The sequence below is a fragment of the Choloepus didactylus genome, chromosome 5, assembly GCF_015220235.1.
Source record: "Choloepus didactylus isolate mChoDid1 chromosome 5, mChoDid1.pri, whole genome shotgun sequence".
NCBI lineage: Eukaryota > Metazoa > Chordata > Mammalia > Pilosa > Megalonychidae > Choloepus > Choloepus didactylus.
In genome coordinates, this window is record NC_051311.1 from 40,079,465 (window position 1) to 40,335,208 (window position 255,744).

A 255,744-nucleotide genomic window follows, 5' to 3' on the forward strand; every position below is an offset into this window, starting at 1 on the left:
TCTCCAGTGGCACCCAAAAGCTCTACACAAAAGCTTAGGTCAAACACAGATGCTTTTGCCTGGCAGCTTCTCCATTGCATGGGTCCCTTGTAGTCCCAGTGGCAAGGCAAAGGTTACTTCAACTCAATTGTATCATTGAGGATATTCTTGGTCATAGCTAACTTTACCACACATGTGGACTCAATGACTATTAGTTCAGTCTTTTCTACCCAGTCCTCTCTTACCAATTGCCTAAACCTCCTAGGAGAGTATGTAGCAAGTTGCTCTATGGTGCATCCTAGAAACACAGGCTCAGGCATAACAGAGATTCTAGCAAATGACTGCTTTATTGTTTGCACCACACAAAGGGGTCCACAAAAGGAGGGGAAAGGATCTCACCCTGACCAACCCCCCCAGGAAGTCCAGCAGCTCACCATATCCACAGGACTCTCTTCCTGACAGAAATGAGGGACACCAACACTAAGTGGTGAGGTTTTATACACTCTGGGGGAGGGGACTCTGCCAAAGAGTACACTTTTGGCCCTGGCAAGCAGCTAGGCCAGCTTAAGGTTTGACATCAACCCCGGCTACCTGTGGTATCTTGCAAAGTAGAAACATATAGAACACCTACATGCAATAGAAATTTTAATAAAAAGAAATTAATAAAATAGAATATAGAAATGCAAAAGAAAATAAAGGAAACCAAAAGTTGATTCTTTGAAAAAAAAAATCAATAAAATTGACAAAGCCTGATCTAGATTGACTACGTATAAAAGAGAGATGATTCAAATTACTACAATCAGAAATGAAAGAAATTACTTCTGTCTTTATATAGATAAAAAGGATCATGTGATAGTTGGCAGTTTGTGATAGTTTTTCTTTGCTGTATAAGTTGGGTTCCACAGAAAACAATTGAATTATGACAACTAGGCTATTATATTATTTGAGATGGGCAAGGAGAAATCAGCATTTTCTGCTTGGTTTCCTTTTCTCTGGAGCAGTTAAGTGCTAATTGTGTACATCCTCACTGGTGAGTCTATTGTAGATGGAAAACTCATGGATGAGATGCATGAAAATGAGGAGTTTCTTTAAAAGTCCCACTTTATTTAAATGTTTGAACTTGTTTGTCAGGCCTCTGAAATTCCCTTACTGGGAGAAGTTACTTTGTAGTGTTTGTGAACATTTTTTAATACACTTGAGAAAGAGACCTATCCACATGCTAGCCAAACTACTTCAGGAAAATATTTGGTATTTCCTAGTAGACTAAACATTTGTGTATCATATGGTCCAGCAGTTGTACTCCTGGGTATTTATCCCAGAAAAATGAAAATTTATGTTCACACAAAAACCTGTACATGATCTTTCAGAGCAGCTTTATTTTTTAATTTTTTTCTCTGATTATAGAATTTATTAGGCAGAAAGGTTATTTGGAAAATCCCCTACATTTATTGATTGATTGATTGATTGTTTTCCATGCAATTTCATTGAGATATAGTCACATACCATACAGTCATCCAAAGTGTACAATTAATTGTACACAGAATCATCATATAGTTGTACATCCATCACCACAATTTTTTAACATTTTCATTATTCCAAAAAAAAAAAAAACAAGAAGAAAAAAGAAAACCAAAAACATCCCATACCCATCCATCCCCCTATTATTCATTTATTTTTTACCCCATTTTTCTACTTATCTGTCCGTACACTGGATAAAGGGAGTGTGAGCCACAGGATTTTTACAATCATATGGTAACACCATATAAGCTATGTAATTCTACCAGTGTCTTCAAGAATCAAGGTTACTGGATTGCAGTTCAACAGTTTCAGGTATTTCCTTCTAGCTATTCTAATATACTAAAAACTAAATTTAGATATATAATGTATAAGAATAACCTCCAGAATGATCTGTCAGCTTCATTTGAAATCTCTCAGCCACTGAAACTTTATTTTGTTTCATTTCTCTTTCCCCTTTTGGTCAAGAAGGCTTATCCTGCTATGCCGAGTTGAGCCTTATATCCAGGAGTCATGTCCCATGTTGCCAGGGAGATTTACGCCCCTGGTAGTCATGTCCCATGTAGGGGGGAAGGCAGCAAGTCCACTTGCCAAGTTGGCTTAGAGACAGAGGCTACATCTGAGCAACAAGAGGTTCTCTGGGGTGACTATTAGGGACAATTATAAGTAGGCTTAGCTTCTTTGCGGTAACAAGCTTCATAAGGGCAAGCCCCAAAATCAAGGGTTTGGCCTACTAAACTGGTAGTCCTCAATAACTGTGAGAATATAAGGAATTCCCCAGATGGGGAAGTTTACTATTTCCACATTTTTTCCTAGTCCTACAAGGGGGCTTTGCAGATTAATTTTATTCTCTGCCCAAATTACTCTAGGGTATATCAGGGCTTTATGCTAACCCGTAGAAAACAATGAGATCTTACTCCCTATTCAAGTTTCTGTGTAATTATAGTGTTTGAATAAACTGACCATCCTGATTAAATTATGTAGTGTGCTACAGAAAATATGGACTTTACACCAATAAACACCTCTTCCTTTGGTCTCCCACAGTAGTTGAAGTTTTACAAAACAATCAACATCATCCTTTACCTTGTAATCTGATATACTTTAGTCCTAACCAAGTCCAGTCCATTCATATCTCAAATGAAGTCTGATCTATTTTCCAGCCTCTTTAACAGTTGCTGTGTGGGGTAATGCTGACATTCATAGCTGCCAAACTCTGGCTCTGAGTCTCAGATGTCACACAGATACCCAAAGTTCCAGGGACTGCCCTTGTTACACACAAACAGCTCAGTATCTCAGAATTTAGGAATAACTTACAACTCATGAATAGATGTGACTGATGTAAGAGCTTACAACCTAGGAACCTTTACAATAAGCCTTCCCCTGATAACCTATACTCTCAGATTCAATTCTCAGACTTTGCACATTATAGTTAGTCCATATTAGTGAGGCATTATAATGTTTGTCTTTGTTTCTGGCTTATTTCATTCACTTTGCTCTCCTAAGGTCCATTCACCTAGTTGCATACCTCATAACTTCATTCCTTCTTGTCACTGTTCAGTATTCCATTGTATGTATACACCACAGTTCACTATTCCATTTATCAGTCCATGTACTGTTAGGCCACCTCCATTCATTGGAAATTGTGAATATTGCTACCATAAACACCAGTGTGCAAATGTCCATTCATGTCCCTGCTGTCAGTTCTTCCAAGAATATACCCAATAATGGGGTTTCAGGACCATATGCAACCCCATACTTAGCTTCCTGTGGAATGAACACACTGCCCTCCAGATGGGCTGCATGATTCTACTTTCCCACCAACACTGAATAGGTAAATCCCTATCTTCACATTTTCTCCATCATTTTTATCCCTCTTTACTTTTCAAATAGTTTGAAACACACACCATACAATCCATTCTAAGTAAACAATGATTCCTGGTATAATCATAATAGTTTTGCATTCACCAGCACAAGCTATAAGAGGACATTTCTATTTTTTCCACAAAGAAAGAGGAAGAGGAAGAAAAAAATCAAGACTAAAAAAATGAAAGAAGAAAAAGCAAAAAAAAAAACAAAACAAAAACACAATGAAAGGTCAGACCAAAAACAAACAAAAACAAACAAACAAAACACCAAGAGTCCCATACCTCTTCCTTATATCTCTATCTCATAGACATTTAGCATTGTTATATTGTCTTTGTTTCAATTAATGGAAGCATATTACAGTGTTACTGTTAACTGTAGACTCCAATTTGCATTGGTTGTATTTTTCCCCTAAACTATCCAAGTTTCAACACCTTGCAATGTTGGCATTAATTTGTTTTCCCTCATGTAAAAACATTCTTATATTTGTACACATAATTACTATCATTGACCACTCTAGGTTTCTTTTAAGTTATACAATCCCAGTCTTTATCTACTATCTTCCGTTCTGTGTCATACATGCCCCTAGCCTTCCTCTTTCAACCATACTCACACTCATCTTTGTTCAGAGTACTTACAATATTGTGCTACCACCATACAGTATTGTGTTGTCCATTTCTGGATCTATGCAGTCAATCTTGTTGAACATTCTGTACTCCCTCAGCATCAAATGCCTGATCTCTACCCTCTTTCTCTCTCCTGATAACCTGTGTTCTCAACTTTAACTCTCAACATTCACTTTTTAATGTTAGTTCATATTAGTGAAACCATACAATATTTGTCCGTTTTTCTGGCTAATTTCACTCAATGTAATGTCACTGTCTACCATTTTGTCTTTTGGATTTTATATATCGAATATTACCCCCCTCTCTTTTCACTTACTGATTGTCTTCATTTCTATACTCTTCTCCAAACCTCTCTCTCCTGTTTTTCCTATCTGACTGAAGTGCTCTCTTTAGCATTTCTTGTAGAGCAGGTCTCTTGTTCACAAACTCTCTCAGTGACTCTTTGTCTGAAAATATTTTAAATTCTCAATTTTCAAGGATAGTTTTGCCAGACATAGAATTCTTGCTTGGCAGAGTTTCCCAAATTGCATTAAAAAATGCAAACAATATTTTGAAACAGATCTCTTTAAACCACTGGCAGTCACATATAATGTACATATAGGCTCTCTGCTAAAAGTAAGAAAAGTATTTTAAATAGATGAATGTTTCTTTACTACCAAAGCTCCTAGCTTATTGTTTTTCCCCCATAAACCCATTTCACGTCAGTGTCAAAAAAAGTTCTGACATTCAAAAATGTCAAATAAAATAATACCTCTTAAACTATATGCCAAAGTTCCAAAACTTTAGGTCCCTAAATTTTGACAGAAGACAGTAGTAAAAAATGTTAATTATAACTTTAAGCCCATCTCGGTGCTATTAATAGGCTGGCCATACCCACCAAAAATCTGTAATTACAGGAAAACATTCTTAAACAATTCACTTTCCTATCACTTTCTAGGAAATTTCTGAAGTTGTTTTTTTCCTTAAGCATAAAGAAGCCAAATTTAATCATAGGGGAATAAAAAAACACTAATATAGCTGCTTATCTAGGTTAAATTGCTAGAGAAAAGGGTTATTGGAGTACATTTTAAAATTCATTCATTTTGAAGTGCAACTGTTTTAGATTAGTGTCCTGTAATCCTTATTCTCTTTTTCCAGAATCATCTGTAGGTTCAGACAATTCTATTCATACTTAGGTGTTTACAAATCTGAAGCTTTGTTTCCTTGTGGAAACTTTATGAGACTTCTTTAAAACATTGGTATTAATATAGATGATGTGGTTATTAAACTAAACACAAGTCAATTTTTTTAAATGTATAATTATGGTAAACTAACAAAGCTATGCACACCCAACATGAGTTCCTGAGAGGAAAATTCCTTATTCCCTTGTTGCAGCATTTTAATCCTGAGCAGTTTCTCTTAGTTAAATAAAAAATAACAAACAAAAAAATAAACAAAACATGATTTCTCCATTGTGCTAGTTGGGCTTCTTTACTTGTCCTCACTAGAGTCCAAAAAATGTTTTTTTCAAATAAACAAGAGAAATTGTAACTTAAGTAAATTTCAACAATCATATCTAGCAAACTAGCAGATCCATTCATCATAGAAGTATAATGAACTATTAAGCTGGTATCCAGGTCTAACTGAGACTGCAGGCTTATTGTGCATGCCTTTCTTAGAGAACATGACCAATTTTTAAGCTTTGATGTCCATGGATTTTAAATTTCCACATCTAATATTTGCACTAAATAAAGCTAAACTTTCTTGATGTAACGTCTAATTGAAAGATCAACATAGATTATATTTTAGTCTTCCAATCATCTTCCTTCTTCATATTAATAAGGTGCTTTTCTGTTCCTTTGCTGAACAGATGCAACAAATTTTGCAGAACTGTGTGACAACCATTTAAGTTATCAAGTCCAAGTCTTGTACCATGCTGTTTTGGCCACTGTGGTTTTATAATAATCTTTAATCTGAGGAAATGTAAGTCCTCCCATTTCATTCTTCTTTCTCAAGATGTTTTTAGCTATTTGAGACCCCTTTCCCTTCCAAATAAATTTGATAACTAATTTTCAAATTCTACAAAGTAGGTTTTTGGAATTTTGATTGGTATTGCATTGAATCTGTAGATCAATTTGGGTAGAATTAACATCTGAACAATATTTATCCTTCCTGTCCATGAACATGGAATGTCTTCCACCTATTTAGGTCTTCTTTGATTTCTTTAAGCAATGTTTTGTAGTTTTCTGAGTACAGCTCCTTTACATCCTTGGTTAAGTTTTTTCCTAGGTACTTGATTCTTTTAGTTGCTATGGTGAATAGAATTTTTTTCCTAATCTCTCCTCAGTTAGCTCATTACCAGAGTGTATAGAAACATTACTGACTTTTGCATATTAATCTTGTATCCCACCACTTTCCTGAATTTGTTTATTAGCTCAAATACATTTGTTGTAGATTTCTTGGTATTTTCCAAATATAGTATCATGTCATCTACAAATAATGAAAGTTTTACTTCTTCATTTCCAATTTGGATGCCTTTAATTAATTAATTAATTTATTTATTTGCCTCATTGCTCTCACTAAAACCACTAGCACAATGTTGAATAACAGTGATGACAGTGGGCATCCTTGTCTCATTTCCAATATTAGAAGGAAGGCATCCAGTCTCTCACCATTGAGTATGATCTTGGCTGTGGGTTGTTCATTTATGCCTTTATCATAATGAGGAAATTTCCTTCAAGTACACCCTTTTGAAGTGTTTCTATCAAGGAAGGATGCTGAATTTTGTAGAATACCTTTTCAGTGCCAGTCAAGATGCTCATGTGATTTTCCCCTTATGATTTGTTAGTGTGTTGTATTACATTAATTGATTGTTTTGTGTTGAACCACTCTTGCATGCCTGGAATAAACCCCATGGTATACAACTCTTTTAATGTGCCATTGGATTCAATTTGCAAGTATTTTGTTTAGAATTATTGAATCTATATTCCATTAGAGAGATAGCCTGTAGTTTCCCTTTCTTGTAGTATCTTTATCAGGTTTTGGTATTAAAGTGATATTATCTTCATAGAATTAGTTAAGTAGTGTTCCCTTTTCTTCAATTTTTGGAAGAGTTTGAAAAGAAATGGTGAGAGACTGAATTAATTCTTCTTGGAATGTTTGATAAAATTCCCTTGTGAAGCCATGTGGTTCTGTGCTTTTCTTTGTTGGAGAGTTTTTGATGACTGATTGAATCTCTTTACTTGTGATTGGGTTTCTTGAGGTCTTCTGTTTCTTTTCGACTCAGTATAAGATGTTCATGTGTTTCTATGAAATTGTCCATTACATGTAAGTTGTCTAGTCTGTTGCTGCACAGTTGCATATAGTATCCTTTAATGGCCTTTTTTATTTCTTTGGGATCCGTGGTATGATCCCCCTCTCATTTCTGGTTTTATTTATTTGCAACTTCTCTCTTTTTTACTTTGTCAGTCTAGCTAAGTGTTTATCAATCTTGTTGATGTTCTCAAAGAACCAACTTTTGGTTTTATTGATTCTGAGTTTTTGCTCTCCAATTCATTTATTTCCACTTTAATCTTTGCTATTCCTTTTCTTCTTGCTTTAGGGGTAGTTTGCTGCTGTTTCTCTCGTTTCTTCAGTTGGTCAATTAGGCCTTTGGTTTTAGTTCTTTCTTTCTTTTTAATGTAGGTGTTCAGAGCTATAAATTTCCCTCTCAGCACCACCTTCACTGCATCCCATAAGTTTTGATATGTTGTATTCTCATTTTCATTCATCTCCTGATGCTTATTTCTCTTGCAATTTCTTCTTTGACCCCCTGATGGTTTTAGAGTGTGTTGTTTAACTTCCATATGTTTGTGTAGGTTCCAGTTATTCAGTGGTTATTGATTTCCAACTTCATTCCATTGTGATCAGAGAATATGTTTTGGATAATTTCAGTCTTTTTAAAATCATGAAGACCTGTTTCTTGCCCCAGCATATGATCTATCCTGGAGAATGTTCTATGAGCACTTGGGAAGAATGTATACCCTGCTATTTTGGGATGCAGTGATCTACATATATCTGTTAGGTGTAATTCATTTATCATATTATTTAGGTTCAATATGTCCTTATTGATCCTTTGTCTAGTTGTTCTATCTATTGAAGAGAGTGGTGTGTTGGTGTCTCCCACTATTATTGTAGAAACGTCTATTACTCCCTTCAGTTTTGCCAGTGTTTGTCTCATGTACTTTGTAGCACCTTGATTGGGTGCATAAACATTTATGATTGTTATTTCTTCTTGGTGAATTACCCCTTTGATAAATATATGGTGTCCTTCCTTGTCTCTTATGACATCTTTGCATTTAAAGTATATTTTTCCCTGGTTGTCTAGTGGCTAGGGAAAAAAAAAAGTATATTTTATCTTATAATAGTATAGCTACTCCTGCTTTTTCTTTGGTTATTGCTTGCTTGGAATATCTTTTTCCATCCATTCAGTTCCAACCTATTTGTATCTTTTGGTCTAAAGTGAGTCTCCTGTAAAAACAGCAGAAAGATAGATGATATTTTTTATCCATTCTGCCAATCATGTCTTTTTAATGGGGAGTTAAATCATTACTGTTCAATGTTATTACTGAAAAAGCTGTTCTTACTTCAACCATTTTGTCCCTTGACTTTTATTTGTCAGATCTAGTATTTTTCTCTCTTTTTATCCTTTTAGTTATCTTTACTGATAATCATTATTTCTATACTCTCTTCCAAGTCTCTCTGTCCTGACTTTTTTTTTTCAGCCAACAGAACTCCCATTAATATTTCTTGCAGGGCAGGTCTCTTGTTAACAAATTCTCTCAGCATTCATTTATCTTTGAAAATTGTAAACTCTCCCTCACTTTTGAAGGACAGCTTTGCTGGATAAAAAATTCTTGGCTGGCAAGTTTTCTCTTTCAGAATCTTAAATAGATCATACCACTGCCTTCTTACCTCCATGGTACCCAACAAGTAGTCAGCACATGATCTTTTGTGGCTTCCTTGAATGTGATGAATCACTTTTCTCTTGCTGCTCTCAGGATGCTCTCCTCTTCAGCATTTGACAGTCTGATTAGTATGTGTCTTGGAGTGGGTCTATTAGGATTTATTTTATTTGGAGTTAGTTGGACTTCTTTTATTGCATATTTATGTCTTTTATAAGGATTGTGAAATTTTCCCCAGATAGCTCCTCAAATAATCTTCTTAGCACTTTATTCTTTGCTTCTCCTGCTGGGACACCAGTGATTTTATATTTGTACACTTCATGTTGTCCATCATTTCCCTGATATCCAATTCAATTTTTTCCATCTTTTTCACCATTTGTTCTTTTGTACAATTGAATTCAGTTTCTCTGTCTTCTAGTTTACTTATTCTTTCCTCTGTGTCTTCAAATGTGCTGCTTGGTGCCTCTAGTATATATTTAATTTGATCTAAAGTATCTTTCATAAGTTCTACTATTTTTCTATTTATTGTTTCAAATTCTTCTTTATACTTTTTTAGTGTCTTCTTGATATTCTTTATGTCTTTAGCCAACTTATTGAAGTTATTTAGGAGATTAGTTTGAACATCTCTGATTAATTGTTCCAAATTATGTGTCTCCTCCAGCTTTTTAATTTCATCATTTGACATGGCCATATCTTCTTGCTTTTTCATGTTTGTGATTTTTTGCTAATATCCTGGCATTTGATTATCTGAATAAGGTTATTTGGAAACTTGGTTTCCTTCACTTGTCTAATATTTTGTTTTTGCTTTGGTTTGCACTGAGGGTCTCCTTTCCCACTTGGTTTGTCAGTAATTCCCAACCAAAGGAAGGCCAGGGCCTATCTCAGGAGGTCCAGTCCTTTTCAGAAGTCTGTTGGACACTGGGCAGAAAAGCAACTTGCCAGACTGCACTTTCCCGGTCTTCCCAGCAGCTGGTGCTCTCAGGCCCCTTCTTCCCCAATACTCTGTCTCTCCACGACTGCAGCCACCCTCTGGGCAGGGTCCAGATCCAGGTGGAAATCCAGTCAAGGCTACATGCCCTTCAGCAGCCTGATGCCACCATCTCCAGGGCTGATGGGTGGGCACTGTGAGCCACATCAGACTCCAGCTTGTAGGTTCAATGGGTCTAGTGATTCTCAGACTTCTGCGTGGAAAGACTCCAGGCTGTGGGACTGAGAGATTCAACTTCACCAGCCAGCAGGCAACCTAGGAGTGCACTGCTTTTCACCAGCCAGCAAAACTCAGGCTGGTGTGTACCCACAGGCTATGGAATGGGGGAAGGGTACCTGGCATTGCAATGCGGCTCCCTTACTCCTGCCTCTCCACTCATGCATGCAGTGAGTGCTCCAGGCTCTATGGAGAAAGGATGGAGGCAGAAATTCCCAAAGTGTCTCTCTCACAAGCCAATTGTTAGATCAGCTCTGCTCTGCACCCCCTCTCCTTCCAAGGGGAAGACTTCCAAGTTTCCCCAAAGTCCATGTGTTTGCAGTGGACTGTTTTATGGATGGTGGTAGGCATTAGGCACCACAGCAGTGTCTCCCAATTTCTCAGTTGCAGTTTCTCTGCTTTTCCATCCAGGTCTTCCTTATATAATATGGAATTCCTTCTTTGGTCACCCAGACTCTGGTACTGCTGCTTTGGTCGTTTTCTGCCTGTTCTCTGGTTGTTCGGTGGTGGAGGAGTGACTGTGTTGTGTTCTTAATAACATCTGTATACATGCTGAAAAATAGAATTCTGGATCAGAATTCAGATTTCCCTTGTGGGGCACATCTGAATGCAGCTATTTTTCTTGCAGTTTCTCTTTACTGTTCAATGTCCACCGAGAAATCAGTGCCTTCAGGTAGTTTGCTAGCAGAGGTGTTGGTGTAAGCACAAAGATTACAAATGGGCAAGAGAAGAAGTCCCATCACAGCTGGTCTCCGAGAGAGGCCCAAACTTCTTGGGTAAGGGTTGGTGGAAGGCAGCTTTGCATGCCTCACTTAAAAGAGGGACCTCTTTCATCTTTTTTAATGTGAATATTTAGAGATGTTTATTTCCCTCTCAGTAATACCTTCACTACATCCCATGACTTTTTGTATGTTGTATTTTTGTTTTCATTCATCTCGAGAGATTTACTGATTTCCCTTGCAATTTCCCCTTTGACCCACTTAATGTTTTAGATTCAACAGTTTTGTTTAACTTCCATATATTTGTGGATTTTCAAATTTTCTGCCTGTTATTGATTTCCAGCTTCATTCCATTATAGTCATAAAAGATGCTTTGTATAATTTAAATCTTTCTAAATTTATTGAGACCTGTTTTGTAACCTTACATGTGATCTGTTCTGGAGAATGATCCATGTTCACTTGAGAAAATGTATATCCTACTTTTTGGGGTGCAATGTTCACTATATGTCAGTTAGGTCTAGTTAATTTATTGTGTTATTCAAGTTCTGTTTCCTTATTGATGTTCTGCCTAGATGTCCTATCTATTAATGAGAATAGTGTATTGATATCACCACCTATTATGTGGATCTATTACTCTCTGCAGTTTTGTCAGTGTTTGCCTCATGTATTTTGGGACACTGTGGTTAGGTGCATGAATATTTATGATTGTTATTTCTCCTTGGTTGAGTGCACCTTTTATTAAATATGGTGTCCTTCTTTGTCTCTTGTAACAGCTTTGGACTTAAAGTCTATTTTTTCTGATATTAGTATAGCTACCCCAGCTCTATTTTGGTTACTATTTGCATGGAGTATCCTTTTTAATCCATTTACTTTTAATCTCTTTGTGCCTTTGAGTGTGAGGTGAGTTTGTTGTAAAGAACATACAGTTGGCTCATGCTTTTTTTATTGATTCTGCCCATTTGAGTACATCAGTTCAGAATTTGAATTCATTAACCTTCATGTTATTGCTGTAAAGGCATTACTTCAGACACTTTTTCCTTTGGTTTTTATATGTCATATATATTTTAATCTCTTTTCCTATATTTCAGCCCCTTGATCTTAACAGTTAGTCTTTTGTAATGTACCTGATTGGATCATCCTTTCTCATTTTTGTTTCTGTATTTTCAAAATATTTTCCTTGTTTTTACCTTTAGGTTTCATTAGATAACCTACATCTAAATCCACTAATTTGAATATATCTTAGCTTCAATAGCATATATGTTCTTTATTCTCATATCCCTCTGTTTCCACTCATCGTGTTGTTTTTCTCCCACTTTACCACTTTATATTTTGTGTGTCCATTATCAAGAAATAGGACTTTTCCTTGTTCAATTGTATTCTGATTCTTACAGTAATTAAAGAGTAGAGTAGTATATTGAGGAGACAGTGCTATTGGATTCTGCATTTACCCTTTTAGTTACCCTTACTGATGATCTTCATTTCATCACACTATTCCAAGCCATTTCCTTCTTTTAGGTCTTTATCCATATGGTTCTTCAACTTTTGAATTGACTTAATTTGTCTTGATATCTTGGATTAATTGTTCCAACTTATGAGTTTCCTCTTGAGATTTAATTTGTTCCCTTGACTGAGCCATATCTTCCTGTATCTTAGTATGGCTTGTAATTTTTTTTTTTTCCTGAAGTCTAGGCATCTGATTTTCTTAATGGGTGAATTCTGTCCATTTCTTTCTCTTGTCTAGGGTTTTATTGTTGATTGCGCAATGTTAAGGTTCTTCTTTGACACTTGGTCCCACTTATTTTAGACCTTTCAAATAGCCCATGTTTAACTGTTCAGATTTTTTTCGGCTCTTCATCTGATTTATGACCTGGATATGTGGTGCAATTTTTAAGATTGCAGTTTTTGTGCAATTGTTTCACCTTCAGGAGAAAGCTTCTTTTCCTCTGTTCCTTCTATGGGACTCTTGATCTGTTCCTTTTGTTTCAATTTTCTCCCCAGCTCTTATGATTGTTTTAATTCTCTCTTTTTCACTCAGTTCCCTGTTTTCCTTACACTTTTCAGTTCTGGGACCCATCTGATCCTACAGCAGTTCAGTTTAACACAAGATTTTTTTTCTTTTCTGCCTCCAGTTTCTTTCCTGTTAGGGTATTCTACCAAAGGGAGCTAGATCAGGTCAATCCAGAAAGGTGAGTCTTTCCATAAAAGTCCATTTTGGGTTTAGGTGGTCCAGCTATGAGAAACTGTTTTGATAAGGAAACAACAGTTCTTACCAGAAGTTCTAACATGGTCTGTCTCTCCCTCCACCTGCCAGGGGCCATTTTGTATATTTCACTCCTCAGTGACTTGTGTTCTGCCCTGGGTCTCTGCAGATTTGGGTCCCTATGCCTGAATATGCATGGGGTTCTAACTGGGTGCTGCTGAGTGCCTCTATACTCTGTGTCCACAGGAGGGACTTTGGCTGGTGTTTCTGAGTGACTTTCAAACTGAATGGGACTGAGTGAGGGGGAGGACAATGGGAACAGACTAGTAGGTCTGGGGTGGAAATTCCCTACCTGATATTTTTCTTTTTCTTCAATTCAGCATTTATGAAGTCCTTCTTCAGTCTTTACTATCCTCCAGAGTTCTAACAAGTGTGATTTTTCTTTTATTTGCTAAGTTTCTGGGGAGGCTTTTCAGGGGATAACTTATGTTGCCATGTTGTTGATGTTCAGTATCTTTCTTATAATGAAGAGTTCCTTAGAAAAGGAAATAATTTCCACAGTGTATTTTGTGAATTCAGTGAACCACCATTTGCCATTCCTAAGATCTATAAAATGATATATCAGCATTTCTTCCTGAAAATTTTTCCTGACATCTGTGGTAGAAGGAGGGCAAGAATATGATCCTAAGCCTTCCTAATTAAACACTGTGTTATTTATTTCACAGATTCAATGAACTATTATAGAGGTACTCTCATATTCTTACAGTACATTTTTATTCTCTTCCAACTTCTGCTTACTCTCTGAGGGTCATCATAGGTTCATTAGATGTGTTTGCTTGCTTTTTTTTTTTTTTCTTCATGCAGAACCATTACTTAACACATGGTGAAAGGATTTGCACATACCATTGTAATTCAACTTTAATTTTCTTGTAAGAGGAACATTACCAAAGTCATCCAGGTCAATGGGATTCCCTTTCTAACTTTGTAGTGACATGAGGTCAGTGCTTTTAACCCCACCATAGAGTAGACATATCAGTGATGAGGGTGGGTCTTCTCTTTTCTCTCCAGACAACCAAGGAGCTGTGAGGACAAAAGAGGAGCAATGTCATTTAAATGGTCTACAAAACCAGGATTTGTATTATTTATATCAGGGAAGAGAAGAAAGATTTTCTCTTTCTCAGCTCAAAGAGCCAAAAACAAAATCAAAGTCTCTAAGAAACAGAGTCTAAATAAAACACTCAACATCGTGATATCTAATCAGAAGAAGAAATACCCATGGTATAAGCCTATAGCTATCCTAGGTCACCAGGAAATTCCACAAGGGAAGAGATTTTATTCCTGCTTTATCTTGGGTTAAGTCTCCCAGGTGAATAGTGGCTTCATAAAGCACAAAAAGAAGCACTCCCATAATTAAACATCCAAAATACATAATTAAATCTAGAGGGAAATCTGAACTGGGGTGAAACCAGATGATTCTGTGCAAGAAGCATTTCCAGAGCAGTGACTGTGATCAGTGTGGAAGGAGCTTTACATACAAGGGGGCACTCAACAACCATATTACAGTACATGCCAGGAAAATCCTAATTCTTTAGATCAAGCCACATGCTGAAATCAAGCAGTGATAGCTTTCAAATTGAACCAGCTCTGTTGGCTTTAGTTTAGGCAGGATAAGAGTTCACTAGAACACTGGCTACAGAGATTTTGCCAGATGCATAAGGGGCAGGGAGTGATGACTCCTTGACAAAGATTCCAAATAAACCAGGCATCAGAAGCCAATAAGGCATCTCCCCACCATGATCTTCATGTTCAAAGCCTTCCAGTCATGGAAGAAACATTTTATCCCAATCTGCTCCTCCATCATTTTTTTCAGTATCTTCCAAGAGCTCGATAGTCCCTTCATTAAATTCTGAAACCAGAGCTTAAATGAAGAAATGTTAGGGAATGAAACATTTTGCCCAGTGCACCCTAGTCTCCTTTTCCATTATGTGGAAATTAACATTTCTATTGAAATTCTTATTAACATTTCTATTGAAATTCCCAGTTTTCTCTTATTGTGAAGATCAAATGGAGATTAAGTATCTGATTATTAGGGGAATTTCTCTATATTGCTAAAAATAAATGTTGCAGACTACCATCTCCTTTGTTAAAATGATTTCCCTCATAAGCGTTATTATTTTCTTCTGGATTAATTTGAATCTTCTAAAACTCTACTCTGTTGTAAGAAGCAATGCTATTTGTCTTACTCCTCTGCATTTTCAATAGTACGGTGTTAATTCTCAAGTAAGTATACTTGCCTTAACATTAGGATCTCTGAGGTAAATACTATAGGAACAAATATTGTCATTGGGGGCTGATATCACTCCATTTATTTGCTCTCTGGCCTAACCTATCATTTTATAAGTAATTTTTCACCCTATTCTAGCAAACCTTCCTCTGTCATTCAGACTGTCAACTTTAATATTATTCATGAGAAAACTTCATTAAGTTTACTTCCTTAAGAAATCTTAGGTACCTACATACTTAAGTATTTGTAGCACTTAATTATTCTGGTTTTGTGGCATTTCCATTCTGGTTTTAAGGCAATGGAGGGCCTTGGATACTGACTTAAAGGGTTTGGACTTTTTAATGTAGGTTATAGGTTATATGCGCACATGTTTTTTAACATAGGAGTGATGTGATCTAAAGGTGTTTTAAGAAAATTAATATTGTGTAAGTTCTCAAAATGTTGTGCCAAATCACTTGAATCAGAATCAGCTGGGATCAAGGCTGCTCTGAGAATCATAATGTCTACAGAAAGAAGAAAAAGATGCCACCTCTGATTGGATATAATCAGGATGCAAGACTTGGTGAGTCTATGGCGTCTTTGTGCAAAGAAAAAGCCACAGTTTTCTCTAGCCTAGGCCAGGGCATGCGGCTTGGTGAGTGAATAGGCCAGATTTCAGTATTTACTGCCCTCTTCACTAGACAACTTTACATCTGTACTTCTAGACAACTGTATGTGTGCCTTTGCCTGAGATAGACGTTAAATATGCAAACTCTTGAAACCCTCCTCAGATGTACTGAATAAGAATCTTCTCAGGGGATCGTGTGTAAATTAAAGTTTCTAGTTCATTGCTAGCCTCACATTTAGATTTCAAGGAGACTGAAATGAGTCTACATATTACTCCATAGAGTGAAATCCTTCACCTAGTTCACACTAGTGACTTTTTGTGTTACCAGTGTGTCTCTTTGTGTGCCTAGAGCTGCTAAGCTGTGGTATCAAGAATACCACATTTTGTTTTAGCTCAACAAAAGGAATTTATTGGCTCATGGTATTGAGGCTAGAAAAATTACAAAATCAAGATAGTGGCAAGGCTAGCTTTCTCACAGAGTCTGAAGTGTTCTGATGTTGGCTGCTAGTAAGCCTGTGTTTCTTTGGCTTACATCTCTGCCTCCCATCACCTAGTGTTCTCCTTATATCTGCTCTTCCAGTTTCTGCTGACTTCTGGTTTCCTGCAACTTCTGGCTCCTGGCTTCTGGTTTATTCTCTTTATAAGGTCTCCAGTATATGGATTAAGACCCACCCTGATTCAGTTGGCCACATCTTGACTAATAACATCTTCAGAAGGTCATATTCACAAATAAATTTATACCCACATGAACTTGGATTAAGATTAAGCATATCTTTTGTTGTGGTATGTAATTCAACATTCTGCAGTCTCTAAAATTGGGCACTTGTCTGTAGATGTGGCTGATTCTCATATAGGCACCCTCTCCTTTTTTGACTCTAGAAACCAGAACTTTGTTTAAAAAGCATGTAATTTTCCTTCCCCCTTCATTATATTAAATGGATAAACTAAAGTTTAGGGAATTGTAGTGTCTTGCCCAAGACCACAGGTAGTAGAGCCAGGATCCATATGCTTGTCAGTCACCAAATTGTGTGCTTTTCTATTATGCTATATTATACTGTCCTTTATATGCCATCTCATACTCTGCTTCCATACCCCACACAATTCAGTTCAGACACCATGAGCAATTTAGGTGTGCTCTCATCTTTCTGCACAGCATCATATAAATACTTTTTTCTAAAAATACTCTTCATATTAAACTATACCCTGTCTACTTCTCATTATAGACTGAGTGCCTAGAGGGCAGCAATTTTGTTTTGTTTTTGCATTTTTAAAAATCATTGTATTACCTTTGCCTACCACATGCCTGATATAGAAGATATTCTATAAATCCTTGTTGACTGGTCAAATGGGGTGGGGGATTAATTAGATTTGGAGTAATAAGAAAAGGAAGAAAGGTTAGATCTGAGAGCAGTAAAAAGTACCAGCAGGGTTTGGTGAGTGGGATCCACATGGAGGGAGAAATTAAACATTCTTGAGCCACTAGTTCTGAGTCCAGGTGGATGAGGTTAGGAATGTACAGACTTTTTAAAAAGATCTTTCAGGTGATCCTGACACAAATGTTGTATTATTGCTCATCCCCTCCCATTTATTTACACAGTGAATTTGAGCATAACCACTTAAATGATTTTTTGAAAAATAATCTTAGCCAGAAGACATACATATTCTATTGAAACAGTAAGGAGAGATAAAAATATGTGAGTGGAGACATGAACAAAAATGGAGGGGAAATGGTTGAGGGAGGTGAGGTCAGATGGTGTTCAGCTTAGTACATAGGAATTGAAGTCATCTCCTAAGAATGGGAGGAAGAAATGGACAAAACTGAGTATACAGAATGGGATGCTAATCCGAGCTCTGGTCCTTTTAATATTTCCTGTGCTACTGACCAAGAAGTCACACAGGAAAGGAGGAAGTGGTTTGACACTGATTAAAAATAAAAACATCTTAACACTGAAGTGTATTCCTCCAGCCCATAAATCTCCCTATTGATAAGGGAAAACTTGGCCTTTTCCTCTGTACATGCTTTCTCCAACTGCTTTTTTTTTCTTTTTTTGCCTTCAGAACTGCCTTTGATTCTTTAAGCTTATTGCTTCTTTGCAAAAATGGTTTGTTTATTTTGTATGTGGAAAGCTGTGATTTTTTTTTTTTTAGGTCTTCACTTTTATTTTCCTACTGATTTTTTTTTCTATTTTATTGAGATATATTCACACACTACCCAAACCATCCAAAGTATACAATCAAGGTCTTGATTTTTATAGTGACTATTTGCAAGAGAGAAGAAAGAATTGTGAAAAGAGCAAGATTTGGAAAGGAGAATGTCCACTTTGTTAAGATTTTAAGGAATCACTAAAATCACTAATAAGAGAACTGATGAACCTTATGAATTCTGCTGAAGTGAGATAAAGACTGTTTCATACTGTGTTTGGAAGAAGACATGAAGCACTCACTTTATTCCATCTCAAACATGAGCTTCTAAGGGTAAGTTGGGCAGAAGTGTTTTAAGGGTGACAGATGAACAGATCCAGACATACCACGTGAAATGGAGGGCTTGGGTGACATTCTGCCACTCAATAGAAGGATGAAGAAAATGTGTTTACCAATGCCTTTGTCTATGGTTTAAGTGAAACTGCATAGCTAGGAATAAAAAAAGGATGGAAAACACAGACTGATGATGACAAACTATTTAACCAAACCATGATATTCTCTGACTTAATGCCTGGATCTGTGATATTCACAATATGACTGACAGGAATGGGCATTGAACCACAGAAATAAAACTTGGTTATGGATTGAGAGTATGTGGGAGCCAAGTAGATGCAAGTGCAAAACAGCTAGGCAGAGATGGTTTAATATACAAATGTTCTTTCATATACACAGAACCTTCCATTCAAAATGGTCCTGTGAATGAAAATTCCAAAATCTAAAATCCAAAAAGAGATTAATTTTATGCAAACCAACAACAAAAAAGTCAGAAAAAGAATTTGCTCCAGAAAAAATGAGTATAGCAAGTATGAAAAACATCTTAAAATGAGTACTTTTGTTTCATTAAAATATAAATGAATTATAACACATTTTAAAATATAAGGTAATGAAACAAAAGCAAGCAGAAGTCATACAGCAACTAGTGGATATGAAAAAGGACATTGGAAATGAGAAAGTAAAGCTATTGAACTAAAATCCTTAAGAAAATAACTCTCTGGAAAGAGTTTAACAGAGACTTAGTGAATTGTAAGTCAGCACTTGGGAATTTACCAAGAATGAAGCTGAGAGAGAAATGTAAAAATTATGGAAGCAGTAAAGAAACACAGGAAATTGACTGAGAGTCTCCTATATAGGGATAATAAGAATCGCAGAAGCAAAGAAGGGGAATGACTGAGTTAGCAATATTTGAAAATGGCTGAGTAATTTCCAAGGTTCTCAGTTCAAAAATGTGTTTCCTTTAAATATATATATAGGAGTAAAAGTGTTGGAGAAAACATGGTGAGACCAATGATGCCTCACCAATATGGACTAACTACAATGTGTAAACTCAGAATTGAATCTTAGAACATAGCCTAACGTGGACACAATAATTGTAATAGTACCTAGATTGTAAGCTCTTACAGCAGTTAACTCTATCCCTGAATTGTAAGGCCTATCTCTAAACTTTGAGATGCTGATCCCCTAGCGTATGTTGTCACAAACATTGAGACTGGTGGTTTGATGTGCTGAGCCCTTGAGCATGGGACCTTGCCCTTATGAAGCTCATTACCACAAAGGAGTCTAAAGTTGTATGTAATGGTGCCTAAGAGTCTCCCCCTGAGTACCTCTTTGTTGCTCAGATGTGGCCCTCTCTCTCTCTAACTGAGCCATCTCAACAGGTGAACTCGCTGCCCTCCCCCCTACGTGGGACCCAACTCCCAGGGGTGTAAATCTCCCTGGCAACGCAGAGTATGACTCCCGGGGATGAATGTAGACCCGGCATCATGGGACTGAGAGTATCTTCTTGACCAAAAGGGGGATGCAAAATGAGACAAAATGGTTTCAGTGGCTGAGAGATTCCAAATGGAGTCGAGAGGTCACTCTGTGGACATTCTTATGCACTATATAGATAACACCTCTTAGGCTTTAATGTATTGGAATAGCTAGAAGTAAATACCTGACACTACCAAACTCCAACCCAGCAGCCTGGACTCCTGAAGACAATTATATAATAATGTAGATTACAAGGGGTGACAGTGTGATTTTGAAGACCTTGTGGATCACACCCCCTTTATCTAGTGTATGGATGAGTGGAGGAATGGGGATAAAAACTAAAGGACAAATGGGGTGGGATGGGGGGATGATTTGGGTGTTTTTTTTTTCACTTTTATTTTTTATTCTTGTTCTGGTTCTTTCTGATGTAAGGAAAATGTTCAGAGATAGATTGTGGTGATGAACGCATAACTATGTTATCATACTGTGGAGAGTGGATTGCATATCATGGATGATTGTATGATGTGTGAATGTATTTCAATAAAACTGAATTTAAAAAAAAAATCAATAAAAGGTAAGAACTGGAGCAAGTCAGGCATAATTTTAATATAAATTCAAACAGGATAGTAGGTACATTGATCCTTAGCATATTATTCTTTACATGCTTGAAATAATTGGCATAAAAATAAATATCTTAAAAATCCTGAAAAAAAAAAAAATGTGTTTCCTTTACTGAACAGTAAAATTAAAATTTATCCACATCTAGGAATGACAGTGAAACTAGTATCAATAATGAGAATAACTTACAAGAGGGTATGAAAAATCATTTGGGTATGTTTATTACCTTGATTGTAGGAAGGTTTCACAACTGTATTCAGTTGTCAAAACCTAACACATTGTGGGAGTGATGTCATCAACATGGCAGCTACTGAAAACTCTCCAGAGATTCAATGACAAAAAGGACAATTCTGAATAGTTTGAAACTCTGGAGGAGGATATAGCCTGGAGAAGGACTCTGCAGATGCCGAATTGAAGAAAGAGAAGAAATATCAGGTAGGAATCTTCCATCCCAGACCAGCTGGTCCCCTCCCATCCCCCTCACTCAGGCTCAGTGCGGAAAAGGCACACAATCAGCAGAGGGAATCTTCCCACCAGGGACACAGATTTTAAAATCTCTCACAGCAGTAAGACACTTCCCTAATGTTTGAAGACCTGGGGGACAGGGGAGGACATTTCAAGGCCCAGGTCAATGAGGGACAAGGAGACTGAGAAAATGTGGACAGAGACTGTGTTTCCAGTCCTGGGTCTGAAAGCCCTTCTCCCACCCTTGAGGGAAGCAGAAGCTGGTGGCTGTTTCCTTGCCTTGGGGATGACTTGCCTACTGGGTCAGCTGAGGGAGTACTCTGCCACAGGTGTAACCCCACAACAAGCCATATTTTGGCTGGAAAATTGAGGGCATAGGAATCCCACAGTTGTAACTCACCTGTATAGATGCAGCCTCTGAGAATGATTAAGTTACTGAATAGCACCATCTGGGGGACTTTCCAGAAAGTGTAAGGGAATAAAACACTTAAAGAGATGGTCCAGACCCTTTATTAGGACCACAGAAGCAGGTATACACATCCTGCAAAGAAACACAACCCAGTTTTGGCTTAGAAATATGGGCAACCCAACTGTCAAGGCAGGTGTTCTAGTTTGCTAATGCTGCCAGAGTGCAAAACATCAGAAATGGATTGGCCTTTATAAAGGTGGTTTATTTGGTTACACAATTACAGTCTTAAGGCCATAAAGTGTCCAAGGTAATGCATCAACAATTGGGTACCTTCATTGGAGGATGGCCAATGGCATCCAGAAAACCTCTGTTAGCTGGGAAGGCATGTGGCTGACGTCTGCTCCAAAGTCCTGGTTTCAAAATGGCTTTCTCCCAGGACATTCCTCTCTATGCTGCAGTTCCTCAAAAATGTCACTCTTAGTTGCTTCTGGGGTGTTTGTCCTCTGTTAGTCTCTCTGAAGCAAAAGTCTGCTTTCAAAGGCTGTTTCCAAAATGTCTCTGTAAGCTGAAGCTCCTCTCTCAGTTCCAATGCATTCTTCAAAGTGTCCCTTTTGGCTGTAGCTCCTCTTCAAAATGTCACTCTCAGCTGCACTGAGTTCCTTCTGTTTGTCAGCTCATTTATATGGCTCCAGTGATGTAATTTAGACCCACCCTGAATGGACAGGGTAACACCTCCTTGGAAATTATCCAATCAAAGTCATCATCCACAGTTGGGTGGGGCACATCTCCATAGAAACACCCTAATCCAAACATTTGAACCTAATCCCCACCAATATGTCTGCCCCACAAGACCACATCAAAGTATATGGCCTTTTCTGGAGGACATGATACATTCAAACTGGCCCAGCAGGGTTCTAAAACATACCCAGGTCTTGCTGACTGGTGGAAAACAGAGCACCACTGGAAGCCAGCAGATCTATATTTCCACAGAGAGTACTTGTTGTGGTGCCCACTGCCTACTTCCCATCCATGTGGCAGACCATGGTGGGTGCCTGATTTGGGGGGAAGATTGGAGGGCAGAGTCAATCTGACAACTGGCCAGCAAGAGAAACAAAGAAATATAGACATCAAAGAAAACCAACAAGAGAACCCAAGGCAAAAGAGAGAAAACAGCCTCCAGAATAAACTAATCAAGAAAATCAGATGCCTAGACAGCAAAAAATCATGAGCCACATCAGGAAGCATGAAGACTCAGCCCAGTCAAAGGAACAAACTAACACGTCAACTGAAATTCAAGACATGAAACAACTAATTAAAGATGTTCAAAAAAATCTTCTGAATCAAATCAGTGAGTTGAAAGAAAATGTGACAAAAGAGATGAAGGATATAAAGAAGACACTTAGTGAATATAAGGAAAAATTCATAAGCTTATAAAAACAAATGGCGGAGAGGCGGGGCAAGATGGCAGACTGGTGAGCTGTATGTTTTAGTTACTCCTCCAGGAAAGTAGGTAGAAAGCCAGGAACTGCGTGGACTGGACACCACAGAGCAATCTGTCTTTGGGCATACTTCATACAACACTCATGAAAATGTCGAACTGCTGAGAACAGCGAAATCTGTAAGTTTTTGCGGCCAGGGGACCCGCGCCCCTCCCTGCCAGGCTAAGTCCCGTGGGAGGAGGGGCTGTCAGCTCCGGGAAGGAGAAGGGAGAACTGCAGTGGCTGCTCTTATCGGAAACTCATTCTACTGATCCAGATTCCAACCATAGATAGACTGAGACCAGACACCAGAGAATCTGAGAGCAGCCAGCCCAGCAGAGAGGAGACAGGCATAGAAAAAAAAAAAACAACACGAAAAACTCCAAAATAAAAGCAGAGGATTTTTGGAGTTCTGGTGAACACAGAAAGGGGAAGGGCAGAGCTCAGGCCCTAAGGCGCATATGCAAATCCCGAAGAAAAGCTGATCTCTCTGCCCTGTGGACCTTTCCTTAATGGCCCTGGTTGCTTTGTCTCTTAGCATTTCAATAACCCATTAGATCTCTGAGGAGGGCCCTTTTTTTTTTTTTTTTTTTTTTAATCCTTTTTTCTTTTTCTAAAACAATTACTCTAAGAAGCCCAATACAGAAAGCTTCAAAGACTTTCAATTTGGGCACGTCAAGTCAAGAGCAGAACTAAGAGAGCTCTGAGACAAAAGGCAATAATTCAGTGGCTGAGAAAATTCACTAAACACCACAACTTCCCAAGATAAGGGGGGTGTCCGCTCACAGCCACCATCCTGGTGGACAGGAAACACTCCTGCCCATCGCCAGCCCCATAGCCCAGAGCTGCCCCAGACAACCCAGTGTGACGGAAGTGCGTCAAATAACAGGCACACACCACAAAACTGGGCGTGGACATTAGCCTTCCCTGCAACCTCAGCTGATTGTCCCAGAGTTGGGAAGGTGGAGCAGTGTGAATTAACAAAGCCCCATTCAGCCATCATTTCAGCAGACTGGGAGCCTCCCTACACAGCCCAGCAGCCCAGAACTGCCCTGGGGGGACGGCACTCACCTGTGACATAGCACAGTCATCCCTCAACAGAGGACCCGGGGTGCACAGCCTGGAAGAGGGGCCCACTTGCAAGTCTCAGGAGCCATACGCCAATACCAAGGACTTGTGAGTCAGTGGCAGAGACAAACTGTGGCAGGACTGAACTGAAGGATTAGACTATTGCAGCAGCTTTAAAACTCTAGGATCACCAGGGAGATTTGATAGTTAGGGCCACCCCCCTCCCCGACTGCCCAGAAACACACCCCACATACAGGGCAGGCAACACCAACTACACACGCAAGCTTGGTACACCAATTGGGCCCCACAAGACTCACTCCCCCACTCACCAAAAAGGCTAAGCAGGGGAGAACTGGCTTGTGGAGAACAGGTGGCTCGTGGACGCCACCTGCTGGTTAGTTAGACAAAGTGTACTCCACGAAGCTGTAGATCTGATAAATTAGAGATAAGGACTTCAATTGGTCTACAAACCCTAAAAGAACCCTATCAAGTTCAGCAAATGCCACGAGGCCAAAAACAACAGAAAATTATAAAGCATATGAAAAAACCAGACGATATGGATAACCCAAGCCCAAGCACCCAAATCAAAATACCAGAAGAGACAAAGAACCTAGAGCAGCTACTCAAAGAACTAAAGATGAACAATGAGACCATAGTACGGGAGATAAAGGAAATCAAGAAGACTCTAGAAGAGCATAAAGAAGACATTGCAAGACTAAATAAAAAAATGGATGATCTTCTGGAAATTAAAGAAACTGTTGACCAAATTAAAAAGATTCTGGACACTCATAGTACAAGACTAGAGGAAGTTGAACAACGAATCAGTGACCTGGAAGATGACAGAATGGAAAATGAAAGCATAAAAGAAAGAATGGGGAAAAAAATTGAAAAAATCGAAATGGACCTCAGGGATATGATAGATAATATGAAACGTCCAAATATAAGACTCATTGGTGTCCCAGAAGGGGAAGAAAAGGGTAAAGGTCTAGGAAGAGTATTCAAAGAAATTGTTGGGGAAAACTTCCCAAATCTTCAAAACAACATAAATACACAAATCATAAATGCTCAGCGAACTCCAAATAGAATAAATCCAAATAAACCCACTCCGAGACATATACTGATCACACTGTCAAACACAGAAGAGAAGGAGCAAGTTCTGAAAGCAGCAAGAGAAAAGCAGTTCACCACATACAAAGGAAACAGCATAAGACTAAGTAGTGACTACTCAGCAGCCACCATGGAGGCAAGAAGGCAGTGGCACGATATATTTAAAATTCTGAGTGAGAAAAATTTCCAGCCAAGAATACTTTATCCAGCAAAGCTCTCCTTCAAATTTGAGGGAGAGCTGAAATTTTTCACAGACAAACAAATGCTGAGAGAATTTGCTAACAAGAGACCTGCCCTACTGGAGATACTAAAGGGAGCCCTACAGACAGAGAAACAAAGACAGGACAGAGAGACTTGGAGAAAGGTTCAGTACTAAAGAGGTTCGGTATGGGTACAATAAAGGATATTAATAGACAGAGGGGAAAAATATGGCAAACATAAACCAAAGGATAAGATGGCCGATTCAAGAAATGCCTTCACGGTTATAACGTTGAATGTAAATGGATTAAACTCCCCAATTAAAAGATATAGATTCGCAGAATGGATCAAAAAAAATGAACGATCAATATGTTGCATACAAGAGACTCATCTTAGACACAGGGACACAAAGAAACTCAAAGTGAAAGGATGGAAAAAAATATTTCATGCAAGCTACAGCCAAAAGAAAGCAGGTGTAGCAATATTAATCTCAGATAAAATAGACTTCAAATGCAGGGATGTTTTGAGAGACAAAGAAGGCCACTACATACTAATAAAAGGGGCAATTCAGCAAGAAGAAATAACAATCGTAAATGTCTATGCACCCAATCAAGGTGCCACAAAATACATGAGAGAAACACTGGCAAAACTAAAGGAAGCAATTGATGTTTCCACAATAATTGTGGGAGACTTCAACACATCACTCTCTCCTATAGACAGATCAACCAGACAGAAGACCAATAAGGAAATTGAAAACCTAAACAATCTGATAAATGAATTAGATTTAACAGATATATACAGGACATTACATCCCAAATCACCAGGATACACATACTTTTCTAGTGCTCACGGAACTTTCTCCAGAATAGATCATATGCTGGGACATAAAACAAGCCTCAATAAATTTAAAAAGATTGAAATTATTCAAAGCACATTCTCTGACCACAATGGAATACAATTAGAAATCAATAACCATCAGAGACTTAGAAAATTCACAAATACCTGGAGGTTAAACAACACACTCCTAAACAATCAGTGGGTTAAAGAAGAAATAGCAAGAGAAATTGCTAAATATATAGAGACAAATGAAAATGAGAACACAACATACCAAAACCTATGGGATGCAGCAAAAGCAGTGCTAAGGGGGAAATTTATAGCACTAAACGCATATATTAAAAAGGAAGAAAGAGCCAAAATCAAAGAACTAATGGATCAACTGAAGAAGCTAGAAAATGAACAGCAAACCAATCCTAAACCAAGTAGAAGAAAAGAAATAACAAGGATTAAAGCAGAAATAAATGACATAGAGAACAGAAAAACAATAGAGAGGATAAATATCACCAAAAGTTGGTTCTTTGAGAAGATCAACAAGATTGACAAGCCCCTAGCTAGACTGACAAAATCAAAAAGAGAGAAGACCCATATAAACAAAATAATGAATGAAAAAGGTGACATAACTGCAGATCCTGAAGAAATTAAAAAAATTATAAGAGGATATTATGAACAACTGTATGGCAACAAACTGGACAATGTAGAAGAAATGGACAATTTCCTGGAAACATATGAACAACCTAGACTGACCAGAGAAGAAATAGAAGACCTCAACCAACCCATCACAAGCAAAGAGATCCAATCAGTCATCAAAAATCTTCCCACAAATAAATGCCCAGGGCCAGATGGCTTCACAGGGGAATTCTACCAAACTTTCCAGAAAGAACTGACACCAATCTTACTCAAACTCTTTCAAAACATTGAAGAAAATGGAACACTACCTAACTCATTTTATGAAGCTAACATCAATCTAATACCAAAACCAGGCAAAGATGCTACAAAAAAGGAAAACTACTGGCCAATCTCCCTAATGAATATAGATGCAAAAATCCTCAACAAAATACTTGCAAATCGAATCCAAAGACACATTAAAAAAATCATACACCATGACCAAGTGGGGTTCATTCCAGGCATGCAAGGATGGTTCAACATAAGAAAAACAATCAATGTATTACAACACATTAAAAACTCGAAAGGGAAAAATCAATTGATCATCTCAATAGATGCTGAAAAAGCATCTGACAAAATCCAACATCCCTTTTTGATAAAAACACTTCAAAAGGTAGGAATTGAAGGAAACTTCCTCAACATGATAAAGAGCATATATGAAAAACCCACAGCCAGCATAGTACTCAATGGTGAGAGACTGAAAGCCTTCCGTGTAAGATCAGGAACAAGACAAGGATGCCCACTGTCACCACTGTTATTCAACATTGTGGTGGAAGTGCTAGCCAGGGCAATCCGGCAAGACAAAGAAATAAAAGGAATCCAAATTGGAAAAGAAGAAGTAAAACTGTCATTGTTTGCAGATGATATGATCTTATATCTAGAAAACCCTGAGAAATCGACGATACAGCTACTAGAGCTAATAAACAAATTTAGCAAAGTAGCGGGATACAAGGTTAATGCACATAAGTCAGTAATGTTTCTATATGCTAGAAAGGAACAAACTGAAGAGACACTCAAGAAAAGATACCATTTTCAATAGCAACTAAAAAAATCAAGTACCTAGGAATCAACTTAACCAAAGATGTAAAAGACCTATACAAAGAAAACTACATAACTCTACTAAAAGAAATAGAAGGGGACCTTAAAAGATGGAAAAATATTCCATGTTCATGGATAGGAAGGCTAAATGTCATTAAGATGTCAATTCTACCCAAACTCATCTACAGATTCAATGCAATCCCAATCAAAATTCCAACAACCTACTTTGCAGACTTGGAAAAGCTAGTTATCAAATTTATTTGGAAAGGGAAGATGCCTCGAATTGCTAAAGACACTCTAAAAAAGAAAAACGAAGTGGGAGGACTTATACTCCCTGACTTTGAAGTTTATTATAAAGCCACAGTTGTCAAAACAGCATGGTACTGGCACAAAGATAGACATATAGATCAATGGAATCAAATTGAGAATTCAGAGATAGACCCTCAGATCTATGGCCAACTGATCTTTGATAAGGCCCCCAAAGTCACTGAACTGAGTCATAATGGTCTTTTCAACAAATGGGGCTGGGAGAGTTGGATATCCATATCCAAAAGAATCAAAGAGGACCCCTACCTCACCCCCTACACAAAAATTAACTCAAAATGGACCAAAGATCTCAATATAAAAGAAAGTACCATAAAACTCCTAGAAGATAACGTAGGAAAACATCTTCAAGACCTTGTATTAGGCGGCCACTTCCTAGACTTTACACCCAAAGCACAAGCAACAAAAGAGAAAATAGATAAATGGGAACTCCTCAAGCTTAGAAGTTTCTGCACCTCAAAGGAATTTCTCAAAAAGGTAAAGAGGCAGCCAACTCAATGGGAAAAAATTTTTGGAAACCATGTATCTGACAAAAGACTGATATCTTGCATATACAAAGAAATCCTACAACTCAATGACAATAGTACAGACAGCCCAATTATAAAATGGGCAAAAGATATGAAAAGACAGTTCTCTGAAGAGGAAATACAAATGGCCAAGAAACACATGAAAAAATGTTCAGCTTCACTAGCTATTAGAGAGATGCAAATTAAAACCACAATGAGATACCATCTAACACCGGTTAGAATGGCTGCCATTAAACAAACAGGAAACTACAAATGCTGGAGGGGATGTGGAGAAATTGGAACTCTTATTCATTGTTGGTGGGACTGTGTAATGGTTCAGCCACTCTGGAAGTCAGTCTGGCAGTTCCTTAGAAAACTAGATATAGAGCTACCATTCGATCCAGCGATTGCACTTCTCGGGATATACCCGGAAGATCGGAAAGCAGTGACACGAACAGATATCTGCACGCCAATGTTCATAGCAGCATTATTCACAATTGCCAAGAGATGGAAACAACCCAAATGTCCTTCAACAGATGAGTGGATAAATAAAATGTGGTATATACACATGATGGAATACTACGCGGCAGTAAGAAGGAACGATCTCGTGAAACATATGACAACATGGATGAACCTTGAAGACATAATGCTGAGTGAAATAAGCCAGGCACAAAAAGAGAAATATTATATGCTACCACTAATGTGAACTTTGAAAAATGTAAAACAAATGGTTTATAATGTAGGATGTAGGGGAACTAGCAGTAGAGAGCAATTAAGGAAGGGGGAACAATATTCGAAGAAGAACAGATAAGCTATTTAAAGTTCTGGGGATGCCCAGAAATGACTATGGTCTGTTAATTTCTGATGGATATAGTAGGAACAAGTTCACAGAAAGGTTGCTATATTAGGTAACTTTCTTGGGGTAAAGTAGGAACATGTTGGAAGTTAAGCAGTTATCTTAGGTTAGTTGTCTTTTTCTTACTCCCTTGTTATGGTCTCTTTGAAATGTTCTTTTATTGTATGTTTGTTTTCTTTTTAACTTTTTTTTTCATACAGTTGATTTAAAAAAGAAGGGAAAGTTAAAAAAAAAAAAGAAAGAAAGAAAGAAAAACAAGGAAAAAAAAAAAGATGTAGTGCCCCCTTGAGGAGCCTGTGGAGAATGCAGGGGTATTTGCCTACCCCACCTCCATGGTTGCTAACATGACCACAGACATAGGGGACTGGTGGTTTGATGGGTTGAGCCCTCTACCATAAGTTTTACCCTTGGGAAGATGGTTGCTGCAAAGGAGAGGCTAGGCCTCCGTATATTTGTGCCTAAGAGTCTCCTCCTGAATGCCTCTTTGTTGCTCAGATGTGGCCCTCTCTCTCTGGCTAAGCCAACTTGAAAGGTGAAATCACTGCCCTCCCCCCTACGTGGGATCAGACACCCAGGGGAGTGAATCTCCCTGGCAACGTGGAATATGACTCCCGGGGAGGAATGTAGACCCGGCATCGTGGGACGGAGAACATCTTCTTGACCAAAAGGGGGATGTGAAAGGAAATGAAATAAGCTTCAGTGGCAGAGAGATTCCAAAACGAGCCGAGAGGTCACTCTGGTGGGCACTCTTACGCACACTTTAGACAACCCTTTTTAGGTTCTAAAGAATTGGGGTAGCTGGTGGTGGATACCTGAAACTATCAAACTACAACCCAGAACCCATGAATCTCGAAGACAGTTGTATAAAAATGTAGCTTATGAGGGGTGACAATGGGATTGGGAAAGCCATAAGGACCACACTCCACTTTGTCTAGTTTATGGATGGATGAGTAGAAAAATAGGGGAAGGAAACAAACAGACAAAGGTACCCAGTGTTCTTTTTTACTTCAATTGCTCTTTTTCACTCTAATTATTATTCTTGTTATTTTTGTGTGTGTGCTAATGAAGGTGTCAGGGATTGATTTAGGTGATGAATGTACAACTATGTAATGGTACTGTAAACAATCGAAAGTACAATTTGTTTTGTATGACTGCGTGGTATGTGAATATATCTCAATAAAATGATGATTAAAAAAAAAACAAATGGCATAACTTATGAGAAGGAAAGACACAATAGAAGAGTTGAAAATCACAATGGAGACACACAACAGCAAACTTGGAGAAATGGAAGAAAGGATTAGCAAACTAAAGGATGAGATATCTGAAATCCTACATGCAAAAGAACAGATAGGGAAAAGAATGGAAAAATATGAGCAGGGGTTCAGGGAATTGAATGACAACATGAAGCACATGAATATACATGTTATAAGTGTCCCAGAAGGAGAAGAGAAGAAAAAACAGACAGAAAGAATAATAGAGGAAATAATCAATGAAAATTTCCCAACTGTTATGAAAGACATAAAATTACAGGTCCAGGAAGTGCCACGCACCCTAAACAGAACTGATCCAAACAGACCAACTTCAAGACACTCACTAATCAGATTTCAAACGTAAAAGACAAAGATAGAATTCTGAAAGCAGCAAGAGAAAAGCAGTCCATTACATACAAGGTAACTCAATAAAACTAAGTGAGCATTTCTCAGTATAAACCATGAGGTGGGAAGGCAGTGGTGTCATATATTCAAGATACTGAAAGAGAAAAACTGCAACCAAGAATCCAATATCTGGCAAAACTGTCCTTCAAAAATGAGGGAGAGTTTAAAACATTTACAGATAAACACACCCTGAGAGAGTTCATGATCAAGAGACCTCCTCTACAAGAAATACTAAAGGGAATGCTACAGACAGGTAGGGAAAGACAGGAGAGAGAGGTCTGGAGAAGACTGTAGAAATGAAGATACCAGGAGATAGAAAGAGGGTAAATACTGGGCATTTGATACTGACAGAATACAGGATGTTCAACAGGATTGATTGTATAGATCCAGAAATGGATAGCACAATATTGGGTGATGGTAGCACAATATAGTAAGTACACAGTACAAAGATGACTGTGAGTATAGTTGAAAGAGGAAGGTTAGGGGCATGCAGGACACCAGAAGGAAAGATAGAAGATAAAGACTTGGATGGTAAAACTTAGTGAAACCTAGAGTGGGCAATGATTGTGATTAAATGTACAAATATAAGAATGTTTGTACATGAGGGAGAACAAATCAATGCCAACTTTGAAAGTGTTAAAAGTGGGATTGTAATTGCAGAAAAAAATACAATAAATGCAAACTAGAGTCTATAGTTAATAGTAACTTTGTAATATTCTTCCACTAATTGTCACAAATGCAATATACCGAAGTTACATGTCTATAAGAGGGGGATATAAGGGAGGGTATGGAATTCTTGGCATTGCTGTTGTTGTCAGACTTTTTAATTGTATTTTATTTTAATTGTATTTTTTCTTTTGTTGCTTTTTAGATGTCATTTTTTTCTTTTTCTTTTTCCTTTCTTTTCTTTTCCTTTTTTTTTTTTGCCTCTTCCTCTTTCTTTGTGGAAGAAATGGAAATGTCCTCATATAGGTAGTGGTGGTGAATGCATAACTATGCAATTATATAGGGAACCGCTGATTGTTTCACTTAGGATGGAATGTATGGTTTGTGAATAAAACCATCTAAAAAATAAACAGAAGGATACAGGTGCTGGAGAAAATGTGGAGAAAGGGACGTACCTAATCACCATTGGTGGGGAAGAAGAATGGTGCAGCCCTTCTGGAGGGCAGTGTGGTAGTTCCACAGGAAGCCAAGCATGGGATTGCCACATGGTCCTGCAACCAACCCTCTTATTGGGCATATACTTGGAAAAACTGAAAAGAGGGACACTAATAGACATTTGCACAGTGGGGTTTATGGCAGAAGTATTCACAATTCACAGTGGATGGTGGTGGCCTAAGGGTACATCAACTGATGATTGGAATAGCGAACTGTGATGTATACTGTCTTAGTTTGCTAATGCTGCAGAATGCAAAACACCAGAAATGGATTGGCTTTTATAAAAGGGGGTTTATTTGGCTACACAGTTACAGTCTTAAGGCCATAAAGTGTCCAAAGTAACACATCAGTAATCAGGTACCTTCACCGGAGGATGGCCAATGGCATCCGGAAGACCTCTGTTAGCTGGGAAGGCACGTGGCTGGCGTCTGCTCCAAAGTTCTGGTTTCAAAATGGCTTTCTCCCAGGACATTCCTCTCTAGCAAGCTTGCTCCTCTTCAAAACGTCACTCACAGCTGCACTGAGTTCCGTCTCCCTGAGTCAGCACGTTTATATGGCTCCACTGATCAAGGCCCACCCTGAATGGGTGGGGCCACGCCTCCATGGAAATATCCCATCAGTTATCATCTACAGTTGGGTGGGGTGCATCTCTATGCAAACAACCTAATCCAAACATTCCAACTTAATCCCCACTATTATGTCTGCCCCACAAGATTGCATCAAAGAATATGGCTTTTTCTGGGGGACATAATACATTCAAACCGGCACATATACATACAATGGAATATTGAGCTGCTACAAGAATGAATGAAGTTGTGATGTGAATGGACTTTGAGGAGAGTATGTTGAGTGAAATCAACCAGAAATGAAAAGAAAAACATTATAATGCCTCACTAATATGGATTAACTATAATGTGCAAACTCTGAGAATTGAATCTGAGAGCATAGGTTATCAGGGGAAGGCTTATTGTAAAGGTTCCTAGATTGTAAGCTCTTACAGAAGTTAAATCTATTCCTGGGTTGTAATGGCTATTTCTAAATTATGAGATGCTGAGCTGTCTGTGTATAACCTGGTCAGTCCCTGGGACTTTGGGTATCTGTGTGACACCCAAGACCCAGAGCTAGAGTCTGGCAGCTATGAATATCAGCATTATCCCATACAGCAAATGTTAAAGAGTCTGAAAAAAGAGATCAGACTTCAATTAGAAATATGAATGAAATGGACGTGGTTAGGACTAAGGTAAATCAGACTAAAGGGTAAAGGATGATTTGATGGTGTTTTAAAACTTTAACTTCTGTGTGAGTTCAAAGGAAGAGATGTGTATTAGGTGCAAAATCTATATTCTTTGTAACATACTACATAATTTAACTTATACGATCAGTTTATCCAAACACCATTATTACATGGAACTTTGAATAGGGAGTGAAATCTGGTTGGTTTGTACAGGTTTGTGTGAAGCCCCAATACATACCAGAGTAATTTCTGCAGAAAATAAAAATGTATTTGCAAAGCCCCCTTGAAGGACTAGGGGAAAATGTGGAAATATACTTCTCCACTTGGGGAATTAATGATATTCTCACAAGCATTGAGGGCTACCAATTTAGAAGACCGAGCCCTTAATCTTGAGGCTTGCCCTTATGAAGTTTGTCACTGCAACTTAACATGGTGCCTAAGAGTCACCCCCCCCCCCTCAAAGAACCTCTTTTGTTGCTCAGATGTGGCCTCTCTTTCTGAGCCAACTCTGCAGGTAAACTCACTGCCTTCCCCTTATGTTGGACATGACTCCCAGGGGTATAAATATCCCTGGCAATGTGGGAAATGACCCATGGGGATGAGCTTGGTCTTGGCATCATGGGATTGAGAAAGACTTTTTGGACCAAAATAGGGGAGAAAAATAAAATTTCAGTGGATAAGAGTCGAGAGGTCATTCTGGAGGTTAATCTTATGCATTATACAGATATCCCTTTTCAGTTTTTAGTGCATTGGAATAGCTAGAAGGAAATACCTGAAACTGTTGCAACCCAGTAACCATTATTCTTGAAGATGACTGTATATCTATATAGCTTATATGGTGCGACCATGGGATTGTGAAAACCTTGTGGCTCCACTCCCTTTATCCAGTGTATAGAGAGATGAGTAGAAAAAAGAGGACAAAATAAATGAATAATAGGGAGGGATGGGGGTATGGAATGTTTCGAGTGTTCTTTTTTACTTTAATTTTTATCCTTATTTTTTGTGTGTGTGGTAATGAAAATGTTCAAAAATTGATTGTGGTGATGAATGCACAAGTATATAATGGTACTGTTAACAACTGATTGTACAATTTGGATGATTGTATAGTTTGTGAATATATCTCAATAAAATTGAATTTAAAAACTTAACAATTGTAAATTTTAAACATGTACAGTTTATGGTGTATCAATAAAGCTGCTAAAATATCAAGGGGAATCACTCATATGATGGGACTATAACACATCATTTCTAAAAGAGCAGAAGAGACAAAAAAGAATATAGAAAACTATAAATCTACTTCAAGGCATGAAAGGAAAAACTAAAGGATGGTAAAAACATCAAATAATATCTTCACATGCATGAGCTACTTCAAGTAGTTGAGAGCTGCTATGAGAATGCCCTGGACAACTCTGTTAATACAACCCTCTGTCTGTCTCTAATGGGCCACAGAGCAGCAACACCTTTGTTCCAATGTGAACAGCTACCCAAGTTTAGAAAGCAGCAGATGTCAAAACAGGATTTTAAACTTGTTAGAAATGTCTGCCTGTTAAATTCATAGTCACTTCCCCCCAAAAAATTTGATCCAATAAAAATCAGAATGCCAGTAGCCAAACCAGTCAAATAAACAATTAGCCACAGCAAAAGAGTAAGTATTAATAAAGACTGTGTCCTATTGTACTGCCTTTAATTTCTCAATTGAAAAAAGTTTCCTCATCTAACACTTGTACCATTTCTCCTGAAGTCATTTGTAAAGTGGCTGAACCCACTGCCAGTTTGTGATAGCACTAGTGATGGTGTCCTTTGTGAAATGTGCAGCAGCTCTGAGGTCAGAGCATAGGTGAAGTTCCAGCATCATAGGTGAAGTTTTCTCTTCTTTGGCAGTCAGCAATGCAGCTGTGTAGCCATGTTTCTATGAAGGGGTAAAATTCTGAGTGGGCTGGATGTGAATGTGTCACTTCCCTTTAATAATGGAACTTTCATTTGTCCCATTTTACAAGTGATTAAATCAAGTCAGGTCCAAAGAACTTGATGTCCCTCAATGAGCTGCCCTCTCTACTAGGGCACATAGACACTGTGAAACTGATTTTCCAAGAAATATAAGCTCAGCAGTCTGATGTTTCAAATAGCATAAGGCTAACTCTGTTAGTATTCCTCAAATACCGGATATAGCTGCCACATTTTCAAGAATATCTACCTGAAGGGTCATAAATTCAACTGAGTGCTATAAACCAAAAAAAGAAATTTGGCATGTATAGTTGCTATATGGTCTCCAATGTCCTTACCTGTTTGGCATCACACAAATTCTGATGCTTTTTTTTAAGCAGTCTAATGATGAGGCTTCAGTATGACTATGAGCTGTTTTCCATCATATTCAAATATGCCCATTAAGTTTTTAGTCTCTCTTTTTGGTGTAGGGGTCCAAAAACAAAACTTTTATGTTCACTTTACTCTATTTGCTCCAGAACTCTAGCCCTTGAAAATCAGTACTTGGAAGTTCCCACGAAATTTTCCTTTTTAATAGGCTGTTCCTTTGGAAGTAAAACATGAATAAGTAGGTACAATTGCTTCTGAATCATACCAATCAATATGAGGCCAATAGGAAAACTAGCTTCATACATTATGGACCCAGGAAAGAGAAATGAAGTGTTTCTGTGGCAGGAGAATGAAAGCAAAGTTCAATTTCTGGTAGGTAAAAGCCAATAGTTTGGTGGCCAAGGTGAACAAGTATCACATTCTTGAAAAGATAAAACTATTGGGAGAAAGAACATAGTCCTTGCTAGGCATTACAGATGTGGAGAGCAAATTACCATAAACGGGTAGCATGAAGGCATTTTGAGGGTATGAAACTTTCAATAGCCTAATTAGGGTGGTGGACTGACATGTTTAAACATGTTCTGAAGTTCACTGAAGTATACACAAAAAGGTCATTTTTACTCTATGATATATTATTTAAAATAAAAAATGTAAACAGTAAGGTTTATGTACATTGCACTATTCCTTGGTTGACAGATATATGCACACATTCATGATACCTATACAGGTAATATTTTATTTATCTTATGTGTTCCCTCCCCTAAGCTGCACACTTTTCCTTTATGTTTACTTTAACCTGTCACCTAAAATATTATTAGGAAAGAATTTGACATTGATTATCTGAAGTCCAACCTCTTGCCACCCAGTTCTTCCTCCCCCTCCTCCCTTTCTTCCCTCTCCCTCTCTCCTTTAATGTCTATTTCTCTGTATCTTTTCTTGCTTGTGTCTCTCTGTGTCTTTCCTCTATCCCCTCCCTCTATCTTCCTCCCTATTGTTTCCTCTGTTTTTCTATCTTCATGTTTCCATTCCCCTCTTTCTGTCTTTCTTTTCTACCTCTATGTCTCTCTCGCGCAATGTTGTCTCACCCATAACCCTTTGTCTACACTTGACTAAGGCAGGGACCAATTCAGCCTGAGGGTATTCTCTGGCCACGGTAGGTCTTTTGGCCTATTGCAAAGAAGTGCTGTCAACCAGTGAAGGACAGGAGTTGGTGGATAAATACCCCAGCCTTCTCACCCCTCGGTGGGATAATTCTGAGTGTGTTCTACAGTTTCTCTGCAGCGCAGAGCAAGCAGCCAGCTTGAACCCCAATAAAGCTTGAACACTTTATTGTCTTCCTCCTCTTCCCAGTCTCATTTCCCAATTCCCTCACTTAATTCCTGGAATGACTTCACAAATGAACCCCTTCAACCAAATCCTTGACTCCTGGTCTGCTTTTGGGAGAAAACATACGAGACTCTCCTCTCTCTCCGTCTCTCTCTCAGTGTCTTTCTGTATATGAGTGTGACCCTCTCCTTGTCTCTGGCTTTCTGCCTCTGTGTCTCCACGTCTTTCAGTATTACTCCGTATTTCCTCCTTGTCTCTCTCTCCCTTTCTCTGTGTCTCTCTGCGTCCCTCATACACTATCCTCATCTCTTTCTGTTGCCCTCTCCCTCCCTCTCCACTTCTTTCTTTGCTTAGGAGGCCATATTTTGGAAATGAGTCCTGCCATGGTTCTCCCCATCCTGAAGTCTCTTGGAGATCACAAGATAGTCCAAGGATCTATTCCAAATTAAGGTCGGCTCTAGCCTCGGAGTCCCGGCCTCCAGAAGACCCTTCTTTGAGAACTGACACAGAAGCCTGTTCCTGATAAGATGACCTCGGATAACACATGCTACTTTGGCTCACCCTTCCAGGAGGAGGCCCAGCAAGAGCTGAGCTGCCACTGCTTTCCAGGGAGATCCAGAGGCGAATCCCAGGGTGCATCGCGTGTCCTCAGGAAAACCGTGGGGATATCCGGGCGCTGCGCGCTGGGCCTGGGATTCGGGGCGGAGCCTGAGGCGGCGCGCGGCTTGCGACATTCCGGTGAGTAGAGCAGGGACTCCGGCCTCTCCCGGCAGGGGCCGGGCAGGTCCGCGAATGGCTACAGCGGATTGGGCTTGGGTAGGAGGGGCTCCTCTGCGTGGATACCTCTATTTGAGACTGGGGATGTGTCGAATGAGTGTGAAAAAAAGTAAATGAACAGTGGGAGGAGGAGGGGGATGGAATGTTTTGGATGTTCTTTTTTATTCTAATTTTTATTTTATTTTTTGGAGTAATGAAAATGTTCAGAGATTGTGGTGATCAATGCACAACTATGAACAACTGATTGTGCACTTTGAAGGATTGTATGTTGTGTGAATATATCTCAATAAAATTGCATTTAAAAAAAGAGTAAAAAGAGAGAGAAAAATAAGATATGACATGTAAAAGCCCAAAGAATAAAATGATTGAAGAAAGTATTGCCTTTACAGTAATAACATTGAATGTTCAATCCTGAAGTCCCCAATCAAAAGACAGACTCACAGAATGGATTAAAAATATATGATACATCTATATGCTGTCTACAAGAGACTCACTTTAGACCCAAAGACACAAATAGGTTGAAAGTGAAAGGTTCAAAAAGATATCCCACACAATTAATAACCAGAAAAGAGCAGGGGTAACCATACTAATATTGGACAAAATAGACTTTAAATGCAAAACTTTTAAGAGACAAAGAAGGACAACATGTCTTAATAAAAAGGAAAACTCTCCAAGAAGAAACAGCAATCATAATTATTTATGCACCTAACCAGAGTGTCCCAAAATACATGGAGCAAGCACTGGCAAAACTGAAGGGGGAAAAAGATATCTATACAATAAAATTTGAAGACTTCAATACACCATTGTCATCAATAGAAAGACCATCTAGACAGAGGATCAATAAGGAAACAGAGGACTTGAATAATATGATAAATGAACTAGACCTAACAGACATTTTCAGAGCATTGCATCCCAGAAGATCAGAATATACATTCTTGTCAAGTGCTCATGAATCATTCTCTAGGATAGACAATGTGTTGGGTCACAAAACAGGACTCAATAAATATGAAAAGATTGCAACAATACAAAGCATTTTCTCTAATCATAATGAATAAAGCTGGAAATCAACAACAGGTGGAAGACTGGAAAATTCACAAATTTATGGAGGTTAAACAACACACTCCTAAACAATCAGTGGGTCAAAGAAGAAAGTATAAGAGAAATAAGTTAATATCTTGACACAAATGAAAATAAGAACACAACATATCAAAACTGTGGTTTGGACAGAAGGCAGTACTGAGAGAGGAATTTATTGCCTAAACACCTAAATTTAAAAAGAAGAAAGAGCAAACTATCCTGAAAGCAAACAGAAGGAAAGAAACAAAAAGTTTAGAACAGAAAGAAATGATATTGAGTATAAAAAAGAGAGAATCCATGAAATGCCACAAAATGCACCTCTAACATATTATACAAAAACTAACTCAAAGTGGATCAAAGACCAAAATATAAGAGGACCATAAAACTCCTAGAAAAAAAATGTAAGGAAAAATCTTCAAGATCTAGTGAGAGACAATAATTTCTTAGACCTTACACCCAAAGCACAAGCAATGAAAGAAAAAAATGGATAAATAGTACCTCCTAAAAATTGAGTATTTCTTGTGCTTCGAAGGACTTTGTCAAAAGGGTAAGAAGGCAGCTGACTCCATGGGAGAAAGTACTTGGAAACCACATATCTGATAAAAGTTTGATATCCAAAATAGTAAAAGAAATCCTACAACTCAATGATAAAAAGACAAACAACCCAATTAAAAATGGGCAAGGAATAGATGTTTTTCCAAAGAGGATCTACAAATGGCTAAAAAGCTTATGAAAAGATGCTCATCTTCACTAGCTGTTAGGGAAACGCAAATCAAAACAATAATGAGATATCATTTCACAACTATTAGAATGGCCACTAATAAACAAACAGGAAACTACAAGTGTTGGAGAGGATGTGGAGAAATAGGAACACTTATTCACTGCTGGTGGAAATGTAAAATGATGCAGCTGCTGTGGAAGACGGTTTGGTGGTTCCTCAGAAAGATACGTATAGACTTGCCTTATGATCCTGTAATCCCACTACTCACTATATAACCAGAAGAACAGAAAGCAGGGACATGAACAGACATTTCCACATCGGTGTTCATAGCAGCATTATTCACAATTGCCAAAAGATGGAAACAACCCATGTCCATCAATAGAAGAATGGATAAACAAAATGTGATATATACATACAATGGAATATCATTCAGCAGTAAGAAGGAATGAAGACCTGAAGCACATGACAACATTGATGAACACTGAGGACATTATGTTGACTGAAATAACCAGGAAACAAAGAACATACATTGTATGATCTCACTAATATGAACTAATTATATTATGTAAGCTTATAGACATAAAATCTAGAATTAGGTCACCAGGAAATAGAACGAGGCTAGAGAATGGGGAATGGTTGTTTAACATGTGCAGTATTTTTAACTAGGTTAAATTTAAATGTTTAGAAATGGATAGAGGTGATGGTGGCATGTTGTCAGTATAATTATCACTGTGGAATTAATTGTGTGTGAGTGTGGTTGAAAGCGGAAGTTTAGAGTCATGTATGTCACCAGAAGGAAAGCTAAAGGTTAGAACACGGGACTGTATAACACAGTGAATCTTGTGGTGGACCATCACTGTGATTAACAATACAAATATAAAAACATTCTTTCGTGAGCAAAAAGAAATGTATGACACTGTTGCAGGGAGTTGATAATAGAGAGGTATGTGGGGAAAATGTACCTATTGCAGACTATGGACTGCAATATGTTTTATATGAAAGTGTTGGTGGAGGCAAAATAATAATATTTTAATATCTTAATATTCTTTCATCAACAGTAACAAGTGTGCCACTCTAATGCCAGGGCCAATGTTAGGGGAGGATAAGGGGTATGGGATGTTTCTAGTTTTCTTTTCTTCTTTTATTTTATCTAGAGTAATGAAAATGTTCTAAAATTGATTGTGGTGGTGAATGCACAACTATGAGATAATACTATGAGCCACTGATTCTATATTTTGGATGGATTGTATGGTGTGTGAATACGTCTCAATAAAATTACATTAACAAGTATTTATATGTATGCAGCATTCGGTCCTAAGCAGTTGGAGTAGAGTACAGATGACCATCTTTGTGTTTACTCTGTGATCGTGACCTCATATCTTAAAGTATTACTTTATTATCCATAAAGCAATAAAACAAAGGGAAAAGGATACTCAAGTTAACAAAAACAAAAAAGACAAAAGGGGTCACAAAAATTAATTGCTGTGACCATAAAAGTCTGCAGAATGCCATAAAGGATAAAACTCTCATGGAAATTTGTTATATACTTTGATATAATAATGAAAAAGACTTCTAAAATTCCTACCATAAAAAATCTACTAAGTCTTGTTTAACCCAGAATTTTTCAAGATTCTTTGGCTCCACCAACATTTTCATATAAAATATATTGACATCTTGATGGAATATAGATTGAGAATGAAATTCTAAAGAGTTTCAGTTTAAGGGAGGACTAACCTGGCTGTTTTGAAATCAGTGTTCATTTAACATAGGAACTTTTGTTGATGGCAATAGCATTCTCAGAATTTGTCTTTACGCTAAGGTTCCATGAGATTCAACACCACCCATCCCCCTGAAATCTGCTAGGTGCTGCATTGATAAATATGGCTAATAAATGTGGCTAACATTTTTCATGTAATAGATACCAATATCTTAAAGGGCACTAGAATACAACTACTGTGACTAAAACTACCATTACTGTTTCTTCTAGTATGTGGCAGCCCTCATTTTCTGATCCTGAACTGTGCCCAGCTTACTCATGACTCAATAATCCAAAGTGACCTGGGTACTGATGTACTATGATGACCAGCCTGGCTCACTTGGAATGCTGCCTAACTCACTGCTACTTATGTTATTCACTGATGTATGAATCCTATCAGAATCCTTATAGAGTCCTAAAGCTCATTCTTTCTTGCTCATAATTGCTACCCACATGAGTCAAAACACCAACACTCTCCATCAAAATATTTCATCTTCACTTTTTCCAACTAGCCAGAAAGAAAATCAAGAAACAAGACTAGTAAGATCAAGTGATTCATGACCCTAACTCCATCTTACTCACCAAAAGATGGCAATTTTCCATTATTCTTCAAGTGCAAGTGCTCCTCAGTATCAGGGCTAATTGGCATTCTTGATTTCTCTGTCTTTGATCTCTAATTAACAGCATTACCCCTTGTTCCAACCAGGTGGCTTGAATAAAACACAGCCTGCAAAGACAGTCCATACAGGATCAGTTTTGATTTACCAAATGCTGGACTGGAAATCATTCGTTTAGTTGCCTTTAACTTCTGGAGACATGAAATGAAACTTGGGTCAAAAAATGGAAGCCCTTAAAACTGCATATATGATAGTAAAATACAGCCTAACCAAGACTGTTTAGCTTAAATGTTCTCTGCAATATTTCACAAAATGAAAATATCCCAGACTTTAAGGATGATGAGGATTTTAAAAAGGCTGACAAATTCAGGCAGAAACTATTTCAAAGTGATCACTATGAGAATAATGTGAGTGGAACAAAAAGGGAGGAAGCAAAATCACAGGGGGTTAAGGAGGAAACCTGGATCACTAACCTTTTATTCTGATTAGATTCCTCTCATCCAAGGAAACATCAGAGATGCCAAAATTCTTGATCAATGTAATGAAGGAAGCAGGAGGTAAATGACAGCAGTGTTTTAAGAGGTAGAGAAATAGTATATTTGATGGCATAAGTTTAAAAGGAAAACAGCTTTTTGTAAATCAGTGGAGTCATTTTAGAAGATGCAGCAGGAAGCTTCTTCCCCTCTTACACATTAATGATGTTAACTTTGGCTCAGCCCTGAGATCACTGTTTCCAAAGGGAACTGTGTACCACCAGCATTAGCATCACCTAGAGTGCCTATTTAAAAATGTAGATTCCTGGGTCTTAGTGTGGAACTGCTAGAGCATAATCTCGGGGACCAAATTCTAGATGTTCTGTAAAGAAAATAATTTTCCAATAATAACATTTGGTTTTTAATATTTGGGAAAATCAAAGTGAATCTTCCAAGCCCAAGGGCTTTCTGATTTTGATAGCTGAAAACTGGACACTGGATCAAAACTTGGCTCTTCTCTCTCCCTGGCCCTACATTCCCTTCCACCTTCCAAGGTACTCTGCTCTCCTTCATAACTAGAGTTTCTCAGAGTTACTATATTCATGTCTTCACCAGACAGTCCTTCAATACCTTCCAAGCAAGCTTCTGTCTGTACCATATCATTGAGATTGCTCATAAAGGCCACCAAAGGCTTCCAAGTTGCCAGGTTAAACTATCACTTCTCTGACCTGATATGATCTTGTCCTCCCCATAGAGATCAATATAGTTGAACACCGCATCCTTCTTGAAACACTTTGCTTTCTTGACTTCTGTGACAGTACATTCGCTTTCCCTACTGGTTATTCTATCGTTACATTGAGCTCTCAAGGTTGGGATGTCCTGATACTCTATCCTAGGGTCTTTTCTATATATATTCTCTCTAGGTGATCTCACCTGCCCTTGGTTTAAAATACCATCTACATGATAATGACTCCCAAATCTGTAAATCCAGCCCTGATCTTCACTTGGAATCCCCAATAATCTATTTTATATTTCCATATAAATGTCTGATAGACCTCTCAAACTTAATATGGCCTAAGCCTGCTCCATTCCCAAGCATTCCTCATGTCAGTAAATAATAAAGCCACTCATCATTAAGTAGGTCAAGTCAGAAATCTTGTACTTCATTCTACCTTCACCCTTATACTCCACATCCAGTCCATCGGAAAACTCTGGGAATTTACCTCCAAACATATCTGGAAACCACCAACTTCCATCTTTTTTACTACCAACAGGCAGTTCACCTGCACTGCCAAAGTTCTTGGCTGGTGTCTCTCCTTTCATTGTTGTGCACTACCATGCTCTCTCCACATAGCAAGGGAAGTAATCATTTTTTTTAAATGCATCATATTACTCCTTTGTTTGCATCCCTCTATCATTTTCTGTTTGTATTTAGAATAAAATCCAACTCCTAACCTTGGCATGATTTGGCATCACTTCCTGATTTGGCATCTCTTACCACTCTGTCCTCTTCTCCAACCACTTTTCCTCTTGCTTTCTACACATGTGCTACAATAGTCCCCTTGTGGGTCCTGCAACAAACTGAGCTCATTCATTCATACTTGGGCCTTGGGACTAGTTTTTCCCTCATATTAGGTTCTCTTCCCCCTGATTTCACATAGCTGATTCCTTCTTGTCATTTATATCTCAGATAGAATAAGTTATAAACCACAAAATAAAAGAGTGAATCCTTCAGGCTATACCTAAAAATCACCTACCACATTGATAACAGCGAAAATGTTTTTAGAGATATAAAATGAGAGAGAGGGAGTTGGGTAAATGTCCCACCTCACTTCCTTCCCCTCTTTCTTTCTGTTCAGGCGATGTTTCTTCCCCTTGTATCCAAACAATGCACCCCCTTTGTCCCCTCAGCTTATTATAACTTAGTAACTGGGCTGGTTTGAATCTACTATGTCCCCCACAAAAGCCATGTTCTTTAATACAGTCTTGTGGGGGGCAGACTTATTAGTCTTTTGAATAGGGTGGAACATTTTGATTCAGTTGTTTCCATGGAGATGTGACACACCCAACAGTGGGTGAGACCTTTAGATTAGATCATTTCCATGGAGTTGTGACCCTGCCCATTCTCTGTGTATCTTAATTAGATCACTGGAGTCCTGTAGTCCTTTAGTCCTTCTCAAGGAGAAAAGGAGCTCAGAGAAGCTGAGAGAGACATTTTGGAGAGAAGGTAAGAGCCAACAGATCCAGATGCTTGGAGACTCTGGGAGATTCAGACAGAAGGATGTTTAGAGATGCTAAGCTAAGAGATGAAGTCCAGAGTTTGCACTGGAGAAGCAAAGACAGGACTCCCAGACACTTAGAGAGAAATACCCCAGGAGAACCAAGCAGAGAGCTGAGAGAAGCTAAGCGAGACAGAAGTGAAGAGACATTCTGGAGAAAGCCATTTTGAAACCACAAACCGGGAGCAAAGGACTAGAGATGCCAGCCACATGCCTTCCCAACTGACAGAGGTGTCTCAGATGACATTGGCCTTTCCTCAGTGAAGGTATCCTCTTGTTGATGCTTTAGTTTAGACACTTTTTTGGCCTAGGAACTGTAAATTTGTAACCTAATAAATCCCCTTTATAAAAGCCTATCCATTTCTGTTATTTTGCATAATGCAGCTTCTGCAAACTGGGACAGTAACTATGGCCCCTTCATGAGAACCACAGTTCTTATGAGGCTGGAAAATTAATCTTATTCAGTCAGCATAAACAGACACTAAACTATTTGTTAAAGAAATAGAACACATTTTTTTTGGAAAAAGAGGCAATTAGATGACATCATAAATCTAAGGGAAGACTATAAGTATTCCAGAGGTTGTCCAGAAAGTGATTCCTTAGAAGCCCATCTTCCCCAGGGAATAAAGGGTCTCATAATTGGCTGTCATCACTTATTTATACATTTCCTTCTGCAATTTCTCCAGAATCTCCCACTCTTGTCTCAAAAAATTTAAGACCACATCATCAAATATTGTGATTACCTGGTATCACAAATAGTATATACATACAATTTCACTTCAAGGCTGCTTTGTATTTGCAATGTCTGTTTGCCTTTATTAAGAAACAAGAAAAAAACACATTAAAGTTCTGGATGATGTCATGAACAGTATAATATAGGAGTCACAAATGCCTATTGGGGCCAAGTAAAGTAAATGGATAGCAGATCTTTGAGCACATGTACCACTGAAAGGGTAAGCCTTCACTTAGCCACAGCCAGTTACTGCCATGCAGACATATTGGCCTCATACTGCTGGTGTCATTTAAAAAATGATTTTGAAATAATTATAGATACACAGGAAGTCTCAATGATAGTACAGAGAGGTTCTGTATACTCTTCACTGAGTTTCCCTCAATGGTCACATCTTAGATTATTATAGTAAAATATAAAAACCAGGAAGTTGACATTGGTTCAATGCATGTGTATGGTTCAGTCATTTCATCACATGTATTTTCATGTAACCACTATCCCAGTCAAGATACAGAACTATTCATTATCACAAAGATCTCTCTTATGCTATCCCTTTATAGTCATACCCACTAATCTGTTATCCATCTCTATAGTTTTCTCATTTTTTGAATGCTACATAAACAATACAGTATGTAGCCTTTTGAAATTGGCTTTTTTCACTCAGTAAGAATGCCCTGGAGATCCACCCAAGTTATGTTTATTAGTACTTCATTCCATACTACTATTGCTGAGTAGTATTCTATGGTATGACTGTTCCACAGTTTGAGTAACCATTTACCTATTAAGGGATATTCGGGTTCTTTCCAGTTTGGGGCTTTTAAAAATAAAGCTGCTATGAATGATCATGTATAGATTTTTGTGTGGACATAAAGTTTCATTTTTCTGGGACCACTGCCAAGACTAAAACTGCTGGGCTATATAACAAGCATATGTTTAGTCTTTTAAGAAACACCAAACTACTTTCCAGAAGTGGCTGAGCCATTTTATACCTACCAGCAATGCATAAGAGATTCAGTTTCTGCACACCCTCCTCAGCATTTGGTATTGTCACTATCTTTTATTTCAAATGTTTTATAGGTATATAGTGATATCTCATTGTGCTTTGAATTTGAAGATCCCTAATGGATACTGATGTTGAATATCCTTTCGTGTCCTAGAAGTGGGATTCCTGGGTCATATGGGAATTTTATACTTAACTTTCTGAGTAGCCACCAAACTGCCTCCCCACCTGGTGTACCATTTTACAGTCCACCAACAAAGAATGAATGTTCCTATTTCTACCCATCCTTTCCAAACCTTTTTTTCTGATTTTTAAGAACAGTTTTATTGAGATATATTCATATACCATAAACTCCATCCAAAGTGTACAATCAGTGATTCACAGTATCATCACATAGTTGTGCATTTGTCACCACAATTTAAGAACATTTTAGAAAATGTTCTAAATTTTTTGTAGCCATTCTAATAAGTATGAATCGGTATCTAACTATGGTTTTGATTTGCATTTACCTATTGACTAATGATGTTGAACAACTTTTCGTGGCTTATAGGTCATTTGTTTATCTGCTTTGGAGAAATGTCTATTCAAGTCCTTTCCCCAGTATTTAACTGGGTTGTTGGTCTTTTTGTTGTTGAGTTATAGTTCTTTATATATTCTGAACACTAAACATTTATGATATATGGTTTCCACTTAGTACCAAATAGGTTGTTCTCTCTGTTGGTGAAGTCAAGAACACATTCAGTGGCCATATCCCAGCCCTTGCCTATCCTCTCCTTTTTACCACTTGCTTGTTTTTTTGCAGCTGTTTTGTTGTGTTTCTGCTCTTTTTGTTTGTTTGCAGGTGTTCTGTATGTTTCTATTTCACAAGAGCTCACAGGCAGCTGGGGGAGATGTTAAAGCTTAACCAGGCTTGGCTGCTTGCCAGGGCAGAAAGGTTGCTCATTAGCAGATCATCCCCCACCTCACCCCCTGAAGTGTACAAAAACTCACCACTTAGTGCAGCTGTCCCTCATCTCTGACAAGGAGTGAGGCGTGCCAAACTGCTGAGCTCTTTGCCTTCCCAGTGGATTGACCAGGGTAGGATCTTTTCCCCTGCTATTTTGGACCCTTTGTGCTGTGGAAGCAATAAAGCAGTCAGTTTCTGGGAGTCTCTGTTGTGCATAACCCTGTGTTTCCATGATGCACCATACAGCAACTTGCTTCACACTCTTCCTGGTATAGGCAAATTGACAAGAGAGGACTGGCTTAGAAAATGACTTAACTAATAGTCATTAAGTCCACATGTGTGCAGTAGAGTAGCTATGACCAAGAAAACCCTCACAACCAACTGAGCTAAAATAACTTTTGCCTTGCAGACTATGAGGGACCCATGCAGCAGAGAGGTAGCCAAGTAAAAGCATACATGTTTTACCCAAGGTTTTGTGTAGCACTTTTGAGTGCTATTGGATGCATCTAGCTCTGGAAACAAGAACATGAAGAAAGAGAGTCACAAAATCTCACTTTTTGAATAGCGAGCCTCTCCATTTCTACATCTGTATGTGAGCATCTCATTCCCAACAAGTTTTGGAAGCTCTCTCATCACCAACAGCCATTTGATTCCTTTCACCAGAGGCATTCAAGACAGGGGAATGATGCAAGTGACCATGTAGTCCTTAAGTTGGAGAGGATCCAGTTCAAGTACTCTGAACCCACAAAGGTTGATTCTACAGCTGCCAGGGTGTCTAAGGAAGCCCATAGAACAACACCAAGTGTTTGGGAAAACTTTGCACCTTAATATTCCTAGGCATTAGTCTTTTTTTTGATAACTCACTCTCATTATAAAACAAAAGAACCCCTCTTCTTCACAAGTACTCAACAGTGTACCTAGCATCTTTTACTTTCTTAACTGAAGCTATATACTTATTTATTTAATTAAAAAATTTTCATCTTGGAATACATTGAAACTTACAGGACAGTTACAAAAATAATACAAACTGGGAGGTGGGGCAAGATGGCAGAGTGGTGAGGTGTGGAATTTAGTCACTTCTCTAGGGAAGCTGGTAATTAGCCAGGAACTGCATGAAACAGCATTTTTTGGGGTCTCCAGTGACCAGTCATGAATCATACACAAGTCTGGAACAGGCAGAACAGCTGAGATCACAGCAAAATTTGTAGGTTCTTCCAAACAGGAGTCTGGTGCCCCGCCATGCCGAGACCCCACGGACTGTCATACAGCTGGCTTCCTGAAGGGAAAAAAACAATCTGCTTGGAGCAAGAAGGAGGGCTCAACCCAGCCTCAACAGCAGAATTAATTAACAATTTAATTAATTAACTTTTGGAGTCAGAGGTGTTTTGGGGAGAAGGGCTGAGCTCCAAGAAGCGGGGCACATAGAAGCAGGCACCCTTCCATGGCTCCAGAAGGGCCAAGTTTCTTTCTCTACATTTTGTCCCATTTCTTCTCTTGCTCTTTGACTCCTTATCTTTTTACACTTCAATAGCCCCCTGGCAAGGGAGGAATTAAAACTGCTGGAGAGTAAATATCCAGATAATAGCCTAAAGCCCATATTGTTAAATACTCTATACTGACATTGACAAAACTTCTGACTGGGAAAAAGCCTTAAAAGGGGATTTCTTTTTTTCTTTTTTTCTTTCTTTCTTTTTAAAATAACTATTCTAAGTAGCTCTTTACAGAAAGCCTCAAATATTTGCAACTGGCCTCTGGACCCACGCAACGGAGAGCTGAGATGGGTCTGAGAGACAAAGCAATGAATCTAGTGGGGGAGACAATTCCCTAAAGGGCATAACTTCCCCAAGAAAAGGGAGGTGTGGTCCAGCTCAATTGGCAGCCCTCCTTCAAAGAACTCAGACACCAGGGACTGGAAATCAGAAACCAGCTTCAGTCAGCCACACCACTGACAGGGTCAGAGTAAGCAGGAGAACTAAAGGCAACACATCTCCTTACACTGGTGGGAGAGCTGCGGGCTGCCAAGTGCCACCTGCTGGACAGGATAGGAAAAACACAGAGTCTACAGGCCTCACAGGAGTGTCTCATTCTCAGGGAATCTCCATACCCTCCTCCTGAGACCTGGGCCTCCCTGGACTGGGAAAACCTGATTGGGGTTACCATATCTGAGGAGACCGTCTCACCAAAAGGCTACATAGAGGCAGGGCTAGAGACAGAAAACAAGAGGTGAAAAATTCTGATCAATTAATACAACCCAAGTTAGAGGTCTAGAATAAGTTGAACTGAACACCAAAGGTTAGGGAACAAATCCAGCCAACAAGAAAACCCTAAGTAACAGAGTGAAAATGAGCTCCAGAATAAACTAATCAAGAAACTCAGATGCCTAGACAGCTTAAGATAATGAGCCATACTAGGAAACAGAAAAATATGGACCAGCCAAAGGAACAAACTAATAGTTCAACTGAGATACAGGAGTTGAGACAACTAATTAAAGATGTTCAGACAAATCTCCTAAATCAATTCAATGAACTGAGGGCAGATATGGCAAAAGAGATGAAAGATACAAAGAAGATACTGGATGGCCATAAAGAAGAATTTGTAAACTTGAAAAAAAAACATGGCAGAACTAATGGAAATGAAGGGCAAATGAAGGAGATGAAGAACACAATGGAGGGATACAACGATAGATTTTAACAGGCAGAAGAAAGGATCAGTGAACTGGGAGACAAGATAATTGAATTCATACACACAAAAGAACAGATGGTGAAAAGAATGGAAAAATATGAGCAGGGTCTTAGGGAGCTGAGTGACAACGTGAAACACACAAATATACATGTTATGGGTGGTCCAGAAGAAGAAGAGAGGTGAAAAGGGGCAGAAAGAATAATAGAAGAAATATTCATTGAAAATTTCCCAACTCTTCTGAAAGACAGAAAATTACAGATTCAAGAAGTACAGCATAACTCAAACAGAATAGACCCCAATAGACCTACTCCAAGATGCTTACTGATAAGATTGTCCAATGTCAAAGAGAGAATTCTGAAAGCAGCAAGAGAAAAGCAATCTATCACGTACAAGGGAAGCTCAATAAGATATGTACAGATTTCTCCACAGAAACCATGGAGGTGAGAAGGCAGTGATATGATATATTTAAGATACTGAAAGAGGAAAAACTGCCAACCAAGAATTCTATATCTGGCAAAACTGTCCTCCAAAATTAGGGAGAGAGTAAAATATTTTCAGACAGACACTGGGAGAGTTTTTTAATAAGAGACCAGCACTACAAGAAATAGTAAAGGGAGTACTACAGGCTGATAAGAAAAGACAGAACAGAGGTTTGGAGAAGAGTTTAGAAATGAATATTATCAGGAAGGGTAAAAGGAGAGAGATAAAAAAATAAGATATGACATATAAAATTCCAAAGACAAAACAGTAGAAGAAAGTAATGCCCTTACAGTAATAACACTAAATGTTAATGGATTAAACTCTCCAATAAAAAGACACAGACTGACAGAATGGATTGAAAAACAGAACTCATCTATATGCTTTCTATAAGAAACTCACTTTAGACACAAGGGCAAAAATAGGCTGAAAGTGAGAGGTTGGAAAAAGATATTTCACACAAACAACCACCAGAAAAAAAGTGGGAGTAGCTATATTAATATCAGACAAATTAGACTTCAAAAGTAAAACAATTAAAAGAGACATAGGGCACTACATAATAATAAAAGGGTCAATTCATTAAGAAAACATAACAGTCATAAATATTTATGCATGAAGCAAGAGTTCCCCAAAATTCATGAGTCAAACACTGAGAACATTGAAAGGAGAAGTAGATATTTCTACAATAATAGTTGGAAACTTCAATACACCACTCTCACCAATGGATAGAACATCTAGACAGGGGATCAATAAGGACATGGAGATGTTGAATTGTATGATAAATGAGCAAGACTTGACAGATATTTATACACCCCACAACAGCAAGATACACGTTTTTCTCAAGTGCTCATGAAACATTGTCTAGGATAGACCACATGTTGGGTCACAAAGCAAGTCTCAACAAATTTAAAAATATTGATATTATACAAAACACTTTCTCAGGTCATAATGGAATGAATTTGCAAATAAATAACAGGCGGAAGGTTGAAAAATTCACAAATATATGGAGGCTAAACTACACCTGTTAGAAAACCAGTGGGTAAAGGAAGAAATTACAAGAGAAATTAGTAAATACCTTGAGGAAAATGACAATGAAAACACAGCATATCAAAACTTATGGGATGCAGCAAAGGTGGTGCTGAGAGGGAAATGTATTGCCCTAAATACCTATATTAAAAGAGAAGAGGGAGCAAAAATTGAGGAATTAACTGTTCAGATGGAAAAACTAGAGAAAGAACAGCAAACTAACCCCAAAGCAAACAGAAGGAAAGAAATAACAAAGATTAGAGCAGAAATAAATGAAATTGAGTACAGGAAAACAATAGAGGGAATCAACAAAACCAGAAGCTGGTTCTTCAAGAAAATCAACAAAATTGATGGACCCCTAGCTAGGCTAATGAGAGAGAGAGAGAGAAAGAGAGAAAGAGAGAGAGAGAGTGCAAATAAATACAATCAAAAATGGGAAAGGAGACATAACTACTGACCCTGCAGAAATGAAGATAATGAGAAGATACTATGAGCAACTATATGCTGATACACTAGACAACTTAGATGAAATGGACAACTTCCTAGAAAAGCATAAACAGCCAACATTGACTTCAGAAGAAATAGATCACCTCAACAAACCAATCACAAGAGATTGAGTCAGTCATCAAAAAGCTCCCAAAAAAGAAAAGCCCAGGACCAGATGGCTTCACATGTGAATTCTACCAAGCATTCAAGAAAAAATTAGTACCAATCCTGCTCAAACTCTTCAAAAAAATTGAAGAAGAGGGGAAAGCTACCTAACTCGTTCTATGAAGCCAACATCACCCTAATAGCAAAATCAGACAAAGATACTACAAAAAAAGAAAAATATAGACCAATCTTTTTATTGAATGTAGGTGCAAAAATCCTCAACAAAATACTCACACAAATTGTATCCAGATAGAAAGTTTTCCCTCTAAGATCAGGAACAAGATAGGGATGCCCGCTGTCACCATTGTTATTCAACATTGTGCTGGAAGTTCTAGCTAGAGCAATTAAGTAAGAAAAAGAAATAAAAGACATCCGAATTGGAGACAAAGAAGTAAAACTTTCACTGTTTGCAGATGACATGATTTTATATGTAGAAAATCCAGAAAAATCTACAGCGAAACTACTAGAATTAATCAATGAATACAGAAAAGTGGCAGACTACAAGATTAACATGCAAAAACCTGTAGCGTTCCTATACACAAGCAATGTGCAAGAAAAGGAATAGCAACCAAAAGAATGAAGTAGTTAGGAATAAACTTAACCAAGGCCACAAAAGACCTTAGCAGAGCAAACTACAAGAAACTGCTAAAAGAAATTGAACAGGACCTTAAAAAATGGAAGAACATACCATGTTCATGGATTGGAAGGCTAAAGATAGTTAAGATGTCAATTCTTCATAAACTGATTATAGATTCAGTGCAATACCAATTAAACTCCCAACAACTTACTTTGCAGAAATAGAAAAACCAATAACCAAATTAATTTGGAAGGGCAAGTTGCCCTGAATAGCCAAAAATATCTTGAGAAGAGGAACAAAGTGAGAAGTCTCATGCTACCTGACTTTAAAACATACTACAAAGCTACAGTGGTCAAAACAGCATGGTACTGGCATAATGACAGATATGCCAAACAATGGAATTGAATTGAGAGTTCAGAAATAGATCCTCACATCTATGGACCTTGATCTTTGATAAGGCAGTAAAGCCAGAGCAACTGGGACAGAGCAGCCTCTTCAATAAATGGTGTTTGGAGAACTGGATATCCATTTCCAAAAGAATGAAAGAGGACTCTTATCTCACATCTTATAAAAAAAATTAACTCAAAATGGATCAAAGACCTAAACATTAGTGCTAAGACCATAAAATTCTTAGAAGAAAATGTAGGGCAATATCTTAAAGATCTTGTGATAGGAAATGGTTTCCTAGACCTTAGACCCAAAGAGTGAGCAACCAAAGAATAGACAAATGGGATCTCCTCAAAATTAAACACTTTTGTACATCAAAGGACTTTGTCAGAAAAGCAAAAAGGCTACAATGGGAGACAATATTTGGAAACCACATATCAGATAATGGTTTAACATTCCACATATATAAAGGGATCCTACAATGCTACAACAGAAAGGCAAAGAACCCAATTAAAAAATTGGCAAAAGACATGGACAGATGCTTTTCTGAAGAGTAAATACAAGTGGCTCAAAAATATGAAAAAAAATGCTCAACTTCACTGACTATTAGGGAAATGCAAATCAAAACCACAGTGAGATACCATCTCACACCTACCAGAATGACCATTATCCCCAAAACATAAAATTACAAGTGCTGAGAAAGAGGCACACTTTTTCACTGTTGGTGGGAATATAGCATGGTGCAGCCACTCTGGAAGACAGTGTGGTGGTTCCTCAGGAAGCTAAGTATAGATTTGCCATATGACCCAGCTATTCCATTACTAGGTATATACTCAGAGGAACTGAATGTTAAGACATGAACTGATATTTGTAAACCTATGTTTATTGTGGCATTATTCATGATTACAAAGCGATGGAAACAGCCCAAATGTCCATTAATGGATGAGTGGATAAACAAACTGTGGTATATACACACAATAGAATATTACACAACTGTAAGACAGAACAAAGACACGTAGTATATAATAACATGGATGAACCTTGAGGACAATACGTTGAGCAAAGTTAGCCAGAAACACAAGGACAAATACTGTATGGTTGCACTAAAATAAACTAACATTTAATGAGCAAACTTTGATAGTTAAAAGCTGATAGCGGAGAGGCGGGGCAAGATGGCAGACTGATGAGCTGTATGTTTTAGTTACTCCTCCAGGAAAGTAGGTAGAAAGCCAGGAACTGCATGGACTGGACACCACAAAGCAATCTGACTTTGGGCATACTTCATACAACACTCATGAAAACGTGGAACTGCTGAGATCAGCGAAATCTGTAAGTTTTTGCGGCCAGGGGACCCGTGCCCCTCCCTGCCAGGCTCAGTCCTGGGGGAGGAGGGGCTGTCAGCTCCGGGAAGGAGAAGGGAGAACTGCAGTGGCAGCCCTTATCGGAAACTCATTCTACTGATCCAAACTCCAACCATAGATAGACTGAGACCAGACACCAGAGAATCTGAGAGCAGCCAGCCCAGCAGAGAGGAGACAGGCATAGAAAAAAAACAACACGAAAAACTCCAAAACAAAAGCGGAGGATTTTTGGAGTTCTGGTGAACATAGAAAGGGGAAGGGCCCTGAGGCGCATATGCAAATCCCGAAGAAAAGCTGATCTCTCTGCCCTGTGGACCTTTCCTTAATGGCCCTGGTTGCTTTGTCTCTTAGCATTTCAATAACCCATTAGATCTCTGAGGAGGGCCCGTTTTTTTTTTTGTTTGTTTGTTTGTTTGTTTTTTGTTTTTTTAATCCTTTTTTCTTTTTCTAAAACAATTACTCTAAGAAGCCCAATACAGAAAGCTTCAAAGACTTGCTATTTGGGCAGGTCAAGTCAATAGCAGAACTAGGAGAGCTCTGAGACAAAACGCAATAATCCAGTGGCTGAGAAAATTCACTAAACACCACAACTTCCCAAGAAAAGGGGGGTGTCCGCTCACAGCCATCATCCTGGTGGACAGGAAACACTCCTGCCCATCGCCAGCCCCATAGCCCAGAACTGCCCCAGACAACCCAGTGTGACGGAAGTGCTTCAAATAACAGGCACACACCACAAAACTGGGCGTGGACATTAGCCTTCCCTGCAACCTCAGCTGATTGTCCCAGAGTTGGGAAGGTAGAGCAGTGTGAATTAACAAAGCCCCATTCAGCCATCATTTCAGCAGACTGGGAGCCTCCCTACACAGCCAAGCAGCCCAGAACTGCCCTGGGGGGACGGCACTCACCTGTGACATAGCACAGTCATCCCTCAACAGAGGACCCGGGGTGCACGGCCTCGAAGAGGGGCCCACTTGCAAGTCTCAGGAGCCATACGCCAGTACCAAGGACTTGAGGGTCAGTGGCAGAGACAAACTGTGGCAGGACTGAACTGAAGGATTAGACTATTGCAGCAGCTTTAAAACTCTAGGATCACCAGGGAGATTTGATTGTTAGAGCCACCCCGCCCCCTGACTGCCCAGAAACACGCCCCATATACAGGGCAGGCAACACCAACTACACACGCAAGCTTGGTACACCAATTGGGCCCCACAAGACTCACTCCCCCACTCACCAAAAAGGCTAAGCAGGGGAGAACTGGCTTGTGGAGAACAGGTGGCTCGTGGACGCCACCTGCTGGTTAGTTAGACAAAGTGTACTCCACGAAGCTGTAGATCTGATAAATTAGAGATAAGGACTTCAATTGGTCTACAAACCCTAAAAGAACCCTATCAAGTTCAGCAAATGCCACGAGGCCAAAAACAACAAAAAATTATAAAGCATATGAAAAAACCAGACGATATGGATAACCCAAGCCCAAGCACCCAAATCAAAAGACCAGAAGAGACACAGCACCTAGAGCAGCTACTCAAAGAACTAAAGATGAACAATGAGACCATAGTACAGGAGATAAAGGAAATCAAGAAGACCCTAGAAGAGCATAAAGAAGACATTGCAAGACTAAATAAAAAAATGGATGATCTTATGGAAATTAAAGAAACTGTTGACCAAATTAAAAAGATTCTGGACACTCATAGTACAAGACTAGAGGAAGTTGAACAACGAATCAGTGACCTGGAAGATGACAGAATGGAAAATGAAAGCATAAAAGAAAGAATGGGGAAAAAAATTGAAAAAATCGAAATGGACCTCAGGGATATGATAGATAATATGAAACGTCCAAATATAAGACTCATTGGTGTCCCAGAAGGGGAAGAAAAGGGTAAAGGTCTAGGAAGAGTATTCAAAGAAATTGTTGGGGAAAACTTCCCAAATCTTCTAAACAACATAAATGCACAAATCATAAATGCTCAGTGAACTCCAAATAGAATAAATCCAAATAAACCCACTCCGAGACATATACTGATCACACTGTCAAACACAGAAGAGAAGGAGCAAGTTCTGAAAGCAGCAAGAGAAAAGCAATTCACCACATACAAAGGAAACAGCATAAGACTAAGTAGTGACTACTCAGCAGCCACCATGGAGGCGAGAAGGCAGTGGCACGATATATTTAAAATTCTGAGTGAGAAAAATTTCCAGCCAAGAATACTTTATCCAGCAAAGCTCTCCTTCAAATTTGAGGGAGAGCTTAAATTTTTCACAGACAAACAAATGCTGAGAGAATTTGCTAACAAGAGACCTGCCCTACTGGAGATACTAAAGGGAGCCTTACAGACAGAGAAACAAAGACAGGACAGACAGACTTGGAGAAAGTTTCAGTACTAAAGAGATTCGGTATGGGTACAATAAAGGATATTAATAGAGAGAGGGAAAAATATGGCAAACATAAACCAAAGGATAAGATGGCCGATTCAAGAAATGCCTCCACGGTTATAACGTTGAATGTAAATGGATTAAACTCCCCAATTAAAAGATATAGATTCGCAGAATGGATCAAAAAAAATGAACCATCAATATGTTGCATACAAGAGACTCATCTTAGACACAGGGACACAAAGAAACTCAAAGTGAAAGGATGGAAAAAAATATTTCATGCAAGCTACAGCCAAAAGAAAGCAGGTGTAGCAATATTAATCTCAGATAAAATAGACTTCAAATGCAGGGATGTTTTGAGAGACAAAGAAGGCCACTACATACTAATAAAAGGGGCAATTCAGCAAGAAGAAATAACAATCGTAAATGTCTATGCACCCAACCAAGGTGCCACAAAATACATGAGAGAAACACTGGCAAAACTAAAGGAAGCAATTGATGTTTCCACAATAATTGTGGGAGACTTCAACACATCACTCTCTCCTATAGATAGATCAACCAGACAGAAGACCAATAAGGAAATTGAAAACCTAAACAATCTGATAAATGAATTAGATTTAACAGTCATATACAGGACATTACATCCCAAATCACCAGGATACACATACTTTTCTAGTGCTCACGGAACTTTCTCCAGAATAGATCATATTCTGGGACATAAAAGAAGCCTCAATAAATTTAAAAAGATTGAAATTATTCAAAGCACATTCTCTGACCACAATGGAATACAATTAGAAGTCAATAACCATCAGAGACTTAGAAAATTCACAAATACCTGGAGGTTAAACAACACACTCCTAAACAATCAGTGGGTTAAAGAAGAAATAGCAAGAGAAATTGCTAAATATATAGAGACGAATGAAAATGAGAACACAACATACCAAAACCTATGGGATGCAGCAAAAGCAGTGCTAAGGGGGAAATTTATAGCACTAAACGCATATATTAAAAAGGAAGAAAGAGCCAAAATCAAAGAACTAATGGATCAACTGAAGAAGCTAGAAAATGAACAGCAAACCAATCCTAAACCAAGTAGAAGAAAAGAAATAACAAGGATTAAAGCAGAAATAAATGACATAGAGAACAAAAAAACAATAGAGAGGATAAATATCACCAAAAGTTGGTTCTTTGAGAAGATCAACAAGATTGACAAGCCCCTAGCTAGACTGACAAAATCAAAAAGAGAGAAGACCCATATAAACAAAATAATGAATGAAAAAGGTGACATAACTGCAGATCCTGAAGAAATTAAAAAAATTATAAGAGGATACTATGAACAACTGTATGGCAACAAACTGGATAATGTAGAGGAAATGGACAATTTCCTGGAAACATATGAACAACCTAGACTGACCAGAGAAGAAATAGAAGACCTCAACCAACCCATCACAAGCAAAGAGATCCAATCAGTCATCAAAAATCTTCCCACAAATAAATGCCCAGGGCCAGATGGCTTCACAGGGGAATTCTACCAAACTTTCCAGAAAGAACTGACACCAATCTTACTCAAACTCTTTCAAAACATTGAAGAAAATGGAACACTACCTAACTCATTTTATGAAGCTAACATCAATCTAATACCAAAACCAGGCAAAGATGTTACAAAAAAGAAAACTACCGGCCAATCTCCCTAATGAATATAGATGCAAAAATCCTCAACAAAATACCTGCAAATCGAATCCAAAGACACATTAAAAAAATCATACACCATGACCAAGTGGGGTTTATTCCAGGCATGCAAGGATGGTTCAACATAAGAAAATCAATCAATGTATTACAACACATTAACAAGTCAAAAGGGAAAAATCAATTGATCATCTCAATAGATGCTGAAAAAGCATTTGACAAAATCCAACATCCCTTTTTGATAAAAACACTTCAAAAGGTAGGAATTGAAGGAAACTTCCTCAACATGATAAAGAGCATATATGAAAAACCCACAGCCAGCATAGTACTCAATGGTGAGAGACTGAAAGCCTTTCCTCTAAGATCAGGAACAAGACAAGGATGCCCGCTGTCACCACTTTTATTCAACATTGTGCTGGAAGTGGTAGCCAGGGCAATCCGGCAAGACAAAGAAATAAAAGGCATCCAAATTGGAAAAGAAGAAGTAAAACTGTCATTGTTTGCAGACGATATGATCTTATATCTAGAAAACCCTGAGAAATCGACGATACAGCTACTAGAGCTAATAAACAAATTTAGCAAAGTAGCGGGATACAAGGTTAATGCGCATAAGTCAGTAATGTTTCTATATGCTAGAAATGAACAAACTGACGAGACACTCAAGAAAAAGATACCATTTTCAATAGCAACTAAAAAAATCAAGTACCTAGGAATAAACTTAACCAAAGATGTAAAAGACCTATACAAAGAAAACTACATAACTCTACTAAAAGAAATAGAAGGGGACCTTAAAAGGTGGAAAAATATTCCATGTTCATGGATAGGAAGACTAAATGTCATTAAGATGTCAATTCTACCCAAACTCATCTACAGATTCAATGCAATCCCAATCAAAATTCCAACAACCTACTTTGCAGACTTGGAAAAGCTAGTTATCAAATTTATTTGGAAAGGGAAGATGCCTCGAATTGCTAAAGACACTCTAAAACAGAAAAACGAAGTGGGAGGACTTACACTCCCTGACTGAAGCTTATTATAAAGCCACAGTTGCCAAAACAGCATGGTACTGGTACAAAGATAGACATATAGATCAATGGAATCGAATTGAGAATTCGGAGACAGACCCTCAGATCTATGGCCGACTGATCTTTGATAAGGCCCCCAAAGTCACCGAACTGAGTCATAATGGTCTTTTCAACAAATGGGGCTGGGAGAGTTGGATATCCATATCCAAAAGAATGAAAGAGGACCCCTACCTCACCCCCTACACAAAAATTAACTCAAAATGGACCAAAGATCTCAATATAAAAGAAACTACCATAAAACTCCTAGAAGATAATGTAGGAAAACATCTTCAAGACCTTGTATTAGGCGGCCACTTCCTAGACTTTACACCCAAAGCACAAACAACAAAAGAGAAAATAGATAAATGGGAACTCCTCAAGCTTACAAGTTTCTGCACCTCAAAGGAATTTCTCAAAAAGGTAAAGAGGCAGCCAACTCAATGGGAAAAAATTTTTGGAAACCATGTATCTTACAAAAGACTGATATCTTGCATATATAAAGAAATCCTACAACTCAATGACAATAGTACAGTCGGCCCAATTATAAAATGGGCAAAAGATATGAAAAGACAGTTCTCTGAAGAGGAAATACAAATGGCCAAGAAACACATGAAAAAATGTTCAGCTTCACTAGCTATTAGAGAGATGCAAATTAAGACCACAATGAGATACCATCTAACACCGGTTAGAATGGCTGCCATTAAACAAACAGGAAACTACAAATGCTGGAGGGGATGTGGAGAAATTGGAACTCTTATTCACTGTTGGTGGGACTGTATAATGGTTCAGCCACTCTGGAAGTCAGTCTGGCAGTTCCTTAGAAAACTAGATATAGAGTTACCATTCGATCCAGTGATTGCATTTCTTGGTATATACCCGGAAGATCGGAAAGCAGTGACACGAACAGATATCTGCACGCCAATGTTCATAGCAGCATTATTCACAATTGCCAAGAGATGGAAACAACCCAAATGTCCTTCAACAGATGAGTGGATAAATAAAATGTGGTATATACACATGATGGAATACTACACGGCAGTAAGAAGGAACGATCTCGTGAAACATATGACAACATGGATGAACCTTGAAGACATAATGCTAAGCGAAATAAGCCAGGCACAAAAAGAGAAATATATGCTACCACTAATGTGAACTTTGAAAAATGTAAAACAAATGGCTTATAATGTAGAATGTAGGGGAACTAGCAATAGAGAGCAATTAAGGAAGGGGGAACAATAATCCAAGAAGAACAGATAAGCTATTTAACGTTCTGGGGATGCCCAGGAATGACTATGGTCTGTTAATTTCTGATGGATATAGTAGGAGCAAGTTCACAGAAATTTTGCTATATTAGGTAACTTTCTTGGGGTAAAGTAAGAACATGTTGGAAGTTAAGCAGTTATCTTAGGTTAGTTGTCTTTTTCTTACTCCCTTGTTATGGTCTCTTTGAAATGTTCTTTTATTGTATGTTTGTTTTCTGTTTAACTTTTTTTTCATACAGTTGATTTAAAAAAGAAGGGAAAGTTAAAAAAAAAAACAAAAACAAACAAACAAACAAAAAAACAAGGAAAAAAAAAAGATGCAGTGCCCCCTTGAGGAGCCTGTGGAGAATGCAGGGGTATTCGCCTACCCCACCTCCATGGTTGCTAACATGACCACAGACTTAGAGGACTGGTGGTTTGATGGGTTGAGCCCTCTACCTCAGGTTTTACCCTTGGGAAGACGGTTGCTGCAAAGGAGAGGCTAGGCCTCCCTATGGTTGTGCCTAAGAGCCTCCTCCCGAATGCCTCTTTGTTGCTCAGATGTGGCCCTGTCTCTCTTGCTAAGCCAACTTGAAAGGTGAAATCACTGCCCTCCCCCCTACGTGGGATCAGACACCCAGGGGAGTGAATCTCCCTGGCAACGTGGAATATGACTCCCGGGGAGGAATGTAGACCTGGCATCGTGGGACGGAGAACATCTTCTTGACCAAAAGGGGCAGGTGAAAGGAAATGAAATAAGCTTCAGTGGCAGAGAGAATCCAAAAGGAGCCGAGAGGTCACTCTGGTGGGCACTCTTACGCACACTTTAGACAACCCTTTTTAGGTTCTAAAGAATTGGGGTAGCTGGTGGTGGATACCTGAAACTATCAAACTACAACCCAGAACCCATGAATCTCGAAGACAGTTGTATAAAAATGTAGCTTATGAGGGGTGACAAGGGGATTGGGAAAGCCATAAGGACCATACTCCACTTTGTCTAGTTTATGGATGGATGAGTATAAAAATAGGGGAAGGAAACAAACAGACAAAGGTACCCAGTGTTCTTTTTTACTTCAATTGTTCTTTTTCACTCTAATTATTATTCTTGTTATTCTTGTGTGTGTGCTAATGAAGGTGTCAGGGATTGATTTGGGTGATGAATGTACAACTATGTAATGGTACTGTGAACAATCGAAAGTACGATTTGTTTTGTATGACTGTGTGTTATATGAATATATCTCAATAAAATGAAGATTAAAAAAAAAAAAAAGACATAATGCTGAGCAAAATAAGCCAGGCACAAAAAGAGAGATATTGTATGTTACCACTAATGTGAATTCTGTGAAAAATGTACAATGTTTTATACTGTAGAATGTAGGGGACCTAGAGATACCAATTAGTGGAGGGGGAATGATAATCTAATAAGAACAGATAAACTATGGAGGGTAATCTCAATGTTATGGGAATGCTCAGGAATGATTATGGTTTGTAAACTTTCTTGGATATAGTAAGATCATGTTGGAAGCAATAGAGTTATTTTAGGTTTTTTTTTTCTCTTATTCCTTTGTTTTCTTAGGGGTTGTTAATTTTCTTGGGGTATGGTAGGAACATGTTGGAAGCAATGTAGTTATTTTAGATTATTTGTTTTTCTTACTCCTCTGTTTGGACATGGTTTATTAATTTTCTTGGGGTATGGTAGGAACATATTGGAAGCAAAGTAGTTATTTTAGGTTATTTGTTTTCCTTAATCCATTGCTTTGTTTGAAATGTTGTGGGGTTTTTTTGGTTGTTGTTTGCCTGTTTGTTTTTAATTTTTTGATAAACAAAGTTAAAAAATTGAAAAAAAAAATCAGTAGAAAAATGGGAGTAAAAACTAAATGACAAATAGGGTGGGATGGGGGGATGGTTTGGGTATTCTCTTTTCACTTTTATTTTTTATTCTTATTCTGATTCTTTCTGATGTTAGGAAAATGTTCAGAAATAGATTGTGGTGATGAACGCATAACTATATGATCATACTGTGAACAGTTGATTGTATACCATGGATGACTGTATGGTTTGTGAATATATTTCAATAAAACTGAATTAAAAAAAAAAAAGTTAAGAACGGGGGGCAGAGAGATATAAATCATACATGATGTGTTTATCAAAAGAAGTTAAAACGTGCATAACTATATGATCATACTGTGAACAGCTGATTGTATACCATGGATGATTGTATGGTATGTGAATATATTTCAATAAAACTGAATTAAAAAAAAAAAAAGCTGATAGCACAGGCTATCAGAAGATAGAAAGAGGGTAGAGATCAGGCATTTGGTGCTGAAGGGCTACAGAATGTTCAGCAGGATTGATTGTATATATCCAAAAATAAATAGCACAAAACTCTCTGATGGTAGCACAATATTGTAAGTACACTGAACAAAGTTGTCTGTGAGTAAAGCTGAAAGAGGAGGGCTAGGGGCATGTATGACACCAGAAATAAAGACAGACAATGAAGACTGGGACTGTATAACTGAGCAAAAATTGGAGTGGTCAATGATTGTGACTAAATGCATAAATGTAAAAATGTTTTACATGTGGGAGAACAAATGAATGTCAACCATGCAGAGTGTTGTAAAAGGGATGGTATTGGGGAAAAAATTTAATCAAAGCAAATTAGAGTCTATGGTAAACAGTAACATTGTCATGTGCTTCCATTAAATGTAACAAAGGCAACATACCAAAGCTAAATGTGTATGAGAGGGGGATATAAGGGAGAGAAATGGGACTCTTGGTACTGGTGGTGTTGTCTGACCTTATTATTATATTGTGTAGTATGGTAGTCAATTTTTCTTTAATTATCTTTTTTATTATTCACTAAAATACTTTTTTTGTAGTAATCAATCTGTTGAAGTGCTGACTGTGGTGATAAATGCACAACAATATGATGATACTGTGAACAACTGATTGCACACTGTGGATAATTGTATGGTATGTGAATATATCTGTAAAAAAATTGTAGGAAAAAATATAAATAGGGATAAAAGTGCTGGAGAAAACATGGAGAGAGGGATGTACTTGTTTATTGTTGGTAAGGAGGCAGAACTTTATAGCCTTTTTGGAGGACAGTGTGTTGTTTCCACAAGAAGCTAAGTATGTGGGTGCCATAAGGTCCTGCAACCTAATTATAGGGTATATACTTGGAAGATCTGAGAGCAGGGACATGACTGGACATTTGCACACTGGTGTTTATGGAGGCAGCATTCATGATTTGCAATGTGTGTAGGTGGCCTAAGGTACATCGACTGAGGAACAGAAGGGTGAACTGTGGTGTATGCATACAGTGGAATACTGAGCAACTGAGAGAAGGAGTGAAGCTCTGCGACATGCAAGGAGGTGAATGGATTCTGTAGACAGCATTTTGAGTGAGATACACCAGAAACAAAGGCAAACACTATAATGCCTCACCAATATGGGCAAACTACAATGTGTAAACACAGAATTGAATCTTAGAGCACAATTTATCAGGGGAACACTTTTTGTAATGGTCCCTAGATTGTAAGCTCTTACAGAAGTTACATCTATTCCTAAATTGTAATGGCTGTCTTCAAATTCTGAGATGTTGATCCCTTTGTGTATAACCTAATCAGTCTCTAGAACTTTGGGTATCTGTGTAACACCTGAAACTCAGAGCTAGATCTCAGCAGATATGAATGTCAGTATTAGTGCATACAGTAACTGTTAAAAAAAAACTGAAAAAGAGTCTAGACTTCAATTAGAGATGTGAATAAAGAAGTTCTGGTTAGGACTAGAGCAAATCAGGCCAAAGGGTAAAGGATGATACTGACTGTGCTTTAAAACTTCAAATTCCATGTGAGACCAAGGCAGAGATGTTTATTTGGTGCAAGATCTATATTTTCTAAACAACTTAATTTGTACAGTTTGTTCAAACACCATAATTACATGAAACTTTGAATAGGAAGTGAGATCTAGTAGGTTTGTACAGGTTAATGAGAAATAGCGACACATTCCAAAGCAATTTGGGCAGAGAATAAAAATATATATGCAGGGCATCCTTGAGGAGCTTGGAGAAAATGCAAAAGTGTTGGTCTTCCTCATCTGGATTGTTGCTGATGTTCTCACATACATTGAGGACTGATGGTTTGGTATGCTGAGCCTTTTATCTTGGGGCTTGGCCTTGAGAAGCTTGTTACTGCAAAGGAGAGGCCAAACCTGCTTATAATTGTGCCTAAGTGTCTCTTCCTGAGTACCTCTTTTTGCTCAGATGTGGCCCCCTCTCTCTAGCTAAGCCAACTTAGCTAGAGGTGAACTCACTGCCCTCCCCCTACATGTGACCTGACTCCTAGGGGTGTAAATCTCCCTGGCAATGCAAGATATGACTCCAGGGGATGAATCTGGACCTGGTATCATGGGATTGAGAACATCTTCTTGACCAAAAGGGGAATGCAAAATGAAACAGGTTAAAGTTTCAGTGGCTGAGAGATTTCAAATGGAGTTGAGAGGTCACTCTGGTGGGCATTCTTACACACTGTATAGATAACCCCTTTTTAGGTTTTAATGTATTGGAATAGCTAGAAGGAAATACCTGAAACTATCAAACTCCAACCCAATAGCCTTAACTCTTGAAGATGATTATATAACAATGTAGCTTACAAGGGGTGGCAGTGTGATTGTGAAAACCTTGTGGATCACACTCCCTTTATCCAGTGTTTGGATGGATGAGTAGAAAAATGGGGACAAAAACTATGAAAAATAGGGTGGGAGGGGGGATGATTTGGGTGTTCTTTTTTACTTCTATTTTTTATTCTTATCTTTATTCTTTCTGGTGTAAGGAAAATGTTCAAAAATAGATTGGGGTACTGAATGCACAACTGTATGATGGTACTATGAACAGTTGATTGTACACCATGGATGATTGTATGGTATGTGAATATATCTCAATTAAACTGAATTTTAAAAAAGTTACAATAATACAAACCCCATACAGAGAACTGTAACATACTCCTATTCCCCCAGAAACCCAGATCCATGAATTTTAACACTTTCTTCATCATTCTAGCTATCTATCCTTCTATGAATCTATCTATCGATCATCTTTTTACCTATCTATCCATCCATCCATCTGCTTATTTATCAATCCATTTTCTGATCACGTTGGTTAAATGATGTATACATCATGCTCCTGGAACACTTAATACTACCATGTACTTAAGAAGAAGGATATTCATTTTGTGCCTATCTTAGTTGCAGTTGTCAAATTCAAAAAATTTAACACGGATATGAAACTTAAGGTCTCTATTCCAATTTTTTTCATATGTATCAGTAATTTCTGTTTAAGACTTCTTTCCTCCCTTGATAGATCCTGTCCAGGATCATGAATTATCTTTAATTATCATTACCTTGTTACTTACTCTTTGTTCATCCCTTTCTCCTTCCCTTGCTCCCTCCCTCTCTCCATTCTTCCCTTCTCTCCTCTCCTTCTTCCTTCCCTCCTTTCTTCCCTCCTTTCCTTCCTTCCCTCCTTACTTTCCCTTCCTCTCTTTGTTTCCTCACTTCCTTCCCTCCCTCCATTCCTGTACTTCTTCCCTTCATGCTTCCCTCTCTCCCCCTCTCTTGCTCTTTCCTTTTTTTATATATATATATACAACATAAACTCTTCTGTCTCAACCACTTCCAAGCATAGCACTCAGTGGCATTAACCACATTCATTGTATTGTGGTATCCTCACCACCTTCCATTAGTAAAACTTTCTCAGATCCCCAAACAGAAATTCTACAAACCCATTTTGCATTAATCCCTATCTCCCCCAACCCATCCTTGGCATTCTGTACCTTAATTTCCATCTGTATGAGCTTACATATTCTCCAGTATTTTCTTTGTTGTTATCCTGGGACTTAAAGTTAACATCCTCAATCTAGTTTGCTTTGATACCAAATTAACTTTGATAGTATACACAAGCTATGTTCCTATACCTCTCCATCTACCCACCTTTATGAGAGGTTTGAGAACAATTTTTATACATTGAGTCCCAACCACTGAATTATCATTGTATTTTACACATTTGCCTTTTAAATCCAGTAGGAAGTTAAAAGTGGAGTTACAGAGAAAAAATATAATACCGGCAATCATGCTAACCCCAGTCAATCCCCTAATGGAGATCATTATTTTCTTCATGCAGCTTCCATCTCTTATCTATTGTCCTTTCCTTTCAACTTGCAAAACTTTCTGTAGCATCTCTTATAGAGTCAATCAACTGATGATGAATCCCCTTGGTTTTTGTTGATCTGGGATGTCTTAAGTGCTCCATTTTTGAAAGACAGTTTTCTGGATATAGAATTCTTAGAATTTATTTTATTTCAGTACTTTAAATATATCATCTTACTGCCTTCTTGTCTCCATGGTTTCCAACAGGAAATCAGCACTCAATCTTATTGAGCCTCCCTTGTTTGTGACATATTGCTCCTCTCTTGTGGCTTTTAGGATTCTCTTTTTATCTTTAGCACTTAACAGTTTGATTATAACATGCTATGCCATGTTTCTATTTGGGTTTATCCTGTTTGGAATTTGTTGAGCATCATGGATGTGCATATCTGTGTCTTTTAATAAATTTGAGAAGGTTCCTGCATAATATTTCTTTGAATATTCTGTTTTAATTTCTTCATTGCTAAAGCAAATACCACCCAATGGGTTGGCTTAAACAGTGGGAATTTATTAGCTCATGGTTTTGAGGGTAGGAGAAGTCCAAAATCAAGGTGTCATCAAGGTGATTCTTTCTCCCAGAAGACCATGGCATTCTGGTGCTGACTGCCCGAGATTCTTGGTATTTCACTTTTCTGTCACATTGCAATACACATGTCTACCTTCCTGGCTTCTCCCTTCTCTTCTGGATTCTCTTGATGTTCAGATTCTAGCTACTCCCTCTGGCTTTCTCTCTGTCTGTGACCTTTCCTATAAGGCCTTCTGTAATAGGATGAAGACCCATCCTGATCCACCTAGGCTGCACCTTAACTAATGTAACCTCATCAAAAGGTCCTTTTAAGGAGTTCACAACCACAGGAATGGACTAAGTTTAAGAAATATTTTTCTGGGCTACATAGCTCCAAACCACCACATTTTCTCTGCCCCTCATCTCCCTTTGTCTCCTTCTGGGACACCCACAATGCATATGTTGGTTCCTGATGGTGGCCCTCAGGTTCCTCAAATTCTGTTCACTTTTCTTCATTCTTTCTCCTTTCTGTTCATCAGACTGGATGATTTTGATTGCCTTATCTTCAAGTTCACTGAGTTTATTTTACCAGCTCCAATCAGCTCTTGAATCTCTCTAGGGAATTCCTATTTCCTTATTCTTGAACTCCCTTCTCCCTTTATTCCCTTGACATGATGCAATGTGTGTTTCTTCTCTGATTACTCTTTCTATTGTCTTGAATTACTTTTTATCCCAGACGCTTATTTTGAGTGTTCACATGATAGGATTACCAGCCTTGGGTTCTCCTATTCTCCTATTTGGCAGGATTCTCTAGGACTAGGACCCTTCATTGCCCCAAAAGTGCCCTTGAGCCACTCAAGGTGAAGATTTCTCTTTAAGATCTGGGGAGGAGTGAGTGAGGCAATCAGGCAGTTCTTATCTCAGGAAAATATACAATATATGAGATTTTGTTGAATATTCCATTGGATCTATCAAAGGGGATGGATTCCAAAATTTTAAATGAAGGAATCTGACCTTGTAAGATTTCCTGTGACTACCAGCACTCTTTGGCATTCCACACACAAACACAACAAGGAGGGTTTTTATTTCAGGTAACATGTATACACAGATATTGCTTTAATTATGGCCAAATGGCTCAATTTCCTTTTTGTTTTTTTTTTCTTGCAAGGTAAATATCTAGCTGGCAGACATTCTTCCTGGTGGTGATGGTGTTAGTGGTAGTATAGTGGATGGAGTGGGGGTTGATATAGACTTGCAGTTAATTGCCCTATTTTCTACATTGCATCCTACTTGGATTCCGCAAGTTTATATTCTATTTAGGAAATACCCTCTGTTTTAGTTTGCTAAGGGTGATGAAATGCAATATACCAGAAATGGGTTGGGTTATACAATGGGATTTACCAGCTTAAAGTTTTACAGTTCTGAGGGTGTTAAAATATCCAAAATCAAGCCATCAACAGGATAACACCTTCTCCCTGAAAACTGCCTACCAGGAATCCCCAACTCCTCTGTCACATGGCCAGGCCCTTGGTGATGTCTACTGGTTTCTCCCTTCTCTCCTGGGTTTCATTGTTTCCAGCTTCTGGCTTCAGTGGCTTTCTCTGAGCTTCTGCCTGTGTCCTTTTCTCTCAGCTTCTCTGGATTTTATCCCTCACGTTCTTTGGTGCTTTTTTCTGCTTATTTTCTCTATCTTTTATGCTCTTATAAAGGACTCCAGTAAGAGCATTAAGACCCAACTGGGGCGTGCATCAACTGAAATATCCTAATACAAAGGTCCCACCCACAATAGTTCTATACTCACAGGCATGGACTAAAAAATATGATCTTTCTGGTGTACATACCGGTTCAAACCATCACACCCTCCTCAGCTTTCATTCCCTTTCTGCTTCCTCCAGGTTGTGGTTAATTCTGCTCTACTTCATTAGATACTATTGTTCTAACAACTTTCATTCTTTCTGAAATCTGTTGAAGTATCTCACGTGTTGAGGTCCATCTCTGAATTCTAGACATTGTAGACATTGTATGCTTATAAATCTCTTTATTATAATTTTAATGAAAGGCAGAAGAGACATATATGTGTATGTTCTTAGTTTAAAAAAAATTAGCTCCTATCTTGAATCAAGATTGTTTTGTTAATGGGATCTTTTTTGCTACTTATAATAGTTTCCTGTTTCTCTTGAATGCTGCAGGTATACACTAATGTAATATAATGTATTCCATATTAAATAATGACTCAATCAGAGGCCATTGGCTTCTTCTCTTGAGTGGGATTATAAATTTTTTTCCATCCTGTCCATTTAATATAATATTCACTGTTGAGCCATTCAGATTTTTATTCCTTTGTAGGCAATAAGATTCTTCTTTTTAAATGCTTGTAGGATTATTCCTGTTTCTTGAAGTTCAAAAATTTCACCACGATAATTCAGCATTGGTTTTTCTTTTCTGAAATTTTGGGAATGATAGGAATGGAAATTTGATGAATTTCTGCTTATGACACTTTCTTTCCCAGAAGTCCTTCTATACTTTAAACATCGATGTTAACTTTTTTTCATTTTTAGTGTCAGCAACGTGGGGCACTTTGGTTTAGTTAGAATTAACCCTTTTTCTGCCATGTTCTGGCAAAATGCTTCTGGTGTCTAACAAAAGTCAAACACTCTGGATCTCTTAATATGCCTGAGATCCTTCCAGGCAATATGTGAGAAAACCAAACTGGAGACTCCAGTGTTCAGTCTGCTTCAAAGTTTTTATTTGGGTTCATTATAACATCCTCCTACCCTATTTTCCCACAGCAGTGGTACTCATATATACCAAGGAAACCATCTCTTCTTTGCTTAAGTTGAGTTTAATCTCTCTATATGCTTTGTGAGGTCTGCTACCCTTAGAATACAACAGGCATCCCTTGTGCCTCTGAGTATTTGTAAACCTGCGTCAATGATAGTCTCTTAATATTACCAGTGACTTTTGTTAGTGTCCCGTCACTCGAGACAAGAAGACACACCAACTAAAATTGTCTGTTTTCTTTGTCACCTAAAACCGAAGACCCTTCATTCCGAATTCTCATTCTTCTTAAATTGAGGGCGTCTTTGCTGGAGCAAAGACTATTCTTCAATATTTTCAAAAATGACTCCTGAAAAACTCTACTTCTACAGGACGTAGTATGTCCCATGGTCAAGTATATTCAGAATATTCTGCACATTATATCTTACCCTTGGATATTTGCAATGTACAGAAATACATTTCAGACACTGTGGTGGTGGTGGGAGAGCCATTTAAATTAATTGGTCATATAATTCCAGAATATCTTGGGAGATAATGTTCCAGAGAAAACCAGTTTTGAAATGTTGTATGGAAGTATTTATTACACCTTACTAACAATCTCATTTTCAGTCTTCCCTCAAATTTCAATTCAGCTGTTCTTTTTACATGAACATGAACCCTCTGAAAGTCAGGAGTTCTTTGTTTGGAGTACAACCCTGCTCCAAGACTATAAATATTTGTGCCTTGCACATTGTTCATCTTTTTCCCTGACTTCTACTTGTATCATGTTTATTTTTAAACATTTGCTTAATAAATCTCCTTGGTAAATTCTTGTTGCCTGTACTACTCCCTGATAAATCCCCTTATATTCATTATTTTGTCTTAACTCAGCTATTAGTTGTCTGCTTAGATATTTACTCTTGGGGATTTCATTCACCCTCTCAGTTTCATGTTGCACCTTTTTCTAGAACTCCCATATCTACATCTGCTGTCACAATCTCTTGTCCAAGGTCTAGTTCCATACTTCTTAGTGCTTTCAGTTTTATGTTTCTTGTACTCTGATGTTTCTTGTACAGCCAAATTTTGCTGAAATTGTCAGCGTTTCCTCAATTTGATAGTGCAAAGGCACTATCGAACTTTCTGTGAAACCTCAGCATTCACCTAAACAGACAAACTAAAATCCAGACAACTTATTTTATTGCTATCAATTTCAAAATACACCAGTCAAAACTACATCCACTATTTTATCAGCACTTGCATGAAAATGAATGGATGTCAACCCACAATTTGGCATCATAATCTGGGGGAAAAAAAAAGTAGAACTGACAGCCACCCTCATCTCTTCAACTTTGAGAATGGTACTGGAGAGATTTCCTTCTAGTCTTAATGCATGCTGGGATTTCAGAGCCAGCTTAGCATTTAGGGGGAAATTACCACTTATGATGGCAGGAAAAGCATATTTCTTTTCTTTTTTCTTTTCTTGTCTTTTTTTTAATTACTGGATAGGAAATATCATTGGTTGTTTAAAATGAGAAAATCCTTTGTGGTTTCTCATATTCCTAATTGTATTACATTCTTGCTCAAAAATGGGCCCCTGTTCCTAAAATCTGTCTACCATGGGTTTTGGTACTATTGTGAATTTGCAGGCAATTTAAGTTCTGTTCCATCCTTGGGTATTGTACTCTACTTCAACTCCAATCATCCTCTACCACTGCATATGGTTGGTCAAGCCTTTTCTTAGTATCAGGCTCATTTGGAGTACTAGAGGACTTTCTGTGCACTCTGATGTGGTCATCAAGTTTACACATAAAAATGAAACCCTTGCCATACTCCCTACAATGGAATGTGTTCTCCTTGCAGTGGATGTGCTGGTGTGTCTTCAGAGTATCCTTCTGGCAGAACTTGTTACACTCAGGGGACTGAAAAGGCTTTTCCCCACTGTGCACGCTCATGTGATTGCAGAGCTTATAAGGGTAGACGAAGGCTTGGCCACATTCACTGCAAGAAAATCACTTCTTTCTGATGTATCTGTGTGGTTGGGCTTTTGGCTTGCCCTTCAGATGAAATCTTTCATGGTCAGTATATTGTGTGTCTGTCCCCATGTATATCCTGCTGATGGACTTCTTGGAAATGGCATTTAATTTCTTCTGAATATACAGCTTTTTGGCTTCCTTAAATTTAAAAAAAAATTTTCAGTCACTATTCCTGTTAATGCTGTAGCATAATAAGGATTTATGTCACCAGTCAAGTGATCCATAACAGGGACCAATGATGGCCTGGAAATCAGCCATCACTTTCACTGAGCTAAACAATTATATACACATCAGTGTGGTTATGTGTCATGACCAAAAGGAATTTGATGATAGTCTGCTGAAACTAAACCAAACAGACATATCTTAGAATAATAATTTTTTAGAATGATGTTCCCATTTGGCTTTTCCATTCTCTACTTTAATACTTACCCTTAGAATCTAAAAATCCAAGATTCTCCCATTATGGAAGCAACAAAAGAGGTGAGCCAATTTCTAAGCATTCAAACAGAGGTGACAGTCTCCAGATAGGAAGGAAGCAATTTTGGTCACAAGGCTCTATATAACTAGTCTCTGAGTTTGATCTTTTCCCAAGTCCTAATAAGAATAGCTTACATTTATTGAGCTTTTACTGTGAGCCATTTATCATTTCAACATTTTACTTAGATTAAATCATTTAATCCTCATGACAATCCTATAATGTAGATACTTTCATTGTCTTCATTTTATAGATCAAGAAATTGAAATACCAAGAGGTATTGAATAACTTGCCCAAGGTCACCCGGAAGAGACACCAGAATCCACTCCTAACAACTATGTTTCCTACCTTTCTCTGGAATATGCTAGGAGTCAAACCTCAGCCTGGTCAAATACAAAGACATGATCAGAGACTTGGGAGTAAGAAACTACACTGTGACATCTTAAGTTTAGGGCCCTGATTTCTTAATACTCACCCCCAAACATCTGCCCCTCAATAACTGGATCAAAATGCTTATTAGCAGAGGAACAAATTTTGTTTTCTGATTTCTGAGACTCCTCCCAATTTCTGAAGGTATGTCATCCTTGCTCAATCCAAGATATTAGTTCCAGGTTGGGAATTCCATCACCTGCCCAGAGAAGTTAGACCAAGTAATTTGGTTCCTTTTAGTACTACATTTAAAGTACACTGAGTTGTTTCTAAATTCAGCAAAACTCACTCCTGGGGTAACCTATGAGAAGGATGCCAAAAAATATTGGGTTGTAAGTTGACATAAACAGGGAAAAAACTGACTACACACTATAGTAGTGCTTCCTAGTTTATCTGGACCCTTCAGACAAGCTGTGTTGTTTTAATTTTGTCATGGTCTCCATTTATCTAACAAAGCCAATCAAAGGCCACTAATTGTATGAGTCCATTTATAGGAAATGTCTAGTATAGGTGAATCCATAGACACATAAAGGAGATTAGTAATTATAGCAGTGGAGGGGTGGAATGAGAAGTGACTGCTAATGGGTACAGGGTTTCTTTTTGGGGTGATGAAGATGTGATGTAATTAGTGGTGATGGTTGCATCACTCTGTTAATATATGAAAAACCATTGAATTCTACAATTCAAATTAGTTAATTGTATATGAACTATATTTCAATAAAGCTGTTATCAACATTTATTTTTATTACAATAACAATTTTAAAAAATTTCAGGGAATGGGACAAAACTAGCTTCAGCATTTTAATACAATAATGAGTACAACCTTTAAATATTCCTTTCCAGTCTATTTTACTATATAAAAATTAAAGTCATTTAAATTTTACTGTATATGATATGGCATATGCTCATAACATTGCTATGGGAAAAGGAGCAGGCCACAAAACAAGTATTTATATGATATGATTTCTGTAAATATTCATATATATCATTCAAACAATTGAAGGATTTTCTAATGGTGGTTATATACTAATAATATACTAATGGTGGTTGTCTCTGGGGAGGAATTATGAGAAATTTTCACTTTCTTTTTAGGTCTTATGTATTTTGTTTCATTAAGCATGAATTCCTTTTATACTCTGAGAAAAAACAAAACAATTTTATATTTTATATAAGTCAAATATACAGTTTCTCATCTTGCTAGTATTCCTACTTGTTTTTATGCATGTTAGTATTCTATTAGAATAAATGAAATAATTCTTTAATGTTGGACAACTGCTCACTTTGAATTTTTAACTATATGTATTGATTTCCAGCTGTCAGTAACAAAGCAATGAAAAACTTCATACTTGCTTATTATGTGTACTTCTGTCTCCCTTCACCCACAAATATTCTTAAGAGTAACATATTAACAACCAGTTTTTAGGGTTTCAACTTTAAAGCAAGTTGGCTGATGCAAAAATTCAGTCAGAAGGATTTCAAAAAACAATGCTTTAATTTATTAAAAATACTTCTAACACAGAGAAAAATAACAGTATTATACAAAAACCTGTAAATCATATAACTTTGTCAAATCTTACCATGTTGATGTACTTGCTTCAGATTTTTTAAAGATATGAAATATTACAGGCCCAGCTTAAGCCCCCGTATGCCTGTCTCCAGAGGTAATCACTACCCTGATTTGGGTAGTGAACATTCCCATGCATGTTTTTATTTTTATAATACATATATATAAATAAAGAAAATGTTGTATGCCAGTTTTACAGTTTGCATAAAGCATAGTGTATTATTCTACACAACTTGCTTTTTTCACTTCAGATACTGTTTTCAAATTTCTCCATTTTGAAGCATTTAAGTCAAGTTCATTCATCTGAGAGTAGTCTATTATACGAAAATATCAATTTATCTTTTATTTCTGTTTAATGACATGCCTCAGTGAGCATATGCAGAAGAGTTTATATTTCTCCAGGTGAATTGCTAGGCCACAAGGCAAACGTGACTTTGACTTTACTATAAGTTACCAAATTGTATCTGATTAGCAGACAATAACATTGATAAATAAATGAAGATAAAGAGAAATATAAAGACCAAATAAGTAAAAAGACTAAAAAGAACATCTGTAACCATAGCCACTTAGAGATAGCCACAGTTAAACACCTTATTGTACAGTTTTTCAAAATCTCATTCCAGGAAAGAATAACATGAGCTTTCTGTGGTTTTGAGGCCCCACTGTAAAAAAATGAGGGGTGGGCTTAACATATACAGGGTATTATATGGATATGAATGAGGCATGTTCCTATGTGGAAAACCACAGCAACCTGAGCATATAAAGTGACTAAAAGCCCTGGCATGTATTTATTTAGTCACCTCTAACCATATTACATTACATGCTGTCTCAAATATTCTCATATAACAATATCTACCCTGGAGTAAGAACTAGGCATGTTTACAGAAGTATTAACAAAAGCATATGGGGGTAAAATACCTTTCTAGATAATTCTGAGACATCTTGCTACCTGACATCCAGGAGGATCAAGTGACTGAGACCTCTTAAAGGATCATCTTCCATACTTGTACAAAGTTGAGAATTTCTTACCTAGAGAAACAAGAGTCTTGTAATTGATTCTCATTACATGCTGGTAAAGCTCCTTCTGCCATGCCTCTAGATTCTGCCATTCCTCTCCGTGAAATAAATGGCAACATCCTCAAAAGTAAGAGGTAACTGAAATTATAACTATAATATGTATACAATCATGATTGCTTCAAAATGACTTCCAGCTTCTTGTCATCATTAGTTTAAACGACTTTTGAGGTAGACAGTATTTTGACCTGTTTAGCTGTCTCCTCCTTGGGGAACTGTTCCATCCATTCCCTACTCAATCATATGGTTCTGTTTTTAATCACTGCATCCCCCTCCATGTGTTTTTTCATGTGCATTCAAACTGCATATACGTATCTATAGTATGAGTTTATTTTCCTTTGTGCCTGTATGTATGAACTTCACTCACTTAATATGCCATGGACTTCTTTCCAAGTCAATATAGGTAGGCAAAATAAATTTTTTGTTAGGTTGCATTATATTCTATTGATAGAAATACCACAGCTTAGACATCCAAACCTTTTGATGGGACATGAAAGATTTTCCATTTCTTTTTTTAAAAATTATTTTAATGAGAAAAATTTAGGTTTACAGAAAAATCATGTACAAAATACAGTGTTACCATAAGTGCCCCTCCCACCTATTATTATCACTTTGGCTTTAGTGTGGTAACTTTGTTACAATTGATAGAAGAATGTTATACTTGTGGTATTAACTATAGCTAATGTGCATAGTTTACATTAGGGTGTATTTTTCCCCAATATACCACCCTATTATTAACAGTTTGCATTAGTGTGGTACATTTGTTATAATTCATGAAACAACATTTTTATAATTGTCCATTGTTTAAAAAAAGGTTCACAATGTTGTACAGTCTATTTTAGGTTGCTAAAGCTAAGAAATTCAATATACCAGAAATGGGTTGGCTTTTACAATGGAGATTTATTAACTTGTAAGTTTACAGTTCTGAGGTGGTTAAAATGTCCAAATCAAGGCATCACCAAGACGATACCTCCTTCCCGAAGACTGGTTAGAGTCAATCATCACCTCCCCTGTCTCATGACCTGGCACGTGGTGACATCTGCTGGTCTCTCTCTTCTCTCCCAGGTTTTGTTACCTCCAGCTTCTGGCTTCAGTGGCTTCCTCTCTGGGGCTTTTTTCCTGGGTGATCTTTCTATCATTTATCCTCTTATAGAGGACTCCTGTAAAAGGATTAAGACCCATCCTGAATGAGGTGGATCACAGCTCAACTTATCTGAAGCTCCTACTGACCAAGAGATCCCATTTACAATGGGTCCACAGCCACAGGAATGGACTAGCTTTAAAAACATAATCTTTTCTTGGTTACATACAGCTTCAAGCCATCACAAAGTCCTGTGTTTTATCTTTCAAGTTTTATTCTAATAACATATATATTAGGCAAAATTTCCCCTTTTAACCACATTCACATATCTAATTCAGTGCTGTAAATTAAATTCCCAGTGTTCTCTGACCAATACCACCATTCATTTCCAAAACTTTACAATCAATGTAAATAGAAATTCTATACAAATTGAGCATTAACTTCCCATTCCCTACCCCCAACCTAGCAGAAGTTAACCTATATTTTTGATCCTAACTTTATGAGTTTGTTTATTCTAAGATTTCCTATCAGCGAGATCATACAAAATTCTCCTTTTGGGTCCGGCTTACTTTACTCAACATAATGTCTTCAAGGTTCATCCGTGTTGTCACATAAACTAGAACTTCATTCCTTTTTAATGCTAAATAATATTCCATTGTATGTATAACCACATTTTGTTCATCCTTTAATCAGTTGATGGACACTTGGGTTGCTTCCCTTTTTGTCAGCTGTGAAAATTCCACTGTAAACATCAATGTGCAAAGGTCTGTTAGAGATCCTGCTTTCAATTCTTCTCGGTATATACCTAATAGAGGGATTGCTGGGTCACATGGTGATTCTATACTTAGCGCTTTGAGGAACTAACAAGTTGTCGTCCACAGCATCTGCCACGTTTTACATTTCCACAAGCAATGAATGAGTTTTTATATATCTCCACATCCTCTCCAAGACTTGTAATTTTCTATTTTCTTAATACTAGCCATTCTAATGGGTGTGAAATGATAGCTTATTGTTGTTTTGATTTGCATTTTCCTCATAGCTAGTGATATTGAGCATCTTATCATGTGCTTTTTAGCCATTTGCCTATCCTCTTTGGAGAAATGTCTCTTTAAGTCTTCTGCCCATTTTTAAATTGTTTTGTTATCTTTTTATTGTTGAGTTGTAGGATATCTTTATATATCCTGGATACTAAAACTTTATTGATATCTGGTTTCCATATATTTTCTCCCATTGAGTAGGTTATCATTTCGTTTTTGTGATAAAGTCCTTTGATGCACAAAAGTTTTTAATTTTGATGAGTTCCCATTTATATGTTTTTTCCTGTGTAGCTTGTGTTTTCGGTGTAGCTATTGCCTAACACAAGATCCTGAAGATGCTTCTCTACATTTTGTTCTGGGAACTTTATGGTCATGGTTCTTATATTTAGGTCTTTGATCCATTTTGGGTTAATTTTTATTTATGGTGTGAGATAGGGGTCCTTTTTCATTGTTTTGCATACAGATATATGGTTTTATTAGCAACATTATTTGAAGAGACTATTCTTTTCCATCTGAGTAGACTTGGCAGCCATGACAAAAATCAATTGGCCATAGATGTGAGGGTCTATTTCTGAACTCTCAATTCTATTCCATTGGTCTTTATGTCTATCCTTGTGCCAGTACCATGTTGTTTTGATTACATTAGTGTCAGGAAGTGTAAATCCTCCAACTTCATTCCTCTGCTTCAGATGGGTTTGGCTATTCAGGACTCCTTACCCTTCCAAATTAATTTTGTAAGTGGCTTTTCCATTTCTTCAAAGTAGGCTGTTGGAATTTTGATTGGGGTTGCATCAAATCTGTAAATCAATTTAGGTAGAATTGACAATTTAACATTATTTAATTTTCCAATCCATGAGCATGGAATGTCTACCATTTATTTAGATTTTCTTTGATTTCTCTTAGCAAAGTTTTGTAGTTTTTCATGTTTAAGTCATTTACATCCTTGGTTAAATTTACTCTTAGATATTTGATTCTATTAGTTACTAATGTAAATGGACATTTTTTCTTGATATCCTCCTCAGATTGCTCATTATTACTGTATAGAAACACTTTGTATATTGATTGTGTACTCGGCCACTTTGCTTAATGTGTTTATTATCTCTAGTATCTTTGTTGTAGATTTCTGTGTATCAGATCATGGTATCTGGAAATTAAAGAAACCTCCTGATTAGGGTTTATTGATGGTTGATTTTTGTTAAGGCTCTTCTTTGATGCTGGGTCCAACTTATTCTGGACATTCAGAGTAGCCTGTGTTTAACTGTTCAGATTTACTCAACCCTTCTTTATCTGTTTCTTGCCCTTGTTAGGTGGTAAAATTTTCATGCTTGTTCTTTGTAGTTGTCTCACTTCTAGGAGAAAGCTTCCTTTCTTCTGTTCCTTCTACAGGAATCTTGATCTCTTCTGTTTGTTTTTGTTTAGAATTTTCTCCCCAACTTCAATGATTTGTTTAAATGCTCTCCTTCAATCAGTGCTCCCCTTCTCTTACAATTTTCAGATCTGGGATCTGTCCTGTTGTATAGCAGCTCAGTTCCACCCTAGCCCCCCTTATTTTCTGTGAGGCTTTTATGACTCTGCTTTCTTCCCTGCTTGGGTTTCCTGTTCAGGGAACCAGATAGGGTCAATCCAGAAAGATGGGTATGGTGGTTTGGAACTGTATATACCTCAAAAAAGCATGTTCTTAAAGTTAATCCATTCCTGTAGGTGTGGTGGATGCAGTGTGCATAAGACCTTTTTTGACGAAGCCACTTCAATTATGTTGTATTACACCATAATGTGTATTGCACTATATGTGTATTATACCTCAGTCTGAATGGGTCTTAGCCTTCTTACTGGAGTCCTTTATAAATGAAATGGAGACAGAGAGAGAGAAAGCCATGAAAGCAATAAGCTGAAGGCAACAAAATCCAGAAGGGAAGGGAGAAACCAGCCCATATCGCTATTTTGCCTTGCCATGTGAGAGGGCTCAAGGGAAAATACTGACTCCTGTTTTCCTTCTAATTTCTCTCTGTAGGAAAGGAAATGTTTATCCTATACTTGTCCCTCTTTTGCATGTTGGAAGCAGACAACTTGTTCTCTAGGTTTCCACAAGTCCATAGACTGAGAGAAATTGTGCCCAAGGACAGACCATACCTATAATTGATTTTGATGAGACTTTGTACTAACCATTCTTATTGAAATGACTTGTAATATTACATATGGAAAAACATGGTTTTGGGGGTCCAGTGGGTGGAGTGTGGTGGTTTAAAGTTGTATGTCCACCAGAAAAACATGTTCTTAAATCTAATCCATTCATGTGTGAGTAAACCTATTGTAAGTAGGACCTTTTGAGGAGGAGACTTCAGTTAAGCTTGACCCACGTCATTCATGAGGGGTCCTAATCCTCATACTGGAGTCCTTTATAAATGGAATGAGTACAGAGAGAGAGAGGGAGAAGAGAAAGCCAAGGAAGCAAGAAGCTGAAATCAACAAAACCGGAAGAGAAGGGCAAGACCAGCAGATGCCACCATTTTGCCTCACCACATGAGAGGAGCCAAGGGTTGCTGGCAGCTGGTCTTCAGGAAGAAAGCATTGTCTTGATGATGCCTTCATCTGGAAATTTTATTGGTCTCAAACTGTAAGGTAATAAATTCCCATTGTTTAAGCCAACCCATTTCATGCTATCTGCTTTAAGCAGCCCAGGAAACTAAAACTGGGTCAATCTAGAAAGGTGCATTTTGCATTTAGTTGATCCAGTGAACAAAGACTAGATTGAATGATCATGCTTCTTGCCAACAGTTTTGCTGAGGTCTCTTTTTTCTTTCCCTGGGGGCCCTTTTTATGTGACACTCAGTGGCCTGTGCTCTGCCCTGGGCCTCTGTAGACTTCGATGCCTGTACCTGGATATGTGTGAGTTCTAACTCACAGGTATGGGTGGGTCTATAGTCTGAATCTGTGGTTGGAGGGAGCTGGGCTGTGTGCCTATGTGGGACACCAAAGCTGCATAGGAGTGAGGGGGAGGGGAAGAAAATCTCCTATCTGATCTTGGATATTATCTTTCTTTTTCTTCGATTCAGCATTTGTGGCATCCTTCTGTGGGCTATATTATCCCACAGAGTTCTAAGCAAGTGAGATCTGTCCTTTTATTTGTTAAATCTGTTTTGAAGGCTTTTCCAGGGGATGTCTTGTGTTGTCATGTTGATGATGTCACCCATGTCCATTTCTTTTTTTTTTAATTAAAAACAATTCTCCATATATTGTTTGTTCAAGGATGTGTGAGCTTGCTCTCATATGTTCAGAAGACAGAGCAATAGATGATGGATGATAGATAGGGAGGGAGGGAAAGAAGGAAATGGTGGAGCAACAGGATGTTAAAGTTGGTGGATCTGAGTATCGGTGGAGGGGGGTTGGGGTATTCTGGAGTTCTGTGTATGGGGTTTGCATTGTTTTTGCAACTGTTCCTGTACGTTTGAATTTATTTCAAAATAAAATTAAAAAAAAATCAATGCTCCAGTATGCTTTCTTATATATTAGTACTTTTACTTCCATAGGAGGAAGTCTAAAAAGGACAAACTACGGAATGAAAGGAAATAAACATCTTAAGTTTTAATAGATGCCATTGGATTGCTTTACAAAGGAAGGCAGCACTTTATAACCTTGCTAGTAAAGTAAGATGGGACCTCATGTTTTTTACACCTTTGCCAACACAGGATATTCTTAAAACCTCTTATTTTTTCCACAATGTGATGAATGAAAAGTGTTATTTCATTGTTTTAATTTGTATTACCTTGTAAGGCTGAGCATTGCTTTATATTTTGTGGTAATTTTTGCCTGTTTTTGTGAATGCCTGTTCATTCTTACTCTTTCCTTAGTGTTCTAATGGGCACTTATAAATTGAATGAACTCTTCTTATATTCCAGTTAATAAACCTGTGACTTACTGGCAAATGTTTTCTCCCAGTTGATCATTTGTCTTTGAACTTTTGCCAAATAGAAATTCTGCCTATTTATATATTCAAATCTACCAGTCTTTTCCAAATTGTGTCCAGATTTATCTGTCACCTACAACAATATTCTCACAAAGTGATACAAATAATCTCCTAATTTTTTTTTACATTGAGATTCACAATTTAATTCTATAGATGAGATTGGCATGTTGCTTTATTTATATCCATATGGATTGCCAATCATGCAACGCTATTAAATACACTAGTCTTTCCTTTCTAAATTGAAATGCTAACCTTCCACCTTTGCATATATATTTTCATATATATATGTGAATCTTTATAGTCTGAACTCCCTAACTCTCTGTTCTGGTACACTATCTACAAGTATTTGATTATGGTACTATGCGATGTTGTAACACCTGGAGAGCCCCATCCCTTCTTTTCCAAAGTATTGTTGTCAATTTCCTGGAATATTTATTCTTTCTTATAAATTTCAAAATCATTTTGTCCAGTAAAAAATTGTGCTTTGAGATTCATTTTGAACAGAAGTTAAGTATGTCTCCAGGAAAGATTAATCTTATTTAAGAACAGGATCCATCACTCCAATTATTTAGGTCTTGCTTCCTTCCTTTAATAAATTTAATGATTTTCCTAATAAATGTTTTGAATTTTTAAAACTAACTTTATTTCTGTTATCCTATGGCTTTTGTGAGAATTAATAAATGGTACTGCCACTTCAAACTATTATTACTACTATTGAACAAATATACTGATTTTTTTAACTTATTTTATATCCACACAATACATCATATTTCCTTATCAATCTTAATAGTACTAAATTTTTTGTGAGATACAATCATATAATTTTCAAATAAAGATAATTCTCCTGTTCTTTTCTCAGGGAATGTTGCTTTCATCTCTTATGTTATTGCATGTATTAGAAACTCTTTTTATGGCTTCAGGGATTGTGTCCTGATTTGGAGGGCTTTTTCCATTCTAAGATTATAAAAGATAGTCTCCTGAATTTTTGATAACACTATAGTTTTGCTTATTAGAATGAGCTCTTTATTCCATCTGGAACTTATTTCTGCATATCATATAAGGAAGAAACATAATTCTTTTACAAATGGATATTCAGTTGTCACAAAACCCATTTGAATTGTCTGTTTTACGTTGATACAACATTGTATTTTCATAAACTAAATTCTCACTTCTACTCAGGTATATTTTGTTCCATTGATGAATATGTCCATTCCTGTCCCACTAGTCACTAATTCCTATAGTTTTATAAAATGTTTTGCTATCTGAGAGAGTATAGCCATCCACATCATTTTCACCTGAAATTACCTGGCAACTTGTACTGGGATTCTGTTAGGACTACATTGAATGTGTTGATTAATTTTGGGAGAATGGGATTTCTAAAATATGGGATCTTCCCACCCAGAAACGTGGTATATCTCTTTCATTTATTTTGATATTTTTATGTGCTTTAGTAAAATTTATAGTTTTATTCATATAGATCTTAGTAATTCCTGATAGGTCACTCCTAGGTATTTTACAGTTTTGCTTGCTATGATGATTGAGGGCTTATTTTTTGTCTTTTAAAAATTTTCTAATTATGAAGGCACAGATATGTTTATTTTGATTTTTGTATGTGTATTTTGTCAAGTATTTATTAGCTAATACTTATAGTTGATTGTCTTAAACGTCAAAATCAACTTGTAGTTGATTGTCTATGTACAAAATCAAATCTACAAATAATGACACTTCTCTATTTTAACTACAAAAGCCTATTGTTTCTTATTTTTCATATCTTGTTCCATGGGCTGGAATAATGTTGAATAATACCAGTGATGGTAGCAGCGTCTGCATCTTATTTACTCAAATGGGAATGTTTCTAATGCTTCCATTTAAACTAATGTTTTCTGGTTTCCTTTTTTTTTTTTTTCATTCTTCATTTTATTGAGATATATTCACATACCATGCAGTCATACGAAACAAATCGTACATTCGATTGTTCACAGTACCATTATGTAGTTGTACATTCATCACCTAAATCAATCCCTGACACCTTCATTAGCACACACACAAAAATAAAAGAATAATAATTAAAGTAAAAAAGAGCAATTGAAGTAAAAAAGAACACTGGGTACCTTTGTCTGTTTGTTTGTCTGTTTCCTTCCGCTATTTTTCTACTCATCCATCCATAAACTAGACAAAGGGGAGTGTGGTCCTTATGGTTTTCCCAATCCCATTGTCACCCCTCATAAGCTACATTTTTATACAATTGTCTTCGAGAGTCATGGGTTCTGGGTTGTAGTTTGATAGTTTCAAGTATCTACCACCAGCTACCCCAATTCTTTAGAACCTAAAAAGGGTTGTCTAAATTGTGCGTAAGAGTGCCCACCAGAGTGACCTCTCAGCTCCTTTTGGAATCTCTCTGCTACTGAAGCTTATTTCATTTCCTTTCACATCCCCCTTTTGGTCAAGAAGATGTTCTCTGTCCCACGATGCCGGGTCTACATTCCTCCCCGGGAGTCATATTCCACGTTGCCAGGGAGATTCACTCCCCTGGGTGTCTGATCCCCCGTAGGGGGGCAGGGCAGTGATTTGACCTTTCAAGTAGGCTTAGCTAGAGAGAGAGGGCCACATCTGAGCAACAAAGAGGCATTCGGGAGGAGGCTCTTAGGCACAATTATAGGGAGGCCTAGCCTCTCCTTTGCAGCAACCGTCTTCCCAAGGGTAAAACCTATGGTAGAGGGCTCAACCCATCAAACCACCAGTTCCCTATGTCTGTGGTCATGTTAGCAACCATTGAGGTGGGGTAGGTCAATACCCCTGCATTCTCCACAGGCTCCTCAAGGGGGCACTACATATTTTTTTTCCTTTTTTTCTTTTTTTCCTTTTTTTTTTAACCTTTTCTTCCTTTTTAAATCAACTGTATGGAAAAAAAAATTTAAAAAAAACAAAAAAAAAAAACAAAAAAGAAAAACATACAATAAAAGAACATTTCAAAGAGACCATAACAAGGGAGTAAGAAAAAGACAACTAACCTAAGATAACTGCTTTACTTCCAACCTGTTCCTACTTTACCCCAAGAAAGTTACATAATATAGCAACATTTCTGTGAACTTGTTCCTACTATATCCATCAGAAATTAACAGACCATAGTCATTCCTGGGCATCCCCAGAACGTTAAATAGCTTATCTGTTCTTCTTGGATTACTGTTCCCCCTTCCTCATTTGCTCTCTATTGCTAGTTCCCCTACATTCGACATTGTAAACCATTCGTTTTACATTTTTCAAAGTTCACATTAGTGGTAGCATATAATATTTCTCTTTTTGTGCCTGGCTTATTTCGCTCAGCATTATGTCTTCAAGGTTCATCCATGTTGTCATATGTTTCACCAGATCGTTCCTTCTTACTGCCGCGTAGTATTCCATCGTGTGTATATACCACATTTTATTTATCCACTCATCTGTTGAAGGACATTTGGGTTGTTTCCATCTCTTGGCAATTGTGAATAATGCTGCTATGAACATTGGCGTGCAGATATCTGTTCGTGTCACTGCTTTCCGATCTTCCAGGTATATACCGAGAAGTGCAATCGCTGGATCGAATGGTAACTTTATTTCTAGTTTTCTAAGGAACTGCCAGACTGACTTCCAGAGTGGCTGAACCATTATACAGTCCCACCAACAATGAATAAGAGTTCCAATTTCTCCACATCCCCTCCAGCATTTGTAGTTTCCTGTTTGTTTAATGGCAGCCATTCTAATCGGTGTTAGATGGTATCTCATTGTGGTCTTAATTTGCATCTCTCTAATAGCTAGTGAAGCTGAACATTTTTTCATGTGTTTCTTGGCCATTTGTATTTCCTCTTCGGAGAACTGTCTTTTCATGTCTTTTGCCCATTTTATAATTGGGCTGTCTGTACTATTGTCATTGAGTTGTAGGATTTCTTTATATATGCAAGATATCAGTCTTTTGTAAGATACATGGTTTCCAAAAATTTTTTCCCATTGAGTTGGCTGCCTCTTTACCTTTTTGAGAAATTCCTTTGAGGTCCAGAAACTTTTAAACTTGAGGAGTTCCCATTTATCTATTTTTTCTTTTGTTGCTTGTGTTTTGGGTGTAAAGTCTAGGAAGTGGCCGCCTAACACAAGGTCTTGAAGATGTTTTCCTACATTATCTTCTAGGAATTTTATGGTACTTTCTTTTATATTGAGATCTTTGGTCCATTTTGAGTTAATTTTTGTGTAGGGGGTGAGGTAGGGGTCCTCTTTGATTCTTTTGGATATGGATATCCAACTCTCCCAGCCCCATTTGTTGAAAAGACCATTATGACTCAGTTCAGTGACTTTGGGGGCCTTATCAAAGATCAGTCGGCCATAGATCTGAGGGTCTATCTCTGAATTCTCAATTCGATTCCATTGATCTATATGTCTATCTTTGTGCCACTACCATGCTGTTTTGACAACTGTGGCTTTATAATAAGCTTCAAAGTCAGGGAGTGTAAGTCCTCCCACTTGGTTTTTCTTTTTTAGAGTGTCTTTAGCAATTCGAGGCATCTTCCCTTTCCAAATAAATTTGATAACTAGCTTTTCCAAGTCTGCAAAGTAGGTTGTTGGAATTTTGATTGGGATTGCATTGAATCTGTAGATGAGTTTGGGTAGAATTGACATCTTAATGACATTTAACCTTCCTATCCATGAACATGGAATATTTTTCCATCTTTTAAGGTCCACTTCTATTTCTTTTAGTAGAGTTACGTGGTTTTCTTTGTATAGGTCTTTCACATCTTTGGTAAAGTTTATTCCTAGGTACTTGATTTTTTTAGTTGCTATTGAAAATGGTATCTTTTTCTTGAGTGTCTCTTCAGTTTGTTCATTTCTAGCATATAGAAACATTACTGACTTATGCGCATTAATCTTGTATCCTGCTACTTTGCTAAATTTGTTTATTAGCTCTAGTAGCTGTATCGTCGATTTCTCAGGGTTTTCCAGATATAAGATCATATCATCTGCAAACAATGACAGTTTTACTTCTTCTTTTCCAATTTGGATGCCTTTTATTTCTTTGTCTTGCCGCATTGCCCTGGCTAGCACTTCCAGCACAATGTTGAATAACAGTGGTGACAGCGGACATCCTTGTCTTGTTCCTGATCTTAGACGGAAGGCTTTCAGTCTCTCACCATTGAGTACTATGCTGGCTGTGGGTTTTTCATATATGCTCTTTATCATATTGAGGAAGTTTCCTTCAATTCCTACCTTTTGAAGTGTTTTTATCAAAAAGGGATGTTGGATTTTGTCAAATGCTTTTTCAGCATCTATTGAGATGATCATTTGATTTTTCCCTTTTGAGTTTTTATTGTGTTGTAATACATAAATTGATTTTCTTATGTTGAACCATCCTTGCATGCCTGGAATGAACCCCACTTGGTCATGGTGTATGATTTTTTTAATGTGCCTTTGGATTTGATTTGCAAGTATTTTGTTGAGGATTTTTGCATCTATATTCATTAGGGAGATTGGCCGGTAGTTTTCCTTTTTTGTAGCATCTTTGCCTGGTTTTGGTATTAGATTGATGTTAGCTTCATAAAATGAGTTAGGTAGTATTCCATTTTCTTCAATGTTTTGAAAGAGTTTGAGTAAGATTGGTGTCAGTTCTTTCTGGAAAGTTTGGTAGAATTCCCCTGTGAAGCCATCTGGCCCTGGGCATTTATTTGTGGGAAGATTTTTGATGACTGATTGGATCTCTTTGCTTGTGATGGGTTGATTGAGGTCTTCTATTTCTTCTCTGGTCAGTCTAGGTTGTTCATATGTTTCCAGGAAATTGTCCATTTCCTCTACATTATCCATATATGTTGCCATACAGTTGTTCATAGTATCCTCTTATAATTTTTTTAATTTCTTCAGGATCTGCAGTTATGTCACCTTTTTCATTCATTATTTTGTTTATATGGGTCTTCTCTCTTTTTGATTTTGTCAGTCTAGCTAGGGGCTTGTCAATCTTGTTGATCTTCTCAAAGAACCAGCTTTTGGTAATATTTATCCTCTCTATTGTTTTTTTGTTCTCTGTGTCATTTATTTCTGCTTTAATCCTTGTTGTTTCTTTTCTTGTACTTGGTTTAGGATTCGTTTGCTGTTCATTTTCTAGCTTCTTCAGTTGATCCATTAGTTCTTTGATTTTGGCTCTTTCTTCCTTTTTAATATATGCGTTTAGTGCTATAAATTTCCCCCTCAGCACTGCTTTTGCTGCATCCCATAGGTTTTGGTATGTTGTGTTCTCATTTTCATTCGTCTCTACATATTTAGCAATTTCTCTTGCTATTTCTTCTTTAACCCACTGATTGTTTAGGAGTGTGTTGTTTAACCTCCAGGTATTTGTGAATTTTCTAAGTCTCTGATGGTTATTGACTTCTAATTGTATTCCGTTGTGGTCAGAGAATGTGCTTTGAATAATTTCAATCTTTTTAAATTTATTGAGGCTTGTTTTATGTCCCAGCATATGATCTATTCTGGAGAAAGTTCTGTGAGCACTAGAAAAGTATGTGTATCCTGGTGATTTGGGATGTAATGTCCTGTATATGTCTGTTAAATCTAATTCATTTATCAGATTGTTTAGGTTTTCAGTTTCCTTATTGTTCCTCTGTCTGGTTGATCTATCTATAGGAGAGAGTGATGTGTTGAAGTCTCCCACAATTATTGTGGAAACATCAATTGCTTCCTTTAGTTTTGCCAGTGTTTCTCTCATGTATTTTGTGGCACCTTGATTGGGTGCATAGACATTTACGATTTGTATTTCTTGTTGTTGAATTGCCCCTTTTATTAGTATGTAGTGGCCTTCTTTGTCTCTCAAAACATCCCTGCATTTAAAGTCTATTTTATCTAATGGGTTATTGAAATGCTAAGAGACAAAGCAATTAGGGCCATTAAGGAAAGGTCCACAGGGCAGAGAGATCAGCTTTTCTTCAGGATTTGCATATGAGCCTGAGGGCCTGAGCTCTGCCCTTCCCCTTTCTATGTTCACCAGAACTCCAAAAATCCTCCGCTTTTATGTTGGAGTTTTTCGTGCTGTTTTTTTCTATGTCTGTCTCCTCTCTGCTGGGCTGGCTGTTCTCAGATTCTCTGGTGTCTGGTCTCAGTCTATCTATGGTTGGAGTTTGGATCAGTAGAATGAGTTTCCGATAAGGGCTGCCACTGCAGTTCTCCCTTCTCCTTCCCGGAGCTGACGGCCCCTCCTCCCACGGGACTGAGCCTGGCAGGGAGGGGCGCGGGTCCCCTGGCCACAAAAACTTACAGATTTCGCTGATCTCAGCAGTTCCACATTTTCATGAGTGTTGTATGAAGTATGCCCAAAGTCAGATTGCTCTGTGGTGTCCAGTCCATGCAGTTCCTGGCTTTCTACCTACTTTCCTGGAGGAGTAACTAAAACATGCAGCTCACCAGTCCACCGTCTTCGCTCATGTGTTTTTGAAGAGAGGAGTGATGTGACTAAAAGTGTTTTAAGAAAATTTATATTGCATAAGTTCTCAAAATGTGGTTCCAAATCAATGAATCAAAATCATCTTGGGATCAAGGCTTCTCGAAGAATCATAGTGTTTACAGAAAGAAGAAAAGTACACCACATTGTGTTGGATGCAGTCAGGGTGAGTCTATGGTGCTTGTGCAAGAAAAATACCCATTTTCATCCATTCTGGGCCAGGGTATGCAGCTTGGTAAGCGAGCAGACAGTATTTCTGCATTTCTTATCCTCTTTACCAGGCACATTTCCTGCTGTACCTGTGGAAAGTACTATGTGTGTGCCTTTGCCTGGGATACATGTTAAAAGTGCAGACTCTTGCAACCCTCCCCAAATGTATTAAGTGAGAATCTTCCCAGAGGATTTTTTTTCATTTTTAAATAAATTCAAACATACAGGAACAGTTGCAAAAACAATACAAACCCCATACACAGAACTCCAGCATACCCCAACCCCCCCTCCACTGAATCCCAGGTCCACCAACTTTATATCCTGTCACACCTCCATTTCTTTCTTTCCCTCCCTCCCTCCCTCCCTATCATCCATCATCTATTGCTCTGTCTTCTGAACATATGAGAGCTAGCTGCACACATCCTTGAACAAACAATATAATTCACACATACATTTCCCTGAAAACACATTAAGTGCAGCTAAGAAATTCAAGAAATTCGACATCGATACAAAGCTTACTTTCTATACTTCATTTTTTTCTTATGTCCCAACTGTGTCCCTTTGAGCCTCCTCTCCTCCATCCTCAGATCCCATCCAGGATCATTCTTGGTGTTTAATTGTCATCTGTTTAGACTGTCTTTTTTTTTTTTCAATTGTGGAAACATATTTACAGCATAAATCTTCCCATTCCAACCCCTCCCAAGCATTCCATTAGTGGGATTAATCGTATTCACAATGTTGCAATGCCATCACCTTCCCACCATCCATTACTAGAAATTTCCCCTCACCCCAAACAGAAACCCTACACTCATTTCTTATTAACTCCCCAATGCCCCTTCCCCCACTTCTCATAACCCATACTCTGCTTTTCATCTCTATGATCATATTCTCTGATACTTTCTTTGTGTTTACCATGGGGCTTAAATTTAACATCTTAAATCTATAACAATCTTGTTTTCTTTGATACCAATTTAACTTCAATAAGACACATAAACTATGTTCCTATACTCCTCCATTCCCCCACCATTATGTAGTTCTTGTCAAAAATTACACAGTTTACATTGAGTCCAAAACCATTGATTTATCATTACACTTTATGTATTTTAGATCCTGTAGGAAGTAAACAGTGGAATTACAAATCAAAAATACAGTGGTATTGATATTTATATTTACCATGTGTTCTTTACTGAAAATCCTTATTTCTTCACATGGTTTCAGTCAATTGTTTAGTGTCCCTTCCTTTCAGCCTACACAATTCTCTTTAGCATTTCTTATAGGACTGATCTACTGGTGATGAAGTCCCTCAGCTTTTGATTATGTGGGAATGTTTTCATCTCCCCCTCATTTTTAACCTCCAGGTGTTTGTGAATTTTCTAAGCCTCTGATGGTTATTGACTTCTATTTGTATTCCATTGTGGACAGAGAATATGCTTTGAATAAATTCAATTTTTTTTAATTTATTGAGGCTTGTTTTATGTCCCAGCCTGTGGTCTATTCTGGAGAAAGTTCCGTGATCACTAGAGAAGAATGTGTATCCTGGTGATTTGTGATGTAATGTTCTATATATGTCTGTTAAATTTCTCTATATATCTCTCTCTTTTCTTTGTTTCTCCATCAGTAGGGCTCCCTTTAGTATCTGAAGTAGGGCAGGTCTTTTATTAGCAAAATCTCTCAGCATTTGTTTGTCTGTGAAAAATTTAAGCTCTCCCTCAAATTTGAAGGAGACTTTTGCTGGATAAAGTATTCTTGGTTGGAAATTTTTCTCTCTCAGAATTTTAAATATGTCATGCCACTGCCTTCTCACCTCCATTGTGGCCTCTGAGTAGTCACAACTTAGTCTTATGTTGTTTCCTTTGTATGTGGTGAATTGCTTTTCTCTTGCTGCTTTCAGAACTTGCTCCTTCTGTTCAGTATTTGACAGTCTGATCAGAATATGTCTTGGAGTGGGTTTATTTGGATTTATTCTATTTGGAGTTTGCTGGGCATTTATGCTTTGTGTATTTATATTGTGTAGAAGGTTGGGAAAGTTTTCCCCAACAATTTCTTTGAATACTCTTTCTAGACCTTTACCCTTCTCTTCCCCTTCTGGGACACCAATGAGTCTTAAATTTGGATGTTTTATTTTATCTATCATATCCCTGAGATCCATTTTGATTTTTTTTTATTTTTTTCTCCATTCTCTCTTTTCTTTCATTTTCTGTTCTGTGTTTCTCAAGGTTGCTGAGTCATTGTTCAGCTTCCTCTAGTATTGTACTATGAGTATCCAGAGTCTTTTTAATTTGGTCAACAGTTTCTTTTATTTCCATAAGATCATCTATTTTTTTATTTATTCTTGCAATTTCTTCTTTATGCTGTTCTAGGTCTTCTTCATGTCCTTTATATCCAGTGCCATGCTCTCATTGTTTGTCTTTAGTTCTTTGATTAATTGTTCCAAGTACTGTCTCCTCTGATCTTTTGATTTGGGTGTTTGGGTTTGGGTTATCCATATCATCTGTTTTTTTCATATGCTTTAAAATTTTCTGTTGTTTTTGGCCTCTTGGCATTTGCTTTACTTGATAGGGTTCTTTTAGGATATGAAGGATTATTGAAACACCAATCTCTAATTTGTCAGATCTATGGCTTGGTGGTGTACACTTTCTCTAACCAGCAGATGGCATTCATGAGTCACCTATTCCCCTCAAGTCAGTTCTCCCCAACTTCGTCTTTGTGGTGTGTGGAGGTCTGATTCTTGTGGGGTTCAATTGGTGCACCAAGTTTGGGTGTGTTGTTGGTGCTCTCTGCCCTGAATATGGGATGTGTGTCTGAGCGGTTAGGGAGTGAGGGCAGCTTTAACAATCAAACCTCCCAGGTGTTCCTGGAGATTTAAGGTTGTTCCAAGAGTCTAAACTGTCAGTTTGGTCTCGCCACAGATTGTCTCTGCTGCTGACCCACAAGTCCTTGGTATTGGCATATGGTCCCTTGGATTTCTGAGTGGATCCCTCTTGCTAGCCATGCCCTTCTTAGGGCCTCTGCTGAGGGAAGGCTGTGCTACATCACAAGTGCACACCATCCCTCAAGGGAAGTTCTGGGCCACCGGGTCGTGCAGGGGCATTCCCAGCCTGCTTTAAGGATGACTGAATGGGGCGTGTTAATTTCCCCTTTTTCACACAGCTCCGCCTTCCCAGCTGTGGGACAATTAGCTGTGGGTGCACTAAAGGCTATTGTCCATGCCCAATATTGTGGCGTGTGCCCATGTTGCTGGAAACACTTTCTGTCACACTGGGTCCCTTGGTGTATCTCTGGGTTGTGGTGCCTGAGCTGGGCAGGAGCGTTCCGAGCCTGCCATGAAGATGGCTGCAAGGGGCATGGTTCTTTCCCCTTTTGGCTAACCTCTACCTTCCTCACTCCAAGACAATTAGCAGTGGGTGTACGAAAGGCTGTCTTCCACACCAGATATTGAGGCATTTGCACAGCCCAGTCCTGCTGCGCTTCACTGTGTGGTTCTCGCTGCCATATCTGCAGCCACTTTTGGGTTTTTTTAAAAAAGAACTAGCCCACTTCCACACACCAACCCATGGTTTCCTCACACTGCAGCACAGCCACTGGACATTCAGCAGGCTCACTCACTCACGCAGACTCCTGGTTTCACCAAGTGCATGGTCCCTGTGGATTTAGCAGACCTTGTCCAGCTGGTGCATCGCTTGAACTGATGTTCTGGGTCACTTTCTAGCTTTTATCTAGTATTTTTCACAGAGGTGTTTTGTTTTTTTTTTGTTTTTTTTTTTTTTGCCCTGTCTTACCTAGCTGCCATCTTAAGTCCTCCCCCAGAGGATCTTTTGCAAACTAAAGTTTCTATTTCATTGCTAGTCTCCCATTTATATTTCAGGAGATTGAGAACAGTCTACAGATTACTCCATATACTGAAATCCTTCATCTAGTTCACACTAGTGAATTTTTGTGTTACCAGTGTATCTGTCTTAGTTTACCAGCGCTCCTATCATAAATACCACACATTGGTTTAGCTTAACAATAGGAAATTATTGGCATATATTATTGAGACTAGAAGTCCAAAATCAAGATATTGGCCAGGCTAGCTTTCTCCCAGAGTCTGGAGCATTCTGATGGTGGCTGCTAGCAATTCTTGGGGTTCTGTGGCTTGAATTTTTTCCTCCCATCATCTCTGTGTCTGTTCTTCCAGTTTCTGTTGACGTCTGGCTCTGACTCCTTGGTGCCCTCTGAGGACAGGCTTCTGGTTTATTCTCTTTATAAGGCCTCCAATAATATAGATGAAGAACCACACTGATTCAGTTGGCTACACCTTGACTAATAACATCTTCAAAAGATCTTTTTAAAAAATATATTCAAGCCCATGTGAACTTGGGTTAAGATTAAGAATGTCTTTCATTGAGGTAAATAATTCAACCTTCCACAGTCTCTAAAATTGGGTATTTGCCTATAAATGTAGCTGGATCTCATATAGGTACTTTCTCCTTTATTGAACTCTAGAAACCAGAAGTTTGTCTTAAAAGCATATAATTCTCCATCCTCCTCATTATATTAAATGGAGGAACTAAACTTTAGGTAATTCTAGTGTCTTGCCCAAGACCACAGGTAGTATAGTCAGGAATCCATATGTTTATCAGTCTCCAAGTCGTGTGCTTTTCCTATTAGGCCACATTACTGTGTCCCCTATATGCCACCTCATATTCATCGCCCACACAATTCAGTCCAGACACCATGAACATTTAGTTGTGCTAGCATCTGTCCTCACAGCACCATCCAAGTAACTTTCCCTAATAACAATCTTCACTTTAAAGTATAACCTGTCTGCTTCTCATCATAGACTGAACCCCTGGAGGGCAGGAATTTGGTTTTGTTTTTGCTTTATGTCCATTATTTTATTAGCTTAGCCTATCAAATGCCTGTATAGAAGACATTATATAAATCCTGTAGAATGGTCAAATGGAGAGATAAATTGGATTTGAGGTAGTAAGAAAAGGAAGAAATACAAAGAACATCAATGGAAGCCATGAGGAGGGAAAAATCAAGAGAGATGACTTGGATTTGGGGTAGTAAGAAAAGAAAGAAATACAAAGAACATCAATGGAAGCCATGAGGAGGGAAAAATCAAACATACTTGAGCCACTGCTTCTGAATCATGGTGGATGAGTGTGAAATATATGTAGAGATTTTTCAAAGCTATTTCAACTGATACTGACACGTAAATATTGGATCATTACTCATCCTATCCTGTTTTCTAGAATATTCAATTTGAGAGGAACAGTTTAAATGTTTTTTTTTTTTCATGATGAAGGTTGTTGGATTCAAGTTAGTGAAGATGTCAAAGAGAGAAAAGATATTCTGCAGAGATGTTATGGAGGTAGCATGAGGGAAAAGGATTTAAAACTTTCTGAAAAATAATCTTAGTAGGAAGTGCTACTTACTCTATTGAAATAGGGCAGTTAAAAATATATGTGTAGATACGTACAGAAATGGAGGAGATGTGGTTGAGGGAGCTGAGGTCAGATGGTCTTGAACTTAGTGCATAGGAATTGGGGTCACCTCCTAAGAATGGAAGAAATGGACAAAACTGAGTGTAAAGAATGGGATCCTAATCCTAGCTCTGATCCTTTTAAAATTTCCTAGTTTACTATCTACCAAGTCATGTGGGAGAAGAGGAAGTGGTTTGACATTGTTTAAAAAATGAAAACATCCTAACACTAAAGTGTATACCTTCAGCCATAAATTTCCATACTGATAAGGCAAAGGGAATAGGGTGGCCCTTCCTTTATACACACATTCTCCAACGTTATTTTTCCTCTCTTTTTTTGCTTTCACAACTGCCTTTGCTTCTTTAAATCTAATTTGTTCTTTGCAAAAATGTGTTTTTTTATGCATGTGGAAAGCTGTGATTTTTCTTTTAGTGAGCTCTTCACCTTTGTACTGAATATTTGAATGGAAGAAGGAGGAACTGTTAAAAGAGAAGGATTTGGAAAGGAGAATGTCCAATTTATTACAATTTTTGAGGAATCACTAAAATCACTAATGAATTGCTAATGAGCCTTATGAATTCTGCTGAAGTGATATAAAGACTGTTTTATATTGTGTCCTGAAGAAGACATGCACCAGTCACTTTATTCCATCTCAAACATGAGCCTCTAATGGTGAACTGGGCAAAGGCTACAAACAAAATTCAAATTTGGGGAATCAGAGTAAATTGTTTGAAAAGTAGTTCCATCACAGTAATTTAATAAGCTAGAAAATACTATTTCTCCCTTATTAAATTAATTAAAATAAAGAAATTATAACATTACTAGTAAGGCTATGGAAAATAATATGTTTGTATATTGCTAGTTTCAATTCCAAAGGTTCATGGTTCTTGATGGACAATTGCACATATCACAGAAGTTTTTAAAATAATCACGTTTTTAGCCTAGTTATTTCTTATTTAAGATTCCAACCTATGGAAGCAATACAAAATAAGAAAAAATGCTGCATGTTAAAACAACATCAAGGCTACTTGCAGTAGTGAATCAGAAACAAAGTAAATATTTAACCTAGAGAAATTAAGTCAAATCAACTAGATGTAATGTTATACAGCAATTAAAATGTTAAATAAGGTCATACAGATGTGAGGAAAAGTATATACAAAATAGAAAAGAAAAATAATATGCAATCATTATATTTGTAAAACTATATTTATGCAAGTAGGAAATCAGGAAGGGCTTCTGATCAAGATTCTTGAAGTATACCCTCCTCTCCAGACATAAAATAAAAATATATGGAAATAAAATGTAAATCCATTGACAGATCAAAAACAAGATAAATGTTAACATGGTAAAGAAATGTAACCAAAATGCAATGAGGTAGGTGGGTTCTATGTCTGGCTACTACAGATAATGAAGACTAAAAGTATTCTATGGGTGACAGATGAGCAGAAGCACACATACACTTGAGGTGGAAGGCCTGGGTGACATTCTACCACTCAAAAGAAGGATGAAGAAAATGTGTCAAACACTGCCTTTCACTATGATTTAAGTGAAACTGCATACCTAAGGAGAAAGAAGATTGTAACACACAGACTGCTGATGCCCCCAACTATTTAACCATAACAGGCCATTCTCTGGCTTAATCCTGGATCTGTGATATTCCCAATATCAGTGATGGGGACAGACATTGAACCACAGAAGCCAACTTGGTTTCTGAACCAAGAGTCCCTGGGAGCTAGTAGAAGCAACTGAAAAAAGCAGACAGGGATGGTTTAATGTACAAATTCTCCCCCACATACACAGAGCCTTTCATTTAAAATGGTCCTGCACAGCAAAATTCCAAAATCCAAAAGAGATTAATTCTATGCAAGCCAACAACAAAAGAATCAGAAAATGAATTTGGTCCAAAAAATTAAAATAGGGCAAGTCTGAAAAATATCCTTAAAATGAGTAATTTTTAGTTTTTTAATGTAATTTTATTAAGATATATTCTCACACCATATAATCCACCCAAAGTATAAAAACAGTGGTTCTCAGTATCATCATATAGTTATGCATTCACCATGATCATTTTTAGAACATTTGCATTACTCCAGAGAAAGAAATTTTAAAAAGTAAACCCCAAACATCCCATACCTATACCCCCCCCCCCATTGACCACTAGTGTTGCACTCTACCCAATTTCAAGACTTATAATAAAGGTAGCTTAAGTAAGACAATGTAGTATTGTTAAGAATAGGTATATAAATCAGTAGAACAGAACAAAACATCCAGAAGTAGATCCATACAAACACTGGCAACTGAGGTATTTTTGTTGTTGCTGTTTTGCTATATAGTAATACAATCATTATCAAAGATCATGGCTAGTGGATTACAGTTCAACAACTTCAGGTATTTCCTCTGGCTCTTCTAAAACCCTAGACACTAAAAAGAAATATGTATATACTGAGTCAATAGTCATAGTCATTTGTTAAATCTTAATCAGTTACATCTCCTCGCTCTCGTTTGATAATTCTTTCCATTTTCAGGGATATCTGGGCTCTGACCATTTTAATTTCTTCATGCTGGAAAGGGGTGTTGACTTTATGTGGTAGATGAATGAAACTGATTGATTATCTTGGAGAGACCTGTGGGATTCAGGGCTTATCTGGCATAGGCTCAATCTGGAGGCCTTAGGTTTCTGAAAAAAAAATAATTTTACTAAAAAAACATTTATAGATTCTTCCATAGAGCCCAGGGTACTCCTACAGTTTTCAGGAATACAGTTTATTGGGGTTTGGCATCCTTTGGTAGTCTGCAATATTTGGCTAAATTTCCATTAGAGTAACTTCCAGAATGACCTCTTGACTCTTATCTGAAATCTCTTACTTTATTTTGTTCCATATCTCTTCCCCCTTTTGGTCAAGAAGGCATTCTCCATCCCATGATGCCAGGGCCAGGCTGATCCCTGGGAGTCAGGTTCCATGTTGCCAGGGAGACTTACACATCAGGGAGTCATGTCGGGGAGGGTAGTAAGTTTGCTTGCAGAGCTGACTTAAAGAGAGGGGCCACATCTGAGTAACAAAAGAGGCTGTCTGGGGGTGACTCTTAGGAATAATTACAAGCAGGCCAAGCTTCACCATTGCAGAAAGGTTTCATAAAGGCAAGCTTCAATATCAAGGGCTTGGCTTATTAAATCTGGAGTCCCTAATGTTTGAGAAAGCATCAAGAATTCCCTAGGTTTGGAAGTTTAATAGTTCCACATTTTCCCCCAGTCCCTCAAGGGGACTTCGTAAATACTTTTTTATTTTCTGCCCAAAATACTCTGGAGAAATGAGTGTTTTTGATTCACTAAAATATAAATTAATTAGAACACATTTTAAAATATGAGGAAATGAAACAAAAACCAAGAGAAATGATGTAATGGATATTAAAAAAAGTACCTTAGCTCTTGCAGAGGTTCCAGAAATAAAACTTTTGTGTTTACTTTAAATTACTATATTTGCTCCAGAATTCTAACCCTTAAAGAGTACTATGTCGAAGGGTCCACATATTTTTTTGTTTTTGTGGTTTAATAGTCTTTTCCTTTGAAAGTAAAAAATGAATAAGACAGAATGAACCTCAGGTACAACTGCTTCTGAATCATACTAATCAACATGTAGTCAGTTGGAAAATTAGCTTCACACATTATGCACCCCAGAAGGAGAAATGAAGTGTTTCTGTGGCAGGAAAATGAAAGTAAATTTCAATTTCTAGCAGTAAAAGCAGATAGTTTGGTGGCCAAGGTGAAAACTATCAAAAAGAACGTACTCACCACATGAACAACCATACAATAAAGGGATGACTTAGAAGGATCAAGCAATATAGGAAAACCAGACACAGAATCAGTTATTAAATTCATTTAGTTTTCTGAAATCAACAGTTAATCACTATAACCCTTCTGTTTTTCTAGATCTGCCACACTAGAGAATTAAAGGGAGAAATGGTAGTTTGCATTTCCTCTGGTTGCTCTAACTTCTTCATCACAGTTAAGATTTATGTCCTCTTTCTAAAACTAAAGACTGTCTCATTCTTATCATTTTTGCTGGTGAAGTGTTTCAAAGGCTCCCATTTGATATGTTCAGTTGACAGTGCCCTGGACTGTAGGCTCTCCACACCTTAGGAAATTCAGACCATACGAAGTACTACTGAGAATGTGGAGCAACTGGAACTCCCCAAAATTCCTGGTGGTAATGTGTAATAGTACAGCCACTCTGGAAAATGGTTTGTGAATTTCTTCCAAAATTAAGCATACATTACTGAATAACTCAGCATCCCCGCTCCTGGATATCCACCCTAGAGTCACGAAAACATATGTTCATGCAAAAACCTGTACATGAACGTTTACAGCAGCTCTATTTGTAATTGCCAAAATATATCATTCCAGTTTGGTAATGCTGCCCTTTTGGAAAACACCAGAAATGGATTGGCTTTCAAAAAGGGGGTTTATTTGGTTACAAAGCTACAGTCTTAAGGCCATACAGTGTCGCCTTTGCGGCATTTTGTCCTGTCTTAGCTGCAGCTGCTCCAAAATGTCACTCTGTTTCTCTCTGGTCCTTCTCTCTCTCTCCATATCTCTCAGTCTCCATAACTCTCTCTCCATATCTCTGTCTCTTTATATACATGAGTATGACTCTCTCCTTATCTCTCTCTTTCTGTCTCTCTGTCTCCAGGTTTTTCAGTATGACTGTCGCTGGTCCCTCCTTGTCTCTCTCCCCCTTTCTTTCTGTGTCCCCTCTTTCTCTGTCCTCATCTCTTTCTGTCACCCTCTACCTTCCTCTCCACCTCTTTCTTTGTTTGGGAGGCCAGATTTGGGAAAAGCTGGGTCTCCTCGTCCTGAAGTCTTTTGGAGATCCCAAGACAGTCCAAGGATCTATCCAAATTAAGGTAGGCTGTAGCTTGAGAGTTTTGGACTCAATCTCTGAGATCTGCTCGAGTAGCCTGTTGCTGCTAAACTGAGGTTAGATGCCTCAACCTGCTCCTGCTCCTCCCTGCCGAAGGAGGCGCTGTGAGAATTGTGCGGCCGCTGCCTTCCAGGGAGATCCAGGTGTCGAATCCCAGGGTGCATCGCGTGTCCTCACGGAAACCGCAGGGATTTATGGTCACCCTGTGCAGGGCCTGAAATTCGGGGAGGAGCGGAGGCGGCGCACCCCCCAGGAAGTTTCCTGCGAGCCGAGCAGGGACTGTCGCTGGTAGGACCGCGAAGGCTATGGCCGATCGAGCTCGGGTAAGAGGGCTCCTCCGCTTTGGGGCCGGGGGCGTCCGCACCTCTGGCGGGGGTGGACGGGTAGGGCGGAGTCTGTACTCGCGTTAGGCTCCGCCTGTGGGGCGCGGGCTGTGGATGGTGCCAGTGGCCGCCGAACGTCCAGGGGCTCGTAGGTGGGGAAAACCTTAGAAAGCCGAGCCTGGGCTGTGGCCGACCGTGGAGCGCGGCCGAGCCTCGGCGAGGGACGCCCCGGGTGTGGCGGCGGACCGGCTAGTGGAGGAATGGAAATGGGTTTGGAGACTGGAAATGTGTTTTACTTTTCAACGGCGGATTTGCATTATAGAGTTACTGAATTCAGAACAAAATTATGGAAAGACTTAAGAATTTGAATGAATGAAATGATAGGTGGCAGTAGATTAAATGTCAGAGCGTTGCCGCTAACGTGGTAAAGTTTCTATTGGTTGTAAGAGAGGATGTACGATGGGAGGAATAGAGGAGGGAGGATACAAAGACCTAAGTAGTGTCTATATTGTTTATTTAGTATCTTGTTGAAGAATGGGATAATTGAGGTTTATAGGGAGTGGCCATGATTTTTCATTTCTTCATTGATATGTTTCTGTATTTTATAAAATTTTAATATTGAGCATTTTGCTGCTTATTATCAAATTAATGAGATCAGGAATAAAATAATACAATCTCAAGAAGACCATAATTTCCTAGGATTAAATCTACAAAAGATGTGCAACAGCTTTATGGAGGTAATGAAAAAGAAATGGGAGATAAGCCATGCCCATAGATGGGACAACTGAACATACTAATGATACTTTTCCTCCAAATTAATATGTAAATTCACTGGCATTTCATAAAAATCACCGTCAGTATTTTGAGAATTTAGATGAACAGATTTTGAAGTTCATTTGGAAAAAATAAAGGTCAAAAAAAAGAGTAACGTGATTCTGAAAAAAGAAAAAGGGGGAATTTCCCTACCATGTAACAAGACAGCATAAATCTAAAAAATTAATGCAGTGTCGTTTTGTGCAGGGGGTTTGTCTTTGAGTTCTGGGCTGGCCTGCAATTTGAGAGTGGAAACAGAACAGAGAACCCAGAAACAGACCTGAGGTCACAACGGACCTGTTATATAGCTGGCATTTCTAATTAATACGTAAAGAATGGATTACTCATAAATGCTGTTAGGACAATTGAGTTTCTACGTGGAAAAAAATTAAGGTAGATCACTGTTCCAGTTTGCTAAAGCTGCTGGAATGCAGTATATCTTAAATGGATTGGCTTTTATAATGGGGATTCATTAGTTCACAAATTTATAGTTCTAAGGTCATGAAAATGTCCAAATTAAGATATCAAGAGGAGATACCCTCTCTGAGGAAAGGCTGCTGGCATCCAGGGTTCCTCTGTCGTATGGGAAGGCACTTGTTGACATCTGCTGTTCTTTCTCTCCTGGGTTCTGGTTTCAGTGGCTCTCTCTGAGTGTCTGTGGGTCCTCTTTCTCTCCGAAAACGCTCTCTAGGCATTTCTGCTTTTTATCCTCTCTTAAAGGGCTCCAGTAGATGGATTAAGACCCACCATGAATGGGCTGGGTCACATTTCAGTTGAAATAATCTAACCAAAAGGTCCCACCCACAATAAGTCTGCCCCCACAGGGATGGATTAAAAGAACATGGCTTTTCTGGGGTACGTAACAGCTCCAAACCAGCACAATCACTAGGTATAACATTTAAAAATTACATTTTAGATTAATTAAAAATATAAACCTAAGAAAGCAAAACTTTGCCTTTTCTTTCTTTTTTTTTGTTCACAGTTTTATTTGAAATATATACTTTAAATATGATGGATTTTTTAGCTACTCAATAATGTTGTGTTTTGTTTTTTTTTTCATTATTTACCTATTCCATCATCTATGATTAGTTGGTCTTTTATTATTGCTTCCTTCCAGTCATACTAATCTTCTTTCCAATCTCCATATATTCCAAATAGGTACCTTTTTGTTTCTCAAATTCGTATGACCAATAATTCCTTCTTCACCTTTTCTGACAAATTATTTATTAATTTAATAACAGTTTTTTCACATACCATGTAATCCATCCTAAGTGTATATCACATAGTTATGTATTCACACATTCCCATTTCTTCTGAAAAGAGAGAAAGAAAAAAATCCCATACTCCTCCCTTATATCCCCCTATTGTTGACATTTAGCCTTGGTATAGTGTCTTTGTTGTAATTAAAGAATATTACAATATTACGTTAATTATAGACCTTAGTTATTAATTGCATTTTCCCATATACCACCCAATTAACATTTTGTAATAGTGACATACATTTGTTCTTGTTCTTGTTCTTGTAAAATCTTCCTTATATTTGTATAATTAATCACCGTCCTCATCCATTCTAGGTTTCACTAAGTTATACAGTCCCAGTTTTTATCCTCTAGCTTTCCTTCTGATGGCATATACAACTCTTATCTTCCTATTTCAGCCATACTCACACTCAGCTTTGTTAACTACACTTAAAATATTGTGTTACCATCATACAGGTATTGTACTATCCATTTCTGAACCTTTACAATCAACCTTAGTAAACATTCGGTACATCTTAAGCATCAATTGCCCAGTCTCTGCCCTCCGTCTCCTGATAACCTATGCTCTTGAACTTAACTTTCAGAGTTTGCTCATTATAGTTAGTTAATATTAGTGAGACCATAAGGTATTTGTCCTTTTGTTTCTGGCTTATTTTGCTCAACATAATGTACTCAGGGTTCATTCACGTCACTGCATGTGTCACGACTTCATTCCTTTCTGCTGCTACACAATGTTCCATTGTATGTATACACCACAGTTTGCCCCTCCACTCATCAGTCGATGGACACTTGGACCACCTCCATCCATTGGCAATTGTGAATAATGCTGCCATAAACATTGGTGTGCAAATGTCTATTCATATCCCTGCTTTCAGTTCTTCTCAGTTAATACCTAGTAATGGGATTGCTGGATCATATGGCAGTTCTATACTTAGCTTCCTGAGGAACCGCCACACTGCCCTCCAGAGCAGCTACACAATTCTACTTTCCCACCAACAGTGAATAGGTGTACCTCTTTCTGCACATCTTCTCCAGCACTTGTAATTTTCTATTGCTTTTTTTTTTTTAAGTTTTTTTCACACATTGTACAATCCATCCTAAGTGTACAATCAATGGCTCCTGGTATAATCACATAGTTGTGCATTCACACCATAATCTAATATGAGAACATTCCCATTTCTTCCGAAAAGAAAGAGGAAAAGTATCCCATACCCCTCCCTTATATCCCCCTATTATTAATATTTAGCTTTGGCATTGTGTCTTTGTTACAATTAACTAAAGAATATTACAATGTTACTGTTAACTATAGACCTTAGTTTGCATTAATTATATTTTTCCCGTATACTATCCCATTTTAATACCTTGTAATAGTGACATATATTTGTTGTAGTTCATGTAAAAACTTTCTTATATTTGAACAATTAGCCACCATCGTCATCCAGTCTAGGTGTTGCTAAGTTATACAGTCTCAGTTTTTATCCTCTAGCTTTCATTCTGGTGATATACATGCCCCTAGCCTTCCTCTTTGAACCATACTCCCACTCAGCTTTGCTCATTATACTTATTATATTGTGCTACCATCACACAGTATTGTGCTATCCATTTCTGAACCTTTATAACGAACTTTATTAAACATTCCATACTCCTTAACCATCAATAGCCCAATCTCTACCCTCTTTCTGATAACCCCTTTTCCTGATAACCTCTGCTCTCAAATTTATCTCTCAGAGTTTGCTCATTATAGTTAGTTCATATGTGAGACCATACAGTATTTGTCCTTTTGTTTCGGGCCTACTTTGCTCAACATAAATATCTTCAAGGCTCATCTACATTGTTGCATGCCTCATGACTTCATTCTGTCTTACAGCTGCATAATATTCCAACTGAGATGTGGATAAACAAACTACAGTTTGTTTATTCACATCTCAGTTGATGGACATTTGGGCTGTTTCCATCTATTGACAATCATGAATAATGACACAAATAGAGATTTGCACACCAATGTTTATGGAGGCATTATTCACAAAAAACTGCCTTTTAAAAGATAATGTGGGGAGGCGGGGCAAGATGGCAGACTGGTGAGCTGTATGTTTTAGTTACTCCTCCAGGAAAGTAGGTAGAAAGCCAGGAACTGCGTGGACTGGACACCACAGAGCAATCTGTCTTTGGGCATACTTCATACAACACTCATGAAAATGTCGAACTGCTGAGATCAGCGAAATCTGTAAGTTTTTGCGGCCAGGGGACCCGCGCCCCTCCCTGCCAGGCTCAGTCCTGTGGGAGGAGGGGCTGTCAGCTCCGGGAAGGAGAAGAGAGAACTGCAGTGGCAGCCCTTATCGGAAACTCATTCTACTGATGCAAACTCCAACAATAGATAGACTGAGACCAGACACCAGAGAATCTGAGAGCAGCCAGCCCAGCAGAGAGGAGACAGGCATAGAAAAAAAAACAACACGAAAAACTCCAAAATAAAAGCAGAGGATTTTTGGAGTTCTGGTGAACACAGAAAGGGGAAGGGTGGAGCTCAGGCCTTGAGGCGCATATGCAAATCCCGAAGAAAAGCTGATCTCTCTGCCCTGTGGACCTTTCCTTAATGGCCCTGGCTGCTTTGTCTGTTAGCATTTCAATAACCCATTAGATCGCTGAGGAGGGCCCTTTTTTTTTTTTTTTTTGTAACCCTTTTTTCTTTTTCTAAAACAATTACTCTAAGAAGCCCAATACAGAAAGCTTCAAAGAATTGCAATTTGGGAACGTCAAGTCAAGAGCAGAACTAAGAGAGCTCTGAGACAAAAGGCAATAATCCAGTGGCTGAGAAAATTCACTAAACACCACAACTTCCCAAGAAAAGGGGAATGTCCGCTCACAGCCACCATCCTGGTGGACAGGAAACACTCCTGCCCATCGCCAGCCCCATAGCCCAGAGCTGCCCCAGACAACCCAGTGTGACGGAAGTGCTTCACATAACAGGCACACACCACAAAACTGGGTGTGGACATTAGCCTTCCCTGCAACCTCAGCTGATTGTCCCAGAGTTGGGAAGGTGGAGCAGTGTGAATTAACAAAGCCCCATTCAGCCATCATTTGACCACACTGGGAGCCTCCCTACACAGCCCAGCAGCCCAGAACTGCCCTGGGGGGACGGCACTCACCTGTGACATAGCACAGTCATCCCTCAACAGAGGACCCGGGGTGCACAGCCTGGAAGAGGGGCCCACTTGCAAGTCTCAGGAGCCATACGCCAATACCAAGGACTTGTGGGTCAGTGGCAGAGACAAACTGTGGCAGGACTGAACTGAAGGATTAGACTATTGCAGCAGCTTTAAAACTCTAGGATCACCAGGGAGATTTGATTGTTAGGGCCACCCCCCCTCCCTGACTGCCCAGAAACACGCCCCACATACCGGGCAGGCAACACCAACTACACACGCAAGCTTGGTACACCAATTGGACCCCACAAGACTCACTCCCCCACTCACCAAAAAGGCTAAGCAGGGGAGAACTGGCTTGTGTAGAACAGGTGGCTTGTGGACGCCACCTGCTGGTTAGTTAGAGAAAGTGTACTCCACGAAGCTGTAGATCTGATAATTTAGAGATAAGGACTTCAATAGGTCTACAAACCCTAAAAGAACCCTATCAAGTTCAGCAAATGCCACGAGGCCAAAAACAACAGAAAATTATAAAGCATATGAAAAAAGCAGACGATATGGATAACCCAAGCCCAAGCACCCAAATCAAAATACCAGAAGAGACACAGTACCTAGAGCAGCTACTCAAAGAACTAAAGATGAACAATGAGACCATAGTACGGGATATAAAGGAAATCAAGAAGACTCTAGAAGAGCATAAAGAAGACATTACAAGACTAAATAAAAAAATGGATGATCTTATGGAAATTAAAGAAACTGTTGACCAAATTAGAAAGATTCTGGACACTCATAGTACAAGACTAGAGGAAGTTGAACAACGAATCAGTGACCTGGAAGATGACAGAATGGAAAATGAAAGGATAAAAGAAAGAATGGGGAAAAAAATTGAAAAAATCGAAATGGACCTCAGGGATATGATAGATAATATGAAACGTCCAAATATAAGACTCATTGGTGTCCCAGAAGGGGAAGAAAAAGGTAAAGGTCTAGGAAGAGTATTCAAAGAAATTGTTGGGGAAAACTTCCCAAATCTTCTAAACAACATAAATACACAAATCATAAATGCTCAGCGAACTCCAAATAGAATAAATCCAAATAAACCCACTCCGAGACATATACTGATCACACTGTCAAACACAGAAGAGAAGGAGCAAGTTCTGAAAGCAGCAAGAGAAAAGCAATTCACCACATACAAAGGAAACAGCATAAGACTAAGTAGTGACTACTCAGCAGCCACCATGGAGGCAAGAAGGCAGTGGCACGATATATTTAAAATTCTGAGTGAGAAAAATTTCCAGCCAAGAATACTTTATCCAGCAAAGCTCTCCTTCAAATTTGAGGGAGACCTTAAATTTTTCACAGACAAACAAATGCTGAGAGAATTTGCTAACAAGAGACCTGCCCTACTGGAGATACTAAAGGGAGCCCTACAGACAGAGAAACAAAGACAGGACAGACAGACTTGGAGAAAGGTTCAGTACTAAAGAGATTCGGTATGGGTACAATAAAGGATATTAATAGAGAGAGGGAAAAATATGGCAAACATAAACCAAAGGATAAGATGGCCGATTCAAGAAATGCCTTCACGGTTTTAACGTTGAATGTAAATGGATTAAACTCCTCAATTAAAAGATATAGATTCGCAGAATGGATCAAAAAAAATGAACCATCAATATGTTGCATACAAGAGACTCATCTTAGACACAGGGACACAAAGAAACTGAAAGTGAAAGGATGGAAAAAAATATTTCATGCAAGCTACAGCCAAAAGAAAGCAGGTGTAGCAATATTAATCTCAGATAAAATAGACTTCAAATGCAGGGATGTTTTGAGAGACAAAGAAGGCCACTACGTACTAATAAAAGGGGCAATTCAGCAAGAAGAAATAACAATCGTAAATGTCTATGCACCCAATCAAGGTGCCACAAAATACATGAGCGAAACACTGGCAAAACTAAAGGAAGCAATTGATGTTTCCACAATAATTGTGGGAGACTTCAACACATCACTCTCTCGTATAGATAGATCAACCAGACAGAAGACCAATAAGGAAATTGAAAACCTAAACAATCTGATAAATGAATTAGATTTAACAGTCATATACAGGACATTACATCCCAAATCACCAGGATACACATACTTTTCTAGTGCTCACGGAACTTTCTCCAGAATAGATCATATGCTGGGACATAAAACAAGCCTCAATAAATTTAAAAAGATTGAAATTATTCAAAGCACATTCTCTGACCACAATGGAATACAATTAGAAGTCAATAACCGTAGGCGGGGCAAGATGGCAGACTGGTGAGCTGTATGTTTTAGTTACTCCTCCAGGAAAGTAGGTAAAAAGCCAGGAACTGCGTGGACTGGACACCACAGAGCAATCTGTCTTTGGGCATACTTCATACAACACTCATGAAAACGTGGAACTCCTGAGATCAGCGAAATCTGTAAGTTTTTGCGGCCAGGGGACCCGCGCCCCTCCCTGCCAGGCTCAGTCCCGGGGGAGGAGGGGCTGTCAGCTCCAGGAAGGAGAAGGGAGAATTGCAGTGGCTGCTCTTACCGGAAACTCATTCTACTGATTCAAACTCCAACCATAGATAGACTGAGGCCAGACACCAGAGACTCTGAGAGCAGCCAGCCCAGCAGAGAGGAGACAGGCATAGAAAAAAAACAACACGAAAAACTCCAAAATAAAAGCAGAGGATTTTTGGAGTTCTGGTGAACACAGAAAGGGGAAGGGCGGAGATCAGGCCTTGAGGCGCATATGCAAATCCCGAAGCAAGGCTGATCTCTCTGCCCTGGGCACCTTTCCTTAATGGCCCTGGTTGCTTTGTCTATTAGCATTTCAATAACCCATTAGATCTCTGAGGAGGGCCGTTTTTTTTTTTTTTTTTTTTTTTTTTTTTTTTTTTTTAAATCCTTTTTGCTTTTTCTAAAACAATTACTCTAAGAAGCTCAATACAGAAAGCTTCAAAGAATTGAAATTTGGACACGTCAAGTCAAGAGCAGAACTAAGAGAGCTCTGAGACAAAAGGCAATAATCCAGTGGCTGAGAAAATTCACTAAACAACACAACTTCCCAAGAAAAGGGGGGTGTCCGCTCACAGCCACCATCCTGGTGGACAGGAAACACTCCTGCCCATCGCCAGCCCCATAGCCCAGAGCTGCCCCAGACAACCCAGTGTGACGGAAGTGCTTCAAATAACAGGCACACACCACAAAACTGGGCGTGGACATTAGCCTTCCCTGCAACCTCAGCTGAATGTCCCAGAGCTGGGAAGGGGGAGCAGTGTGAATTAACAGAGCCCCATTCAGCCATCATTTGAGCAGACTGGGAGCCTCCCAACACAGCCCAGCAGCCCAGAACTGCCCTGGGGGGACGGCACTCACCTGTGACATAGCACAGTCATCCCTCAACAGAGGACCCGGGGTGCACAGCCTGGAAGAGGGGCCCACTTGCAAGTCTCAGGAGCCATACGCCAATACCAAAGACTTGTGGGTCAGTGGCAGAGACAAACTGTGGCAGGACTGAACTGAAGGATTAGACTATTGCAGTAGCTTTAAAACTCTAGGATCATCAGGGAGATTTGATTGTTAGGGCCACCCCCCCTCCCCGACTGCCCAGAAACACGCCCCACATACAGGGCAGGCAACACCAACTACACACGCAAGCTTGGGACACCAATTGGGCCCCACAAGACTCACTCCCCCACTCACCAAAAAGGCTAAGCAGGGGAGATCTGGCTTGTGGAGAACAGGTGGCTCGTGGACGCCACCTGCTGGTTAGTTAGAGAAAGTGTACTCCACGAAGCTGTAGATCTGATAAATTAGAGATAAGGACTTCAACTGGTCTACAAACCCTAAAAGAACCCTATCAAGGTCAGCAAATGCCACGAGGCCAAAAACAACAGAAAATTATAAAGCATATGAAAAAACCAGACGATATGGATAACCCAAGCCCAAGCACCCAAATCAAAAGACCAGAAGAGACACACCTAGAGCAGCTACTCAAAGAACTAAAGATGAACAATGAGACCCTAGTATGGGATATGAAGGAAATCAAGAAGACCCTAGAAGAGCATAAAGAAGACATTGCAAGACTAAATAAAAAAATGGATGATCTTATGGAAATTAAAGAAACTGTTGACCAAATTAAAAAGATTCTGGACACTCATAGTACACGACTAGAGGAAGTTGAACAACGAATCAGTGACCTGGAAGATGACAGAATGGAAAATGAAAACATAAAAGAAAGAATGGGGAAAAAAATTGAAAAACTCGAAATGGACCTCAGGGATATGATAGATAATATGAAACGTCCGAATATAAGACTCATTGGTGTCCCAGAAGGGGAAGAAAAGGGTAAAGGTCTAGGAAGAGTATTCAAAGAAATTGTTGGGGAAAACTTCCCAAATCTTCTAAACAACATAAATACACAAATCATAAATGCTCAGCGAACTCCAAATAGAATAAATCCAAAAAAACCCACTCCGAGACATATACTGATCACACTGTCAAACATAGAAGAGAAGGAGCAAGTTCTGAAAGCAGCAAGAGAAAAGCAATTCACCACATACAAAGGAAACAGCATAAGACTAAGTAGTGACTACTCAGCAGCCACCATGGAGGCGAGAAGGCAGTGGCACGATATATTTAAAATTCTGAGTGAGAGGAATTTCCAGCCAAGAATACTTTATCCAGCAAAGCTCTCCTTCAAATTTGAGGGAGAGCTTAAATTTTTCACAGACAAAGAAATGCTGAGAGAATTTGCTAACAAGAGACCTGCCCTACTGGAGATACTAAAGGGAGCCCTACAGACAGAGAAACAAAGACAGGACAGAGAGACTTGGAGAAAGGTTCAGTACTAAAGAGATTCGGTATGGGTACAATAAAGGATATTAATAGAGAGAGGGAAAAATATGGCAAACATAATCCAAAGGATAAGATGGCCGATTCAAGAAATGCCTTCACGGTTTTAACGTTGAATGTAAATGGATTAAACTCCCCAATTAAAAGATATAGATTCGCAGAATGGATCAAAAAAAATGAACCATCAATATGTTGCATACAAGAGACTCATCTTAGACACAGGGACACAAAGAAACTGAAAGTGAAAGGATGGAAAAAAATATTTCATGCAAGCCACAGCCAAAAGAAAGCAGGTGTAGCAATATTAATCTCAGATAAAATAGACTTCAAATGCAGGGATGTTTTGAGAGACAAAGAAGGCCACTACATACTAATAAAAGGGGCAATTCAGCAAGAAGAAATAACAATCGTAAATGTCTATGCACCCAATCAAGGTGCCACAAAATACATGAGAGAAACATTGGCAAAACTAAAGGAAGCAATTGATGTTTCCACAATAAGTGTGGGAGACTTCAACACATCACTCTCTCCTATAGATAGATCAACCAGACAGAAGACCAATAAGGAAATTGAAAACCTAAACAATCTGATAAATGAATTAGATTTAACAGACATCTACAGGACATTACATCCCAAATCACCAGGATACACATACTTTTCTAGTGCTCACGGAACTTTCTCCAGAATAGATCATATGCTGGGACATAAAACAAGCCTCAGTAAATTTAAAAAGATTGAAATTATTCAAAGCACATTCTCTGACCACAATGGAATACAATTAGAAGTCAATAACCATCAGAGACTTAGAAAATTCACAAATACCTGGAGGTTAAACAACACACTCCTAAACAATCAGTGGGTTAAAGAAGAAATAGCAAGAGAAATTGCTAAATATATAGAGACGAATGAAAATGAGAACACAACATACCAAAACCTATGGGATGCAGCAAAAGCAGTGCTAAGGGGGAAATTTATAGCACTAAAACGCATATATTAAAAAGGAAGAAAGAGCCAAAATCAAAGAACAAATGGATCAACTGAAGAAGCTAGAAAATGAACAGCAAACCAATCCTAAACCAAGTAGAAGAAAAGAAATAACAAGGATTAAAGCAGAAATAAATGACATAGAGAACAAAAAAACAATAGAGAGGATAAATATCACCAAAAGTTGGTTCTTTGAGAAGATCAACAAGATTGACAAGCCCCTAGCTAGACTGACAAAATCAAAAAGAGAGAAGACCCATATAAACAAAATAATGAATGAAAAAGGTGACATAACTGCAGATCCTGAAGAAATTAAAAAAATTATAAGAGGATATTATGAACAACTGTATGGCAACAAACTGGATAATGTAGAAGAAATGGACAATTTCCTGGAAACATATGAACAACCTAGACTGACCAGAGAAGAAATAGAAGACCTCAACCAACCCATCACAAGCAAAGAGATCCAATCAGTCATCAAAAATCTTCCCACAAATAAATGCCCAGGGCCAGATGGCTTCACAGGGGAATTCTACCAAACTTTCCAGAAAGAACTGACACCAATCTTACTCAAACTCTTTCAAAACATTGAAGAAAATGGAACACTACCTAACTCATTTTATGAAGCTAACATCAATCTAATACCAAAACCAGGCAAAGATGCTACAAAAAAGGAAAACTACCGGCCAATCTCCCTAATGAATATAGATGCAAAAATCCTCAACAAAATACTTGCAAATCGAATCCAAAGACACATTAAAAAAATCATACACCATGACCAAGTGGGGTTCATTCCAGGCATGCAAGGATGGTTCAACATAAGAAAAACAATCAATGTATTACAACACATTAAAAACTCGAAAGGGAAAAATCAATTGATCATCTCAATAGATGCTGAAAAAGCATTTGACAAAATCCAACATCCCTTTTTGATAAAAACACTTCAAAAGGTAGGAATTGAAGGAAACTTCCTCAACATGATAAAGAGCATATATGAAAAACCCACAGCCAGCATAGTACTCAATGGTGAGAGACTGAAAGCCTTCCGTCTAAGATCAGGAACAAGACAAGGATGTCCGCTGTCACCACTGTTATTCAACATTGTGCTGGAAGTGCTAGCCAGGGCAATCCGGCAAGACAAAGAAATAAAAGGCATCCAAATTGGAAAAGAAGAAGTAAAACTGTCATTGTTTGCAGATGATATGATCTTATATCTAGAAAACCCTGAGAAATCAACGATACACCTACTAGAGCTAATAAACAAATTTAGCAAAGTAGCGGGATACAAGATTAATGCACATAAGTCAGTAATGTTTCTATATGCTAGAAATGAACAAACTGAAGAGACACTCAAGAAAAAGATACCATTTTCAATAGCAACTAAAAAAATCAAGTACCTAGGAATAAACTTAACCAAAGATGTAAAAGACCTATACAAAGAAAACTACATAACTCTACTAAAAGAAGTAGAAGGGGACCTTAAAAGATGGAAAAATATTCCATGTTCATGGATAGGAAGGCTAAATGTCATTAAGATGTCAATTCTACCCAAACTCATCTACAGATTCAATGCAATCCCAATCAAAATTCCAACAACCTACTTTGCAGACTTGGAAAAGCTAGTTATCAAATTTATTTGGAAAGGGAAGATGCCTCGAATTGCTAAAGACACTTTAAAAAAAGAAAAACGAAGTGGGAGGACTTACACTCCCTGACTTTGAAGCTTATTATAAAGCCACAGTTGCCAAAACAGCATGGTACTGGCACAAAGATAGACATATAGATCAATGGAATCGAATTGAGAATTCAGAGATAGACCCTCAGATCTATGGCCGACTGATCTTTGATAAGGCCCCCAAAGTCACCGAACTGAGCCATAATGGTCTTTTCAACAAATGGGGCTGGGAGAGTTGGATATCCATATCCAAAAGAATGAAAGAGGACCCCTACCTCACCCCCTACACAAAAATTAACTCAAAATGGACCAAAGATCTCAATATAAAAGAAAGTACCATTAAACTCCTAGAAGATAATGTAGGAAAACATCTTCAAGACCTTGTATTAGGAGGCCACTTCCTAGACTTTACACCCAAAGCACAAGCAACAAAAGAGAAAATAGATAAATGGGAACTCCTCAAGCTTAGAAGTTTCTGCACCTCAAAGGAATTTCTCAAAAAGGTAAAGAGGCAGCCAACTCAATGGGAAAAAATTTTTGGAAACCATGTATCTGACAAAAGACTGATATCTTGCATATACAAAGAAATCCTACAACTCAATGACAATAGTACAGACAGCCCAATTATAAAATGGGCAAAAGATATGAAAAGACAGTTCTCTGAAGAGGAAATACAAATGGCCAAGAAACACATGAAAAAATGTTCAGCTTCACTAGCTATTAGAGAGATGCAAATTAAGACCACAATGAGATACCATCTAACACCGGTTAGAATGGCTGCCATTAAACAAACAGGAAACTACAAATGCTGGAGGGGATGTGGAGAAACTGGAACTCTTATTCATTGTTGGTGGGACTGTATAATGGTTCAGCCACTCTGGAAGTCAGTCTGGCAGTTCCTTAGAAAACTAGAGATAGAGCTACCATTCGATCCAGCGATTGCACTTCTCGGGATATACCCGGAAGATCGGAAAGCAGTGACACGAACAGATATCTGCACGCCAATGTTCATAGCAGCATTATTCACAATTGCCAAGAGATGGAAACAACCCAAATGTCCATCAACAGATGAGTGGATAAATAAAATGTGGTATATACACACGATGGAATACTACGCGGCAGTAAGAAGGAACGATCTGGTGAAACATATGACAACATGAATGAACCTTGAAGACATAATGCTGAGCGAAATAAGCCAGGCACAAAAAGAGAAATATTATATGCTACCACTAATGTGAACTTTGAAAAATGTAAAACAAATGGTTTATAATGTAGAATGTAGGGGAACTAGCAGTAGAGAGCAATTAAGGAAGGGGGAACAATAATCCAAGAAGAACAGATAAGCTATTTAACGTTCTGGGGATGCCCAGAAATGACTATGGTCTGTTAATTTCTGATGGATGTAGTAGGAACAAGTTCACTGAAATGTTGCTATAGTATGTAACTTTCTTGGGGTAAAGTAGGAACATGTTGGAAGTTAAGCAGTTATCTTAGGTTAGTTGTCTTTTTCTTACTCCCTTGCTATGGTCTCTTTGAAATGTTCTTTTATTGTATGTTTGTTTTCTTTTTAACTTTTTTTTTCATACAGTTGATTTGAAAAAAGAAGGGAAAGTTAAAAAAAAAAAAAAAAGAAAAAAGACAAACAAGGAAAAAAAAAAAAAAAGATGTAGTGCCCCCTTGAGGAGCCTGTGGAGAATGCAGGGGTATTCGCCTACCCCACCTCCATGGTTGCTAACATGACCACAGACATAGGGGACTGGTGGTTTGATGGGTTGAGCCCTCTACCATAAGTTTTACCCTTGGGAAGACGGTTGCTGCAAGGAGAGGCTAGGCCTCCCTGTATTTGTGCCTAAGAGTCTCCTCCTGAATGCCTCTTTGTTGCTCAGATGTGGCCCTCTCTCTCTGGCTAAGCCAACTTGAAAGGTGAAATCACTGCCCTCCCCCCTACGTGGGATCAGACACCCAGGGAAGTGAATCTCCCTGGCAACGTGGAATATGACTCCCGGGGAGGAATGTAGACCCGGCATCGTGGGATGGAGAACATCTTCTTGACCAAAAGGGGGATGTGAAAGGAAATGAAATAAGCTTCAGTGACAGAGAGATTCCAAAACGAGCCGAGAGATCACTCTGGTGGGCACTCTTACGCACACTTTAGACAACCTTTTTTAGGTTCTAAAGAATTGGGGTAGCTGGTGGTGGATACCTGAAACTATTAAACTACAACCCAGAACCCATGAATCTCGAAGACAGTTGTATAAAAATGTAGCTTATGAGGGGTGACAGTGGGATTGGGAATGCCATAAGGACCAAACTCCACTTTGTCTAGTTTATGGATCGATGCGTAGAAAAGTAGGGGAAGCAAACAAACAGACAAAGGTACCTAGTGTTCTTTTTTACTTCAATTGCTCTTTTTCACTCTAATTATTATTCTTGTTATTTTTGTGTGTGTGCTAATGAAGGTGTCAGGGATTGATTTAGGTGATGAATGTACAACTATGTAATGGTACTGTAAACAATCGAAAGTACAATTTGTTTTGTATGACTGCGTGGTATGTGAATATATCTCAATAAAATGATGATTAAAAAAAAATTAACAAGAAAAAAAAAAAAAAAAAAAGAAGTCAATAACCATCAGAGACTTAGAAAATTCACAAATACCTGGAGGTTAAACAACACACTCCTAAACAATCAGTGGGTTAAAGAAGAAATAGCAAGAGAAATTGCTAAATATATAGAGACGAATGAAAATGAGAACACAACATACCAAAACCTATGGGATGCAGCAAAAGCAGTGCTAAGGGGGAAATTTATAGCACTAAACGCATATATTAAAAAGGAAGAAAGAGCCAAAATCAAAGAACTAATGGATCAACTGAAGAAGCTAGAAAATGAACAGCAAACCAATCCCAAACCAAGTAGAATAAAAGAAATAACAAGGATTAAAGCAGAAATAAATGACATAGAGAACAAAAAAACAATACAGAGGATAAATATCACCAAAACTTGGTTCTCTGAGAAGATCAACAAGATTGACAAGCCCCTAGCTAGACTGACAAAATCAAAAAGAGAGAAGACCCATATAAACAAAATAATCAATGAAAAAGGTGACATAACTGCAGATCCTGAAGAAATTAAAAAAATTATAAGAGGATATTATGAACAACTGTATGGCAACAAACTGGATAATGTAGAGGAAATGGACAATTTCCTGGAAACATATGAACAACCTAGACTGACCAGAGAAGAAATAGAAGACCTCAACCAACCCATCACAAGCAAAGAGATCCAATCAGTCATCAAAAATCTTCCCACAAATAAATGCCCAGGGCCAGATGGCTTCACAGGGGAATTCTACCAAACTTTCCAGAAAGAACTGACACCAATCTTACTCAAACTCTTTCAAAACATTGAAGAAAATGGAACACTACCTAACTCATTTTATGAAGCTAACATCAATCTAATACCAAAACCAGGCAAAGATGCTACAAAAAAGGAAAACTACCGGCCAATCTCCCTAATGAATATAGATGCAAAAATCCTCAACAAAATACTTGCAAATCGAATCCAAAGACACATTAAAAAAATCACACACCATGACCAAGTGGGGTTCATTCCAGGCATGCAAGGATGGTTCAACATAAGAAAAACAATCAATGTATTACAACACATTAACAAGTCAAAAGGGAAATATCAATTGATCATCTCAATAGATGCTGAAAAAGCATTTGACAAAATCCAACATCCCTTTTTGATAAAAACACTTCAAAAGGTAGGAATTGAAGGAAACTTCCTCAACATGATAAAGAGCATATATGAAAAACCCACAGCCAGCATAGTACTCAACGGTGAGAGACTGAAAGCCTTCCCTCTAAGATCAGGAACAAGACAAGGATGCCCGCTGTCACCACTGTTATTCAACATTGTGCTGGAAGTGCTAGCTAGGGCAATCCGGCAGGGCAAAGAAATAAAAGGCATCCAAATTGGAAAAGAAGAAGTAAAACTGTCATTGTTTGCAGATGATATGATCTTATATCTAGAAAACCCTGAGAAATCGACGATACAGCTACTAGAGCTAATAAACAAATTTAGCAAAGTAGCGGGATACAAGATTAATGCACATAAGTCAGTAATGTTTCTATATGCTAGAAATGAACAAACTGAAGAGACACTCAAGAAAAAGATACCATTTTCAATAGCAACTAAAAAAATCAAGTACCTAGGAATAAACTTAACCAAAGATGTAAAAGACCTATACAAAGAAAACTACATAACTCTACTAAAAGAAATAGAAGGGGACCTTAAAAGATGGAAAAATATTCCATGTTCATGGATAGGAAGGCTAAATGTCATTAAGATGTCAATTCTACTCAAACTCATCTACAGATTCAATGCAATCCCAGTCAAAATTCCAACAACCTACTTTGCAGACTTGGAAAAGCTAGTTATCAAATTTATTTGGAAAGGGAAGATGCCTCGAATTGCTAAAGACACTCTAAAAAAGAAAAACCAAGTGGGAGGACTTACACTCCCTGACTTTGAAGCTTATTATAAAGCCACAGTCGTCAAAACAGCATGGTACTGGCACAAAGATAGACATATAGATCAATGGAATCGAATTGAGAATTCAGAGATAGACCCTCAGATCTATGACTGACTGATCTTTGATAAGGCCCCCAAAGTCACTGAACTGAGCCATAATGGTCTTTTCAACAAATGGGGCTGGGAGAGTTGGATATCCATATCCAAAAGAATGAAAGAGGACCCCTACCTCACCCCCTACACAAAAATTAACTCAAAGTGGACCAAAGATCTCAATATAAAAGAAAGTACAATAAAACTCCTAGAAAATAATGTAGGAAAACATCTTCAAGACCTTGTATTAGGCGGCCACTTCCTAGACTTTACACCCAAAGCACAAGCAACAAAAGAGAAAATAGATAAATGGGAACTCCTCAAGTTTAAAAGTTTCTGGACCTCAAAGGAATTTCTCAAAAAGGTAAAGAGGCAGCCAACTCAATGGGAAAAAATTTTTGGAAACCATGTATCTGACAAAAGACTGATATCTTGCATATACAAAGAAATCCTACAACTCAATGACAGTAGTACAGACAGCCCAATTATAAAATGGGCAGAAGATATGAAAAGACAGTTCTCTGAAGAGGAAATACAGATGGCCAAGAAACACATGAAAAAATGTTCAGCTTCACTAGCTATTAGAGAGATGCAAATTAAGACCACAATGAGATACCATCTAACACCGGTTAGAATGGCTGCCATTAAACAAACAGGAAACTACAAATGCTGGAGGGGATGTGGAGAAATTGGAACTCTTATTCATTGTTGGTGGGACTGTATAATGGTTTAGCCACTCTGGAAGTCAGTCTGGCAGTTCCTTAGAAAACTAGATATAGAGTTACCATTCGATCCAGCGATTGCAGTTCTCGGTATATACCCGGAAGATCGGAAAGCAGTGACACGAACAGATATCTGCATGCCAATGTTCATAGCAGCATTATTCACAATTGCCAAGAGATGGAAACAACCCAAATGTCCTTCAACAGATGAGTGGATAAATAAAATGTGGTATATACACACGATGGAATACTACGCGGCAGTAAGAAGGAAGGATCTCGTGAAACATATGAGAACATGGATGAACCTTGAAGACATAATGCTGAGCGAAATAAGCCAGGCACAAAAAGAGAAATATTATATGCTACCACTAATGTGAACTTTGAAAAATGTAAAAGAAATGGTTTATAATGTTGAATGTAGGGGAACTAGCAGTAGAGAGCAATTAAGGAAGGGGGAACAATAATCCAAGAAGAACAGATAAGCTATTTAACGTTCTGGGGATGCCCAGAAATGACTATGGTCTGTTAATTTCTGATGGATATATAGGATCAAGTTCACAGAAATGTTGCTATATTATGTAACTTTCTTGGGGTAAAGTAGGAACATGTTGGAAGTTAAGCAGTTATCTGAGGTTAGTTGTCTTTTTCTTACTCCCTTGTTATGGTCTCTTTGAAATGTTCTTTTATTGTATGTTTGTTTTCTCTTTAACTTTTTTTTTCATACAGTTGATTTAAAAAAGAAGGGAAAGTTAAAAAAAAAAAGAAAGAAAAAAAAGAAAAACAAGGAAAAAAAAAAAAAAGATGTAGTGCCCCCTTGAGAAGCCTGTGGAGAATGCAGGGGTATTTGCCTATCCCACCTCCATGGTTGCTAACATGACCACAAACATAGGGGACTGGTGGTTTGATGGGTTGAGCCCTCTACCATAAGTTTTACCCTTGGGAAGACGGTTGCTGCAAAGGAGAGGCTAGGCCTCCATATATTTGTGCCTAAGAGTCTCCTCCTGAATGCCTCTTTGTTGCTCAGATGTGGCCCTCTCTCTCTGGCTAAGCCAACTTGAAAGGTGAAATCACTGCCCTCCCCCCTACGTGGGATCAGACACCCAGGGGAGTGAATCTCCCTGGCAACGTGGAATATGACTCCCGGGGAGGAATGTAGACCCAGCATTGTGGGACGGAGAACATCTTCTTGACCAAAAGGGGGATGTGAAAGGAAATGAAATAAGCTTCAGTGGCAGAGAGATTCCAAAACGAGCCGAGAGGTCACTCTGGTGGGCACTCTTACGCACACTTTAGACAACCCTTTTTAGGTTCTAAAGAATTGGGGTAGCTGGTGGTGGATACCTGAAACTATCAAACTACAACCCAGAACCCATGAATCTCGAAGATAGTTGTATAAAAATGTAGCTTATGAGGGGTGACAATGGGATTGGGAAAGCCATAAGGACCACACTCCACTTTGTCTAGTTTATGGATGTATGAGTAGAAAAATAGGGGAAGGAAACAAACAGACAAAGGTACCCAGTGTTCTTTTTTACTTCAATTGCTCTTTTTCACTCTAATTATTATTCTTGTTATTTTTGTGTGTATGCTAATGAAGGTGTCAGGGATTGATTTAGGTGATGAATGTACAACTATGTAATGGTACTGTAAACAATCGAAAGTACGATTTGTTTTGTATGACTGCATGGTATGTGAATATATCTCAATAAAATGATGATAAAAAAAAAAGATAATGTAAAATATCTTTGTGCCCTCAATGTAGAAGATTACATTAAACTAGACAGAAGAAAGCAAAAAGATATATGAAAAGATATATCTGCATCAAAATTGAAATTTCCTGTATAATGTAGCATTCCAGTTTGCTAAAGCTGCTAAAATGCAATATACCAGAAATGGATTGGCTTTTATAACAGGGATTTATTAGGTTACAAATTTACACTTCTAAGGCCATAAAAGTGTCCACACTAAGGCATCAGTAAGAGGATACCCTCACTGAAGAAAGGCCATTGGCATCCAGAACACCTCTGTCAGCTGGGAAGGCACTTGGCTGGTGTCTGCTTGCTCCTAGGTTGTGTTTCAAAATGGCGTTCTCCAAAATGTCAGCTTCTGCTTTCAATGGTTGTGATTAAAATGTCTCTCTAAACTACAGCCCAGACCGCCTTCTGTCTGAGCTCTTATAGGCTCCAGTGATTTAATTAAGACCCACACTGAATGGGCAAGGCTACTCTTCCATGGAAATAATCTAATCAAACGTATTACTCACAGCTGGGTGGGTCACATCTGCATGGAAACAACCTAATCCAAAGATTCCAACCTAATCAACACTAATATGTCTGCCCCCACAAGATTGCATTGAAGAACACAGCATTTTGGGGACATAATACATCTAAACCAGCACAGGGGACAGCACTCTTTATCAGAGGTATATTTTAAAAAAAGATAGTAACCTAACAAAAACAGCATTGTTTACACATATGGCCTTGAAAGACACTTGAAATTTGCTTGTGGAAGTGGGTATAAAAAGGATTGTAAGGTATTATGAAGAGGTGGAAGGAAGGTTATCTGAAATCAGAAAGTTGATATTCTAAACATGGATGAGTAAGGCTCATAATACGCAGGGTAAACTGAGGTAGCCGGTAGCTGTTTGAAGGATGTGCACATGGGCATTTTGTTTTATCCCACACATCTCAGTTCATCTGGAAGCAGTTTTCTGCATTTAACTAGTGCAAGTATTGTAAACCTTAGCACTGTTGGTATTTTGGACCAGATAATTCTTTTTTGTGGGAAACTATCATGTGCATTGTAGGATGGCTAACAGCATCCCTGGGGTCTACCTGCTGGATGCCAGTAGCACCCCCTTCGGCAGTCATAACAATAAAACATTTCTCAAGACATTGCTAAATGTCCCCTTGGGGGCTAAACTGATGCATAGTGATTCTCATAGACAAAATCACACCTAAGCAATTGTGGTATTTCTGTTATGTTCAAATTGTTCCCTAATAAATCAGTTTCATTGGAACAAATTCATGTTTTCAAAATAAGCATTATAGCAGAACTGACTATATTTTATTAAGTTTAAAATAATGAATCTGATTTCATATAAAAGAATCAGTTTCATATTTAATGTAAAAAATGCACATAGATTTAAGGTTTGAAAGAAAATATTCTTTAATACCCATAGAAAATAAGCATGTAGCAATAACAACTGGAGTTAAAACTGCCTTTAAAGAAAACAGTTCATTAGAAGGTGGGGATGTACTCTTAATGTAGAGTTTAAAACTAACAGATGCATATAGTTTATATACTTCTAATTGTGAACCTCAGAAAGTCTTCAATTTATCCAAGTAACAGTAATAAAAAAAAATTAAACAATTTAACACATTTGCATGTTATATTTTTTCTAATGCAGTTTAAAGAAAACAGTGACATTCAAAACCATTTAATAAGCTCTTAGTATCTTAGGAATAGGACGAATCTTGGTTAATCAGTTAAATTGAGCCAGCAAACATTATTTTTAAAGGTAGGCCATTTGAAACATTTCCATTAGAGTGAAGAATAAGATGGAGACACCTGCTCCCATCACCGCTGTTATGCAACGTTATCCCAGCCAATGCAACATGATAAGAAAAATAAGAGTGCTTGCTTCGGCAGCACATATACTAAAATTGGAACGACACAGAGAAGATTAGCATGGCCCCTGCGCAAGGATGACACACAAATTCGTGAAGTGTTCCATATTTTTTAGAGAGATGCAAATTAAGACCACAATGAGATACCATCTCACACCAATTAGAATGGCTGCCATTAAACAAACAGGAAACTACAAATGCTGGAGGGGATGTGGAGAAATTGGAACTCTTATTCACTGTTAGTGGGACTGTATAATGGTTCAGCCATTCTGGAAGTCAGTCTGGCGGTTCTTTAGAAAACTAGATATAGTTACCCTTTGATCCAGCAATTGCACGTCTCTGTATATCCCCGGAAGATCGGAAAGCAGTGACATGAACAGATATCTGCACGCCAGTGTTCATGGCAGCATTATTCACAATTGCCAAGAGATGGAAACAACCCAAATGTCCTTCAACAGATGAGTGGATAAATAAATGTGGTATATACACACAATGGAATACTACGTGGCAGTAAGAAGGAACGATGTCGTGAAACATATGACAACATGGATGAACCCTGAAGACATAATGCTGAGTGAAATTAGCCAGGCACCAAAAGACAAATATTATATGCTACCACAAATGTGGACTTTGAAAAATGTAAAACAAATCATTTATAATGTAGAATGTAGGGAAACTAGCGATAGAGAGCAATTAAGGAAGGGGGAATGATAATCCAATAAGAACAGATAAGCTATTGTGGGTAAATTTAACATTCTGGGAATGCCCAGGAATGACTATGGTCTGTTAATTTCTGATGGGTATAGTAGGAACAAGTTCACAGAAATGTTGCTATATTAGGTTACTTTCTTGGGGTAGAGTAGGAACATGTTGGAAGTAAAGTAGTTATCGTAAAAAAAAAAAGTAAAGAAAAAAATAAGAAATGATAGGTTTATGTAGTTAAAATGGTGAAGTGTCACTATTTGCACATTTGATTTTCTACACTGAAAGTCTAAGACAATCAACAGGAAGTGTTCATCAACAAATAAAGTAGTTAATACAATAAGTATATGGAAATCAAAATAAACATCCATGCTTTCATAATTAGAAACTTTAACAAAGAAAGAAAAACAAGCTCTCAATTAGAGTAGCAACAAAAACTCTAAAATACCATCCTGATAAGGATGACCTATCAGGAATTATTAAGATCGATATGAAGAAAACTATAAATTTTACTAAACCATAGAAAAATATCAAAATAAATGAAAGAGATATGCCATGTTTCTAAGTGGGAAGAATCCATATTTTAGAGATCCTTTTCTCCCAGAATTAATCAATAGTTTCAATGTAGTCCCATCAGAATCCCAATAAAATTTGCTAGGCAATTTCAGGTAAAAATGATGGGGTTGGCCATGCTCTGTCAGATAGTGAAATATTTTATGAAAACAAAGGAGTTAGTGAAATATTGGGGTAAAAAGACATTTCACCAATGGGATAAAAAATACTTGAGCATAAATGGGAACCTAGTTTATGAAAATACAATCCCATATCACTGTAAAACAGTCAATTCAAATTAGTGTTGTGACAAATGAATATCCATTTTTGAAAGAACTATGTTCCTCATATGATACACTGAAATAAGTTCCACATGGAATAGAGAGCTCATTCTAATAAGCAAAATGATAAAACAGTTATCAAAAATTCAGGAGAATAACTTTTATAATCTTAGCATGGGAGAAGCCTTCCAAATCAGGACACTCAGTGTTGAAGCCATAAAAAGGGTTTCTAATAAATGCAATAAAGCAAGAGATGAAAGTAGCATTCCCTGAGAAAAGAAAGGGGGAATTATCTCTTTTGTTCCATTTTTTATTGTGAACTTTTGTTTTTCATTTTTTTAACGTTATCAAAAAAGCAAACAATAAAAAAACATTTCAAACAAAACCAAAACAAAGGAACAAGAAAAAACAAATAACCTAAAATAACTACATTGCTTCCAACACGTTCCTACCCTACACCAAGAAAATAAACAAACTATAACCAAACAAAGGAATAAGAAAAACAATTAACCTAAAATAAATACATTGCTTTAGTATATACAGACGATGGAATACATGAAAGTAAGGAAAGAGCTTGTGAAACATATGACAACCTGGATGAACCTTGAAGACATAATGCTAAGTGAAATAAGCCAGGCACAAAAAGGGAGATATTGTATGTTACCACTATTGTGAACCCTGTGAAAAATGTAAAATAAATGGTTTATATTTTAGAATGTAGGGGACCTAGTGATAGATGGCAAATAGTGAAGGGAGAACGACAACCCAATAAGAACAGATAAGTTATGGAGGGGAAACTTAATGTTATGGGAATGCTCAGGAACGACTATGGTTTGTTAATTTCTGGGGGGGTATGGTAGAAACAAGTTCACAGAAATGTAGTATTTTAAGTTTTTTGTCTTTCTTATTCCTTTGTTGGGTTATAGTTTGTTTTCTTGGAGTAGGGTAAGAACATGTTGGAAGCAATGTAGTTATTTTATTGTGAACTTTAACATATATACATAACAATGATAACTTTTAGTATACAATTTCACAAGTAGTTAGAGAGCAGATCTCAAAGAATGTTATGAGTCACAGGTCCACAACTTCAGCCATTTCCATTACTGTAAAATGTAAAATACAGAAAGGTGTCATCTCTTGATGTTACAGCTCAACAAGCAGTCATATAGGTAATTACAAAAATTGTTATGGATTACAGTTCCACAATTTCAGTTCTTTCCTTATTATGCAATACAAGGTATACACAGAAAGGTGAAGACCTTCAAGGCACAATTCAATGAGCAGCTATAAGCAAACCAAGGGGGTGGGGTGGGGGATTATCTTTGAAAATTACATGATTGTATCCCACAAAAAACTTAATACTATTATGATTGATAAGCAAATATGATACATTAATTGGATATAAAACAATTTACAAAAATCCGTACATTTGTTCAAGACTAGTATGAATAGTTTGAAGTGGCAGTATCATTTACAATTGCTACAGAATGCACAGGATACCAGAAATGAAGCTGTTTTTACAAATTCAGTACATTTATCCAGAAAATCATTAAATTTATTAAAGAATAGGAAGCAAGACCTAAATAAATGGAGTGATATACCCTGTTCTTAGATGACATCAATCTTTCCTAGATTCGTATATGAATTCAATTCTAAATGAATCTCAATGACTTTTTTTTTTTACTGGACACCATTGCATTGTACTGTAATCAAATTTATGTAGAGGGTGTACGAGAATAGAGAGTTCATAATAATAAAGATTCACATATATACTATAAACCATATGAATGGTTGAAGGTTGCCATTTCCGTTTAGAGAGGAATGATGGTGTATTTAATAGTGTTTCATGATTGGCTATCCTTATAGATATAAATAAAGGAAGATCCCGATCTGATCTACAGAATTAAACTGCAAATCTAAATGCAAAAATAAATTAGTATATTATGCGTATAACTTTGTGAGGAACATTGTTTTAAATGAAAGGGAAATCTGGAAACAATTCAGAATAGGCTTACAGATTTGATTAAATAAAATGGTGAAATGTCTGTCTAGCAAAAGACAAAGTCAAAAGACATGATAAACTGGAAGAAAATTGTTGACAGTCAGTGAAAAATTTATTAACCTGAATAGGAGAAGAGTAAATTCAAATTATAAAATCCCGGTAGGACACCGAGGAAACAATACGAATGAACAGGGATTCATCTTACCTTACTAACAAGGGTATAAAATTCTGTGTTCTTTTTTGTAAGGAAATCCAGTGGTATCTATTAAAACTGGAGATGTTTATATTCTTTGATTCAGTAGTTGTCTTTTTTAGATTTTATCTACAGATGTAAAAGTACTAATACATAAGAAAGCACATAAGAGAATTGTTTGTAATTCAAAAAGAAATGGAGATGAGTGATGTCATGGTGACATAAGACATCCCCTAGAAAAGTCATTCCAGAGAATCAGCTAAGAAAAGAATAAATCCTATTTGCATAGAACTCTGGAGGACAAACGAGACTGGAGAAGCACTCCATAAACGTTGAATTGAAAAAAAAGAAAAATGATAACCAAGATCAGGTGGGAAATTTTCTTTTGGGAGCCCCCAGCCCAGACCCCTCCCTATTACTTTGTCCCACTCAACTTGGGAGTCATGCAGAGGCAGGTCCCTTCCATCATGGATGCAGACTATTGATCCATTCACAGCAGTGAGTTAGAACCCCACGCATATCAAGGCACAGGAATCCAAGTCCACAGAGGCCCAGGGCAGAGCACAAGCCGCTGAAGAGTGTCACATAAAAAAAGAGCAGCCAGGGGAAATAAAATCCAGACCACAGCAGAAATGTTGGCAAGAGGTATACTCACTCAAGCCACAGTCTCTGTTCACTAAACCACCTAAATGCAAAATGGACCTCTCAGGATTGACCCACTGTTTTAGTTTCCTGGATTGCTTAAACCAGATGTAGTGAAAAGTGTTGGCTTTAAGAATGCCAATTTATTACCTTACAGTTTGAGGCCAAGAAAGTATCCAAACGAAGGTATCATTAAGGCAATACTTTTTTTTTTTTTAATCTTCATTTTATTGAGATATATTCATATACCACGCAGTCATACAAAACAAATCGTACTTTCGATTGTTCACAGTACCATTACATAGTTGTACATTCATCACCCAAATCGATCCCTGACACCTTCATTAGCACACACACAAGAATAACAAGAATAATAATTAGAGTGAAAAAGAGCAATTGAAGTAAAAAAGAACACTGGGTACCTTTGTCTGTTTGTTTCCTTCCCCTATTTTTCTACTCATCCATCCATAAACTAGACAAAGTGGAGTGTGGTACTTATGGCTTTCCCAATCCCCTTGTCACCCCTCATAAGCTACATTTTTATACAACTGTCTTCGAGATTCATGGGTTCTGGGTTGTAGTTTGATAGTTCCAGGTATCCACCACCAGCTACCCCAATTCTTTAGAACCTAAAAAGGGTTGTCTAAAGTGTGCGTAAGAGTGCCCACCAGAGTGACCTCTCGGCTCCTTTTGGATTCTCTCTGCCACTGAAGCTTATTTCATTTCCTTTCACCTCCCCCTTTTGGTCAAGAAGATGTTCTCCGTCCCACGATGCCAGGTCTACATTCCTCCCCGGGAGTCATATTCCACGTTGTAAGGCAATACTTTCTTGCTGAAGGCTGGCTGCCGCTGACCACTGGCTCCCCTGTCACATGGCAAGACAAAATGGCAGCATTGGCTAGTCTCTCCCTTTTCTTCAGATTTCATTGAATTCACCATCTTGCTTCCATGGTTTTCTTTTCTCCTTCTCTGTTCATTACGTTTACAAAGTACTCCGGTAAGAAGGTTAAAGCCTCTTCTCAATGAAGTGGGTCACACCTTAACTGAAGTAGCTCCATCAAAAGGTCCTACTTAAAATGGGTTTACATCCACAATAATGGATTAGATTTAAGTACATGTTTTCCTGGGGTAAATACAGCTTCAAACCATCACACTCCAACCTCTGACCCTCAAAAGACACAGTCTTTCCATGTGCAAATAAATTCATTCCATCATAGTTTTCCAAAAGCCTAAAATTATTTCAGCAACAATGCGTAGTATAAATTCTGGTCAAAATTGGTTATAGGTATGGTCTGTCCTGGGGTACAGTTCCCCTCTGTCTGTGGACCTGTGTAGCCTGGAGAACCCATTATCTGCTTCCAATATACAAAAGAGGGACAGGCATAGGATAAACATTTCTGTTCCTGTAGGGAGAAATTAGTAGACAAACAGGGGTCAGTAATCTCCCTTGGGTCACAGCTTAACTGAAGTAGCCTCATCAAAAGCACTTAAAATGGGTCCACCCTCACATGAATGGACTAACTTTAAGATGATGTTTTGTTGGGGACATATATTTCCAAACCACCACATCCACCTTTCTAGATTGACCCTATCTGGCTCCCTGTGGCAGGATACCCTAATGGGGAAGAAAGCAGAGGCATAAAGGCCTCACGGAACAAAAAATGGTGGACCTGACCAGACAGATCCCAGAACTGACCAGACAGATCCCAGAACAGAAAAGTGTAAGGAAATGTGGATACTGAGTGAGGGAGAGAATTTAAACAAATCTTTGGAGCTGGGAAGAAAATTCTGCACAAAACAAATAGAACAGAACAAGATTCCTAGGGAAAGAACAGAGGAAAGAAACCTTTCTCCTGGAGGTGAAACAATTGCACAGACAGTGTAACAAAGAAAACCAACAATAAACTCTAGATGAGAGTTTCTTGCACTATTTACAGATGGGATGAACTTACATATAGAAACTCCTGAAAAATCTACAACAAAGCTACTAGAGTGAATAAACATTCATCAAAATGGGAGGGTACAAGGCTAGTACAAGACTAATAATGAACAGTCTTAGGAGGATATCAAGAAAAATTCCATTTGCATTAGCAACTACAAGAATCATTTATCTAGGAATAAATTTAACCAAAGAAATAAAGGACTTAAACATGGGAAACTACAAAACTTGGCTAAGAGTAATCAAAATCAAAGAATGTTTAAATAAATGGAAGGACATTCCATGCTCATGGATTGGAATACTAAATATTGTTCAGATGTCAGTTCTGCCCAAGATTATTTACAGATTCAATACAACCCCAAAAGAAGTTCCAACAGCCTACACTGCAGAAGTGGTAAAGGCAATTACCAAATCTATTTGGAAGGGTAAGGGGCCCCAAATAGACAAAACCGTCTTGCCAAAAGAAGAATGATATTGGAGGACTCACACTTCCTAACTTTAAAGTTGTCAAAACAGCATGATACTGGCACAAAGATAGACATAAAGACCAATGGTATTGAATTGAGAGTTCAGAAATAGACCTTCACATCTATGACCTACTGATTTTTGACAAGGTTGCCAAGTCCATTCAATTGGGAAAGAATAGTTACTTTTTAAAAAAAAGAAAAGTTTTATTCACACACCATACAGTCCATCCTAAGTGTACAATCATTGGCTTTTGGTATAATCACATAGTTATGCATTCAGCACTACATTCAATATGAGAACATTCACATTTCTTCTGAAGAAAAAATTTCCATACCCCTTAAATCTTCCTATTATTGATATTTAGCTTTGGTATGGTGCCTTTGTTACAATTAATGAAAGAACATTACAATGTTACTGTTAATTATAGACCTTGGTTTACATTAATTGTATTTTTATCCCATATAACACTCTATTATCAACACCTTGTAATAGCGACGTATGTTTGTTCTAGTTCAAGTAAGAACTCTCTTAAGTTTATACAGTTAACCACCATCATTGTCCACTCTGGGTTTCACTAAGTTCCACTTTTTATCCTCTAGTTTTCCTTCTGGTAACACATACATCTCTAGCTTTTCTCAGGAGAGAATAGTCTCTTCAACAAATAGTGTTGAGCAACTGGATATCCATATGCAAAAGAATGAAAGAGGACCCCAATCTCACACCACAAACAAAAATTAACTCAAAATGGATCTAAGGCCTAAATATAAGAATCTGAAATCTAAAACTCCTAGAAGAAAATATAAGGAAGCATCTCAAGGACCATGTGTTAGGCAATAGCTTCTTAGACTTTAAACCCAGGGCACAAGTTACACAAGAAATAAAGATAAATGAGACCTCATCAAAATTTAAAAGTTTGGTGGATCAAAGGCCTTTCATCATCAAAGTGAAAAGACAACCTACTCAATGGGAGAAAATATTTGCAAATCACATATCAGAATATATAAAGTAAAACTACAACTCAACAATAAAAAGACAAACAATCCCATTTAAAAATGGGCAAATGATTTAATAGACATTTCTCCAAAGAGGATGTACAAATGGCTAAAAAGCACATGATAAGATGCTCAACATCATTAGCTGTTAAGGAAATGCAAATCAACACCACAATGAGATACCATTTCACATCCGCTATGACTGCTAATAAGAAAACAAAAAAATCACAAGTGTTGGAGAGTATGAAAAATAGGAACACTCACTTATTGCTTGTGAGAATAATATGGTGGTATATTGGGGGAAAAAATACATCCTAATGTAGACTATGAACTATAGTTAATACTACAATTATAATATTCTTTTATCAATTGTAACAATGTTACCACATTAATGGAAAGTGTTAATAATGGGGGGGTGGTATAGGGCAATGCTAGATGTTCTATATGATTTTTCTGTAAACCTACAATTTCTCTAATCAAAAAAATATTTTAAGAAAAGAAAAATTTTTATGCCCCATCAGCAGGTATGGCTGTATAACTGTGGTGTGTGTGTGTATATATATATATATACACATACACCTATGGAATATAATGCAACTTTATCAAAAAAATTAGTTTGCCTACCTATACTGACCTATAAAGAAGTCTACAGCAGTTTAATGAATGAAGTTCACATAGACCCCCACAAAGGTAAATAAACCCATACCATATATATGTGTGTGTGTATGTATTTTGAATGCACATGAAAAAATACATGAAGGGGGATGCAGTGATTAAGAAAGATCCATATGATTGGGTAGGGAAAGGAATAGTTTCCCAAGGAAGAGACTGCCAAACAAGTCAAAACAGTGTCTACCTCAAAAGTCTTTTAAACTAATGATGACAAGAAGCCGGAAGTCATTTTGAAGCAATCAAGATTGCATATGTATTATGTTTGTAATTTCAGGTTCCTATTACTTTTGAGGATGTTGCCATTTATTTCACAGAGCAGGAATGGCAGAATTTAGAGGCATGGCAGAAGGAGCTTTACCAGCATGTAATGAGAACCAATTACAAGACTCTTGTTTCTCTAGGTAAGAAATTTTCAACTTTATGTAAGTGATGGAAGATGATATTTTAAGAGGTCTTGTTCAGTTTATCCTCCTGTATGTCAGGTAGCAAGATTTCTCAGAATTATCAGAAAGGAATTTTTACCCCCATATTCCTTTGTTAATACACATTCTTTCAGCATGCCTAGTCCTTACTCAAGGGTAGAGATTGTTATATGAGGATATTTGAGACAGCATGTAATATAAGGTGGTTAGAGGTGACTAAATAAATACATCAGGCCTTGTGCTGGTTTGAATCTATTATGTCCCCCCACGAAAGCCATGTTTTTTAATGTAGTCTGGTGGGTACAGACTTATCAGTCTTTTGATTAGGGTGGAACCTTTTGATTAGGTTGTTTCCTTGGAGATGTGACCCATGACACATGGTGAGACCTTTTGATTAGATCATTTCCATGGAGGTGTGACCCCGCCCATTCTGGGTGGGTCTTAATTAGATCATTGGAGTCCTTAAGAGAGCTCATGGAGAGAAGGAGCGCAGAGAAGATGAGAGAGACATTTTGGACAGAAGCTAAGATATGTAATCCAGAGTCTGCCCCTGAAAGAAGCTAAGAGCCAACACAGACCCAGTCATTTGAAGATGCTGGGAGATGCAGACTGAAGTACGTTTGGAGATGCTAAGCTAGAGATGAAGGCCAGAGTTTGCCCTGGAGAAGGTAAGAGAGGACTTCCCAGATGATTAAAGAGAAACACCCTGGGAGAACAAGCAAGGATGCACAGAGGCTGAGAGAGAGAAGCTAAGAGAGACAGAAGCCCAGAGATGTTTTGGAGAAAGCCATTTTGAAACCAGAATCCAGGAGCAAGTACCAGCAGACACCAGTCATGTACCTTCCCAGCTGTGTTCCAGACGCCATCGGCCTTTCTTCAGTGAAGGTATTGTCTTGTTAATGCCTTAGTTTGCACAGTTTTATGGCCTCATTTGTAACCTAATAAATCCCCTTTATAAAAAGGAATCCATTTCTGGCATTTTGCATATTGGCAGCTTTAGCAAACTGGATCAGACCTTTTAGTCTATGTACTCTCAGGTTGCTGTGATTTTCCACATAGGAGCATGCCAAGTTCATATCCTTAAAGAACCCTGTATATCTTAAGCCTGCCTCTCCATTTTTACAGTGGGTTCTCTAACTCAGAAAAGCAATTGTTATTCTTTCCCGGGATGAGATTTTGGAAAGCTATATACATAATGAGGTGTTTATGGCTATCTCTAAGTGGTTTTGATAACGGATGTTCTTTTTGGGTCTTTTTGTTTATTTGGTTTTTATATTTCTCTTTATCTTCTTTTATATATCAAATGTTGTAGGTTGCTAATTAGATTGTAAATTAGTGCAGCCACTTTGGATAGCAATTTAATAACATATAGTAAAGTTGAAGACACATTTGCCCCGTGACCCAGCAACTCACTTTGAGAAATATAAACTCTGTGCATGTGTTCATAGAGGAATGTCAGTGAACAGAAAAAAGACAAAATAAATTGTAATATTCACAGATAATAGACTACTCTCAGATGAATGAACCTGAATTATTTGCTTCAAAATGGAGATGTTTTGAAAACATAATTTGAAGAGAAAAAAGCATGTTCTAGAATGATATACTATGGTCTGTGCAAACTTTAAAACCGGCATACAGTATTTTGCTTATTTATTTATAAATATATATTTAAAAACTAAAAACATGCATGGGAATGTTCACTACCCAAATTCAAAGTAGTGATTACCTCTGGAGAGGGGCATACAAGGGCACAAGCTGGGTCCGTAATGTTTTGTATTTTTTAAAAAATCTGAAGCATGTATGTCAATATGGTAAGATGTAACAAATTAGATGAAAGCCAGGTTTTTGTAGAATATTGTCACTTTTCTCCATACTAAAAATATTTATAATAAAAGTGTAAAGCATAGAAGCCATCTTAAGTATACAGTCACTGCATCACAGTATCATCACCTAGTTGTGCATACAGCCCCGTTATAAAGCCATTGATTATAATACACTTTGGAAAGATTATAGGGTTTGTGAATATATCTCAACATAACTGCTTTTTTAAAAATTTCTGTAATTTCAAAATTAAAAAGAATAAAATTTTGGAGCATTTCTCAGAATAATCTTAAAAAAGTTAAGCATTGTTTTTTAAAATCCTTCTGATTAAATTTTGCCTCAGCCAACTTGCTTTAGAGTTGTACCCCTAAGAACTGGTCATTAATAAGTGACTCTAAAGAACATTGGTGGGGGAGGGGGTAGAGGCATGCATAAGCAAGCATGAAGTTTTTCATTGCTGTGTTACTGATAACTGGAAATCAATAGGTATAGTTAAAAATTTGAAGTGACCTCACTGTCTGACATTAAAGATTAATTTATTATAATAGAATATTATAATGCATTAAAAATAAGTGGACATGGGACCTGACTCCCAGAGGTGTAAATCTCCCTGGCAACGCAGGATATGGCTCCTGGGGATGAATCTGGACCCAGCATCGTGGGATTGAGAACATTTTCTTGACCAAAAGGGGGATGCGAAATGAAGCAAAGTAAAGCTTCAGTGGCTGAGAGATTTCAAATGGAGTCAAGAGGTCACTCTAGTGGACATTCTTATGCACTATATAGATAACACTTTTTAGGTTTTAATGATTTGGAATAGCTAGAAGTAAATACCTGAAACTACCAACCTCCAACCCAGTAGCCTTCACTTTTGAAGACAATTGCATAACGATGTAGATTACAAGGGGTGACAGTGTGATTGTGAAAACTTTGTGGATTGCACTGCCTTTATCCAGTGTATGGATGGATGAGTAGATAAATGGGGACAAAAACTAAATGAAAAATAGGGTGGGATGGGGAGGATGGTTTGGGTGTTCTTTTTTATTTTTTTATTTTTTATTTTTTTAATTTTATTTTTAAATAAATTCAAACTTACAGGAACAGTTGCAAAAACAATACGAACCCCATACACAGAACTCCAGCATACCCCAACCCCCCTCACCTGATACCCCGATCCACCAACTTTAACATCCTGTCACTTTTTTTTATTTTTATGTTTTATTCTTGTTCTGATTCTTTCTGGTATAAGGAAAATGTTCAAAAGTAGATTGGGGTGATGAATGCACAACTATATGATGGTACTGTGAACAGCTGATTGTACAACATAGATGATTCTATGGTATGTGAATATATCTCAATAAAACTGAATTTAAAAAAAAAAAAGTGGATTGGAGGATCCAAGATGGCGGATTAGGAGAGACAGAGCAAATTCTCCTCTGTGAAAAACACTAGATAAAAGACAGAAATTGCTCCAGAAGAGCATTTCCAGGGTTCTAGCTGGACAAGATCCACTACATGCACAGTGACTATGCACTTGGTGAAACAGAGAAACTGCATTTGGAATCAAGTGAGTGTTTGAGCTGCTGGGGAAACGGCGCTCAACGGCTGTGGTGAGGAGAAACCTGAGGTTGGCGTTTGGAGGCAGGTTACTTTAAAAACCCAGAAAGCAGCTGTGGATACGGTAGTGAGAGCTGCGCAGTGGAGCGCAGAGCAAAGTGCCTCCCACACCCCGGGCACCTGCCTCAGTATCTGGCATGGGTGATAGCCTTTAGCACAACTGCAGCTAATTGTCCCAGAGACAGGAACAGGACGCTGCAGCAGGCAAAGGACCATGGAAGTGGGAAGTTACCATGCCCCACGTAGCCATCTTTTTAGTGGGCTGAGAGATGACCCTTCACAGCACTGTGGCTGAGAGCTCCCTTTAGGGATTCCGCCTGCCTGTGATGTTGTTGTCCTCCGTGGAGGCCCGTGGAGTGCATTGTTGAGAGGCAGGGGTCCTGCATGAAAGTGCAAAGAGCCCAACACAAATCCCAGGGACTTGTGGGCCCACAGCAGAGAGATACTGTGGGGAAGGTAAGCTGAAGGGTTGGACTCATGCAACAGCCCTAGGGTATTACAGTCACAGCCCCAGGAACGGCTGGGAGTTCTGGGTCTTAAAGCCGTCTTCACTGCCTAACTGGACAGGGCACACCCCTTACCCTCAGGACCGGCGGTCGCAATGGTACATGGAAAATTGGTGCACTGATTGGACATCCACAAGGTTTGGACCCCCAATGGCCACACAGACAAAGTTGGGGAGAACTGGCTTGAGGGTAATAGGTGGCTAGAGGGCACCATCTGCTGGTAGGTCAGGGAAAGTGCACTCCACCAAGCTGTAGCTCTGTCAAATTATACATAATTGTTCAAATAAGGCTGCATACCCTAAAAGAACTCTATCAAGATAAGCAAATGCCAAGAAGCCAAAAACAACAGAAAATTTTAAAGTATATGAAGAAACCAGAAGATATAAATAACCCAAACACTCAAATAAAAAAACCAGAGGAGACACAGAACTTGGAGCAATTAATCAAAGAAGTAAACATAAAGAACAAGATCATGGATCAGGATATAAAGGACATGAAGAAGACCCTGGAAGAGCATAAAGAAGAATTTGAAAGAGTAAATAAATAAAAAAAAAAAATAGATGAGCTTAAAATAAAAGAAACTGTTGATCAAATTAAAAAGGTCCTGGAAACACATAGCAGCAGATTAGATAAACTCAAAGAACATGTAAGTGAAATGGAAGAAAATGTTCTGGAGAATGAAAGTATAAAAGAATGAATGGAGAAAAAAATCAGAAAATTTGACATTGATCTCAGGGACATTATGGACAACATGAAGCACGCAAATATATAAGAATCATTGGTGTTCCAGAAGGGGAATAGAAGAATAAAGGTCTAGGAAGGGTATTCAAAGACATTGTTGGGGAAAACTTCCCAACCCTTCTAAACAACATAAACATGGAAATCATAGACGCCCAACAAACTCCAAACAGAACAAATCCAAATAAACCCACTCCAAGACATATTCTAATCAGATTGTCAAATGCTGAAGAGAAGAAGCAAGTTCTGAAAGCAGCCAGAGAGAAGCAGTTCACCACATACAAAGGAAACAACATAAAACTAAGTAGTGACTATTCAGCAGACACCGTGGAGGCGAGAAGGCAGTGGTATGACATACTGAAAATTCTGAAAGACAAAAATTGCCAACCAAGAATTCTTTATCCAGCAAAGCTCTCCTTCAGATTTGAGGGAGAGCTAAAAATCTTCACAAACAAATGCTGAGAGAATTTGCTAACAAGAGACCTGCCCTACAAGAGATACTAAAGGGAGCCCTACTGGCAGAGAAAAACAGAAAGGAGAGAGAGGTATGAAGAAAGGCTCAGAACTGAAGAGTTCTGGTAAGGCTACATTAAAGGAAAAGAGAGAGATGGAAAAAATATATCTGACAAATAAAAACCAAAGGCTATGATGGCTGATTCAAGAAATGCCTTCACAGTAATAACATTGAATGTGAATGGATTAAACTCCCCAATTAAAACATATAGATTGGCAGAATGGATTAAAAAATATGAACCATCAATATATTGCTTACAAGAGACTCATCTTAGACACAGAGACACAAAGAAATTGAAAGTGAGTGGATAGAAAAAAATATTCCATGCAAGCTACAGCCGAAAGAAAGCAGGAGTAGCAATATTAATCTCAGATAAAATAGACTTTAAATGCACAGGTGTTATAAGGGACAAAGAAGGTCACTATATACTAAAAAAGGGACAGTTCAACAAGAAGAAATAACAATCATAAATGTCTATGCACCCAATCAAGGTGCACCAAAGTACATGAGACAAACATTGATAAAACTGAAGGAAGCAACAGATGTTTCCACAGTAATTGTGGGAGACTTCAATACATCACTGTCTCCTATAGATAGATCAACCAGACAGGGGACCAATAAGGAATTGGAAAACCTAAACAATGTGATAAATGAATTTGACTTAACAGACAGATATAGAGCATTACATCCCAGATCACCAGGATACACATTCTTCTCCAGTGCTCACGAAACTTTCTCCAGAATAGATCATATTCTGGGCCATAAAACAAGCCTCAATAAATTTTAAAAGATTGAAATTATTCAAAACACATTCTCTGATCACAATGGAATAAAATTAGAAGTCAATAACCATCAGAGATTTAGAACATTCACAAATATCTGGAGGATAAACAACACACTCCTAAGCAATCAGTGAGTTGAAGAAATAGCAAGAGAAATTGCTAAATATCTAGAGACAAATGAAAATGAGAGCACAACGTATCAAAACTTATGGGATGCAGTGAAGGTGGTTTGGGGAGAAAATTTATAGCTCTAAATGCATACATTAAAATGGGAGAAACAGATAAAATCAAAGAACTAATGGAACAACTGAGAAACTAGAAAATGAACATCAAAATAATTCTAAACCTAGTAGAAGAAAAGAAATAACAAGGATTAAAGCAGAAATAAATGACATAGAGAACAAACAAAAACAATAGAGAGAATAAATAAAACCAGAACTTTGTTCTTTAAGAAGATCAACAAGCTTGACAAGCCCCTAACTAGACTGACAAAATCAAAAAGAGAGAAGACCAAATAAACAAAATTATAAATGAGAGAGGTGACATTACTGTGGATCCTGAAGAAATTTTAAGAATTGTAAGAGGATACTATAAACAACTGTACACCAACAAACTAAATAATATAGAGGAAATGGACAATTTCCTGGAAACATGTGAACAACCTAGACTGACCAGAGAAGAAATAGAAGACCTCAACAAACCAATCACAAGCAAAGAGATCCAATCACTTATCAAAAAGCTTCCCACAAATAAATGCCCAGGGCCATTCGGGCATTCCTCCCAATTCAGGTTAGTGTATGATGAGTGGATGGTCACGTTTGTCCCCCTGCAGTTATTCCGGATTATTTACTAGTTGTTTCTGGTTTTTTTTTCGTTGTTCCAGGGGGACTACTTAGCTTCCACTCCTCTCTATGCCACCATCTTAGATCCAACCAACAGATCGGCTTTTATAAAAGGGGGTTTATTTGGTTACACAGTTACAGTCTTAAGGCCATAAAGTGTCCAAGGTAACACATCAGCAATTGGGTACCTTCACTGGAGGATGGCCAATGGTGTCCAGAAAACCTTTGTTAGCTGGGAAGGCACGTGGCTGGCGTCTGCTCCAAAGTTCTGGTTTCAAAATGGCTTTCTCCCAGGATGTTCCTCTCTAGGCTGCAGTTCCTCAAAAATGTCACTCTTAGTTGCACTTGGGATATTTGTCCTCTCTCAGCTTCTCCGAAGCAAGAGTCTGCTTCCAAAGGCTGTCATCAAACTGCAGTTCCTCTCTCAGCTTCTGGGCGTTCTTCAGTGTCCTTGGCTGTAGCTCCTCTTCAAAAGTTCACTCTCAGCTGCACTGAGTTCCCTCTGCCTGTCAGCTCATTTATATGGCTTCACTGATCAAGGCCCACCCAATGTGTGGGCCAACACTCCATGGAAATTATCCAATTAGAGTCATCACCCACAGTTGGGTGGGGCACATCTCCACAGAAACACTCAATGAATTACAATCTAATCAACACTGATAATGTCTGCCCACACAAGATTACATCAAAGATAATGGCGTTTGGGGGGACATAATACATTCAAACCGGCACATGTGGGATACAAGATTAATGCACATAAGTCAGTAATGTTCCTGTACACTGGAAATAATGTAACTGAAGAGACACTCAAGAAAAAGATTCCATTCTCAATAGCAACTAAAAAAATCAAGTACCTAGGAATAAACTTAACCAAGGATGTAAAAGAGCTATACATAGAAAACTACATTACTTCACTAAAAGAAATAGAAAGGAACCTAAAAAAAGATGAAAAAATATTCCATGTTCATTGATCAGAAGACTAAATGTTAATAAGATGTCAATTCTACCCAAATTCATCTACAGATTCAATGCAGTTCTAATCAAAATTCCAACAACCTACTTTGCAGACCTGGAAAAGCTAATTATCAAATTTATTTGGAAGGGAAAGATGCCTGGGATTGCGGAAAACATTCTAAAAAAGAAAAACAAAGTGGGAGGACTTACACTCCCTGACTTTGAAGCTTATTATAAAGCCACAGTAGTCAAAACACCATAGTACTGGCATAAAGATAAACAGATTGATCTATGGAATCGAATTGAGCATTCGAAGATAGACGCCCAGATCTACAGTCGACTGATCTTTGATAAGGCCCCAAAACCACTGAACTAACATAACAGTCTATTTAACAAACGGGACTGTTAGAGCTGGTGGCCATATGCAAAAGAATGAAAGAGGATCCCTACCTTGCACCCTACAGAAAAATTAACTCAAAATGGATTAAAGACCTCAATATAAGGGACTCCATAAAACTCCTAGAAGATAATGTGGGGAAACATCTTCAAGATCTTGTATTGGGAGGTCACTTCTTATGAAGCACAAGCAACAGAAGAAAAAAATAGATAAATGGGAACTCCTCAAACTTAAAAGCTTCTGTACCTCAAAGGAATTTGTCAAAAAGCTGGAGAGGCAGCCAACTCAATGGGAAAAGTATTTGGAAACCATGTACCTGACAAAAGACTGATATCTTGCATATATAAAGAAATCCTACAACTCAACAATAGTACAGACAGCCCAATTATAAAATGGGCAAAAGATATGAAAAGACAGTTCTCTGAAGAGGAAATACAAATGGCCAAAAAAAACATGAAAAAATGTTCCTCTTCACTAGCTTTTAAGGAGATGCAAATTGAGACCACAATGAGAAATCATCTCACACCAATTAGATTGGCTGCCATTAAACAAACAGGAAACTACAAATGCTGGAGAGGATGTGGAGAAATTATAACTCTTATTCATTGTTGGCGGGACTGCATAATGGTACAGCCACTCTGGAAGACAATCTGGCAGTTCCTTAGAAAACTAGATATAGAGCTACCCTTTGATCCAGCAGTTGCACTTCTTGGTATATACCCTGAAGATCTGAAAGCAGTGACACAAACAGACATTTGCACACCAGTGGTCATAGCAGCATTATTCATAATTGCCAAGAGATAGAAACAATCCAAATGCCCTTCAACAGATGAGTGGATAAACAAAATGTGGTATATACACATGATGGAATACTATGCAGCAGTAAGAAGGAATGAGGTTGTGAAACATGACAACATGGATGATCCTTGAAGACATAATGCTGAGTGAAATAAGCCAGGCAAGAGAAGAGAGATACTGTATGTTACCACGAATGTGAGCTCTGTGAAAAATGTAAAATAAATGGTTTATATTGTAGAATGTAGGGAACCTAGCAATAGACAGAAAATAGTGAAGGGGGAATGACAATTTAATAAGAACAGATAAGTTATGGAGGGTAAACTTAATGTTATGGGAATGCTCAGGAATGACTATGGTTTGTTAATTTTCGGGGGGTGTGATAGGAACACGTTGGCAGCAATGTAGTTATTTTAAGTTGTTTTTCTTATTCCTTTGGTTATACTTTGTTTATTTTCCTGGGGTAAGGTAGGAACATGTTGGAAGCAGTGTAGTTATTTTAGGTTATTTGTTTTTTCTTATTCCTTTGTTTTGGTTTTGTTTAAAATTTTTTTACTGTTTTTTTAATTTTTTGATAAAATTAAACAATGAGTGTTAAAAAAAGTAAATAAGTAAATGATTAGTGGGGGCAGGAGGGGCATGGAATGTTTTGGATGTTCTTTTTTATTTTAAGTTTTGTTTTAATTTTTTGGAGTAATGAAAGGGGATTAATAGTGGTGATGAATGCACAGCTGGATGATGATACTGTGAACAACTAATTGTACTAATTAGAAGGTTGTGTGTTGTGTGAATATATCTCAATAAAATGGCATTAAAAAAGAAAACAGTGGGACACAGTTCTGATCCAACTGTTGGCCAGTGAACTTGATTCTCTTAGTCCTAAAGCCTTGGTTATTTCCAGATAGGATCCCCGGGTGCCTGCAGTGCCATTGATTCCAGAGACAGAGAAGCTGCAGTGAGTGACTCAACTCACTGTGGCTTCCAGTGCACATCCCACACCCTTTAGGCTGGAAGGTTCTGGTAGCCCTGGTTCTTGCCTGCCTGGTTGCTGTGAACTGGCAAAGTCAGGGAAGACCTTCTCCTGGGAACAGAGGAGGACACAGCACAGTTCTGACCCATTTGTTCACAGGCAAAATTGATCCTCTGGATCCTGCAGCCTCAGCCCTTCCCAGGTAGGCACCTGCTGTGCCACTGATTCTAAAGGCAGAGAAGCTGCAGTAAGGAAACTGCAGTGCCTACGGCACCGCTGACCGCATGCATGGAGAAACTGCAGAGAGGGTCTCCCTCAGCCACACCACCCTGTGCACACCCCTCACCCTCAAGGCCAGTAACTTCTGGTCTGCCCAGATCCTGCCTGGTTCTCTGCTGTGGACTGGAAGAGTCAGGGAAAGCCTCCCACCTAAGAACAGAGACTGACACAGCACAGTTCTTATCCAACTGTTGGTCAGTGAATTGGACCTTGGAGTCCCACAGCCTTGGTCCTTTCTGGACAGGCAACTGCAACAATGTAGTGCCATTATGTCTACCTGCCTCAAATACAGAAGGGACAGAAGGCTAAAAAATAACTTACCTTTGTAGGGCCATGAGTTGTAGGCTGTTGAGGAGCTCCATCTACTGGGAAGGCTAGGAAAGTGCAGTCTTGGGAAGTTGCTTTCCCATCCCTCTCCCCAGGGCCCTTTGGAACTCCTCTGCATCCCCTTTACAGGACCCTGGCACTGTTTTGGCTGAGAAATACTGACAAATCAACTGTCAAAGAAGAAGTTTAACAAGAACTCAATCAACAACAAAATTTACATGAGAGAGAGAAACTGACTTTCAGAATAGTCTTATCAAGATAATCAGATGCCCAAATGCCAGCAAAAAGTTACAAGGCATACCAGGAAGCTAGAAGATATGGCCAAGCCATACATTCAAATTAAAAAGTCAAATAAGATACAGAATTTGGAACAACTAATCAAAGATGTTCAAACAAATCTCCTAAACAAATTCAATGAGAAGAGATAAAGGACATTAAAAAAAACACTTGATGAGTATAAAGATTTTGAAAACATACAAAGAAAAATGACAGATCTTATGGGAATGAAAGATACAATAGATAAAATTAAGAGGATTCGAAAGACACATGACAGCAGATTTGAAGAGGCAGAAGAAACGATCAGTGAGTTCTAAGACAAAGCATCAAAATTTGAACACATGAAAGAACAGAAGGATAAAAGAATAAAAAAATATGAGCATGGTCTCAGGGAAATGATTGAAAATACGAAGCACACAAACATACATATCATGGGTTTCCAAGAAGAAGAGAAGGGAAAAGGGCCAGAAAGAATATATGAGGAAATAATGGCTGAAATTTTCCCAACCCTTATAAGAAGACATGAAGATGCAAATCTGAGAATCCCAACGAACTCCAAATGGAAGAAACCCTAACAGACCTACTCTAAGACAGATATTAATCAGAATGCCAAATGCTAAAGATAAAGAGAGAATTCTGAAAGCAGCAAGGGAAAAGCAATTCATCACATACTTAAAAGGGAAGTTCAATCAGATTGAGGATTTCTTATCAGAAACCATGGAGGCAATGGTATGATATGCTTAAGGTACTGAAAGAGAAAAACTGCTAGCCAAGAAGTCTTTATCCAGCAAAACTGTCCTTCAAAACTGAGGTGGAGTTTAAAACACTTACATATAAACAGAAACTAAGAGAGTTTGATAATAAGAATCCTACCATACAAATACTAAGGGGAATTCTGCAGGCTGAAAAGACAAGACTGGAGAGAGGCATGGAGTATAGTACAGAAATGAAGATTATCAGTAAGGATAAAAAGAGAGAAGAAAGTAAGGTGTGACATATAAAAGCCAAAGGATAAAGTTGTTGAAGAAAGTACTGATTTTACAGTAATAACATTGAACATTAATGGACTAAACTCTCCAATCAAAGGACACAGATTGGCAGATGGTTAAAAAAAAATATCCATCTATATGCTGTCTACAAGAGACTCACCTTAGACCTAAGGATACAATAGAAGGAAAGTGAAAGGCTGGAAGAAGATATTCCATGCAAACTAACCAAAATAAGTAACCCAGGGTAGCTCTACTAATATGGGACAAAATAGATTTTAAAAACCAAAATGAGAAAAGTAAGGACATTATATATTAATAAAAGCAGAAATCCACCAAGAAGAAATAATAATCATAAATATTTATGCTGCTGACCAGGACGCCTCCAAATATATGAGGCAAACACTGGCAAAACTGACAGGAGAAATAGATGTTTCTACAATAATAGGTGGAAACTTCAATACACCAAGAGATACAACAACACAGAAGATCCATAAGAAAACAAGGAACTTGAATAACACTATAATTGAACTAGACCTAATAGACATTTAGAAAACATTATTCCCCCAAACAGCAGGATATACATTCTTCTCAAGTGCACATGGATCATTCGCCAGGATAGGCCATATACTGTGTCACAGAACAAGTCTCAATAAATCTAAAAGATTGAAATTATAGAAAGCACTTTCTCTGATCTAATGGAATGAAGCTGGAAATCAATAACTGCCATAGAACTGGAGAATTCACATATTTGCTGGTAAACAACACGTTCTTAAACAATCAATGGGTCAAAGAAGAAATGGCAAGCGAAATTAGTAAATATCTTGAGACAAAGGAAATTGAGTGTACAACATATCAAAATTTATGGGATGCAGTGAAGCAGTGCTGAGAGGAAAATTTAGAGCCCTAATAGCCTATATTAAAAAGGAAGAAAGAGCTAAGATCAAAGAACTAACTGCACACCTGGAGAAACTAGAAAAAGGAACACAAACTAATCCCAAAGCAAGCAAAGGAAAGAAATTACAAAAATTAGTGCAGAAATAATTGAAATCAAGAACAAACAAACAAACAAAAAATAGAATGAATAAAACCAAAGGTTGGGTCTTTGGGTAGATCAATAAAATTGTCAAACCCTTAGCCAGACTGACAAAGAAAAGAAGAGAGAAGACCCAAATAAATAAAATCAGAAAAGAGAGGGAGAACATTACTACAAACCCCACAGAAATAAAAAAGATAATACGAGGATACTATGTACAGCTGTATGCCAACAGATTTGACAACTTAGAGGAAATGGACAACTCCCTACAAATATGTGACAGTCTATACTATCTATAGAAGAAAGAGTAGACCTCAACAAGCCAATCACAAGTAAAGTGATTGAATTAGTTATCAAAACCTCCCAACAAAGCAAAGCCTGGGAGCAGATGGCGTCATAGTTGGATTCCACCAGTCATTCCAGAAAGAATTAATACCAATCCTGCTCAAATTCTTCCAAAAAATTGAAAAGGAGGGAACTCATTCTATGAAGCTAATCTTACTGAAATAATAAAGCCAGATAAAAATACTACCAGAAAAGAAAGTTACAGACCAATTTTTCTAATGAATATAGATGCAGAAGTTCTCAAGAAAAATACCTGCAAATCACACCCAACAACACTTTAAATAAATCTACTCCATGGTCAAGTAGATTTTATTCCAGGTATGCAAGGGTGGTTCAACTCAAGAAAATAAATCAATCTAATATACCACATTAACAAATCAAAGGGGAAAAACCACATGATCATGTTCACTGATGCAGAGAAAGCATTTGACAAAATCCAGCATCCTTTCTTAATAAAAACTTAAAAAGATAGGAATAGAAGGAAACTTCCTCAACATGATAAAAGGGCATATGTGAAAAACCACAGCTAACATTGTACTCAATGGTGAAAGACTGAAAGCTTTCCCTTTAAGATTGGGAACATGAAGAAGGATGCCCACTGTCACCCCCTTAATAAATATTGTGCTAGAAGTCCTAGCTAGGGCAATTAGGGGGAAAAAAAGAAAAGCAAAAGAAAGAAATGGCATCTGAATAGGAAAGGAAGATATAAACCTCTCAGTATGTGCAGATGACATGATCCTATACTTAGGAAGTTCTGAAAAACCTATGAAAAAGCTACTAGAGCTAATAAACAAGTTCAGCAATGTGGCGGGATAAAAACAATAGTATATCAATACGCTAGTAATGAGCTATCTATACACTAGTAATGAGCTATCTCAGGAGGAATTCAAGGAAAAAATTCCATTTACAATAGCAACTGAAAGAATCAAATATCTAGGAATTGAACCAAGAATGTGAAGGACCTGTATTCAGAAAACTACAAAACATTGCTAAAAGAAATCAGAGAAGACCTAAGTAAATGGAAGGACATTTCTTGTTCATGGATTGGAAGATTAAATGTAGTTAAGATGTCAGTTCTATCCAAAGTGATTTACAAATTCAATGCAATCGCAGTCAAAATTCCAATGGCCTACCTTGGTGGGTGATCTCGCTGCCCTCCCCCCTACATGGGACCTGACTCCCAGGGGTGTAAATCTCCCTGGCAACGCAGGCTGTGACTCCCGGGGATGAATCTGGACCCAGCATCATGGGATTGAGAACATCTTCTTGACCAAAAGGGGGATGCAAAATTAAACGCAGTAAAGCTTCAGTGGCTGAGAGATTTCAAATGGAGTCGAGAGGTCACTCTGGTGGACATTCGTACGCACTATATGGATAACACTTTTAGGTTTTAATATATTGGAATAGCTAGAAGTAAATACCTGAAACTACCAACCTCCAACCCAGTAACCTTGACTTTTGAAGACGATTGTATAACAATGTAGCTTACAAGGGGTGACAGTGTAATTGTGAAAACCCTGTGGATCGTACTCCCTTTATCCAGTGTATGGATGGATGAGTAGAAAAATGGGTACAAAACCCAAATGAAAAATAGGGTGGGATGAGGGGGTTATTTTGGTGTTCTTTTTTTATTTTTATTTTTCACTCTGATTCTCATTATTTGTGGTGTAAGGAAAATGTTCAAAAATAGGTTGGGGTGATGAATGCACAACTATAGGATGGTACTGTGAACAGTTGATTGTACACCATGAATGACAGTATAGTATGTGAATATATCTCAATAAAACTGAATTTAAAAAAGTTCCAAAGGACTACTTTGAAGAAATGGAAAAGCCAATCATCAGATTTATTTGGAAGGGGAAGGGGCACCAAATAGCCAAAAACATCTTGAAAAAAGAAGAATGAAGTTGGAGGACACACACTGCCTGCCTTTATGGCACATTCCAAAGCTCCAGTAGTCAAAAGAGCATGGTATTGGCACAAGGGTAGATATATCAACCAATGGAATGAAATTGAGAGCTGAGAAATAGACCCACACATTTATGGTCAATTAATTTCTGACAAAGCAGCTAAGTCCACTCAACTGGGACAGAACAGTCTCTTCAATAAAGGATGCTGGGAGAACTGGATATACTTACCTAAAAGAATGAAAAAGGACCTTGATCTCATACCTTATACAAAAATTAACCCAACATGGATCAAAGACCTTGTTCTGGTTTGTTAATGCTGCCAGAATGCAAAACACCAGAGATGGACTGGCTTTTATAAAGGGGGGGAGGGTTATTTGGTTACACAGTTACAGTCTGAAGGCCATAAAGTGTCCAAGGTAATGCATCAACAATCGAGTACCTTTACTGGAGGATGGCCGATGGTGTCCAGAAAACCTCTGTTAGCTGGGAAGGCACATGGCCAGCATCTCCTCCAAGTTCTGGTTTCAAAATGGCTTTCTCCCAGGACATTCCTCTCAAGGCTTCAACTCCTCAAAAATGTCACTCTTAGTTGCTCTTAGGGCGTGTGCCAGTTTGAATGTATTGTGTCCCCCAAACGCCATTATCTTTGATGTAATCTTGTGTGGGCAGACATTATTAGTTTTGATTAGATTTCTTTGAGTGTTTCTTTGGAGATGCGCCCCACCCAACTGTAGGTGGTAACTCTGATGAGATAATTTCCATGGAGGCGTGGCCCCACTCATTTAGGGTGGGCCTTGATCAGTGGAGCCATATAAATGAGCTGACATAACAGAAGGAACTCAGTGCAGCTGTGGGTAACATTTTGAAGAGGAGATACAGCCAAGAGGGACACTTTGAAGAAAGCACAGGAGCTGCAGATGAGAGAAAGTTTGAAGACAGCCATTGAAAGCAGACTCTTGCTCCAGAGAAGCTGAGAGAGGACAAATACCCTAAGTGCAACTAAGAGTGACATTTTTGAGGAACTGCAGCCTAGAGAGGAATGTCCTGGGAGAAAGCCATTTTGAAACCATAATTTTGGAGGAGACACCAGCCACATGCCTTCCCAGCTAACAGAGGTTTTCCGGACGCCGTTGGCCATCCTCCAGTGAAGGTAACCAACCGATTGTTGATGCGTTTACCTTGGACACTTTATGGCCTTAAAACTGTAACTGTGTAACCAAATAAACCCCTTTTATAAAAGCCAATCCATCTCTGGTGTTTTGCATTCCAGCAGCACTAGCAAACTAGAACAGGGCGTTTGTCCTCTCTTAGCTTCCCCAGAGCAAAAGTCTGCGTTCAAAGGCCGTCTCCAAAATGTCTCTGTAAGCTGTGGCTCCTGTCTCAGTTCCAGTTCCTTCTTCAAAGTGTCCCTCTTGGCTGTAGCACCTCTTCAAAATGTCACTCTCAGCTGTACTGAGTTCCTTCTGTTTGTCAGCTCATTTATAGGGCTCCACTGATCAAGGCCCACCCTGAATGGGTGGGGCCACACCTCCATGGAAATTATCCAATTAGAGTCATCACCCACAGTTGGGTGGGGCACATCTCCAAGGAAACACTCAAAGAATCACGATCTAATCAAAACTGATACCTCTGCCCACACAAGATTACATCAAAGATAATGGCATTTGTGGGATATAATACATTCAAACCGGCACAGACCTATATATAAGAACCAGGACCATTAAAGTCAGAAGAAAATGTAGGGAACATCTTCAAGATCTTGTGGTTGGCAGAAGTTTCTTAGACTTGGTAATCCAAAGCACAAGCAACAAAAGAAAAAAATAGATAAATGGGAACGCCTCAAAATTGAATACTGTGCATCAGAGAACTTTGTCAAAAGGTTAAAAAGGCAGCTATTCTATGGGAGAAAAATTGGAGAACCACATATCTGATAAGGGTTTAATATCCAGAATATAAAGAAATCCTACAACTCAACAATAAAAAGACCAAAAGCCCAATTTAAAAATGGACAAAAGACTTGAGCAGATATTTTTCCAAAGAGGAAATACAGATACCTAAAAAGCACATGAAAATATGCTCAACATCACTAGCTGTGCTGGTTTGGATATATTATGTCCCCCAGAATGCCATGTTTTTTAATGTAATCTTGTGGGGGCAGATGTATTAGTGTTGATTAGGTTGGAACCTTTTGATTGAGTGTTTCCATGGAGATGTTCCCAACTGTGAGTGATACCTTTGATTAGAATGTGACCTGTTGTTTTCATTATTTCCATGGAGGTATGGCCCCACCCATTTGGCTTGGGTCTTGATTAGTTTACTGGAGTCCTTTGAAAACATTGGCCAAACCCAGATGATTGCTGGCTTAGCTCAGAGATGCTTGGAGTTGCGGACCCCTGATGCTGGCTGACGCTTTGAGATGCTAGCCCAGACTCTGCTCCGGAGAAGCTAAGAGAGGACAAACCCAGACACATTTTCTAGAAAGCCATTTTGAAACCAGAACTCTGAAGCAAAGGATCATTAGATGGCAGCCACGTGCCTTCAAGCTAACAGAGGTTTTCCGGATGCCAACGGCCTTTCTCCAGGGACAGTATACTCATGTTTATGCTTGATTTAGATACTTTTTTTGGCTGTAGAACTGTAACTTTGTAACCAAATAAACCCCCTTTGTAAAAGCCAATCCATTTGTGGTATTTTGCATAATGGCAGCATTAGCAAACTGGCATACTAGCTATTAGAGAAATTCAGATCAAAACCACAATGAGATATCATTTCACACCTTCTAGAATGACCATTATCAAAAAAACAGAAAGCTCTAATTTTTGGAGAGGATGTGGAGAAATAGGAACACTTAATTTACTGCTTGTGGGAATGTAGAATGGTGTATCTGCTCTGGAAGGCAGTTTGGTGATTACTCAGGAAGCTGAGTATGGAACTGCCATATGATCTGGCAATCACGATACGAGGTGTATACTCAGAAGAACTGAAAGTAGGGATGCAAACAGACATTAGTACAACATGGTTCATAGCAGCACCATTCAAAGTTGCAAAAAGATGAAAGCAACCCCAAAGCCATCAACCTATGAATGGATAAAGAAAATGTGGTACATACATAGACGGAATATTTGTTCATAGTAAAAAGGAATGAAATCCTGAAGCATGCAACAGTATGGACAATCCTTGAGAACATTATGTTTAGTGAAATATGTCAGGCACAAAGGAACAAATATTTTATGATCTCACTAATATAAGCTAATTAGAAAAAGTAAATTTAGAAACAACTCAGTGACTTTTAAATTTAGTGCTCAAGAAATCCAAATTACTCTGTCTGACTTCTCTGTGCAGATGACAGAATTCCCAAACCAGAATTAATATCCTGGATTGAACAAGGGGGACATCCCTTCAGAAATTGGAAAGAACCTCAGAAATCAGAAAACATAATTTGTTCCTCTGCTGATAAGCATTTTGATCCACTTATTGAGGTGCAGCTGTTTGGAGGTAAGTATTAAGAAATCAGGGCCCTGAACTTAAGATGTCACACTGCAGTTTCATAGTCCCAAGTCTCTGATCATGTTCTCCTATTTGACTAGGCTAAGGCTTGACTCTTGGTATATTCCAGAGAAAGGCAATAAGCATAGTGGTTAGGAGTGGATTCTGGAGCCTCTTCTTGGTGACCTTGAGCAAGTTATTCAATATCTCTTGGTATTTCAATTTCTTGATCTATAAAAAAAAAACAATAAATATCTACATTATAGGATTGTCATGAGGATTATTGGGTTAATGTATGTAAAGTGTTAAAATGATATATGGCACACAGTAAGAGTTCAATAAATGTATGGTATTCTTATTAGGAGATGAGAAAATAGCAAACTCACAGAGATTGGTTATACAGAGCCTTGTGACCAAAATTGCTTCCTTCCTATCTGGAGATTGTCACCTCTGTTTGAATACTTAAAAACTGGCTCACCTCTTTTGTCTTGTCATAATGGGAGAGTCTGAGATTTTTTGGATTCTTAAAGGTTAATAACAAAGTAGTGAATAAGAAAGCCAAATGGAAGCATCATTCCAAGAATTATTATTCTAAGATATGTCTGTACACTTTAATTTCAGCAGACTGTCACCAAATTCCATTTGGTCATGTGTTATAACCACACTGATGTGTATACAATTGTGTTCCTCAGTGGAAGCTAGATTTCTAGGCCATCAGAGGTCGCTGTTATGGATCACTTTAGTGGTGACATAAATCCTTACGCTAGAGCATTAGCAAGAATACTGACTGAAATTTTGTTTGCAATTTCAGGAAGCCAAAAAGTTGTAAATTCAGGAGAAATTAAATGCCATTTCCCATTAGACCCTCAGCAGAATATCCATCAGGGACAAGGGCACTTCCAATACAATGACTGTGATAAGAGCTTCCAACTGAAAAGCATGCTAAAAGTCCAACGGGTCAGACACACTGGAGAGAAGGCATTTTCTTGCAGTGTATGTGGCCGAGTCTTCACCCAGAATTGTAAGCTCCGTGATCACTTGAGAGTACACAGTGGAGAAAAACCTTTCCAGTGCCCTGAGTGTGACAAAAGCTTCCGCCTGAAGGACGTTCTGAAGATTCACCAACGCACCCACAGCAAAGAGAGGCCGTTTTCTTGTGGGAAGTGTGGCAAGAGCTTTACCACACAGTTTAAGCTCACCCAACACTTCAGAGTGCACACAGGAGAAAAGCCTTTCCAGTGTTCCAAATGTGACAAGAGTTTCCGCTTGAAGTCACAGTTGCTCACCCACCAACGCCTGCACACAGGGGAGAGACCTTTCCACTGTCCCGAGTGTGATAAAAACTTCCGAGAAAGGGGACACATGCTTACACATCAGCGCATACATAAGCCTGAGAGGCCATTTTCCTGTGGAGACTGTGGCAAGGGTTTCTTTTGTAAGTCTAAACTTGATCAACACATCAGAGTACACAGAAAATATTCTAGTGCTCCAAGTGAGCCTGATATTAAAAAAAGGCTTAGCCAATTGTATGCAATGATAGAGGCTGATTGGAGTTGAGGTAGAGTACGACATCCAAGGATGGAACAGAACTTACATTACCTAAGAATCCACAATAGTACCCAAACCCATGGTAGACAGATTGTAGGAACAGAGGCTGTTTTTGAGCAAGAATGTAATGCCAGTTAGGAATATGAGAAACCACAAAGGCTTTTCCCCCAAAACAACCAGTTAATTTCCTATCCATTGATAAAAAGAGATATATGCTCTTTCTACCATCTTAAGAGGTAATTATCTACCAAATGCTAACCCGGCTCTGAAATCCCTTCTTGAATAAGACGGAAGGAAATCCCTCCAGCACATTTCCAAAGTTGAAGGGATGAGGGTGGGTGTTAAATGTCAGTTTTAATTTTATTTATTTGTTATTTTCAGACTATCATGCTAACCTGGGTTTAAATCCTGTCATTTTCATTGCAGGTGCTGATATAATAGTGAATGTGGTTTTGCTTGGTTTATTTGGAAGCTGATAGTAATTAAACAAGTTGTCTGAATTTTAGTTTGTGCGTTTATGTGAATGCTGAAGTGTCACAGAGGGTTCATAGTGCCTTTGCATTGGAAAAGCTGACAATTTCAGCAAAATTTGGCTAATCTGAGTTCAACAAACATAAAACTGAAGGCACTAACAAGTATGGAATTTGAACTTGGACAAGAGATTGCGGCAGCAGATATAGACTTGGGAATTCTAGACTGTAGATGCTATTTGAAGCTAAGAGAGTAAATGAAATTCCCAAGAGTGAATATCTAAGCAGACAACAAAAGCTCGAGTTAAGACAAAATAATAAAGATAAACGGCTTTATCAGAGAGCATTACAGGCACCAACAGTTTAGTGCAGAGAGTTTTTAAGCAAATGTTAAAAATAAATATGATACAAATTGAAGTCCAAATAAAAGATGAACATCAGGCAACACCAAATGTATGTAGTCCTAGGCAGGGTTGTACCCCAAACAAAGAACTCATGACATTCAGAGGGTTCGTGTTTATGTAAAAAGAATGGCTGAATAGAAATTCTTAGGGAAGACAGAAAATGAGATTGTCAGTAAGCTGTAATAAATATTACTATACAAAAATATTTCAAAAATAGTTTTCTCTGAAACGTCAGACCCCAAGATATCTGGCAGGAAAGGAATTATATGCAAAATTAGTTTAAAGTAAACAGTTCTCTTGGCACCACAGATTCTGAAATGTATTTCAGAACATTGTGAATCTCCAAGGGTTAATGTGCAGTATATTCTGAATATATTTGACCTTGGGATTCTCACCCTCCACCCTGTCCCCCCGGCCCCCTCCCCCACCAAACAAACAAACAAAACAAAAACAAAAAAAATCACTTATCCTCTAAACTAAAGTCTTGCAGAACTCATTTTGGAAGATGTTATTGAAGAATAGTCTTTGCTCCAGCAATGTAACCCTCAGTCTGTTAAGAAGAATGAGAATTCCAGGGAATGAAGGTCTTCAGTTTTATGTAACAAAGAAAACAGACCTTTATAGCTGGTGTTTCCTCTTGCCACAAGTGTTGGGACACTAACAAAGGTCACTGGTAATATTAAAAGACTATCATTTAGGCATGTTTATAATTAGAGACATGGGGATATCTGTTGTGTTCTGTGGGTAGCAGACCTCACAGAGCAAATAGATTAAACTCAACCCAAGAAGAGATGGTTTCCCTGGTATATATGAGTGCCACTGGTGTGGGAAAATGGAGTAGGAAGATGTTATAATGAACCAAAATATACACTTTGAGGGAGACTAAATACCACCATCTAGTTAGTATTTAACAAGGAAAGTGAGAAGGCTCAAAGGAACATTATTGGGACATACGAAAAAGTTTGATACAAGAACTGTAAGCATTATATCAATGTTAATTTCTTGAACTTGATAACTGTACTTAAGGTAGGTACACATTGAATATCCTTGTTCTTAGGAAATGTACATGGCAGTATTAAGTGTTTAAGGAGCATGATGTATACAACTTACACTCAAGTGTTCAGGAAAGGGACTGATGAATAGACGTAGACTGACAAGACAGCTAGATGGATAGATAGCTAGAATGATACGTAAAGGTGGCAAAGGTTAAATTTGGTGGATCTGGGTATCTGTTGGAGTTGTCTATATGGGGTTTGTATTATTTTTGTAACTTACTGTAAGTTTCAAAGTACAAAGTTTATAAATGAATGAATGAATGAATGGCTTCAGCTAAGAAAAGATAAGAAGCAGGGTATAGTGGTGAATACCTGAGAAAAAAGAGGGGTTCTTTTGTTTAGTAATGCGATTGAGTTACCAAAGAACACACAACAAATGCCTAGGAGCTATAAAGGTGCAATGTTTCCCACTCTATGGGTTTCCTCAGACAACCTGGCAGCTGTAGAATTAACCTTGTAAGTACACTGACTTTGTGGGTTCAGAGTAGTTTGGCTGGATCTTCTCCAAGTAAAGGACCACAGTGTTACTTGCATCATTCCCCTGTCTTGAATGCTTCTGGTGAAAAGAACGAAATGGCTGTCATAGAAGAAAGAGCTTCCAGAACTTGTTGGGAAGGAGACACTCGCATGCACATACAGAAATGGAGAAGCTACTCTTCTTCAAAGAGGGAGACTTGGTGACTCCCTTTCTTCACATTCCTATTTCCAGAGCTGGCTGCCTCCAGTGGCACCCAAAAGCTTACACAAAAGCTTAGGTCAAACACATATGCTTTTGCCTGGCAGCCTCTTCGCTGCATGGATCCCTCATAGTCTGTGGGCCCAGCCTTAAAGCAGGGGTTACTTTAGCTCAGTTGTATCAGTGAGAATATTCTTGGTCATATCTAACTCTACTGCACATATGTGGACTCAATGACTGTTAATAAGTCTTTTTGTAACCCAGTCCTTTTATCAATTTGCCTATACCAGGAAGAGTGTGGATCTTTGTGCATCAGAAACACAGGCTCATACACAAAATGAGACTCCCAGCAAATGACCACTTTATTGCTGCCACAGTACAATGGGTCTAAAACAGCAGGGAAAAAATTCCTACCCTGGCCAATCCCTTGGGGAAGCCAACAGCACAGCAGCTTGGCACACCTCTCGTCACATCAGAGATGAGGGACACCTGCACTGATGACGTAATGTGTGTTTATACACTACAAAGTGAGGGGGCTCTGCCAATGAGCAATCTTTGTGACCTGGCAAGCAGCCAGGCCTAGTTAAGGTTTATTATCTCTCTCCTCCACTGCCTACCATCTCTTGCAAAATAGAAACATACGGAACACCTCAGGCAAACAAACAAGCGGGGAAACATAAGAAACAGCTGCACACAAACAAGCACAAGATGAAAAGGTGGGTCATAGACAGGGCCGGGAGATGTCTACTGAGTGTATGCTTGACTTCCCCCACAGAGAGAGCAACCTCATTGGTACTAAGTAGAAACTATATATCTTATAAGGGTTTACTGTTCAGAATATATAAAGAACACTTACAGCTCAACAACAAAAAGACAAACAACCAATTCAAAACTGACAAAAACATTTGAATAGATAGTTCCTTAAAACAGGCATACAAATAGCCAGTAAGCCATGAAAAGATGCTCAACATCATTAGACATTAGAGAAGTGCAAATCAAAACCATAATTAGATACCACTTCATAACTACTACAATGGCTACTAATAAGAGAAAACAATTTTAGAACACTTTCTAAAATATTCTGAAATTGATTTGGTGATGAACACACAATCAAGTGATGATACTGTGAACCACTGACTGTATACTGTGGATGGACTGTATGGTATGTGAATTTATCTCAATAAAACTGCTTTAAAAATACAGAAAATAACAAGAGTTAGAGAGGATGTAGAGAAATAGGAACACTCATTCATTGATGGTGGGAATGTAAAATGAAATGGTAGACCTGCTGGGAAAGACTGCTTTGTGGCTTCTTGGGAAGTTAAGTGTAGAATTATCATATGGCCCAGCAATCCTACTTTTAGGAATATGCCCAAAGGAATTGAAAACAGGGACTCAAACATATTTTGTACACAAATGTTCACAGAAGCATTATTCACAGTAACCAAAAGTGGAAGCAACCCAAGTGTCCATCAGCAGATGAATGGATAAACAAAATGTGGTGTATATAGACGATGGAATATTATTCAGCCATAAAAAGGAATGAAGTTCTGATACATGTGACAACATGAATGAACCCTGAAGACAACATGTTGAGGACAAATACTGTATGATCTCAGTTAATGTGAAACAACTGTAACGTGCAAATTCACAGAGACAGAAAATAGATTACAGGTTACCAGGGGCAAGGGAGGGAGAAGGGAGGGAATGAAGAGTTCATGATCATGGGTACAGAGTTTCTATTTGGGGTGATGTAAAGTTTTGGTAAGGGATGGTGGTGATGGTAGTACAATATTATGCATTTATTTAATGTCATTGAATTGTATACTTGAAAATGGTTAAAATGGAAAATTATTTTGTATATATCTTACAATAGTAGAAATTTTAATAAAAATTAATAGCATACAGAATAGAACAACATAGAGAAAATCAACAAAACCAAAACTTTCTTCTTCAAAAAAAAATTGTAAAACCTCATCTAGGCTGACTAAATATAAAAGAATAGAGGTGACTCAAATTACTAGAATCAGAAATGTAGAGTGTGACCTTACATAAATGAAAAGGATCATAAAGGAATGTGATTAATAATTGTACACCAACAAATTATATCACTTAAAAGAAATGGAGAAATCTTAGAAAGATAGCTTTTCCGGAGGAAACTCTGGGCTAGCATGTCCAAAGCATCAGCAAAAGTCTGCTTTCAATGGCCATCTCCAAAATATTGCTCCCGGGGCATTTTGTCATTTCTTAGCTTCTTCAGCTCCTGTGCATCTAAGTGTCTGGGTTCCTCTCTTAGCTTTGCCAGCAGACCTTTTCTCTCCAAACTGTCCCTCTCAGCTGCTCTGAGCTTCTTCTGTTTGTGAGCTCTTTTATAGGACTCTAGTGATTAAATCAAGACCCATCCTGAATGGGTGGGGTCCATATCTCCATGGAAATAATTTAATCAAATATTTCACCCAGAGTTGATTGAGTCACATATCCATGGAAACACTCAAAAGATTCCAACCTAATCAACACTAATACATCTGCCCCCACAAGACTGCCTTAAAGAATATGGCTTTTGGGGGACATAATATATCCAAACTGGCACAGATACAAATTACTGAAACTGACTTATGAAGAAAGAGACCATAGAATAGAACCATAACAAATGAAGGGATTGAATTAGTATTTAAAAAAAAAAAAAAAAAAAAACTACCCACAAAGAAAAGCCCAGACCCAGATAGTGCTGAATTCTATCAAACATTTAAGGAAGAGTTTTCCAAAAAAAGAAGAGGGAGTAATACTTCACAACTCATGCCATGAGGCCAGTATTACCCTGATACCAAACCAAACCAAAGCATCACAAGAAAAAAGCAAAAAAACTATGAATAAGAATGCAAAAATCTTCAATAAAATACTAGCAAATGAAATCCAGCAATATAAAAAGAATTATATGACCAAATGGAATTTATCCCCAAAATGCAACATTGGTTTAATATCTAAAAACCAATAAATGTAAAATTATATCAATAGGATACAAATGAAAATCACAGGATCATCTCAGTAGACAAAAAAAGAATTTGACAATATTCAACACTCTTTCATGATAAAAACTAGGAAAAGAAGGGAAATTTCTCAACCTTATATAGGGCATCTATGAAAAATCCACAGCTAATCTCCTACTTAATGGTGAAAGACTGAATACTTTCAAAGAGAATCAAAGAGAATAAAATCCTTAGGAATAAATTTAACAAAAGAGCAACACTTGTATTCTGAGACCTATAAAATTTTGAAAGAAAGTAAATATCTAAGCAAATGGAAAACATTCCATGTTCTTTAATTGGAAGTGTTAGCACTATTAAGATAACAATACTCCCCAATCTGATCTTTTGATTCAATGCAATTCCTATCAGAATCTCAGCTCACTTATTTGTAGAAATTGGCAAACTGATTCTAAAATTCATATGGAACTGCAAGAAACCCAGAATAGCCAAAACAATCCTGAAAAAGAAAAATAAAGTAGGAGGATGCACACTTTTTGATTTTAAAACTTACTACAAATATAAGGTAATCAAAATAGTGTGGTATTGCCAAAAGGATAGACACAAAGATTAATGGAATAGAATTTGGAGTTCAGAAAAGACCTATACATCTATGGTCAACCAATTTTCAACTAAGGTGCCAAGATCATTCAGTGCAGAAAGAAAAGTCTTTCCAACAAATTATGCTGAGGCAACTGGATAGCCACATGCAAAAGAATGAAGGTGGACCCTTACCTACACCATATATACAAATTACCTCAAATGGGACTGGCCCTACGTAAACTACTAAAGGGAATCCTGCTGGAAGAAAAGAAAAGACAGGAGAGAGAGGTCTGGAAGAGGGTACAGAATTGAAGAATATTAGTAAGGATAACTTAAAGGATAAAAAGAGAGAAAAAATAGATCTGACAAATAAAAACCAAAGGATAAGATGCATGAATCAAGAAGTGCCTTTACAGTAAAAACTTTGAATATTAATGGATTAAACTCTCCAATCAAAAGAAACAGAGTGGCAGAATGGATTTAAAAATATGATCCTTCTATATGCTGTTTACAAGAGATGCATCTTAGAACCAAAGATACAAATAGGGTGAAAGTGAAAAGACGGAAAAAGATATTCCATGCAAGTAGTAACCAAAAGAAAACTGGGGTAGCTATACTAATATAAGAAAAATAGACTTTAAGTGCAAAAATGTTATAAGAGATAAAGAAGGACAACATATAGTAATAAAAGGGGCAATTCAACAAGCAGAAATAACAATCATAAATATCTATGTTCCTAATCAAGGTGTCCCAAAGTGCATGAGGCAAACACTGGCAAAACTGAAGGGAGTAATGGACGACTCTACCATAATAGTAGGAGACTTCAACGCGACACTCTGCAATAGCTAGAACAACTAAACAGAGGATCAATAAAGATACAGAGAACCTAAATAATATAAATGAACTAAAACCTAACACGTATTTAGAACACTGCATCCCAAAACAGCAGGATACACATTCTTCTCAAGTGCTCATGGAACATTCTCAAAGATAGAACATATGCTAAGACACAAAACAGGTCTTAATAAATTTTAAAAGACTGATATTATACAAAGTACTTACTCTGATCATAATAGAATGAAGCTAGAAATCAATAAGAATTGGAGAACTGGAAACTACACAAATATATGGAGGTTAAAACATGCTCTTAAATAACCAGTAGGTCAAAGAAGAAATTGAAAGAGAAATCAGTAAATATCTTGAGACAAATAAAAAGGACAACACAATGTATCAATACTTATGGGATGCAGTGAAGGAAGTGCTGAGAGGGATTTATAGTCTTAAATGCCTACATTAAAAAGAAGGACTCCCCCAACATGGGACAGGACCCCCCAAATGAATGAGTCTCTCTGGCAACATAGGACATGGATTCTGGGAATGAGCCTGACCCTGGCATTCAGAATGCCTTTTTGACCAAAAAGGGGAAAGAAAGGCAACAAAGTAAGGTTTCAGTGGCTAAGAAAATTCAAATAGAGTCAAGAGGCTGTCCTGGAAGTTACTCCTATGCAAGCTTCACCTGGATATGCCAAATGAACACAGTATGATAAGCCCAAGTCAATACTAGTCCCAAAAACCCTAAAGAATACCCAGATTCCTATCTGAGACTCTTATATAAAAGTTTCACTCACTAAGTTTATTCTTCAGAAACTTAAATCCTTCAGAAAACTCCTATGCCAGCTGAGTTCCCAAACCCAGAAGCAATAGCCTCTTCAAGAACATCAACCAGATGTGTCCCCTTTTCTCATAAAGTCAACACACCTTTTCAACATGAACAAGTTAGGGTGGTCACTGTCTAGATATCCCTGAAAATCAGGATAGTGATTAAACTAGAGGTAGGAGTAGCTACAGACAAGATGGAAATTAATAAAGGATTATGAATACTGAATCTCTATATAATTTTCTTTTTCTTAGTTGCTAGGGTATTAGAATAGCTAGAAGGAAAGAATGAAATGGTGGAACTGTAACCCATAGCATCCTTTGAAATTTGTTCTATAGCTTCTTGTTAAATTGTAATTTGAATCTTATCACCTTTTTACATGTATGTTATATTTCACAATAAGGAAGTAAGTGAAACTATGGTACTGTAACTCATAACATTTTTGGAAATTTCCTGTATAAACACTTGTTAAATCATACTTTGAAAGATATTACCTTTTTGCATATATGCTATATTTCACAATAAAGAAATAACTGAAACTGTGCTCTCTAACTGCTTGTTAAGTTGTACATGGAAAGGCATCATTTATATATATATATGCTATATTCCACAATTTAAAAAAGGGTTAAAAAAAGGTAGGAAAGAGCTAAAATCAATTACCTAATGGAACAACTAGAGAAACTGGAGAAAGAACAACAAATTAATCCCAAAGAAAGAAGGAGGAAAGAAATAACAAAGATTAGAGCAGAAATTAATGAAATTGAGAATAAAAAAAAAAAAAAACCAATAGAAGCAATAAAACCAAAAGTTGGTTCTTTGAGAAGATCAATAAAATCAACAAACTGTTAGCTAGACTGACAAAGACAAAAAGAGAGACACTTCAAATAAATAATCAGAAGTGAGGAGGGGAGTGGTGGTCATTACCACACACCCTGAAGGTATAAAAAAGATCTTAAGTGGCTCCAAGGAACAACTGTATGCCAACAAGCTAGACAACTCAGATGAAATGAACAACTTCCTACAAACACATGAACAACATACACTGACTTGAGAAGAATAGAAGGTCTCAACAAACCAATCACAAGTAAGGAGATCAAACCAGTCATCAAAAACCTACCAATAAAGCCAAGCCCAGGAACTGATGGCTTCACAGGCGAGATTTACCAAGCATTCCAAGAAGAATTAGTTCCATTCCTGCTCAAAGTCTTCCAAAAAAATTGAAGGAGAGGAAATATTAACTAACATTTTATGAAGCCAACATTACCCTAATACCAAAGCTGGACAAAGACATTACAGGAAAAGAAAACTTCAGACCAATCTCTCTAATGAATATAGATGCAAAAATCCTCAGCAAAATACTTGCAGATAGAATCCGACAGTGTATTAAAAGAATTATATATCATGACCAAGTGGGTTTTATTCCAGTTATGCAAGGATGGTTCAACACAAGAAAATCAATTAATGTAATACACCACATTAAAAGAGAAAAAAAACACATGATCATCTCAGTTGATGCAGAAAAGGCATTTGACAAAATTCAGCATCCTTTCATAATAAAAACAATTCAAAAGCTGGGAATAGAAGGAAATGTCCTCAACATGATAAAAGTCATATATGAAAAACCCACAGCTAACATAATACTCAGTGGTGAGAAATTGAAAGCTTTCCCTCTAAGTCTGAGAACAAGACAAGGATGCCTAGTGTCACCACTGTTATTCAACATTGTGCTGCAAGTTCTAGCTACATCAGTTAGTCAATAAAAAGAAATAAAAGGCATCCAAATTGTAAAGGAAGAAATAAAACTGTTGCTATTTGCAGATGACATGATCCTGTATTTAGAAAATCCAGAAAAAAAATGACAGCAAAGCTATTTGAGCTAATAAGCAAGTTCAGCAAAATGGTGGGATACAAGACCAACACACAAAAATCAATGGTGTTTCTGTACACTACTAATGAGCTAACTGAGGAGGTAATCAAGAAAAAAAATTCCACTTATGATAGCACCTAAAAGAATCAAATAACTAGGAATAAACTTAACCAAGGAGGTAAAGGACTTGAACTAGGAAATTATAAAACATTGCTAAAAGAAATCAAAGAAAAACTGAATAAAGGGAAAGACATTCTATGTTCAGGGACTGGAAGGCTAAATGTCATTAAGAGGTCAATTCTACCCAAACTGATCTACAGATTCAATGAAATACCAATTAAAATTCCAAAAGACTACTTTGCAGAAATGGAGAAACTAATTATCAATTTGATTGGAAAGGGTAAGGGGCCTCAAATATCCAAAAACACTTACAAAAGAACAAAGTGGGAGGTATCATGCTTCCTGATTTAAAAACATACTATAAAGACACAGTGGTCAAAAAAGTATGATACAGGCATAAAGATAGACATATTGATCAATTGAATTGAATTGAGAGCTCATAAATAGACCCTCAGATCAATGGTCAGTTGATTTTTTATAAGGTTCCAAGCCCAGTCAACTGGGAGAGAACAATTTCTTCACTAAACCGTGCTGAGAGAGCTGAATATCCATAACCAAAAGAATGAAAGAGGACCCCCCATATCACACCCTATTCAAAAATTAACTCAAAATGGATCAAAGACCTCGATATAATAACCATACCATAGAACTCCTAGAAGAAAATATAGGGAAACATCTTCAAAATCTAGTGGTAGGTGGTAGTTTCTTTGACTCTACACCCAAAGCACAAGCAATGAAGGAAAAAAGAGATAACTGGGAATGCCTCAAAAATGAATACTTCAGTGCTTCAAAGGACTTGATCAAAAGGGTGAAAAGGTGACCAACTTAATTGGAAACCACATATCTGATAAGGGTTTGATAGCCAATATATAATGAAATCTTACAACTCAACAATAAAAAGACAAACAATCCAATTAAAAACTGGGCAAATCCTCCCGAATACCTCTTTGTTGCTCAGATGTGACCCTCTCTCTCTAGCTAAGCCAACTTGAAAGGTGAAATCACTGCCCTCCCCCATGTGTGGGATCAGACACCCAGAGGAGTGAATCTCCCTGGCAATGCGGAATATGACTCCCGGGGAGGAATGTAGATCCAACATCGTGGGATGGAGAACATCTTCTTGACCAAAAGGGGGATGTGAAAGGAAATGAAATAAGCTACAGTGGCAGACAGATTCCAAAAGGAGCCAAGAGGTCACTCTGGTGGGCACTCTTATGCACAATATAGACAACCCTTTTTAGGTTCTAGTGAATTGGAGTAGCTAGCAGTAAATACCTGAAACTATCACACTACAACCAGAACCTATGAATCTTGAAGATGATTGTATAAAAATGTAGCTTATGAGGGGTGACAATGGGATTGGGAAAGCCGTAAGGACCACACTCCCCTTTGTCTAGTTTATGCATGGATGAGTAGAAAAATGGGGGAAGGAAAACAAACAAACAAACAAACAAAGGCACCCAGTGTTCTTTTTTACTTTAATTGCTCTTTTTCACTTTAATTATTATTCTTGTTATTTTTGTGTGTGTGCTAATGAAGGTGTCAGGGATTGATTTGGGTGATGAATGCACAACTATGTAATGATACTGTGAACAATCGAATGTACGATTTGTTTTGTATGACTGCATGGTATGTAAATATATCTCAATAAAATGAATTTAAAAAAAAAAAACTGGGCAAAGGACATGAATAGACATTTCTCCAAAGAGGAAATACAGATGGCTAATAGACACATGAAAAGAAGCTCAGCTTCACTAGCTTTTAGGGAAATGCAAATCAAAACCACAATGAGATATCATCCCATACCTACTAGAATGGCTGCTATTAAACAAACAGGCAACTACAACTGTTGGAGAAGAAGTGGAGAAATTGGAACGCTTATTCACTGCTGGTGGGAATGTAAAATGGTACAGCTGCTGTGGAGGACACTTTGGCAATTCCTCAGGAAGCTAAGTATAGAGTTGCCTTTCTACCCGGAACTGCCACTACTCGGGATATACCCTGAAGATCTGGAAGCAGGGACGCAAACAGACATTTGCACATGGATGTTCATAGCAGCATTATTCACAATTGCTAAAAGATGGGAACAACCCAAGTGTTGTTGGGTTTTGATTTGCATATCCCTGATATCTAATAATGTCCAGATAAACAAAATGTGGTATATACATATGATGAAATATTATTCAGTAGTAAGAAGGAATGAAGTCCTGAAGCATGTGACAACCTGGATGAACCCTGGGGACAATTATGTTAAGTAAAATAAGTCAGACACAAAAGGACAAATATTTTATGATCTCATTGATATGAACTAATTATAAGATGTAAACTCATAAACATAAAATATAGGATATAGGTTACCAGGATATAGAATGAGGCTAAAGAATGGGGATTGGTTGCATAATATGTGCAGAATGTTTAACTAGGGTGAACTTAAACGTTCGGAAATGGACAAAGATAACGTAGCATGTTATTGTGAGAATAATTAACAGCGCTGAATGGTGTGTGAGTGTTGTGGAAAGGGGACATTTAGAATCAAGTATGTCAGCAGAAGGAAAGTTGGAGGTTAAAAAATGGGAATGTATAACAGTGAATCTTGTGATGGACAATATCTGTGATTAACTGTGCAAATATGAAAAAGTTCTTTCATGAACTAGAGCAGATGTATGACACTATTATAAGGAATTAACAATAGAAGGATGTATTGGAAAAAATATGCTTATTGTAAAGTATGGACTATAGTTAACAGTAATTTTTTTTTTTGGGGGGGGAGAAAAAAATTTTTATTTGTAATTTCATGCTTCAAATTCTTACAGGTATATTAAGTACTATGTAAACTTGTCTTTAGGAGATCAGTATTAGACTTGGGGCAAGATAATGTCATCTGAATTTATTTGGAGAAATACAGTTTAGCTGTTCTTACAAATATTGAAGAGCTGCGAAGTTAGAAATTAGGGCATTAAGAATAGTTTTTAACCTAAACCGCCCCCCTCACTTTTTAAACTTACTATTGGATTAACTTGTTTAACATTTATCCTTAAGATAGGTTAAATGTGTTACTATTTTGCATAAGTGGTCCTAGGTTGCACTTAACAACAAAATAAAATACTGGCATCATACAATAAACTATACTAGTATCAAAGGTTGCAAAAATTGGTGAGAGTCAAAATGAATCTTTAAGGTTGGAGGGACCCTTTAATACTTATCTTTGGGCTTAAGGAAAAAAGAACAGTCCTATACTGCATTTCAACTCTTAAAAATAGGAAGTGTTTTAGCAGCTTAAATCTCTTCAATTACAATATAAAACTTCTTACACTAGGATTTACTTTGAAAAATAGTTCACAACCATACCAATTATAACATACATACACTGGCACTTCAGCACAAAGGCAAACTTTAAAATTAATCTGAACCTTTAAAATTAGGCTATAGTATAAAAAAACAGTCCATGGTCTTACATTCAGCAAATTCATACTAAAATATTCTATTTCTGTAGGATAAAGGCCAACAAGTTTTTACATATGCTACAAGCTTTATACATGTATTTACATGGCTCTTTCCTCCCCTAGGTACATAAAACTTTCGCATTATACAATTCCCCACTTAATGCCAACCTCTACAGAGATCATTTCAGGCTAGATCACTGTCAATAGCTTGTGCAGTGTTAGAATACAAAAAAAATGTATTTTGAAAGCTACTCAGTGACTACTAAATACCATTCCTATTAAAAATGGTTTTGGAGCATGTACTGGCAGTTACCTATCCACTATATGTAACAGGGCCATCAGGATGTGCTGTGCCTCATTCTAATAAGTCCCTAATGCCCTTTCCACATGAACCACTGTAAAACTTATTAAAATGTACTTAACTATTCATTAAGGAAAACTGACATTTTTTTGTTAGCAGTGCATCAGGTTGTTGGCATATTCTTGTTCTGGTGTTCATAGGACATTCAACTCAAATGTTCAACTAGTTCTTAGTCACTCTGTCTTAGCTAGATGTTTGTAACCTGATTCACTAGCTTTCAACAAGTAAATCTACTGATCCATGAATGATAATTTTAAATTAGTAGTTTCCCCCAACAAGTATTAAAAAGGTTTTGTCATCCTCCAAATCTAAACTTGGTTTCACTTGAGTTACTCAATTAAGAATAGTTAAGTTCAATCATTAATAACTTAGTTATTTTAAGTAGCACTGATAACTACCATTACCTCATAGTGCCCACAATACATAAAACAAGTGAGATTAAGTCTAATCATATTTTCTACATTAGCAGTTTTATACAGAGTAATTCACTAATGAATTTGTTTCAGACCAACTGACAACTAGTTTTAAATGTGATGCCTAAATTTAAACGTAAGTATTTTCTTATTTTATACCTGTACTTTAAGTAGCGTTTTAAGCTGAAATGTCATTATTTCCTTATCAGAAGGATTAAAGGGAACAGGAACCCAGTGGCTTGGTGGTTTAGGAAGAACACTTGGTGATGGTGGCTCACTAAATTTGGCTCCAGCATAGTTCTGACTAGTTTGAGACTTAAAAAGTAAGCTGGAACTTGACAAACTAGAGTTCCAATTTTGATTATTTGAAAAGTGTACTTTGTTCTTGCCCCCATTTTGCATGGCCTGCCATGCAGCTGCTGCTGAGTTATAACCATGTCCTCTTTCTTTTTTCTTATGAACAATCTTCATCTGGGAATTCTGGTCCTTGGTCTTCTGTCTGTTAAGCTGTTGTTGGTTCTTACTAACATTTCTAGATTGGGAAACTGGAATGTTATACCTCTCTCCACCACCCATCTTCAGGTTGTCACCTTTCAGTCTGCTTTTCAGATTGCAGGATTTCCACTACCCGTCCTCTTCCTTGCTGCCAAGCCCAGGATAATAGGTGTTGCTTTCTGACAGATCCTTTCCTTTGTCTGAATACAGAAGTTTTCATGGGCCAATCTGCTGAAGACAGCCTAGGAGCTGAGGCCAACATCTGAGTTTCCTCAGCACACAAGTTTGAGAGAAGTCCTAGCGACTTCAAGCTCGGAACTGCAACAGCAGCGGAACCTATTTGACCTTGGAGTCTCCCTCCCCTTCCAGGGAGAGACGAGGCACGGAACGAACAAAGCCCAAGAGCACTGACGAACTACCTGCTGATCACCCAAGCATCCGCCGACCCAACCACCCCTAACAGTAATATTTTAATACTCTTTCATCAACAGTAACAAACATACACACCAATTCTATGGGTCAATAATATGGTGGAATAAGGAGTATGGGAGGATTAGGGCTTTCTTTTTTATTTTTATTTCTTTTCTGGAGTAATGAAAATGTTCTAACTTGATCATGGGGCTGTATGCACAACTATGTGACCATACTGCGAACCAGTGGTTGTATGCTTCAGATGGTTTCCATACTGTATGAATATATCTCAATAAAATTGCATTAAAAAATTAGGCAAAGGGAACATAAAACCTCCTATGCAATAAAGCAAGCAAGTAATTAAAAAAAAAAAAGGAAATTAACTCAAATGGATCAATGACCTAAATGTAAAAATGACACGGTAAAACTCTTAGAAGAAAACATAGGGGTAAATCTTCATGACCTTGGATTTGGCAATGGATTCTTAAATATGACTCAAAAGCACACGCAATGAAAGAAAAATAGACAAACTGGACTTCATGAAATTTTTAAACTTTTGTATATCAAAGGACACCATCAAGAAAGTAAAAGGCAATCCAGAAGACAGGAGAAAATATTTGCAAATAATATATTTGTTAAGAGACTTGTTTTTAGAAAATATAAAGAACACTGCTACACAATAATAAAAGACAAATAACCGAATTTAAAAGTGGACAAAGAATCTGAATGGACATTTCTCCAAGGAAAACACAAACATGACCAATAAGCACATAAAAAGATGCTGGACATTATTAGATATCAGGGATATGCAAATCAAAACCACAATGAAATACCACTTCACATACATAGAATGGCTATATTTAAAAAAAGACAGAAAATAACAAGTGTTAAAAATATGGAGAAATTAGAACCCTCACACATTGCTGATGGCAATGTAAAGTGGTGCCGCCACTTTGGAAAATGGTCTCACAGTTACTCAAACAATTAAACATAGAGTTTCCATATGACCCACCAATTCTACTACTAGTTATATACCCAAGAGAAATGAAAACATATGTCCACACGAAAACTTGTACACAAATATTTAAAACAGCATTATTCATGATAGCCAAAAAGTAAAAAAAACCCAAATATCCATCAACTGATGAGTGGATAAACAAAATGTGGAATATACATATAATGTACTATTTTATATATATACACACATACACAAACAAGAATGAAGCTCTGATACATGCTACAAAATGGATGAACCTTGAAAACAATATGCTAAGTGAAAGAAATAAGTCACAAAAGAACACATGCTATATGATTTCATCTATATGAAATTTCCAAAAAGGGAAATTTATAGAAAAAATAGATTAGTGGTTGCTTAACTGGCTTGGGTTGGGGAGTAGATAGATGGTGAGAGCCAAAGGGTTTGAGGTTTCATTTTGAGGGTAATTAAAATGTTGTAAAATAGACTGTGATGATGGGTGCAAAACTCTGTGAATGTACTAAAAACCATGGTACACTTTAAATAGTGAATTGTATGGTATGTGAATTATATCTCAATAAAACTGTTATAGCAAAATAAAAGAAGCACTAAATGCTCAGTAGTTACGAAGACGTACTGGGGATAAAGACCCAGGAAAGCCCAGAAAGTCTGTTGGTATTTCTGCCTTTCTTGTGATGGTTATTTCAGTTAGATTGTAAGGAATGAATCTGGACCATTATAATATGATTATTGTAAGCCTTCCTGTGACCAATACCACCCTCTAGCATTTATTAAGCAGTTGCCTAAAATGTCATCTCAGTGCAGAAACTAAGGCAGTTGCTTTGAGCCAATGCTTCTGAAATCTTTCATGAAACATTGAAATCTACCATCATGAGTAGGTGAATACCCGAGAGATGGATGGAGTAGTGAATGACGCGTGTGCAATGACGCGTACAGTTACATCTTGATGAGGGATCTGGATAGAGTTGCAAAGATTAAGGCAAAAAGGCTTAACAGATGACCCAATTCCCTAACTTACCCAGCGACTAATTTTGTATCCAACTTGTGTAACCCCAAAAGGAAGGAGTCAGAGCTGTGGGCAGTCTGGGGCAATTCCAGTTCTCCCCAGTCCAGAGATCCAGTGAGATCAAGATGCTCTTCCAGAATGGAACGTCCTTCGGGGACGCTTTAAAAGACTCTTGTTTCCTCTTGCCCAAAAGCGACGCAGTGGGAGCCGAGCCACAACCGGTCTCTCACATAGAAAAGGCAAGTTCGCAGGATGCCCTGCATGGTTTCCTGGGCAACTGCCGCGGAGTGGAGGTGATCCGGGTCTCAGGCTGAGACAGAGGCGGGGCTGAAGGACCGCAGACCCCGCCTACGGAACGCGGTGGGGACCGCCCGGGCTCTCCCTGTGGTAGTCACAGCTCAGGACCTCGCCGCAGAGCCTCGGGAAAGGGCTGCCCGGGTCGAACCCAAGCACGTATTCCGGCCCTGGCTACCCTCCCCGCGGGGCGAGCTCGGTGGCCACGCCCCGGGGTCTCCGGGCCCTCGCTGGGCAGTCGTGAGACAGCTCGGGATCTGCAGAAACTGCTAGTCCTACCTGGGGCTAGAGTTCTCCTGGTGCTACTTGGACAGATCGTAAAATCTGCATCCCTAGGCTAGGAGTCTAACCCTAGCTCGCGCGCTGTGGGGTCTGGAGAAAGGGCCATGAGGAATCCAGTAGGCCCACTACTAGACTCTAAAGTTCCTTGAAGCAGATAATTTGGTTTTTATCTATGTTATTAAGCCAGTGTGTGGTCCCAGGTGGGGTCTCTATGAATGCTTGTCGAATGAGTAAATGACTGAAAGAGTCCTATATGTAAGTCACTGATCTTAAGTCAACCCATGGCTTTCTGAGTGTACCTGTTAACTGAAGCAAAGTTTGTATTCTAAGAAATCGCTGGGTGAGGTACTCTTGGTGAGGTACTGAATGGAAAGAGATCAGAGCAAATAATGGGTAGAAAGGGAAAGGATTTCCGTAAGGGGACATATGAAAATATACTACTAAAGTGCAATTATAGGAACTGTCATTTTAAATACAATTCTTGTTTAGAAAATAATAGTGTTGCAATTATTATTTTAGTTTCAAGTCTTTCAAAGGCCCCCAAGGGTACAGTAACTCCGTTTCCTGGTACTTACTTAGCCTTAATTGAAACCATGTTTCCCAAGAAACGTGACAATTAATTTCTTACTGCCTTTTTCACTAATACCAAAAAATGAATATTCAGAAAAGCATCTTTAGAGGTCATTACCCAGCTTCCTCACTTTATAAATGAGTAAAGTACACTACAGAGAGGGCGAAATGACTTGCTAAAGAGCACTAGCTGGTGACTGAGAATACAGCTTAGGTTTTCTGAGTTCCAATTATATGTTCTCGCGTCTTCCTTTGGACAAATATTTATTGAGATTTCTTTCCTTTAATAAACATTGATCATTAATATTTACAGAGTTGCTACTCTTAGATACTGGCAGCATAATCAAGCCAAAATTTTCAAGTCATTAGGATGCTATAGGTCATCTTCCCTTTTCCCTTTTATTCTAGGGGAAGTGATGTTTTGAGTATCTTGTGTAAAATATTTTGAAGAGGATAATTGACGATCTATCACTTCTTTCAGACAGTTGGCAATGTGTCCTTGGAGCAGATTTTAAGTTTCATTTTAGTGAGCAAAACAGTGACAAGTGTAGAAGTCTCTGCAGATGGAAGTTTCTTATTTCTTGCTTATAAACACATGGGTGTCGGAGAGAATGCTGAATGGTTTTATGTGTACTTTATCACACTGAGTGTTTACATGACTATGTCTTATAGTAGGTATTCAAATGTTCATTAATTGAATCAAATTATTAGTTTGTGTCATTTTCTCGAGTTAGAAATGAGTGTCTGTGGCAGTTACAATGACTCCTTTATGATATCCCCCCTAATATTCCTATAAAACAACAACCTATGTATTCAGGTTCAGCCTCTGTAAGGATATAAATCTGCTTTATTTGCAGCATTCGTTAGATTTCGAAAAGAAGACAACCAATAATTCTTCCTGGGGTTACATCAACAAAGCAGAAGCTTCTCTTACATATTGAAAATTCTGCCTTCTCTAGGTCTGTGTAGAAAGCCCTTATCTGATATTAGCAAAGTTGAAAGAGCTTTTAAACATTAATGATAAGGCCAGGTGTGAAGCCATTCTGAGACAAAGTAAATGTTGGTGGTTCCAAGTAGTTGTGACCCTTGATGATGTGGACATCTGTTTCTTAGCACAGGAGTGGGAGAATCTGGAAGAATTTCAGAAGGAACTTTATAAGCGTGTGATAAGGAATATTTATGAGACTGAGATCTTTAGGCAAGATATGATTTTGTTGAAAATTTGACAGGAACTCATGAAGTTATAGACTAAGCAAGTCTTGAGCAGTCATGCATTCCTTCTGTTTTCTGCTTGGTTGGCCTTTACAGAGTTACAACCACCTTCTTTACTGATATGATTCACTAGGATCCCCTGTAAAACTTAAATTATTTAGCTGATACTCTGCCAGTTCATATCTATAATAGCTTGGAAATGAACACTTTTATTGCAACCAAATTCTTGACATCTCTACATCTTGGTTATATTAATTTTCAAGCCAACCTACAAAGGAGTCAGAGTATTAGGTGCCCATTATATCAGTGGTCATCTTTTCAGAATTTTAGCCACTGTATTTAATTCAAGAGAGATCAATTTAAATCAATAAATACTTATTGCCTACTTACCATATGCCAGTTTCACGGCTAAGTCGAAAAACATTGTCCCTATCCTCAATGAGCAAATAACCCACTAAAAGAGACACATTTGTTGTAGTAGGGCTCCTTTGATTGCAAATGACAGAAATTCTACTCAAACTAGCTGAAGGAAAAAAATCTGTAAGTTCACGTAACTAGGAAGTCTAGTAGTAGAACCATCTTCATACATGGTTGAGTCCAGAGGCTCAGTCCATGTTTTAGGGCTCTTTTATGCTTTCTCAGATCAGTTTCATTGGCCTCGTTTTCTGCTACTGCATAATGTTTCTTCCACATAATTGGGGAGGATGACTGCCAGCAGCTCCAATTTAGGAACCCTTTCAAAAAAAGAATGGAAATGGACAATGTACTCTGACAGTATTTTCCCAAGAATATTCTACAGAAAACCAGTCTTGACAGGGAACCGCAAAAAAAAAGGATGGGTTTGCAGTGGCCATCAACATTTGGAAAGGCTCTGAAAATTCCTGCAGCAAAGAAACCTAATATTAAACTGTTGTTTGTTCTGGTATCAGAGATCCCTCCTTGAAATAATACTTAATAGCTACCTTCTTTGTAACTGGTATTTCCATGGAATTGCTTTTGGGAGGTTCTGTGAATTTCTTATACAAAGGGGGCAACAGTTAATTCTTCCCGTATGGGTTTCACTAAGAGGAAGAATCAGTTGATCTGGGCTTTAAATGATAAATAAAAATTCTCCTAGGTAAAAGAGGTAGGAGAGGGCACTCTAAGAGGGTATGAGAAAAGTCATGGGGTGGTTAAGAGTGGAGTATGGTTAGGGCCAGCATGTCATCTTTTATGGCAAGCTCATAGGAGGCTTTGGGGGAAAGTATGAAGCCAGATCAGAACTTATCTTACCTATTAATAGGGAAGAGAAGAAACACTTTTCTCTTCATCAGATCAAAAAGCCACCTTACAATAAACAAGACTCCATGAAAGAGAGATTCTAAATACAACTCAATGGCATAAGTCTAACTCTGTCACAGGTTACCATGAAATTCTACCAGGGCAGAGATTTTATTCCTGCTTTATCTTTGGTTAAGTCTTCAGGTGAAGAGTGACTCAGGGTCTGCTTTTTGGAGAAAACAAACTGGGACACTTTTTGTCTCTCCATATCTGTGTCTCAGTCTGTTTTCTGTGTATGAGCGTGACTCTCGTCTGTCTTTTCTCGGTCTTTTCTCTCTCTCTACGATTCTTTCCGTATGACTGTCTCTTTTCCCCCCTTGTCTCTCTCTCCCTCTCTCTCTGTCTCCTTTCTCTGTCCTCATCTCTTTCTTTGTCCTCTCCCTCCCTCTCCACCTCTTCCTTTGCTTAGGAACCCAGCTTTGGGAAAAGCTGATTTTGCTCTTGGTCTCCCCATCCTGAATTTTCTTGGAGATCACAGGATAGTCCATTTATCTATCCAAAATTACGGTTGGCTCTAGCCTGAGTGTCCTGGACTCAAGAGAACCCTTCTTTGAGAACTGACAGAAAAACCTGTTACTATCAAGTTGGTCTTGGACAACTCAAACTTCTCTTGTTCCTCCTTCCAGGAGGAGGCGCGGTGAGAGCTGACCACCCTCAGCTTTCCCAAGGAGAGCCGGGTGACTAATCCCAGCATGCACCGCGCGCTCTCAGGACGACCGCGGGGACTTGTGGGCGCCCCAGGTACCGCCTGAAACACGGGGCGGAGTTCGAGGCGGTTGGCGCCCGGGCAGCTTCCTGCGAGAGCTCTCCGGGTGGGGCCGGGTAGGACCGCAAAAGGCTATGCCCGATCGGGCTCGGGTAAGAGGGGCTCCTCTGAGTGGACGCCCAGATTTGGGGCAGGGAGCGTGTCTTCGTATTCTAGCGCCTCCGCAAATCTAGCGGGGGTGGACGGGTAGGGCGGAGTCTGTACTCGCGTCAGGCTCTGCGTCCGGGCTGTGGATGGCGCCGGTGGCCGCCGAATGTCCAGGGGCTCGTCGGTGGGGAAAGCCCTGACGAGGACGAGCTTGGGCTGTGATCGACCCCGGAGCGCGGCCTAGCCTCGGCGAGGGACGCCCGGAGTGTGGCGGCGGACAGGCTAGGAGAGGAATAGAAATGAGTCTGGAGGCCGGAAACGGGTTTTACGTCTCAACTGCAGATTTACATTGTAGAGTTACTGAATTCAGAACAAAATTTTAGAAAGCGTTAAGAATTTGAATGGCTGAAATGGTAGATGGTGGCAGATTAAATGACAGCATTTCCTCTAACATGATAAAGTTTGTATTGAGTATAAGAAGGAGGATGTACTATGGGAGGATTAGAACAGGATATAAAAAGCTAAGTAGTGTAGACACTATTTGCTTATTACTTACTGTTTTGTTGGAGAATGGAGAAATTGGTATTTCGAGGGAGTGGCCATGATTTGTCTTTTCTTTAATATTTTTCTGTTTTATGAAAATTTTATGTTGAGCATTTTTGCTGATCATTACCGAATTAATGAGATCGTGAATAAAAAAATAGTCTTACCAAAACTCTGATTTCTAGGATTAAATGTACAAAAGATGTGTGACAGTTTTATTGAGAAAATTATGGAGTAATGAGACAAACCATGCTAATAGATAGGAAGACTAAACATAGTAAAGATGATACTGTTCCTCCAAAATATGTAAATTCACTGGAGTTTCATCAACATTACAATCAGATTTTTATGAATTTAGATTAACATAATTTAAAGTTCATTTAAATGAACTTTTTGGCCATGAAAAATAATGGTCAAAAAATGAGTAACCTGATTTTGAAAAAAGAAAAAGGGGTAATTACCCCACCATATAACAAGACTTAATAAATAATGCAGTGTTATTTTATGCAGGGATAGTCACATAGAGCAATGGAAACAGAATAGAGAACCTAGAATCAGACCCAAGATCACAAGTTACCTTAGTTTACAACAGGGTAGCATTAAATATTAATAGGCAAAGAATGGAGTATTCAAACATGATATTGGGACAATTGAGTTACCAGGTGAAAAAAAAAATCAAGGTAGATCACTATAACATTTTTAAGTTACATTCTAGATAAATTAAAAATCTAAATCTAAAAATCAAGACTTTGCTTTTTAAAAGATAGTGTAAAATATCTTTGTGACTTCAGTGCAGAGAATAATTCCTTTAAAGAAGATACTAAAAAGCAAAAAGAGAAAGGAAAATATTGATCTGTTTGCATCAAAATAGAAGTTTTCTCTGCTATATAAGATAACATAAGTAAAATTAAAAGATAAGCTGCAGCCCAAGAGGAAGTACTTGCAACAGTCAACAAACAATTAACATACAAGTTGTATAAAGAACTAGAAATAAAAAGGACAAGCAACCTAAGTAAAACATAGAGAAAGAATATGAACAAACAATTCATAGAACTTAAAACATAAATGGTCAATGAATATAAAATAATTAAAAATTGTGACATCAAACAATGGAACAGTGTACAAAATTAAAATAAATTATTTCTTTAAGTATCAACACGGTTATACTTCAAAACCAACACTGAGAAAAAAATTGCAGAATAATTAAGCATTCATGCATAAAAGAAAGAATGCAAGACTATATATTGCTTGTGACTGCAGATTAACAGATTATATTAAAAGAGACAAGCATCTACTGAAAGTATTTTTACCACATTCATAATAAAGCTTGCCTATGAGAAGGTAGGAGAATAGGACTGAGTGTTACAACAGGATTGAAGAAATGGACCAAGGGAGCTTCAGTGTCATCTATTTATTTTATGAAAAAGAAGTCTGAAGCAAAAATGCTAAATTTATTATATCAGTGGTGACTAGAAGAATATTTGTTATAATATCCATAGTACTTTTCTGTATCTTTTAATCTTCTAAAAATTAAAAAAGTAGCAAACCATGAAGGTTTTTTGACATTTAAAAAGGAAGGAATTTAGAGAAAAGAGTTAGTACAAACACATTTAACAAATAAAAATATACAGTCAGTTCTGTTATAATACATTATATGCATTTCTGAAAATCACAATTCTATGCAAAATTGTGCAGTAAAAACCCCAGAGTTAGAGGGGTAATGTGGTTACGGTACAACACGCAAATCAGTAGTGCATAAATAAAAAATGATAGGAACCTAACAAAAATAGTAGCACTGTTTACACATGTTACATGGCAAGGAAATACATAAATAGAACAATAAATATGGCAGTTTGCCTTGAAAACGATCTGAAATTTGTTGTGAAAGTGGGAATAAAAAGAATTGTAAGGTATTGTGGAGTGGTGGAAGGAAGGTTATCTGAAATCAGAAAGTTGTAATTCCAAATGTGGTTAAGGCCCATGACATGCAGGGTAAACTGAGATAGTTGGCAAATGTTTGAAAGGTGTGCCAGTTTGAAGCTGTTATGTACCTCATAAAAGGCCATGTTCCTTAAGTCCGTTCCTGTGGACTTTCAGTAGGACCTTTTAGTTAGGTTATTTCAATTCAAGATGTGACCCACCCCATTCAAGGCAGGTGTTAATCCTCTTTACTGAAGTCTTTTATGAGAGGATAAATGACAGAAAAAGCTGAGAGAATAACCCCAGAAGAGCTAAAAGAGGACCCGCAGAGGAAGCCTCTGGCACTAAGAGCTAAAGGCAATAAAACCTGGGTGCAAAGGACCAGCAGAAGGCAACCATATGCCTTCTTATGTGACAGAGGTATTCCAGATGCCAGCAGCCTTTCTTCAGAGTTCAGTTATCATTCTGTTGATGTCTTACTTTGGACATCTTTATGGCCTACGTACTGTAAATTGTAAGGTAATAAATCCCCATCTTTAAAAGCCAACATATTTCTGGAATATTGCATTGCATCAGCTTTAGCAAAGCAAAACAAAGGTAGTGCACGTGTGCATTTTATTTTATCTTACACAGATCAGTTCAGCTGGGTGCAGTTTTGTCAGCCTCAGTCAGCACTGTTGACATTTTGGACCAGAGAGTTCTTTGTTGTGGGAGACTGTCGTACATTGCAGGATGGTTGACAGCACACTTGGCACCTAACCTATTAGCACACTTGGCACCTACCCTATTATTAGACGCTATTAGCACTCTCTTTGGCAATCATAGCAAAAAAAAAAATGTCTTAAGATATTGCACAATGTCCCCTCAGGGGCAAAATTGCCCCAGTAGTTTCTCCAACAAAATCACACCTAAGCAAGTGTGTTATTTGTGTTTATTGCTCCCCAGTAAATCAATCACATTGGAACAAATCACATTTTCAAAATAAGCATTATAGCAGAGTTGTTTGTATGTCATTAAACTTAAAATAATGAATCTGATTTTAATGTAAAAGAATCAGTTTCATATTTAATGTAAAAAGATGCATATAGATTTAAGATTTGAAACAAAATATAGGTATCTACCCATAGAAAATAAACATGTAGCAATAAGAATTGGAATTAAAACTGTCTTCAAAGAAAACAGTTCATTAAAAGATGGGGGATATACACTTAATATAGAGTTTAAAACTAACATATGCATATAGTTTACATATTTCTAATTGTGAACCTCAGAAAGTCTTCATTCTATCCAACTCAACCATAATATTAAATATTAAACAATTTAATACATTTGCAAATGTTATATTTTTTCTAATTCAGTTTAAAAGAAAGCAAATTAAATTCAAAACCAATTCCTAGGAAGCTCTTAGTATCATAAGAATAGGAAGAATATTGTTTAATCAGTTAAAGGAAACAAGCAAACATTTTTAAAGTTAAGCCATTAGAAACATGCCCATTAAAAAAATAAGATGTGTATTCCTGCTACCATAAGTGCTGTTATTCAACATTTTTCCAGCCAGTGCAATAAAATAAGAAAAATAAGAAATGATAGGTTTAAGTTTTAAAAATAGGGAAATGTCATTATTTCCAGATTTGATTTTCTACATAGAAATTTCAGAAGAATCAACTTCAAGTTTTAGGCAATAATTAAAGTAATTGATAAAATAAATATATGAAAATCAAAATAAATGTATTGATGCTTTCACAATTAGAAATTTTTATGAAGAGAAAAAAACAAGCCTCTGTTCTGGTTTGCTAAAGCTGCCGTTATGCAAAATACCAGAAATGGATTGGCTTTTATAAAGAGGATTTATTAAGTTACAGATTTACAGTTTTAAGGCCATAAAAGTATCCAAACTAAGGCATCAACAAGAGGATACCTTTGCTGAAGAACGGCTGATGTCATACAGAATACCTCTATCAGCTGGGAAGGCAAGTGGCTAGCATGTGCTGGTCCTTTGCTCCTGGGTCATGTTTCAAAATGGCTTTCTCTAAAAAATGCTCCGGGCTTCTGTGTTCACTCGTCTCTCTCTCAGTTCCTGTGCATCCATCCTTCTTTCTCCCAGGGCATTTCTCTTTAAGCATCTGGGGGTCCTTTTAGCTTTCCTGGGGCAAACTCTAGGTTTCATCTCTTAGCATCTCCAAATGTCCTTCTGTCCGAATCTCCAATCATCTCCAGGCATCTCTGTCGGCTTTTAAGTTCTTTTAGGTAATCCAGTGAATAATCAATACCCACCCTGAATGGGTGGGATCCACTGCTTCATGGAAATAATTTAATCAGAGGTTCCACCCTAATCACAGACTAATCAGTCTGCCCCCACAAGATTGCATTAAAGAAGAAAGTTTTTCTGGGGGATATAATATATCCAAAATGGCACACCCTCCTTCATAATAGTAACTAGAACTCTAAGATACCTAGGAATGACCTATCAGGAATTACTAAGATCTATATGAATAAAACTATAAATTTTACTAAAGCATATAAAAATCTCAAAATAGATATACCATGTTTCTGGGTAGGAAGATCCCATATTTTAACAGTCCCATTTGCCAAAAATTCATCAATACATTTGTACTGGTTTGAAGCTGTTATGTACATCAGAAAAGGCCATGTTCTTTTAATCCATTCTTATGGGTGCAGGCATGTTGTGGGTGTGACCTTTTGGTTAGGTTGCTTCAATTGAGATGTGACCAGCCAATTAAAAGTGGGTCTTCCCAGAGGCTGTATTTGAAGTAGTGGGTGCACCAACATGTCCCATGGTTCCAGCACTGGTTTTGACCCCCACATTGCCATTTTTTCACCTGAGGGCCTCCTCTACCAAGGAGAATATGCTTTTAAGGCTATTAACCAGGGTGGCCTTACATCAGTAGCTGTCAGAGGGAAAGACTGTGCGGTAATTGTCACACAGAAGAAAGTACCTGACAAATTATTGGATTCCAGCACAGTGACTCACTTTTTCAAAATAACTGAAAACTTTGGCTGTATGATGACAGGAATGACAGCTGACAGCAGATCCCAGGTATAGAGGGCACACTATGGGGCAGCTAATTGGAAATACAAGTATGGCTATGAGATTCCTGTGGACGTGCTGTGTAAATGAATTGCAGATATTTCTCAGGTCTACACACAGAATGCTGAAATGATTGTTACTTGGTTGTTACTGCAATTACATGCCTGTCTACTGTTCTATCAATTGATTTCAAACCTTCAGAAATAGAATTTGGAGTAGTTACAGTTGAAAATCCTATATTCAGGATCCTTACAGAAGCAGAGATTGATGCTCACTTTGTTGCTCTAGCAGAGAGGGGCTAGAGACTAAGCATTGTAATTGGTTTACCAAATCCATGACGCCACTTGCCTACATGCTTGGCAAAAACAAACCAATACTAAGAAGGCCCCTGGATTGAAAAAGGAACCTCTCCCACTCCTCCTACCCCTGAAGTGATCAGGACTCTGTATAAAAAACAGTGCTTTTGGGGGAAAAAAAAAAAAGAAGTGGGTCTTAATCCTTTACTAGAGTCCTTTATGAGCAAAAAAAGACTGAAAAAGCCAAGGGAGCTCAGAGAGAAACATCCAGAGAAGTTTGGAGAGAGCAGAGAGAAAAAGCCCCTGGAATTGCTGAGAGACCACTGAAGCCAGAACCTGAATGCAACGAAACCTGGGAGAGAAGGACCAGCAGACACCACCCATGTGCCTTCCCATGTAACAGAGATGTCCTAGGTACTGGGAGCCTTTTTTCAGAGAGGGTATCTTCCTCTTGATGCCTTAATTTTGATACTTTCACAGCCTAGAACTGTAAATTTTTAAGCTAATAAATCCCCATTGTAAAAGACACCCCATTTCTGGTATATTGCATTCAGGCAGCTTTAGCAAACCAAAACAACATTTAATGTAGTCCTGTCAGAATCCCAATATAACTTGTTAGGCAAAAAAATGATGAGGATGTCCATGTCTCAAATAGTGAAACATTTTGTAAACCTATGGGAATGAGTGAAGCATTGGAATAGACAAATTCATCAAAATGGGAATCTAGTTTATCAAAATACAATCCCTTATCATTGGTAAAACAGACAATTCAAGTAAGTGTTGTGACAGTTGAATATCCATTTGTAAAAGAAATACGATCCTTGTTCATGTGAAACACAGAAATAAGTTCCAGATGGAATAAAGTTCTCATTCTAATAAGCAAAACTATAAAACAGTTATCAAAAATTCAGTAGAATTTCTTCTGTAACCTTAGAATGGGAAAAATCTTCCAAATCAGGACACTCAACCCTTGAAGCCATAAAAAGAGTTTCTAATAAATGCAATAACATAAGAGATGAAAGCAGTATTCCCTGAGAAAAGAAAGGGGGAAATATCATTATTTGAATGTTATATGACTGTATCCCACAAAAAAAAAGTTAATACTATTAAGATTGATAAGCAAATATGCATGAATTGGACATAAAATGTTACAAATTCAATAATTTTTTAAAAGTAGTAGTTTGAAGTGGCAGTACCATTTACAATTGTTAAAACCACAGGATATCAGAAAAATGGTTTTAAAAATTCAAAACATTTATGAGGAAAACCATTAAATTCCTTCAATATTTAGGAAGTAAGACCTAAATAAATTGAGTGATAGACCCTGTTCTTAGATAAGATTAATCTTTCCTAGATATATATATATATATAAATTTAATGCAACTCAAATGAATCTCAGGGCACATTTGTTTTTTTTACTGGACAAAATGATTTTGAAATTTATAACAAAGGATAAATATTCCAGAAAATTGACAATTGGTTGTAAAAGAAGGATGGAGAAACTTGCCCTCCAGGTTTTACAACATTGCATAGGTACTGTTGTAGACAGTGTACCAGAATAAAGAATTCAGAATATATAGATTCACATGTATATGAAAATCTGTATACAAAGGGTGATGGCTGGCATTTCAATTTAGAGGAGAAAGAATGGTGTGTTTAATAGTATTTCATGATTAGCTATGCATATGGATATAAATAAAGTATTTGCCAATCTCATCCATGGAATTGTTCCAGTCTGCAGGGACTGGTCCAGCAGAGAGACCAAAGAAAACACCAGAAACGAACTGAGACATAAACTTTATTATAGGGACTTAATTACAGGAGTGAAGTGAGAAGTCAGTCAAGCTGCTCTGACAGCGGACTGTTCAGACCTCAGTGTGAAAGCATTCTGCAATTAGGCAGGAATCAGCAATGCCAGTTATAGAGGCCCAAAACAAAGGCATGCCAAAAAATATTGGGACATAGATACATGAAAAGGGGGTCTTGTGACACACAGGAAAGATTAACTATCGTCAGAATATGCAGGAAAAATTATAGGTTACTTTGTACATAATAGTAGACACAGTAACACCTCAAGGATTCTGGAGAAGTGCAAGGCACAGGCTAACATCCTACGCAGGGGAGAGTCTGGTGTCTAGCTTACATTGACCACGTGCACAATCCTTCCTCCTTAGGGAGGTTAGCTTAAACATTAGCTGACATGGGTCACGCAGGCTGCTGTGTGCTTTTTGGATTTCATAAGAGTGTCAGGGACAGGCCTATGCCCTGGGATCCCACAGTCCACCCCCACACAGCAGTATGTGTTGATCACAGGACAGACGTTGCATCCATAACCCACAGCAACAATATAGTAAGCAGCGAAGCATAAACAAACCAGCACATACAGAGAGTAATCCTACCACTAAGTGACTCCATGGCTAGGCTAAGGAATTAAACCGTTTTGACAGAGGATCATCAGATAAATGCTCAATATCTTGTATATGACTTTGCATATGATTTAAGGCTTATGTAACATTTTTCAAATTGTCAGGTACATAAGCAACATTGAATATTGATTAAAGCACAAGTACCACCTTGAGCAGCAGTGAAAATGTCTAGTGCCATTCTGTTTTGTACGACTGCTTTTCTAAGCTGAGTAGTTTCTTCATTGAGTAAAGATATACTAACTTTGTTTCATTAAGGGCATGCTCAGAATGCATATGTTTGCCTCCGTGTGCGTTATCCAGTCCAGTTATAGGGCAGGTAGGGCCAGCCATTCTGCCCAAAGGGCCAGGGCCACCCCTTAGGGGAGGGGTAGGCCCCATGTTTATTGCTTACACCTTGCCGTTGAAAGTAGCTGCCATTCTGCAAACAAATGGTTACATTACAGTACTCTTGGCGGTCACCCCATGTCTTTGTATCCTTTTATACACTCCATGCAGACTGGAGCCAAGCTATTGATCATTACCGTCAAACACGGAATACCCAATTACAGGCCAGGACTTGTTGACCTGTTCCTGGACTAGAGAATATACCTAGGAATAAGTGTCAGTTTTTGAGGATAAAATCTTTGGGGATGAAGAGAATGAGAAGCAATTTTCCCAAACTTGCCATGTCAGCATCACATCCCACATCGTTTAGTTGGCAGGAACAACAGTCCATGGGAGGCCAGTGGTGCCAGATAACAGAAACTCAGTGCATATCCAGGACTGAGACCTGATGTGTGCATAGGTTACAATAGTAGCCCCCTGGAGAAATGTGTTTTCTGCAGTGCTACAGGCGAAGAGAGATGTTTATGGGGAACAATGAGGGGCATGTCTTGGTGATCTAACAATATACAAGCTAAGTTTTCATTAGTACATAAAAGTGTTCCTGGAGAGGGTGTTGTTCCGGTTTGCTAATGCTGCCATTAAGCAAAATACCACAAATGGATTGGCTTTTATAAAGGGGATTTATTTGGTTACAAAGTTACAGCCTGCAGGCCATAAAGGGTCCAAGGTAGGGCATCAACAATTGGGTACCTTCACTGAAGGATGGCCAATGGTGTCCGGAAAACCTGTGTTAGCTTGGAAGGCATGTGGCTGGTGTCTGCTTGCTCCCTGGTGGCGTTTCAAAATGGCATCCTCCAAAATGTTACTCTTCGGACATTTTGTCCTCTCTTAGCTGCAGCTGCTCTTCAAAATGTCACTCTCAGTTGCTCTGTGTCTGGGCCTGTGTGGCTCTTTTTAAAGTACTCCAGCGATCCAATAAAGACCCACCCTCAATGGGTGGGGCAACACGTCCATCGACATAATCCAATGACAGGTCTCACCCAGAGTTGATTGAGTCATATCTCCATGAAAACACTGAACCAATAGGTTCCAACCTAATCAACATTAATACATCTGCCCCCACAAGATTACATCAAAGATAATGGCATTTTGGGAGACATAATACATCCAAACTGGCACAGTGTATTATGAAGGGGCTTTAAGTACCATATCTTTTCCCCTTGGAACTGCAAAGAGTCCTAGGGGTTACATCTACAGTCAGTCTACGCATAATAAGAGTCCACAATGTCATACATATAGTACCTTGAGGTATGGGGGATCCTGGGTTAACAATATACGCAATCTTTCGCATCTTATGAACAAACTGTGTTTTAGAACAAATCTAATTAGAACATATCTAATACTTAGATTCTGAACAATCCAAATACCCCATGGGCTCAGAATGCCTAGCCAGTGGGGCTGCATTGGCCAGGGTCAAGGCAAATCAACCTTCTAATGCTTGTGGCACAGGCAAGAGTAGATTGTTATCATTACTTAGCTGTGGTTGCAACATTGCTGGCCCTTTTACCTGTAATCACAAAGCTTGCATGCTCCCATGGTCACCATCTCTACAGGAGCGGGGGCAGCTGCCCTGGGCCTAGAGTTGATGTTAGTCGATGCTGGATACAGTCATTAGTCCATTGTTGCAAAAACTTTTTGTCATCTTTTAGTTCCTTCAAAAGGCCTTTAATTCTTTCAGTTAACCCTGTGACGATCAGATTGTAAGGCAGGTGGATTGTCCATAGGATGTCATGTTCAGTGGCCCAGGCTTGGGCTAACTGCCCTGTGAATGGGGTCCCTCTTGGGTCCCTCTTTCACTGTAAACATGTATGGGGATCCCAAAGAAGACACTTTTTCCAGTTTGCTAATGCTGCCATTATGCAAAATATCAGAAATAGATTGGCTTTTATAAAGGGGTTTTTTTGGTTACAAATTTACAGCCTGAAAAGGCCACAAAAATGTCCAAATTAAGGCATTAACAGGAGTATACCTTTGTTGAAGGATGGCCAATAGTGTCCAGAAAACCTCTGCTGATCCTGGGCCGTGTTCCAGCACCTCTCTCAGTTTCTGTGCATTCTTCAGTATGTTGCTCTTGGGGCGTTTTGACTACTCTTGGTTTCTCGGAGCAAACACTGTCTGCTTTCAGCAGCCATCTCCAAAATGTCTCTCTCAGCTGCTCTCCAAAACGTCACTCTCAGCTGTCTGAGGTCCTTCTGTTTGTGAGCTCTTTTCTAGGACTCCAGTGATTAAATCAAGATCCACCGTGAATGGATGGGGTCCATATCTCCATGGAAATAATTTCATCAAACATTTCACCCACAGTTAATTGAGTCACATCTCCATGGAAACAAAGGATTCCAATGTAATCAACACTAATACATCTGCCCCACAAGATTGCATTAAAGAATATGGCTTTTGGCGGGACGTAATATATGCAAACTAGCACAGCACTTATTTTCTCCAAACCATGTATTGTAGCTCAGTTGGCATTTCCCACTGGGAAGGCTAGGAATAGTCCCATAGGCATATTTTGGACAGGGGAAGGGGCCCAATATAATCTACCTGCCACCAGGTGATGGGGATCTGGACCTATTCGGGGCCAATGTGGCCGAGCTAATGAGCAAGCATCCTTGGTCATTGCAGCAAGCAGGAAGGGCAGGCATGTACTACTTCTGTCCGTTGTTGTCTGGTGATGGGTAACTGGAATTGTTACACCAGTTTCCACAAACTCTGATACCCTTGATGCCCTGTTTTCTGGTGCAGCCATTTGGCAGCTTCATGGATTGCTGGCACTAGGCTACAAAATTTTGTCAGAGCATCTGCTTCAGTGCTACCTGGTAAAGAGTTACTGTTATAGGCAGACACATGGAAAACCATTACTTTACACATATGGCAGTGCAGATGTCTTTCCACATTTCTTCCCCCCATAGGGGACAACCATTAACAGTCCATTTTCTTGCTTCCATGTAACCATCCACACTGTTAAGCCATGGTACACAGCCCAGTTGTCAGTACAAATGGTTAGGGCACCTCCTGGTTCATGGACAGTAATCATCCATATAGCCCCTAGCTCAGCCCACTGGGTGCTCTGCATGGTTCCAGTTTCCCACCAGCTGGTGTCAGTACTAGGCTGAATGGTCACTGCCATCCAGGTGACTGGTTGCCCATGTGCCAATCAGTCAGTATACCACACAGAGTATACCATGCTCCATCAACGGTGGGCATAGGGGTGGCCACCTTGGGAGGATCAACAGGTATGGGTGAACATTGTTCTTTCACATAAGAAACTGGCCCTAAATAGTCATGCATTTCTACACTTGTGCCAGTTTGAAAGTATTAAGTCCCCCAAACACCATTATCTTTGATGTAATCTTGTGTGGGCAGACCTATCAGTGTTGATTAGATTGTACTTCTTTGAGTGTTTCCATGGAGCTGTGCCCCACCCAGCTGTGGGTGATGGCTCTGATTGGATAATTTCCATGGAGGTGTTGCCCCACCCATTCAGGGTGGGTCTAAATTAAATCACTGGAGCCATATAAATGAGCTGACAAACAAAAGGAACTCAGTGCAGCTGAGAGTGATGTTTTGAAGAGGAGCCACAGCCAAGAGGGACACTTTGAAGAATGCACAGAAGCTACAGATGAGAGACAGTTTGAAGACGGCTGTTGAAAGCAGACTCTTGCTCCAGAGAAGCTAAGAGAGGACAAATGCCCCAAGAGCAACTGAGAGTGACATTTAGAAGAGAAGCTGCAGCCTAGAGAGGAATGTCCTGGGAGAAAGCTATTTTGAAACCAGAACTTGGAGCAGATGCCGGCAACATGCCTTCCCAGCTAACAGATGCCATTGGCCATCTTCCAATGAAGGTACTCGATTCTTGATGCCTTACTTTGGACACTTTATGGCCTTACGACTGTAACTGTGTAACCAAATAAACCCCCTTTATAAAAGCTGATCCATTTCTGGTTTTTTGTGTTCCAGCAGCATTAGCAAACGAGAACAACACTCAAGGGGCTGTTGTTGAAAATGCTGTGCTGCAGGAGGTAAACTTTCCACTTTGTCAGTGTGCTAAGCTGAGCACTCCCCAAGTGGGTTTCTTAGCATTGTCACGTACCCACCCCTGAATGGGGGTAGGTGTTTGTAAAGTCACAGGACACTTTTGTATGAGTTCTTCAACTTATAGCATGGCACTATAGGCTGCACACAACTGCTTTTCTAGGGGACTGTATCTTAGTTCAGGCCCCTTCCATAGCTGGGACCAAAAGCCAATGGTTACTCGTTTTACCTGTTGCCTTTGCCACAAACACCACCCAAAGCCAGTGTCAGTACTGGCCACATTCAATTCACAAGCCATATGTGGGTCTCTAGCCCCGCTTATAGCTTGTGCCTGTACTATTGCTCATTTAGCTTGCTGTGGAGCATCCCAGTACCATGTCTTCCACTTGCAAACCAAAGTGTACAAAGATTTCAGTGCTAAATGAGGTATAAATCATCTCCAGTAGCTTAACAAACCAAGGAAAGCCATTAACTGCTTAGGAGTGTATGGAGTAGGATAATTCTGTACTTTATCAATGACAGCCGAAGGAATAGTTTTAGTCTTACCCGACCAGACAACACCCCAAAATTTGAGAGCAGATACAGGCCCCTGTAATTTGTCTCTGTATACTGTACATATCCCAGCTCTCAAGGTGGGACACCACAGTGTTATTGGCAGTTTCTAGGTCTGGAAAAGAGTAACTGGTTAACATAACTTCATCAATGTAATGAAACAGTTACATTCTTGGGAGGTTTCCACATTTTGAGGTCTTGCACAACCAAACCTTGGCAAATGGTATGACTATGAAGGTATGACTGTGGCAATACAGCAAATGTCCATTGTTGTCCTTCCCACATGAAGGCAAACGCAGGCTGGCTGGAAGGATCTAAGGAAATATTAAAGAAGTCATTAGCAAGATCTAATACAAAATGAAACTGGGCTAGCTGAGTAATTATATCTTGCAAGAGAGTGGCAATATTTGGCCAAGCTACAAACAAAGGAGGAGTTACTTATTTAGTTATCTATAATCAGTAGTCATTTGCCGGGTTCCATCTGGTTTTTTCACTGGCCAGACAGGGCTGTTAAAAGGACTGTGAGTAGGGATGATAATGCCCACTCTCTCCAATTCCTTAGTAGTGGCAATGATTTCCTGGTGGCCCTTAGTAATTTATATTTGTGCACTGCCACTGTGCATCTGGGGAAGGGTACCTTTACCAGCAACCATTTAGAATGGCCTCTCAGCTCTCAGAACAACTTTGATCACTTTGCACTGGAGGCGGAGTTCACCTGTGGTAGTTTGCAAGGTAATATTTTGCAAAATATCAATTCCTAATATATATTCCAGAATAGGAGATCTATATATACAGTATAAGTTTGAGGTAGCTATCAGCCAATTTGCATTAATAATTGCCACTGTGTTGCTTTAATTCCTTGGCCCCATATCCCGCAATGGTTAGCGTGGGACCTTTGGCCCGTGGTGTTTCCCATATATTAGGGTGCGTTTCACTCCGGTGTCTACTAGAGCCATGTGTTCATTAGTAGGAGGCCAAAAAATGGTTGGTTCTATATGTGGCCTCCAATCCCCTGTATCTCCGTAGATTGCTCTTATTATATATTTGGGGATCTGGATCTGCCCGCTAATCTCGGGGGAAATGAGCTTCCCAGATCTCTTTAGCTGGGCTCTTTACGGGGCACTGGCCAAGTCCTTTGGTCAGAGTTAGCATCTTCTTCCATAGTTCTAATTTCTGGTTTAGTAAACCTCTGCTCTTTAGGCACTTTGCTCCATAATTTAACTAGTATAGCATTTGGCTATCCATCAGTTCCCTCTATTTTAGTTCCAGCAGCCATTAGATCTGCCCACATTTGTTTACGAGACACTTGGTTCAGACTGTCATGTTCCCTTGGGATGCGACCCCCATAGCCCTAACTCTAGCCCTACTCTGCCACATGTGATCTGTCTCCCCTAGGCGTGCAGTCACTTGGGCATCCTGTGTGATGGGCTATCCTACCAGTGGGCTGAAAATAGGCACTAAAGTCCCGTACCATTGATTAGGAGCAATTAGGAGCAGTATGCAGAATCGTCTCACTGATTCCTGCTGTAAAGGGCACATTATCTGGCCTAATGTCATCAGGCATATAAACAGCATGTTTAATTCCTAGACCCCTTAACACATCTTGAGGTTTTTCAATTGTGTTTCATAAGGGGTTGGATGGGGTAGATCTTTCATTTGACCACACTTCCTTACATTGGAGAATGAGCCAATTAAGTAGTGGATTCGTTTCTATCTTTGGGGCTAGTGAATACATGTGCTGATATAGAGAGGGGTGGGTGGTGAGAGGACATTTTACTCATTTCACGTCCTGAGAGCAATATGCCATTCACACTGGTATCCCACAGCCACAGTAACCAATTTGCTAAAAGTTCATTATGTTTTTATCTGTATTGATTTCCAATTTCTCTCAATTCAGATGCAGTAAAGTCCCACGATGTAATATGTATTTTTTGCTCAGCATGTGTGGCTGCAGTTGCCTCTGCAGCACACACACACACACACACACACACATACACACACTGACTCTGTCAGCCCTCTCTCCATCCGCCTAGATTGGGACTGTGACATGCCCTGACTTACCTTTACGTTGGACCAGGCGGCAAACAAATTTATAATCTTCCTCTTTGTCCTAGTCTGACAGAGGATCCTCCTCATCCAATGAGAAATCCACTTGGTCTCATAGTTTGGGGTCCCAATCAGGGAAGGTTAAAATGCACCTTACTTGGAACTTGTGTAAATTCCACCCCTTTACTCTAGCACACAGACATGCTAGTGGCTCTAGGTTTTCATCCACTGCTTTAACCTTTCATTTAGAGCATCTGTCATTTCTTCTTGGGCCAATCGCATATCCCTTTCTAAGTACAGTTCTTCCTCAAGGGGTGGACTGCTGCATCGGTCATTAAGGCTTTTTCTGTAGCTGCACACACAACCTCCAAGAGTGGCCAGGCTACTCCTGCAGCAGCGTGGTGGCTCTTCTTTTCTTTATGAAATCCTAATAGTTCTGCGGTCTGTTGCAGAAGGGCTATTAGTTTAGCTGATGAGTTATAAGCATCTCCATACTCCCTCAGTGGTCTCCAGTCATCTAGGAGAGTAGCCACCCCTCCCCACATAGATGTCCCAGGCCTCACCTAGGGAGTGTCCCTTTCCCAAGCTCGTGTCATCAGTGGCCAGGGTTTCTTTAGTCTCCTGGCTGCTGGCTCACCAATTGCTCTGGCCCGCAGGGGCTGGTCCAGCAGAGGGACCAAAGAAAACTCCAGCGATAGACCAAGGCATAAACTGTATTATAGGGACTTAGTTATAGGTGAAACAAGAAGTCAAGCTGCTCTGGCAGCAGCTGGTTCAGAGTTCAGTGTGATAGCACTCTCTGAAATTTGGCAGGAATCAGCAGTCCCGGTTATAGAGGCCTAAAACAAAGGTATTCCAAAAAGCATGGGGACATAGATACATGAATGGGGGGAAAGATTAATATGCTCATAATGTGCAGGAAAATTATAGGTTTCTTCATAGATAATAGTAGACATGATAACACCTCAAGAATTCTGGAGAAGTGCAAGGTATGGGCTAACATCCTATGCAGGGAGGGTCAGTGTTTAGGGTACATTGACCATCTGCACATTCCTTCCTCCTTATATTGCAAATCTAAATGTAAAAAATCATTAGTATATTATTGTATAACCCTGACCCTAACCCTAAACATTTAAACATTCGTTGACTTAGGTCATGCAAGCTGCTGTGTGCTTTTTGGATTTCATAGGTTGTCAGGGAGAGGCCTGTGCCCTGGGACCCCACAGGAATTACATTGCAGATCTAAATGTAAAAAATCATTAGTATATTATTTGTATGACTCTGTGAGGAACATTGTCTTAAGTGAAAGTGAAATCTGGAAACATACTGGAAAAGGCTGACAGATTTGATTAAATAGAAGGGTCAAAAATTCTGTTTGGCAAAAGACAGAATCAAAAGAAAAATGATATAATGGAAGAAAGCATTTAGAAGTGAGTCAAAGATTTATTAACCCAAATATGAGAAGAGTTCATTCAAATTATGAGTCCACTAGAACAGTGAGGAAAGAATATGAATGAAAAGCATTCACAAAGCTTGGAAAAAAAACCCCACAAAAGTATGAAGGAATGTTTAGTCTCACAATTTTGTTTTAATACAACTTAAAACAATGTGGTACCGAGTTCTAAGATGGCGGCATAGAGAGGAGAGGAAGCTAGGTAAGAGGAACAACTAGTAAATAATTTGGAATTACTGTGGGGGGACAAATGTGACCGTCCACTCATCATACACCAACCTGATTTGGGAGGAATGCCCGAGATCACAGCATAAAATCTAAGTAAAAACTGTAGATCCAAGCTGGGACCCCCGTCCTCCCATGGCCGGAACTGCAATGCCTCATGGTGCTGGAGAGCAGCACTCTCTGAATAAGCGAATATAGCTCAGCTGAGCTCCAGCTGGGATTCTAATTGGCAAATGTGGACTACTCAATACAACCTACAAATCCCCAAAAAGCAGACAGAGGCTTTTGGTGACAACTGACCTTGGAGAGCCAGAGGACCTCTCTGGGAGGGTTGGGGAGCCCAGAGGACCGGGTGCTGTCTCTGGCCAGTGGGTGAAACTGAGGGTAGCCATGAACTGGCCCTGAAGAGGGAGTTTCTGTCCCTTTTTTGGCTCAGTGGAGAAAGCCTCAGCGATTTTCAGTTTCCAGCACTCTGACCCAGACAAGGGTGGAGATAGCATAGGTAGAGAGAGTATACAAATGCTAATGACCTCTCCCTAGGGGGGGGTATCTTCTCTAAGAGGAAAGAGGTGGGGCCCAGCTCTACTACCTGCCTTCCATTCAGAACCAGACACCAGAGCCTGGGGGAAAACAGCACAGGCCATACCTCCTTAACCAGTTTGGAGCTACAGGCTGACAAGCGCCACCTGCTGGGCAGAAAAGCACAGTGATTTGAGGCCTCACAGGGTACATCAGCCTTCTAAGACATGCCCTCAGGGAGACATGATACTATTGCCTCCTTCTGAGACCTGAGTCCATTCTGGTCTGGGAAAACCTGATTGGAGTAACCAAGGAAATCAGATGCCTAGACAACAGAAAACTACAACCTACGCTAAGAAAAACAAAGGTATGGTTCAGTCAAAGGAACGAACTCACACGTCAACTGAGATGCAGGAATTTAAACAACTAATACTAAATCAATTCAAAAAGTTTAGGGAAGATATGGGAAGAGAAATGAAGCATATAATGGAAACACTGGACGTACATAAGGTAGAAATCGAAAGTTCGAAAAAACAACTGGCAGAATCTATGGAAATGAGAGGCACAACACAGGAGATGAAAGACACAATGGAGACATACAACAGCAGATCTCAAAAGGTGGAAGAAATCACTCAGAAACTGGAGAACAAGACACCTGAAAGCTGACAGACAAAAGAACAGATAGAGAAAAGAATGGAAAAACATGAGCAGCATCTCTGGGAATTAAATGATGACACAAAATGCAGAAATGTTTGTGTCATTGGTGTCCCAGAAGGAGAAGAGAAGGGAAAGGGGCAGAAGCAATAATAGAGGAAACAATCAATGAAAATTTCCCATCTCTTATGAAAGACGTAAAATTATGGATCCAAGAAGCTCAGCGTACTCCAAACAGAATAGATGTGAATAGGCCTGCACCAAAACACTTAATAATCAGAATATCAAATGTCAAAGATAAAGACAGAATCCTGAAAGTAGCAAGAGAAAAGCAATCCATCACATACAAAGGAAGCTTGATAAGACTATGTGCAGATTTCTCGATAGAAACCATGGAGGAAAGAAGGAAGTGGTATGATATATTTAAGATAATGAAAGAGGAAAACCACCAACCAAGAATCCTATATCTGGCAAAACTGTCCTTCAAATGTGAGGGAGAGCTTAAAATATTCTCTGACAAACAGACAATGACGGAGTTTGTGAACAAGATACCTGCTCTACAACACTAAAGGGAGCACTGCAGACAGAGAGGAAAAGACAGGAGTGAGAGGTTTGGAATGCAATTTTGGGAGATAGTAGCACAGCAATGTAAGTACATTGAACAAAGATGACTGTGAGTGTGGTTGAAAGAGGAAGGATAGGAGCATGTGGGACACCAGAAGGAAAGAGGAAAGATAAAGACTGGGACTGTATAACTCAGTGAAACCTAGGGTGCTCAACGATTGTAATAAAAGGCACAAATGTTTTTACATGAGGTAGAACAAATGAATGTCAACATTGCAAAGTGTTAAAAATAGGGTGGGATTGGGGGGAAAATATAATCAATGCAAACTAGAGACTATAGTTAACAGAAAGTGTATTATGCTTCCTTTAATATAACAAAGGCAATATACCAAAGCTAAATGCATATGAGGGGGACATATGGGAAGAGTATGGGACTCTTGGCATTGGTGATGTTGTCTGACTCTCTATTCTACTTTAGTTTAATGATATCTTTCCTTTTGTTGCTTCCTAGCTGTCATGTTTTGTTTTGTTTTGTTTTTCTCTCTTTTTCTTTTCTCTCTCTACCTTCTTTGACTCTTCCTCCTTCTTTGTGGAAGAAATGGAGATGTCTTTATATAGGTAGAGATAATGGTGGTGAATGCATAAATACGTGACTATATAGGGAACCATTGATTGTTTACTTAGGACGGAATGTATGGTGTGTGAACAAAACCATTCCTAAAAAAATGTGTTGATGAAGAAACCATGAGGGCACTATATTGAGTGAAATAAGACAGACACATAAGGACAAATATTGCAGGGTCTAACTGATATGAACTAATTATAATATGTAAACTCATAAACATGAAATATAAGTTACCAGTATATAGAACAAGGCTAAAGAATGGGGAGCGGTTGCTCATTATGAGCAGAATGTTCAATTAGGGTGAACTTAAACGTTTGGAAATGGACAGAGGTGATGGTAGCACATTGCGAGAATAACAGTGATGAATGGTGTGTGAATGTGCTGGAAAGGGTAAGCTGAGAGTCACGTATGTCACCAGAAGGAAAGTTGGAGGTTAAAAGATGGGCGTGTATAAAGCAGTGAATCTTGTAGTGGACAATGTCTGTGATTAACTGTACAAATATTAGAAATCACTCTCATGAACTAGAACAAATGTATGACACTATAACTAGAAGTTAATAATAGAGGGGCACATAGGAAAAAATATATACCTATTGCAAACTATATACTACAGTTAGTAGTATTTTAACATTCTTTCATCGACAGTAACAAATGTACTATACCAAAACTATGAATCAGTAATGGAGGGGGGATGGTTAGGGCTATGGTAGGATTGGAGTTTCCTTTTTCTGTCTTTAGTTCTTTTCTAGAGTAATGAAAATGATCTAAAAATTGAAAAAAAAATAATTGTGGTGATGGATGCACAGCTGTATGATGGTGCCATGGGCAACTGATTGTGCACTTTGGATCTTTGGATAATTGTATGGTATGTGAACAATCTCAATTTAAAAAAAATTTAAAAAAAAAGATCCAGCGCCACTTTTCACCCACCACAATGCCCAAAAGAATAACAGGTTTTAAGAATATTCTGTGCTGATGGAAGTGTAAAAAACAAGACAACAAGACTTGTAATTTTACTTTACTGGCAAGGGAATAAAATGCTGTCTTCTTTTTATAAAGCAACCCAACATACGTGACTGGAGATTTTTGTATCTTTTAATACTGTAGCTGTCCAGTATCCTACAAAATCTGCTAATACATAAGAAAGCTGCCAAAAGATTGTTTGTAATACAAAAAAGAAATGGAGATGTTTGATATCATCAACATGGTGATGTAAAACATCCCCTGGAAGTATTCCTACAGAATGAACCAACAGAAGGACAAATACCACTTGCTTAGAACTCTGGAGGACAATAGAGACTGGAAAATGATTCCACAATGCTGAACTGAATGAAAAGAAAAATAATATCTGTGATCTGGTAAGATTTTCTTCCTATGTCTGCCATTCCGGACCCCAACCCCTCATGTGATCTCACAAAGATTGGAGTAGTGCAGAGGCAGCATGACCCAGATCTCCATCATGGATACAGGCTATACACCCACTCACAGTAGCAAGTTAGAATCGCACGCATATTCAAGCACAGGGATCCAAGTCTGCAGAGGCCCAGGGGAAAGCAAAATCTGCTGAGGAATGGCACTTAAAAAGGGCCCCTAGGGAAATAAAACAGACCACAGCAGAACTGTTAACAAGAAGTAGGCTCACTCAATCCCATGTCTGTTCGCTGAACCACCTAAATGCAGAAACAGACCTTTCTGGATTGACCCACTGTTTTAGTTTCCTGGGCTTTTTAAAGCAGATACCATGAAATGGATTGGCTTAAACAATGAGAATTTATTAGCTTACAGTTTGAGGCCAAGAAAATCTCTAAATTGAGGCAATGCTTTCTTCCTGAAGACCAGCTGCCAGGCTGGCCCCTCTGTCACATGCCAAGGCAAAATGGCAGTTTTTGCTGGCCTCTCTGGGTTTCGTTGATTTCAGCCTCTTCCTTCTGTCGCTTTCTCTTTTCTCTCTTTGTATTCACTTCATTTGTTATGGACTCCAGTAAGAGGATTAAGGCCCATACTGAATGAGTTGGATAAAAACTTAATTGAAGTAGCCTCGTCAAAAGGTCCATCCCACAGGAATGGATTAACTTTAAGAAGATGCTTTTCTAGGGTATACCCAGTTCCCAACCACATTTCTGGAATTACCCCATCTCTTTCCTAATCAGGAAGAAAGGAGAGGCATAAAAGCCTCACAGACAAAAAAGGCAGTGGGAGAGGGGGTATTGAGCTGCTGTAAGAAGAGACAGGCCCCAGAATTAAAAGTGTAAGGAGAAGGGGTACTGAGTGAGGGAAATAATTTAAAAAGATCACTGGAGCTAAGGATAAAAGACCAAGATTCCTAGAGAAGGGAGAGAAGAAAGGACACTTTCTCCTAGAGGCAACACAATTTTACAAGAAGTGCAAATATAAAATTTTGTGCTACCTATACAAGGGAAGAAATAGATGACAAAGGGGTGAGTATATCTGAACAGTTGAACACAGCATACTCTAAACATCCAGAATGAGATGGTCCCAGCATCAAAGAAGAGCCATAACATGAAGCCAACCAAAACTAAAACCCTAGACAAGAGGTCTATTTTACTATTTGCAGGAGATGTGATCCTATAATAGAAAGTCCTGAAAAGTCTACAACAAAGTTACCAGAGCTCATAGAAAAATGCAGTGAAGTGGGAGGGTACAAGTTCAACATGCAAAAATCACTAGTATTTCTATACACTAGTAATGAGCAGTCTGAGGAGGTCATCAAGAAAAAATACCCATTTACATTAATAATGAAAAGAATCATGTATCTAGGAATAAATTTAACCAAGACATAAAGAACTTAAACTCAGAAAATGACAGAACTTTGCTAAGAGAAATCAAAGAATGTCTAAGTAAATGGAAGGATAGTCCATGCTCATGGATTGAACTCTAAATATTGTTAAGATGTCAGTTCTACCATATGATTTACAGATTCAACACAATGCGAATCAAAATTCCAACAGCCTACTTTGTAGAAATGTAAAAGCCAAATAACAAATTTTTTGGAAGTGTAACATGGCCCAGATAGCCAAAACCATCTTACAAAAGAGAAACGAAAGTTGGAGGATTAACATTTCCTGACTTTTAAGTGGTCAGTATAGCAAGTTACTGGCATAAGGACAGACATAAAGACCAATGGAATCGAATTGAGATTTCAGAAATAGCCCCTCACATCTATTGCCAGTTCATTTTTGAAACTTCATTTTCATTGAGATATATTCACATACCATACAATCATCCAAAGTGTACAATCAGTTCTTCACAGTTCCAGCATATAATTGTGCATTCATCACAATCAATTTTTGAACATGTTCATTACTCCCTAAAAAATAAAAATAAAAATTGAAGCAAAAAAGAACACCAAAAACAGCCCATCTCCTCCATCCCTCCATTATTCATTTAATTTTTGTCCCCATTTTTCTACTTATCTGTCTATATACTGGATAAAGGGAATGTGAGCCACAAGGTTTTCACATTCACATGGTCACACCATATAAGATATATAGTTATACAATCATCTTCAAAAATCAAGGCTACTGGGTTGCAGTTCAGCAGTTTCAGATATTTCCTTTTAGCTATTCCAATACACTAAAAACTAAAAAGGGATATCTATATAACTCGTAAGAATAATCTTCCAGAATGGCCTCTCAACTTCTTTTGAAATCTCTCAGCCACTGAAACTTTGTGTCTTTTATCTTCCTTCTTTTGGTCAAGAAGGCTTTCTCAATCCTGTGATGCTGGTCCACGCTTATCCCCAGGAGTCATGTCCCACGTTGCCAGGGACAAGCATCATAAGGGAAAGCCCCAAGATCGAGGGCTTAGCCTTCTAAATTGGTAGTCCCCAATACCTGTGAGAATGTAAGGAATTTCCTCACTATTTCAAGTTCCATGTAATTATGGTGTTTGAATAAACTGACTGTACAACTTAAATTACTTGGTGTGCTACCGAAAACAGATTTTGCAACAAATAAACATCTCTTCCTTTAGTATCACACAGAAGGCAAAGTTTTAAAACACAGTTAATATCATCCTTTCCCTTTAGTCTGATTTGTCTTAGTCCTAACCAGATCTGCTTTGTTTGTATCTCTAACTGAAGTCTGAATTCTTTTTCAGCTTTTCATACAGTTGGTGTATGGGGTAATACTGGCATCCATGGCTGCCAAACTCTAGCTCTGAGTCTCAGGTGTCACATAGATACCCGAAGTTCCAGAGACTGACGAGTTTATACACAAAGAGCTCATTATCTCAGAATTTAGAGATAACCATTACAACTCAGGAATAGATGTCACTGGTATAAGAGCTTACAGTTTAGGAACCTTAACAATCAGCCTTTCCCTGATAACCTGTGCTCTAAGATTCAATTCTCAGAGTATGCACATTATAGTTAGTCCATATTAATAAGCCGTTGTAATGTCTGTCTTTTCATTTCTGTCTTATTTCACTCAAAATGCTGTCCTCAAGATCCATTCACCTAGTTGCATACCTCACAACTTCATTCTTTCTTGCAGTTGCTCAGTATTCTATTGTATGCATACACCACAGTTCACCATTCTGTTCATCAGTCATTGTACCCTGACACCACCTCCATCCATTTCAAATCATGAATACTGCTGCCATAAACACCAGTGTGCAAATATCCATTCATTTTCATTTCCCTGCTCTCAGTTCTTCCAAATATATACCTAGTAATGGGGTTACAGGAGCTTTTGGCAACCCAATACTTAGCTTCCTTTGGAGTCACCACACTGCGCTTCAAATGAGCCATACCATATTACTTCTCCAGCAACAGTGATTAGTTACATCCTCTCTCCACATTTTCTCCAGCACTTGTGACCCTCTGTTTATTTTTTATACTGTTTTATTCATACACCATTCATTCCCTCCTAAATAAACAGTGATTCCCAGTAAAATCATATAGTTGTGCATTCACCACCACAATCTATATGAGGACATTTCCATTTCTTCCTCAAAGAAAGAGGAAGAGGAGAAAAAAGAAAAAACGGAAAAACGGAAAAAATGACAAATAAGAAAAATAAAGTAAAAATAAAATAAAATAAAATAGAAAGGTCCGACCACAGTACTCTCTCAAGGAATCCTATACCCCTCCCTTATAACCCCCTCTTATAGATATTTAGCTTTGGCATATTGCCTTTGTTACAATTAATGGAAGAATATTGCAATATTACTGTCAAGTATGGAGTCTAGTTGCCTTGATTGTATTTTTCCCCAGTACCATCCCATTTTCAGTACCTCTCAAAATTGACATTCATTTGTTCTCCCTCATGTAAAAACGTTTTTATATTTGTACAGTTAATCACCATCATTGACCACTCCAAGTTTCACTAAGTTATACAGTCCCAGTCTTTATCTTCTACCTTCCTTTGGTGTCGTACAAGGCCCTAACCTTCCTCTTTCAACCATACTCACAGTCATCTTTGTTTAGTATACTTAGAGTATTGTGCTACCATCACACAGCATTGTGCTATCCATTTCTGGATCTATACAGTCAATCCTGTTGAACATTCTATACTCCTTCAGCATCAAATGCCCAATCTTTACCCTCTTTCTATCTCCTGGTAACTTGTGTTCTCAGCTTTAACTCTCAGAGTTTGCTCATTAGTGTTAGTTCATGTTAGTGAGCCCATACAGTATTTGTCCTTTTGTTTCTGGTAATTTCCCTCAACATAATGTACTCAAGGTTCATCCATGTTGTTATATGCTCCATGACTTTATTCTTTCTTACTGCTGTGTAATATTCCATCATATGTATGTATCTGTTTCTTTATCCACTCGTCCATTGATGGACGTTTGGGCTGTTTCCATCTCTTGGCAATCGTGAATAATGCTACTGTAAACATGAGTTTACAAATGTCCATTCGTGTCCTAGCTTTCAGTTCCTCTGAGTATGTACCAGTAATGGGATTGCTGTTTCATATGACAATTCTATACTTAGCTTCCTGAGGAACTGCCACACTGCCTTCCAGAGTGGTTGCACCATCCTGCATTCCCACCAACAGTGAATAAGTGTGCCTCTTTCTTCACATTCTCTCCAGCACTTGTAATTTTTTTATGTTTTTGTTTTTCTGTTTTTTTGTTTTTTGGTAATGGTCATTTTAGTAGGTGTGAGATGATAACTCATTGTGGTTTTGATTTGTGTTTCCCTAATAGCCAGTGAAGTTGTGCATCTTTTCATATGTTTTTGAGCCATTTGTAGTTCCTCTTCAGAAGAGTGTCTGTCCATGTCTTCTGCCCATTGTAAAATTGGTTTGTTTGTCTTTTTGTTGAGTTGTAGGATCTCTATGTATTCTGGGTATTAAACCCTTATCTGATACATGGTTTCCAAATGTTGTCTCCCTTTGCTGGTTTGGATGTATTACATCCCCCAAAACGCCATTATCTTTGATGCAGTCTTGTGTGGGCAGGAAACATATTCATGTTGATTGGGTTGAAGACTTTTGATTGGATGTTTCTGTGGAGATGTGATCACTTAACTGTGGGTGAGATCTTTCATTGGATTATTTCCATGGAGATGTGGCCCCACCCATTCAGCATGGGCCTTGATTAGTTTATTTGAGCAATATATAACCTCAGACAGAAGGAGTGAGCTAGCTACAGCTAAGAGGGACACTTTGAAGAACACACAGGAGCTGAGAGAGGAGCTTCAGCTTACATACAGAGACATTTTGGAAACAGCCTTTGAAAGCAGACTTCTGCTCCAGAGAAGCTGAGAGAGGACAGACGCCCCAAGAGCAACTAAGAGTGACATTTTTGAGGAGCTGCAGCCTAGAGAGGAATGCAACCTGGGAGAAAGCTATTTTGAAACCAGAACTCCAGAGCAGATGCCAGCCACGTGACTTCCCAGCTAACAGAGGTTTTCCGGACACCATTGGCCATCCTCCAGTGAAGGTACCCGATTGTTGATGACTTACCTTGGACATGGCCTTAAGACTGTAACTGTGTAACCAAATAAACCCCCTTTATAAAAGCCAATCCCTTTCTTCTATTTTGTATCCTGGCAGCATTAGCAAACTGGAACACTTTGCATAGGCTGCCTTTTTACTTTTCTGACAAAGTCCTTTGATGCACAGAGGCTGCCTTTTTTACTTTTCTGACAAAGTCCTTTGATGCACAGAAGTGTTCAGTTTTGAGGAGATCCCATTTATCTATCTATTTCCTCTTTCATTGCTTGTGCTTTGGGTATAATGTCTAGGAAGCCACCTCTTGTTACAAGATCTTTAAGATATTTCCCTACATTTTCTTCTAAAATTTTTATGGTCTTAGCTCTAATGTTAGGTCTTGGATCCATTTCGAGTTAATTTTTGTATAAGATATGAGATAGGAGTCCTCTTTCATTGTTTTTGGATATGGATATCCAATTCTCCAGATACCATTTAATAAAGAAGCTGCTTTGGCTTGACTGCCTTATCAAAGATCAATTGTCCGTAGATCAGAGGTTCTACTTCTGAACACTCAAATCGATTCCATTTTTCATTATATCTATCTTTATGCTAGTACCATGTTGTTTTGACCACTGTAGCTTTGCAATATGCTTTAAAGTCAAGTAGCATGAGACCTCCCACTTCATTCCTCCTTCACAAGATATTTTTGGCTATTTGGGGCACCTTGCCTTCCAAATAAATTTCATTATTGGTTTTCTATTTCTGCAGAGTAAGTTATTTTAATTTAATTGGTATTGAATCTATAAATCAATTTAGATAGGATTCATATCTTATCTATATTTAGTCTTCCAAATCCATGAATACAGTTTGTCCTTCCATTTATTTAGGTCCTCTGTTATTTCTTTTAGGAATTTCTTGTAGTTTTCTGTATATAGGTCTTTTGTGGCCTTGGTTAAATTTATTCCTAAATATTTGTGTCTTTTGGTTGGTATTGTAAATGAAATTTTTTTCTTGATTTCCTCCTCCTGTTGCTCATTACTTGTGTATAGGAACACTATGATTTTTTGTGTTGATCTTGTACCCTGCCACTTTTCCGTATGCATTTATTAGCTCTAGTAGCTTTGCTGTAGATTTTTCAGGGTTTTCTACTTATAGGATCATGTAATCTGCAAACAGTGAAAGTTTTACTTCTTCCTCTCCAATTTGGATGCCTTTTATTTGTTTTTCTTGCCTAATTACTCCAGCTAGAACTTAGCAGCACAATGTTGAATAACGTTGGTGACAGTGGGTACTTATCTTGTTCCTGATCTTAGACGGAAAACTTTCAGTCTTTCCCCATTGAGTATGATTTTAGCTGTGGGTTTTTCATATATTGCCTTTATTATATTGAGGAAGGTCCCTTCTATTCCTATGCTTTTGAATGTTTTCATCAAGAAAGGATATTGACTGGAGTAATGAAAATGGTCAAAAATTGATTGCGGTAATGAACAGACAACTAAATGATGATACTGTGAACAATTTTTGTACACTTTGGATGATTGTATGGTATGTCAATATATTTCAATAAAATAAATAAATAAACATTTAAGGTAAAAAAAAAAGTAGGTTGAATTTTTTGAAATGCCTTTTCTTCATCATTTGAGATCGTCTGGTTTTTCTGCTTTGATTTATTGATGTGGTGTATTTCATTAATTTATTTTCTTGTGTTGAACCAGTCTTGCATGCCTGGAATAAATCCCACTTGGTCATGGTATATAATTCTTTTAATGTGCTGCTGGATTCAATTTGCAAGTATTCTGTTGAGGATTTTTGCATCTATATTCATTAAAGAGATTGGTCTATAATTTTCTTTTCTTGTAGTATCTTTTTCTGACTTTGGTATTAAGGTGAGGTCCCACTATCACACCATGTACACAAATTGACTCAAAATAGATTAAAGACCTAAAAATAATAACCAGGGCTATAAAGCTTCAAGAAGGAAATACATGATATTCTGTTAGGAAATAGCTTCTTAGACTTTACACCCAAAGCACAAGCTACATAAGAAAAAAATAGATAATGGTTTCTTATCAGTATAAAAGACTTTTATGCATCAAAGGACTTTACCATGAAAGAGAAAAGGCAAACTCCTCAATGGAAGAAAATATTTGGAAACCACATATCTGATAAGGTTTTAATATCCAGAACATATGAAATCCTCCAACTCTACAATAAAAAGACCAACAAACCAATTTTAAAATGGGCTAAAGTCTTGAATAGACATTTCTCCAAAGTGGATCTATAAATGCCTAAAAAGCACATGATAAGATGCTCAACCTCTTTAGCTATTAGGAAAATGCAAATTAAAAGCACAATGAGATACAGTTTCACACCCACGAGAATGGCTACTTTTGTGAAAACACTACAATTATAGTGTCCTTCATCAACTGTAACAAATGTACCACACTTATGGAAAATGTTAATAATAGGGTGGCAGAGGGTATATGGGAATGCTGTATTTTCTACCTGATCTTTTTGTAAACCTACAACTTTTCCAATTAAAAAAATTTTTAAGAAAAAGAAAGAAGTTGAAAAAAATTTTATGCCCTGTCAGCTGATATGGCTCTCTAAGCTGTGGTATATATATCCATTCATGGAATATAATGCAACTTCCAAAAAATTAATTTGCCTTATTATATTGAACTAGAAAGAAGCCCATGGCATATTATGTGAATGATGTTTACATACAGACACAAAGGAAAATAAACCCATACTGTAGGTATGAATATGTAGCTTGAAAGTACATGAAAACTTAGGTGGAGGGGCTTGCAGTGATTAACAAAGAACCATATGACTGGATAGGGAAAGGAGCAGTTTCCCAAGGAGGAGACTGCCAAATAGGTCAAAACAGTATCTACCTCAAAAGTCTTTTAAACTAATGATGACAAGAAGCTGGAAGTCATTTTGAAGTAATCATGATTGTATATGTATTACTTTTATAATTTCAGGTACCTATTACTTTTGAGGATATTGCCATTTATTTCACGGAGCAGGAATGGCAGAATCTAGAGGCTTGGCAGAAGGAGCTTTACCAGCATGTAATGAGAACCAATTATGAGACTCTTGTTTCTCTGGGTAAGAAATATTCAACTTTGTGTAAGTGATGGGCGTGGATCCTTTAATAAGAGGTCTCGGTCAGTTGATCCTCCTGGATGTCAGGTGACAAGATTTCTTAATTACCCAGAAAAGTATTTTTACCCCCATATTCTTTTGTTAATACACATTCTTTCAGCATGCCTAGTCTTTACTACGGTAGATAGTAAGGACTAGGGTAGATATTGTTATATGAGAGTATTTGAGACAGCATGTAATGTAAGGCTGTTAGAGGTGACTAAATAAATACATGCCAAGGGTTTTAGTCACTGTATACTCTCAGGTGGCAATGATTTTCCACAAAGGAGCATGCCTAGCTCATACCCATAAAGTACACTGTATATCTTAAGACTACCTCTCATTTTTTTACAGTGAAGTGTCTGTACCTCAGAAAAGCTAATGTTATTCCTTCCTGGAATGAGATTTTGGAAAGCTATATAATAAGGTGTTTACCTGTGGCTATCTCTAAGTCCTTATGGTAATGGAAGTTCTTTTTGGTCCTTTTGCTTATTTGGTCTTTATATTTTTCTTTATCTTCTTTCATTTATCAAATGTTATACTCTGCTAGTGAGATTACAAGTTAGTACAGCCACTTTGGAGAGCAATTTGGTAATCTGTAGTAAAGTGGAAAACACGTTTGCCCTGTGGCCCAGCAGTTCACTTGGAGAAATACAAACTCTTGTGTATGTGCTTATAGAGGCATGTCAATGAGCAGAAAAAAGACAAAATAAATTATGATATATTAATATAATAGACTACACTCAGTTATTTGCTTCAAAATGGAGACATTTTGAAAACATAATTTGAAGAGGAAAAAGCAAGTTGTAGAATGATACAGTATGGCTTGTGAAAACTTTAAAACCAGCGTCCAGTATTTAGTTTATTTATTCATATACATGTATTTTTAAGAATATAAACATGCATGGGAATGTTCACCACCCAAATTCAGGGTAGTGATTACCTTTGGAGAGGGGCCTACAGGGGCTCTTACTATGTCTGTAATGTTTCATATCTTTTAAAAAATCTGAAGCAAGTATTATAATATCCTCATTTTTCTCTATGTTAGAAATATTTTTAATAAACAATTAAAGCACTGTTTATTAAAATCCTTCTGACTGAATTTCTGCCTCTGCCAACTTGTTTAAAAGTTGAACCCTTAACACTGGCTGTTCATCCGTGACTCTTAAGATAATGGGTGGAGGAGGGGGCAGAGGTATCCATAAGCAAGCATGCAGTTTTTCATTACTGTGTTACTGATAAGTTGAAATCAATACATACAGTTAAAAATTGAAAATGGCCTGTCTGACATTAAAGGATGTATTAATTTATTCTAATAGAATACTGTTATGCATTAAAAAGAAGTGGGGTTTCTTGTAGGGCAGGCCTGTTAATGAACTCTCTCAGCTTTTGTTTATTTATGAGTATTTAAACTCTCCCTCATTTTTGAAGGTCAGCTTTACTGGATAAAGAATTCTTGGTTGACAATTTTATTCTTTCTGTATCTTAAATTCATTGCCTTCTCACCTCCACGGTCTCTGATGGGAAGTCAGCACTTAGCCTAACATTTGTTCCCTTGGATGTGGTGAATCACATTTCTCTTGCTGCTTTCAGGATTCTCTCCTGTTTCTCATTTGGCAGTCTGATTAGTGTGTGTCTTGGAGTGGGTCTGTTCAGATGTATTCTGTTTGGAGTACGTTGGTCTTGGATTTGCATTTTTATGTCTTTTATAAGGGTTTGGAAATTTTCACCCATTATTTCTTCGAATATACTTCCTGGGCCTGTGCCTTCTCTTCTTCCTCTTCTATGATGCACATGTTTGTATGCTTTGTGTTTTCAGTCATTTCCCTGAGACCCTGATCAAACCTTTCCTTTTCTTCTGCATTTGTTCTTTTGTCTTTTTTAATTCCGTTGTCTGTCGTCTAGCTCTGTGATCCTTTCTTCTGTCTTTTCATATCTGCTGGTGTATATCTAGTATATTTTTTATTTAATTTACAGTGTTTTTCATTTCTTTAAGATCTGTTATTTTTCTATGTATTCTTTCAAAATCTTCTTTATGCTGTTCTAGTGTCTTCTTCTATCCTTTGTCTCTTTAGCTATCTCACTGAAATTATTTAGGAGACTTTTTTGAACATCTTTGATTAGTTCCAAATTCTGTATCTCCTTTTTTTAATTTGATTGTTTGGCTTGACAATATCTTCTTGTTTCTTGCTATGCCTTGTAATTTTTTCCTGGTATCTGGGCATTTAGATAAGATTTTTTTTTTTTATTTCCTGGTAACCTGTACACTCTAACTCTTAGAGTTTGCTCATTATAGTTAGTTCATATATATTAGTGAGACCATACAATATTTATCCTTTTGTTTCTAGCTTATTTTGCTCAACAGAATGTCCTCAAGGTTCATTCACCTCGTTGCATGTCTGATAAGATTATTTTGAAAGTTAGTTTCCTTCTCTTGTTTAACATTTTGTTGTTGATTGAGTTATTGTTAACAGCCTTCTTTGGTACTTTGTTCATATATATTTCCCAGCCAAAACAGGGCCAGGGTCCCATGCAGGGGTTGCATACCAATTCAAAATGGTCCTGGGGAGAAGGTCAGGAAAGCAGCTTCCCAAGACTGCAGTTTCCCAGCCTTCCCAACTGATGGCATTCTTTGGCAGTCTATTCCCCACAACCCTACAAACGTAAGTTATTTGTTAGCCCTCTGTCCCCTCTCTTTTTGAGCAGGTGGAAGTAATCATACCATGGTACTGCAGGTGCCTGTCTAAAAGGTACCAAGGCTGGGGGACCCCAATTTCATTGACCAATAGTTTGTTCAGAACTGTGCCACATCTTTCTCTTTTCCCAAGGAGAAGGGCCTACCTGTCTCTCCCACTACACAGGAGCCAGGCGGGCAAGAACCAGGATAATCCAAAACTGCTGGCCTTGGGGTTGGAAGATGGGTGCTGGGAGCCAAGGCCAAGTTGAGTCGCTCACCATAGTTTCTCTATGTGTGGAAACAGTGGTGTAGCAGGTGCCCTAGGCTCCTGCTTTCAAGGCTTTAGGACCCAGAGGGCTTTAGGACCCAGAGGGTCAACTTAGCTGGCCAACAATTACATCAGAGCTGTGCCACATCCCCCTCTTTTCCTGGGGCACGAGCCTACCTGTCTCTCCCAGAACCCAGCAGCCAGCGGGGCAAGATCCAGGCTGAACAGAAGCTGCTGGCCTCAGGTGGAAGATGGGTGACAGGAGCCGCAGCCGTGTTCATTCACTCACCCCAGTTTCTTCATTGCACGTTCTCCATTTCTTCGTTGAGCTCTTTGTGGTATCCTTCAGTGGTCTTTCCCTGGTCTCCTGACCCCAGAACCGCTGCTTTGGACCATTTCTGCCTGTTCTTTAGGTATTCTAGGAACACTACCTAACTCATTCTATGAAGCCATCACCCTAATACCAAAGCCTAATAAAACAAGAAAAGAAAACCACAGTCCAATCTTTCTAACGAATATAGGTACAAAACTCTTCAATAAAATACTTGCAAATGGAATCCAACAGCACAGTAAAAGAATTATACAGCATGACCAAGTGGAAAACCTTATACGTATGCAAACGTGGTTCAACAGAAGAAATTAAATTAATGTAATAACGACATTAACAAATTGAATGGAAAAAACACATGATTATCTTCTTTGAAGCAGTAAAGGTATTTCACAAAATTCATCCTTGTTTGATAAAAACACTTTGAAAGATAGGCACCGAAGTAAACTTCCTCAACATGATAAAGGGTGTGTGCTGGTTTGAATCTGTTATGTACCCCATAAAAGGCTATGTTCTTTTTTTTTTTTTATTTTGAAATAAATTCAAAGTTATAGAAACAGTTGCAAAAACAATACAAACCCCATACACAGAACTCCAGCATACCTTGACCCCCCTGCCGCGATACCCCAATCCACCAACTTTAACATGCTGTCACACCACTATTTCTTTCCCTCCCTCCCTCCCTATCTATCATCTATCATCTATTACTTTGTCTTCTGAACATATGAGAGCTAACTGCACACATCCTTGAACAAACACTGTAATTCACATATACAATTCCCATGAACAAGAACGTTCTTTTATGCAATCCCATTAAATGCAGCTAAGAAGTACAAGAGATTCAACATTGATACAAAGCTTACATTCTATATTTCTTTTTTTTTTTTTCTTTTCCTTATGTCTCAACTGTGTCCCTTTGAGCCTCCTGTCCTCCATCCTCAGATCCAATCCAGGGTCATCCTTGGCATTCAATTGTCATCTATTTAGACTGTCTTTTTTTTTTTTTTTTTTTTTTTTCCTGAATTGTGCAAACATATATACAACCTAAATCTTCCCATTCCACCCCCTCCCTAGCATTCCATTAGTGGGATTAATCACATTTAGAATGTTGTAATGCTATCTCCTTCCCACCATCCATTACTAGAAATTTCCCTTCACCTCAAACAGCAACCCTACACTCATTTCTTAACTCCCCATTGCCCTTTCCCCCATTTCTCTTAACCCATACTCTACTTTTCATCTCTATGGTCATATTCTCTGATAATTTCTTTGTGTTTACTGTGGGGCTTAAAATTAACCTCTTAAATCCATAACAAATCTTGTTTTTCTTTGATACCAACTTAACTTCAATAAGACACGTAAACTATGTTCCTATACTCCTCCATTCCCCCACCTTTATATAGTTCTTGTCAAAAATTACATATTTTACATTGAGTTCAAAACCACTGATTTGTCATTGGAGTTTCTGTATTTTATATCACGTAGGAAGTAAATAGTGGAGTCACAATTCAAAAATTATTGACTTCTATTTGTATTCCATTGTGGTCAGAGAATGTGCTTTGAACATATTCAATTTTTTTTTTTTTTTTTAATTTATTGAAGCTTGTTTTATGTCCCAGCATATGGTCCATTCTGGAGAAAGATCCATGATCACTAGAGAAAAATGAGTATCCTGGTGATTTGGGATGTAAGGTTCTGTATATGTCTGTTAAAATTCTCTATATCTTTTTCTCCTTTCTTTGTTTCTCTGTCGGTAGGACTCCCTTTAGTATCTGAAGTAGGGCAGGTCTTTTATTGGCAAACTCTCTCAGCATTTGTTTGTCTGTCAAAAATTTAGGGTCTCCCTCAAATTTGAAGGAGAGTTTTGCTGGATAAAGTATTCTTGGTTGGAAATTTTTCTCTCTCAGAATTGTAAATATGTCATGCCACTGCCTTCTCACCTCCATGGTGGCCATTGAGTAGTCACAACTTAGTCTTATGTTGTTTCCTTTATATGTGGTGAATTGCTTTTCTCTTGGTGCTTTCAGAACTTGCTCCTTCTCTTCAGTATTTGACAGTCTGATCAGAATATGTCTTGGAGTGGGTTTATTTGGATTTATTCTATTTGGAGTTCACTGGGCATTTCTGCTTTGTGTATTTATATTGTGTAGAAGGTTGGGGAAGTTTTCCCGAGCAATTTCTTTGAATACTCTTTCTAGACCTTTACCCTTCTCTTCCCCTTCTGGGACACCAATGAGTCTTAAATTTTGAAATTTTATTTTATCTATCATATCCCTGAGATCCATTTCAATTTTTTCAAGTTTTTTTCTCCATTCTTTCTTTTGTTCTTTCATTTTCTGTTCTGTGGACTTCTAGGACACTGAGTCGTTGTTCAGCTTCCTCTAATCTTGTATTACAAGTATCCCGAGTCTTTTTAATTTGGCCAACGGTTTCTTTTATTTCCATAAGATCTTCTATTTTTTTATTTACTCTTGCAATTTCTTCTTTATGCTCTTCTAGGGTCTTCTTTATGTCCCTTATATCCTGTGCCATGGTCTTCTTCATGTCTTTTATATCCTTTGCCATGTTTTCATTCCTTGATTGTAGTTCTTTGATTAATTGTGCCAACTACTGTGTCTCTTCTGATATTTTGATTTGGGTGTTTGGGATTGGGTTCTCCATATTGGCTGGTTTTATCATATGCTTTAAGATTTTCTGTTGTTTTTGGCCTCTTGGCATTTGCTTTGCTTGATAGGGTTCTTTCAAGTTGTAAAAAAAAAAAAAAAAATACCCATCTAATTTTTCAGAAATAGAATTGGTGGCATACACTTTCTCTAACTAACCAGCAGATGGCGTCTGCAAGTCACCTATACCCCTCAAGTCAGTTCTTCTCAACTTTGTCTTTGTGGTGTGTGGGGAAATGATTCTTGTGGGGTTCAGTTGGTGAACTCAGTTTGGGTATGTTGTTGGAAGTGTCCACCCTGAATGTGGGGCTTGTGTCTGGGTGAGCAGGGAGGCAGGGCAGCTTTAATATTCAAACCTCCCAGGTGTTCCCGGAGATTCAAGCTGTTGCAAGAGTCTAAGCCTTACTTTCAGTTTTGCCCCAGATTTTCTCTGTCACTGACCCACAAACCACCGGCATTGACAGCGTCCCTGGGTTTTCCAAGCGGGCCCCCCCTTCTCAGCTGTGAACTTCCAGGACCTTTGCTGAGGAAGGGCTGTGCTACGTCACAAGTACACGCCGTCCCTCAAGGGAAGCCCTGGGCCGCCAGGCCTTGGGGGCACTCTCAGCCTGATGCAAAGATGGCTGAATGGGGTGTCTCAACCCCCCCACCTTTTCGCACAGTTCCTCCTTCCCAGCTCCAGGACAACTGGCACGGCTCTGAGTTGTGGGCACAGCCCCAGGCAGGAGTGTCTCCAGCCCACCGGGGAGCCAGCTGCAAGCAGTAGGGTTTCTTTTTCCTTTTGGCTCTTCCCTCCTCTCCCCTGGCCCTGAGGGAATCTGCAGCGGGCCCTCCTCCATGCCAGACACCAAGAGGTTGGCTCAGCCCACTCCTGCTGTGCTTCACTGCATGGTTCCCACCATCGCAACTGCAGCAGCTCCTGGGTTTTTCACTTTTTTTTTTTTTTTTAAAGAACCAGTCCGTCTCCAAACACCAACCCCCAGCTTCCCCACACCGCAGCGCAGTCGCGAGTCTTTCAGCCAGCTTACTCACTCATTTCAGAATGCAGACTTCCGGTTTCACCAAGTGCACAGTCCCTGTGATTCTAGCAGACCTTGTCTAGCTGGTGCATCACTGAAACCAATATTTTGGGTCACCTTCTAGTTTTTTTTTTTTTTTTTTTGAAGATAGTAAAATTCATTTAATAAGCATATTCCATATAAACAATTTGCACAAATGCTGCATTTTAAAGGTCTACATGAAAAATCAAAGTACGCACAGATTGGAAGCAAAATTACAAGAAATACAACCCAGAGATTTTCATTTGTCTAAACTTTTCCAACTTTTCCAAATCTTCTTGGGGTTTGGAAAAAAAATCTGGTTGGTATTTGATTAAAAACACACACTCTATCCATGTGATTTTTGACTATTCTATTATTTCTTCTCACAGAATTCATAATTTCTTATAAATTCGAATAAAGTTATAAATTAATGGTGCTTGATTTAAATTTCCCAAGAAGTAGTTTACCCATTGCCATAAAAATTGAATTAAAGATACATCTGCCAAAATAAATCCTAAAGAGAAAACTGGATTTTGTGGGGTTTATAAACAATGATATATATTTAAGTGATCATACATTCTTTACCTTTTCCTTGGGCACAATTTGGAAGTAACCTGCCTTTTAATAGCCTACAAAGGACATCATGGTTGCAATTCAAGTGAGTAATGTCACTACTAAATTATCTAATACACCCATGTTGCTGCAATGTTACCACAGTTTCTACCACATCAAACGTCTCAGGAAAACAGAACCACTAAGCCTTTCAACTTGTGGAAATTCAGCACTTGATAGGTTATGAGCCTTTCTTTTCTTCCTTTTTGGAGCTTTCAGATTGGTCTTGCGTTGTTTCTTCCTCTTTCTCTTTTACACCTTCCTTCATGCTGAGGTCCTGCAGTTTGGGGGGTAAGTCTGAGGTTCCACTTGTACCAGCAGAACTTTGGATGTCTGGTACAGCATTCCGGCGGCCTGCTCTTGCTGAAGATGCAAAGTTGGTATCCACAGCCTCCACATCAGTCATTTTTGATGTATCTGTCCTCATAGCAACATACTTTTCATGAGTGGCAGGTGAAGAAGGGCTATCCATCACCATTTCAAGAATGGGAGTTTCTCCCTAAAGATGAATTTTTCACCTACTCTCAGCAACAAACCATGGTTAAGTGTCCTCTTTGATAATTAAAATGGGATTGAAATTCTCAATAATTTCTTCATGATGCGTATCTCCTGATTAAGATCTACTATTATTTCCAAGGCAGGTTTAGGAAGAAATGCTGATAAACTTTCTTTCCTCTGTCTTTTTTGTCCCTTGTGTGGCCTCAATAACTTGATGGTTTCAAGCTTCCACCAGATTTCTCTTGTTCGAGTGCCTTTTCAGTATACCATGACCTCACCTCCTTTTTCGCTCAGTCTCCCCCTACTCCCCAGGTCTTTTCCCTCCGTCCGCGCACCGGCAGCCACCGCTGCCGCTCGCCCTCCACTGGATACGTACCAGCCGCGCGCAGAGCTGCCCCACCTTCTAGTTTTTATCTAGTATTTTTCACGGAGGTGTTTTTTTGTCCTGTCTCACCTAGCCACCATCTTAGGTTCTCCCCAAGGCTATGTTCTTTTAATCCAATCTTGTGGGGGTAAACGTATTGTTGAGTGGGATCTTTCAATTAGGTTGTTTCCATGGAGATGTGACCAACCCAGTTGTGGATGGGACTTTTATGTCCATGGAGGTATGACCATGCCCATTCAGGGTGAGTCTTAATTAGTTCACTGGAGTCGTTAAAGAGCTGACACAGACCCAGACGCTGAGACAGAAACACCCTGGGGGAAACAAGCAGAAGGACCCAGAGTAGCTAAGACAGAAATCTGGAGACATTTTTGAGAAAGCCATTTTGAAACCAGAGCCACGGAGAGAAGGACCAGCCATGTGCCTTCCCATGTGCCAGAGGAACCCCAGATGCCAATTGGCCTTTCTGCAGTGATAGTATCCTGTTATTAATGCCTTAGTTTGGACACTTTTATAGCTTTATAACTGTAAATCTTTAACCTAAAAAAAGCCCTTTGTAATAGCTAATACATTTCTGGTATTTTGCATTCTAGCAGCTTTAGCAAACTGGAATAGGGCACATATGAAAAACCCACAGCTAACATCATAGCTTTCTCTCTGAGGTCGGGAAACAAGACAAGGATGCCGACTATTACCACTGTTATTCAACATTGTGCTAGAAGTTCTAGCTACCATAAGTGGCAATAAAAAGAAATAAAAGGCATCCAAATCAGAAAGGAAGAAGTAAAACTTTTCACTATATGCGGGTGACATGGCTGTACAATTAGGAAACCCTGAAAAAACTACGACAAAGCTACTACAGCTAATAAATGAGGTCAACAAAGTGGCAGAATACTAGATCAACATGGAAAAATCAGTCGTGTTTTTATATACTAGTATTGAGCTACCTGAGTAGGTAATCAAGAAGAAAATTTCATTCACAATAGCAACTAAAAGAATCAAATATCTAGTAATAAATTTAACCAAGAAAAGTGTTCCATCTAATATCAAGAACAAGACAAGGATGCCCACAGTCACCACTTATTCAGCATTGTGCTAGAAGTTCTGGCCATGGTAACTGGCAAGAAAAAGAAAGAAAGCACATCCAGATCAGAAAGGAAAAAGTAAAACTCACTGTTTGCAGATGACATGACCATATATTTAGAAGGCCCTGAAAAAAACCATTGCAATCCTACTAGAGCTAGTAAACAAGGTCAGCAAAGTGATGTAATACAAGATCAACGTGCAAAATCAGTAGTGTTTTTTTTATGGTGGTAATGAGCTCTTTGAGGAGGTAATACAGAGTCAATGCAATTCCAACAGCCTACTGTGCTGAAATGGAAAAGCTAATTATCAGATTTCTGTGCAAGGGAAGGGGGCCTTAAACAGTCAAACACATCTTGATGAAGAATGAAGTGGGAGTTATCATGCTTCCTAATTTTAAAGCATATTATAAAGCCACAGTGGTCAAAAAAGCATGGTACTGGCATAAAGATTGACATACATATTGATCAATGCAATCGAGTTGAGAGTTCAGATCTTAGGCCCTAAGATCTATGGGCAATTGATTTTTGAAAAAGCACCCAAGTCCACTCAACTGGGACAGAACAGTCTCTTCAATAAGGGTGCTGGGAGAAATGGATATCCTTATTCAAAAGAACGAAAGAAGAACCCTAACTCATTCCCTATACATAAATTAACTCAAAATGGATCAAAGACCTAAATATAAGAGGTACTACCATAAAACTCATAGAAGAAAATACAGGGAAACATCTTGAAGATCTAGTGTTAGGCAGTAGTTTCTTAGATCTTACACCCAATACACAAGCATTGAAAGAAAAGTAGATAAATGGGGCCTCCTCAAATTGGAATACTTCTTGTGCTTCAGAAGACTTTGTCAAAAGGGTGAAAAGGCAGCCAGCTCCATGGGAGAAAATATTTGGAAACCACGTATCTGATAAGGGTTTGATATCCAGAATAGTAAAATAAATCCTACAACTCAGTAATAAAAAGACAAACAACCCAATTTAAAAATGGACAAAGCCATGAAAAGATATTTTTCCAAAGAGGAAATACAGCATATGAAAAGATGCTCATCTTCACTAATATTAGGGAAATATAAATCAAAACCACAATGTGATATCATTTCATACCCACTAGAATGGCCACTATTAAATAAACAGGAAACTGCAAGTGCTGGAGACCATCAGGAGAAATAGTAACACTTATTCACTGCTGGTGGGAATATAAAATGGTACAGCTGCTGTGGAAGACACTTTGGCAGTTCCTCAGAAAGCTAAGTCTAGCTTTACCCTATGATCGGCAATCCTGCTATTTGGCATATACCCAGAAGAACTGAAAGCAGGGATGCAGACATTTGCACACCAATGTTCATAGCATTATTCACAATTGCCAAAAGACAGAAACAACCCAAGGGTCCATCAGCAGATGAATGGATAAACAAAATGTGGTAAATACATATGATGGAATGTTATTCAGCAGGAAGAAATGGAGTCCTGAAGCATGTGACAACATGGATGGACCTTGAAGACATTATGTTGAGTGAAATTAGTCAGATACAAAGGACAAATAGTGTATCATATTACTAATAGGAACTAATTATACTATGTAAACTCATAAAAATCTAGAGATTAACTATATATATATATAATGAGGCTAGAGAATGGAAAGCAGTTGCTTAAGATGTGCAGAATTACGATTATGTTGAATTTAAATGAGTGTAAATACACAGAGGTGATGGTAGCACATTATTGTGAGTATAATCAACAGTGCTTCATTGTCTGAATGTGGTTAATAGGGGAAGTTTAGAGTCATGTATCACCAGAAGGAAAGTCAGAGGTTAAAACATGGGAACTGTATAACTCAGTAAATCTCGTGGTGGATGACAACTGTGTTAACAATACAAATATAAAAAATTCTCCCATGAACTAGAACAAATGTATGAAATTATTACAAGGAATTAGTAATAGAGTGGTATTTGGGAAAAAACGCACCTATTGCAAACCATGGACTATAGTCAACAGTAATATCTCATCAGCAGTAACCAGTGTATCTCACCGATGCTAGGGATCAATGATGGGAGTTAAGGGGTATGGAATATTTGGGTTTTCTCTTTTTTCTGGTTTTTTTTTTTTTTTTTTTTTTTCCCCTTGGAGTACTGGAAATGTTCTAAATTGATTGTGGTGGTGAATGCACGGCTATGTGATGATTGTGTATTTTGAAAGATTCTATGCTGTGTGAATATATCTCAATAAAACTGCATAGAAATCAATCAATCAATCAATAAATAAATAAATCTCATCGTCTCTTGTAAAAAAAGCAAAAGCCAGTAGAAAGACTAGCAGGATGAGACTTTATGTATTTGATTTGTATAAAATAGAATAAAGTTTTGTTCTTTTTCAGAATATAAAAGGAATTCATACTTAATAAAACAAAATAGATAACACATTTAAAAGAAAGTGATTATTACTCATAATTCCTCCCCAAAGATAATCATCATTAGTATATTGGTATACCTCCTTCAGGATTTTGTTTGTATGGTATGTGTACATGTTTACAAAGCTTAATAATCTAAACATTTGTTTTGTGGCCTGTTCTTTTTCCATAGCAATATATTAGTAGTATATACAATATTCCATATACTAAAATTTAAACGATTTTTAAGTTTTATACAGTGAAATAGAAAGGAGGAGAATATACAAAAGTTGCATTCATTATCGTATTATGATGGTGAGACTAGTTTTGTCCCTTTTCCCCAGGCTTTCTATAATTGCTGTTTTAATAAAAATAAATTTTCAGTAGAGCTTTATAGAGATAGATTGACATAACATAAAATTCACCAATTTAAAGTGTAGAATTCAGAGGTTTTTCATATATTAACAGAGTTGTGCAACCAGCACCAATATCTAATTACAGCACATCTTCATTACCCCAAAAAGAGACCCTGTACCTATTAATAGTCATTCCCCATTCACCCCCTCCTCCCCGTCCTGCAATTACTGATCTACTGTATGTTTCTATGGATTTGCCTATTCTACACTTTTCATATAAATGGAATCATACAATATGTTGCCTTTTGAGATTGGCATTGTTAAATATATGTAGACCATGACAAAATTAAAACAACACAGCTGGTCTGACACATTCAGATAAACTAGAAGCACTATTATGGTGTGTAGTCAGTTTTGTTCTTCTCTGTGTAACCCACTATTTTTTAACATCTCTTCTCATGTATTGCCTGAGGAGTGAGTTTTGAGAAATTTAGAAACAACTCAGTGTGCTTTAAATTTAGTGCTCAAGGGAACCATATTACCCTGTCTGACTTCTCTGTGCAGATGATGGAATTCCTAAACCAGAACTAATATCCTGGATTGAACAAGGGGGAGATCCTTTCAGACACTGGGAAGAATCACAGAAATCAGAAAACATATTTTGTTCCTCTGCTGATAAGCATTTTGATCCAGTTATTGAGGAGCAGCTGTTTGGGGGTGAGTATCAAGAACCCAGGACCATGACCTTAAGATGTCACACCCCAGTTTCTTACTCCCAGGTCCCTGATCATGTCTTCATATTTGACCAGGCTGAGGCTTGACTTCTGGTATATTCCAGAGAAAGGCAGAAAGTATAGTGTTTAGGAGTGGATTCTGGAGCCTCTTCTGGGTGACCTTGGGCAAGTTATTCAATACCTCTTAATATTTCAATTTCTTGATCTATGAAATGAAAACAATAAAAGTACCTACATTATAGGATTGTCATGAAAATTAAATAGGTTAATGTATTAAAGATTGAAATGATACATACCACACAGTCAGAGCTCATTAAATATGAGATATTCTTATTAGGAGTAGTGAAAATACCTAACTCAGAGACTGGTCATATAGAGCCATATGACCAAAATTGCTTCCTTACTAACTGGAGGCTGCCACCTCTGATGCTTAAAAACTGGCTCACCTCTGTTGTTGCTTATCTTAATGGGAGAGTCTCAGATTTTTTAGTTCTTAAAGGTAAGTATTAAGGTAGAGAATGAGAAACCAAATGGAAACATCATTCCAAGAAATTATTATTCAAAGATATGTCTGCTCAGTTTAGTTTCAGCAAACTGTCACTAAATTTCTTTTGGTCATGAAATGTAACCACATTGATATGTATGTGATTGTGTAGCTCAATAGAAGGTTGATTTCCAGCCAATCAAAGGGCCATTTTATAGATCACTTAACTGGTGACATAAATCCTTATTATGCTATAGCATTAACTGGAATACTGACTGAAATTTTGTTTTCAATTTCAGGAAGCCAAAAATCTGTACATTCAGGAGACATTAAATGCCGTTTCCTATTAGACCCTCAGCAAGGTATCTGTCAGGGACAGGGGCACTTCCAACATAGTAACTACGAAAACAGATTCCACCTGAAGCGTAAGCGGAAACCACGACGGCACAAGCACACTGGAAGGAAGTCACATCCTTGCAGTAAATGTAGCCGATCCTTCCCTTACCCTTGGAAGCTCCGTGAACACTTGAGAGTGCACAATGGGGAAAAGCCTTTCCAGTGCCCTGAGTGTAAAAAGCGCTTTCGTTGGAAAGGCTCTCTGTACTATCATCGGTACACCCACAGCAAGGAGTGGCCATTCTCTTGTGGGGAGTGTGGCAGAGGCTTTATCTGTCAGGGTAAGCTCACCGAACACTTCAGAGTGCACAGTGGGGAGAGGCCCTACCAGTGCCCCGAGTGCAACAAGTGCTTCCGCCGGAAGCGCACTCTGAAGAATCACCAGAACATCCACCACAAGGAGAAGGGATTCTGTTGTGGGGAGTGTGGCAAGCATTTCATTTTTAAGTGTCAACTTGATGACCACATCACAGTACACAGAAAATCCTCTAGGGCTCCAAATGAGCCTGATATTAAGAAAAGGCTTAGGCGACCGTATGTAATGGTAGAGGATGATTGGAGTTGAGGTAGAGGACAACATCCAAGCAAGAAACAGAACTTATGTTGCCTGAGAATTCCCAACAGTCCCCAAACTGTTAGACAGATTTTAGGAACAGGGGCCCATTTTTGAGCAAGAATGTAACACTAGTTAGGAATGTGAGAAACCACAAGGGATTTTCTTTTTTAAACAATCAGTTATATTTACTGTCCATTGACAAAAAGAGATAAATGCTATTTCTGTCATCTTAAGTGGTATTTCTCCCCCAAATGGTAAGCCAGCTCTGAAATTCCAGCTTGTATTAAGACAGGAGATCCCTCCAGTAACATTCTCAAAGGTGAAAGGATGTGGGTGTCTGTTAAATGTCAGTTCTACTTTTCTTTTTCCTTCAGCATATGATACTAAATTGTGCATTTAAATCCAGTCATTTTCATTGCAGGTGCTGATATAATGGTGCATGTGGTTTTGATTGATTTATTTTGAAACTGTTAACAATAAAACAAGTTGTCTGAATTTTAGTTTGTTGATGTGAATGCTGAAGTTTTACAGTAGGTTCCATAGTGCCTTTGCACTATCAAATTGAGGAAAAGCTGACAATTTCAGCAAAATTTGGCTAATCTGAGTTCAACAAACATAAAACTGAAGGTGCTAAGAAGTATGGGAACTAGAACTTGGACAAGAGATTAGGGCAGCAGCTGTAGATTGGGGAGTTCTAGAATATAGATGCCATTTGAAGCTGAGAGATGGAATGAAATTCCCAAGAGTGAGTATCTAAGCAGATAATTAAAAGCTGAGTCAAGACAAAATAACGAAGATAAATGGCTTTATCAGGGAGCATTACAGTCAACAACAGTGAGTGTGGAGAGCTTTTAAGCAGGGTTCTGATGGCAGCCTCTCTACTATATTTTGGGCAAGTTGCTTCATCTCTCAGGCGGCAGTTTTCTACCTATCAAGTGAGTTAGTCATACCAGTCCTGCCCATCTCAAAAGCTGTCATGAGGAACAATCCCCAAAAGGTTGGTGCTTTGTAAGACACCCCCACATCTGTATGGCACTCAGGTGAAGCATGCTGAAGACCTACTGTTTGCCTGCACTGGTGTCAAGCGTGGAGGAACGGAGAAGGCTGCCCTCAGTGACCCACAGCTCAGTGAAGATGTCAGACACAGTAACCACTTAAAGAACTACTGTGTGAATGTTATCACAGATGTGTGAACAAATTATCCAGGGAGCTTGGAGAAGGGAGGAGACATGATTCCTCCACTCAAATTTAGAACATGGAGTTAGGAATATGTGCAGCTCTGCCTTCTATGCATATGCAAAATAAAATGCATCATATTTTTTAAAAAATGAGGATGCAATTAAAACATTCCGAGATAAACAAAAGCTGAGGGAGTTTGTCACAACTCGACTGGCCCTGTAAGACATGCTACGGAAAGTTCTGCCAGTTGAAAGAAATGGACAATAGACAATAGATGGAAGCTGCATGAAGAAATAAATATTTCCAGTAAGAGTAAACACAGGGATCAATCAAATGCCAGTATTAATTGTATTTTTAGTGTATAACTCTGCTTTTAACTTCCTCAGGATTTAAAAGGCAAAGCATAAAATGCAGTGATCAATAGGTGCTTTGGTAGTTGTTCCAGTTTGCTAATGCTGCCGCCATGCAAAATATCAGATATGGATTTGCTTTTATGAAGGGGGTTTATTTGGCTACAGCTTTACAGTTCTACAGCCATAAAAATGTCCAAAATAAGGCATCAACAAGAGGATACTTTGAAGAATGGCTGATAGCATCCGGAAAACCTCTGTTAGCTGGGAAGACAAATGGCTGGCATCTGCTGATCCTTTGCTCTGGGTTCTGGTTTCAAAATGGCCTTCTCCAAAATGTCTCCGGGCTAGCATCCAAACATCTCTAAGCATCAGCTCCCAAGTGTCTCTCTAAAGTCTCTCTTAACCACTGTTGGTGCGTTTTGTCTTCTCTTAGCTTATCTGGAGCAAACACTGGGCTAGCATCTCAAAGCATCAGTAAGCATCTGGGCTTATGTCACTCTTTTTAAAGGACTCCAGTAAACTAATCAAGACCCACCTCCATGGAAATAATCTAATCAAAAGTATTACCTCCTGTTGGGCGAGTCACATCACTGTAGAAACAACCTAATCTAAATATCCCAAAAGACTGGATTAAAACATGGCTTTTGGGGTGATATAATATATCCAGACCGGCACAGTCCTCAATTTATAAAATGTACTTTGTGACAAGATCTACAAAAAGGTAGGGGATGAAGACATATGGAACATAGTTCATGTATACTATCATCATTAATTTGGTATCAAAGTAAACGCTATTGTGATAGATTTAGAATGTTAAATTTAAGCACCATGATACCTACAAAGAAAATATTAAGAGAATGTGCATACTCATGTAGATAGAAATTAGAGTAGAGATTGTCAGGGGTGGATGGAGGGGGGTAGGAATTCATGCAAAATTAGTGCAGGCTTTCTGTGGGGAGATGGGCGAGTTTACTAATGGCAGGTGGTGAGGGTAACACAACATAGTGACTGTGATTAATTCCAATGAATTACATGCTTGGAAATGGTGGAGATGGGAAAGTTTATGTTGTATATAAGAGGAGATGGGAAGGGAGGGAGAGAGGGAGGAAAGAAAAAGGAGAGAAATGAAGGAAGGAAGAGCAACTAAAGGCAAAATGATAATTAAAAGGAGTTAATGATCCTTGGTAGGATCTATCAAAGTAAGAGAGAAGGCTCTAAGGTACATTATGGGACGTATGAAAAAACTGGAATATGTACTATAACATACATAATCAATGTAAAATTTTTTGAACTTGATCCCTGACTTAAGGGACACAGCGAATATCCACGATCTTAAACATACATAGTAGTATTAAGTGTTCAAGGAGCATAATGTATACAACCTACACTCAAATGTTCATAAAAGTGATTAATAAATGGATAGATAGATGGATGGATAGGTACAGCAAAAGTGGCAAAATGTTAAATAGGTGGATCTGGTTATTGGGAGTATAGGAGTATGGTGGAGTTCTCTGTATAAGGTTTGTGTTACTTTAATAACTGCCCTGTAAATTTCAATGAATGAATTTCAAAATGAAAGCTTTAAAATTAAATAAATAACTTCAACTAAGCAGTGATAAGACTCTGGGTACAGAGGTGACTATTTGAGAGGAAGAGGGATTATTTTATTTAGTAATGAGATTGAATTAACAAAGAAAAGGAGGCTAATGCCTAGGAGGTACAAAGCAGCAAAATTTCCCAAGCACTATATGCAGCTCTATGGGCTTCCTTAGACACCCTGGCAGCTGTAAAATTAACCTTGTGGGTACACTGACCTTGTGGTTACAGAGTAGTTTAGCTGGACCCTTTCCAAGTTAAGGACCATGTGATTACTTGCACCTTCTTCTGCCTTGAATGCCTCTGGGGAAAGGAACGAAATTGCTGTCAGTGGAGAAAGAGCTTCCAGAAATCATTGGGAAGGAGACACTCACATACACATGTAAAAATGGAGAGACTTGATGACTCCCTTTCTTCACATTCCTATTTCAAGAGCTGGCTGCCTCCATTGGTACCCAAAAGCTCTACACGAAAGCTTAGGTCAAACACATGCTTTTGCCTGGCAGCCTCTCTGCTGCATGGGTCCTTCATAGTTGGTGGGCCCAACTGCAAGGCAAAGGTTACTTTAGCTCAGTTGTATCAGTGAGGATATTCTTGGTCATATCTAACTTTACCACACACGTGGACTCAATGACTGTTAGTTAAGTCATTTTCTAACACAGTCCTCTCTTATCAATTGCCTAAACCTCCTATGAGAGTACGGAATGAGTTGCTGTATGGTGCATCTTAGAAATAGGCTCAGGCACAACAGGGATTCCAGCAAATGACCGCTTTATTGCTTGCACCACACAAAGGTGTCCACAAAAGGAGGGGAAAGGATTTCACACTGACCAAACCCCCCAGGAAGTCCAGCAGCTCAGCACAGCCACAGGACTCGCTTCCTGACGGAAATGAGGGACACCTACACTAAGTGGCATGCTTTTGTACGCTCTGGGGGAGAGGGCTCTGTCAATGAGCAACCTTTGTGCCCTGGCAAGCAGCTAGGCCTGCTTAAGGTTTAACATCCACCCTTGCTACCTGTGGTCTCTTGAGAAGTAGAAACATATAGAACACCTGCATGCAATAAAAATTTCAACAAAAAGAAGTTAATAAAATAGAGAATAGAAAAGCAAAAGAGAAAATCAATGAAACCAAAAGTTTCTTTGAAAAAAAATCAAATTGACAAAACCTGATCGCGATTGACTAAGTATAAAAGAAAGGTGACTCAAATGACTAGAATCAGAAATGAAAGAAGTTACTTCTAACACTATATAAATAAAAAGGATCATGTGATAGTTGGCAGTCTGTGGTAGTTTTTCTCTGATACAAGTTGGATTCCACAAAAGAACAACTGAATTATGACAACTTCTAGGCTTTTGTATTATTTGGGATGGGCAAAGAGAAATCAGCGTTTTCTGCTAGGTTTCCTTTTCTCTGGAGCAGTGAGTGCTAATTATGAGTATGCTCACTGGTGAGTCTTGTAGGGGGGAAACTCATGGATGACAAGCAAGAAAATGATAGAGGAATTTCTTTGAAAATCCCACTTTATAAAAATGTTTGAATTTGTTTGTCAGGCCTCCATTCCCTTACTGGGAAAATTTACATTTTAGTGTTTGTGAACATCTTATACACTTGAGAAAGAGCCCTAGCTATCTTGCAAGATGTCCAGGGCTTTTTTAGTAAGTTGGCATCGTTGTAGCAAGGATCTGAAAGCAGTAAAACTCGAATTCAAAAAGTTAAACTATATATATATATGTTCTGTTGCTTCCCTGGTGCTCCAATGGATCTGTCTTTGGTACTTCCAGGAAGAGCAGACTTTGTTAGTCAGTCCATACCACAGGTTGTTGATAAAAGGTCCCTGAATCAATCATGGCTTGCAGACATTTTTTTTAATTCATTTTTATTGAGATATATTCACATACCATGCAATCATACAAAACATACATTCAATTGTTTACAGTACCATTATATAGTTGTGCATTCATCACCAAAATTAATTCTTGACATTTTCATTACCACACACACAAAAATAATAAGAATAAATATTAAAGTGAAAAAGAACAAAGTAAAAAAGAACACTGGGTGCCTTTTTTTTTTCCTTCCCCCATTTTTCTACTCATCCATCCATAAACTAGACAAAGGGGAGTGTGGTCCATATGGCTTTCTCAATCACATTGTCCCCCCTCATAAGCTACATTTTATACAGTCGTCTTCAAGATTCATGGGTTCTGGTTGTAGTTTGGTAGTTTCAGGTATTTACTGCTAGCTATTCCAATTCATTAGAACCTAAAAAGAGTTGGCAGACATTTTATTTAGAGCACCACTCATTTTTATAAATTGTGAATTTTAGTTGCCAAGATGTAAAGTTCAGAGGAGTTCACTTAGAAAAATGGACATTTCCAGCTTCTTTTCAAATATTGGCATGTTCAAATGTAAAACTTAAAGCTATAACAATTTTAGAAGATAACATCCAAGAAAATCGAGTTCTTAAACATGCCACCAAAAACACAATGCATAAAAGAAATTGATAAATTGGACTTCATCTAAATTAAAAACTTTTGCTCTGTGAAAATACCATGTTCAGAAACAGACAAGCTGGGGGGAAATATTTCCAAACCAAATATCTGACAAAGGACTCATATCTAGAGCTCTCACAAAATAGTAAAGGTGCAAATGAAAGATAAGAAACAGTTCATTAAAGACAATATGCAGATGGAAAATAAGCACATGAAAGGGTATTCAGCAACACTGTCCTTTAGGGATCGCAAATTCAAAGCACAATGAGATATCACTATATACCTATTAAACCTTTGAAATAAAAAACAGTGACAATACCAAATGCTGGGAAAGATGTGGAGAAACGGAATCTCTTATACATTGCTGGTAACTATAAAATGGCCACTTATTAGCCAACCTATGCCAGGAAAGTATTGGTGTTTTTTAAAAGACTAAACATATGTTTTATCATGTGGCCCAGCAGTTGTACTCCTGGGCATTTATCCACGATGTATGAAAATGTGTGTCCACACAAAAACCTGTACATGATCTTCCAAAGCAGCTTTATTTTTTTAAATTTTTCTTCTCTGATCATAGAATTCATTAGGCAGAAAGGTTATTTGGAAAACCCCCTACATTGATTGATTGATTGATATGCAATTCTATTGAGATATAGTCACGTACCGTACAATCATCCACAGTGTACAATTAATTGTTCACATTATCATCATATAGCTGTGCATTCAGCACCACAATCAATTTTTGAACATTTTCATTATGGTCCCCAAAAGAAAAAGAAAAAAAAAAAATCCCATACAACTCCACTAGTTAAATTATATAGTGTGCTACAGAAAATATAGACTTTGCATCAGATACACACATTTTCCTTTGATCTCCCATAGAAGTTGAAGTTTTACAACACAGTTAATATCATCCTTTACCTTTTAGTCTGATATACCTTAGTCCTAACCAAGTCCATTTCACTCTTATCTCTAATTCAAATGTAATCTCTTTTCCAGCTTCTTTAACAGCTGCTATATGGGGTAATGGTGACATTCATAGCTGCCAAACTCTGGCTCTGAATCTCAGGTGTCACACAGATATCCAAAGTTCCAGGGACTGCTCAGGTTATACACAAACAGCTCAGCATCTCAGAATTTAGAAATAACTGTTACAACTCATATATAAGTGACTGATGTAAGAGCTTACACTCTAGGAACCTTTAAAATAAGCCTTTCCCTGATAACCTGTGCTCTAAGATTCAGTTCTCAGAGTTTCCACATTATACTTAGTCCATATTAGTGAGGTATTATAATGTTTTATATTTTCATTTCTGGCTTATTTCACTCGACATACTGTCATCAAGGTCCATTTACCTAGTTTCATACCTCACAACTTCATTCCTTCTTGCCACCGATCAATATTCCATTGTCTATATACATCACAGTTCACCATTCCATTTATCAGTCCATGTACCCTTAGGCCACCTCCATTCATTGGAAATCTTGAATTCTGCCACCACAAACACCAGTGTGCAAATGTCCATTCGTGTCTCTGCTGTCAGTTCTTCCAAGAATATACCCAATAACAGGGTTGCAGGACCATATGGCAATCCCCTTACTTAGCTTCCCAAGGAACCACCACATTGCCTTCCAGATGGCCTGCACCATTCTACTTCCCCACCAACAGTGAATAGGCACATCCCTCTCTTCAGATTTTCTTCATCACTTGTATCCCTCTGTTTATTTTTTAAACATAGTTTCATTCACACACCGTACAATGGACATTTCCATTTCTTGCACAAAGAAAGAGGAAGAGGAGAAAAATGAAGAGTTAAAAAAAATAAGAGGGAAAAAATACATAAAATAAAAATACAATGAAAAGTCAGACAAAAACAACACCTAGAATCCCATACCACTCCTTTATATCCCCCTCTTACATTTAGCTTTGATATATTGCCTTTGTTACAATTAATGGAAGCATTTTACAATGTTACTGTTAACTACAGATTCTGGTTTGCACTGATTTTATTTTTTCCCCTATATCATCCGATTTTCAACACCTTGCAATGTTGACATTAATTTGTTCTTCCTTGTGTAAAAACATTCTTATATTCATACACTTAATTACCATCATTGACCACTCTAGGTTTCTCTAAGTTATAGCATCCCAGTCTTTATCTACTGTCATTCCTTCTGATGTCATACATGCCCCTAGCCTTCCTCTTTCTTTTTTTTTTTCTTTTTAATTTTTATTGGGATTGTTCAGGTACCATACAATTATCCAAAGATCCAAAGTGTACAATCAGTTGCCCCTGGTACCCTCATACAGCTGTGCATCCATCACCACACTTAATTTTTGTTCAATTTTTAGAACCTTTTCATTTCTCCAAAAAGTGAAAGACGAAAAAAGAAAAAAAAGAAAAGGAAACTCGAATCCTCCCATATCCCTCAATTGTTGACCCGTAGTGTTGGTAGAGTACATTTGTTACTGTTTATGAAAAAATGTTGCAATACTACTAACTGTTTGCAATAGGTATATATTTCTTCCCTGTATGTTCCTCTATTATTAACTTCTAATTCTATTGTCATACATTTGTTCTGGTTCATGGAAGAGATTTCTAATACTTGTACAGTTAATCATGGACATTGCCCACCATAGGATTCAGTTTTATACATTCCCGTCTTTTGATCTCCAACTTTCCTTCTGGTGACATATATGACTCTGAGCTTCCCCCTCTTTGATTCGAATTCACACTCATCTTTGTTCAGAGTACTAACAATATTGTGCTACCATCACACAGTATTGTGCTGTCCATTTCTGGATCTATACAATAAATCCTGGAGGGGAGGCAGGGCAAGATGGCGGACTGGTGAGCTGTATGTTTTAGTTACTCCTCCAGGAAAGTAGGTAGAAAGCCAGGAACTGCGTGGACTGGACACCAAAGAGCAATCTGACTTTGGGCATACTTCATACAACACTCATGAACATGTTGAACTGCTGAGATCAGCGAAATCTGTAAGTTTTTGCAGCCAGGAGACCTGTGCCCCTCCCTGCCAGGCTCAGTTCCGTGGGAGGAGGGGCCGTCAGCCCTGGGAAGGAGAAGGTAGAACTGCAGTGGCAGCTCTTATCGGAAACTCATTCTACTGATCCAAACTCCAACCATAGATAGACTGAGACCAGACACCAGAGAATCTGAGAGCAGCCAGCCCAGCAGAGAGGAGACAGGCATAGAAAAAAACAGCATGAAAAACTCCAACATAAAAGCGGAGGATTTTTGGAGTTCTGGTGAACATAGAAAGGGGAAGGGCAGAGCTCAGGCCCTGAGGCTCATATACAAATCCCAAAGAAAAGCTGATCTCTCTGCCCTGTGGACCTTTCCTTAATGGCCCTAATTGCTTTGTCTCTTAGCATTTCAATAACCCATTAGATCTGTGAGGAGGGCCCTTTTTTTTTTTTTTTAATCCTTTTTTCTTTTTTCTAAAACAATTACTCTAAGAAGCCCAATACAGAAAGCTTCAAAGACTTGCAATTTGGGCAGATCAAGACAAGAGCAGAACTAAGAGAGCTCTGAGACAAAAGGCAATAATCCAGTGGCTGAGAAAATTCACTAAACACCACAACTTCCCAAGAAAAGGGGGGTGTCCGCTCACAGCCATCATCCTGGTGGACAGGAAACACTCCTGCCCATCGCCAGCCCCATAGCCCAGAGCTGCCCCAGACAACCCAGTGTGACGGAAGTGCTTCAGATAACAGGCACACACCACAAAACTGGGCATGGACATTAGCCTTCCCTGCAACCTCAGCTGATTGTCCCAGAGTTGGGAAGGTGGAGCAGTGTGAATTAACAAAGCCCCATTCAGCCATCATTTCAGCAGACTGGGAGCCTCCCTACACAGCCCAGCAGCCCAGAACCGCCCTGGGGGGACGGCACTCACCTGTGACATAGCACAGTCATCCCTCAACAGAGGACCAGGGGGTGCACGGCCTGGAAGAGGGACCCACTCACAAGTCTCAGGAGCCATACGCCAATACCAAGGACTTGTGGGTCAGTGGCAGAGACAAACTGTGGCAGGAATGAACTGAAGGATTAGACTATTACAGCAGCTTTAAAACTCCAGGATCACCAGGGAGATTTGATTGTTAGAGCCACCCCCACTCCCTGACTGCCCAGAAACACGCCCCATATACAGGGCGGGCAACACCAACTACACACGCAAGCTTGGTACACCAATTGGACCCCACAAGACTCACTCCCCCACTCACCACAAAGGCAAAGCAGGGGAGAACTGGCTTGTGGAGAACAGGTGGCTCGTGGACGACACCTGCTGGTTAGTTAGAGAAAGTGTACTCCACGAAGCTGTAGATCTGATAAATTAGAGATAAGGACTTCAATTGGTCTACAAATCCTAAAAGAACCCTATCAAGTTCAGCAAATGCCAAGAGGCCAAAAACAACAGAAAATTGTAAAGCATATGAAAAAAACCAGACGATATGGATAACCCAAGCCCAAGCACCCAAATCAAAAGATCAAAAGAGACACAGCACCTAGAGCAGCTACTCAAAGAGCTAAAGATGAACAATAAGACCATAGTACAGGATACAAAGGATATCAAGAAGACCCTAGAAGAGCATAAAGAAGACATTGCAAGACTACAATAAATCCTGTTAGACATTCTGTACTCCTTCAGCATCAAATGCCTGATCTCTACCCTCTTTCTATCTCCTGATAACCTGGTGTTCTCAACTTTAAGTCTCAAAGTTTGCTCATTAATGTTAGTTCATATTAGTAAGACCATAGAGTATTTGTCCTTTTTATTCTGGTTAATTTCATTCAATGTAATGTCTGCTGTCTACCATTTTGTCTTTTGGATTTTGTAAGTTCTCTCTCTCTCTCTCTCTCTCTCTCTCTCTCTCTCTCTCTCTCTCTCTCTCTCCTGCTTCCGTCTCCTCTCTCCCCTCCCTCCCTCCCTCTCTTTCTCTCCTTAATGATAGTCTTCATTTCTACACACTTTTTCAAACCTCTCTCTCCTGCCTTTTCCTATCTGACTGTAGTGCTCCCATTAGTATTTTCTGTAGAGCAGGTCTGTTGTTCACAAACTTTCTCAGTGACTGTCCAAAAATATTTCAAACTCTCATTATTGAAGGAAAGTTTTGCCAGATATGGAATTCTTGGTTGGCAGTTTTTCTCTTTCAGTATCTTAAATATACCATACCACTGCCTTCTCACCACCATGGTTTCTACTGAGAAATCCACAATTCATCTTATCGAGCTTCCCTTTTATGTGATGGATTGCTTTTCTCTTGCTGCTTTCAGAATTCCCTCTTTGTCTTTGACATTTGATTATATGATTATTGTCTTGTAGTAGGTCTATTTGGATCAATCCTACTTGGGGTATGCTGCACTTCTTGGATCTGTAATTTTATGTCTTTCTTAAAAGATTGGAAATTTTCCATGATTATTTCCTCCATTATTCTTTCTGCCCCTTTTTTCTTCTCTTCTCCTTCTGGGACACCCATGACATGTACATTCATGTGCTTCATGTTGTTGTTCAATTCCCTGAGACCCTACTCATATTTTTCCACTCTTTTCCCTATCCTCTTTTTTTTAACCTTATAATTAACATTTATTTGGTAAACTATCTTATACAAATAGTCTAATATCACACAATTTCTTTTTTAAACAACATAAAGCACAACTCCAATCTTCCCCATCAAAAGCCCCCTCCATAATGAAGTACCAAAAAATCCATGAACTGTACTGCTAAAAGAAAAGGTGGAAAACATTTACTAAACTTCCACAGGAAGACTGTGTAAATCTGGCAGTGGATTAAGTACATAATTCTGTACCCAAGAGTACTACAAAATCTCAAATATTATCTGGAAATCTAAACTTAATATGAATACTTATTTGTTCTTAAGGCTCAAATAATTACCATCTATTAAGTATGCAGTGATGCAAGTTACATTATATAATCTGATAAAAGCACTATACTAATGAGGAACTTTCTATTCTTTTGTGTGTAGTATTTCAGATGTCTGGTCCTCTAGTTCATTAACCCTTCTGCCTCTTCAAATATGCTATTGTATGTCTCCATTGTGTTTTTCATCTCTTCTGTTGTGCCTTTCATTCCCATAAGTTCTGCCAGTTGTTTTTTCAAACATTTCAAGTTCTTCCTTAGGTTCACCCAATGTCTCCTTTATATCCTTCATCTCTTTTTCCATATCTTCCCTCAACTCATTGATTTGAGTTTTGAATTGATTTATAATAGTTGTTGGAATATCTTTAATTAGTTGTTTCAGCTCCTGGGTCTCACCTGAGGTGTAAGTTTGTTCTTTTGACTGGGCCATATCTTCATTTTTTTTTGTTGTTGTTGTGTGAATCATAACTTTTTGTAGTCTAAGTATATGGTTTCCTTGATTAGCCCAATCAGATTTTCCCAGACCAGACAGGCCCAGGTCACTGGAGGATGCTATATTCAGTATCATGTTTCTCTGAGAGTAGATTGTCATATGTTCCTATGAGGCTTCTAGACTGTTTTTCCTATCCTGTCCAGCAGGTGGCACTTATCAGCCCACATCTCCCCACCAGTGTAAAAAGGTGTGGGGCCCTTAATTTCCAGCAGACCCTGTCCCTTCCAGGTACTGAGGGTGATGCAGAAGCCAGTCTTAAGCTGTTTCTGTCCCCATCCCACCTCTGGGGGTCTGAACTCTTTCAGGGAGGGTGGCCACTTTAGCTTGCCCTCCCCTGCCCTTTTCTTAGGGAAGATAAGGCCTTTAGGGAATTATCTCCTTCATTTGACTTCTTCCTTTGTCTATCTTAACTCCACCCTTGCCTGGTTCAGTGTTGACAATTGAACATGCCTGAGGCTTTCTCTAATGAGCTGCTTAGAATGAGAGAAAAACATAGGAAAAAACAAAAGACAGAAATCTCCTTTTCAGAGTCAATTCCAGCCTCCCAACATCACCTGTCAAGAGCCAGAGTTGGTACCTGGTTCCATGTTCCCCCTTTTTTGGTATACAGTCCTTTTCCAGTATTCTGAGCTCAGCCAAATCCAAAAGCCTGTGTTTTTGTTTATTTTTTTTTCATCAGTCCCACCTCCTCTCTGCTGGAAGAGACCTCAGGGTTCCTTTCCTGCTTGCTCCAGGTTTATCTGTGCTTTGTAGCTTGTATTCGGTAGTCCAAATTTGTTCATTAACACCACAATGGGAGCTTGGTTGAGCTACCTTTCCTTGCCCCTAGAAAAGACTGCTTCTTTTTCCCACAGGGAAGTGTTCCAACTCAGCCTGCTGTATGGGTGGGGGAGGCGTGCAAGTTCTGCAGTTTGGGGAGCTTTACTTACAGTTCTATGCTGCCTTTTCAGTCCTTCCACCCATTCCAGACTGGTGTATGATATGTGTCTGGTCACGGTAGTCCCCCAAAGAGTTCTTCCAGACTATTTCCTAGTTGTTCTTGGCTGTTTACTAGTTGCTTTAGAGGACTAACTAAATTCCATAACTCCACGTGTCAGCATCTTGCCCTGCCTCCAGCTTTATTTTTCATAGCTGAGAACTGGAAACAATCCAAATTTCCTTCAATAGGTGAATTGTTACTCAAACTGTATTACATCCATACAATAGAATACCACTCAGCAATAAAAGAACTGAAGTACTGATCCACACAACAACTTGGGTGGATCTCAATGGCTTCTACTGTGTAAAAAAGCCAATTTCAAAAGATCATATATGGTATGATACAGTTTATATAACATTCATGAAATGACAAAATTATAGAGATGGCTAATAGTTTAGCAGGTATGACTATGAGGGGATAGCACAAGGGAGATATTTTGATGATGAATAGTTCTGTATCTTGATTGGGATAGTGGTTATATGAATCATTATGTAATGAAATGACAGAACCGTACACATACATTGTACCAATGTCAACTTACTGGTTTTGATACTTTACTACAACAATGTAACATCTGACCATTTAAGGAAACTCAGTGAAGGACACACAGAACCTCTCTGTACTATCATTGCAGCTTCCTGTATATCTGTAATTATTTCAAAACCATTTTTATAACTGACACATTCAGCAAAACTGGGTCAATATTTCTGCATGGCAGTAATTTTTTGTTGCTAAGTGAAGGCTTCCCCTTTAGATGGTACATGTGTTCAAAGGTCTGCACTTCATTCATTTATGTTACTTGGCCCCATTAGACATTTTTGACTCCTATAATATACTGTTCATGACATCATCCAGAACTTAATGTGCGTTTTTTCCCACTCTTTTAAAAAAGGCATACAGACATTGAAAAACAAAAGCAAGCCTTGAACTGAAATTGTATTTATATACTGTTTGTGGTTTCAGGTAACAATGACATTTGATGATGTGGCCTTATATTTTGGGGGGCAGAAGTGGGAAATTCTGGAGAAATGACAGAAGGAAATGTATAAGCAAGTGATGATAGCCAATTATGAGATCCTTTATTCCCTGGGTAATGTGGGCTTCTAAGGAATCACTTACAGCAGAACCTCTGTTATACTAATAGGCTTCCATTAAAATTACAAAGGCATTTAATTGTCTCTCTTTTAAAAGTGTGTTATTTTATTCCTTTAACAAATACTATAGTGTCTTTTTATGTTGACTGAATAAAATGAATTTTCCAGCCTCATAAACTATGGCTTTCACGAAGGAGCCATGGTTATTAAATTAGAATAAGCTGAGAGGATAAGGTGAGTGCATTGTTTGGATACAACATGGAAGAAAAATGCCTGGAGAGAAATAGAGAGGGGAAGGAAATGAGATAGGATACTTATCTAACTCCCTGTATCTCATTTTTGTACCTTTAAAACATTTCCAGGGGAAGGAAGTGAGATGGGACACTTATCTAACTCCCTGTAACTCATTTTTGTATCTTTAAAACATTTCCACTGTTGTAAATTTAGTAGTTGATCTTTAGATATAGCCTAAAGGATTCACTCCCTATTTTGTGGATTATAACTTATTGTATCTGAGATAGACATTTTGGTTAGATTATTTCGATCAGTAGACGTCACTATGTACCTTCCCACGTGACAGAGGAACACCAGATGCCAGCAGCCTTTCCTCAGAGAAGTTATCTTCCCCTTGATGGCTTAATTGGGACATTTTCATGGACTAAGAACTGTAAATTTGTAAATTAATAAATCCCTATTGTAAAAGCCAACTCATATCTGGTATATTGCACTCTGGTAGCTTTAGCAAACTAAAACATTTAGGATATATTTTATTGTCATATATATAGTTTCAAGGGCTTCCTTCTTTAATACATTTTTATTGTGAAATTTAACATACATACCTAACAGTGATAACTTTCAGAGTACAATTTAACAAGTGATTATATAGGTAATTTCAAAGAATGTTATGGGTTACAGTTCCACCATTTCATTTATTTCCTTCTAGCTATTCTAACAGCCTAGCATCTAAACAAACTATTTAAATAAAGATTCAGTATTTGTAATCCTTTGTTAAATCCTATCTTGTATGTTGCTACACCTTCCTCTCCTTTAATCACTTTCTTGATCTTCAGTTTGGCACCTGGTAAACTTGAACTTATCCTAGGAATGACTTTGAAGGCTGTATTTTAACCAAGCCAGATTTGATCACCTGGATGGAATAAGGGGTAATGCTATTTTTTTATATGATTACGTGATAAAATGATAATACTTTGGACATGTTGGCTTCAATAAAATGTTATAAAATTAATTTCACATATTTCTTTTTTTAATGGGGCTCCAAAAATTTTTTTAACACTTTGTCAAAAATTTTTTTAAAAATTTCAAACAAAACAAAGGAGTAAGAAAAACAAATATCCTTAAATAACTACATTGCTTCCAATATGCTCCTACCATACCCCAAGAAAATTAATGAACCATAGTCATTCCTGAGCATTCCCATATCATTCAGAAGGGGTAATGCTATTAGAGATCAAACACACTTAGAGAAATCAAGAATGCCAATTAGCCCTGTTTCCGAGGAGCAGTTGCACTTGAAAAATAATGGAATATTGCTATCTTTTCAGCAGTGAGTTTACCTGCAGAGTTGGCTTAGAGAGAGAGGCCACATGAGCAATAAAAGAGGTTTTCTGGGGGTGATTCTTGGGCACAATTTTAAGTAGGCTTAGCCTTTCCTTTGCAGTAACAACCTTCATAAGGGGAAGCCCCAAGATCGAGGGCTTGACCTCCTAAATTGATAGTCCCCAATACTTCTGAGAATATCCATAATTCCCCAGGTGAGGAAGTTTAATACTTCCACAGTTCCCCCAGTCCCTCAAGGCACCTTTGCAAATATATTTTTATTCTCTGCACAAATTACTCTTGTATATATCAGGGCTTCACACTAACCTGTACAAACAAACCAGATTTCACTCTCTATTCAAAGTTCCATGTAATTATGGTGTTTGAGTAAACTGACCATACAATTTAAATTATATAGTGTGCTACAAAAATATAGATTTTGCACCATTGGTCTAACACAGAAGTTGAAGTTTTAAAACACCAGCAATATCATCCTTTACCCTTTAGTCTGATTTACCTTAGTCTGAACCAAGTCCATTTCTTTCATATCTCTAATTAAAGTCTGATCTCTTTTTCAGACTCTTTAACATTTGCTGTATGGGATAATGCTGACATTCATAGCTGCCAAACTCTAGCTCTGAGTATTAGGTGTCACATAGATACCCAAAGTTCCTGGGACTGACCTGGTTTTACAGAAAGAGCTCAGCATCTCAGAATTTTAGAAATAACCAATACAACTCATGAATACATGTAACTGCTGTTAAGAGCTTACAATCTAGGAGCCTTTACAATAAGCCTTCCCCTGATAATCTGTGCTCTAAGATTCAATTCTCAGAGTTTGCACATTATCAGTACCTCGAATTAGTGAGTCATACTAATGTTGTCTTTTCATTTCTGGTTTATTTCACTCAACATACTATCTTCAATGTCCATTCACCTATTTGAATACCTCAAAACTTCATTACTTCTTATTGCAGCTCAATGTTCCATTGTATGAATACACCACAGTTCACCTTCCATTCATTCATCAGTGTACACTTAGGCCACCTCCATCCACTGCGAGTCATGAATACTGCCACCATAAACCCCCCTGTGCAAATGTCCCTTCATGTCCCTGTTTTCAGTTCTTCCAAGTATATACCCAGTAACAGGGTTTCAGGATCATATGGCAATTCCATGCTTAGCTTCTTGTGGAACCACCACACCACCATCCAGATGGCCTGCACCATTCTACTTTCCAACCAGCAGTGATTAGGTACATCCCTCTCTCCACATTTTCTCCAGTACTTGTACCCCTCTGTTTATTTTTTAGATGGTCTTATTCACACAACATATATTCCTTCCTAAGTAAACAGTATTTCCCTATATAATCACATAGCTATATATTCACAACCACTATATATATGAGGACATTTCCATTTCTTCCACAAAGAAAGAGAAAGAGGCAAAAAAGATAAAGAAAAAATGATGAATAAAAGAATCAAAAGAAAAATTAGAATTAAAATAAAATAAAATGCAATAAAAAGGTCAGACAATAACAACAATGCCAAGAATCACATACCTCTCCCTTATATTCCCTGCTTATAGACATTTAGCTTTGGTCTGTTGCCTTTGTTACAATTAATAGAAACATATTACAACGTTATTGTTAGCTATAAACTCTGGTTTGCACTGATTGTATTTTTCCCCAATACCATCCCATTTTCAACACCTTGCAAAGTTGCCATTCATTTCTTCTCCCTCATATAAAAACATTCTTAAATTTGTACATTTAATCACAATCATTAACCACTCTAGGTTTCACTAAGTTATACCATCCCAGTCTTTGTCTTCTGTCTTTCCTTCTGGTGTCCTACATGCTCCTAAGCTTCCCCTTTCAACCATACTCTCCATCATGTTTGTTGAGTACTACCATTACCCAGTATTGTGCTGTCCATTTCTAGATCTATACAATCAATCCTGTTGAACATTCTGTACTCCTTTAGCATCAAATGCCCAATCCCTACTCTATTTCTGTCTCCTTGTATCTTCATTTCTACACTCTTCCCCAAAACTCTCTCTCCTGTCTTTTCCTATCTGTAGCACTCATTCCCTTTAGTATTTCTTGTAGAAGAGGTCTGTTCATGAACTCTCTCAGTGTCTGTTTCTCTGAAAATATTTTAAGCTCTCCCTCATTTTTGAAGGACAGTTTTGCTGGATACAGGACTCTTGGTTGGCAGTTTTTCTCTTTCAGTATCTTGAATATATCATACCACTGTCTTCTCACCTCCGTGGTTTCTACTGAGAGATCCACACTTAGTCTTATAGATCGTCCCTTGTATGTGATGGATTGCTTTTCTCTTGCTACTTTCAGAATTCTCTCTTTGTCTTTGACATTTGACAATCAGATTTGCAGTAGGTCTATTTAGATCAATTCTGTTTGGGGTATGCTGTGCTTCTTGGAACTATTGTATTATGTCTTTCATAAGAGTTGGGAAATTTTCATTGATTATTTCCTCTATTATTCTTTCTGTCCGTTTCCCTTCTCTTCTCCTTCTGGGACACCTATAACATGTATGTGCATGCATTTCATGATGTCATTCAGTTCCCTAAGCCCCTGCTCTTATTTTTCCATTGTTTACCCTATCTGTTCTTTTGTGTGTAGGATTTCAGATGTCCTGACTCTGGCTCACTGATTCTTTCTTCTGCCTCTCCAAGTCTGCTGTTGTATCTCTCCATTGCATTTTTCATCTCTTCTGTTGTGCCCTTCATTCCCATAAGTTCTGCCATTTCTTTTTTCAAGCTTATGAATTCTTCCTTATGATCACCCAGTGTCTTCATTATAGTCTTCATCTTTTTTTTCACATTTTCTTTCAACTCATTGATGTGATTTAGAAGATTTATTAGAACATCTTTAATTAGTTGTTTTACCTCTTGAATCTCAGTAGATGTGTTAGTTTTTTCTTTTGATTGGGTTGTATCTTCATGTTTCCTGATTTTTTGCTGTCTAGACATCTGATTTTCTCTATTAGTTTATTCTAGAGGTTGTCTTCTCTTTTGCCTTGGGTTTTCTTATTGATGTTCTTTGATTTATGTCTTTTCTTTGTTTCTCTTGCTGGCCATTTGTCAGATTGGCTCTGCCCCTGAGTCTTTCCCCCCCCAAATCAAGTGCCCACTGTGGCCTGCCACAGGGATGAGAGGTTGTCACTGGGCACTGGGCACCCCAGCAAGTTCACTGTGTGTGGTAATATAGATCTGCTGGCTTCAAGTGGTGCTGTGTTTTTCACTGGCCAGCAAGACCTTTGTTTGTTTAGAGTCACGCTTTAGCAGTTGGGTTGTCCTTATTTCTCAGCCGAAACAGGGCCAGGTTTCTTTGCAGGCATGTAGACCAGCTCCTGTTGTATTAATAAAGGGTCTGGGGCATATTTTTAAGTGTTTCTATTCCCTTGCACTTTATGCACTGTCCAGCAGATGGAGCTGTTCAGTAACTTATTCTCAGAAGCTGCTTTGCCTCCCAGCATGAGCTGAGTCTATACAGGTGAGCTGAAACTGCGGGATTCCTATGCCTGCACTTTGCTGGCCAAAATCTGGCTCAATGTGGGGCTGCACCTGTGGCAGAGTACTCCCTCAGCTGACCCAGTACTGCAGCAATTCCCAAGGCAAGGAAACAGCCACCAGGTGCTGTTTCACTGAAAGATGGGGGAAAGGTTTTCAGACCCAGGGCTGGAAACAATCTCTGTCCACATTTTCTCAGGCATCTTGTCCCTTACTGACCTGGGTCTTGAAATGTTCTCCGTGTCCCTCGGGTCTTAAAATCTGTGTCCTGGGTGGGAGGGGCCCCATCTGCTGATTCTGTGCCTTTTCCCCACTGAGACCAAGTTCTGCGAGAGAAGATTCCTAGCTAATATTTCTTCTCTTTCTTCAATTTGGCATTTGCAGAGTCCTTCTCCAGTCTATATCCTCCTCCAGAGTTTCAATCAATTCAAAATTGTACTTTTTATCATTGGACCTCTGGAGAGAAGTTTTCTATAGCTGTTTATGTTGTCATGTTGATGACATCACACCTCTCATTATGGTTTTGATTTGCATTTCCTTAATGGCTAATGATATTAAGCATCTTTTCCTGTGCTTTTATTGCCATTGGTATAATTTCTTTGGAGAAATGTCTATTCAAGTCTTATCATTTTTAAATTGGCTTGATTGTGTTCTCGTTGAGTTGTAGCAGTTCTTTATATATTTTAGATACTAAACCCTTATCAGATTTGTGTTTTGCAAATATTGCTCCTATTCTACATGTTGTATTTTTTTTCATTATATTCCTTTGATGACAAAAGTTATTAATGTTGACAAAGTCCAATTTACTTATTTTTTTCCTTTTGTTATTTGTGCTTTGGGTATAGATCTGAGATACATAGTCTAACACAACGTCCTGAAGATGCTTCCCTATGTTTCCTTCAAAGATTTTTATCATTTTGGTTCTTATATTTAGGTCTTTGATCCATTTTCAGTAAATTTTTCCATATGGTGTGAGATAAGTGTCCACAATTATTCTTTTGCCTATGGATAATCAGTTTTAACAGCAACATTCATTGAGGAGACTATTCTTTCCCCATTGACAGGACTTCCAACCTTTGTCAGCACCAATTAGCCATAGATGTGAGGATTAATTATGGACCCTCAATTTGATTCCAATGGTCTTTATGCCACTTTATGCCAATAACTTGCTGTTTTGATTAGGTCACTTTTTAATAAGTTTCAAAATTGGGAAGTGTGAGTCCTCCAATTTCATTTTCCTTTTCTGAAATGATTTTGGCTATTCAGAACACCTTACGCCTCCATATAAATTTTGTGGTTGGCTTTTCCTTTTCTGCAAAGGAAACTATTGGAATTTGGATTGTGATGGCATTGAATGTGTAAATTGCATTGGGTAGACTTGACATCTGAACAATATTATTCTTCCAATCCATGAACACAGAATTTCCATCTGTTTATTTAGATCTTCTTGGATTAGTTTCAGCAATATTTTGTAGATTTCTATGTTAAAGTCCTTTACATCCTTGGTAATTTATTCCTAGATATTTGATTTTTTTTTTAGTTCCTATTGTAAACGGAAGTTTACTCTTGATTTATTCTTCAGATTGTTCATTACAACTGTGTAGAAACACTACTGATTTTCTGTTGGTCTTGTACCCCACCATTTGCTGAATTTGTTTATTAGCTCTAGTGGCTTTGCTGTGGACTTTTCAGGATATTCTGTATATTGGATCATGTGATCTGCAAATAGGGAAAGCGTTACTTCTCTTTTCCCAATTTGGATGTCTTTAACTTCTTTTCCTTACTTAATTGTTCTGGCAATTACTTCCACTAAAATGTTTAATTCCAGTGGTAATGGTGCGCATCCTTGTCTTGTTCCTGATCTTAGAGGGACAGCTTTCATTTTTTCACCATTGAGTATATTAGTCTGTGTTTTTCATATATGCCATTTATTATGCTGAGAAAGTTTCCTTCTATTCATAGTTTTCTCAGTGCTTTTATAAAGAAGGGGTGATGGATTTTGTGAAATGCCTTTTCTGCATTAATTGAGATGATTAGGAGTTTCTTTTTTCCCTTCATTCTGTTAATGTGTATTACATTAATCAATTTCCTTATGTTGAATCACTGTTACATACCTGAGATAAATTCCACTTGATCATAGTGTATAATTATTTTATTGTGCACTTGGATTTCATTTGCTAGGATTTTATTGAAATTTTCTGAATCTATATTCACAAGGAATATTGGTCTTTAATGTTCTTTTCTTGTGGGATCTTTATCTGGCTTTAGTAGAAGGCTGATGTTACCTCCTAGAGTTAGGGAGCATTACATCCTCTTCACTATTGTTGGAAGAGTTTGAGCACAAAAGCTGTTAATTCTCCTAGGAATGTTTGGAAAAATTCACCAGTGAATTCACCTGGTCCTGGATTTTTCTGAGGGGGGTCATTTTTGTTTACTGTATCAATCTCTTTACTTGATATTGGTCACTTGAGATCTTCTTTTTCTTCTTGAATGAGTGGAAGTTGTTTGTGCATTTCTGGGAATTTGTCCATTTCATCTAGGTTATCTAATTTGTTGGTGTACAGTTGTTCACAGTATGCTCTTATCATCCTTTTTGTATCTTCAGAGATGGTAATAAAATTCCCCTCTTTTGTTTCTGTATTTAGTTATTTGCATCCCCTCTCCTTTTTTCTTTGTCAATCAAGCTAAAGGTTTGTTGTATTTTATTAATCTTTTCAAATATCCAACTTTTGGTTTTGTCGATTCTCTCTACCTTTTTTAACCCTCTATTTCATTTATATCCCCTTAATCTTTGTTATTTCCTTCCTTCTCCTCACATTGGGATTAGTTTGCTCTTCTTTTTCCTGTTCTTCCCATTGTGAGGTTAGTTCTCTGATTTAAGATCTTTCTTCTTTTTAAATATAAACATTTACAGCTATAATTTCCCAATGGGCACTTCCTTTGCTGCATCACATAAGTTTTGGTATGTTGTTTTTTGTTTTCATTTGTCTCAAGATATTTCCCAATGTTTCTGTGATTTATTCTGTGACCCATTCATTGTTTAAGAGTATATTGTTTACTTGCCACATATTGGTGAAATTTCCAGTTCTCCCTCTTTTACTGATTTCTAACTTCATTCCATTGTGGTCAGAGAAGATACATAATATGATTTTTATATTTTTACATTTATTAAGATTGTTTTGTGACTTAATATATGGGCTATCCTAGAGAATGACCCATTTGCACTAGAGATGAATGTATATTCTGCTGCTGTTGAGTGAAGTGTTCTATATATTTCTGTTAGCTGTTGTTGGTATCTCTTAAGTTTTCTATTTCCTTATTCATCTATGGTTTAGATGCTGTATCCGTCCAATCCAGAAAGTGTTGTACTGAAGTCTCCTACTATTAATGTAGAAACGTCTATTTCTCTCTTTCGGTTTTCCAATATTTTCTTCATGTGTTTTGGGTCTCTGACGTTAGGTGCATATATATTTGTAATTCTATATTTTTATTCAGTTGATCCTTTTATCAGTATTTGGCGACTCTGTTTTTCCCTCATAATAGGTTTGACTTAAGGTCTATTTTATTGGGTATTAGTATAGCTGCTGCAGTTCTATTTTGGTTACTATTTCATGGTACCTTTTTTCCACCCTTTCACTTTCAAACTACTTGTGTCTTTGAATTTTAGATGAGTCTCTTGTAAACAGTATATAGTTGAGTCATGCTTTTTTATCCATTCTGACAATCTCTGCCTTTCACTGGAGTATTAAGTACGTTTACCTGTGAAATAACTACTGATAATGCAGGATTTTCTTGTGCCATTTTGTTACTTGGTTTAATAAGTCATACATTTGGACCTCAATTCTTTTGTACCTCAGTTTTATATATTGTACCATTTCTTAGTCCTTTCTATCTCCTTCTCTATGTATTTTTCAGGTATTTTCTCTGTGGCCATCTTGAGTCTACATTTAACATCCTAAATTTATAACAATGACATATGATTTGCTTCCAACTTAACTTGAATAGCACACACAGACACAATACCTATAGCCCTCTACCTCCAACTTTTTTATTATACCTTCCTGATGTTTATAGTTTGTCCAATACAATCAATTTATTATTATTTTTTATGCATTTGCATTTAGGAACCAGTAAAAAGTAAAAATTGTAGTTATATATCAAAAAATATAGCACAATAATACTGGCTTTGATGATTATGTGTATGGTACCTATTCAGAGGTCTTTAATTCTTTATGACACTTTGAGCCACTGTCTAGTGTCCTTTCCTTTCAGTCTGAAGAACTCCCTTTAGCATAGCTTGTAGGGCATTTCTAGTAGTGATGAACTCCCTCAGCTTTTGTTTATCGGGGAATAACTTCATCTTCCCCTCATTTTTGAAAGACTGTCTCACTGGGTTAAAATCCTTGGTTGGCAACTGTTTTCTTTTACCATTTTAAATATTTCATCCCACTGCCTTTTTGCCTTCATGGTATCCGATGTTCAAATTGGCACTTAGTCTTATTGGGTCTCTCTAATATATAACATGTTGCTTTGCTCTTGCATGTTTCAGAACTCCCTACTTGTCCTTGGCATTCAGTAGTTTCACGACTATGTGTCTGAGCATGGTTCTCTTCAAGTTTATCATGTGGGGTTCCTTGGGCTTCTTGGATGTGCATATTCACATCTTATGTTATAGACTGAATGCCTAGAGGACAGGAATTTTGTTTTGTTTTTGCATTTTTAAAAATCACTGTATTCCCTTTGCCTACCACGTGCCTGACACAGAACATGTTCTAGAAATCCTTGTTGACTCATCAAATGAAGGGATGAATTGCATTTGGGTAGAAAGAAAAGGAAGAAAGGTTGGCTCTGAGAGCAGTAACAAGTACCAGCAGGGTTTGGTGAATGGGGTCCACATGGTGGGAGAAATTAAACATTCTTGAGCCACTGGTTCTGAATCCAGGTGGATGAGGTGAGGAATGTATACAGATTTTTCTTAAAGATCTTTCAGGTGACCCTGACACACAAATATTGTATTATTGCTCATCCCCTTCCATTTTTTTAATACAGTGAATTTGAGAGTAACCATTCAAATGATATTTTGAAAAATAATCTTAGTAAGAAGGCATATGTATTCTATTGAAACAGTCAGGACAGTTAAAAATGTGAGTGGAGACATGAACAGAAAAGAGGGTGTTCTAGTTTGCTAATGCTGCCGGAACATCATGGGAGAAAGCCATTTTGAAACTAGAACTCCAGAATAGATGCAAGCCACATGCCTTCCCAGCTAACAGAGGTTTTCCAGATGCCACTGGCCATCCTCCATTGAAGGTACCCAATTGTTGATGCCTTACCTTGGACACTTTATGGCATTAAGACTGTAACTCTGTAACCAAATAAACCCCCTTTTATAAAAGCCAATCCATTTCTGATGTTTTGCATTCTGGCAGCATTAGTAAACCAGAACAGGTACCTTCACTGGAGAAAGGCCATTGGCATCTGGAAAACCTCTGTTAGCTGAGAAGGCACGTGGCTGGCATCTGCTTGTTCCCAGGTTGCATTTCAAAATGGCATTCTCCAAAATGTCAGTGTCAGCTTTCAATGGCCATCTTCAAAATGTTTCTCTAAGCTGCAGCAAAGATCAGGAGTCCACAACTACAAGCATCTCTGAGCTAATCCAGCTAGCATCTGGGTCTGTGCCACCATTTTTAAAGGACTCTAGTGATTAAGTTGTGACCCACACTGAATGGGCGGGGTAACACTCCATGGAAATAATTCAATTAGAGTTATCATCTATAGTTGGGTGGATCACATCTCCATGGAAACAACTTAATCTGAAGATTCTCACCTCATCAACATGAACACGTTGCCCCTCACAAGATTGCATCAAAGAACAGGGCATTTTGCGGGACATAATACATCCAAACTGGTACAGATGCTAATCCTTTTAATATTTCCTAGGCTACTGACCAAGAAGTCACATGGGAAATGAGGAAGTGGTTTGTCATTGGTTAAAAATAGAAACATTGTAACACTGAAGCATATTCCTCCAGCCCATAAACCTCCCTATTGATAAGGGAAAGGGAAAGGGTGGCCCCTTCCTCTGTACATGCTTTCTCCAACTTTTATTTTTTGCTTTCAGAACTGCCTGTCATCCTTTAAACTTATTTCCTCTTTGCAAAAATGGTTTGTTTTATTTCACAAATGGAAAGCTGTGATTTTTTTTTTTTTTTGAGTCTTCACTTTTATTTTCCCACTGGGTTTTGTTTTTTTCAATTTTATTCAGATATATTCACACAACACACAAACCACCCAAAATATACAATGGAGGTCTTCACTTTTGTAGTGAGTACTTGACTGGAAGAAGGAAGAACTGTGAAAAGAGCAAGATTTGTAAAGGAGTATGTCCAATTTGTTAAGATTTCTAAGGAAACACTATGATCACTAATGAGATTGCTAATGAACCTTATGAATTCTGCTGAAGTGAGATAAAGACTATTTCATACTGTGTTTGGAAGTATACATGAACCAATCACTTTATTCCATCTCAGATATGAGCTTCTAAGGGTGAGCTGGGCAAAGGCTACAAACTAAACTCAAATAAGAAGAATCAGACTAAATTAATATTAGAAAAGTCACTCCATCGTAACAATTTAATTAGCTATAAAATACTAATTCTCCCTTATTAAACTAATAACTAAATTATAACAGTGTTAGTGAGGCTTCAGAAAAGAATACACTTGTGTATTGCTCATTTTAATGCCAAAGTCTCATGCCTCTTGATAAGCAATCTGCAAAATTACAGAAGTTTTAAAAATAATCATGCTTTTTTCCCAGTGATTCCTCTCATAAGAATTCAACCTATGAGAGTAATAAAAAATGAGAAAAAAAATGCTGTATGTTAAAAACAATATGAACATATAAGGCTCTCTGTATTAGCAAAGCAGAAACAAAGGAAATGTTGAACCTAGAGAAATTAAGTCAAATCACCTACATGTTATTGTAATGTTATATAAAATGAAATGTTCAATACAAAGATCATGTAGATGTATGCAAAAGTATATACAAAATAAAAAATATGAAAATTATATGCAATCATTTTATATGTATGATAACATTTATGCAAGTAGAAAATCAGGAGGGGACTTCTAATCAAGAATGCTTTGAAGTATAAACTCTCCTCCAATCACAAAGCAGTAATATATGAAAAGAAAATTAAAATCCATGCCCAGACCAAAAACAAGAAAAACATCAACATGGTCAAGAAATGTAACCAAAATGCCAAGAGGTAGGTGAGTGCTATGCCTGGATGTTGCAGTTAATAGAGATTAAAGGTATTTAATGGGTGACAGATGAGCAGATCCAGACATACCACTTGAAATGGAGGGCTTGGGTGACATTCTGCCACTCGAAAGAAGGATGAAGAAAATGTGTTTACCAATATTTTGCCTATGGCTTAAGTGAAACTGCATACCTAGGGAGAAAGAAGGATGTAAATCACAGACTGATGATGACAAACTATTTAAACAAACCAAGATATTCTCTGGCATAATGCCTGAATCTGTGATATTCACAATACCACTGACAGGGACAAGCATTGAACTACAGAAACAAAACTTGGTTATGGATTGAGGGTATGTGAGAGCCAAGTAGATGCAAGTGCAAAACAGCTAGTCAGGGATGGTTTAATAGATAAATGTTCTCCCACATACACAGAACCTTCCATTCAAAATGGCCCTGCAAATGAAAATTCAAGAATCTAAAATCCAAAGAGATTACTTCTCTACGAGCCAATAACAAAAAAATAAGAACAGGAATTTGCTCCAGAAAACATAAGAATATACCAAGTCTGAAAAATATCTTAAAATGAGAAGTTTTGATTCATAAAAATACAAATGAATTAGAACACATTTTAAAATATAAGGAAATGAAACAAAAGGAAGCAGAAGTGAAACAGCAATCTGTGGATATGAAAAGGACATTGTAAATGAGAAAGTAAAGCTATTGAAATAAAACCTTTAAGAAAATAAACTCTATGGAAAGAGTTTAACAGAGAATTAGTGAATTGGAAGTCAGTATTTGAGAATTTACTAAGAATGAAGCAGAGGAGGCGGGCAAGATGGTGGAGTGGTGAGGAGCAGAATTTCGTCTCTCCCTTAGAGCAGCTGGCAATTACCCAAGAACTACATGAAACAGTGTTTTCGGGGTCTCCAGTAACCAGTCACGCATTGGACACAAGTTTGGAATTGGAAGAAAAGCTGAGATCGCAGCGAACATTGTAAGTTCCTCGGACCAGGGGTCTGGCGCCCCTCCCCACCCAGACCTCACAGACTGTCTTGCTGCCGGTTCCCTGAAAGGGGGGAAAAAAAAACACAAAAAACAACAGTCTGCTGAGGTCAAGAAGGGAGGCTCAACCCAGCCTCAACTGCAGAATTAATTAACAAATTAATTAACTAACTTTGGGAGCTGGGGTGCTAAAGAAGGGCTGGGCTCCGAGAAGTGGGGGCACATAAAAGCAGGCACCCATTCCCAGACTCCAAAAAAGCCATTTTTTCCCCCTACATTTTGTCCCTTCTGGCTTCTCACTGATCCCTTATCTTTTTCCATTTCAATAGCCCCCAGCAGGGGTGGAACTGAAGCGGTTGGAGAGTAATTATCAGACAATAGCCCAAAGCATATCTTTAAATGCTCTATTCTGACACTGACAAAACTTCCAGGCTGGGGAAAGACTTTTAAAATAGACTATTTTTTTTTTTTTTTTTACTTTTTTCTTTTTCTTGATTTCTTTTCTATTTTTTTTTTTTTTAATCTAAAAGTAATATATGTGGTTATTTTCTATCGGAAAGCCCAGGTTGAGGGACTAGGCTGGGCTTGGGGGAGACAGAGTACCCACAGTGTTTTTGAATTCCGTATTCACTACTGAAGGCTTCCACCCCCGTCTTTAATTGGCAACTCAGGCTGACCAAGGAATCTACCTGGAGAGGCCCCAAAGAGGAGAGGGGAGAAGGGAATAGTGCCCCTGAGAGACAACTGGAGTTCTGAGGATTGGGAGAGTGGAGGGAGGTCCAGCTCAACTGGCAGTCCTCCTTCTGGGAATTCAGACCCCAGGGGCTGGAATTCAGATTCCGGCTTCAGTCAGCCACGCCCCTGACAGGATCAGAGTCACCAGGAGAACTAAAGTCTCCATACCTCCTTACACTGGTGGGGGAGCTGCAGGCTGGCCAGCGCCACCTGCTGGACAGGAGAGGAAAAGCACCAATTCTAAAGGCCTCATAGGAGGGTCTCATTCTCAGGAAAACTCCATACCCTCCCAATGAGACCTGGGCCTCACTAGACTGGGAAAATCTGACTAGGGTCAACCATATCTGAGGAGACCCACTCACAAAAAGGTTACATAGAGGCAGAGCAAGAAACAGACAAAACAAGAGGGGAAAAATTCTGATCAACTAAATAGAACCTAAGTTAGAGGTCTAGAATAAGTTGAACTGAGTAACAGAGGCCAGAGAACAAAGCCAACCAACAAGAAAACCACTAGGTAAAAGACAGAAAACAAGCTCCAAAATAAACTAATCAAGAAAATCAGACGCCTAGACAACTTAAGATAACAAGCCATACCAGGAAACACAAAAACATGGACCAGCCAAAGGAACAAACTAATAGCTCAGCTGAGACACAGGAGTGGAGGCAACTAATGCTAAATAAATTTGATGAAATGAAGGAAGATATAGCAAAAGAGCTGAAGGATATAAAGAAGACACTGGCTGACCATAAAGAAGAACTCATAAACTTAAAAAAAACAAATGGCAGAACTCATGGGAATGAAGGCCACAATGGAGGAGATGAAAAACACAATGGAGGGACACAACAGTAGATTTGAACAGGCAGAAGAAAGGATCAGTGAACTGGAAGACAGGTCATTCGAATTCATACACACAAAAGAACAGATGGTGAAAAAAATGGAAAAATATGAGCAGGGTCTTAGGGAGCTGAGTGACAACATGAAACGCACAAATATACGTGTTATGGGTATCCCAGAAGGAGAAGAGAGGGGAAAAGGGGCAGAAAGAGTAATAGAAGACATATTCACTGAAAATTTCCCAACTCTTATAAAAGACAGAAAATTAGAGATTCAAGAAGTACAACATACCCCAAATAGAATAGATCCCAATAGACCTACTCCAAGACACTTACTGGTCAGATTGTCCAATGTCAAAGACAAAGAGAGGGTTCTGAAAGCAGCAAGAGAAAAGCGATCCATCACATACAAGGGAAGGTCAATAAGACTATGTACAGATTTCTCTGCAGAAACCATGGAGGCAAGAAGACAGTGGCATGATATATTTAAGATACTGAAAGAGAAAAACTGCCAACCAAGAATTCTATATCCAGCAAAACTTTCCTTCAAAAATGAGGGAGAGATTAAAACATTTTCAGACAAACAGACACTGAGAGAGTTTGTGAATAAGAGACCGGCACTACAAGAAATACTAAAGGGAGTGCTACAGGCTGATAGGAAAAGACAGGAGAGAGAGAGTTGGAGAAGAGTGCAGAAATGAAGATTATCAGGAAAGGTAAAAGGAGAGGAAAAAATAAGATATAACATATAAATTCCAAAAAACAAAATGGTAGAAGAAAGTACTGCCCTTACAGTAATAACACTAAATGTAAATAGATTAAACTCCCCAATAAAAAGACACAGACTGGCAGAATGGATTAAAAAACAGGACCCATCTATATGCTGTCTACAAGAAACTCACTTTAGACACAAGGACAAACATAGACTGAAAGTGAAAGGTTGGAAAAAGATATTTCATGCAAACAACAACCAGAAAAAAGCGGGAGTAGCTACATTAATATCACACAAGTTAGACTTCAAAAGCGAAACAATTAAAAGAGACAAAGAAGGACACTATATATTAATAAAAGGGTCAATTCATCAATAAAACATAACAATCATAAATATTTATGCACCAAGCCAGAATGCCCCAAAATTCATGAGGCAAACACTGCGATCACTGAAAGGAGAAATAGATACCTCTACAATAATAGTTGGAGACTTCAATACACCACCCTCATCAATGGATAGAACATCTAGACAGGATCACTAAACAAACAGAGATGTTGAATTGTATGATAAATGAACTAGACTTGACAGACATTTATAGAACACTACATCCAACAACAGCAGGATACACTTTTTTCTCAAGTGCTCATGGAACATTCTCTAGGATAGACCACATGTTGGGTCACAAAGCAAGTCTCAACAAATTTAAAAATATTGATATTATACAAAACACTTTCTCAGACCACAATGGAATGAAGTTGGAAATAAATAAAAGGCAGAAGGTCATAAAATTCACAAACATATGGAGGCTAAACAATACCCTCTTAGAAAACCACTGGGTAAAGGAAGAAATTACAAGAGAAATTAGTAAATACCTCGAGGCAAATGACAATGAAAACACAACTTATCAAAACTTATGGGATGCAGCAAAGGCGGTGATGAGAGGGAAATTTATTGCCCTAAATGCCTATATTAAAAGAGAAGAGAGAGCAAAAATTGAAGAGTTAACTGCTCACCTGGAGGAACTAGAGAAAGAACAGCAAACTAACCCCAAAGCAAGCAGAAGGGAAGAAATAACAAAGATTAGAGCAGGAATAAATGCAATTGAGAACAGGAAAACAACAGAGAGAATCAACAAAACCAGAAGTTGGTTCTTTGAGAAAATCAATAACATCGATGGACCACTGGCTAGGCTAACAAAAAAAAAGAGAGAGCAGATGCAAATAAATGCAATCAGAAATGGGAAAGGAAATATAACTACCGACCCTGCAGAAATTAAGGAGATAATGAGAAGATACTATGAGCAACTATATGCTAATAAACTAGACAACTTAGATGAAATGGACAACTTCCTAGAAAAGCATAAACAACCAACATTAACTCAAGAAGAAATAGATGACCTCAACAAACCAATCACAAGTAAAGAGATTGAGTCAGTCATCAAAAAGCTCCCAAAAAGGAAAAGCCCAGGACCAGATGGTTTCACATGTGAATTCTACCAAGCATTCAAGAACAAATTAGTACCAATCCTGCTCAATCTCTTCAAAAAAATTGAAGAAGAGGGAAAGCTACCTAACTCTTTCTATGAAGCCATCATCACCCTAATACCAAAACCAGGCAAAGATACTACAAAAAAAGAAAATTATAGACCAATTTCTTTAATGAATATAGACGCAAAAATCCTCAACAAAATACTCGCAAATAGAATCCAGCAGCACATTAAAAGAATTATACACCACGACCAGGTGGGAATTATTCCAGGTATGCAAGGCTGGTTCAACACAAGAAAATCAATTAATGTAATACACCACATCAATAAATCAAAGCAGAAGAACCACATGATCATCTCGATTGATGCAAAAAAGGCATCTGACAAAATTCAACATCCTTTCCTGATGAAAACACTTCAAAGGATAGGAATAGAAGGGAACTTTTTCAATATGATAAAGGCAATATATGAAAAACCCACAGCTAACATCACACTCAATGGGGAGAGACTGAAAGCTTTTCCTCTAAGATCAGGAACAAGACAGGGATGCCCACTATCACCATTGTTATTCAACATTGTGCTGGAAGTTCTAGCTAGAGCAATTAGGCAAGAAAAAGAAATAAAAGGCATCCAAATTGGAGAGGAAGAAGTAAAACTTTCACTATTTGCAGATGACATGATTCTATATGTAGGAAATCCAGAAAAATCTACAGCAAAGCTACTAGAACTAGTCAATGAATACAGCAAAGTAGCAGGCTACAAGATCAACACACAAAAATCTGTAGTGTTCCTATACACAAGTAATGTGCAACAAGAGGAGGAAATCAAGAAAAAAATCCCATTTACAATAGCAACCAAAAGAATCAAGTATTTAGGAATAAACTTAACCAAGGACACAAAAGACCTTTACATAGAAAACTATAAGAAACTGCTAAAAGAAATTGAACAAGACCTGAAAAAATGGAAGAACATACCATGTTCATGGATTGGAAGACTAAATATAGTTAAGATGGCAATTTTACCTAAACTGATTTACAGATTCAATGCAATACCAATTCAAATCCCAACAACTTTCTTTACAGAAATAGAAAAAACAATAACTAAATTTATTTGGAAGGGTAAGATGCCCCAAATAGCCAAAAATGTCTTGAGAAAGAGGAATGAAGTGGGAGGTCTCACACTACCTGACTTTGAAGCATATTACAAAGCTACAGTGCTCAAAACAGCATGGTACTGGCATAAGGACAGATATACTGAATGGAATCGAATTGAGTGTTCAGAAGTAGACCCTCACATCTATGGACAACTGATCTTTGACAAGGCAGTGAAGCCGAAGCAACTGGGAAAGAGCAGCCTGTTCAATAAATGGTATTTGGAGAACTGGATATCCATTTCCAAAAGAATGAAAGAGGATGTCCATCTCACACCTTATACCAAAATTAACTCAAAGTGGATCAAAGACCTAAACATTAGCACCAAGACCATAAAACTCTTAGAAGAAAATGTAGGGCAATATCTTAAAGATCTTGTGAAAGGAGGTGGTTTCTTAGACCTCACACCCAAGGCACGAGCAACCGAAGAACAAATAGACAAATGGGATCTCCTCAAAATTAAACACTTTTGTACATCAAAGGACTTTGTCAGAAAAGTACAAAGGCAACCTACACAATGGGAGATGATATTTGGAAACCACATATCAGATAAGGGTTTAATATCCCGAATATATAAAGGAATCCTGCATCTCAATAACAGAAAGACAAACAATCCAATTAAAAAATGCGCAAAAGACATGAACAGACATTTTTCTGAAGAGGAAATACAAATGGCTCAAAAGCATATGAAAAAATGCTCAACTTCACTGGCTATTAAGGAAATGCAAATCAAAACCACAATGAGATATCATCTCACACCTACCAGAATGGCCATTAGCCAAAAAACAGAAAATGACAAGTGCTAGAGAGGATGTGGAGAAAGAGGCACACTTATTCATTGTTGGTGGGAATGCAGAATGGTGCAACCACTCTGGAAGACAGTATGGAGGTTCCTCAGGAAGCTAAATATAGATTTGCCATATGACCCAGCTATTCCATTGCTGGGTATATACTCAGAGGAACTGAAACTTAAGACACAAACAGACATTTGTAAACCAATGTTTATTGCAGCATTATTCACAATTGCCAAGAGATGGAAACAGCCCAAATGTCCATCAAAGGATGAGTGGATAAACAAACTGTGATATATACACATGATGGAATATTATGCAGCTGTAAGACAGAACAAAGACATGGATCATGTAACAATGTGGATGAACCTTGAGGACATTATGTTGAGTAAAGTTAGCCAGAAACAAAAGGACAGATTCTGTATGGTCTCACTAATATGAACAGACATTAATGAACAAACTTTGGGAGTTAAAAGCTGACAACACAGGCGACCAGGAGATAGGAAGAGGGCAGAGATCAGCCATTTGATGCTGAAGGACTACAGAATGTTTAGGATTGATTGCACAGATCCAGAAATAGATAGCATAATACTGTGTGATGGTAGCACGGTATTGTAAGTACACTGAACAAAGATGTCTGTGAGTAAAGCTGAAAGAGGTGGGATAGGAGAATGTATGACACCAGAGGTAAAGATAGATGATAAAGACTGGGACTGTATAACGTGGCAAAAACTGGAGTGGCCAATGACTGTTACCAAATATACAAATATAAAAATGTTTTTGCATGTGGGAAAGCAAATGAATGTCAACCATGTAGAAATTTGAAAAAGGGATGGTATTCAGGAAAAAACATAATCAAAGCAAACTGGAGTCTATGGTCAACAGTAACATTGTAATATACCTCCATTAAATGTAACAAAGGCAATATGCCAATGCTAAATGTATATGAGAGGGGGATATAGGGGAGTAATATGGAATTCTTGGTAGTGGTGTTATTTGCTGTCCTTAGTAGTATATTGTACTGTATGACATGTTATTTTTCTTTTTATCATTTTTTCTTATTGCTAAAAAAAAAAAAAACAATTTTTCTTGTAGTAATCAGTATGTTCAAGTGCTGATTGTGGTGATAAATGTACAACTTTATGATGATACCATGAACAACTGATTGCACACTGTGGATAAATGTATGGTATGTGAATATAACTCTATAAAATTGTAGGAAAATATATATATAGGAGTAAAAGTGTTGGAGAAAACATGGTGAGAGGGATGATGCCTCACCAATATGGACTAACTACAATGTGTAAACTCAGAATTGAATCTTAGAACATAGCCTAACGTGGACACAATAATTGTAATAGTCCCTAGATTGTAAGCTCTTACAGCAGTTAACTCTATCCCTGAATTGTAAGGCCTATCTCTAAACTTTGAGATGCTGATCCCCTAGCATATAACCTGATTGGTCTCTGGAACAATGCATATCTCTGAGACACCTGAAACTCAGAGCTAGAGCTCTGCAGATATGAATGTCAGCATTAGTGCACACAGCCACTGTCAAAAAAAAAAAAAAAAAAGCTGAAAAAAAGCCTAGACTTCAATTAGTGATATGAATGAAGCAGGTCTGGTTAAGACCAGGGCAAGCCAGGCCAAAGGGTAAAGGTTGAAACTGATTGTGTTTTAAAACTTCAACTTTCATATGAGACCAAGGGAATAGATATCTATTTGGTACAGGATCTAAATTTTCTTAACGGTACAACTCTACAGTCGATTTGTTCAAACACCACAATTGCATGGAACTTTGAATAGGAAGTAAGATACGGTAGGTTAGTATAGGCTGGAGTGAAATAGTGACACATCCTAGAGTAATTTGGGCAGATAATAAAAAATATATTTACAACCTCCCCCTCCCCAGCCCCAAGGATCTGGGGGAAGGTGCGGATGTGTTGGACACCCTCACCTGGACTGGTGTTGATGTTGTCGCAAGCACTGGGACTGGTAGTTTGATGTGCTGAGCCCTCAAGCATGGGACTTGCTCTTATGAAGCTCATTACCACAAAGGAGAGTCTAAACTTGTGTGTAATGGTACCTAAGAGTCTCCCCCGAGTACCTCTTTGTTGCTCAGATGTGGCCCTCTCTCTCTCTAACTGAGCCATCTCGACAGGTGAACTCGCTGCCCTCCCCACTACGTGGGACCCGACTCCCAGGGGTGTAAATCTCCCTGGCAACGCAGAGTATGACTCCCGGGGATGAATGTGGACCCGGCATCGTGGGACTGAGAGTATCTTCTTGACCAAAAGGGGGATGCAAAATGAGACGAAATAGTTTCAGTGGCTGAGAGATTCCAAATGGAGTCGAGAGGTCACTCTGGTGGACATTCTTATGCACTATATAGATAACACCTCTTAGGCTTAATGTATTAGAATAGCTAGAAGTAAATACCTGAAACTACCAAACTCCAACCCAGCAGTCTGGACTCCTGAAGACAATTATATAATAATGTAGATTACAGGGGGTGACAGTGTGATTGTGAAGACCTTGTGGATCACACCCCCTTTATCTAGTGTATGGATGAGTGGAGGAATGGGGGTAAAAACTAAAGGACAAATGGGGTGGAATGGGGGGATGATTTGGGTGTTCTTTTTTCACTTTTATTTTTTATTCTTGTTCTGGTTCTTTCTGATGTAAGGAAAATGTTCAGAGATAGATTGTGGTGATGAACGCATAACTATGTTATCATACTGTGGACAGTGGATTGTATATCATGGATGATTGTATGGTGTGTGAATGTATTTCAATAAAACTGAATTTAAAAAAAAAAAATGAAGCAGAGAGAAAAATGTAAAAATTATGGAAGCAGTAAAGATACACAGAGAATTGATTGAGAGTCTCCTATATAGGGATAATGAGAATCCAAGAAGCAAAGAAAGGAAATGATAGAGTAGGCAATATTTGAAAATGGCTGAGTCATTTCCAAAGTTCTCAGTTCAAAAATGCACTTCCTTTACTGAACAGCATAATTAATGTTAATCCACACCTAGGAATGGCAGTGAAACTAGTTTCAATAATAAGAAGAATAACTTACAAGAGGGTATGAAGACTCTTTTGAGTATGTTTATTACCCTGATTGTAGGATGGTTTCACAGCTGTATTCATTTGTCAAAACTTAACAAATTATAAATTTAAAATATGTACAGCTTATGGCACATCAATTATCAATAACGCTACCAAAAATCAAGAGGAATCACTAATATGATGTGAATATAACACATCATTTCTAAAGGAGTAGACAAAAGAAAAAAGAATATACAAAACTACAAATCCATCTCAAGACACGGAAATAAAAAACTAAAGGATGGTAAAAACAACAAAGTAAGATCTTCACATGCATGAGCTACTTCAAGTAGTGTGAGAACTGCTATGAGAATGCCACAGAAAACTTTGTTAATACACCCTCCTGTCTGCCTCTAATGGGGCACAGAGCAGCTTTGTTCCAATGTGAATCCCTACCCAAGTCTGGAAAGCAACAGATGTCAAAACAGGATTTTAAATTTGTTGGAAATGTCTGCCTGTTAAATTCACAGACACTTGCCTTAATAACCTTCAAACCCAATAAAAATCAGGAGAATGCCAGCAGCCAAAACAGTTAAGTAAACAATTATACATAGCAAAATAATAAGTGTAAACAAGGACCAGGTCCTATTATACTGACTTTCTCAATTGAAAAAACTATTTCCTCATCTATACTTGTACCCTTTCTCCTGAAGTCATTTGTAAGGTGGCTAAAACGAGGGCCGGTTTGTGAAAGTGCTAGTGATGGTGTCCTTTGTGAACTGTACAGCAGCTCTGAGGTCAGAGTATAAATGAAGTTCCAGAGCACCAAAAAGACTGGTATTCAGCAATGCAGCTATGTAGCCATGGTTCTATGAAAGGGTAAAATTCTGATCAGACAGAATGTGAATGTGTCACTTCCCTTTAATAATGAAACTTTCATTCATCCCATTTTACAATTGATTAAATCAAGATGAGTCCAAAAGAACTTGATGTCTATGAGTGGCCCTCTCCACTAGGGCCCACAGGAAGTGTGTAACTGATTTTCCAAGAAATATAAGCCTCAGCAGCCGGATGGTTCAGATAGCATAAGGCTAATTCTGTTAGTCCTCTTCAAATACCAACTAAGAGGGGTGACATCATCAAGACAACATAAACAGCTAGTGAAAACTCCTCTCCAGAGGTTCAATGATAAAAAGGACAATTCTGAATTGTTTGATACTCTAGAGGAGGATATAGACTGGAGAAGTATCCTGAAGATGCTGAATAGAAGAAAGAGAAGAAATATCTTCCATTCCAGACCAGCTGGTCCTCTCCCCTCTCCCTCACTTGGTCTCCATGTGGGAAAGGCACAGAATCAGCAGCCAGGAACCCTCCCACAAGGGACACAAATTTTAAAATCTCTCACAGCAGTGAGACATTTCCCCACTGTTGAAGACCCAGGGGACAGAGGAGGACATTTCAAGGCCCAGGTCAGTGAGAGACAAAGAAATTGATAAAACATGGACAGAGACTATATTTCCAGCCCTGGGTCTGAAAACACTTCCCCCATCCCTGAGGGAAGCAGCAGCCAGCAGCTGTTTCCTTACCTTGGGGATGGCTGGAGTACTGGGTCAGCTGAGTACTCACAATCTGAGTACTGAGCCAGATTATGGCCAGCAAAGTAAGGGCATAGGAAACTTGCAGTTTCAGTTAAACCGTATGCATCCTGTGCTTGGAGGTAAAGCAGCCTCTGAGGATGATTGTTACCAAACAGCATCAAATGCTAGATGGTCCGGAAAGTGGAAGAGAAACAGAGCACCACTAGAAGCAAGCAGATCTATATTACTATGCCCAGTGCCTATCTCCCATACCTGTAGCAGGCCATGGTAAGTGCCTGATTTTGAGGGAAGACTGATTTTGAGGCAGAGCCAATCTAACAACTCGCCAGTGAGAGAAACAAAGAAATAAAGAGATCAAAGAAAACAAACAAGAAAATCCAAAGCAAAAGAGAGAAAACAACTTCCAGAATAAACTAGTCAAGAAAATCAGATGCCTAGACAGCAAGAAATCATGAGCCTCACCAAGAAATACAAACATACAGCTCAGTCAAAGGAACAAACTAACACCTCAACTGAGATTCAAGAGGTGAAACAACTTATTAAAGATGTTCAAACAAATATTCTAAATCAAATCAACAAGTTGAAAGAAAATGTGACAAAAGAGATGAAGGATATAAAGAAAACACTGGGTGATCATAAGGAAGAATTCATAAGCTTGAAAAAAGAAATGGCAGAACTTGTGGGAATGAAAGGCATAACAGAAGAGATGAAAAACACGATAGAGACATATAACAGCATATTTTGAGAGGCAGAAGAAAGGATTTCTGAACTAGAAGAAAGGACATCTGAAATCCTACACACCGAACAGATAGGGTAAACAATGGAAGAAAATGAGCAGAGGCTCAGGGGAACTGAAGGACACACGTAGTGCATGCATATACGTGTTATAGGTATCCCAGAAGGAGAAGGAAAAAAGGGGCAGAAAGAATATGAGGAAATAATCAATGAAAATTTCCCAATTCACATGAAAGAAAGAAAATTACAGGTCCAAGAAGCGCAGCATGCCCCAAACAGAACTGATCCAAATAGACCTACTCCCAGACAATTACTAATCAGATTGTCAAATGTCAAAGACAAAGAGAGAATTCTGAAAGCAGCAAGAAAAAAGCAATCCATCATATACAAGGGAAACTCAATAATACTAAGTGCAGATTTCTCAGTATAAACCATGGAGGCGAGAATGTGGTGGTATGATATACTCAAGATATTGAAAGCGATAACTATCAGCCAAGAATCCTGTATCTGGCAAAACTGTCCTTCAAAAAAGAGGGAGAATTAAAAATATTTACAGATAAACAGACATTGAGAGAGTTTGTGAACAGACCTCCTCTACAAGAAATACTAAAAGGAGTTGTGATGGTTAGGTTCATGTGTCAACTTGGCCAGGTGATGGTACCCAGGTGTCTAGTCAAGC

At 38.2% G+C, this 255,744-nt stretch overlaps 4 protein-coding genes, 1 non-coding gene and 1 pseudogene across 7 annotated transcripts; 4 read left to right on the plus strand and 2 right to left on the minus strand.

Annotated features, from left to right (window-relative positions):
- The first annotated feature begins 37,097 nt into the window (after positions 1–37,097).
- On the plus strand, positions 37,098–155,005 carry LOC119533944 (zinc finger protein 786-like). 3 transcript variants are annotated; one of them, XM_037835909.1, is made up of 5 exons: positions 100,377–100,517; positions 130,967–131,093; positions 149,552–149,704; positions 150,507–151,130; positions 151,670–155,005. In XM_037835909.1, exons 1-5 carry the CDS (start codon positions 100,500–100,502, stop codon positions 151,717–151,719), a joined length of 972 nt encoding a protein of 323 aa, XP_037691837.1. In that variant the 5' UTR covers positions 100,377–100,499; the 3' UTR covers positions 151,720–155,005. The 3 variants fall into 3 exon arrangements, with proteins under 3 accessions (XP_037691838.1, XP_037691837.1, XP_037691836.1); XM_037835910.1 differs by lacking the exon at positions 100,377–100,517 and adding an exon at positions 37,098–37,864 and having other exon boundaries at positions 150,507–155,005; XM_037835908.1 differs by having other exon boundaries at positions 150,507–155,005.
- Positions 122,256–122,362, plus strand: LOC119535627. Its single transcript, XR_005217240.1, has one exon. It is a non-coding gene; the product is annotated as a U6 spliceosomal RNA (small nuclear RNA).
- An 8,817-nt stretch (positions 155,006–163,822) lies between the features above and the next one.
- On the minus strand, positions 163,823–166,215 carry LOC119533948 (proline-rich nuclear receptor coactivator 2-like). Its single transcript, XM_037835916.1, has one exon. It carries the CDS (start codon positions 165,849–165,851, stop codon positions 165,429–165,431), a length of 423 nt encoding a protein of 140 aa, XP_037691844.1. The 5' UTR covers positions 165,852–166,215; the 3' UTR covers positions 163,823–165,428.
- A 2,221-nt stretch (positions 166,216–168,436) lies between these two features.
- LOC119535245 (zinc finger protein 786-like) lies at positions 168,437–218,250 on the plus strand. The gene is made up of 6 exons (XM_037837714.1): positions 168,437–168,477; positions 168,576–168,795; positions 172,574–172,720; positions 201,896–202,022; positions 214,921–215,073; positions 215,874–218,250. The coding sequence occupies exons 1-6, from the start codon at positions 168,437–168,439 to the stop codon at positions 216,533–216,535; spliced, it is 1,350 nt and encodes a 449-aa protein (XP_037693642.1). The 3' UTR covers positions 216,536–218,250.
- LOC119533947 lies at positions 177,114–178,771 on the plus strand (annotated as a pseudogene).
- On the minus strand, positions 209,160–210,456 carry LOC119533949 (cAMP-dependent protein kinase inhibitor beta-like). Its single transcript, XM_037835917.1, has 2 exons — positions 210,249–210,456; positions 209,160–210,081 (listed from the first exon to the last, which is right to left on the minus strand). Exon 2 carries the CDS (start codon positions 210,071–210,073, stop codon positions 209,828–209,830), a length of 246 nt encoding a protein of 81 aa, XP_037691845.1. The 5' UTR covers positions 210,074–210,081; positions 210,249–210,456; the 3' UTR covers positions 209,160–209,827.
- Positions 218,251–255,744: the final 37,494 nt, after the last annotated feature.

What these genes read in the sequence shown, in the direction of transcription:
- LOC119533944 (XM_037835908.1), top strand. An exon ending in CAAGACTCTTGTTTCTCTAG is followed by an intron (nt 131,094 to 149,551) that starts GTAAGAAATTTT and finishes TTCTCTGTGCAG; the next exon opens with ATGACAGAATTCCCAAACCA. An exon ending in TGAGGTGCAGCTGTTTGGAG is followed by an intron (nt 149,705 to 150,506) that starts GTAAGTATTAAG and finishes TTGCAATTTCAG; the next exon opens with GAAGCCAAAAAGTTGTAAAT.
- LOC119535245 (XM_037837714.1), top strand. Translation starts at nt 168,437, where the DNA reads ATGCCCTGCATGGTTTCCTGGGCAACTGCCGCGGAGTGGAG. An exon ending in GCAACTGCCGCGGAGTGGAG is followed by an intron (nt 168,478 to 168,575) that starts GTGATCCGGGTC and finishes TCCCTGTGGTAG; the next exon opens with TCACAGCTCAGGACCTCGCC. An exon ending in TGAGACTCTTGTTTCTCTGG is followed by an intron (nt 202,023 to 214,920) that starts GTAAGAAATATT and finishes TTCTCTGTGCAG; the next exon opens with ATGATGGAATTCCTAAACCA.
- LOC119533949 (XM_037835917.1), bottom strand. Translation starts at nt 210,073, where the DNA reads ATGAGGACAGATACATCAAAAATGACTGATGTGGAGGCTGTGGATACC.
- LOC119533948 (XM_037835916.1), bottom strand. Translation starts at nt 165,851, where the DNA reads ATGGGTGGTGGAGAGAGGTATAACATTCCAGTTTCCCAATCTAGAAAT.